This window comes from Chionomys nivalis, chromosome 2, assembly GCF_950005125.1.
Source record: "Chionomys nivalis chromosome 2, mChiNiv1.1, whole genome shotgun sequence".
NCBI lineage: Eukaryota > Metazoa > Chordata > Mammalia > Rodentia > Cricetidae > Chionomys > Chionomys nivalis.
The window spans coordinates 57203346-57491703 of NC_080087.1; the positions used below are offsets into that span (position 1 = coordinate 57203346).

Below are 288358 nucleotides of genomic sequence, written 5' to 3' on the forward strand. Positions count from 1 at the left end.
ACTCAGAAAGGGTGACATTCATTCCAATGGCCCAGGGTGAAGGAGTCCATTATTTCCACATAACCATGTGCAGGCCCCCTCAGATGAATGACAGCTTCTCCCTCCACCCACAGCCTGTAGTGTGGTTCCCTCAGGTCAACATTGCCTTGTTTCCGGCTGAAGTGGAGAGGTCCAGATGACCAGGCTTATTGGAAACCACTCTGAAATCTCGGTCACACCTCCAAGATTTCAATGTCTCTCCCTGGAAAACAGCGTTTTTAATTGACTGGCACCTGCCAAGGATCGTCTTTGCCCGAGTGTTGACACTGGGTTACCATACTAGGGATGACATTGGGATTCCAGATATGCTTGGCACTCCTCCCAAGGTCCATTGGTACTGAGATACCAGGATCTCTGCATCTGTGGTAGAGGGCAGGAACAGGCAGCATGGCACACACCAGCTCTTTCCTAGACACACATAGCTCCTGGGCTCAATCTCACTGGCTTTATCACAGTGAGGCTGGTCACAGCAGAGTGCCAACTTTGTGGGCAGAGTGGCAAGGGAAGAAAGGACATCATAGTACCCTTTCCTGTTGGTGACGTTCACCATCTAACTTCGCAGCGCCCTCTTGCCTTAGCCTTTCCCTCGGATGACTTTTACCAAGAAAGCCCGGGCGGGGGAGGATCACCCCTACCCCTTCACCCCCTTTCCTAAGAGCTAGCAGGCCAGCTAGCTGAGACAGGTTTCCTCAGGGACAGCCCCTGTGCCTGAATTTCTGATCCTCTTCTGCCATCTTGTGGCTGGAAGCTGAGCAAGCGGGCAAAGTTCTGCTTTCAACTCCCTGCCACACTGGGATTTGTAAGGCCTGATGGGAAAGGGAAAAAGGGGAAAGAGAGAGAGGCATGGGACAGAAAACCTCTTCTCTTTCTTATGGCAATCCTGTGGCTCTCCTGCCCATCACTCTAGAGAAATATATCAGTATTAGTATGTATGTATGTACGTAAAAATGTGTATTGACAAGGTTTTCTCGTGTAGTTCAACATGGCCTTGAACTCACAGCAATCCCCCCTGATTCATGCTTCTCAGTGTTGGGGTTACAGGCATAAGTCATCACACTCAGAAATAATCATACTTTTAAATATACATTGTTTGTCATCATCATTATTATTATCATTATCAACAGAGTATTGCATCCCTAAGTGGGTTGAACTAGCTAAGCAGTTGAGAATGACCTTGAGCTTGTATGTGATCTTTCTGCCTTCACCTCCAGAGTGCTCTGTTCTCTGGTGCTGGGGATTGAACCCAGGGCTCTATGTTAAGCAAGCCAATTTCCCAGCACTACTACTAGTATCCCCCAAACCCAAGGAGCAGGTAGGCATGGTGCTGAACACCTGAAATCCTAGCACCACTGGAGAGGCCAAGGAAGAGAAAAAAGAGATCCAGGCCAACCCATCCAATAGGAGATCTTGTTTCAAAACGACAAAAACAACTTAGCATCTCCACACTCAGGCTCCCCTGTCTGCAACAGAACCGAAACCTCATTCACCTATGCGGATACCCACATACACGCCTACAAAACGCTGATGACAACTGCGTTAGGAAACGATCTGTGAGTCTAGCAGAATATCGTGTCATTCAGAATCATTTCCTAGACTTTCCTATTGCTAGTCATGTTTGGTCCTATCTTAGATCTCTGGGTCATCCAGCCTCTGGGTCCTGGCCCTCCAGGCACTGACAGGGGTGGGCTCCCTCTCACTGTATGGGTCTCAAGCTGGACCAGTCATTGGTTGGTCACTCCCATAATTTCTCTGCCACCTTCACCCCAGGGCACCACCACACCCTAGGTCAGGATATGTAGTCACACTTGTTGTAAACAACTTTGAACAAGATAGGCTTGCTTAATGTAGAGCCCTGGGTTCAATCCCCAGCACCAGAGAACTGAACGCTCTGGAGGTAGAGGCAGAAAGATCACATACAAGCTCAAGGTCATTCTCAACTGCTTAGCTAGTTCAACCCACTTAGGGATGCAATACTCTGTTGATAATGTAGGCAGGAAAAATGATAGTCGAAGGTTTTGTGGCTGGGTTGGGGGTCTCGGTCCCCCACTGGAAGTCTTGTCTGGTTACAGGAGATGGCCAGTTCAAGCTATGTATCCCCCATGGCTAGGGGTCTTAGCTAGACTCACCCTCATACATTCCTGGGAGTTTCCATGGGGAGGCCCAAAAATGTGAGCCTATTTCTATCTTGTCTGAAGGTTAGAGAGTTTTAGCTTGTTCAAAGTTGTTTACAACAAGTGTGACTACATATCCTGACCTAGGGTGTGGTTACTTGGTCTCTTTGACACTAAGATGGTCCAAATAGGTAGATCCTCTCCACCCTGAGCAATGGTCAGGAAATTCAATCATACTTCTGCTCCTTCTTTTGAAATAGGAGGTTTGGCCTCGGGAGTGGCTGCCTTCAGGACATTTGGTCTATGGTAGGTTCACTGCCTAAACAACAGACTGCTAATGATTTTGTATCTTAAAGTATTGAAGCAAATAACTGTTCTAGTTGCCCTTCTGTTTCTGTTTTATTATTTTCACGTGTGTCTTCATGCTCCTTACTTATTTTCTGATCCCCATACCCCTACCCTGGTAAGCTGGTCTCCAAAGTTTTCACTGCAGTAGGTTTCTAGTTCATTCAAGAGATGTCCCTGATTGCAGTTGTCTGTCCCAGTACTCTCTCCCTCCATCTTCCTCCCACCTGATCCCTTCTGTTTCCATAGCCACCTCCTCCCTCAGACCCCTCCCCCATCCACCTGTGATGTCCGTTCTATTTCCCTTTCTTAGTGGTTTTCATGTGTCCCCACCTTGAGCCTTCCTTGTTACTTAGCTTCTCTGGGTCTGTGGACTCTAGCATGAGTACATACAATGTTGATCTTTCTGGGTCTGGGTTACCTCACTCAGGATAATTTTCTTCTTGTTCCATCGCTTTGCCTTCAAATTTCATGGTGTCCTTGTTTTGAACAGTTGAGTAGTACTCCATTGTGTAAATGTACCACACTTTCTTTATCCATTCTTTAGTTGATGGACATCTAGGTTGTCTCCAGGTTCTAGCTATTACAAATAAAGCTTCCATGAACACAGTTGAGCAAGTGTCCCTGTGGTAGGATGGAGCATCCTTTGGGTATATGTCCAAGAGTGGTATAGCTGGGTCTTGAGGTAGGTTGATTACCAATTTTCCGAGAAACTTCCATCTTGATTTTCAAAGTGGGCTGCACAAGTTTGTACTCCTACCAGCACTGGAGGAGTGTTTCCCTTCCTTCAAATCCTCGTCAGCATGAGCTGTCATTCATGTTTTTTATCTTAGCTGTTCTGACAGCTGTAATGGAATCTCAGAGTTGTTTTGATTTGCATTTCCCTGATGGCTAAGGATGTTGAACATTTCTTTAAGTGTATCTCTGCCATTTGAGATTCTTCTGTTGAGAATTCTTGGTTTAGATTTGTACCTCATTTTTAAATTGAATTATTTGGGATGTTTTTTTTTTATGTCTAGTTTCTTGAGTTCTTTATATATTTTGGAAATCAGCCCTCTGTCAGATGTGGGATTGGTGAAGATCTTTTCCCATTTTGTAGGCTGCCATTTTGTCTTGTTGGCAGTGTCCTTTGCCTTGCAGAAGCTTTTAGTTTCATGAGGTCCCATTTATTGACTGTTGATCTTAGTGCCTATGTTATCAGTATTCTGTTCAGGAAGTTGTCTCCTGTAGCAATGAGTTCAAGGCTATTCCCCACTTTCTCTTCTGTGAGGTTCAGTGTATCTGGTTTTATGTTGAGGCCTTTGTTCCATTTGGACTTGAGTTTTGTGCAGGGTGACAGATATGGATCTATTTGCCTTGTTTATATGCTGACATCCAGTTAGACAAGCACCATTTGTTGAAGATACTTTCTTTTTTATTGTATAATTTTGGCTTCTTTGTCAAAAATCAGATGTCCATAGGCATGGGGTTTACATCTGGGTCTTTGATTTGGTTCCTTTGATCCACCTGTCTATTTTTATGCCAATATCATATTGTTTTTATTATTATAGCTCTGTAGTAGAGCTTGAAATCAAGGACAGTGATACTTCCAGAAGTCCTTTTATTGTACAGGAATGTATTAGCTATTCTGGGCTTTTGTTTTTCCATGTGAAATTGAATATTGTTCTTTCAAAGTATGTAAAGAATTGTGTTGGGATTTTCCTAGGGATTGCATTGAATCTGTAGATGACTTTTGGTAAGATGGCTGTTTTGTTATGTTAATCCTGATCCTACTGATCCATGAGCATGGGAGATCTTTCCTTCTTCTTCAATCTCTTTCTTCAAAGACTTGAAGTCCTTGTCATACAAGTCTTTCATTTGCTTGGTTGTAGTTACCCAAAGACACTTTATATTATTTGAGGTTATTGTGAAGGTTGTTGTTTCCCTAATTTCTTTCTCAGCCCATTTACCTTTTGTATATAGGAGGACTTACGATTTTTTTTGAGTTAATCTTGTATCCAGTCACTTCACTAAAGTTGTTTATCAGCTGTAGGATTTCCTTGGTAGAATTTTGGGGTAATTTATGTATATGATCATATCATCTGAGAATAACAATACTTCTACTTCTCCCTTTCCAATTTGTATTGCCTTAATCCCCTTCAGTTGCCTTCCCACTCTAGCTAAAACTTCATGTGCTATCTTGAGTAGATATGGAGAGAGTGGGCAGCCTTGTCCCATCCTTGATTTTAGTGGAATTCCTTTCAGTTTCTCTCCATTTAGGTTGATATTGGCTGTCAGCTTGCTGTATATTACCCTTATTATATTTAGGTATGTTCCTTGTGTCCCTGATCTCTCTAAGACTTTTATCAAGTTAGATTTCATCAACGGGTTTTTCAGAATCTAATGAGACGAACATGTGATTTTTTTTCCTTTCAGTTTGTTCATATGGTGGATTACATTGACAGATTCTCATATGTTGAACCATCCCCGCATGTCTGGGATGAAGCCCACTTGATCATAGTAGATGATCTTTTTGATATGTTCTTGGATTCGATTTGCCAGTATTTTGTTGAGTATTTTTGCATCAATGCTCATGAGGGAAATTGGTCTGTAATTCTTTTTCTTTGTTGAGTCTTTGTGTGGTTTGGGTATCAGGATAACTGTTGGAGGGAGCCACTTGCTGGTTCCCAACCACCCGGCTATCTTAGACCTGAAATAATCACACAGAAACTGTATTAATTAAATCACTGCTTGGCCCATTAGCTCTATCTTCTTACTGGCTAACTCTTACATCTTTATTTAACCCATTTCTACTAATCTGTGTATTGCCACGTGGCTGTGGTTTACCAGCTAAAGTTTCCAGCGTCTGACTCTGGCAGTGGCTCCAAGGCATCTTCTGACTTTGTCCTTCTTTCTCCCAGCATTCAGCCTAGCTTTCCCTGCCTACCTAAGTTCTGGCTTGCTATAGGTCCAAAGCAATTTCTTTAATCATTAATGGTAATCACAGCACACAGAGGGGACTCGCACATCAGGTAACTTTGAGCTCATAAAATGAATTTGACAATGTTTCTTTTGTTTCTATTTTGTGGAATAGTTTAACGAGTATTAATATTAGCTCTTCTTTGAAAGCCTGGTAGAATTCTGAACTGAAACCATCTGGGCCTGGGCTTTTTTTTTTGTTCTGGGGGGGAGACTTTTAATGACTGCTTCTTTTTACTTAGGGGTCATAGGCCTATTTAAATTGTTTATCCGTTCTTGATTTAACCATAGTAAGTAGTATCTATTGAAATATTGTCTTTTTTTTTTTTTAGATTTTCCAGTTTTGTGGAATACAGGCTTTTGAAGTATGGCCTAATGATTCTTTAGATTTATGTTCCCCTTTTGTTTCTGATTTTGTTAATTTCGATATTCTCTCTTTGTCTTTTAGCTCGTTAGGGTAAGGGTTTGTCTATCTTGTTGATTTTCTCAAAGAACCAGCACTTTGTTTCATTGATTCTTTGTATTGTTTTCTTTGTTTCTATTTTATTGATTTCAGTCCTTATTTTAATTATTTCCTGCCATCTATTTCTCTTCAGTATGATGGTTCTTTTTGATCTAGAGCTTTAAGTATGTTGTTAGGCCACTAGTATGAGGTCTCTCCATATTCTTCATGAAGGTGATTAGTGCTATGAACTTTCCTCTTAGCACTGCTTTCATTGTGGCCCATGAATTGGGGTGTGTTATGCATTCATATTCACTGAATTTTAGGAAGTCTTTAATTTCTTTCTTTGTTTCTTCCTTGACCCAGTGGTAACCCAATAGAGAGCTGTTCAGTTTCCACAAGTTTGTAGGCTTTTTGTTGTCGAAATCCAGCTTTAGTCCATGGTGGTCTGATAAGGTATATGGGGTTATTTCAATTTTCTTGTATCTGTTGGGACTTGCTTTGTGCCTGAACATTCCATGAGGTGCTGAGAAGAAGATATATTCTTTTGTGTTTGGGTGAAATGTTCTGTAGATATTTGTTAGGTCCATTTGAGTCATAACGTCTGTTATCTCCCTTATTTCTCTGTTTAGTTTTTGTCTGGATGATTTGTCCAATGGAGTACTGAAGTCTCTCACAATTAATGTTTGAGGTTTGATGTGCAATTGTGTTGTAATAGGAGCGGTGGGGCTGCGTCCCCGGCACCTGGCCACCCGCATAGCTTACTTATGCCCCCAAATAATTACATGGAAACTGTATTCTTTTGAACACTGCCTGGCCCATTAGTTCCAGCCTCTTATTGGCTAGCTCTTACATATTGATCTAACCCATTTCTAATATTCTGTGTAGTACCACGAGCTGGCTTACCAGGAAAGATCTTAACCTGCGTCTGTCTGGAGTGGGAGAATCATGGCGACTCACTGACTCGGCTTCTTTCTCCCAGCATTCTGTTCTGTTTACTCCACCCACCTAAGGGTTGGCCTATCAAATGGGCCTAGGCAGTTTCTTTATTAATTAACCAATGAAAGCAACAGATTAATACAAGACCCACCTCCATCATTTCCCCTTTTTCTGTTTAAACAAAAAAGAAAGGCTTTCACTTTAACATAGTAAGATTACATATAGCAAAACAGTTATCAAGCAAGAATTACAGTTACAATATTTATATCTATTTTATCTTTTATCATAACTAAGGAAAACTATAACTAACCATTCTTCAACTCCATCAAAGACTCCAGAAGGATATAATATTACCTAAGCAAACAAGAAATCCAAAACTCTAGAAATGACAGAGACATCTCACTGCCTGTACAGTCACCCAAAGTTCCTCTGTACTGTTGGGGCATCCATCTTCGGCCTACAGGCCCATAGTATCCAGCAGACATTTCCATGAAGCAGGAAATTCCAAAGACAGTTCAGTCACTTTCTGCTGTGTCCTGCAGAATGTCTCGAAGACTCTTTCATAGGTCAGGAACCCCGAAAGACCATCTCACCTTTAGGCAAGTTCAGCAGTCCTCTCTCTGCGGGTTCTCTATGTCCAGTTTGTGCAATAGTCCAGGCAAGAGCAGTTTCTTGCCCAAATGGCTATCAAACTCCATAAGGAGCCCCTTCGATGCCCATCTTCCTCTTGAAGTAGCTGGTGCTGCCAGGAGCAGACGTGTCTCATTGTCATGAAAAGCCCTAAGTTATTAAAACATTTAAAATGCCATATTCTGTAGTCATCGAAAGATATGAAAAATGCCTATCCAACTGAAATATATCTCTATATATCTAGAAAATATAACTAACATGACTACAAGCTTTACTATTTTTGATGATTATCCATTAACAACCTATATTTTCTAATTATACATTACATTTTAAAAATGAACTTCACAATCACAATACCTTAATCAAGATCAGAAATACATATACATATAACAAAATTGACCTTAAAACCCACACCAATGCAAATTATTCATATCTATATCATATCCCCCTTTAAATGTAAAAGAACATTTATAAACCATATTTGGGAACATGGGCGCAGCTTTTTCTCTCTAAACTGCTTTCTGCTGAATGGGGGCGCTATTAATCAGGTCTTTTATGGTGTAACCTGTGTGCCAGGGTCATCTCAGTTGGCAGTTGCGTGAAGTAATTTTTTTGAGGGTGTTCACAGCAACCTTTCAGGAGGGCGTGGTCTATCATACCATATTGGGATAGACGTAATCCAAAGAGTCTCATCCTCTGTGAAAACAAAAGACTCTCTCCAAAGCATCATATCCTTAGATCCAAATTCTGAAGTCATAATACCCTCATGATATCCATTTTTGTTCCACTTAGCAGCCCATATAATGAAATGTCTCTCTGTACTTAGCTCCTTTACAGTCAAAAATTTTAAAGAAAACACAATGAACATAATCCAGACTCTCTGTGAATTTTCCATTTTTATGTGGCTTATTTTTCTCTGTACTCTGTCTCTTTAAAGACTTTATCTCCCTTTTTTTAAGGGCATTAACTTTATTCTCTCTTTATATTTTTTTTCTCTCTCTCAAGCCTACGTACACTCATCCAACACTGTGGTCTTTTATGTCTGAATCTGTTTTATTGTGAATCTGTAATTTTTTTTTTTAACTATCCAGGAGCATTTCTTAAAATGTCAAGCACTTCTTAAAAACTTAAGTTGCACCATGTACAGGTAAGACGGTACTGCCTGTGTCCTGCCCAGTCTAAACCTTAACTGTGCTATTATTATGGTAATTACGGTAGTTCCTGTCTGAGACTAGCAGAGTTCAGCCTGGTGGAGCTGAGCCTCTCCTGCCTCAGAGCCACTCACAGTTCCAGGCACACAGCAGTCCCCATTGCCATCAAGCAAGCCATAGCACTTTACTTCAAATGCTCCATTCAAAAGCTCTGTCTCCCGCAGGAGCCAGACAGAGATTGCAATGGCAGCACAGCCCAGAAAGCCGGCATTTTAAAACAGCCAGATTTTTCCTGCTGCTGAGTCAGGAAAGTTTCTTTGCGGCATACAACCCACAAACAGCAAAAAGCTGTGTTAAACTCTCTCTCCCTTTTTTTTTTAAAGTCCTCTCAGGTTTTTAAGTGGATTTAGTCCATCACGTTGGAGCGTCACTCTGTTGTAATAGGAGCGGCGGGGCTGCATCCCCGGCACCCAGCCGCCCGCATGGCTTACTTATGCCCCGAAATAATTACACGGAAACTGTATTCTTTTGAACACTGCTTGGCCCATTAGCTCTGGCTTCTTATTGACTAACTTTTACATATTAATTTAACCCATTTCTAATATTCTGTGTAGTACCACGAGCTGGCTTACCAGGAAAGATCTTAACCTGCGTCTGTCTGGAGTGGGAGAATCATGGCGACTCACTGAGTTGGCCTCTTTCTCCCAGCATTCTGTTTACTCCACCCACCTAAGGGTTGGCCTATCAAATGGGCCTAGGCAGTTTATTAATTAACCAATGAAAGCAACAGATTAATACAAGACCCACCTCCATCAAATTTGAGCTTTAGTAATGTTTCTTAGACAAATGTGGGTGCCCTTGCATTTGAGGCATAGATGTTAAGTATTGTAATATCCTCTTGGTAGACTTTTCATTTGATAATTATGAAATGTCCATATCCATCTCTTTTGATTAATTTTGGTTGGAAGTCTATTAGATGTCAGGATAGCTACACCAGCTTGCTTCTTAAGTCCATTTGATTGGAAAATTTTTTCCAATTTTTTACTATGAGGTAATGTCTATTTTTGGTGTTGAGGTGTTTTTCTTTTATGCAACAGAAGGTTGAATCCTGTTTTCATATCTATTTTGTTACCTTGTGTCTTTTTATTGGGGAATTGAGTCCATTGATCTTGAGAGATATTAATGACCAATGGTTTTCAACTCCTGTTTTATTGTTGTTGTTGTTGCTGCTACTGCTGGTGGTGGTGGTTGTGTGTGTGTGTCCCTTCTTTGGGTTTTGCTGATATGAGATTATTTATTGCTTATGTTTTGGTGGGTATAGTTAACCTCCTTGGGTTAGAATTTTCCTTCTAGTATCTTCTTTCTTCTGTATCTTTAGTGTTTTGATTATTATGAATACTTTTTCTAGTCCTATTTGGTGTTCTGTAAGTTTTTTTTTAAAAGTATTTTCTAGGATTTATTTTATTTATTTATTATGCATACAGTGTTCTACCTGCATGTACCTGCACACCAGAAGAGGACATCAGATCTCGTTACAGATGGTTGTGAGTCACCATATGGTTGCTGGGAATTGAACTCAGGACTTCCAGTGTAATAGTCAGTGCTCTTAACTACTGAGCCATCTCTCCACCCCTCTCTGTAAGCTTCTTGTGCCTTTATAGGCATGTCCCTATTTAGGTTAGGAAAATTTTCCTCTATGATTTTGTTAAAGATATTTTCTGGGTCTTTGAGCTGGTTTTCTTTTCCTTCTTCTATTTGCATTTATCTTAGGCTTGATCTTTCCATAGTGTCACAGATTTACTGGATGGTTTGTATTAGGAATTTTTTAGATTTAGCATTTTCTCTGACCAGTGAATCTATTTCTTCTACCATATCTTCAATTCCTGAGAGTCTCTCTTCCATCTCTTGTATTTTGTACAGTGTTTTTTTGTTTTGTTTTATTTTTGTTTTGTTTTGTTTTTTGAAACGGTTTCTCTGTAGCTTTGGTGCCTGTCCTGGAACTAGCTCTTGTAGACCAGGCTGGCCTTGAACTCACAGAGATCTGTCTGCCTCTGTCTCCCGAGCACTGGGATTAAAGGCTTAAGACACCATGGATCTCTTGTATTCTGATTTTGCTGCCTGCCTCTGTAGTTCCTGTTCATTTACCCTGATTTTCTTGTGACGTTCAGACAAAGGGCTTTCTTTCTTCCTTCTCCTTTTTGGAGTAGGTGTAACCTATCACTGTGGGGCGGGCTTTGAGGTCTCATATGTTTAAGTTACACCCAGTGTGATTGACAGCTCACCCTCTGTTGCCTGCAGATAAAGATATAAATCTTTCAGCTCCTTCTCCAGCACCATGCCTTCCTGCATGCCACCCGCCTTGATGATAATGGACTGAATCTCTGAACTGTAAGATAGCCCCAATTAAAACTTTTACTTTATAAGAATTGCTATGTGTTGGGAACTGCAGACCACCGGACCCTGAATTTTCTGTAAACAATTTGTTTTCCTCTGCTCTGAGCATCGTGCAGCTGCTCTGAGCACAAGACCCTGATGGCAGGAGAGTGGTTTCTAGTGAAGCCTGCAGCTGAAAGATCTCGAGAGCTGGAGCGTGGCCAGAGCCCTAGATAAGCTGACAATAAAGGGGGCATTCTTGGGGAATTCAAGGATGACCCATGTCTCTGTCTCTGTGTGTGTGTCAATCTCCAGGCCCTCGCCCGGCTTGTGAACTGACCCGTAGTGCAGGCGTTACAGCCATAGTCATGATGTCTCTTCACAGCAATAGAAACCCTAAGACAGAAGTTGAAATCAAGACTGGAGTATTGCTGTGATAGGCCTAACCACGCCTTTGTTTGAGGGAATGTGAACTTTGTGTTTATGGATTAGAAAAGCAGTTGAACACTTTAAATAGGGCTTAATGGGTCATACTAGTAGTAACATGGAAGACAGTGGTGCTGAGAGTGCCTCGAACTGTGGATGCCTGGCTCAAGAGGTTTCAGAGTAGAAGAATGTTAATACATTGCCTAGAGACCAGTCCTGTGGTATTTTGTTGAAGATTGTGGCTGCTTTTTGCCCTTGTCAGAAGAGTTGGCCTGAAGCTAAAGTGAAGAGATTTGAATTAATTCTGCTGGCAGAGGAAATCTTAAAACAGTCTAGTGTAGACTCTGTCGTGTGGTTAGTAGTGTTAACGCTAATGGAGATTTATAATGAAAAGAAGCAAGCTAACCTAGGAAAAATACATAATGTATGAAAGCAAGAAAAAAATAAATAATGTACAATTTGAGGAGAAAAGGAGAACCAGGAAGTGGAATGGAGCTAAGACCTGTGTTCAGAAAGATAAACAGATTAAGAAATGGAATAAAGGGGGTGGTGATATCAGTGCAGGAACCCACCCAGCTAGGTTTCCAACGTGTGAAAAGGAATTAAATAAAAGCTTAGAGCTGTGTGTGATGTTGCATGCATTTAATACAGCACTCTAGAGGCAGAGGCAGGCAGATCTCTGAGTTTGAGACCAGCCTGGTCTACACAGCAAGTTCCAAGACGGCCAAGCTTAGGCAGTGAAGGTAACTGTAGAGAACAGAAAGCTGGTGACGATGTGAATTGGATGAGAGGGTCATATTCCAGCCCCAGCAAGCAAGTAGCAGAACGTGGCAGCTTTGGTCACATGGTTCTGGCTTAAGAGTCAAGGAAAGGGGTTATGAAATCTTCCTCGAGGACTAAGGAAAGCTCCCGAGGACAGGCATGTGTTAGGGGTGTCCCTGTATGGAAACCAAGAGAGGCCATTGTGTGAAGCTGAGAAGATGAAGCCTGGATTGTCTTGGGTACCTGCCAAGGAAAGCTGCTAACAGGAAGTGGAACCATCCCAAGAGAGAGAAGTGTGTTTTGTCAACAGAGCTGGAAGGATGGGGAATCTGAAGAGTGTTTTGACTTTAGAAACAGAGATAGAGTTTGGAGTTTGCCCAGCTGGTTTTCAGTCTTGCTTTGGTCCAGTATTTCCTCACTATGCTCCCTTCCCTACATTTTGGAATGGTAATATAAAAATCCTGTGCCATATGTTGGAAGTATGTGGTCTGTCCTTTTATTTTGACTTTATAGGGGATTACAGTTAAGAGATTGAATGAATCTCAGAAGAGACTTTAAACTGTGGACTTTTAAATACTGTTGAGACTGTGATAGACTATGGGGACTTTTGAAGTTGGACTAAATGAATTTTGCATTATATTATGGTTACAAGCCTATGGGGGCCAGGTGATGTAGAAGGGTCATCTGTCTATGTGTTACCTTCATTGGTTAATAAAGAAACTGCCTTGGCCCTTTAATAGGACAGAAAGTTAGGTAGGCTGAGTAGACAGAACAGAATGCTGGGAGAAAGAAGCAGATTCAGAGTGCCACCATGCCTCTCCTCTCCAAATGGATGCAGGTTAAGATCCTTCCTGGTAAGCCACCACCTCGTGGTGCTACATTCATTAATAGAAATGGATTAATCAAGATATGAGAATTAGCCAGTAAGAGGCTAGAGCTAAGGGGCCAAGCAGTGTTTAAAAGAATACAGTTTCTGTGTAATTATTTTGGGTGTAAAGCTAGCCTGTGGCTGGGACCCAGGGAGCGGGCTGTAGCCCGCAGCTCCATCTACAGCCAGGAAGTGGGGTATGGTGGTTTGAATAGGAATGGCACCATGGGCTCATGTGTTTGAATGGTTAGCCTATAGAGAGTGGCATTATTGTTGGAGGAAGTGTGGCACTGTGGGGTCAGACTTTGGGGTCTCATATGCTCAAGCTACACCCAGTGTGGTAGACAGTTCACTTCCTGCTGCCTTTGGATCAACATTTAGAACTCTCAGCTCCTTCTCCAGCATCATGTCTGCTTGCATGCCACCACCACAATGATAATGGACTAAACCTCTGAACTATAAGATAGCCCCATTAAATGTTTTCTTTTATAAGAGTGCTGTGATCAATAGCAACTTCACAACGATAGAACCCTAACTAAGACACAGATGAATAAACACATCAGAGTCAACAAATATCCCACCCCAGCCCATGTGTCCAAACAGGAAACAACATTTTCTGAAGGGTTTTAAGCAACAGGAGACAAGAGGCCATTGTGAGATGACTCTACTGGGCAGAGGGGCCCTCAGGCTGCAGTGGGTAACAGGTAGGAACCATGGATGTTAACTGCAGAAGATCCCAGCTGCAGAACTGGAGTCATTGCATTGCTGGGGCAGCAGAGCACAGGTCCTGGTAAATAATGCAGTCCCCTGCCCTGCACTTCCTGTAGTTGCACAGTCAGACAGATCTGTCACACTGTGAACTTGTTGCTTAATCTTACTTTTAGATCCAGAGACCGTAATTATCCAACAGAAATGAATAATAATCAGTGTCTAAATCGCAATCACCTTCTACATTACAGTTCTCTGACTGCCTTTACCCATGACCTTCGACTAGGCTGTGAGTGGAAGATGGCATCTTGGGCCTTTGCCCTGGGGCCTTCGCAAGCACACTTGTGTCATAGTACTTCATGATTGGTTGCTTCTTTTACCTTTGTTAGAAGCATGGGTGTTTCCCCTTCACCTTTACCATATGCTTGACAAAGCTTCAGTTTGTAGTTTCCCACATTTTAACCCCTATTCCTTAATAAATAGTAAGTGGAATTCTGCCCCCCAATGTGTCCCATGGCATGCCCACTGGGTGACATGACCACGTGCTCTTTACCTCGTTAGGAGCAGTGACACCAGTTCAGGTTAGGAGAGTTCTTTGAGGGGAGGAATAGGAGGAGCGAAAACAGACCCTCAACCTCACACTTCATTTCTCTCGAACCAAACAATTTGGTTGGCCAAGTCTCGTTGCACTCTGATTCCCATGGTGGGTGTGGTGTTACCCTCCAAGTGCATCAGGAAAGGGGACTGGCTCCACTGACTCCCCTCTGGTGTCCTGTGAATGGCACTGCTGCCATTCAGTAGTGAGTGTCAGGACAATGATCCCCATGGAGCCGTCATGCGGACGCTGCTCTTCCTACCTGCTGCGGGAACTGGATGCTGTCCTTGACCTTGGTCTCCAGTGGGGTTAGAGGCTGTTGCACTGGTTGACTGTTCATTGAGCCCAGATCAGGTCTGCCTCATCGACAAGTCCTGCCTTTGCTGTTGTCCTTCACCAGTTTTCTCAGCAGGGTTTGGATCTTAGTCTGCACCACCTGCCTTGCCTGCCTGGCTCTTTCCAGGTGCTCATCCTCATAATGTCTTTGCTCTCTCGTTGAACTTCTCCTGGGCCATGATGGGACTGTAGAGATGGACATAGTGACACTGCAGAGGTGGGAATGGGGGCACTGCAGAAGTGGGAATGGGGGCACTACAGAGGTGGGAATGGGGGCACTGCAGAGGTGGGAATGGTGACACTGCAGAGGTGGGAATGGGGGCACTACAGAGGTGGGAATGGGGGCACTGCAGAAGTGGGAATAGGATTACTGCAGAGGTGGGAATGGGGGTACTGCATAGGTGGGAATGGGGTACTGCAGAGGTGGGAATGGAGGCACTGCAGAGGTGGGAATGGGGGCACTGCAGAGGTGGGAATGGGGGTACTGCAGAGGTGGGAATGGGGGCACTGCAGAGGTGGGAAAGGGGACACTGCAGAGGTGGGAATGGGGGCACTGCAGAGGTGGGAATGGAGGCACTGCAGAGGTGGGAATGGGGGCACTGCAGAGGTGGGAATGGGGGTACTGCAGAGGTGGGAATGGAGGCACTGCAGAGGTGGGAATGGGGGCACTACAGAGGTGGGAATGGGGGCACTGCAGAGGTGGGAATGGGGGCACTGCAGAGGTGGGAAAGGGGACACTGCAGAGGTGGGAATGGGGGTACTGCAGAGGTGGGAATGGGGACACTGCAGAGGTGGGAATGGAGGCACTGCAGAGGTGGGAATGGGGGTACTGCAGAGGTGGGAATGGGGGCACTGCAGAGGTGGGAATGGGGGCACTGCAGAGGTGGGAATGGAGGCACTGCAGAGGTGGGAATGGAGGCACTGCAGAGGTGGGAATGGGGGCACTGCAGAGGTGGGAATGGGGGCACTGCAGAGGTGGGAATGGAGGCACTGCAGAGGTGGGAATGGGGGCACTGCAGAGGTGGGAATAGGGTAACTGCAGAGGTGGGAATGGGGGGTACTGCAGAGGTGGGAATGGGGGTACTGCAGAGGTGGGAATGAGGTATTGCAGGGGTGGAAGCACACCAGGAACAGTCTGGAGAGGACATAAAATTTTGCATCACTCTTGTGTCTTATATAGGCTTTTAACTTTAGCGTCTATGTATTCAGTACTAGTGTAAGGAGACATAATTGGTTTTATTGTTTGTTTTGTATGTTTTGATTTTGCTTATCCACTTTATAAACTTTTTCTTTGTAGATATCTGGGATTTTATCCTTAGGTAAGCACAGTATTAAAGAACTGGTTTTTAAGTTCTTCCTTCCTGGTCTGTTTACTCTCTAGTTCCTTTTGTTGCCAGCAGAACTTGGGACCTATGTTTTAAAAAAGTCTGGAGAGTCCACATCCTTTCCCTTTCTGATCTGAGTGTGACAGCATTAGCTATTGTCCTGCCCACCCCCTTTACCCTACCCGCCCACCCCTGCCTGAAGGCGCAAGTCATAAACAATCCCACACCAGTTTGGAATTGTGATTAATAGGGTGGTATTTATTTAAAGGGGAATAAACTTACAGATCACGGTCCCAGACAACAGCCCTCTGCGCACGCAATTGGGAAGAAGTCTAGTCGCTGGAACCGGAGCAGGAAGTAAAGAGAGAGAGGAGGGAAGTGGCCGCTTTTTTTTAAAGGGAAAGATACCACGCCCCAATGGGCTGGTATCTTGGTGGCTATTGGCTGGAGGAGCGGAAGGACCTCCCGCAACACCTCCCCCTTTTATTTAAGTAAGAGAGTTCTAAACCTACTATGAAATTATATACAATAAGTACAAATATCCTATTCTAACTAGCTTAGGTCTTATATAATAAATAGCTTGGCTAAGTCATGAGTCGAAAGTAACTACATTTATATAGTCTTCAACCCCATCGAAGATCTGAGAAGGGAAATAATGTTACCTGAGTAATTAGGAAGTGCAATCAAACAACTTCTAAAACATGCAACAAATCACAGAGACAACTAGCTACCTGGGCAATCACCCAAGGTCACGTTTGCAGCGTTGAAGCAACCAACTTTGGCTAAGGCCTAACATAACTGACACACCATTTTCAAAGGCAAGAAACTTGTCAAAACTATCTTACCCTGTCTTGGCAGGATATGACAGTCCTGTTTTTTCCATTCACAGATACTCTGTATTTCTGTCAGTGGTTGAGGTATGGGCATTTCTTTACCCAAAGGCCAGTTCAGCCAAGAAGAAAGGCTCCGGGTGGAGTGTCTTTGGTGCTCAACATTCTCTCGGGAATAGAGCGGTGTTGCCAGGAGCAATTGTGTCTCACTACCACAAAACTCTGAGTTAGATTAAAGGCCATTTTCTACAGCTCTTTGAAGAGGTTGAAGATTATCTATCTATACTGAGTATAATCTCTATGTATCTAAAGAACCTGATTAGTCTAATTATAAATGACAAACTTAGAATACTATTGATCTATATAATTCTCAATACCTATCTAACTTAAAGACTAAGACAATAAATAACTGTGAAACAAATGAGGACAATGACCTCCAAATATAAGCAATGTACAAATATACATTGCAGTATGGTAAATATATATCAATACACAAGCAATATGTAAATATCTTAATCAGAGGTAGAAATGTACACTGCAATATGGTAAATATATACAATATATATCAATATAATATATGTCAATACATAAAAAATGTTTTTAAACAGAGGTAGAAACATGCATGCATACAATAGTCAATATAATTTCACTTTGTATCAATATATAAGAATCGATACCAATACATTTGTCTCAAAACAATAACTCACAAGTACCAACAAGTACCAATCTATTATCCCTCTTTTTTTTTTTTTCAAATGATCCCTGAGCTTATTATAAAATTCCTTCCCCAACCCTCAACCATATACCAATTTATAATCAACCCCTAAATGATGTCCCTAAACCCAAGGGCAAACTTTACTGGGAGAGGGGACGTCGTCCTCTAGAGTTACTTCCAGCTGTCATGGGGGCGACGTTCTTTCTGGGGGATCCTGTGAAAGTAAAATGATGGTTAAATTTCAAGATCGATGTCTTTTAAAATTGCAAATAGTCTCTGAGTATTTTGTGCAGGTCTGGCCAGAATGTTGTATAAGAGGTGCACCATTTCAGCTAACCAAGTTGGGATCGTCTTGTGCAGCTGGTACCCAAAACAGGTCTTGTAGTAGCGCTATTGGTATCATGACGTCATATCAACCAGGTGGAGTTGTTGTTGTGGGGCCCCATCTTCTTCCTGGAAACTTCAAATGTCACTTCAGGAAAAACCCATTGTTCATTGTGAAAAACTTAAACATCAATCATATAGACATACACACACACACATACACACACACACATATATTCAATGAAAGGAATGATAGATATATTCAATGAAAAGTATGATAGATATGAAGAAAAGCAAAGATGTTTTCTAAACTCATATTTCTTTCTGTCCCCTATCATGGCTCTTGACATGAGACAGAAACTCCAGAAACTCTGGGTTTTTCTCTTACCAACAGGCTTGGAATTGGAGAGGGACTGAGCCAGAGTCCAACTTCAAAACCAGCTCTATAAATTTAGAAATATGGTTTAGTATATTTTACTTACACAACTTATTCAGTTTTCTTAATAGTTCCTATTGGGCAAGTATTTTTCCATCTGTCAGTATCCAAACATCCAGGATCCCTTGAATTTTTTAAAGATGAGTGTTTTCCTGTGGAGATAAGAACAGAACCCTGCCCCCATTCTATATGTTTTTCTTACCACCTGTAGGAATATCATCATTGTGGATGAGTTGTCATTTCTCCTTTCCAAGAGGTTTCTCCTCTTCAAATCGAACCTTTATTAATTTTGATGGTATCCACAATTTTTCTTCTCCTGTGGAAACAAGAGCAAAACCCCTTCCCCAACGTAGCACATCTCCTGGCTTCCATTGAGAGGTCAGCACATCTTTGAAATAAATTGGTTGATTTAGTTCAGCAGACTTTTCCATTATCCAATGTCTTTCTGCTGCTGTCGTTCCTTTCTCATTAGCGTTAAGAAAATTCAAGGTCAATAAAGCATTATGTAATCTATTTCTGGGGGTATTTTCGGTCCCTTTCTGTTTGTTCAGCATATCCTTTATAGTACGATTTGATCTTTCTATAACTGCCTGACCTGTGGGATTATGTGGTATACCTGTAATGTGTTTTATATTATAATAAGCAAAAAAGCGTTTCATTTTCTTAGATACATATGCTGGACCATTGTCTGTCTTTATTTGTGCAGGTATTCCCATGATGGCCATAACTTCCAATAGATGTGTGATTACTGAATCAGCCTTTTCTGAGCTTAGGGCAGTAGCCCATTGAAAACCTGAATACGTGTCTATGGTGTGGTGTACATATTTTAATTTACCAAATTCCATAAAGTGGAACACATCCATCTGCCAGATTTCATTTCTCTTAGTACCCTTTGGGTTACTCCCTGCAGGCAACGGTGTTTGATTATAGAAGGAACAAGTAGGACATCTCTTTATAATGTCCTTAGCTTGTTGCCATGTAATGGAAAATTCTTTCTTTAGGCCTTTACTATTGACATGATGCTTCTTATGAAATTCTGAGGCCTGCAACACGCTTCCAATCAATAATTGATCAATCTCAGCGTTGCCTTGTGCTAGAGGACCAGGCAGACCTGTATGGGACCGGATGTGTGTTATGTACATCGGACAAAGCCTGTTCCTGATTATGTCTTGTACCTGGATAAACAATGAAGTCAACTCTGTGTCATCTGGTATAAATTCAGCAGTTTCAATATGCAAGATAACTCTTTCTGCATATTGTGAATCTGTAACTATATTAAGAGGTTCTTTAAAATCCCTTAGCACCATAAGAATGGCATATAATTCTGCCTTCTGGACAGAATTATAAGGGCTTTGTTCCACCTTACTCAATTCATCTGACTTATAACCTGCTTTCCCTGATTTATTTGCATCAGTATAAAATGTACGGGCTCCAGTTATTGGAGCATCACGTACAATTCTAGGAAGAATCCAAGAAGTTCTCTTTATGAGGTTAAGTCTACCACTTTTGGGATAGTTGCTATTAATTTCTCCCAAAAAATTAGCACAAGCTCTTTGCCATGGTTCATTGTCTTCCCATAACTTTTTTATTTCTTCAGTAGTAAAAGGCACTATAATTTCTGCTGGGTCTATACCTGCTAGTTGACGAAGTCTCAGTTTACCCTTTATAATTAATTCAGAGACTTTTTCCACATAAGTTTTTAATTTTTTACTTGGTTTATTAGGTATAAATATCCACTCTAAAATAATATCTTCCCTCTGCATTAGAATCCCTGTAGGAGAAATTCTGGAAGGCAATATGACTAGGATGCAGCTAAGATTTGGGTTCACCCTATCCACATGTGCCTCCTGTAATTTTTCCTCAATCATTGTCAGTTCCTTTTCTGCTTCAGCTGTCAGTTTTCTTGGACTATTCAAATCTTTATCACCATCTAAGGTTTTGTTTAAATGAACTATTAGATCAGGTGTTATCCCAACAGCTGGTCGTAGACTGGAAATGTCTCCTAACAATCTTTGGAAATCATTAAGAGTCTTTAACCTGTCTCGCCTAATTTGTGCCTTTTGCGTTTTAATTTTCTCTAACCCTATTCTGTAACCTAGGTAATTAATAGAATTTCCTCTTTGAATCTTTTCAGGGGCAATTTGTAATCCCCACCTAGGCAAGACTTTCTTTACTTCTTCAAACATCCTTTCTAAAGTATCTTTATTTGAATCAGATAACAAGATGTCATCCATGTAATGGTAAATTATGGACTTGGGGAATTGTTTACGAATTATTTCCAATGGCTTACTTACAAAATATTGGCACAATGTAGGACTATTGAGCATACCCTGTGGGAGGACAGTCCATTGATATCTCCTATTAGGCTGAGAATTATTATAAGTAGGCACTGTGAAGGCAAATTTTTCTCTATCCTTTTCTTGTAACGGTATGGTGAAAAAACAATCTTTCAAATCAATAACTATAAGAGGCCATCCTTTTGGTAATAGAGAAGGCAAAGGAATTCCAGATTGTAGTGGGCCCATAGGTTGAATTACCTTGTTGACAGCTCTTAAATCTGTCACCATTCTCCATTTACCGGATTTCTTTTTTACAACAAACACAGGAGAATTCCAAGGGCTGGTTGATTCTTCAATATGGTGAGCATCTAGTTGCTCTTGCACCAGCTGTTCCAATGCCTGTAATTTATCTTCAGCTAGAGGCCACTGTTTGATCCATATTGGCTTCTCAGTTAGCCATTTTAAAGGTAGGGCTGTTGGTACCTCTAAAGGTTTGGTATTTGCTGTATGTTCTTGTACAGCCTGAATGGCTGGTGACCTTTTCCCATAATATCTCATCATGTCCTTCCCAGAATTATGAGTTCCTGGAACTACAGGAATGTTAATCTGGGTATTCCATTGCTGTAGCAGGTCGCGGCCCCATAAATTTATTGCGATATTGGCAATATATGGCCTTAGTCTTCCTATTTGCCCTTCAGGCCCTATGCATTCAACCCATCTTGTGCTTTGTTTTACACGAGATAGGGTTCCAATTCCCAGGAACTGAACATCTACCTCTTGAAGAGGCCAATTCGGATGCCAAGATTCCGGAGTAATGATACTTACATCCGCACCTGTGTCTAATAAGCCTTCAATAAAAGTGCCATTTATACAGACTCTTAGCTTTGGTCTTTGATCATTAATAGAAGTCTGCCAAAATATACGTTTACTCTGTCCTACTGGGTTTTTTGACTCATCCTCCATGTGTAATTCATCATTTAGACCAGTAATATTTTTTACAGCAGAAATTGGAGCTTTTAATTTTCTTGGTGAGGCACGTTCTCTACTGTGACTGGGAATGACTGGGCCACTGTTGGCTTGGGGGCCTGCGAGAGGCCCCTCAAGGAGTTTCCCGACTGTATCGGGTTGCCTTGTCTGTCTGTTGTTGACCTGCATTCGTTGGACCAGTGTCGGCCTTTACCGCATCTCCTACATATACCTGAAGGCCGAGGTCTCCTATTTTTGTCATTCCCAGAAGGGATATTATTCCTAGAAATCCTTTGCCTGCAATCCCTTTTCAGATGTCCTAATTTACCACAATTAAAACACCTGGCAGTTTGATGTCTCCTCATTGCTTTGGAAATCGCTTCTCCTACCCAAGATTCATCATTATAGCTAAACGTCTCAACATTCATTGTATGCTGAATCCATTCATCCATAGGTGCTGATCTAAACTTTAAAGGCCCAATTATCTTTTTGCATTCTATGTTTGCATTCTCAAAAGCTAGAGATTCAAGAAGTAGTCGTCTAGCTTCTGGGTCTGTTACCCCTATGTCCAGAGCCTTAATTAATCTTTGCAAAAAGTCAATAAAGGGTTCTCTCTGTCCCTGCCTAATTCTGGTATATGATTCAACCCTTTTTGCTGGATCTTGTAGCCTATTCCAAGCATTTAAAGCTGCTTGGTGACATAAACACAGTACTTCATCATCATAAAGAGCTTGGACCTGTGGGTCAGCATATTCTCCTACACCAAGAATTTGATCTTGGGAAACCTCCACACCTTTTGCTCTTCCTTGCTGTTCCATATGTTTGGATTCTTCTCTGAAATAGATTCCAAACATCAAGGAAGGTCCATTATCTAAAACTGCAGACACTAACTGATGGAAATCGTGGGGGGTAGCTCTAGCATTAGAAGCCCAAGTCCTTATCATTTCCTTAACATATGCAGAGTACAAGCCAAAGGTAACTATAGCTTGCTTAATTTCTTTTAGATCATTCATTGCTATTGGCATCCATCTAGCTTCTCTGACTCCCTTTGAGCCTTTAGAAGTTGACGCTTTGTCAGAATGAATTACAGGGTATGTCGCTAAAACCCTGGGTAAGCCAGATCTAATAGCTGGTGGTGGCATTGTATCCTGTCCTTGTGCCTTCTTACTCTGTTCACCAGCTCCAATAATTTCTTCAATCATTTCAAGTCTTTTTATCATTGTCTCTCTTAAATCCTGAATCTCCTGAGCTACATGTGTTTCTAGTGATTTCACTGAGGTATCAATTTTTTGGTCCCCATTCTGCACCTGTGATTTCAAAGCTTTTGAATCCTGAATCTCCTGACCTGTATTAGTTTCTGGTAAAGATTGCATGGTTCTTAGGAGTGCCATAATTTTCCTAAATAATAGAATATTCAAAAGAATACTGAAACCTAGTAACCAGTAAATTAAGTTATCTCCATAGTCGTATAAACCTTGCATGAAAAAACCCATTGTTTTGGTAGTCAAAATAGTAAAATTCATGTTGGAAACGAAAACTGCCATATTACCTATTATCCAGCAGGTGGCGCTGTTCCCAAGTCGCGACGAAAACGGGGTCCTGTTTCAGTGTCCGCCTAGTATTTGTTAAAAACTGGGAAATGCAAGTTGCTCAACAAAGTAAATGTAATTAAATCAATTCCGTACACGGAACCATAAACCCAGAATCCAGGGGTAGAGAAGAGTAACCCGGAAGCTGTGTATGCCTCCACGTGACAGAGTCGTCCCAAGGGGTTGCAGCTTTCCGCAACCGGTAACCGCGTGCTCTGGTTCGCTCCGCTTAAGAGCTGTGCTTGCAAGGGAGATTTGAAAACGATTCAGAAAAGAGCAAACCACGTGGGCAGAGACTACGCGGTCCTGTGGAATTTAAATCCACATAGCGAGGCAAACGATAGGCTGCGTGGGGACTTGAAGTCAATCTGAAGTGTCTAAAGGGAAAATATAAAGAACTGCAGCAAGAAAAGCCACTGCGTGATGATTTATGTTAAACTGCTGGCTCCACGCACAAGGCACAGGCCGCAAGGCACAGGCCGCAAGGCACAGGCCGCGGCCGAACTGGCGGCCAGCAGCCGAGCGGGGGAAGGAGGGGTCCTAAAACCAAACGTTGGGTGCCAGATGAAGGCGCAAGTCATAAACAATCCCACACCAGTTTGGAATTGTGATTAATAGGGTGGTATTTATTTAAAGGGGAATAAACTTACAGATCACGGTCCCAGACAACAGCCCTCTGCGCACGCAATTGGGAAGAAGTCTAGTCGCCGGAACCGGAGCAGGAAGTAAAGAGAGAGAGGAGGGAAGTGGCCGCTTTTTTTAAAGGGAAAGATACCACGCCCCAATGGGCTGGTATCTTGGTGGCTATTGGCTGGAGGAGCGGAAGGACCTCCCGCAACACCTGCCTACCCCACTGACCCTACCCACCCACCCCTGCCTACCCCACTGACCCTACCCGCCCACCCCTGCCTACCCCACTGACCCTACCCACCCCCACCCACCCCACTGACCCTACCCACCTACTCCCACCACCCCCACCCACCCCACTGACCCTACCCACCCATTCTCATCCACCCCACTGACCCTACCCACCCAACCCCACACCTGTGAGAGAAGAGTTAAAGGTTTGCTTCCTTCTTTCAATTGTTTCTTAAGATTTTTTAAAGATTTTCATCTTTGTGTATGTCTGTTACACGTGTATTGCTGGAGATTGGGCCAAGTGTGCTGTCTACCAGATATACTCCTAGTCTCACACAGAACAGTCTTACCGTGAATGTATATGGAATCTGTTCAAATACATGTTATGCATGCGTTGATTGGATTATGCAAACCTTCTTAATCTATGGATTAGACTAATTATTTTTCAAATACTGAATTGGCTTTGTACCCTGACAAACTTCTTCTTGGTTATGATATATAACCCCCTTTCTTGGGGGGTAAACAAAATCTACATGGCCCAGACTAACTTCTACCTTGTGATCCTCCTGCCTCAGCCTTCTGAGTGCTGGAATTATAAGAACGCACCACCACAGGTAATTTTAACTCTTCTATGTATTGATTATATTTGCTAGTATTTTGTTTACAGTTTTTGTGTTTAGATTCACGAGGGACATTAATCTTTGGTTTCATTTTTTTTGTTTGTCTGCTATTGCTGCTGGCTTTAATGTCAGAGTAACTCCTGCTTTGTGAGAAGAGGGATGCGCCCCTCCACTGGGACTTCCTTTCCAGGAAGTTTTAAGTTACTGGTTCTGAGCTTTGCTGGCCATCTGTGTCATACGATGTGAGTCTCAAGCTTGTGTTTTCCAAGGATTTGGTCCACGTTGTTGAAATCATCCATAGCGTTTGTGAAGACCTCTCCGGTCTTCCTTTTGTCACAGGCGTGGGATTTTTGCCAATGATGCTTGACTCATGGCCACATTTCCAAGCCTGCTTGTGGCAGGAGTCATTGCAACTGCGAGGCATTCCTCTTGTGTTTAAACTGTCACTCCCTCAGGGGTCTGATTTTAGGACCTGTTGTTAGCATCACGGTAGCCAGCCACTTGTGCAGGAAAGCCAGCGAGGCAGAGCAGCAAAGCTTTCCTTGTACTGTTTCCCGAGGAAAAGCACCAAGTTCTTTAAGTCCAAACCTTCTTCGGAACCTCTTGCCATGGTGAGCCATTGAAAGCATCTCACGTGGCGCAAGCTTGTAGCAGGACACCTGTGGCTCACCTCTCACTTGTGGAATGCTCCTGGAGTCTGTGGTTTAAGGCTCTTGCCTTTATCCAATAACCAGGCTGGTGACATCCAGCGACACAAACAATAGGCCAGGCGACTCCTTGCTAGTTGGGGGGACAAACAAAGGTGCCATTGTCAGGCCTCAGCGTGGCTCCCTGGGAGTGAAGGTGGTCATTCCGTGTTGTGTGCCCACGGACACAGAGTGCCACGCTGTTGGAAAAAAGATGTGTAGAGCTATCTTCATTTCTGACTTTAGAAAAACATCACGAAAACTAAATAGAATTTCATGTGCTTTCTTCACCCAAGCCAGGGACCACCAAATGCCCTGTACTATGTCCCAGCCCCATGTCCCTCCATTGCCATGCTGGCACGTTCAGTGTGCCCCTTTTCTTCCCCTGCACTTCTCTGAAGTCTCCTGTTTCCTGAAGATACGGGTTTCCAGGCCCAGCACTGCTGACGAGCTTGCATTTGGCATATGGACAGTCTATGTTCTCATCCCAGATGTTTCCGATGAATCACCAGGTTGGAAGACAAGAACTTCAATAGTAAATTAGCCTTAATTAATCATCCAGCAAGAAGTTCCCATGGCTAACCCTGCTGTCTGATGCAGTCGCTAGGAGGAAACAGTGTAGAGGAGCCATTAGGTCACTCAGCTGTCAAGGTGAGGAGTGCGGGTTTAACTTGGGTCTTCGGGATCCAAAGAGCACACAAGCCCTCCCCGCAACGCTGAGGAAACCAAGTCTCTCAGAACTGAAACCCATTCTGCTGTCCCCAGCCATGATACAGACTTTTCTGCCACCTGCAAAGCTTGGCGAAGGGTGAACAAAGGCTGGAGACAGTAGCTCTTACACTCTCGTCACGTGATCTTTGCCACGGGCTCTTGCTAGGTAGCCCTGCTGTCCTGAAACGACAGATAGACTGGGCTGGCCTCAGACCCGTGGAGATCCTTCCGCCTTAGCCCTCCCTCCTTTATTACAGGCATCTGCCACCATGTCTAGCCACCCTAGCCACCCTAGCCACCCGCAGCTCTTTGAACGGGACAGGGACAGGCTATGGGAACAGAATAGATCTGAGGACTCCTCATCCCCACAACCCTGGAGCTCCGTTTCCAGCCTTGAGGTACAATGGAGGAAACGGAAACGGGGGTAGGAGGTGGCATCTGAGGGCAGGGCAGAGCCTAGGAGGGCTTGGCTTTTCTGGATCTAGGGTCAAGGACGGTTCAGCCTAAGGACTGTGCCACGGGTTTGTCACACTGGCGGCGACAGACAGGTAGGCCTGGCTGGCCTCAGATCACCCAGGGGCCTCTAACCTGTGCTAAGACAACAAAGACGGCATTGCCCTGCTCCCTCCCTCCCTCCCTCCCTCCCTCCCCCTCCCTCCCTCCCTCCCTCCCTCCCTCCCTCCCTCCCTCCCTCCCTCCCTCCCTCCCTCCCTCCCTCCCTCCCTCCCTCCCTCCCTCTCTCTCTCTCTCTCTCTCTCTCTCTCTCTCTCTCTCTCTCTCTCGGGTACATTGATGGCTTTCCCCATCTGTGTCACAGCAAACCTTCCCATTCATCTTCAGGGTTGACCAGGGGATACAGAAATGGGTGGGGCTATGCTGGGACTTTAACCAAACACTGAGTCTATTTTGTCCTGAACTTAATATTGTTTTAATGTGGTTCGGTGCTTATTTTCTGGTGTGAAATCTGATTATATCAGTACTTCAAAAGTACAATTATTTTTTAATTCTACAGACTATGTTACTCTAATCAACAGAAATCAGCTGATACTCCTTTAGTAAATAAATTTAATATTCTGCATGCTACAGAGTTTGGTTAAAAAGACGATAGGTTATTAGTGCAAGCTGAGGGGTACATTTTGATGACAGCAGCAGTTTTTACACTCTGCCCTCTGAATTTTGGATTCTAAAAGGGAATTGTTAAGTCTGGAGGGCAAGTCATGTCCGACTCCTCTTTAAAAATTCAGGAAAATAATATTCTAGCCACACCTCTCCTTCTGAGTTTATGGAGCAACTGGTCATTTCTCTTGGCGGAGCACTCAGTACGAGTCAACCAGTGGGTGATGAAGGGCAGGGCTTAGCACTCTGTACCTCTCCTCAACAGTGCCCCCCCTCATCAATCCTCTACCTTCTACTGTGATTCCGGCCTGATTTGAGAACCCTCCATGCCCCCAGCTAGGTCACTCTGGATGCTGACTGTATTACGTCTGTGTGTTCCTGAGAGACTGTGAGTCCACCTTGGCCGGGGGGGTTTCTCCCATTCTCACTGATGTGCGGCCTGAATGCCAAGACTGGGGGTGGAGGGTGGGGGCAGAAGATGGGTGTGGGGGGAGGGTGGGGGGTGGGGAGGGTGGGGAGGTTCCGGGATTGAGACATGGAGGCTTCTTTTCAGGTGGAAGAACAGCAACCTTAATTTTGCCCCAGCTAAAGCCTTTTTATACCTCTACTGCTTCTGTGAAAAAACACTGGCCAGAAAGAACACAAACATCCTTGTTAATTACAGACCACAAGGAAGTTCCGCTGTGGGTCTAGGGGACTGAGGGCAGCTGGATCACAACAGCCTGGAGCTAGATCACAACAGCCTGGATCTGTGAAAAGCGTGCACAAGAAGAGATGATAGTGAGTGGATGCATGAACGGTTAGCGAATATTTGTATACTATTTTTTGTATACTATTTTTTAACAGCTTCATAGAGATATACTCACATATAAAATGCAACCATTTAAAGCACATGGTTCAGTGGTTCTTGTTGATCTGTATACAGTAACCCCTCCCATTCAGCTGTATGAAATAACCTCACCATCTATTCAGCCATCTATAGAAACATGCCGAGCTCCCAGGATGCCGTGTTTCTCCCTTAGTGAGCCCGCCCTGCTGGATCTCTGCTTCTTCGTGCGTCTATCTTTTCTTCCCTCCCTCTTGGCCTCCTAATGAAGAACTGGAGGTGGGAGTTAGGGAGGAGATGCATTTGGGGAATAATCGACCTCAGGTGGTCTTTGTACCTAGCGGAATCAAGAGTGTGAGGGGCTGGAGAAACAGCAGCTGCTAATAGCACTTGCTCTTGAGAGAACTCAGGTTCGATTCCCAGCACCCACATGGTGGTTCACAACTCTCCATAGCTCCAGTTCCAGGAAATCTAAATCCCCCTTCTGCCTTCCTCTGGCACCAGGCACACACATGGTGCACATCCATCCATCCAGGTAAACATACATATGAAATAAATAAATCTAAAAAAATAGAGTGTGTTGAGGACGCTGTGCGTCAACGGACTTCCTCTAACACTGAGTGTAAGTTTCACAGCTGCCACCAGAGGGCAATGTAGAGCAAAAGCCCTCACCAGCTGCAGTACCTCCACCATGGGCTGCTCAGCCTAGGCGGAAGAAACTAACCTGTTATAAACAACCCAGTCTCCGGTGTTCTATTACAGTGACCCCAAACAGCCAGTAAGTCACTTTGCATTTCTGGGCCTTGCTCTTTCATGCAACGTTTCCAGAAGCTGCATGACACGTGCGTGGTATTACAAAGGGTTGTGTCCTAGTGCGCTTTCCATTGCTATGATAAACATCATGACCTTAAGTGACCTGGGGCAAGAAGGGTTGATTTCATCGTCTGGTGGAAGTATTTCATGAAGAGAAGCCAAGGCAGGAAGGAGGAACTGAAGCAGCGAAGAAACACGGCTGAGTCCCCCATGGCTTGCTCGGCCTGCTTCCTTATACAACCCAGGACCACTTGCCCACGGGTAGCACTGCCCCCAGTGGGCTGGGCCCTCCCACATCAATCATTAATCAAGAAAATGCCAGCCAGTCGGTGGTGGCCGCACACCTTTATTCCAGCACTCGGGAGGCAGAGGCAGGTGGATCTTTGAGTTTGAGACCAGCCTGGTCTACAGAGTGAGTTCCAGGACAGCTATAACTATTGCACAAAGAAACCCTGTCTTGAAAAATAAAAAATAAGAACAAGAAAAGAAAGAAAATACCTCCACAGACTTGCCTCCAGATGGATCCAATGGAGGAGGCATTTTCTCAATTGAAGTTCCCTCCTCCTGGAAGACTACAGTTTGTGTTAAAGTTTACAAAACCCTGTGCAGCGCAGATGGGGAAAGGCCGAGACTCCAGTTGCATTTCCCAAGTCCAATGCTCAAATGCAGAAACAGCGCTGTTGTTCTCCATGGTTGTTTTGGACCAGGCGAGCTATGGGAGCGAGAGCAGAGGCAGTGCCCTCCCTCAGAGGTAGAGTTGAAGCTTGCCAACCGGAGGGAACTAATCTCGGGATCACATTCCACTCTTTTTTTTTTTTTTTTTCTTTTTTTTTTTTTTTGGTTTTTCGAGACAGGGTTTCTCTGTAGCTTTGGAGCCTGTCCTGGAACTAGCTCTGTAGACCAGGCTGGTCTCGAACTCACAGAGATCCACCTGCCTCTGCCTCCCGAGTGCTGGGATTAAAGGCGTGCGCCACCATCGCCCGGCCACATTCCACTCTTGAAATGACTGCGGATCTCTAAAGGTTTTGGTCACAGGAGCTGGGGGCGCTAGACCCCATGACCACATTAGAAGGGAAAGCAAGTGTTTCCCAGGCTGATGGCACACACACCTATGATCCCCGCGCTTGGGAGCATTACAAGGTTGATGTCAGGTGGGCTGTCTCAAAGAAAACAAGACGTTTTAAATAATATTTATGGAAAGCATACTTATTTTTAAGAGTTAAATTAACATTTTTCCAAACTGAGAAGGAGCTCCTTTGGGGATGCCTTTGCCCTGGGATGGGATGAGCCTCCTCCCACCGAGCACATGACTGGTGAACTTGGGGCAGGAAACCACGGGCAGCATCGGAAGGCGCTGCCTGGTTCTGTTCTGTTGTTACCATGGGTGAGGAAGCAAAGCAGGGGCCTCTTGCCTCCAGGAGGGAAAGGCGCAGACACACGAAGGTATCAGAGAGGCCTGGTGATAGCATCGTGTGTTTGTGACCTGGGCATCAAGACCCATAAGTACAGCAGGCTTGGCGATCCCTTGAAAAGGCTTCTCAATCAATCAGATACTCTGAGTAGGGAGCCCAGGCTGCAGAGTCAGCCCCACGCGCTTGCTGGCTGAATCATCACGGGACAGACACATCCTGCTGAATATCAGAATCCCACGGGAGCATTAAAGGACTTAGGTGAGAGGTTCCCCATCTCCAGGGATGCCTGATTGGAGGTGGCCCAGGCCTGGGAATAAGCAGCACTGAGATTTCCCAGCCGGCAAGCCTAGACCTCCCTGTCAGTTCACCACAGCGACCACAAGATGGTGCCCTCTTCATGGGAAATGGATGAAGTCCACCAACCGGAGCAACTATTTCTGTATTAGGCTGTGCTGAAATAAAGGATTTAAGACATCTCAGGGAACCCTGCGTCCTTGAGCGCGACTCCAATGTGTGCTTAGCAACTCAGCTCTGATTTTGTGGTTTTCCGGCCTCAGTTTCCCTGACTGTAAAATGGGGATAATAGTACCTGCATCTCAGAAGAGAGTCGCAAGGAATAAATGAGCTTTTTAATGAAGAACTTAGCACTGATAAGTGCCGTATGACTGTTTAATAGGTAAATGTGAGCATATCTACTATTCCTGTTAGATGCAAAGATTGTAAGCTTCTATTGCTGTCACACTTGTCAGTACCAGGGCGAAAGCAGAGCAAGGTGGGGAGAGGGAGATTTCAGAACGATTAAAGCATTTCCTTATGATAAAGATGGGAAACCCCACCGAGAATGCTTAAATGTGACTCAGCAGTACTTTATTAAGAAATCGGTCAAAATTATGTAAATCCTCATGTTATCTATGCCATGATTGTCACCAGCAAATGAGCTCATGGTCTGTTGGGTTTGTTTTGTTTTTTAATCACAAGAAGAAAACAATGAATTTTTCTTTTTCTAAGAAAAGTTGTCCTGTTTTTCCCGTTTATTTTTTGTCATATTTGGGGTGGGAGGTGAGTTAGGAGGATGCTGAGGCACCTGGCACTTCTGGAGCCAGGCCTCCCGGCCTAAGTCTCAGGTGAGTAGAGCCTTAGTTCCACTGCAATGCTTGCTGGGATCTCATCTCTCAACCCACACGCTGAGCACTTCCAGTGAGAACATGGGTTCCTGATTGTTCTACAACCCCAGAGGAAAGACTGGAGAGCTGGGAATGTCACAGATCACAGCTGGAAGAAAGACTAAAGTGAGGCTTCCCAGTTGGGGTTGTTACATGCTGCACTTGGGTCTTAGAGGTGGGGTGCCCCTAGCTAAAAGTGAAGCCCTAAGGTGTTCCACAACCTGGAACTTTTGATATGCTGACTGATAGGCCAAGTGGAAAATTCCATGTTTCACCTCATGTCACGGTCAAACTGCAGGCCCAGGGGCTGGAGAGATGGCTCAGCAGTTACACATCTTCACATAGCCTAAAGGAATATTCCACAACCCCCACCTTTTCCTCTTCAACCTGTGCGTCCTTCCTAAGCTCTGCACTGAAGACAAGCTCCTCCAGCAGAAGCCCACCCCGCTGCCATGGGCACAGGGTGCTGAGCTCTCCCACAGGAGTCTCCAAACAAGCTCTCACGGTCCAAACCCGGACCGGAACAAAGAACTGGAGTGGGCACTGTGCCACCAACACCACACACTCAAGAAGAGTTTCCTTTTCTATCAGTCCTCTGTCCATCTGTCTGTCCATCCATATTGTCTTTTTATTAAAGATAAGAAAAAAAGAAATGTGAAAAGCAAAAGGTAAGTATTAGAACTGGGGTGTGCCTGGACGAGACAGCTCAGTGAGAGTACTTACCTAGCATGGGGAAGACCCTGAGTTTGGGATCCAGAACCACAAAAATCCATCCATCTGCTCACCCCACCCATCTGTCCACCCATCCATCTGTCCACATATCCAACCGTCCACCCATTCATCCATCCACTTATCCACTGACCCATCCATCCATCCATCCATCCACCCACCTACCTGCCCATCCATCCATCCATCCATCCATCCATCCATCCATCCATCCATCCATCCACCTGCCCATCCATCTATCCATCCACCTGCCCATTCATCCATCCACCCACCTACCTGCCCATCCATCCATCCATCCATCCATCCATCCATCCATCCATCCACCTGCCCATCCATCCATCCATCCATCCATCCATCCATCCATCCATCCATCATCCATCCATCCACCTGCCCATCCATCCATCCATCCATCCATCCATCCATCCATCCATCCACCTGCCCATCCATCCATCCATCCATCCATCCATCCATCCATCCATCCATCAGTATGTATATGCATACACTGTTACACCACATTTAACTTTCAGGAAGCCCTAATTCAAACTTTTTTCCATGCTTAGGTACCCCACTCATCTATCTGCTTGACATAAAAGAGTTACTATCCAAAACAGAATGGTGAGGACAGATTATTAGATGACAAGTAGCCTCAAAGAACCCATTTACATCAACAGGTATGTGATTATTAGACTACTCTCGCAAATAGTTGATTTTCATATCTGGGGGTTTCAGGGTTTTTCTTTTCTGAAGGGGACTAAAAAGATCTTTTTAAAAATTATTTATTATTTGCATGTGTATGTGTTGAGTACAGGCTTAGTGAATAGACATAGAGAATAACTCTGGGAATCTGATTTTCTCCTTCAACTGTGGGCTCCGACCCACATTGTCAGGGTTGTGCAGCGAGCTCTTTGGTCTGCTGAGCTATCTCACTGGCCCGGGGTTTAAGATTATTTTTCTCTTTTAAAAATAATACTTATTTTTATAATTTATGTATATGTATATTTATCTCTGTGGGTATGTGGTGGGCATGGGCATGTGGGTGCCCTGGGGGCTGGAAGATGTCTCTGTGGGTATGTGGTGGGCATAGGCATGCGGGTGCCCTGGGAGCTGGAAGATGCCTCTGTGGGTATGTGGGCATAGGCATGAGGGTGCCCTGGGAGCTGGAAGATGCCTCTGTGGATATGTGGGCATAGGCATGCGGGTGCCCTGGGAGCTGGAAGATGCCTCTGTGGGTATGTGGGCATGGGCACCTGAAGGCTGGAAGATGTCTCTGTGGGTATGTGGGCATGGGCATGTGATGCCCCTGGGGACTGAAAGATGTCTCTGTGGGTAAGTGGGCATGAGAATATGGGTGCCCCTGGAGGCTGGAAGAAGGCATCAAATCCTTTGGGGTTGGAGTTACAGGTGGTTTTGAGCTATCTGACACGGATGCTAGGAACTGAACTTTGGTCCTCTGAGAGATTAGCAAGTGTTCTTAGCTGTTGAGCCATCTCTCCCACCCTTTAATAACTATAAGCCAAATCCCCTTTTGTGATAATATTTAGCAAAGACAGGTTTTACTTAAGTGACTCAGACAAATTCAGTGAGGGAGAAATCAGCTTTTATTTACGGATCGTCAAGTGTTCTCTCCTGTTTCCCGCGAGGTCCAGCTCTGCAGACTCAGCATCCAGGGCGGGCAGTGAACTCTGCAGTGAGAGTGGGCCTGGCTGACACAGTAGGGCACCTGGGGTGATGGGGTTCACTCTGCTACTGGTATGGCTGTGGCTCTGCCTCCTCTGGTGGCTCCAGAAGTCACATTCCTGGTACTTGCCCTCCTTGGCTAGCAGAGGGGAGACCTGCCTGGTAGCTGGAACTTTCCTGATGGTTTTGTGATCCACGTCCTCATTGACCAGGTATTGCCTGCTAACCTGGATCTATGGGTAACACAGAATCTCTAGCACAGAGGAAGCCACAAGGCCTGGAGGTGACCACAACTCGTAACTGATCAACAAACAGGAATATGGAGGCCAATGTAAAATGCTGTCCCCTTCAGTTTCCAAGGTGTGGCTACTGTGCGGCCTGATTGGAGATGCCCGGGCAGCTGTACGTGCTGCCTGCATGTGTGTGCAGGTTCAGTCAGGTGCAACATGTCAGGTTCTACAGTAATCTTCAGGAGCCATGATTCATTTCAGATGCAGAAAGCAGTCCAAATAAACGGGCAAAACGTGGATCTACAAAGACGGGACTTCAGTGTCCTCGTCCACCGCCTCAGATGACCAGAGTCTGCAGGACAAAGTGCACAGTCGGTGAGGAGATGATGTCGTCAAGTCTCGCAGCCCTCACCAGTCGCCCGTCTTTATTCACGTGACAGTGACCTTACTTCTTGCTTCTGTCCCCTTCGATCCAGTACTGCTCAGTTTGCATCTCTGTGAGCCGGGAAATGGTGCGCTGGAATGCGAAGATTTCCTCCTCCCCAGTGAACATGGAGAGGCCTGCCGAGTCCTGAGAGCAGGCAGAGCAGACAAAGCGAAGCCCAGTGAAAACCGGTCCCTCCAAACCCGGGCTGAGAAAACCTCCAGGCTTATCTATTTAGATACTTTTTCTTCATATACAATCTCTGAAATGAGACTAAAGTGTTAGCTGATCTAAACTAATAGGTAATCAACAGAACCAGGAAGAAAAAAAAAGAAAAATATCTGATTAAAGCTGAAACAGAAACCAAAAGATTTTACTCAGAAGGAGGTTCTCTGCAAACTCCAAAGGAACATGCTGGAAAGAAATCTCTCTCCAAAAGTAGTTAATGGCAAAAATGATTGTTTTGCTAGGCATGGTGACTTACCCTATAATCCCAGAACTCCATAGGTGACGACAGGAAGGTGCATGTTCAAAGTTAACAACCCCCAAAAGAAAACCAGCAGTTGTAGAAAGTTAGGAAGCCCAGGGACAGAATCCCTGGAGAGCCTTTTCTAGACTGAGTGACTGGAAGGTCCTGTGGGTCCTGACTCTGGAGAGCCTGCCTGAAATCTGGCTTTGTGAAGACTGGAGCCGCTTTTGGTCCTTAGCTACTGGAATATTGGTAACCTTGCTGAGGGGTATATTGGGGACGCCTCCCGCTGTGAAGCCAGACAACACCCTGGGCCTGAAGACATCAACATGAGCTTGTAGATGTGAAGACTTTCTTTCTCCGCTTGGGGGTTTGCTCTTAAGTTTTTTTTCAGAGAAAAGTTCAATGCTCCTAAACCCATCTTCCTAAGCACATATTCTCCAAACCCATCTTCCTCAAACCTAAATCCATCTTTCCTAACCCTATCTTCCCTAAGCCCATCCTTCCTCAACCTATCCTCCTTAAGCTCATTCTCCCTTAGCCCATCCCCCCTTAACCATCCTCCCTAAGCCCATCCTCCCTAAATCCACCTTTCCTAATCCCATCTCCCCTACCAAGTCACTGTGACTCTAGGACCCTGAGGTCACATTCTCTGATTTAGCCATGCTGGGTCCCAATCTGAAGCCTGACTCTTACAGAAAATTTAAAAGCCTGTGATGGGAAGCTGGTTAGACTGACTAGTTCCTCAGGTGCAATGACAGCACACAGGGACTGCTCTTTGACAGCCAACACTCCCACGACGCCCACATTGGGGTTTAGGTAGCTATTCCTATACCATTGAGGTCTGAGTGTTGTGTCTTTCCGAACTGTCCATTCTGAAATCTTAACCCCCAAAGGAGCGAGACTAGGTGACAGAGCCTTAAGGAACTAAGTAGGTCTTGAGAGTGGGTCCCCAAGAATCGGATTAATGTCTTCATAAACAAAGGCCAGGGAGATCCTTCCCTCCCTCCATCACGGGAGCTCTGACTGCGGAACTGGGAGAAGCAGCCTGCGTGGTGGGTGGGCCACACATGCCGCAGTGTTTCGTCGCAGCGGCCTGAAGACTAAGACACACAACGCGGTCACGTTTAAGAGTTTATCTTTTGAAAGCATTATTGGGCCCTTTCTCTCAAACTCTTAGGATGAATAATGTCGATCCAAGTCAACAAGAATTCACCGTTGGACCTAGACAAATGCGACCCCATTCTTGGGGTCAGTGTTGACAATTGAAATTTAATTTTTGAGACTTAATTATTTTTTATTTTACTTGTATGGGTGCCTTGCCTACATGTATGTCTATGCACCATGTACATGCAGTATGCATGCAGAAAAGGGCATCAGATCCCCTGGAACCAGAGGTACAGATGGTTGTGAGCTGCCATGTGGGGGCAGGGAATCGAACCTCAGTCCTCTGGAAGAGCAGTCAGTGCTCTTAACTGCTGAGCCATCTCTCCAGCCCCAGTTGAACTTCTGACTAATAGGTCAGTTGTTGATAGCTGATCAATATACCCCATAACGCTCTCACAGAAGAAGGGAATGCAGTCTTCTCTGCTTGGCCTGGGATGAATTCAGAGTCCAAACTCCAGAAAAACCCAGACCACGTCAGTGTGTTTCCTACAGAGTACCCTGAGGCTAGCACAGAGGAGTGTTCTGCAAATGTTTGCTTAATGGAAAGTCTGGCAAAGAGCCATGGATTTCTTTCTTTTAAGTTGGGACTTGCTAGGTTCTCTGTGGGACTCTGTTTCTGCTATGTGACAATGAAGCATTGGCCTACACACTCAACAGGGCCTCTAAGACCAGACTCTCTACACGTGTCGATGTTGAGACAAAGTCAACTAGAAAAGCATCAACTCAGTGGTTCCTTCTTCAGAATGTAGCGTGTGTCAACCCCCAAATCATCAAACCATTTTATAATAAAGTGAAATCATGCTAATACCACCTACCTGGCTCAGCCCCAAATCGTCCATCAGTATTCTGCTTTGCTCCGACTCACTGTCATGGTGTTGATGCAAAAATAAGCTTGAGATGGGGGTCTCCGCAGAGCAAATCATGCGCACCTGAACCGGGAGAAGGAACACAGGGTTGGACGCCACACTCAGGCTGAAGGAAAACTCTCTCGCAGATAAAGGTCTGTTTGTCACATAAGGAGCTTGGGGCTTGGCTTTTAAAATTGTCTTGTGTTTTTTTCCAAGTAGTTTCTAGTGAACTAGTGGTTTGAAAACCACATAGCACGTCTCAATACATTTCTGCACATCTTAGACCACGCTGTGATACAGACAGAAGGAGCTTTATACAGGGAAGCCCAGGCCTATGGCAGCCTCAGCCCAGATCCTCGGGTCCTACTCCAGTGCTCTTGCCTTTACAGCTATGGTCTGGATGTCATCGGCCCCTTCAAAACTTGTGCTGAAGAAATATTCCCACTACAAGACTCTTAAGAGGTGGAGCCTTTGGGGTCATGATGGTTCCGTAAAGATCTGCCTGAATCCATTTCTTTTTTAAGATTTAGTTTTTATTATGAATGTCTGTGTGGGTGTGTGCAGGAGGGCCTGGGTATGTGTAGGGGTTCCTGGGTGTGTGCAGGGGTGCCTGTGTGTGTGTAGGAAGGTCTGGGTGTGTGCAGGAGGGCCTGGGTGTGTGCAGATGGGTCTGGGTGTGTGCAGGGGTTCCTGGGTGTGTGCAGGAGGACTGGGTGTGTGCAGGAGGGTTTGGGTGTGTGCAGGAGGGTTTGGGTGTGTGCAGGGGTGCCTGGGTGTGTGCAGGAGGGCCTGGGTGTGTGCAGGAGGGCCTGGGTATGTGCAGGAGGGCCTGGGTGTGTGTAGGAGAGCCTGGGTATGTTCAGGAGGGCCTGGGTGTGTGCAGGGGTGCCTGCAGAATTCAGAGGGTATTGTTTCCCCTGAAGCCAGAGATGGAGGCATTTGCAAGTGCCCAGCACAGTTTGTGTTCTCTGGAAGAGCAGCACGCACTCTTAACATGGAGCCATCTCTCAGCCCCTCCAGACCTTTTTCTATTAGCGGCATGCCAGGCACTCTTCACAGAGCTTTACATCAGCGTCTTTCATTATCTCAGTGGTCAGTGAGTGTGCAAACACGATCACAGCTTGAAAACAGTTTATATCTCATATATTTTGTGTCCACCCATTCAGAAACAAGTCATTCTTGCTCTTCATTTCATTTTGTTTTTTTTTCCAGGCAGATCTTGACTATAGCTTGGGCTGTCCTCCAACTCACTATATTCTTGCCTCTTCCTTCCATGCACTAGGGTCATAGGCATATACACATATACACAAGGTTATAGGGTAACACATATATACAGAGTTATAGGCATATACACACGTACACAGGGTTACAGAAATATACACATACACACAGGGTTATAGACATATACACAGGGTTATAGGCATATACACATATACACAGGGCTATAGGCATAAACACATACACACAGGGCTATAGGCATAAACACATACACACAGGATTATTGGCATATACACATATACACAGGGCTATAGGCATAATCACATATACACAGGGTTTTAGGCATATACACATATACATAGGGTTATAGGCATATACACGTATACACAGGGCTATAGGCATATACACATATACACAGGGCTATAGGCATATACACAGGGCTATAGGCATATACACATATACACAGAGTTATAGGTATATACACATATACACAGGGTTTTAGGCATATACACATACCCAGCACCAAAACAACCTTTCTGGATGTTTGAAGAACCTAGATTTGCTGTTAGCCTTTCAAAAATCATTATTCAAGTAAATATATGAATACTTTAAAACAACATGTTGACTTTAGGGACTACCATTCCCATTTTATTTTAATAAATTCTTTCAATCACAAATGACACTTTTCTCATTACTTAAGTGGAAATGTCCTATTTCACAAATCTTCATGAATACATTCTAGAATAATGTCTGCTTGATGCTCTCAATTTCTGAAATAACATAATTTTGACTAAACTTTAAAGGAGAGATCCAAGTGTGTGGTGTAGCTGGAATAAATGCTGGGGTGGTAGGTTGACTGTTCCAGCACACTGCTTTAAAGGAGAGATCCACGTGTGTGGTGCAGCTGGAATAAATGCTGGGGTGGAGGCTGACTGCTCCAGCACACTGCCAGGCAGTGCTTTTGTTCATCTGAGTGCGTGAAGAGGCAGGAGAGGACGAGTGGTGGGCTGGGCGATGGGGACAGATGGTCTTAAAGGCATTCCCAGCTGAAAGACAAACAAGGCGAGCCTGTACCCTGTATTCTAAAGCCACTTCCACATTTCCCCCATGAAGTCTTTGCCCTGTAAAAACAGTGATGCCTTCCAGCCTCTTGGGCTGTACCCAGTGGGTGGGGACCTGCCGTGAGGACAGGGCAGCAATATGCCTTGAACCTCAACTCCCTGATCAGGTTCCATTTCTCCCGAGCCCTGCCCATATGGTCTTTGCTGCAGGCCTCCAGCCGGCTTTCCTGGGTCACCTCACTGGAGCCCACAGGCTGCCTTCCACACTCAGTAACCACCCTCCTCCATCCCAGGCTGTCCCTCCTGCCCTGTGCTGGAATCAGCCCACCATCCCCTGAACAGTATAAGAAGCACCTTGGGAACATGAGAATGTGAGCTTCCGGGACCCATGCTTGGTCCTCATTTGCTAGGGTGAGATGAGGGGGCTCTGGAATCAGGACTATAAATGGCCTTGATGGTTCTGATACAACAAGAGCACAGAGGGCTTCCCTGGGCTGCTCCCGACTATCCCTGAACCTCAAGGCTCACGTCCTCTCTCTGTGTCCCAGTGGTCATCCTGAACTGGTAACTGAACGTAATTTCCACAGACATATGAGATTCATATTGCTCAGACCCTGGGCCTTAGGTGCTATGATGGAAACCACAGCGTCTCAGTTGCCATCGACTTTGAGCCTAGCACCTTGCTCAGGGTCATAGAGGTCATTGAATGAATGAGTAAATGAAACACTAAACTCCCATGGCTCTCCATACATGTCTCCTCCCCTACAAAGTCCCCTCAATTTTAGAATCACTGCTCTAATTCTGTGCAAAGATGAGGGAAAGCTCCAGTAGTTAAAAAAAATGCTTGCAGTAGTTTGCTGCGGAATAATCCTTCTGTACACTGTGAATTTGTATTACTCCCATTGGTTAATTAAAAAAAAAAAAATGATTGCCCTAAGGCTAGGTGGGAAAGCCGAACTGAAAATGCTGGGGGAAGAAGGGAGCAAGACATGCTAGAGAACAGGCAAAGCCATGAGCCATGTGGCAATATATAGATGAAGAGAAATTGGTTAATTTAAATGTAAGAGCTAGTTAGTAATAAGTCTGAGCTATTGGGCAAGCATTTGTAAATATAAGCCTGTGTGTTATTTGGGACCAGGTGGGCAGGACAGGAAACATCCGTTTACACTACCTTTACTATGGGTATCTTCCTCTTAGAGGAAGTTTACACTGAGAGAGGGGCTCACCTTGATTGTGAGTGCACTACCTGCCACACTAGGTTCTTAGTACTTTATATAAACACCTCATCCTCACAAGCCCATATACATATCATTGTTACCTTTCTAGAGAAGGGAAACTACTAGTTCTAGAGAAGGCAGACAATGCTCAGAAGCCAAGCACCAGGGTCTACTCCTTAACTACTTAGGCTACTACTACATTGCCTTCTGTGTGCAGGCAAAGACTCTGCACTGCCTCCTAAGACACAGGGATCAAAAATAGAGCAGCATGATGTCACCTGCTAGTTGGCTCCTAGGGGAGGGCGGGGAGGGTGGAGTGAGCCGTTCAACAAGGTAAAGGGCTGTTCATCACTCTCAGACCCACCAGGTATTCAGATAACACAGGCACACTGAGCACTCAGCCCTACTTGTGGGATGATGGGATGGAGCCTGCCACTAGCTGCTGCTATTTTCAATAGGAAGTACACAGCATTCAGCTTGGGCCAAATCTTGTTTTAAGCATTTTACATGGACCAACCTGTGTAGTCCTCACAACAATCATTTGAGGGTAAATACTGTTAGCTTCTATCTATAGATGGGGAAACGGAGGCACAGCAGTAAAAGAACTGGTACAGCCAGGATTCTGGCCCAGGTCATCTGACTTCACAGTCCTGTGAAAATTGAGTCCATCCTTACCTTGTAGTCACAGAAGTTATCAATGAGAGTGAGGAATTGAAAATGGAGTCCATCCTTACCTTATAGAAGTTATCAATTAGAGTGAGGAATTTAAATGGAGTCCGTTCTTACCTTATAGTCATAAAAGTTATCAATGAGAGTGAGGAATTGAAATGGAGTCCATCCTTACCTTATAGTCATAAAAGTTATCAATGAGAGTGAGGAATTGAAATGAAGTCCATCCTTACCTTGTAGTCATAGAAGTTATCAATGAGAGTTATGAACCGTCGTGCTTGAGTCCGCTTTGCCAGAGAAAATTGTGGAATGTTTCGTACAAACACTGTATCGAAATTCTTTGATAATTCCAAATAGTCACTTGCTCCAAGTGGCTATAATTAAAACAAAGAAAGGGAGTTGTGGTTTTCTTTAGACTCTTTTAATTTAAGAACTTATCACAGAGTGATTCAGATGGTGGCTTTGGAGTGACTGGACCTGACAGTGCTGGTTTTGAAAGTAGGATGAGGATGTGGGCGTGGACAGAGTGAGTGTCTAGAAGGATGCAGGCGTGGACAGAGTGAGTGTCTAGAAGGATGCGGGCGTGGACAGAGTGAGTGTCTAGAAGGATGCGGGCGTGGACAGAGTGAGTGTCTAGAAGGATGCGGGCGTGGACAGAGTGAGTGTCTAGAAGGATGCGGGCGTGGACAGAGTGAGTGTCTAGAAGGATGCGGGCGTGGACAGAGTGAGTGTCTAGAAGGATGCGGGCGTGGACAGAGTGAGTGTCTAGAAGGATGCGGGCGTGGACAGAGTGAGTGTCTAGAAGGATGCGGGCGTGGACAGAGTGAGTGTCTAGAAGGATGCGGGCGTGGACAGAGTGAGTGTCTAGAAGGATGCGGGCGTGGACAGGGTGAGTGTCTAGAAGGATGCGGGCGTGGACAGGGTGAGTGTCTAGAAGGATGCGGGCGTGGACAGGGTGAGTGTCTAGAAGGATGCGGGTGTGGACAGGGTGAGTGTCTAGAAGGATGCGGGCGTGGACAGGGTGAGTGTCTAGAAGGATGCGGGCGTGGACAGAGTGAGTGTCTAGAAGGATGCGGGCGTGGACAGGGTGAGTGTCTAGAAGGATGCGGGTGTGGACAGGGTGAGTGTCTAGAAGGATGCAGGTGTGGACAGAGTGAGTGTCTAGAAGGATGTGGGTGTGGACAGAGTGAGTGTCTAGAAGGGTGCAGGCATGGACAGAGTGAGTGTCTAGAAGGATGCGGGCATGGACAGAGTGAGTGGCTAAAGGGGTCAGGCGTGGACAGAGTGAGTGGCTAGAAGGATGCGGGCGTGGACAGAGTGAGTGTCTAGAAGGATGCGGGCATGGACAGAGTGAGTGGCTAGAAGGACACTTGCTGTTTTTCAACCTTCCCTGTTTGATCTTCATCTCCAGGCCTTACCTAACCTTGGCTGAGCCACCACACTGTTCAGGCATGGAGGGGTTCCAAGCTTTGAGTGAGCGAGTTAGCTCCTGCTGAGAAGAGCTAACCATACCTGCTTTGAATACTCTTATTAACTGGGCACTCTTGGCATATTAGAAGGTCTTTCTGTTCCTCAGCTGTCCCATGTGGGAGAAAACACACTAGCACAGTGGCTGGGGTACGCCTCAGAGTCTAAACCACTTTTGTTGTTGCTTTTGTGAAAAGGGTCTATGTAGCCTAGGCTGATTCTTCTGCCTCAGCCTCCAGAGTGTGGGGTGGGCGTCACTTTGCCCGGCTTGTCCATTTTCATGATTACTATTTTGAGCTCAAGTGATTTGGCTGAGTGGATGAGGCCAAGTGAGCTGAGCAGGGAGAAATGTAATTCCTAATGGGAACTAAGTAATTTGCTCTACCCCTGCCCATAGCCAATCATTCAGAAGAGTACTATCGGGAAGGCTGGTTTTGTGTGTCAACCTGACACAAGCTAAGTCATCAGAGGAAGGAGCCTCAGCTGAGGAAAGGCCTCCATGAGATTCAGCTGTAAGGCATTTTTTCTCAATTAGTGATCAAAGGGGGAGGGCCCAGCTCATGGTGGGTGGTTGTAGAAGGAGCTACACCTCCTAGCTCCTGGCCACCGGCTAGCTTTACCCAAAATAATTACATGGAAACTGTATTCTTTTAAACACTTCTTGGCCCATTAGCTCTAGCCTCTTAATGGCTAATTCTCACATCTTGATTAACCCATTTCTAATAATCTGTGTAGCACCACGAGGTGGTGGCTTACTGGAAAGGATCTTAACCTGCATCCATCTTGGAGAGGAGAGCTATAGCAGCTGCCTCATTGCCTTCTTCCCAGCATTCTGCTCAGTCTACTCTGACTATCTAAGCTGCTTGTCCTATCAAAGGTCAAGGCAGTTTCTTTATTAACCAATGAAATTAACACATAGACAGAAGACCCTCCTCCATCAGGTGGTACCATCCCTGGGCTGGCGGTCTTGGGCTCTATAAGAAAGACTGAGCAAACCATGGAGAGCCAGTCAGTAAGCAGCACCCCCTATGGCCTCTGCATCAGTTCCTGCCTTCGAGTTCCTGTCCTGACGTCCTTTGGTGACGGCCAGTGATACGGATGTGTAAGCTGAGTAAACCCTTCCTCCTCAACTTGCTGTTTGGTCACAGTGTTTCATTGCAGCAGCAGAAACACCTAGCCCAGACAAGAAACCATGCACATTTGCCTGACATTGGGGTTACAGCAGGGACCTTGGGAGGCCATGAAAATTGCCACTCAGGGAAAACACTGCCCAGGAGGTACAGGGAACAGCCAATGGTGTCTTAGGGTAAGAGAATAGCACCCACAGCCCTACTGCTCCAAAGCTATGGTACTCTTTGGAAACGAGTTCGAATTGTCTCATCCATGGATCAGAAGCTGATGTAAAAAGAAAACAGAAAACCTCATGCTCGTATGTGGTTCTAATAATTAAGCTGGCACTTTGTGCGTGGATGTGATTTTTATCAGCGCAAATGCACGCCCAGGGACAGCGTTCTCAGAGGCGCATGGGAGAGCTGAGGGCGCCTGGAAATCAGAATTGTGCCCACTCAGCGGTTTCACAGATTGCACGCCTTTGCCAGGAGGCTCTGCGTTTGCCATTAACTAACACCCCCTCCCTATATCAGGAAAACAATTATACGCTCGCTCACATAAAGAAAATAAAGCGTAATATAGGATCTCTTTCCTTTACAAACAATCACCGGGAGAATGTGAAGCTGCTCTTCGGTGCGCACAGCCTGGGATGCAGACAGTGTTGATGGCCGCACCACAGTGCGTCCGCTGATCTGCCCCACAGTTACAACGGGAGAGCCAGCGTTCTGTGTACTTTACCACATTAACACCCTGTGCTAGGCCAGAGATGGCAGGGTTCACTTTTTTCTTTAGAAACAGCAGAAAGAAAAGTGGAACACACTAACTTGCTTTCCGGAGGAAGCAGCTCTGACAGCATGGATTTAAAACATCAAGTGGGAACTGCTGGAGTGGAGCTCAGTGGGGGCAGTGATTGCCTCCCACGTAAAAGCCCTGCATAAAACCAGGCATGGAGCACCCCTGGGTCTCACTTCTAACTAATAAGCACCCACGTAGCTTACCAGGACCAGGTCAAGGTCATCTGTGGCTATAAAGTGACCTTGAGGTCAGCCTGGGATACTGCCGATTCTGTCTCAAAAAACATTAAACATATGAAAACTGACCCGGAGGTGGTGGCGCACGCTTGATCCCAGCACGGGGAGGCAGAGACAGGGGGATCCCTGTGAATTCAAGGTCAGCCTGGTCTACAGATCAAGTTCCAGGACAGCCAAGGTTACAGAGAAAGACCTTGTCTCAAAAACAAAAAGAAAACAAAGTGGGTTCTATTGATAAACGTTCTTCATAGCGGCTTTGTTGTTCAAATGTCTACAAAGCAGCCGTCATGGGAAATTCATGACTGATTCATTAGAGGCGATGAGTCTCATCTGACAGGACAACTGAGGGTTTGGGCATGTTGGCTCTGTTACTTGCAGTCAGGTAACCTTGGAAGATCTCTCTGAAGTTAGTTTCCTCATCTGGAAAAGGGATTCTATCTACAGGCTTGTCCCAAGGATGAACGTCTCAACTGCAGAGTGAGCACTGGGAAATGCAGGTAGCTGATTCACGGGGAGGACACAGAGAACACTGCTCAGCATGCCTTATTCAGTACACAGCAGTTACCCAGCGACAGTTCAGTAGCCCTTTCCTGTCCTCAGAGAGAACACTGTCTGACCCAGACTGTCCTCCAAGAAGAGATGCTGCTCCCACATGTAGGTGACAAACAGCTTCTGAACCAGGCCCTGTCCTCCTTTCTTTGGTAAAATCATTAGCAACACACAGTGTGGGGAGGAGCGCAGACCCACACTATGCTGGTCCTAACTCTGTGTAGGAATACTTAATACTATAGAATAAGTCAGTAAGGGGATATACTGATAAAACGCAATCCAGCCAGGAGAGCAGGATAGCTCTTTGGTCTCCAAAATAACAACACACACACACACACACACGATCTCATTGTATGGCTCTGGAGGCTTAGAATTTACTCTGTCAATCAGGCTGGACTCAAATTCACAGAGATCCATCTGTTTCTGCCTCCTGGGTGCTGTAATTAAAGACATGTACCTCCATGCCCAGCCACCTCAACTCTTTCATTACATAACACAGAAATCTTATGTTTTCACTGAACCCCGTACTGATGCTATTAGCACCTTTCGTAGTGACGTAGGCCACACAAATGGCATCGTTTTTTATGTACCACAGCCGTCAGTGAGGCTATAGGAGGCTATGTGTAGATAACGCTGCCACTTAATGCCTCGTTTTCTTTCTTTTTGATTTTATCTGCATTGGTGTCTCTCCAGCATGCATGTCTGTATGAGGAGTCTGGATTCCCTGGAACAGGAGCTACAGACAGTTGTGAGCTGCCATATGGGTGCTGGGAATTGAACCAGGGTCCTCTGGAAGAGCAGCCACTGCTCTTAACCACTGAGCCACCTCTCCAGCCCCAATCCCTTTTTTCTTGCATTCAGTGTTTATTTAAAAAATCCTCTAGAAAAAATAACTGAAAATGGCCATGTTTCTGGAGAAATGAAGACTACCTATGTGGGTGGTCCGAGCACGGGAACAGCTCTAGGTGCTCTTGTGTGCTTGTCTGTACCCACAGTGCACTGTGATTACCCAGCTAGCAAGACATGAAGCAGAGGGTATACCCACTTTTCAACCTGGTTGGCTTTGTGATCCATGCATTAGAAAGAGGCATAAGACAGTTTACGTGCTAGCTTAGATCTCAACACGTAACGTTTTAACATACCTAGGTCAACTGCTGAAGAGGCCCAGATCACAGAAAGAGGCCCAGATCACAGAAAGGGGGCTAATTGTCTTGATGAGAACGCACTCTGGACCAGCAAATGAGCAAATCTGACAGATGCCAAAGCTAGCCCAGCAGAGACCAAAAGAATGTCCCAGCTGAGCAGAACACTAGAGAACAGGAATATATGCTCACTGTCTTAATCTATGAGTTTGGGGTGATTTATTATAACAGCTAAAGGACACATTCTACTCATTAGAGAGAGTTATTACCGAGTTCTGTATTCTCATAGTCATTAACAAGTTCATCACACATAGAAACATAGGATCTAGATTTTTCAGTTCTACATCACTGGCAAGGATATGTAAATATATATTCTGTGATTTACGAAATGCCATTTATTTCTGTATTGCCTTTGAATTTTTATGGCATAGTATAATTTTTTCCCAAAAATAAAGTTTATGATTTGTTACACATGGGAGTCAAGTGGGAAAAAGTTAGCAAGCAATGTAGCGACAGAACGCAGGACGACTTGGAACGGATGACTAAAATCAGAATGTCTCAGGAGAGAACAAAACGGCGTTAGGAGGGCACTGGGAAGATCAGGGTTGACTGGAATACAAGCAAACCTTTAAGAACCCTCCAACAGAAACACAGATGGAGGATCTAAATCAACAATTCACAGAACAAAATAACCACAGAAAGCACAAGGGGTATAGATAAGTGAGCAGAGTCCACACACACTCTAGGTCCGTGGCAGCCAAAGACTGGCAGGCCGTTTTCACATATCAGTCTTTCAAAAGAAAGTAAACATAAGCAGGCACCCACCCCACTGAGGAGTAAGTGTGTTCACTTGTTCACGTTGTCCAGAAAACAGCGTGTCTGACTCAATGAAGAGCCCTTGACAAGGTGTAAACTTGATCCGGTCGCCGCACTCCTAGAAAACAGCACGGCAAAGTGACTGAGCCCCTACGAGAGGCTCCAGGGTACTCAAGCTATGCAAGCAGACGCAACCCTGGCATCTCATGGGAGGGGTGAGTAACAAGGAGGCACGGGGACACAGCTGTTGCCAACAATGACGGCGGTCGGGAAACACATTTCATGGTACAGAAGCACACATGATAAAAGGCTGAGCGAAAAAAGCAAGTTTATAATTGTGTTAAGATGTCTGTTTTGCTCCAAATATTTAAGTAGGAAGGAGGCCATCAGTGAAAAGGGGTCAATTGCTGCCTGCTAATGGATTAAGAGCTTCATTAAAAAATATATTTTACAAAAGAAAAAAAAGTAAAATACAGTACAAAAAAGAGAATAAAACAGAAGAATGCTAAGCAATGCTAAATATCTTTACTGATTCCTGTTTATAATTTTAACACCATGTGCATGTGCACATGCGTGTGTGTGCGTGTATGTGTCTGCATGCATGTGTGCGTATCTGTGTGCGTCTGTGCACATGCGTGTGTGTGTCTGTGTATGCATGTGTGCATGTGCGTCTGCGCACATGTGTCTGTGTGTGCGTGTATTGTGTCATTACATGCATTTGTGTGTCTGTACATGCATGTGTGTGTGTCTGTGTGTGTGCGTCTGCGCACATGCGTGTGTGTGTGCGTGTATGTGTCTGTGCATGCATGTGTGTGTGTCTGTGTGCATGTGCGTCTGTGCACATGTGTCTGTGTGTGCATGTATATGTGTCTATGCATGCATTTGTGTGTCTGTGCGTGCACGTGTGTGCGTGTCTGTGTGTGCATGTATGTGTGTCTATGCATGCATTTGTGTGTCTGTGCGTGCACGTGTGTGCGTGTCTGTGTGTGCATGTATGTGTGTCTATGCATGCGTGTGTGTGCATGTGATGTGTCTGAGTCTATATATGGAGGTCAGAAGACAACCTGTGGAGTCGGTTCCCTCCTCCCACCTTCCATGATTTCACGGGGTCAGACTCAGGTTCCTGGCTTCTACACGTGCCTTTACCTCCTAAGCTATCTCACTAGCCAAAATCTTTACTAATTCCAATTTTTTTTTTAAAAAAAATCATTTATCTTTCACTTTCAGCTATTTAGTCCCCTGCGTGTTCCCTAGTGTAAAGCCAGTGTGTGAAACATCCAGCCCAAATGCAAATACAACACACACTCACAAGAGCGGGACATATGCAATAGGGTCTGAAAAACAAAACAACTGAAGAATTCCTGTATCTTAGTGTCTTACACACACACCTGCTGTTGTGGTTCAGCCATCTTGGTTTGTATTCAACGGTGATATACTGTGCAGGTTTATAGCTCGGGGGCAATAGATTCTCCCAGAGGACCTATGTTTTTGTGAGCACATTCTATGGGGTTCACTTGACAAAACTCCTTTACTAAGCATTCTCAGAGCCCGTCCTGACATTCAGCGGTGTGTGACTGCACTGAAAACCTTGAGAGGTTCAGAATCTCAAGTTTGCCATTGCCAGCCTTGCTGTATCACTGTACAGGACTAGGGGGCTCGGAGGGTCAGTTCTGTCTTCCCTGCTTCAGCCCCTGGAACAAAGGAACAAAGTCTCGCATTATGTGTAAATTGTAAACACAAACAGTGTCAGCAAGACTTCATCCAGATGAGCATGCCACACAGATTAGTAATCTGGGCATTCGGGCAGTAGAGGCAAGAGGATCAGGGGTTCAAGGTCATCCTTCCTTTGATAAGCAATAGGTTTGAGGCTGGCCTGGCTTAGGTGAGATCCTGTCTTAATATACATATATATGACTTCTAGAAGCTTAATTACAACTCGAGTGAGTATAATATTAAATCCTATAGCAACGCTGTCAAGCACATTGGCCTTTGAGCACGACATCGTTTAACCGCCTCGCATCCACAGGACACCATGGCAATGGCAAATATGTATGCTTTTATCTTGCATCAGCTCATCCTCCTGTGTAAGTAAGCCAGAGCATATGATACTTTCTGAAACCATAATTGGAACTGTGAATTCATGCATTGTGCCCTATGAATAATTAAAGCACATGATTACTTCTGAGCAGTAAATGGCACTTCAGTTACTAGTATCCTTGAGTATGTTATTCAAGTAGCATTATCTACAGCGGAATCTTCTGATAGATAATGATGACATTCTCCGTCTTTCTACCTGAGCAATTAAAAAGTTTAATAGTCTTTGATGTGGCTGGTTATCTGGATAATTTTCTAGACAGGAACAATTAAAATCCACTTATTCGATGGTGTGCATTCTCCACTATTGTCTCAAACTCTTTGTTTCTGTGCAAACCTGATGGAAACTTAAGGAACTTTAAATCTATAATGAGTTTGCAAAGAGAGTTTGTTTTCCTTAATTACCGGGACTATACAGCTGCATTACACGTAGCGGTTTCTCTGACAAACTGAGGAATAAAGAGCTTGCTTGCTGTCTTCTTTCTCCTGTGTGAGAAACCGCGCAGCAGTCTGCCTGGGTTTCGACCCCGGTGCCAGGAGTGAGGATTTTCTCCACACTGTTGCCAGTGTGAACTGCCCCACCCCCGGGCTGCCCTCTGCCCTACAGTAAGCAGCGGCCACTTCAGTGTGAGCAGAGGGGCTGTCAGCATTCTTTCTCCCTTCTCACTGTGAGCTTGTTCCGCGTCATTATTTCAGCTCAAGTAGCATGATTATCATTTCAAGCTCTGTCTAGATTACCCCATCCTAAGAGTCACTCGTCACCCATATAGCCTTTTCTGTAGAAACCCCTCGCAGTGGTACCCTGAGAGCATCTCGTTAAGTAAGTGTGTGTGGCATCTTGCTTTGTTTACACAGAAATGGCAGTACCTCGTTCCTGAAGTACCCCAGGGAACAAATGCTTGATGGGAGTTTAGGGTGAGTGTGTGCCCTTCTCAAAACAAGCCCAGAATATCACACGAGTTGCTGTTAAACAACTTATAGCTGTCAGATTCCAAATCTGTAATTAGAAAACAAAGCACTGAAATGTGTTAGAAGTTAAGTAAGGGCTTCCCCAAGAGTCAGCTCTGAGATCTCTCAGGAATGCGAAGCCCAGGAACCAGCTGGGGAATACTTTGCCAAGCGAGGACAGTCTACCAACCCTCATGAATTCTATCCAGAGGGGTTCTTGGGAGTGCCAAGGAAAACTCATCCCCCTTGACAGATGTCATTTCAAGTCAAGAGGCAAGTTTTGCCCAAGTCAGCACTATCTATCCCTAATAGTGTTTCAGACAGCACTTCTGGGGAGTCATATTTTAAGAGCAAGTTTGAAAGAAAGTGAAGGTGATATGCTAAACGTACCCCCCCCACCCACACATACACACTCATGACTAGGACTAGCCTTGTGCAAAAAAAGAACTCTCCGATTTCTGCAGGAGCCTAATTTCTGGAGAACCAGGGACTGACAACCTCCTCAGGACACAAGGCACACAGCCAGCTCCCGAGAGCCTCTGTGTGACAGTGCTGGGCTTAGTTTAGTCCTGGGAGTCCTTCCGGGTTAGCTGATGGGGAGGGAGTAGGAAGTTGGAGCGGTGGGCAGAGAGGCATCTCATTCATACAGCCTGTGGAGGGGAGGCAAAGGATGCAGCGCTGGTTAGGGCAGCATCGGGAGAGCTGGGAGAAGGGGCAGACACGGTGGCACGCGGTAGAGCACACACTGCTCTTCCCGGGGAATGGATTTCAGCTGTCAGTGCTAGGATGAAGAGACTCCCAGGAAACCGCTAACTCCAGTCCCAGGGGATCCGACACCCTCTTCTGGCCTCCATGGGCACCTGCACACATGTGCATACTCACAAAAATAAGATAATCTTTAAGAAAAGGAGTGTGAAGAAAGAGGCGAGTGTTACCATTAGACTCCGTTACTAGGAATTATCACTGACTATAAGCACCAGTACAACCCAGGATAATACAGAAAAACTGCAAAAGCAGAGGCATGGGGTTAGTTATAGGAACAGCCCCGGATCAGGAAAATCAGACTAAGTTCCTGCAACACTTGGCTGCTGGGATGGGGTATCCAGGTGCTTCCTATAAACCCAAAATGTAGAGGGGCATGAGAGTCGCCCTCTCTGGAAATAAGAAGCTGGGTTCATTCATACGACATGGGTTGGTGTGGCTCCCAGACAGTCGCTCGGGCACTGAAACTTCGAGGTAGAGTGGCTGCCTGTTGTTTACAAAGCTTGAGTTTTCAGCTATAGTGTAAGGCACAGTGAGAAGGCAGCCTCGAGTCTATGAAAGACAAGGCTGCCTCTTTGGGTTATAAGGCTGTCTGGTGTATAAGGGCCTCCAGAGATGCTGGCTAAGCAAGCCCTGGAAGCCACCCCCATGGCGAGTGCAGTTCCCAACACTCCTGCTAGCTCTCTGTCTTGATGTTTGTGAGCTGAGCTGTTTTCTTTCATTGTATCGGAAGCCACCAGCACACTTTAGATGACTAGATTCTGATCTTCATGGCTCCCTTGTTCTTCAGGCCAACACCGTTGGCAAACAAGGTTCTAGAAAATGGGAGTAAGTCAAATGCACTGACCAGTGCACTCCATTCTGCATTTTTATCTGTGTTCCCTACATCCAGGAACACAAATAAGTCTTTTTTTTTTCTTTTCAAAGACATACCATATATGTATGTGATTGTCCTACAGTTACTTCATTGGTATGTGGGGTTTGGATGGTTTCAGGAGAGAGTAGGGTGTGGTGACAGGGATCGATCTGGGGCCTGGCATACACGAAACACATGCCCCACCTCCAGGTTTCACCTCAGGCCTCACTGGTTAGGGCAGTTCTGTTTCAGTTTCAGCGATGGGCTGGGCAGAGCTGGGGATTACAGGCACAGCCTTGCACGTGCTTGCAAGCTCTCTACCACTGAGCAACATCTCCAGTTTAATCTCCTTAAGGGCTCCTGTCTAAAGGCGGCTTAACATGATCCTCAGCTGTTAAACGCATGGCGTTACCACTTTAAAACAATAAGGAACTGTCATGGCCTCAGAAGCATCTAGTTTTCTGGAAAATATGAACCTGGATATTAGCAACAGAGCAGAGACTGAAAAAGATTACCGGCGAGAAGAACAGCCCAAGTGGTGCTAGAATTATTCCACAAACGCATTTACTAAGACAATGCTATACCAGCCCTTCCCCTTTCCCACTTAGAAAGATATTTTATTAGCTGGTGAGCCATTTTATGAGTGTCTCACACAAAGGACGATGATGTCTGACTGGAGAGACTAGAGTGGATGATAAACGTGAGGTACCAACAGTGAAACGTTCCCATTTTACCCCGTTCTATTTTTAAATACAATGAGTTAGCTAGACATCTGTAGGATGGTGGTGTTAACTAGAGATCTGTAGGACGGCGGTGTTAGCTAGACATCTGTAGGACGGCGGTGTTAGCTAGACATCTGTAGGACGGCGGTGTTAGCTAAACATCTGTAGGATGGTGGTGTTAGCTAGACATCTGTAGGATGGTGGTGAAGTAACCGGCACCGGCGTGGCCCTGCTCAAATGACAAGTCAGTTCCTGCACTTGGCCATTTACATAACGGAGCCTCCTGCTCATCTCTCAGCAGAGGGCAGCACTTACTGCGGCTGTGACATGAAGGCAAGCATTGTAAATGCGCCTGGCTTTGGGATCTTTTCAGAAAATTGGAAGACTACTCACAGGATGTGAGATCAGGTCTGGCCCCACTGGCAGTGGGTTTGCACATGTATTTGAGCAGTGAGGTGAGCCACTGCAGCTCCTCTTTGGGAATTAGGCTTAGTGGCAAGGTCAGTGACATTTAACAGTATGTGTGTGTGGGGGGGGAGGGGGTGTGGAAAGCAGGGAAAAGGCTTTAGAGAACGAAGACCTCATTTTAAATCCCAGGATGCTTAATGTCTGAGCATGGCAAAGCCATGTGCATGCAGAGGTTCAGTTACTTGAGTTTTGTTTGTTGGCTAGAGGGTTTGGGTTTTGCTGTTGTTTGTTTAGCTTTGAGAGGGCCATTGGGGACAAACTGAATCCTCTCAGCCTTAGCTATTTGAAAAGTGCAGTCAGACTGGAAATGAGGTGGACATCTAGAGTTATTATTCTTCCTCTCATTCTGCCTTCCACACCACGAGAATCCTGGGTAAAGACGCCGATTCATCTGAGCAAGGCTGAGTGCCTCTCGGTGCCGCTAACAACACAAAGGGCGGACCCTTCAAACCATGAATAACACTGTGGATACAACTATCCACTCCATCCTCTTGCCAAGAAGACAACCTTGAATTATCTGCAGCCCAAATTTTATGAAAATATTCAAGAAAACCCTGGACAGCCTTAGCAATCCCATCTTAGCACCTAAAACCTTGTCTGGATGGAGAGAGAAGATTCAGAAATGCTAACTTGTAGGTTGTGCTTTGCCTCCACAGCTCTCGTTTTGCCAGGGATTTTCTAGATTAAGTTAACCGGTGTGGGAAAACCCACCCAGGATGTGACCAGCAGCACTCCATGGCTGGGGTCCTGGACTGAATAGGCAGCAAGGTCTGCCTGTCACTGCTTCCTTCCTGCTGGAACCACAGTCACATGCCGCCAAGCCTGGCTTTTTCACACGAGTTCTTAGGATCAAACTCACCTTTGTGTGCCTGCACGGCAAGCGCTTTCCTGAGGTATCTCCCTAACTCTTCCAGTTTTCAAGACTACATAATTTGGTTTTTTTTTTTTCATTTTGCTGTTGTTTTTGAGACAGAGTCTAGAGAGGTAGTGATAGCCCTGGCTGACTTGTAACTCACTATGTTGGCCACAAATCACTGTGTAGACCATAGGATCCTTCTACCTTTGCTTCATGCCTGTTGAGAAAGCGGCCAGTGTCACCATGCTGACCTATTAGTAATTTTCCTGTCATTTTAAACCTGGTATTAAGCATATATTTTCTAAAGTTTTAGGACTATAATTGTGTGTGTGTAGTGTGTGTGCATGTGCACGCAGGTCTGTGTCAGCACACATCTGTGGGAGTGCACACACACATGTACACGTACATATGCAGAGGTCAGATGTTGATGCTGGGTGTCTTCTTCAACTGCTTGCTACTTTATTAACTGAGGGAGGAGTCTCTTGACGTGCCTGGAGCTCTTTGGCTCAGCTTTTCTGGATAGCTAGCTTGTCCCGGGGATCCCAAGTCTCCACCTCCTCAGTGCAAGAATTACAGGTAGCTGCCACACCCACTGATCTTGTGCAGGTAACAGGTAGCTGCCACACCCACTGATCTTGTGCAGGTAACAGGTAGCTGCCACACCCACTGATCTTGTGCAGGTAACAGGTAGCTGCCACACCCACTGATCTTGTGCAGGTAACAGGTAGCTGCCATACCCACTAGTTCTCATGCAGGTAACAGGTAGCTGCCATACCCACTAGTTCTCATGCAGGTAACAGGTAGCTGCCACACCCACTGATCTTATGCAGGTAACAGGTAGCTGCCACATCCACGAGTTCTTATGCAGGTAACAGAATCAGAATCTGAACTCCTATCTTGCATGGCAAGAAACTTTACCTTCTGAGCCTGCGCAAGGCCCCTTCTTTTTAATTATATGTTTGAGCAAGAGTGGGAGTGGGGTTTGGAGTATGTGCACGTGAGTGCAGTTGCCCTTGTAAGCCAGACCCCCTGAAGCTGCAATCAGGTGGCTGTGAACTGCCTGATGTGGGTGCTGGGAACCGAACTTGGGTCCTAAGTGAGAGCCGTGCTTGCTCTTAACTGCTGAGCTGCTGTCTCTCTAGTGCCAGGTTCTAGAATTTTTAACTTTAGAATTTTCATTTGTTTCTTTTTCATATTTTCAACTTCTCTTCTAAGAGTTTCTGGTTTTTTTTTAACTAATTACTACTAGTTAATTTTCCCTTTTACCTTTGAACATACATATGAAGGTTGCCCCCCCCACACACACACTTTTTTTTAGGATTACTCTGGTTAGGCTAAAACACCTGCTATGGAGACAAGCCTGGTTTTGAACTCACAAAAATCTTGCCTCAAGCTACCTTGAAAACTTTGTCTGGGGCTGGTGAGCTGGCTTAAGGTAAGGGCACCTTCCACCAAACCTAACAGCCAAAGAGCAGTTTCTGGGAGGAAAGGGAGGGCTCACTCATTGTCCTCCCATCTCTACACACACCATGCCATCCAGCCACCCCTCCCTACTAATAAAGATGTGCAATTTTAAAATTTCACCTGTGATTCCCACATCTGTATCATCTCAGGGTAAGTCTCTGCTGGTTAACTTTTCTCTTGGAAATGAGTCGCTTTCTGGCGCAGGCCTATACATTACGTAGGGACTTGGGGTCGTCTGGCATGGGCAGACTTGGGATGCAGACATACGGATTTATTCAGTGTTCAGACTGTAGCAGATGATTAACTGAGGGAGTCTCAGACTTGGGCTGTTTTCCGTGAGACACACACCGACACTTCTGTCCAAGCTTCTGCTTTCTCTTTGCTGTGCCCACACAGCTCACATGGAGCCTGAGATTCGAGCACTGTCTATAATCTGGTCCTTCGTGATTGTTTTCTCCTTTCCTAGGTTTTTGGCTGCTGTGGTCACTCGCTTGCTCTACTGTGACTCCTCAGGCCAAAAACCCGGTTGGATTCTATTGAATGTTTGATAACTATAAGATAAATTGTGATCTGCCTTCAGGCAAAAAACAAACAAACCAACCTATAAAAAATAAACTCACTATAACCAGTCCTTTCTTCCAAAAGTTGACTCTACCTCGATTTCTCTGTGCTTTTGAGTGGTCATGCCATTAGGCCAGTTGTTCTTAAGATTTTTGTTCAGAATTTACAGACATGATTAACAAGTGGGCTAGCTTGTTCTATCACATGGAAGTACAGCAACCCTCCTGGCTCTAGAGTCCCCTGAATCAGCTCTGTCATTTAGAGTTCTGCTCGCCACAACAACACACAACCTCGGAGGGACAAGTCATGGAAGTGGTCTAGAACGAGCATTTCTCCTCAGACTCCTACCCACCTGCTCTCCAGGACGAGCATTTCTCCTCAGACTCCTACCCACCTGCTCTCCAGGACGAGCATTTCTCCTCAGACTCCTACCCACCTGCTCTCCAGGACGAGCATTTCTCCTCAGACTCCTACCCACCTGCTCTCCAGGACGAGCATTTCTCCTCAGACTCCTACCCACCTGCTCTCCAGGACGAGCATTTCTCCTCAGACTCCTACCCACCTGCTCTCCAGGACGAGCATTTCTCCTCAGACTCCTACCCACCTGCTCTCCAGGACGAGCATTTCTCCTCAGACTCCTACCCACCTGCTCTCCAGGACGAGCATTTCTCCTCAGACTCCTACCCACCTGGTCTCTAAGATGGGCATTTCTCCTCAGAGTCCTACCCACCTGGTCTCTAAGATGGGCATTTCTCCTCAGACTTCTTCCCACCCAGCACCATCTCTAACTCTGAGCTCTCAAGGCTGGTTCTCATCACCCCCAGTATTCTGCTCTACAAAACCTGTGGTACTGATAATCTGCTCAGTCTACTGACTTCTGCGCCCACCACAGTTTCTCTTTTGAATTAAGACAGTAAGAGGGAGACTGACTCTTCTTCATCCAGTACCCACCCCCTTTCTGTGCCTAGACCTGAGCCAGCCTTCAACTACACACTCAGCAGACACTTGCTGGTGGTTATGGAAGAAGGGCATAAACAGTATCGAGCATGCTGAGTGCTGTAGCCCATCTCTCTGAAAGAGAGACCTTCCCGGGGGAAGTCCTGTTCCTTGAACTCTTGGAGCACATCTGGGGACTGCACAGCTGCACAAACCTTCCTAAACTCTTGGGCTTGGGGATGTCTGAGGAAGAAGAGGCAGAAAGACGGTCAGAGCCAGAGGAGGTGATGACTCCACTCGGGGAAGTCAGTTCTCTCCTCCCAGTGTGGATCCCAGAAACTGGACTCAGGCCAGCGGGACTTAGCAGAAGTGTCTTCACCACTGAGCCCTCACTGGCCCTGACAGAAACTTTCTGATATTTATTGTTATATTTCTCATAAGAAAAGCACACAGGCTTGAAAGTGCTAAGGAAAAAGTTGCTGACCCTTGAATCAATATAATAATCTTGAGATGGAAATCTTAGACATATTGCTTTTCAGAAAGCAATTATTTAATCATTGCTGTGGTGTGTATGATGTATGTTTGAGTGTGGGCATACACGCGCTGGAGTGTGGTCATGCTATGGCAAGTGTGTGGAGGTCATTCAGGAGTTGGCTCTCTCCTTCCTCCATGGGTTTCAAAGAAGCCAGGTTTTCAGGGTTGCTAAGCCATCTCACTGGCCCCCAGATATACTTCCTTTTTTAAAACATACTTATTTTCATTTTATGGGCATAGGTGTTTCTTTCTGCACATGTGTATGATGTGTGTGCCTGGCGCCCACAGTCAGAGAAGGACATCAGCTCCCCCAGTACTGGAGGTACAGATGGCTGTGAGGTGGCATGTGGGTGCCAGGAACCCAACTCAGGTCCTCTGCAGGAGCAGAAAGTGCCTTAGCAGTCAAGGCATCTTCCAGCCCCTAGATAGATTTCTTGGTTAACACTGAGACATAAGTTAAGTAACATCTGGCCCTGAAATATGTTACAATCTTATAATTCCTAGAATACTATAGTTACAGGATTTTTCCCTTCAAAATCTTCTATTTGGTTCAACATTTCACTATTATTTTAGGAAACAAAACAATATATTTTAACAATTTCTAAACTTTTTCTATAACATGCATTTCAAAGTAATAAAGTATCTAGTGACATATACCTTACTTAATATTCTAATTGGGCAATATGCCAAATACTAAATGATTTTCAGTGAACTGATCAAAAATATGGAAAAGGTGCCTCAAATCCTATTCTCTATTATAAGAAACATTTTTCAATGACAAAAATTTAAAAATTAATCAACTATGAAGACTAACATCTGCTACTAGATTTGATCCACAGAATAATGTTGTCCCTGAGACATGGACCATCTTGAGAGTATGCCACTCTTGGACTTCACCTTCTCCCCTGAGACCCACGAGGAATCCCTGGGCCTTCACCATACAGGGCCTGGACAGGCTTTTAAACCGGTCACACATAGCACAACATTAAGTACTCCGCTAGCTTTTTCCCCCTAAAGAAGCACTAGGCAGCTGAGTTTGAGAAGTCCATGGCTTGCAGAGTTTACAGTCTCCAGCCTGCCTGGAGAGATGGCTCAGTGGCTTAGAGCATTGGCTGTTCCTGCAGAGAACCTGAGTTGGTTTCACACATGGCTCACAACCATCGGTAACTCTAGTTCCAGGAGACCTGACAGCCTCTCCTGGCCTCCAGGGCACCAGGCGTGCGCACGGTGCACATCCATCCACTCAGGCAAAACACTCATACACATGAAAGAGATTTTAAAAAAATGTGTCTGCAGCCATAAACAATACCACAAAGGTTCCATTCTGGATCAAGTTTGGAAGCAGAGACACAAGGCCAAAGGGTCCTCAACAGAAATGCTCTCACAGAGAGACCAGAGACGTGCGTCTCAAGCCTGTCCCCTCTCAGCACGGACAAGGCCACCATGACTCTATGTCTGCAAGCTTTCACATTTCCAGCCTAGCTTCTCCTCCATGATTACATCTCTAAAGGTCCCCCCACTACTTCCCTTTTAAATTAGTAAAACACATAGAAAGTGTCAAAGTATCAACACCTGTAACTTAATGTGTACAGAGATTTTCTTGGAAGACATAAATCAGTCAACGATTAGTGAAAACTAATTATTTTCTTTTCTCCTTTAGACCCCAAATCTCAGAATAATGAATACCCTCAGGTGCCAAGTTGTTTATGTACACTTGGCCTTTTTAAATCAAACTGTGGCCAGGTGGTGGTGGTACACGCCTTTAAACCCAGCACTCAGGAGGCAGAGGCAGGTGAATCTCTGTGAGTTCGAGGCTGGCCTGATCTACAGAGCACGTTCCAGGATAGGCGCTAAAGCTATAGAGAAACCCTATCTCAAAAAACCAAAACAAACAAACAAAAAATTCAATCAAACTGAGGTCTAGGGCACTTATGGGAATTTATTATTCTAAGGCCCTGCATGGTGACATTTATATCTAACTGAACATGCTCTCCATCCCTTTCTTGGGTTAAAGTGCATCCCCATAATGTTGCTGCAAGACAACAAAGGTCATGGTTACCGAAGATGCGCACTGGCCAACAAGCGAGAGAGACGGATTCGGTGCCTTCTAATACCACGACTGTGACTCTTTAGAGAGTTGACCAGGATTATGGCAGGAAAGCCAGAGAACAAAAGACATGGCATTGGATTCCTATTCTGACAAGAAGCAGGCCAGTTCTCCATGAAGGTCTTGGGGATGTCACTTCAGGCTTACCTGTGCTTCTGCTTTAGGGAGGATGGCTAGCCGCCTTATTGGGAGCATGGCTTTGTCAGGAGTCAGCATAGGTAAGAAACCTCAAGCATGGAGGTTCCTGGGCTGCCTCGGCCTGCTGATTAGTGCCTTCATCCCGATGTTAATTACCGCGGGAGCAGCAAAGACTACCAGCCTGCAGCCTTGGCTAAATAACACAGATAAAAGCTATTCATCCTGCAGCATTTCCTGACAGTGTGTCAGGATAGGCACAAACCAGGAGTTCCCAACCACTGGTTTCATTAGGAGTAAAACCAAATAAAGCAGGCAGTGGAAGGAGGGTTCCAGTCAAGAATGCTCTAGAAGATCCTATTTGGTAAGGCTTGCAATTTAACAATATATAAACTAATATGATTTGATTGAGACTAACAGGCAAATGAAGGCCAGTACAGGAATCTGATTCTGACAGACATCCATTCCTTGAGCACTAAGGGCAAGCTAGGAAGCGCGAGGAAGTGGGAAGCAGGAAGGTGCCAGAGAATACCCAGAGCTATGCATATGCATATGATGCATTTTCCTGATGAATCCTCTGCCCAGAGTTTCTGCAAACACACCTGGCTACCTGTCATTTTTAAACCACAAATAATGAGGTACCCCTGCAAACAGTTACCTGTCAATGCAGTTATTGGTTGAGGAACCAATTTTCTGCAGGTGTAAAAACTACCTTTTTCAAAGGGAAAACACAGGAATAGGCAGTTAACTCATTAAGCCTTTGGAATCAGCTTTGGCTTGCTTTCTCTGGAAATGATTCTTTCCTTTTGGGGTCAGAAGAGCTTAACGGTGATGCAAGTAGCTTCCTGCTGTGGTCCAGGCCTCTGTTCTCGTAAGAATAATCAAGGAGTCTCAGGAGCTTTGCTTGACATGGGTTCTCTCCTGACCTTTGCTATTGAAACTGAGGAAAACTGGAATCCACTGGAATCCACCATCATAAAAACCATTACATCATACTCATAACAACAACAACCTAGTTATATTGTGGTTATATGGGTCAGTGGTTGGAAAGGTATTTTAATAGCCTTTCCAGATAATTATAGGATTATTCTTTGATGCTATAAAGACAACAAAAAGTTCCTTCCAAAGTAACTTCCAACTAAATTGGAAGAAGAGACAACCTTTGTGTGGAGAGTCTGACCAGCACTACTGTGGGCAAGCCTGATGAAGGCTCACAGGAAGCTTCACGAGAAAAAACGTCGTTCTGTCATCAAATACCTGCCTAGCGCACCTCAAAACTGTCAAGGTCGTCAAAAGTCTCAGGAACTGTGGCAGTTAGGAACTAAGGAGATGATGACCTCAGAAGCCAGTGGCATCCTAGGACAGAGAAGGGACATTAGGCCAAAATAAGGAAATGCGAATTAAGTAGAAACTTAATAATACTCTACCAGAGCTCAGGAGTTCAATCTACATTACTGGCAAAATAATAGTATCACAAAATATATGCGATATTTGTTCATTAAATGTAGCAAACATAATAACAGAAAATGTTAACGATAAAGGAAACTAGATTTGGGAGCAGAGGTAAACACTCCGGACTATGATCTCTGCAGGGAACCACAAAGTTGGCTGGCCTAGCTTGCCTCATGGGTTTTTCAGGTTAGAGTCCATGGCTCCTGGGCACAGCGTACCTTCCAGTTCCTGAGAGACTGATGCACTCCTCCAGACAGTGAAGCAGTCTGGCAGCTTTGTGTTTCTCTGTCTGTTCCCTTAGTAGTCATGGAAGCCTGGAAACGTGACTTTGACATTAATCTGTGTACCCTGTGTGGCTTGCAACCTTCACTGTATCCTGGCAGCTACAACTGTATTGATCCTGGCAATTGCCATGATATTCTGTTTCTAATAAAGATATAAAAAGTCTGGTTGCTCTCAATAAAATTGTGCTGTGGCCCCTCCAACCTAGCCTGACTTCATTCCTCACAGCCATATCATGTGGCCTTGGCCCAGGAAGTAACTCAGACGCTTACAACACTCAAGTTTCCTTTCTTCTTTCTTCATCTTTCCTTCCTTCCTTTCCTTGTCTTTTTTCAGCTTTCTGAGACAATCTCTCACTGCAGCGCAGGCTGACCTAGAACTCACTGTGTATTCTAAGCGCTCCTCAAACTCACAGCGACCATCCGCAGCCTCTGAACTGCTGAGATGACAGGCATGCGCCATCACGCACAGCTTCCTCTCATTTTTGCTATAAACCTAAACGGATCTAACATCTAAATCTATTTAAAGTTTTTAAAGAGGTTGACAAGAGGTAGTTTTTAAAATGTTAGCTGTACAGTAAAAAACAATGACTTCTTGAATTTTGCATGCAAATGGACGGAAATAGAAAACACTATCCTGAATGAGGTAAGCCAGACCCAAAAAGAGGAACATGGGATGTACTCACTCATAATTAGTTTCTAGCCATAAATAAAGGACATTGAGCCTATAATTCGTGATCCTAGAGAAGCTAAATAAGAAGGTGAACCCAAAGAAAAACATATAGTCATCCTCCTGGATATTAACCTTCATCAGGCGATGAAAGGAGACAGAGACAGAGACCCACATTGGAGCACCGGACTGAAATCCCAAGGTTCAAATCAGGAGCAGAAGGAGAAAGAGCACGAGCAAGGAACTCAGGACCGCGAGGGGTGCACCCACACACTGAGACAATGGGGATATTCTATCAGGAACTCACCAAGGCCAGCTGGCCTGGGTCTGAAAAAGCATGGGATAAAACTGGACTCGCTGAACATAGCAGACAATGAGGACTGCTGAGAACTCAAGAACAATGGCACTGGGTTTTGATCCTATTGCACGTACTGGCTTTGTGGGAGCCTAGGCACCTTACTAGACCTGGAAGGAGGTGGGAGATCCTTGGACTTCCCACAGGGCAGGGAACCCTGACAGCTCTTCGGGCTGAAGAAGGAGGAGGACTTGACTGGGGGAGGGGGAGGGAAATGGGAGGTAGTGGCGGGGAGGAGGCAGAAATTTTTAATAAATAAATAAATAATAAATAAATAAAATGTTAGCTGTACAGTAGAATCTGAAACTGTGTTGGTGTGTGCACAAGTGTGTGCATGTGCATGTTTGTATGTGCGTGTATTTTTAAAATTACATTTCCTTATATGTGTCACACAAATGTGTGGAGGTCAGAGGGCAACTTGCTGGAGCTGGTTCTCTCTTTCTGCTATGTGGATCTATGAAATCGAATCAGGTCACATGGCTAGTGGCTACCTGCCGAGCTATCATGTTCCCCCTGGCCACCCACCCCCCCCCGCCCCGGCTCTTTGAGGAAGAGTCTGCTATGTAGCTCAAGCTGGCCTCAAACTCCAAAATGCTGGGATTGCGGGTACATGACACCCTACCCAGCTTATACTTTTTGAATTATTATTTTTTATTACTCTTTCTACATTTTCTTCTGTTACGTATGATTTTATAACAGTATATACTGGTTATTGGGAAATGTCTCAATAAACTAGACCTTTCAAACGTTGAGCTGTTAAATTATAAAATTACCAAAACATCTAGCTAGACATGGAGCAAACACCTGTGATCTCAGACCTAGGAAGGCTGAATGAACAGGACAAGGAGTTCAAGGCCAGCCAAATCAGAGAGAGAGACAGTGTTCTAACCCCGCTTCCCCCCTCTCCTTTTTCATCTCCCTCCCCAAACTCCTGTATTTGTTGATATCACCATCAATCTCATCAGAAAGAAGTGTTCAAAGACTGGGAAGCTGTTGGTATCATGATGGCAGAGGCAAGTACCAAAATTGTAACTTCTACTCACTGGCTCCCACTGCATCACTGGTAACAGATACGGCTCACACTGCATCACTGGTAACAGATACTGCTCACACTGCATCACTGGTAACAGATACGGCTCACACTGCATCACTGGTAACAGATACGGCTCACACTGCATCACTGGTAACAGATACGGCTCACACTGCATCACTGGTAACAGATATTGCTCACTTGCTCACACTGCATCACTGGTAACAGATATTGCTCACTTGCTCACACTGCATCACTGGTAACAGATATTGCTCCTTGTTTTACTTGGAATGACAGTCTACACTCATTTCCAAGAAATGTCTGTTAAACATTGTGAGGAAATGTCTGCCAAGTTGAATAACCACAGCCTGTCAGTCTTTTGTGTAAAAATTGTAAGTTTTGGGGGGGAGGAGAGCTTTCCCTCAGGGCAGTCATAATATTTGATGTGTGGGAGTACCTCATAAAGGCTACTTCTCATTTCCTCACCAAAAAATATTAAGAGTATATGTTCTCAAAGTTGAAACTTAACGAAAGTAATCTTTTTTTTTTTTTTTTTTTTTTTTTGGTTTTTCAAGACAGGGTTTCTCTGTAGCTTTGGAGCCTGTCCTGGAACTAGTTCTTGTAGTTCAGGCTGGCCTCGAACTCCCAGAGATGCGCCTGCCTCTGCCTTCCGAGTGCTGGGATTAAAGGCGTGCGCCAGCACCGCCCAGCGAAAGTAATCATTTTTACTAACCTGTGGAGACTCAGCTTTGACAGAACTGCCTCCACTTGGTTTTCTGAGCATCCAGCCATGGGGAACACAACAGGTTTGGTGCCACTGTCTTAATTCAATGGGTTTTGCCTGTCACTTCTATAGCACTGTTCCTGGAACTCTCACCCCAGGAAGAAGAGCAGAGTGCCCTAGTATTCGCAGAGAGGGGGGTGGGTGTGTTTTACGACTCCCGGGGACTTGCAGGGACCCCTACAGCTCTATGACTATTCCATGCAAACTGGCATAAATAACTACCTTTGGATCCACATCTGGCTACCACATTTTTCTTTGGGGCATCTCTGACAGGAAGGGAATGGCCACTCTCCACAGTCCTCTAAGAAGGCATTTTCCATATCATAGCAGGGGCAGAAAGCTGCAATATTAATATGAAGGGCCTCTCAGGACTGGATATCTGCTTTCCCAGAACCTGCCCAGACATTCCCAATGTGATGGAGAGATAAAAAATACAGCATCTAGCTCCCTACAGCAAGAAGTTCAATGACCTGAGGAAAGTTAATTAGCATCTCAGTGCCTCCATTTCTCCACCTCTGAAATGGGAGAATGATGCCACTACCTTTCGCATACATGAAGAATGCCTAGAAGATTCCTTATGGTGACTCTGTCAGCTATTATCTTTACCTGGGTGCCCAGGGCTCTTAGTTTAGACTGATTCTCTAGGGAAGACAGTGCTGAATCAGACTTGTGGAGAGAGGGAGTACTGCAGACAACCAGAAACTAGACAGGGTCCCACATGGAAAGCTATGCTGGGTAGAGAGAAAAATGCAGAGGTGGACCAGCCTGGGCCTGTCTGCTTTACCCACAGAATATGTCAAGGCCTTCAAGTTACCTTATTAACTAACACTGATAGCTGAGTCGCCACCCATTTGAAAGTCTATAACAATGCTATTTCCCGTGGCTCAAAACTAGTCATTACCAAGTGTCAACCCATTTGCTCCTTGCAGGATGATTTTTTTCAAGATGACGTCAGCAGCAGCAGCGGAGTGGGTCTCAGGCCTTCCAGAAACTCGTTGACGCTTACATAATCCAGACCTGGAACCAACCACCCAGATGCTTACTCAAATACCTGGGTTGGATGTGCTGTTTTTATCTTTACTGAACATCTTCTGGCAGCTATGTAGTCTGGCTCATAAAATCATTATAACTAATTAAGAGTTTTAGGCTAAATCTGAAGTTGAATGATTTCAAGGATCCTCTTCATGGAACTATTCAGACTCTGAATTGCCACAATTATAAGGCTGCAAAGAAATGCAAAATCACCATAATAGGAAAATAGTAGCAAGGAGCTGACCACTTAAAAATTTAGCCCTTCCTCAGCCGTCCTTCACAGGGAGTTTAACACGGGGAACTAACCACAGCCCTCACGCCAACATCTTGTCAGTCATTCGGGGCCTGTCCAATGCAGAAGATAGTCCAGTTACCATGAATAAAGGCAAACCTACCCACGGGGCCTGTCCAATGCAGAAGATAGTCCAGTTACCATGAATAAAGGCAAACCTACCCACGGGGCCTGTCCAATGCAGAAGATATTCCAGTTACTATGAATAAAGCAAACCTACCCATGCATGCAACTGGCAAACGAAGGGTCTATCTGACCCGAGGAAGGAAAAACCTGATGGGGTACTGACACCACAGAAATGACAAACAAAAACACCGGGAATGTTCATGCATTAAAAGGACCCAGAAATACATGAACTCCTGCAATGTTTTATAGAAGGGGCCTCCCTTGCAACTGAACAACCAAGTTGCAAAGTGAAGAATATGATGGTTTATTGTTCTAGAATTTTGACAAGACAGATATGCCCAAAATAAATGGAAATCTTGTTATTGTTGATTCTGAGAGTTTAGTTCATGGCTGTTATGCAGTCCAAGCTCTTGTCAAATACAAGTGAGTTATGTTGGTATTATTTTCATTTTTCAATACTAAGTCCTGACCACCTTTTTCCCATCACCCCACCGCACGGTAAAAAGATTTTATGGGGTTTGGGATTCTAAGTGGCCTGTTTCTGATACCAAGTGTCCTGAACTAAAGAAACACATAGTCAGGATGTGCTCCGAGAGAGCCCTGGCCTCCTCTCCAGGACTCCACAGCCCTGCTGTTCCCTCTCCTCACGGGGTGTCCTCCTGCAGAGAGAGGTGGAGCTTCATCCTTCACAAGAGAGTCTATTTTGTGACAGGAACCCTGGCAGACACAGGAAGAGTCACACCAATCTCCATCAGAAGCTCCTAATTAATTCTACTCCTTCGAAGGCACTAAACACCTGCAGGCTGAAGTCAGCTCTGGTTCAAAGGTGACAAACTCTTGCCCTCTAGGAGCAAGCCAGAGGACTTTAAGAAACATGCTCTTTACTACTCAGCAGGCACAAGTGAGAATGGCCTTCCCTTTGCCTCCGAACAGCTCTTTTGTAGTTAGCTAAAAGGAAGACATCAGAGACCAAGGGATGATGCTCACCTGAGGAACACGTGTAAAGTGACTTGAGTTTCTCACGACTTACACAGGATAAGGACATCAAATATTCTAATGAGCATTCAGAAGCCAAAACTTTGAAAAGACAGAATTCATATCTATAATGGATCTGCAAAGAGTTCCTAATATATGGGAGTGTGCATGTGCATATATTTCATCTGTGAGATAAATTATTTATGATATAATACCAATGCCATAGTTTTATAAATTGACTTTCCTTTACCTAGCCTACACAACTCAAATACGGCACAGCAGCTACACAAAGAATTTGAGAAATGGCAATTCTTTTCCTTTCTTTCTTTCTTTCTTTCTTTCTTTCTTTCTTTCTTTCTTTCTTTCTTTCTTTCTTTTTCCTCCCTCCCTCCCTCCCTCCCTCCCTCCCTCCCTCCCTCCCTCCCTCCCTTTCTTTCTTTGTTGTTTGTTTTTTGAGACAAGGTTTCTCTGTAGCTTTGGTGCCTGTCCTGGAACTAGCTCTTGTAGACCAGGCTGGATCCGCCAGCCTCTGCCTCTGGAGTGCTGGGATTAAAGGAGCGCACCACCATCACCAGGCTGGAATGGCAATTCTTGAGGCCACACTTCTTTAAATTACAGTAATACTACTTATCTTCCTTTCCACACACACTAATATCACCTCATTCTTTTTCTTTTTGTAAAAAAACTTTTATTCCGTTTATCCATTTATTCCATGCACAGGTCAGAAGGCAGCAACTCAGAGGAGTTGTTCTCGTCTTCCGCCATACGGGACTGGGGACTTGAACTCAGGTGGTCAGGCTTGGCTGCAAGTGTCCTTGCCCGCTGTGTCATCTCGCCGGCCCTTAACTCAATTTTTCTGACTTCCCCCACATCACCCTGACTCTGCTGCTGCTCCCAGCGGCAGTTGGCAGTTGACCCCGCATTTCCAATCTTTTTCTTGAAAGTCCTTCAAAGATCAGAGTGTGTGCCAGGACCTAGTAAAACTGCCTGACAGATAGATGAAAATTTCCCTTGTTGAGACTTTTACCTCAGTTCTGACTCTGTGAATAGCATTTTAAAACCTGAAGCGGGCCGAAGGGAGAACGTGAAGTATTTTAACATGTGAAAGGCCAACCAGCCTGGCCAGGCCTGGGTACTTACTCTCTCACAGAGCTCTTCAAACGTGCAGTCGGCAACGGTTCCACAGGCTTTATTCAGCCGCAGCGCTCTGCCTTGCACTTTCAGAATCCTTGGTCTAGTTACTATGGGAACATGAACAAAGACTCAATCTTGTCTGGATAATTACTATAAAATTCATCTCTTACAGATAGGAAATGCATAGCTTGATGAATAATAGCACATGATTCAACACATAAATTAGACAAAATGCTGATACAATGACTGCCACTTGAGCGTGGCATCAACCCATATACAGCAATGGAACTTATTAATTGGTCAGTGGAGATTGGGCATTGTGTTCTAAATGTATTCTCTTTCAAGAGAAATTAACTTACGTACAATCATTTTGTTTCTGGGCCAGCTCATCAAACAACTTATCCATGACAGCCTCCACATCAGCTTCACTTGTGCTACAGTGAAAAGAATAATAGAATATGAAATTAATAACACTTGAAGCCAACATCAAACAGCTGCCTGAGCCTGCTTAGCTTTTTGCCCATAAAAAAAAGAGAACAGGGTGATAGTCTCTAAATACAAACATTAGATTCAGAATACACTTAAAAGCAGAGAATATTAACTCTCAGGTAGACGATCCTGCCTTATTTGCATACATTGAAAGACTTCTGAGCTTCTAGATGCTTCCAGTAATGAGACGCTACAGGCAGAGTAAATCCATTAATACTATGTGTACACAATGAGAAGAAAGCGCCTGACTCTCGCTTGCATGGCAAACAAGAGCAAATAGGCAAGGCAGTCAAGCATCCAGCAAGTACCCTTTGAAATCTCCCCTGAGAGGGTACACGTGAAATTAAATATTGAGGGTGTTTTTAGAAAAACCAAGCCAAGCGACTGGCGGAGAGGATCGAGCACTCAGAATGAAATTGCTAGCCCCCAAAGACCAACTTGATCTGCACATGAGAAACTTTCTCAGATTCTACATGTCTGAAGACACACGGGACAGACTCCTGTCAGGAGGAGGACAATCGCAGAGCAGTTTCCCCAAGCCCCCTCCTTGGACGCCTTCTAGAGCGCAGTTAGGGAGCATCTCTCCCAGCCTTTTGTATTCTAATTAGAAATCACCATATGCTTAAGAAGTGCACACACAGAAAAGTGACAGTGCTGTGGCCTCTTTTCTTCTCACTTTTTTTTTTTCAAAGAAGAGTTGATAAATTAACAGTCAATAGACGAAAAAAAAAAACCTGGAAGAAGAGAGGCCGGTCCAAAAAAAAAAAAAAAAAAAAACCTTGAAGTGAAAATCTAAGTTTCCTTTTCCCCCACAAACAAACGTCCACAAGATGACCTGGCAATATGCTTCATTTTGACACAAATCAATTTTAACTAATTGTGGAAGCAACTGACACCCGCTTTAATAGTGTCTCGTTGAAAATTAGTCATTAAGATGAAGTTGAAACTAAACAGAATCTTTCTTAGCAGGTTGCTGGCATTTAACATATAACCACGAATCCCTCCGCTGTAGCAGAGGCCACACTTAGAAACGCAGCACCGTGGGCATCGTGAGGGGCCAGCACCACCCACCTCCGTGGGTCTGAAAAGTGGCATTTGCCATGGCGGACTCCATATGCTATTTGACTCCCATAACATCCTATGAGACCTTTAAATTAAGCCACATTAAAATAACTAGATGACGCTAGATAAAGAATGATTCAAAGAGACAATCACCCAAATTTAATTTTTTTTTATTAGACTTGCATGCATGTGGAGGCCAGAGAAACTCATGGGAGTTGCTTCTCTCCTACCATGTGGGGCATCCGGTTCAATATGGGGCGTCAGGTTGGGCGGCAAACACTTTTATCAGCCCCACAAAGCAAATCTAAAATTACTAAGAAGCCAAAAAGTCAGTGTAAATGTCAATGTCACATCGACCACCTGGATGTTTAGAGGTCAATCGTGGAATTCATTTAGAACAATTTCTACCATGCAGTGGCGTGTGTACACACACAGGGTTTGTTTGTTTTTTGAGAAGTAGTGTGTGTGTGTGTGTGTGTGTGTATGCTCGTGTGTGCAGATGTGTGTGCAGATGTGCAGTGCTTGTGCCTGTGGAAGTCGGAGGCTGACACCAGGATGACAGTCATTCCCGTCCTGGCAAGCTGACTGACCATGAGCTCCCAGGCTGCCTGGAGTTTGCCCCACCACCACCTCCAGCACTGGATTGTATAGTGTGACTCTGTGCCTGGCTTTTTTGTGGGTGCTGGGAATCCAAACTCAGCACCTCATGTTTGCACGGCAAGTACCTTACCAGCTGAACCATCTCTCCAGCCCTGATTTAAAAAAAAAATAATAATAATAACACTACATAGCCCAGGCTGACCTTGAACTTGTGCTCCTCCTGCCTCAGCCTCCAGAGTGTCTGGTTAACAATCTACTTAAAACGATTTTATTTTACTTATCATTACCCATGTATGTTGGGGAGCACAAATATACCACAGGGTGCATGTGAGATCAACGGACAGTTTTGGGGGTCGGTTTGTCATGGATGGGTTCTGGGAATTGAACTCTGACCCTCAGACTTTTTCGGCAAATACCTTTACCCACTGAGCCATCTCACGGGTCCTAATGGCTACTTGTCAAGGCGGGTAGAATGGAGCACGCAGAGCAGGGGCATAGTTCATCAGGACAGCACCTGCCTAGCATGGCAAGACCCAGCATCACACAATACACACGTGCGCACGCACATGCACACACACGCACACACACATGCACACCAACCGCTCCTTCATAACAAGGTTAGTATTTCATTTGCATTTTATTTTGATTTTCTGAGACAGCATCCTGCCATGTAGCTTAGGCTGGCCTATAGCTTGCAATCCTCCTGCTTCCATTTCCTGAGTGATTAAAATTATAGAACTATACCACCACACCTAGCACAAAATTTTGATTTCAATATTGTTTTATAAAAATCTTATTACACTACCATAAACAGATACTCTGAAGTTCTAAAATACAAAATGTATCAGTGTTAGGTGGTCCAAATTTAAAAACATTTTATAAACACAGTCCACATGACACGTGACTGCTACCCATCTAAGTGCATAGTCTGTGTGACACATGACTGCTACCCATTTACTAGCATGCACTTGGCTGCAGGAGTAACTTTTACTGGCGCAGGCAGAGCAGGTGGCTGCTGCATACTCTAGCGTTTTTGACGTAACCGGACTGATAAAGAAGAAAGTACGATAGCCGAAAAGGATTCTTAACCATAAGCAGGAATTCTCAGACTCCTTAACAAATAACTGCCAGAAAAACCTTTTTCTTCCCACATTCTGCTCAGACCCTGGCTTTCCTTTTAAAGAGATGCAGCTATTGAGGTTCCATAAATAGTTTCAAATTTTTACATATAGTATTGTGCATGTATTTAGGATGTGCATGTGCAGCACATGCAGGTCATGGAGCACACATGCAGGCCATGGATCATACATATAGGCCACAGAACACACATGCAGGCCATGAGGCACACGTACAGGCCATGGGGCACATGTGCAGGCCACAGAGCACAGATGCAGGTCACGGAGCACACACAAAGGCCATGAGGTACACATGCAGGCCATGGGCACACACGCAGGCCACAGAGCACACATGCAGGTCACGGAGCACACATGCAGGCCAGAGAACAACTCTGTGGCCTCCTCCCCCCTTCCGATCTGGAGTCACACGCAGCCCACTAGGCTTGCACATCCAGTGCTTTGCCTACAGAGCCATCTTGCCAGGCTGCATTAACTTTTTTTGAAGACGAGCATTAGTGAAATAAGGAGAAAAAAACACTTTAATTACCCAATTATATTAGTCTAAAAGGCCAGTTATCCATTGTGCACTTCCACGTCAAATGTAAGCAGCTTTGAGGATGTCTTGCACTTGTATCAAAAACCTCAGGCGAATCTAAACCTTGCAGCGTGTGCAAGGGGACAAAGTCTGTTGGACCAGCATGCAGCAGTGAGCTCCTCACACTACTCTGACCTTGCCCTGGAGGTGACGTCATCGCCACATGGCCACAGAAAGGAGGAAGGAGATTCAGAGCTATGTCACTTACCTAATCTAATATTAGATTAATTATTAATCTGATATACAAAGACATAAACTGTATGACAGAAAATATAAAAAAGGCAGGGCAGACTGCGATGCGGCAATGGCAATATTTATGTCATGCCATACACAAATGTATCACCACATAAAACTCCAATGGATTCTCTCTCTCTCACTCGCTCTCTCTCTCTTTGGTTTTTTTTTGTTTGTTTGTTTTTTTCGAGACAAGGTTTCTCTGTAGCTTTGGAGCCTGTCCTGGAACTAGCTCCTGTAGACCAGGCTGGTCTCGAACTCACAGAGATCTGTCTGCCTCTGCCTCTCGAGTGCTGGGACTGTTAAAGGATTCTTAAGAAACTGCATAAAAAGATGTCGCAGTTGGTAAGCCCATCATTCCAAGTGTGGTGTTGCATGTCTGCGATCCCAGGATCCCAGCCCTTGGGAGCCGAGGCAGGAGGATGGCACTGGGATCTGCACAGGAAATGGCCCGCACTGGCTCACTGCTGGAGGGGTGCGGACAGCTGATGGGCACGTGAGAAGTGCAGCTGTGACCTCACGAATGAACTGATGTTAGTGGACTCAAAATGTGGCGACAGGGAGCAAGAGCCATGTTAGGCTGTGGGTTCGGCTGGAGAACGGATCAGGAGGGAAGGCAGTCACACGTCCAGGTTCCCACCACCCTGGTGCTCTGCTTTCCCATACGCCTTGAAACAACACACTCAAGAACAGAGAACAGAAGCCTCCAAAACCATGGGACAAAATATGTCATTCCTCCTTTAAATTGTTTCTCTCAGGTATTTGGTCACAGCTGGAGTAACGTGGTGACCCTGTGCTGATGGTAACATTAAGAGGTGGCTTGGTTAATGAATCCGTTCCTGAAGTCTGAGTTGTCGGGATGGAATCTCTCCCTAAATGTTTGTGTTGGGAGCCTGGGGCTGACTTTCTGTGATCTCTGTGGACAATAAACAGAGGGCGAGTTTAAGGCTGAACTTGGTAAGACTATTATCCTTCCCCTGCCCACAGCCACCCACTTCTCAGGCGAAGCTCTGCTTTCTAAAACTTCTACAACCTCCAAGAGCCAACAGCTGCGACCAAACACATGAGCCTGTGGGGACTTTTTAGATTCAATCCACAGCCACACGGCTTTCCACTCATAGAAAGGCACCCATGAGATAAAAACAGCTAACTGCTGGAAGAAGGGTCGCCGTGACACAAAAGCGAAAGGGGCTAAAGCAGAGATCGGGCCATAAGGAATGGGATTAAGTGCAGGGGGGCGGGGGTGGTGGTGGAGGGGGGTGCAGGCAGTTTTGGGGGTTCTTTGTTGGTGGTTTTTTGTTTAAGTATCTCACAAAGTTGACAGAATTGCCAACTTCCTGCAATTTCTAAAGATGCCAACGAACCTTGTGGGAATCTGAATGTACCTGGCCCCTATAAATCCACAGGGAGTGGCAATATTAGGAGGTACGGCCTTATTGGAGTAGGCGTGGCCCTGTTGGTCACTGTGGGGGCAGACTTTGAGGTCTCATGATCAAACTACATCTAGTTCAGACCACATCCTGTGGCCTGTGGGTCAAGATGTTTTTTATTTTTTTTAAATATTTATTTATTTATTATGTATACAATTTTCTGTCTGTATGCCTAAAGGCCAGAAGAGGGCGCCAGACCTATTTACAGATGGTTGTGAGCCACCATGTGGTTGCTGGGAATTGAACTCAGGACCTTTGGAAGAGCAGGCAATGCTCTTAACCACTGAGCCATCTCTCCAGCCCTCAAGATGTTTTAAGACTTTCTTTCAGCTCCTTTTCCAGCACCGTGTCTGCCTGCACGCCACCATGTTGGACCATGGTAACAATGGGTGAAACCTCTGAACTGTAAGCCAGCCACTGGTTTCCTTTATAAGAGTTGTTGTGGTCATGGTGTCTCTTCACAGGCATAGAAACCTTAAGATAAGCCTCTGATAACTGGGTCCAACTCTTGCCCTCACGATTATAATAGCACCCTTTCCCCTCTCTCTGCCATCCCTCATCTTCCCCAACACCACAATGTCTTCACAAAGAGGGGGAAGGGATCAGGAGTCACTGACCTCTGTGGCCAGCGATTGTGATAAGGGCCTTTCCCTGCCCTTCTTGAGAGAGCTGGTTATGCTCCCTAAAGAAAGATGATGGGGAGGAAGCATTGTTACTGTAACTACTTGGAAAGATGCTGGGGAGGAAGTGTTGTTATGGCAACCACTCGGAAAGATGATGGGGAATATGTCACAGGAAGAGGGCCTTGTGAGACACATCATTTTGAATCCACTCTCTCTGTTTCCTACTTGGGGTTCAAGACATGAGCTCTTAGCTGCTCTTCTAGCCACCATGTCTTTGCTCCAGCATCTTGAATCCTAACCCTCTGGAACTGGAAGCCCAAATAGATTTCTTCTCTAAGTTATCTTGGCTATGGTGTTTTACCACAGCAATAGAATAGTAATACAATGTTCAGCATACTTGAGACTACCACAATGTATACTCCAACTGGAAGCTGGTCATGCACAAAAAAAAAAAAAAAGCCCACACTGTCAGCTGGGCGGTGGTGGCACATGCCTTTAATCCCAGCACTCAGGAGGCAGGGGCAGGCGGATCTCTGTGAGTTCGAGGCCAGCCTGATCTACAAAAGCTAGTTTCAGAACAGGCTCCAAAGCTACAGAGAAACCCTGTCTTGAAAAACAGAAACAAACAAACAAAAAACAAAAACAAAAACAAACAAGTAAACAAAAAGTCCACACTGTCTATGGTCTTATTAGAAGTTTGCGGCTCTTTCCATTGCAATGACCAGAAGACAAGGGAATTGGGCAATGTTTGAAGAATGTTCTCTTCCTCTCTGGGAGAAAGCAGAAAGGAGCAGGAACCAAACACTCACGCAGGGTATAGCTCAGTGCTAGTGGCTGCCAAGTGTGCACAAGTCCCTGGTTTGATCCCCAGCTCTGCAAGGAAAAACGTACTCCCTTGAGACAGCTGGACTCTGGGTCCAGCAATTGCACATGGTACAACACACTAGGCCTTTGTGTAGACAGGATGCAGGAAAAGAAAATCTGTCCACACCTAATCAAAAGTTGACACATAAAGAGCATTAGGGTCACTTCTGATGTGAGGCAAAGCCACTTTTCCAAAGCTGCCCCTCTCCCCTGAACGCCAAGACAGCCAGAGCCCAGCACAGCCTCTTTTCTTCTGTTCTGCGACGCCCTGAAACCCGGCCATCTCGTGGCTCCGTCACCTTTGTTCCTCTCAGGAGCGGTGCTGAGGAGCACTTACTGTTTTCTGTTGAGCAGGACCACTGCGTCTTTAAGTCAGAAAAGCCCTGGGATCAACCACTGTTCAGGTGCCAGGAAATCTGGCCCCCAACTCCGGCAAGAATCCTGAGTACAGTACCTGGATTAAAAGCCTGATTGCTTTGGAAGGATGAGAATTGTGGTTTATCTTTTCCACATTAAATCAGTAAACAGAAAAGAAATTAATCAGTCATTCCAATTTTGGGGAAAAAAAAAAACCTTACAGCTGAAATCAGGGCATTCAACATAAAACTTAGCCTCAAGGAAACAGAACATGTCAAAAATGAGCTTATTATTACTGGATCATTTGAAATTCTCAACCAAAATTCCCAAACACTTGGAGGTTTTTGGAAGAAGGTCACGCATGAATTTAAATGGAAATTAATTTTTTCAAGAACCTCCCACTTCATTAGGATTGACTCAAGGGGACAGAATGCTAACCACACTTTGCGCCTTTGTCCCCTTTCAAAAATCAACAGCTTGTTAAGGTATCAACAAGTAGAATAGGGCTGGCTTTCCTTAGTGCCTGTCACTCTGCGCTCTCTATGCCAGAGAGCCAAAGTTGATTTGACAGAGAAAGTTCTCCTTCCCTCTGGGGTTCTTTGCCAAGCTTTCCTGGCAGAGTCTCCGCACTCTCCCGATTCCTTGTGCATCCATGCTGTATGGCTCTTTGTCCTCACACCAAACCGAATCTGGGGCTGGAGGCAGGTCTAAAATTAAGTTGGTTTATACTTGCCTTAATATAAAACAGACTTGGTTGTATTTCAAATCCTGTAGGTGTGTTTTACATAACGGAATCGCTTGTTCAAGTGGATTTTTATCCTACTGTTTATCTTCTCGGTCACGCAAAGGCTTAATTGACTGCTCAAAGATCCATTTCAGGCCCCACATTCCCACCCTTCTCAGGCACCTGGTGGATAATTTCCCTGGCTCCATTAATCTTGACCTGTATATAATGCCGAAAGTGGGAGCTCCTCAAATTGCAGGGCTTCACCCTTCTCGTCTCCACAGAAAATGTCTACTGACTTTCTATGTTGTGTTTACCTGAAAGAAGTCAGCAGCCTACCATGCAGAACTGCAGCTTGATAAATGTTTTAAAAATTTCTTTTTGCATAATTTCAGAAAGGCAACCTGAAGAAAAGGTTTTAAAAAACAATAAAGATAAAAGAGAAGTCGAATAATGAGGGAAAGTGGCAAGAGAGTTTTAAGAGCCTTTTAAAAAGTCCCCAGCAAGTAACTAAGGACCCGGGACTTCTGCCAGGTCAGTTTTTCTTGTCCTAGAGGCTGACTTTCAGTTCAGCCTGTGATCTGTTTGAAGATGAAATAACAAGCTGATGAAAATGCTAAGAAACCTGAGCTGGGCACGGTAGCTCACGCCTATGATCCCAGAATACAAGAGACTGAAGCAGGAGGATTGTGCAAATTCAAAGGCAGCCTGGGCCTCTGTAAGCGAGGTCCAAGCCAAGTGAGACCTTGTCATAAAAGCAGGGTGGGAGAAGATAATGTTAAGAACACTGAAAAATTGTATGCACGTGATCTGCTCACATGTTGTACGCCTACACAGCATAACTGGCAGCTGGATACTTTCGCCAGTGTGGTTAAGCAGGGAATGGCGGGCCAGATTTATTCTGTGATGACAAGCCGAAATGTCCTGTGGTGTGAGGTGCCATCGCCACATGAGGTTCAACAGAGAAAGAAAGGAGATGTGCAGGACAGATGGGTATAGCTGCTGGGGAGGAATTGCCACACTGTACCCCTTGTTAGGGGGCATTTCAAATAGTTTCACACACTTGGTATTAATTTCTCATTCAGTAGCCCTTGAGTTAATGCACAATTAATTACTTAAGTGTCCATCCGAATTATGTCAAATAGAACACTTCTATGATTTTAACAGCCAAAAAAAGTGAAAAACAATTTGGGTGATTACGTCCTACAGGATATGAAGCAGGAAGTTGAAATGTGTAGCTAACATACGGCTATGTTTCCATTGTGGACGTGTGTATTTACGAGACAGCAGTGAAAGGCGGGGTGCTATATCAACCTTGTCCAGATTAAGCGGACGATAAGATAATAACATCAATTCTAAACTGAAAGTCTAGACTTCAGCTTAGAGGTGTTCAACATAAACTTTACACAAACATCCTCAAAATAAAACAAAAAACAACCCCAGTATCTGAAATACTTCCGTTTCCATGCATTTTGGATAAGGATATTCAGCCTGCCCAGGAACAGCTGCAAACTAACAAATCAGCTAGAATAGATGAAACGGACAAACTCCTAAAAAGATACAGACCAAGCAACTGACCCAAGAAGGGAACGATGGAGAGATGGGGTTCTTCCAAGTCGCTGTGAGGCCAGCATTATCCTGCCAAAAACCAGACTGGAACATATCCAGAGAAGAAAGCAACTACAAACATAAACGTCCCCGGTAAAGTACCAGCAAGCCTGTGAACGCCGCATAAAGAGGATTCTATGCTATGATCGTTCCTGTCTGGAGCTGAAGTGGCCCCCAGAGCACCCTCTCTTTCGCTGCTGTTAAAGGCGTGGTTCCCAGCTCGTGGCACGACTGGGGGGTGGAGGAACCTTAGAGGGTGGGGCTTAGTAGAAGGCAGTTGGGTAAGAGGGTGCTCTCAGATAAGACATCAAGACACCGATACCCTTCCATTGTCCCCCTGCGCTCGCTTCTCTGCTTGCCTGCTGCCGTGGCCCCACGGCACACAGGACCCAAGGCAGCGGTGCCATCTACACACGGATGGAAACCTGGGAAGCCGTGGGCTGAGATAGAAATCTCCTTCTGCTAAGTGCTTTGACTCAGACGTTCTGCTCAGGTATGGAAAACTGACAAGTCTGACAATATCTGCTCCAGAAATGCAAGGCTGATCTAAAATCTAGAAATCAATTAGTAGCATAAAGTGTGTTGCTATAGCAATGGACCCAAATCACACAATTTTCTTAGCAAAACAGAAGATACACTTCACAAAATCACAGAAACGCTCAGCAAACCAAGGAACAGAACACTGTGAACTGACAGCAGACATCTGTGAAAAACCCGGGGACAGCGGTGTGAGTAACGGTAAAAGTCATTTCCTTTAAGACCAGAAACAAGATAAGGCTCAGCGTCTCTCGTGTCCTATACTGTACTAGAGCTCAGCTCTGTGAAGGGAATTAGATGAGAAAAAAAGACATCAAAAATGTCCCACCTGCAGAGGACGAAGCAAACTGGTTTTGTAGATACTGTCATCTTGTATTTAGAAAACTCTATGAACTCTCTAAGAAATTATTAAACCAGTTCAGCAAGGTCAACATGCAAAAATCTGTTGCATGTAATAGTAGTAATAAAGACACTGAAAATGAAATTGGGGGGATTTATTTGTAGACATAAAAAGAATAAACTACTAACAAATGAATTTAACAGAACTGTAAAGCGTATTGTATATTAGGAACCACAAAACACTATCGAAAGAGACTAAAGGCCAAAACAAATGCACAATAGAAACTTGTCTAACTGGCAAGAAAAGGTGAGATCCAAACCACAACCACCAATGCCTGGGACACGAACACCACGGCTGTGATTATGGGATCTGGTGAAAAGGTCCCAAGATGTCAGAAAGTGGCAACCTTGCAGGCAGAAACTACAATTCTGCCGGAGTGGATCCGAGGAGATGGGTTAGCTGTTAAAAGCACATACTGCTCTTGCAGAGGACCGAGCTGGATTGCCAACACCCATGTGGGGCAGCTTACAACTGCCTGTAACTCTAACCACAATGCTCTGGCCTCTGCAGGTACCAAACTCATAGGCACACACCCACAAACATACACACATACACATAATTCACAATCAAAATTAAGGGGCTGGAGAGATGGCTTAATGGCTAAGGGTGCTGGCTGTTTTTCAAGAGGCCCTGGAGTCAGTTTCCAGCACTCACAGGGAGCTCACAACAGTCTGCAACTCCTGTCCCAGGGGATCTGATGCCATCTCCTGGCCTCTGAGAACACCAGATGTGCACGAAACACAGACTTACATGCAGGCAAAATACCCAAGCACATAAAATTAATTAATTAAATTAAAAAATTTAAGTCAAAAGAATTATGCCAAGATTTTGATGTGGGAAGGTGTGGCGATCGATGAAGCTAAGGAACATTCTTAACTTACTGATGTGGTCCCCACAGCTGAAGGCCGAGGGAGAATTTATAAAGCACGTCACAGGCAGGAGGCAGGCTGCTTTTAACTGTGGGGAACTGGGTGTGCGCATGAGCGTCATCCTTAGTTTTCACATCTCTTTCCCTTAAACAGAGCTCGAGCCTTAGAACATGTGGAGGTTTTTGTTGTTGTTTTTTGTTTTTTGGAGGTTTTTTTGCCAACTAATTGTTGTTTTTTAAAAATAGTATTCAAAGATAGTCACCAAAATGATTCTCTTCTTGAAAGAGATGTTTCTGGAGCACAGAACTGAAAGGCGCTGTGAGAGGAAGCTTCCACTGGAGAAGCATTTAAGAAGAAACATATTTCTGAAATCTGTTCAAAGGACTGTGTGCATGTGTGCATGGTGTGTGTGTGTGCATGGGGTGTGTGCGTGTGTGCATGGGGTGTGTGTGTGCGTGTGTGCATGGAGGGTTGTGTGTGTGCGCACATGTGTGTGCATGTAGGGGGTAGTGTGTGTGTGTGCACGTGCGTTCACGTGCGTGCGTGCACACACACACACACACACACACGCACGGTTAAGATGTCCTTGAGACACTAGACTAACAGTGTGCTTCATATGAGCTGGTGATGATTCTAGTGCATGGGAGCCAGCTGAAATAAAAGCCTGTGGTCTGTTGAGAGAGTGGGCCCTCTTCAGGTCCTTTTCTCTCCTGCACACTGAGTGGATGCACCAAGACTGCCTTGACCCTCCCGATGCTGTACTGGACAAGAGCAACCTTGGGCGATGAGATGGGGGCAGCCATGTTTATATCCACAGAAACTAGGTGCTCCTCTCACGCCACAGGACTCATGGCCTTAATTGGGATCATCTGGGCCTCAGGAGAACGCCCTTCCATCCCAGGAGATCCAGGCACAAGGATGCAATGGTATATCCTACCACACAGGCTCTCTGTCCCAGACGACTACATTCCGTGTTTCTGGCACAGCTCAGTTGTTTCTTTCACCAGGATCCACACAATACTACAGACAATCTATCCGTGAACTCAGAGGTAGAGCACATAAACGTCCACACAATACTACAGACAATCTGAGAACTCAGAGGTAGAGCACATAAACGTCCATACAATACTACAGACAATCTGAGAACTCAGAGGTAGAGCACATAAACATCCATACAATACTACAGACAATCTGAGAACTCAGAGGTAGAACACATAAACGTCCATACAATACTACAGACAATCTATCTGAGAACTCAGAGGTAGAACACATAAACGTCCATACAATACTACAGACAATCTATCTGAGAACTCAGACGTAGAACACATAAACGTCCATACAATACTACAATCTGTGAACTCAGAGGTAGAGCACATAAACATCCATATAATACTACAGACAATCTATCTGAGAACTCAGAGGTAGAACACATAAACGTCCATACAATACTACAGACAATCTATCTGAGAACTCAGACGTAGAACACATAAACGTCCATACAATACTACAATCTGTGAACTCAGAGGTAGAGCACATAAACATCCATATAATACTACAGACAATCTATCTGAGAACTCAGAGGTAGAACACATAAACGTCCATACAATACTACAATCTGTGAACTCAGAGGTAGAGCACATAAACATCCATATAATACTACAGACAATATATCTGAGAACTCAGAGGTAGAACACATAAACGTCCATACAATACTACAATCTGTGAACTCAGAGGTAGAGCACATAAATGCCCCAGTTCTACTACTGGTCCCTGTTGAGTCTGAAATCTCGGGGAGCTGGCTTGGCGGGTAAGAGTCAAGCCTGTGGGCCTGAGTTCAAATGCTTCACCCATGTAAGAGCCAGGGACACCGCTATGAGCCTGTAACCCAAGCACTGCGGAGAGAGGAGGTGGAGACAGGGGGATTGCTGGAGCTTGCCGGCCAGCCACACTTGTGGAGATTGTACACTCCAGAAATTCTAACTCAAAAATAGGGCAGAAACTAACACCAATCTCTGGCCTAACAACTTGCACACTAACATATACACATGCCGTGTACCTTATACATGTACAAACATTACATTTAATAGACATATGCACACAGTTGACAAGAAAATGAAAACAACTCTTCTCTTGAGGCCATAGCTGCTGTGCTGCGAACAGAGACTGTGACTTTGGGGAAGATCTGTTGTGTGACTAGGAAACACTCCATTCTGGATCCTTCCATAGACTTAACGGGGGCGGGGGGACCCACACTACTCAGTTCCTAAAAGCTAAAGAAAAATAAGTAGCAAATGCGAGACCAAGGTGACCTGAAACCTTCTCTTCAGGAAACCAGTGGATCCTCCTGCTGCAGGAATGGCAGCAACTAGCAGGGGCAGCATCCCATGGGGCCCCTCCATAGCTGTGCCTCTTGCTGGAAAGATGTGCTCACTGCATATACAAAAATGATACCATCTGCTACCAGCCCCAAAGAGCTCAGCTAAGGCAGATAAATGTTTGGGAAAGCATAAGACATGTCATGCTTGACAAGCGCCATATAGTTCTAAATGAGTCAGTGGTCCGAGTGGTCACCCAGAGGCAAATGGGAAATCCAAAGCTTAATGGAGCTGCCTGGGTTTCCACAGACCGTCGCAGTCCTCACACAGGGGTCCCTCTGATGCCGAGTTACCGCATCCAGGAGGAAACTGCCGATGCCTGTCTGAGGAGTAAAACTGCAGTTAGAAAATACTGCAGAATGCAAACTAGACAACGATGAGATGCTTTCACCCAGGTGACACTGGAACACCGATACCCGATCTCCGTGCCTGACAACCTGCTAACACTGACGTCTCCAAGTCTGTCGTAGTGAGGTTGAAAACTATTCGGGAAAGTCAAGTCTCTGGAGTTTTCTCAGAAAGGCCTGGGAGACGGTTCAAAGGATAAGGTGCCTGCTGCACTAGCCTGAAGATGCGAGTTTGGACCCTGACCTAGTGTAAAAGCATGCGAGGAAGTGTGTCTGAAATTCCAGCATTCCTACAGCATTGCAGCAGAGCTAGGAGAGTCCACTCAAGGGGCAGCTTGCCTGGAGTGTGCAGCGCAGCGACGAACATGCACCCAACTCAAACAGAGCAGAAGGCAAGCACTGATAGCTAAGACTGATTCTGACCTCCACATGTGTGTTGTGGGAGGAACACACCTTCAGACACTGACACACACACTAAACACACATACACACACCTCACACCCCAAGATATCTGACTCAATAAAACTAGTGAACAGGAAAAGTCTATAAGAATCAGTTCTGAGGAAGCAGACAATATTCTGAATGGCAGACATTGCTCCATGGTTATTTGGAATAAAATCTCTGGTGATTCTTAGTATTATTTGTATTCTAGCTTGGGATATTTTTTTTTAATTTTCTTTGGAAACTTGAAGAAGAGAAGTGCCGAGCTACTGAATATTTCTAGTCTCAGTCCCACCACCCTGAATGCATCCATCTTGTCTGAATATTTCTACTTAACTAAGGACCACGGATGGGAGACTGATGGTAAGGAAATCCAGCAGTGGTTGGCATCCCTGGGGAGAAGGCAGGCTTCTGTTTTACAGGCAGCTGACTCTAGTAAAATCAATGAGACACTACTCTGGACCTCATATTCAAAAACAGATTCCAGATTTTAGCTGGAGAGTCATAAAGAGAAACATGTTTTAACAGGGCAAACAAATAGCATTGCCCACAAGTCAATTACAAGGGGAGATGTAGCAAGTTTTTCTATAAATATGAGAGAAGCTAGACCTGGGGGGGCACCGGCCTATCATCTCAGGAAGTTCACGCGTTCCAGACATGCTTGGTCTCAGAGGGAATCCAAGGTCAAGCCCAGCAACTGGGTGAGAGGCTCAGAACATAAAGAAAATGAGCCAGAGGGCTCACTTGGAGGCTGAGAGTACGCACTGTTCCGCGGAGGACCTGAACTGGGTGCCCAGCGCCCATTTCAGGCAGATTACAACTACCTGCAACCCCAGCCCCAGGGGAATCTGCTACCTCCGGCCTATGGGGTACTGCATGCACACGCTGATACCCACTCTCAACAAAAACCCATACACATAATTTAAAATAATAAAAGTAAATACTTAAAAATCAATAATAAATAAAAAATAAAATAACAGAGCTTGGGGTATAGTTTGGTGGTATAGTGCTTGCCCAGCGTCTGTGGGGTCCTAGGTTCAGTCTTTTCTACCAGAAAAGAAAGACAAAAGAAATCCAATTAAAACAGACCTAAGGGTATTTTTCTCTTTGCCATGAAGGATTTTTCTCTTACTTTGACCCAAGGGCTCATTCAAGAGAAAAAGGATATACCCTGAGCCTCCCATCCTGCCATATTTCAGGGTTCCCTTGGACATTCCAGTTCCCTGGACTCTGGGACTGTTAACATGAGGCTGTGTTCTCCCACCACATGTCTTAGGAATGGAACTGACTTTCACTATGCTAGAATTGCCTTGCTTTGTGGGTAGACAAAATGGCTCAGAGGGTGAAGTGCTTGATCTGAAAGCAGACAACCTGATTTTGATGCCCAGAACCCACACAGAGGAAAAAGAGAGCCAACTCACACAAACTACTTCTGACCTTCACACGGGTGCCATGGGGTGCATGTGTGAATGCATGAAAGTGTATGTATAAACACATATACACGCATACACAAGAAAATAAACATAAATGAGTTTAAAAATAAAATAAAATCACCAGGTTTTATCAGGAAGAGAAAAGTCAGAGAGAGAAAAATGTCTATGTTCTCATCAAAAGCAACTTTTTCACCATAAGAAACCCCACCAAGTCTGTGTCAGCATCATACAGAGACTTCATGATGCAGACGTGTGCCTGCATGTGTGTGCCTGTATGCATACATATGTGTGTGTGCATGTGTGTGCTTGTGTGGTGTGTGTGCACATGTGTGTGTGTGTCTGTGTCTGTGTCCGTGTCCATGTGTGTGTGTGCACATGTGTGCGTGTGTCCGTGTGTGTGTGTAAACCAGAAGTCAGTGTCTGGTGATTTCCTCAATCATTGCTCTTCTCCATGTTTTTGAGGCATAGTCTCTTGCTGAGCCCAGAACTTTAGATCGACCACACTGGCTGGCCAGTGAGCACAGAGAGCCTTGTCTCCACCTCCCTACTGCTGGGCTAATAGGTGAGGCTTGCTGCCTCAATCCAGCTTTTCAGACCCAGGTCCTTCCTCGGCTAGCACAGTGAGCACTTACTGACTGACCCAGTCCCCAGCACATTTTCTTCACTTAAGAAATTCCTCAGAAGCCTGGTGGTGGTGCATGCCTTTAATCAGAGGCAGGAGGATCTCTGAGAGTTCAAGCCTGGTCTACAAAGTGAATTCTCAGATAGCCAGAGCTGTTACTCAGAGAAGCCCTGTCTCCCCCCGCCCCCAAAAAAAGAAAGAAAAAAAAAGGAAGAAAGAAAAAGGAAATTCCTCACTAAAATATTTTAATTATTCCGTATTAGTGTACTTTGCCTAAAAACAGTAAATAAGAACTGCCTCCTTAGCCGGGTGGTGGTGGCGCACACCTTTAATCCCAGCACTCAGGAGGCAGAGGCAGGTGGATCTCTGGGAGTTCGAGACCAGCCTGGTCTACAAGAGCTAGTTCCAGGACAGGCACCAAAGCTACAGAGAAACGCTGTCTCGACAAACCAAAAAAAAAAAGAAAGAAAGAAAGAAAGAAAGAAAGAAAGAAAGAAAGAAAGAAAGAAAGAACTTCCTCCTTTGAAAAAAGGAAATAACTATTTATTGACAATACCACATGTCTGAAACAACTAGAAATAGGTAAAAAGTCAGGGAAAGGTTATGAATGTCAGAAAAATAAAAGATAAAAGAAACTGGGAGGAAAACATCCATATGAAAGCAGACAACGGTGTTGGGAGAATTGTTTTAGATTGTAAAGTACTTTAAAGACTGAGTACTTAAGGGGACAAGACACTGCTGTAACATTTGCAGGAATCTGGATGTAAGCCCCAACAGTCCCTTTGGTATGTTCTAAAGTATGCAGTCTTAATTATGTGATTTTTCTGCCTAATTTCTGCTTCAAAAACAGTAAGTACTTCTGCTTACAAGGCGGCAAAGACAAGAAGTTTTCTCAACCTCTCATACGCACGCTGTCATCAGGATTTAAATTACCAGAAACATGCATTTTACTTAAATTACAATTAGGCCTATGATGGTCCCGAGATCCCACTATGTGCCAACACTGTCGTCAGATACCAAACAAGAGTCGCATCTAGAACTTCCTGCGCGGGGTTCTCACAGTGACATTTCCAGACAAACGCTACTCGTTTTCTCGGCATTAGCTGCATGTGCTGAACACATCTATTACTATAGATTGCTCCTACTCAGGAGAATCTTAAAAGACACTCTGTTGCATTTACATATGGGAGACATTTTTGCATTGGTTCTGCATGGGAGTCAGTCAACAACAGTAAATACAGACAGACTGTCGGACAAAATACAGCAACAATTTGGGGGGACAGAGAGGGAACGCTTGCCAGAAGATGGCCACAAATAATTAATTCCTTTAGCACATGAAGACACTCTCTTAATCTCACAGCCTCTTTTGAGGGGACTCATTACTTCCTAACCATCTGTCATCTCCCCAAAACCTAATTAGGGTTTCACCGAATCACACATTAGAAACAATGTGAATATGGATGGCCAAGGCTGTATAAAGAAGTTAACATCATAACATTTGTTTAAAACTTGTGAAATTCAGAATTAGTCTTTCCACTTCTAACAAAGTACTTATTTTCTTAGTCTTCTCCCACTAAGTCATTAAATTTTAAGTCTGGAAAATTAAACACACACACACAGAAAACACTTACAGGTAGTAGAGTTTTCCTGCAGGAGTGAGTTCCCTTTTCCGATAATCTATCCCAGAATCTAGCTGGACCGTATTGCAATATTCCTACAATACAGACACAGAAAACATCTTTTAAAACAAGGAATAGATTTGACAAGAACCAATCCATGAGTTGTAACCCATACCCAACACTGCTTAGGTAACCAAGAGCCAGAGACGAGATGGCCCAGGGACCTACAGTAAAACCAAATACTGCTGGCCAATAATAATAATAGTAATAATAACAACAACAAATGCAAGAATGACAAAATGACTCCTGATGACATTCTACTATACTCCCAGATCAGGGCCTTATTCAGCCATCATCAGAGAAGATGATCCTCCTTCAGCAGATGGGACCAAATGCAGAGAGCCAAAGTCAAACATTATGGAAGGAAAGTCCTTGGAACACTCAGTCCTAAATGGGATGTCTCCATCAGATTCCTCCCCCCAGAGCTCAGGGAACCCAGCAGAAGAGGAGGCAGAAGGACAGAAAGAAGGTAAGAGCCCGGGGAGGAAACACCAGGAGAAGGGGGCCTCTAAATCAACTAAGCAAAGCCCACACGAACTCACAGAGACCGAAACAGCAGCACAGGGCCTACAGGGGTCTGCACCAGCTCCTCCGCATATATATTACAGATTACAGCTTCTAGTTTAGTGTTCTTATGGAACTCCTGAGTGTACGAATGAGTGGGTCTCTGATTCTTGTGCCTTCTTTGGAGCTTCTTCTCCTTCTGTTGGTTTGCCTTGTCCAACTTCGAAGTGATGGTTTTTGTTTGATTTTATACTTTATTTTGTTATGTTTTGTTGTTTAAAATAAAATGAAAAATGCTTGGAGAAATGGCTCTGACAACCAACAAACAAAACAAACAAAAACATGAAATGACTTGGAATTATAAGTTTTTTGCATATGTGTGTATAATATATAATTCCTGAGATATTTCAATGAAGTTATATGAGCTTAGACCAAAAAAAATTAACTCATGTAAGAGTCATAAAACTATAGTTGCAATATTAAATATATACAAAGTTAATAAAATAATAATTTAATTTAAAATTAAATTTTGTATTATGTTTTCCTGAAACTTTGCCAAAACGGTACTGTCAGTAAATTTTCCCAAGTACCTACATTTGAGTTTATGCTGAACTCTTAAAGTAGACAGTTTTCAGCCAGCTGGCATGGTGGTGTCCACCTTTAATCCCAGCACTGGGGGGATGGGGGAGAGCAATACAGAGGTGCGGCAACACGGTGGGGCGCAGGGTGGGGGCACAGAGGCAAGAGGATCTCTATGAGTGCGAGACCACTTTGATCTACAAAGCAAGTTCCAGGACAGTCAGAACTATTATACAGAGAAACCTCTGTCTCAAAAAACAAACAAACAACAACAACAAAAACAAAACAAAACAGTAGGCAATTCCCATTACTCCGAAATACGGTGAAAACTACCAGAAAGAACACTTCATGGATCTTCAATCCGGGAGCTGGGTCAGACATCTATAGTAACACTTAAAACCAAATGACCACACTAAAGTGGTACTTTCTGCAGGCACACCCTTCATTTCTAAATGTTTGTCACTACCCCAGTCCCTTAGATTTCTTCTACTCAGGGTATCTTAGCACCTTCTCCTACTTTAGATACCTCCTTTCAACCCAAATCATCCTGCATCACTAACCTTTCCTCCAGGCTGCAAATGTACATGTAAGTCACACACACACGCACGCACATACACACCGTCCAAATATCTTTTTACACAAGCCTATCACCTTGCAACACCTGTGTTAGTTGGGGTTTTGTGGGATAGAGGGAACACACGTGCATATATACGAACATACATATTCATTGAGCAGCAGGGCTTTTAGGATATGTCAAGATACATTTACAGAATGTCCTTTTAGTTTGTATTCAGAATGAAAATGCCTCCATAAAACTGATGATGAAGAGTTGTGTCTTGGGGATGGAGAGATGGCTCAGTGGTTAAGAGCACTGGTAGCTCTTACAGAAGTCCTGAGTCCATTTCCCAACAATCACATGGTGGCTCACAACCATCTACAGTGGGATCTGATGCCCTCTTCCGTCATACATGCAAATAGAGCACTCATATACAAAAATAAAACTTTTTTAAAAAAAAAGACAAGTTATATCTTTATAACTTTACTGTTTTTATTACAAAGAAGTCTAAGGTATAACTCTGTGATACAGGGCTTGCCCAGCACGCAGGCCCATACAGCTCTGAGATACAGGGCTTGCCTAGCATTCAGGGGCCATATAGCTCCGTAATACAGGGCTTGCCCAGCACGCAGGGGCTATAGTCAACCCCTAGTACCAGAAAGGAAAACAGAGAAACAGATGGAAATGCTGATAGGTACCAGCACCCTACATGACAACGGAGGGTGGCTGGAATACTTCTTCGGGTACTCTGAAGTCCCAGGCGAGTATCCAACTGCCCATGGGCCACTGTGCCACAAGAAAACCTCAACTTCCCATAAAGGACCTGACAAGGTTCTGCAATCACGTGAAGACAACATGTCGGCCAGTCCCCAGCTACTCCAGTCACGGCCTCTCACCATGGTACTGAGGAAGCCAGATCAGCCAACAGTCGAGCCCGCAGGAATGAGAGGCTGTAAGAAGGAACTGTTTAGGCCTGCACATGTTACAGACATTGACTGCTCACCAGTGACTTGCCAGAACGTAACATCTGGGCACACCTGGGCAGTAGCATCCTTCTTCCTCCTAAGGTTTACCGCTATGTAAACACACAGGCCTCCTTCTCGGGGCCACAGTGGCAGCAAGAAACCAATGTCCCTCCTCCCATGCTACAGCTGCTAAGGAGTGGGTAGGACAGGGTGAGCCATGCCCTGGAGACTGAGGGGTTCTTCACGACAGAGACCTTCTCAGGACACATGACTTCCAGCGCTAACACCAGGATAGACTTGGTGATCTCTGACTAGTCACCTTAAGAGCACAGATCCAGAAAACCAGAGGGTAGGCACATGGACATCACTAGGATTATGTAGCTGCGGTTGTAAATTTGTTTCTCATGAATAAGCCGCAGCAGATGGACCTCTGGAGAAATCTATACAGCTGAGGCTTGGCAGAACTTATAAGAACGGTCCCTGAACCCAACAAAGTCATGGCTTCTTGAACGCCTTCACAGTCACCCCAGGCTCAGCATCTCAGATCCACTCCAGCCTCACTCAGAGCGGGAGCCTGAAACCCTGCATAGCAGAAAGGAGGGTAGCGTTGCCCAAATGCACCTTCGCACTCTCTCCTGTTCAAAACCAAACCAGAAGCCATCCTCATCGACTGCTCGCCCCATCCCCTCTCTCTTCTACTTTAAATAATGTGGAAAACCTGTGGAGAGAGAGTAATCTCCCCGTTACCCTCCTGTGAGGGTGAGGGAGGGCTCAGCCACCAGCTCAAAGGAAGAAAATCCCCCAATTAAAGAGCCAGCCTTCCTCCGTGTCCCTGAGGAAGCCTCTCCTGGACTGTGAGTGAGGGCAGTTGTTCATCTGCTCCCCCACTGCATAACCTGTCTGCTCACTGCAATACATTTGCCAGGTTCCACATCTCTCGTCAACCACAATTTATCTTATGTGACCCAATATTCCTAATTTAGTCATAATTTCTTCTCCTTTTCTTTCTTTCTTTCTTTCTTTCTTTCTTTCTTTCTTTCTTTCTTTCTTTCTTTTTGCTATTAAAAATAAGGCTAATGGAAGTTATACAAGCTTCAATTTCTCTTTCTGGGTAACTAACTTCTCAAACATGTGAATGATTAAGCCGCAATAAATGATTGCATTTGTGCTTGCAGTAATCACCACCAAGGAACACCTAATCAGCAGCTCAGAACTGTAACCAAAGCCCTGGGATGCGGGCTCTTAATTGTCTGCCAAAGACTAACTCCCAGTTTATATTTTTAGAGAAAAATAAACGTCAGATTTTCAGCCTGTTTGCACTTCCCCTGGCCTGCATTCTTCAAAGCACTTTGCAAAGGGGTGAAGACTATACTATCTCCACGTTGAGGATAAACCTAAAGGGTCTGGTTTCTAGGAAATCCCCCAGTCTCTGGGTACCTTCACAAGATCCGTGACCTCCCAACAGCACTGGGGGTCATGCATAAACACTGTACCAATCAGCCTCCAAGGGAAATTTATTTTCAAATACTCTGTGTATTTATGTACAAAGGATAAATACAATTAAATACTCTGAAAATGCAATTAGGAAGATCTGGGGAAGAAAAGGGAGGAGATCACATTCTGCAGACAACGGGAGTCAAAGGCCTCTGACTCTGGAAGGAAAGCTGTATGAATCCAGTCCCTGTCCTCAGCTGCTGACACTGTCTGCAGATCTACTGTTGTATTATAGCAACTCTGACTGTACCTGCAGGGAACAGTGCACCTCACAAAGTTACTTTCTGGGCTTCACCCCCAGTCTGAGGCTGGGGCCAGAGCTCTGGAATCTAGCACTTGCCCAGCATGTGCCAGGCGCTGGGTCCTTCCTCAGGGCTGAGGTGAGAGGTACTCATCTTTCCCAGTGTGGCCAAAGGAACAACAGACCCAGCGAAGAAAACCTTTCTAAGACACAGCATATTAACCTCTAAAGAAAAGATTTGCCTATACTTCACATACATTTTATTTAATAATTAATAGCTTAGTGTAAAAAAGGAAGGGAGAGGAGAGAGAGAGGAAGGAAAGAAGGAAGGAAGGAAGGAAGGAAGGAAGGAAGGAAGGAAGGAAGGAAGGAAGGAGAAGGAGAAGGAGAAGGGAAGGGAAGGGAAGGGAAGGGAAGGGAAGGGAAGGGAAGGGAAGGGAAGGGAAGGGAAGGGAAGGGAAAGAAGGGAAGGAAGGAAGGAAGGAAGGAAGGAAGGAAGGAAGGAAGGAAGGAAGGAAGGAAGGAAGGAAGACAAAACAACAGCACAAGTTGAGTTTCTGTTACCGAGGTGACTGAGGGATGAAAGTTTGGTTGGTTTTGCCAGAAAATGGAAGGATCTCCCTTGCTCCTGGATTGGGAGGATCAACATAGTAAAAAATGGCAATTCTACCAAGGGCAATCTATAGATTCAATGCAATCCCCATTAAAATCCCATCAAAATTCTTCACAGATCTTGAAAGGACAATAATCAACTTTATATGGAGAAACAAAAAACCCAGGATAGCCAAAACAATCTTATATAATAAAGGAACTTCTGGAGGCATTACCATCCCTGACTTCAAACTCTATTACAGAGCTACAGTAATGAAAACAGCGTGGTACTGGCATAAAAACAGAGCAGTCGACCAATGGAATCGTATAGAAGACCCGGATTTTAACCCACAAACCTATGAACAACTAATTTTCGATAAAGGAGCTAAAAGTATACAATGGAAGAAAGAAAGCATCTTCAACAAATGGTGCTGGCACAATTGGATGTCAACCTGTAGAAGAATGAAAATAGACCCATATCTATCACCATGCACAAAACTCAAGTCCAAATGGATCAAAGACCTCAATATCAATCTGAACACACTGAACCTGATAGAAGAGAAAATGGGAAGTACCCTACAACATATGGGCACAGGAGATCGCTTCCTATGTATAACCCCAGCAGCACAGACATTAAGGGCAACATTGAATAAATGGGACCTCCTGAAACTGAGAAGCTTCTGTAAAGCAAAGGACACTGTCATTAAGACAAAAAGGCAGCCTACTGACTGGGAGAAGATCTTCACCAACCCCGCTACAGACAAAGGTCTGATCTCCAAAATATATAAAGAACTCAAGAAACTAGACTTTAAAAGGATAATTAACCCAATTAAAAAATGGGGCACTGAACTGAACAGAGAATTCTCATCAGAAGAAGTTAAAATGGCCAAAAGATACTTAAGGTCATGCTCAACCTCCTTAGCGATCAGAGAAATGCAAATCAAAACAACTTTGAGATATCATTTTACACCTGTCAGAATGGCTAAAATCAAAAACACCAAGGATAGCCTTTGCTGGAGAGGTTGTGGAGAAAGGGGGTACCCTCATCCATTGCTGGTGGGACTGCAAACTTGTGCAACCACTTTGGAAATCAGTGTGGCGGTTTCTCAGAAAAATTGGGATCAACCTACCCCTGGACCCAGCAATAGCACTCTTGGGAATATACCCAAGAGATGCCCTAGCATATGACAAAAGCATTTGTCCAACTATGTTCATAGCAGCATTATTTGTAATAGCCAGAACCTGGAAGCAACCTAGATGCCCTTCAATAGAAGAATGGATGAAGAAAGTGTGGAATATATATACATTAGAGTACTACTCTGCGGTAAAAAACAATGACTTCTCGAATTTTGCATGCAAATGGATGGAAATAGAAAATACAATCCTGAGTGAGGTAACCCAGACCCAAAAAGAAGATCATGGGATGTACTCACTCATAATTGGTTTCTAGCCATGGATAGGGGCCACTGAGTCTATAATTTGTGATCCTAAAGAAGCTAAACAAGAGGGTAAACCCAAGGAAAAACATATAGATATCCTCCCAGCTATGGGAAATAGACAAGATTGATGGGCAAAAAATGGGAATCTTGGGGGGTGGGGTGGGATGGGGATGAGGGGAGATGGGGAGAGAAAAGTGTGAAGGAGAGGATGAGGGGAACTGGGGGAATCGGGGTGATTGGGGGTAAAGGAAGGTTGGATGGGGGAGCAGGGAAACTCATACCTTAGTTAAGGGAGCCACCTAAGGGTTGGCAAGAGACTTGAACCTGGAATGGCTACCAGAAGCCCAGGGCAATGTCCCCAGTTAGCTCATTGGGGCACCTGAGCATAGGGAACCTGAAATGAACCTATCCTATAATCATACTGATGAATATCTTGCATATCGCCATAGAACCTTCATCTAGCGATGGATGGAGATAGAGACAGAGACCCACACTGGAGCACCGGACTGAGCTCCCAAGGTTATAATGAGGAGCAGAAGGAGAGAGAACATGAACAAGGAAGTCAGGACCATGAGGGGTGCACCCAACCACTGAGACAGGGGGGCCGATCTATTGGGAGCTCACCAAGGCCAGCTGGACTGCTACTGAAAAAAACATGGGATAAAACCGGACTCTCTTAATGTGGTGGACAATGAGAGTTGACGAGAGGCCAAGGAGAATGGCACAGGAACTTTCATCTGGCGATGGATCGAGGGAGAGACAGAGACCCAATTAGGATCAACCGTCTGAGCTCTTAAGGTCCAAATGAGGAGCAGAAGGAGGGAGAACATGAGCAAGGAAATCAGGACCACGAGGGGTGCACCCACCCACTGTGACAGTGGAACTGATCTATTGGGAGCTCTCCAAGGCCAGCTGGACTGGGACTGAATAAGCATGGGTTGAAACTGGACTCTCTGAACAAGGCGGACAATGAAGGCTGATGAGAAGCCAAGGACAATGGCACTAGGTTTCGATCCTAATACATGAACTGGCTTTGTGGGAGCGTAGCCTGTTTGGATGCTCACCTTCCTGGACCTAGATAGAAGTGGGAGGACCTTGGTCTTCATGTAGAGCAGGGAATTTGGACTGCTCTTCAGTATCGAGAGGGAGGGGGAGTGGACTGGGGGAGGAGAAGTGGAGTGGGGATAGGGGGAGGGGAGCGGGGGGAGGGGGCAGTATGTGGGAGGAGGGGGAGGGAAATGGGAAACGGGGAGCAGTTGGAAATTTTAAGTAAAAAAGAATAAAAAAAAATACAAAACGAGAAAAAAAAAGAAGTAAAAAGAAAAATAAGTATTGTTCTTTAGAGGCCTGTGAAGAATGGTGCTGGGATTTTGATGAGGACTGTATTGAATCTGTAAATTGCTTTTGGTAAGTTTGCCAATTTTACCATGTAAATCCTACTGATCCATGAGCATGGGAGATCTTTCAATTTTCTGATCTCTTCCCCAATTTCTTTTTTCAAAGACTTAATATTCTTATAGGTATTTGACTTGTTTGGTTAAAGTTACCCCAAGATATTTTATATTATTTGTGGCTGTTGTAAAGGGTGTTGTTTCTCTGATTTCTTTTTTTAAAAGATTTATTTATTATTATGTATTCAGTGTTCTGCCTGCAGGCCAAAAGAGGGCATCATATTGCACTATAGATGGTTGTGAGCCACCATGTGGATCCTGGGAATTGAACTCAGGACCTCTGAAAGAGCAGCCAGTGCTCTTAACTGCTGAGCTATCTCTCCAGCCCCTCTCTAATTTCTTTCTCAGTCCATTTATTTCTAAATAGGAGGGCTACTGATTTTTTTTTTGAGTTAATCTTTTATCCAACCACATTACTGAAGGTGTTTATCAGCTGTAGGAGTTCCCTGGTAGAATTTTTGGGGTCACTTATAAATACTATTATATTCTGTAAATAGGGGAAGTTTGAATTTTTCCTTTCAAATTTGTATACCCATGATTTCCTTTTTGATGTAGGTGGGTCTTCTTTCTTTGTGTTTCTTTCATTGGTTAATTAATAAAGAAACTGCTTGGCCTGATAGGTCAGAACATAGGTGGGTGGAGTAGACAGAATAGAATGCTGGGAAGAAGGGAAGTGAGGCAGACGCCATGATCCTCTGACCCAAGATGGACGCAGGCTAGATTCTTTCCTGGTAAGCCACCACCTCGTGGCGCTACACAGATTATTAGAAATGGGTTAATCAAGATGTAAGAGTTAGCCAATAAGAGGCTAGAAATAATGGGCCAGGCAGTGTTTAAATGAATCCAGTTTCCGTGTAATTATTTCGGGGCATAAGCTAGCCAGGCACCCGGGAGCCAAGTGGCAGGAATGCAGCCCGCTGCTCCTTCTACACCTTTTGTTGACTTATTGCTTTAGCTAGAACCTCAAATACTATATTGAATAGATATGGAGAGAGTGCACAGCCTTGTCTTGTTCCTAATTTCATTGTGATCTCTGTGAGTTTATCTCCATTTAGTTTTATGTTGGTTGTTGGTTTGCTGTATACTGCCTTTATTATGTTTAGGTATGTTTCTTGTATCCCTGACCTCTCTAGAACCTTTATCAAGAAGAGGTCTTGAATTTTGTCAAAGGCTTTTTCAGCATCTAATGAGATGATCATGTGGTTTTTTTTTCTCTTTCAATTTGTTTATATGTTGGATTACACTGACAGACCTCACTGCATCTCTGTGGTGATTTCTTGGAAAATTGGGAATCATCTACTTCAAAACCCAGCAATACCACTCTTGGGCATATACCCAAGTGATGCACAATCATACCACAAGGACAATTGCTCAACTATGTTCACAGCAGTACTATTCGGAATAGCCAGAACCTGGAAACAACTTAGATGCCCTCAACCAAAGAATGGATAAAGGAAATGTAGTACATTTACACAATGGAGTATTGCTCAGCAGAAAAAAAAAACCAACACCATGAAATTTGCAGGCAAATAAATGGAACTAGAAAAAAACATCCTGAGTGAGATAAGCCAGGCGCAGAAAGACAAACACGGTGTGTTCTCACTCATAAGTGGATACTAGATGTAAAGCAAAGGATAACCAGGCTACAATCCACAGCCCCAGAGAAGCTAGGTAACAAGGAGGACACCAAGACGGATGGGTGGATCTACCTGGGAAGAAGAAAAGATAGGATTTCCAGGGTAAACTGAGGGTAGGAGCAGGGCATAGAGGTGAGAAAATGGAGGGATGGGAACATGAGGGATGGTCGAGTTGGGGGCACAATGGAGAGGGAAAGTAATGAAAGAGATATCTTGATAGAGGGAACCTGTTGCGGGAGGTCCTTCCGCTCCTCCAGCCAATAGCTGCTGAGATACCAGCCCATTGGGGCGTGGTCTCTCTCCCTTTAAAAAAGCGGCCACTTCCCTCCTCGCTCTCTCTTTGCTTCCTGCTCTGCTTCCGGCGACTAGACTCCTTCCTGATTGTGCAAAGGGCTGTTGTCTGGGACGGTGATCTGTAAGTTTTTTCCCCTTTAAATAAATATCACCCTATTAATCATAATTCCAAACTGGTGTGGGATTGTTTATGACTTACACCTTCAGGAATCCTTACAGGGTTTGGAAGAAACCCGGTGTCAGGGAAGCTCCCAGGAACCCCCATGGATGACCCCAGCTAAGACTCCCAGCAATAGTGGAGAGGGTGCCTGAACTGGTCTTCCATTGTAATCAGACTGGTGACTGCCCTAACTGCCACCATAGAGCCTTCATCCAGTAACTGATAGAAGCAGATGCAGAGATTCACAGCCAAGCACTGGGCCGAGTTCTAGGAGTTCAGTTGAAAAGAGGGAGGAGGGATTATATGAGCAAGGTGAGTCAAGAGCATGACAGGGAAACCCAAATAGACAACTGACCGGAGTTTGTGGGAGCTCGTGGACTCTGAACCAACAGCTGGGAGCCAGCAAAGGACTGACCTAGGCCCTCTGCATCTAGGTGACCATTATATAGCTTGGTCTGTTTGCGGGGCCCCTAGCAGTGGTTTCCAGGCAGTACAACAGGCTGATCATCCTATTTCTAGCTCACACATTGCTAGGGTCGCAAGCACATGTATCCACACCTAATTGTTTATGTAGGTACCAAAGATCCCAGCTCAGGTCTTCTGAATTGCACTCTTATCTACTGAGCCATCTCTCCAGCAACAATGATCAAAACCTTAAATACATAAACTTCTGTACAGTTTAGCTTTTGCCATTAAGATGTCATACAAAAGCCGGGTGGTGGTGGCGTACACCTTTAATCCCAGCTCTCAGGAGGCAGAGGCAGGCGGATCTCTGTGAGTTCGAGACCAGCCTGGTCTACAAGAGATAGTTTCAGGACAGGCTCCAAAGCTACAGAGAAAACCTGTCTTGAAAAACCAGAGAGAGAGAGAGAGAGAGAGAGAGAGAGAGAGAGAGAGAGAGAGAGAGAGAGAGAGAGAGAGAGAGAGAGAGATCATACAAACACATAAAGCACAAACATCTCCATCTAAACAGAGTATCACTAGAACTTCTGCAGTCCCAGCATCCCTTTCTGCCTCCCCACGGGCAGCCTGAACCCTGACTCCAACACCAGAGAAGCTGGCCTGATGTGGGAGCTTTCTGTATGGAACCACACTGAACACACTCCTTCATATGGGGCTTCCTTTATGCTTGTGATGTTTGTTCCTTTAGGCTATGTGGTATGTTCGGTATGGCAGAGCGACTTACCTGTTGCTCTGTCAACTCTGTGAGTCTGCCCAGGCAGACTCATGCTAGCGCAGCCTTGCTTGTCTATTGTTTGTCTGCTTTGGTTTACTTTCTGGTTCCTTAAGAGGGTCTCCTGCAGCCCAGGCTGACCGCTAAGTCACCATGTAATGATGATTGTGAGTCCTGATCCCCCTGCCTCCACCTTCCAAGGCTGGGCTTATAGGCACGCACCACTGAGCACAGCTTGCTCCTCTGTTGATGAACAGCTGAGGCTTCCAGTTATTTATCTTTTACCAATAATGCAGCAACAACCCTTCTCGCATGGGGTTTCTGCTGCAGTGTGTCTGTCCTCTTCTTGTTGAATATCCCCACAGCAAGAACATACTTGCTTCCACGGACACCAGCAGCTTTCCAGGGTGGCTGTCCTGATCCACACTCACACCAGGAGTATGTGAACACCCCTAGTTATTTGCTGCTGTTCTGTAGAATTACAATTAAACCTGTCTGTCTATTTCAGAATCCCATTAAGTAGCATGAGACAGCTCTGAACTCATTACTTAGCCCACACTGGCTCAAATTAGCGATCCACCTGTGTCAGCTTCCTAAGTGCTGGGATGTACTGCCGCTGGCTTACCACTGATTCGGTGCATGTGTGAATGTGTCTGTGTACACGTATGCACATGTGTTGGTATACATGAGTGTACACATGTCAAGGCCTGAGGTTTGTTTAGTGTCTTCCTTGATCACTCTCCCCTTTCCGAGGCAGCCAGGCCCTCTTGCTGAGCCCAGAGCTTGACAACTGGGGCTAGGGTCGTTAACCAGCTTTGCCCAGGAACCATAAGGGCTGGGATGCTGGCAGACATCACACCTGGCATTTACAAGGCTTCTGGGCATTCAAACTCAGGTCCCCACATTTATCCACTGTGCCAGCTTCCCAGCTCCTCACAGCTGATTTTTAAATGTGGACACTGCTTCCTTGGAAGTGCTCTCATGCGTGTAAATTTTGGGACTGACTTTTCAGGATGCGCTAAAGATGTTCCTTATATTTCATAGATGGGCCGTGCTGTTTTATATTACAAAACGTGCAGCTGCAGCTTAACAAGTCCCACCCAAGTCAATACTTATTTCAGATCTACATTAATAAACAGGAAGGAGCTGGGCCTGCAAGGTACTTCCCAGGTACTAGACAGTTAACGGCAATGGGGAGCCTTGGTTCCGATGGTCTGGGATGCTCAGCTATTTGCCTCAAGGTGCCCACCATGTTCTTTTCCTCCCAACCATGGGCACATTTTTCAATTCGCTAAACTCATTTCCTCTGGCAATTATTTAGCCATGTGATTTTTCTCTATGAGTTCAAGGCCAGCCTGGTCCACATAGGACTTTCAGGCCAGCCAGAGCTACAAGGTAAGACCCTGCCTATCAAAAAAAAAAAAAAAAAAAAAAAAAAAAACACGTTCTGAGGCTGATGAGAGAGCTGATCAAACCCCATGTGTAGCACTGAAGTCTTGCGAAAACAGAGGTGATTATCTCTCTGTTGTCAGAACTCTGAAGTGGGACATGAACTTCAGAGACACCAACACTGTCACCATCTATAGAGGTAGAAAAGCATCAGCCCAGAGTAGTTCTGTTGTCTACTATGTCAGCCTGCAGTGGCTCTGTCATCTACTACCTCAGCCTAGAGCAGCTCTGTCATCTATTACATCAGCCCGGAGTGGCTCTGTCATCTACTACCTCAGCCTAGAGCAGCTCTGTCATCTATTACATCAGCCCGGAGTAGTTCTGTCATCTACTACATCAGACTGCAGCAGCTCTGTTGTCTACTATGTCAGCCCGCGGTGGCTCTGTCATCTACTACATCAGCCTGGAACAAGTCTGTCATCGATTAATCAGCCTGGAGCAGCTCTGTCATCTACATCAGCCTGGAACAAGTCTATCATCTACTCAAGGTCTTGTTTGGAATGTTAACCGATTTACCTTGTCTTTCTTTTATCTTAGATAAACTGACTTCTTTTTTAATATTGGGGGGAAGGGGCTGGAGAGATGGCTCAGCAGTTAGAAGCACTTGCTGCTCTTGTAAAGGCTCCAAATTTGGTTGCCATCAACTACATGGAAGCCCACACCTTCATCCCATTCAGCAGACAGCTTCTGGCCTCTGAGGACATGGAATGCATGTGGTGCACTTAAATCCACGCAAGCAAAACCACGTACACGAAAAGATCAAAAGAAATAAATTTTTAAAATATTTGGATTCATAAAATACAGTTTTCATCATCTGTGTATATATATAGCAAGAAACTATAGAAAACCTAAACCACCTATCTGGACTTTGAGTGCCATTAAGACCATGGCAGTTTCCTGGGCCAAGTTGATGACCCAATCAGAAGTGATAAAATGTTGTCCTTATGTTGTTATGATCTTACACTGGGCAACTGGTTGATTGACTGATTGTGTTAGTAATTTGGGTGAATATGAAGTCACAAATCAGTGACATTTCCTTTTTATAAGTATATTTTGTTTTTATTTGTAAAATTAGCTTAGAAAGTAACAGGTTTCTTCTTTTTTTTTTTTTGTTTTCTTGTTTTTGTTTTTGTTTTTCGAGACAGGGTTTCTCTGTGGTTTTGGAGCCTGTCCCGGAACTAGCTCTTGTAGACCAGGCTGGTCTCGAACTCACAGAGATCCACCTGCCTCTGCCTCCCGAGTGCTGGGATTAAAGGCGTGGGCCACCACCACCCGGCAAGTAACAGGTTTCTAAATGAGATTTTCATATACATTTCATTTTGTTTGTTTCTTCCTTCATTCGAGTTTAATCCCCAATGTGAGGTATTAAAAGATGGGAAATTTATCCACTAGTATCTAGAGGTGGGGCTTTGGCAGGTGATTGTGACTAGAACTAGAGCATTATCACCAGAGTTGAGCTCCCATGACAGAATACTGAGATCAGAAGACACACACGCAGCACATACATGCAGCATTTATCATATATGCAAGCATGCCACCAGTCTCTTGCTATGCAATACCCTCACTACCTTAAAATCTACCAACCAAGACCATCACCAAATGTTGCCCACAGACCTAGGTCCAGAACCATGAACCAAAACAAAACTCTTCTTCAATATGAAAACAGTCTTTCAGGGCTGGAGAGATGGCTCAGAGGTTGAGAGCACTGGTTGCTCTTCCAGAGGACCTGGGTTCAATTTCCAGCACCCACATAGCAGATCACAACTGTCTGTTAATTCCAGCTTCAGGGGACTGAACACCCTCATACATGTACACATGCAGACAAAACACCAGTGTACATAAAATAAAAATAAATTAATAAGTTGTTAAAAAATGGCATCAGATCTTTGAATATAAGGTTCACATATAGCTGGGTGGTGATGGTGCACACCTTTAACCCAAGCACTTGGGAGACAAAGGCAGGTAGATCTGAGTTTGAGGCCACCCTGGTCTGGAGTGAGTTCCAGGACAGTCAAAGATACACAGAGAACCCCTGAAACCCTGTCTCAAAAAAAAGGGGGGGGGCTGCTCATTCCTATATACTTGATTAAAAAGAGCTTGTGGTAAATTCTGAACTCAGGTTTTTCTTTCTCCTCATTTCATTTGTCCAGTTTTTTCTGTCATTGCTCATTAGCACTTCTACCTGAAGATGGAAGAGGCCACTTTAGTCAGTCAATAGTTACTCCTACTGAAAGAGACGGAGAAGTAATTCTAAGCTATTGGCTAAAACAAGTCTTGCCTCTCGCCCTATTCAGCTCACCATGTGAAGACCACAGCTAGATGACTAAGGCAGACTACACATCTACACAACAAACATAAAGAATTCCTGATGGACAAAACAGTGCAAACTAATCAATTCTACCCAGAGGCTATAACACACGAAATACACAAATATGATGAGCCCAAACACATATACTATACGCAGCATGGTTTGATGGAAGAAACTCTCATTAAAGAACAGGAAATCTAGATTCTAATCCCGGTTCTGCAACTAGCTGGGCAATCTTAAAGAAAGAGACAGCAGATATATATTCAGTTGGCCACAGTCTATAATAAGGTTCTGAGATAAGTGTTTCCAAAGTCCCTTCAAACTCTGAAACCCTGTGAACACACACGGGCAAGGTACTTTTCTGTACCCGTCCTCATTAGCAGAGACCCAATCAATGCCTGCGCTCACTGCCCAAGGCTATCCCAGTGCTACCCCAGATACTGTAGTTTGTTCTTTCTGAGAAATGCCCAAATCACAGTTTACTTGGCACGAATGCCTCCCTCAGCAGTCGGTCTTCAACACGCAATTAAGAGTTCCCATGTTCAATGGGCTCTTAAGCCTGTGGTTACAACCTAGAATACTGTTCATTGCTGCTGCCCCCTCAAAGAGAGCTGCTACATGTGCCTTGTTCTGTATTAATCGGCTCTCTCTATTCCTGACATACTTAGTTCTAGGTCAACTAACTTCTCACACATACACTCCAATTATTTTTAGCTACCCCCGCCCATCTTCCCTTCTCCCTTTAAGTCTTACCAGTTTTCATAGAGAAATCTTCACTTCATTCCAACTGGAGAGACAGCCCAGACTGAGAGCTGTGTGAACTGACAAAAAGCAAACAAAAAGAAGGAAGCAGTGTGGTCTGCCCCTCTGCGGTCCATGAACACACAACTCCATCCTGTCACTGCAGTGTGTAAACACACAACTCCATTCTGTTTCTGCAGTCCGTGAACACACAACTCCATCCTGTCACTGCAGTGTGTAAACACACAACTCCATTCTGTTTCTGCAGTCCGTGAACACACAACTCCATTCTGTCACTGCAGTCCATAAACACACAACTCCATTCTGTTTCTGCAGTCCGTGAACACACAACTCCATTCTGTCACTGCAGTCCATAAACACACAACTCCATTCTGTTTCTGTAGTCCGTGAACACACAACTCCATTCTGTCACTGCAGTCCATAAACACACAACTCCATTCTGTTTCTGCAGTCCATGAACACACAACTCCATTCTGTCACTGCAGCATGTAAACACACAACTCCATTCTGTTTCTGCAGTCCATGAACACACACTCCATTCTGTTTCTGCAGTCCGTGAACACACAACTCCATTCTGTCACTGCAGTCCGTGAACACACACTCCATTCTGTCCCTCTGCAGTGTATAAACACACAACTCCATTCTGTCACTGCAGTCTGTAAACACACAACTCCATTCTGTCACTGCGGTGTGTAAACACACAACTCCATTCTGTCCCTCTGCAGTGTATAAACACACAACTCCATGCAGAGTTGGCTTGGTTCCTGTGCCTGCCACACATTCGTCCTCCATAACCACCAGCATTAAAGAGGGTGGGAAACTTTTAAAATTGTATTTACTTTTACTGTGCTGTATTTAAGCCATTGGTAGCAGTGTTGCCCCTGACCAGTTACTCAATTCCTACTCTCTCTGTAGTACAGTACAGTATTTTCCTATATTATAGTTACTTGTTGGTATTTCTTTTGTGCTATAACATCCTAATTTCCTTAATGGCAGGATTTATATATCAGCAATATTGGCATCTCAGGTGACTAACAACTAATAGATGCATGTTGACATCAAAATATTTCTGTTTTTCACAAGGTACATTATTTGCTATGTGGAGCTCTAAGGCTTCGGTGGAGTGGCCGGCCTAGGACTTAAATACCACATTTAGAACCCTTTCAGAAAAGAAATACAACACAGAAAAAAAATTACAGTAAACGTCTAAACTTTTTTTTACCCCGAGACAGGGTTTCTCTGTGTAACAGTCCAAGCTGTCCCGGAACTCTTTCTGTAGACCACGCTGGCCTCGAACTCACAGAGATCTGCCTGAAGTGGTGGGCATGTATGCCTTATTACAATAAGAAAATGTGTAGTGGACAGGTCGAAGTAATAGAGAAACGAATGGTTCATGCGATATGGAATGATCCAGAAAAGAAGACCTGATTATGGTGAGGAGTGGGCAGACACTGGAGGCCTGCTTGCCACCTCGATCCATGGTGACAGCGGGAGGGGTAGACTGAGGCCAGATCTGCTTGCCACCTGGTACCATGACGATGATGTCCGTGCCAGGCTGCTGCCAAGCACTATATGAGATCCTGGACCTTCAGCAGCCATAGCTTGCCACTAGGGCCAATAGAGAAGTCGGGGAGCTGCACCAGATACTGCAGCCGGGTTGGAGACTGAGGGCCACGTCAAAGCAGGGCCATAAAGACGTGGGTGGACTGTACTGGCACCTGGGGTCATGGTATCATCTGGGCCCAACTACTGCTAAGGGCCATTTTAGGGCCCTTGGCCCTATAGCACCCGGGGTCTGGATTGACATATGGGGCACCTGTTGCCCCCAAGCGCCATGAGGATGCCCAGGGTCAGATCAATCACCTGAGTCCAGGTTGGTGTCTAAGGGCCAGGAAGCATCAAGATCTGAGTGGCCTGCGCTGCTACACAAGGTCATGGTTACTATCCAGGCCCACAGCCAGGCCTTGGGTTGACCCAGCATGGCATCTACCCTATCTAGGACCAACTGGAGCTGGTGAAGAGACTGGTCCTGTGGAACAATACCCGCAAGATCTCCAAGACCAGTGGCAGCCACAGGATATCCCAGAGGAGTTCTGGTTAGGATGCGGTGAGGATGGTGGACCAGAAACCAGACCAGAGAGTCACTGCAATGAACATTTGTCAGTAAAACCGATGGGACAAAGAGGTATTCTATAGGGCACACTGAAGCCCCATTGCTACCAGGATGGATGAAGAGGTTTGGAGAAGCAGAAAAGGAAAAGCAAAAAGATTCTTCTGTTGTGGATTTTGTTTTGGTTTTGTTGTGGGTTGTTTTGTGCTTTTGTTCGGTTGAGTGCTTACTTTGATTTGTTCCCTTATGGAGGATGTGGCAGGGATGAGGGGAGGACAGGGGACTGGGTGGTGAACGGAATTTGGATGCCTGATGTGAAACTCCCAACGAGTGAATAAATAAGTTATTAAAGAAAAAACCACCTAAACCTGATCTTTAAAAGCCATGGCATTACAAGGCCTGCAGTCTTGTAGCCTAATCCCATCCCTTGCAGGTAAAAAAACCTCCAGACTTAAGGGTCTTGACACAGTCAGTGACAGCGCCAGGCTCACAAGGATGCTGTTCAGACAAGAAGGAAGGAAGGAGGGAGGGAGGGATGCGTGAGAGAGGGAGGAACTGTATCAGTTCTTGGAGAATTTTGTGCTACATCCTGACCACATACATCCCATTAGTCCTCCAACTCTCCCATCCACCCTTCCGCCCAACTTTATGCCTTTTGTTATGATGACCACCAAGGCCAACTGAGAGATGACCTTTGTAATCTCTTGGCTTCTCTGTCCTGTGGAAACTACATCGGTATGTGAAATGATTGGGGTGGTTGTGGGTTTGCATACATACACACATGCATGTGCACGTGTACAAACATGCATACACTCGTGCACACACGCACTACTACTACTACTACTTTGGGTTCTGAGGAATTTTGAAGGTCACTGTAGATATTATGAAGAGCTTAACCAGATAACCAAATTTTACTAATATAGGCATCCTACCAAGTATTGTGGGCTAAGGGATAAAATAGATTCCTCCACATCTTTAAAGATGACAAAGTTCTTTTGTTTATAAAAACAAAAGTAGGGGGCTGGAGAGATGGCTCAGAGGTTAAGAGCACTGAATGCTCCTCCAGAGGTCCTGAGTTCAATTCCCAGCAATCACATGGTGGCTCATAGCCATCTATAATGAGATCTGGTGATGTCTCCTGACCTGCTGGCATACATAGAAGGAATGTTGAATACATAATAAATAAATAAATCTAAAAAAAAGTAAATGAAACATTAGCTACTGATAGTAGGAGTATATTCTAATTATGCATTGGGATGTCCTTTCTACAGATTCTAACTTATGAGCCAATGCATGTTCTGGCTTTTGTTAATTTTATATACTTACATACATTATGAGACAACAGTGTCTCAATAGCCTATGAGACCAATTTAAAAATGGGAATCGTAGATATAAGCACAGTCAAGAACAAATGAACACACAAAGTCGTTTGTGCCACGCACCCCTAGGGTAATTATGATTTTGACAGAGAAAACCTAAATTCACATAGTAGGAAAACAAATGTCTTAGGCATTTGGAGCCTGGAGAATTTGGCCAAACAATTGTTCCTGGCGCACAGTTTGTGTCTTCGTGCTCAGATGTTGTTGAAACAGCAGACTTAAAAGAAATAATGTCAATGAATCCTACCAAGCACTATACATGACCTCTGGGGTAATTAGCAATCATTCAAAAGCAACAAGACTAAAATGTTCTATTCTTTATTACTGTCAGCTCTTATCTTGATCAGCATTTTAATAAAGATGGTTCGTTTCTAAGACAGTTTCATGAATCAGTCATAATTACATTCTGACACGCAGTGAATAGTAAAGCGAAACTAAATATCACTTCATCAACCTTTCTAACCTTTATGCAAGTATTAACTGTAAATAATTTTTACACAATCCTACAACAGGAAATCTGCATATTTCTTAGCTTTGTACATACTTTACCCCAAATGAGTTTTCTGTGACCTATACCTGAAAAACACAATCAGCCGTAATTATCCAGTCCTGTGAGCTGTTCAGGTGTTGCCTTTCAGAGTTCAAACCAACTTCAAGTATAAAAGGCTACTTTACTCTACAAATGTACAATATGCAAAGTGGGTTAAGTAGCCCAAGGCATCTCAGAGCATTATGGCTTGAAAGAAGTCTACCTGGAATCACGACGTCATAAGAAAGCTATCCTTAAGCAAGGTGACACGCACAAAAATTGACTCGCAGATCACACATGGAGGAGCAGCTACTGATGACTGGATCACAGCTAAAAGCTGCTGGAAGGAGACTACGAACTGAATGCAAGCTGGGCACTCACGTATCTGAGTCTTTCTTCACAGGACGATGCGGCCAAGTAGTTCAAGGGAGTGTCTGAAACTGTCAGCAATGGGAGACTGGCCTAGGGGCAGTGCTCTGAGCCCGGGCACTCCAGCTAAGCCACCTCAGCGTTCCCTCACCCATAGGGTCCTGCTGAGTTTCCCGTGACTAATTTATTTTTGCTGAGGACTAATTTAAAAATATTCGGGGCCATCGAAGTGAACATAAATCAACCAAAGCAAATTAACACTAGATTTTGGGTGGCCCAGCTGTCCCTGATCACTCAAAAATCTCCAAGGAAATACAATGCTTTCTCGGGAGCAAGCTCTTCCCGGGGAGTAAAATAACCCTGCTCAGACTATTGTGGACACACAGCCAGACTGCCAGGCTTGTACTTCACTCAAAAATAAAAAAGTTTACAGGAAATATACTGAGTAATATTTTGGTCAAACTGATCTCATTTAAAGACATAAATGCTATACCTGGTACCCCACTATTGCTTTCCTTAGCGCCATTTCAATTTTAGGACAAGCGCTTCACAGAAGGCAGTCTAAAGTTATTCCCTGTACGATTTCTTACTATCTTCCTTATAAAACAACCTTACTACGATGTTACTGATGTTAAGGCAGAAGACGTTCATCAACTGGGGAGGACTGAAACACAAAAATGTGTTGTTCTTTGTGTGACAAATTTTGTCTGATTTTTCTACTTGGCTTTCCTGTGCACAGTCCTTTCTGCTACCGGAGGTGCAAGCTAAGCAGCGGAGGGTGGGGAGACGCGTTGATTTAAAAAAAAAAAAAAACACAGATTTTTCCAGAAGAAAAAAAACGGTGGTTAAGATTTAAACAAAGCTAAAGATGGCTCCCTCTGAGCCCTGATGGGGTCCCCTACCTCATTAGGGACAACTGAAAACTTGGGATGCATTTTTGTTTCAAGAGAATCCAAAAGTCCTTGGTATAAAGCAGACTTGGGGGTGCAGGGCCCATTCAGTCTTTCTGCTCCACAACCACCACGACAAAAGTATAAAACCCCGCCTCGCTGCCAGGCCACAATGACTCTTCCCACATCAAAGGCTTTGCACCACCACGGTTTTTTTCTTCTTCAAAATTTATTCAAGCTAAGGGCAGAGAGACAACGATTCATACTCGCTAATTACCCTAATTATCTCTTCCCTTTTCTGACCAGCTCCGGCCAGGGCTAAGTGCTATCTGGATTTCTCACAACCTCCCTCTGCCCTGTCCATCCAGCCCCACAGTGGGGGCTTTTCAGAGGTTCCTCAATGTAGGGTTCAAGCAAATTAAATAATGATTCTGTTAGTTTTGACACGTTTGCGCGTTAAATATGAGGACGTCTTGGTTAATTTGGCAAATTCCTCGCATCTCTTCATGGGTAGACTCATAGTAACACCCTCTTTTAAAGGAGCTTCTCCTCATGTCTCCTTTTCATGATCTAAATGAAATGTTTATTGGATTACAGTCCTTCTCTGCGGACCTCCATGGTGGCCTGTGACAGAGCTTAAAAGTTCCTTTAATTGGCTTGAGTTTTAGGGGAGGGGAAAGAGAGACTTCTATTTCACATTACATCACTAGCCGAGAAAATTGCCATGTATAATTAAACTAATTTATCTCATGATTCAAAGAAGCCACTAATTCATATTTAAGACACACTTCCTTTAAACCATTTTTGTCACCACAGAACTGATTTCTTGTAATTAAACTGAAAATAACTATTTATTCAAGGAAAAGAATTCAAGTCCTAAACTATGTATTTTATATGTAAGGCACAGCTGTTTGTATTTCAGTTAAAAGCAAGTATATAACTAATATATTTTATAGAAAATCTTTATTTTCATTTTACAAGACAGGAAAAAATATTTTTTTAAAAGCATATACCCCAAATTACTTTTCCACAGGCTATCTAACACAAAGTATTCATTTGGGGATAAAGATGAATAAGAATTATATCTTAAAATTACATCACAACAATTTTTAATTTTAATCCTATTTATCCATTTCAAGAAAACAAAACAAAATCACATATTACTGATGAAGTTTAATTCCTGTTGCTATCAATATATTTTTCTCAGTAATTTCAAGTCAATTTTTCTCAAGCACAAAATAAGCTCATAGATGACAATACCTTGGGTCAATTTCCTCAATTTACTTAGCCCAAGAGTCGCAAATCCCAGAAATTGATTACACATCAAATGATCAGTTTTTGTCAAGTGAACACCAGTGGTTTTCGGGAAACCAGCTTTCTCTTGAGTCCAGGGGTCTGCTCTGGGACTTCTCTTCTCCTTTGTCCCGGTCAGTTCTAAGTATTAAAAGGGCAGCTCCCAAGTAAAGACATCACCACGCTGACAAAGAGACCCCCGCGGAAGACTGACTCGGGTGCCAGTCCAGTAGAGGGCAGTTGGGTGGACGCTAACCCCTAGGCTAACAACCCGAGAGCTCCAGTGCAGAAAAGCAGGCACCACGAACACACCGGCAAACCACTCCCAGCAGCTGTGAATGCCACCTCAGGACAAAGCGACAAGATCCATTTATTTAACAACTCTAACACCCTAATGCCAGTACAGGGGAAGAGATGAAGGCCACAATGTCTTGTCGGAAGGCATAAGCATCTTTTCTACAGTTTGCAGCTGCAGACTACAGTACAGAACATCCTCAAAGTGTCCACTAGCAGAGTAAGACCCACGGAAAACAGACCATAAAATCTAATAGCTTCTTAAAATGTTTTTGATCAAGAAAGCATAACAGCTGGGCGGTGATGGTGCATACCTTTAATCCCAGCACAAGGAAGGAGTTTGAGGCCAGCCTATTCTACAGAGCAAGTTCTAGGACAGGCCCCAAAGCTACAGAGAAACCCTGTCTCGAACAAACAAACAAACAAACAAAAAAGTCCAGAAATATTACCAAGTAAAAGATATGTATTCACCCCTGAACTAAATAGTACAAACTTAGTAGCAACAAAACTGTTACTGTCTTCAATTATTAAGTATCTATGCATTTCATATTTAAAATCAACTCATGCTAAATCAAAATACAGTGCTTCCAAATGAGCAACGTTTTGTCAGAAATGGAAAATTCTGAAGAGTTGATGCTAGGACCTATCGCTCTCTAATTTCATTTCCCAGATGATACTGACGAAAGAGAGAATCATACTGTGGATGCTCTACTGGCTGCTGTCCACAGCTCATAGTTACCGTCCAGGAGTCAATCGCCTAAATTTTAATTTTAAGAGGAAATGAAGAACTCTCAAAATTTAGAAGCCGCTTGTTGTCACTGTAAAAGAGGATCAGAATGCTGGCTTACCGGTGACAGCCTATCTTTGTTAGAAACACGGCAAAGGCTACCACACAGGACAGTTCCCACGGGGACGGCATTTCAGAGCTGTTCTAGAGTTAAACTGGCGATGAAAATTCTAAAAGGACAGTGAGATTCACACAGAAGCTGTCAACTTTAAAATCTACACACAGCATTTCTTTCACTGTGGAGTGAATCAGACAAAACAGTCTGCGTGGTAAGTGATGGAGTGAACAGAATTTTTTTCTTTTCTTTCTCTTTTTTTTTTTTTTTTTTTTTTTGTAATGCTCATTAGTGTTTCCCCATGGGTATGGGGTCTTCTGGAACTGGAGTTATAGACAGCTGTGAGCTGACATGTGGGCACTGGGAATTGAATCCAGACCTTTAGGAAGAGCAATCAGTGCTCTTAACAACTGAGCCATCTCTCCAGCCCAAGTGAACAGAATTTTTACCCAAATATAAAAGACAGGTCTATACGGTCACCTGTTCACAGAACCAAGCAGATGGGACCAGAAATCATTTTGCTAGCCAATTCCACCCTTAAGGCTAATAAGATTCTTCTGTCAAAATATCAGTTAGTCCTCCATACCTTTAAGATCACAATTTTAAATACTAATGATAGCACAGATTGTGTGGAAAGAATATTATTCAATCACTATGCACTTAAGACATATTTTAATCTATATAAAATTACTGGGCACCATGGCTCACATCTCTAATCCTAGCACTCAAAAGCCTGAGGCAATCTTCTTGCCTGAGTTACACTATGAGATTTGGGCCAGTCTGCCAAATAGATTAAGACTCTGCCTCTGCTGGGTGGTGGTGGCGCACGCCTTTAATCCCAGCACTTGGGAGGCAGAGGCAGGCGGATCTCTGTGAGTTCGAGGCCAGCCTGGTCTACAAGAACTAGTTCCAGGACAGGCTCCAAAGCCACAGAGAAACCCTGTCTCGAAAAACCAAAAAAAAAAAAAAAAAAAAAAAAAAAAAAAAAAAAAAAAAGACTCTGCCTCTAAAGCCAGGCAGTGATGGTGCATCCTTTAATCCCAGCATTTGGGAGGCAGAGATAGGCAGATCTCTGTGAGTTCAAGACCAGCCTGTTCCACAGAGTGAATGCCAGGACAGGCTCCAAAGCTACACAGAGAAATCCTGTCTCAAAAAAAACCGAACAAAACAAAACACCTCACACAGTTTAAAGACTCTGTCTCATAAATAAATAAATAAATAAATAAATAAATAAATAAATAAATAACAAAACAATAAATGTAAAAGCTAGGGCTACAGATATGCCTTAGAAGTAGAGTACTTATTTCACTAACACTTGTGAGTGCCTGCATTCAATCTCCAGGACTGCAAATAAATACAGAAGTATGTGTGCATCTGTCTGTCTGTGTGTGTCTGTATATATGGAAATAACATTTTCATTTGATTCTAACAAACCAATAATCTCAAATTACTGAATCATCTGCAACTGATCCTGGCCACTCTCTTGGCTCTTACCCACCAACATTCTTCTTTTCTAGCACGCATTTATCCTGCTTTTGAAGTAACACTTTCTCTGATAGCTGCTACTGAATCTACTCTAGCACAAGGTTTCTGTTACATGAACAAGTAAAATTTCTAGGAAAAAAATGCTGTTTACACATATTAGTTTAAGTGGCTGTTTGTGCCTCACACTATTTTTGTTTTGTTTTGCTTTAATTTGGGGGAGAGGGTTTGGGGTTTATTTTGGGTTTTAGGGTTTTTTGGTTTTGTTTGTTTGTGTTTGCTTTTTGAGACAGGGTTTCTCTGTGTAACAGCCCTAGCTGTCCTGGAACTCACTTTGTAGACCAGGCTGGCCTCAAACTCACAGAAATCAGCCTGCCTCTGCCTCCCAAGTCCTAGGATTAAAGGTGTGCACCACCACTGCCTGGCTACCTCACACACTTTATCAATGAGGATCCATACACTGTCTGAAAAAAGACAGAACATAAATATTTTAGACTTTCAAGACCATTAGTCTGCTTCAAGAACTCAACTCTGTTGCTATAGTGTGAAAAGAGCTACAGGCAACATACAAAGAAATAAACATGAAGCTTTTCAATAAAGCTTTATTCACAAAAGCAGATAACAGTCTAGATTTGGCTACTGCTTCTATATGCTGACCTGGATACAGATATCAAGTTTCTGTAAAATATTACAGTGTAGAGGCCAAGAGAGACACATCTAACTGTAAAGAACAGTCTGTGCAGATCCTGGCAACTGCTTTGACAATTTTACCAGTATACATACTTTAGAAGAATTATCTAAATTGTGTCAGATGGTCAACAGGGAGTTTCAAATTACAGACTTTAAAGATTACTATGTTAATTATCTTTTTATCTAAGAGCACTAAGTGTCAATATGGTCCCTTGTGTTTGCATGCTACACCAAACACATCCTGCTTTTATTTGGAGGCAGGGAGAGGGGATCTAAGTTTTAAACAAATTCTCAAAGCCTCAGGTAAACAGAAGAATAGTAATAAGTGGTTCATAAAATATTAATGAACTAATTACTAATCACATCTTAAATGTACAATCCTCATGGTCCATCCTTCCCATACACCCCCTCTATGATCAATGCCCTTTGGCTTTTCCTAGTAATTTTTGACTTTCAAGTCTCAGTGTAAGTATCATATGCTCTTTGGGGAACCCTGACATGTGCCACTTTCTCTGCTCAAGCTGCTCATTCGGGTCAAGGCCTCTTTGCCATGTACTTCAGCATCCCGTACTTAATTCAATTACAGAAGTGCTCACATGACATGATAAGAATGTTACTGCCTGAAATGTTTAATCAGATTCAATTCAACCACCACCAATTACATTACTGTAATATCTCTATTTATAAGTTATTCATTTTGACTGGTGGTGTGAAATCTTAAAAGTAATTTGCTCAGGAAATTTCATGAAGGCTGTAATTCCTACATTATCATATGTCCAAAAATACATATCTGTAGGGTTTTTGATTTAAGTGGCTCTGAAATGTAGCAGGGATTTATTTATTTTTTCCACTGGCCTATTTGGGACAGAGTCTCACTATGTAGTCCAGGCTAGCCTTGAATACGCAGTCCTACTGCCTCAACTCCTGAGTGCTGGGATGAGAGGAGTATGCCACCTCATCGGGCGTGTGCACAATGACCCAGCTGACAAGATACCATACATATTTTAATTAGTTCATTTTATGCGTATGGGTGTTTTGCCTGAATGTATGTCTGTGCCCCACGTCTGCACATATCTGTGCAGTGTCCTCAAAAGAGAGAATTCCAGATGGGTATGGGTGCTGGGAATTGAACCTGGGTCCCTGCCAGCTCACTTTTCTTCTGATCTTACATTCAATTCATCTCCTTCACCTTATTAGTAAAATGAATTTTAAATTTCTCTTAAAATATTAAAAACTGCATCTTCTCTCGTTGTCTGAGTCAGTGCACTCATCGTGCACTCTGAGCAACTAGTCAGGTCTTTCCTTCCTGCTCGTGGGTCTTCCTTCCTATATGTCTTTGTTTATAAAAATAAAGAAGTGTGTGTGTGTGTGTGTGTGAGAGAGAGAGAGAGAGAGAGAGAGAGAGAGAGAGAGAGGACACACATGCCACAGTGCATGTGGAGGTCAGAGCACAGCTGTGTGCTCACTTCTCTCCTTCCAGATTCCCACGGTTCTGGGGACTGAACTCAGGTCCCTGGCCTGAAGTGCCTTTAGCCCCCAAGTCATCCTTCCATAGCCTTTTGATGGAGTCCTCCAAGAAGCATGTGTTAGTGTTGGAAGGTCAGCCTTTAGGAGGTGGCTGTGTCATGAGGACACTGTCCTCATGGATAGATTGATGCTCTCATCACGAAAGGAGGCTGCTGTGGAGTGTGCCCTTCACATTTGTCTCGTCTCTGCCATGAGTGGATACCACATGAGGGCTCACTAGATCCACATCTGGTGGTTTCTGTGATAACAGAATTCATGACCTCCAGAGCTTCAAGAATAAATCCATCTTCTTTACAAACCCCCAATTGCTGACATTGTTCTAGCATCACCAACTGGACAGACACAGGCCACATTTACTTGTATGGTGGTCATGCTCAATACTTCAATTTGAATATCAGAGTCCTGTCCAGATCTGCTGAGTTCCTAAGAAAGAGGGACAAATCTGGTCTGTCTAATTTTTTTTCCATGAGAGTAATAATATATGTTCATTTCAGAAATTCCATTTCATTTCATTTTTGGTGAAATGAGATTTCATCAAAATCTGAAATTTCATTTCAGAAATCTCTAAAAGAGGAAATCCACTTAAAATCCCATCATTCAGGCACTGATGTGGGATTCCCCTCTGTATGCGGTGAATACCATTGGTTAACAAAGAAGCTGTCTTGGCCTGTGATAGGGCAAAAGAGCAGAGCTAGGCAGGGAAAACTAAACTGAATGCTGGGAGAAAGGAGGCAAAGTCAGAAAGATGCCATGGAGACACCAGAGGAGAAAGACGCAAGCAGGAAGCAGGAACTTTACCAGTAGGCCATGAGCTTCATGGCAAAATATAAAAGAATAGAAGTGGTTAATTCTAGATGTAAGAGCTAGCTAGCAATACACTTAAGTGATTGGCCAAGCAGTGGTTTAAATAATACAGTTTCTGTGTGATTATTTCGGGAGTCTGGGTGGCAGGGAAATGAAATGCAGCCTCCTACAACAAGGCACAATTTCAACTAACATTTGAGACGCATCTTCCTAGTACTCTTCTGTGCAGAACAATGTTTTCATCCTTCTATGGCAACAGAGTTCTGTGATCAGCAGAACTCTTAGAAAAGCACCCCGCAAATGATCACACTGTATCCCCTCATGTGCGTGTGAACACCATTGATCTAACTGCTCCTCTAAACATGCATGATAACATGGGAACAAAAGCTTTGTGTTCGTCACTGCTTTTAATAGTTTTTATATTTATACTTTTTATGTCTGTGTTAACACATGACTGAGTTCCTGAGCTGGGGGTGGGGATACCTGCCTATAATTAAACACCAAGGTGTTAGGGATGTTGGCTAAGCACAGAAGCCCTGCATACACTTCCAGCAAGAAGTGGGGAAAGGAGCAAGCTGAGTGCTCCCATTCTGAACTGCAAGGGAGAAAGACTGAACGATGCTGGCTTTGAAAGCTCAAAGCCCACCCCTCGTGACATACTTTCTCCAGCAAGGTCACACTTCCTTAACCTACCCAAACAGCTCCACCAACTGGGGACCAAGTATTCAAACAGCGGAGCCTATGTGGGATATTCTCGTTCAAACCACCACATTCTACTCCCTGGCCTCCACAGACTCACGACCATACTATAATAAAAACATATTTAGTCCAATCCGTAAGTCCTCATGGTTTCCAATCTCAACACTGTTTAAAAGCCCAAAATCTTTTCTGAGTTTCAAGGCTATCTCTTAACTATAACCCTCTATAAAATAAAAATAAAATTTTATACTTCCGACAATAATATAACACAGAATATACATACCCCATTCCTGGTACCAAATTCTATATTAGTTACTTTTCCATTGTGATAAAACATCACGACCAGGCAACTTACAGAATAAAAAATTTATCTGGGCTTATAATTCTGAAGGTTATATCCACAATGGCAGGAATGGCATGGCAGTAGGCAGGAATAGGATGGCAGTAGGCGGGAATAGCATGGCAGGAGGCAGGAATGGCATGGCAGGAGGCAGGAATAGGATGGCAGTAGGCTGGAGCAGGATGCTGCAGGCTCACACCTCAAACCACAAGCACAAAACAGAACACACACTAGCAGCAGGCTTCAAGGTTTTAGTGACTTCCTCCAACAAGGCAACACCCAAGCAATGTTGCGAGCAGTGCTACCAGCTGAGGACCAAGGATTCAAATGCCTGAGACTAGAGACCATCTCATTCATATTAGTAATGTCTTTGGCTGAACATTAAATTATAAAACTGCCAAGTATACATAACTTAATAAAGAATAAGTCACACAAAACTGGGACATAGAGAAGCATTCGGAATAGCCAGGATGAAAACGACCCTCTGGACACCAGTGGATCGCAGGAGAGCCCAGCCTAGAGTCTAGATGAGTCACTTCTCAAGGGAGGAAACAGGCCTGGAGTACAAGCTGATCTTTGTAGATTCCTCATGACTTAAAAACAACCCTCCAAAGGATCAAACTTAACTGCAGGAAATGTATCCACTGCCTACTTACAGATATTATTGGAATCTCATCTTGGCACAGCCAAGAGAAATACATAGCAGAAATCCACTTTAAAACACACAGCGTGACCACTCCTCTTGTGCCCTCTCCATGATCCCAAGTTCCTCCAAGTTCCAAAACGACTTGAACTCCACCCTAGGTATGACTGGTGAGGGTATGATTGATGACTATCATCTGTAAATAGGCAAGATGTCATTCAGTTAAGTCTGAAGCCATCTTTACTTACAAAAGAATCTTCATATATACTCACTGCCCTACTCTGCTTTCTGTTGCTTTGATAAAACAGTGTTCAAAGGCATCTTAGGGAAGGAAAAGGTTTATTTGGCTTTCATGAAGGGAACTCAAGGCAGGAGCCTGGAGGGAAAAACTGAACAGAGACCAAGGAATGCATTTACTGAATTGCTTCCCAAGCTAGCTTTCTTATGCAGCCCAGGCCCCACCTGCCTAGGGACAGGGCTAACTACTGCAGAATTAGCAATTAAGACAAGTATGTCCCCACAGGTATGTCCCCACAGGTATGTCCCCACAGGCATATTCCCAGTAAATCTGATGGAGGTCGTGCTTCCACGAGTTTCCCTCACCCCAGTGACTCTAGTCTGTGTCAGGCTGACCCAAGAGTAAGACCCAGCGGACACAGACCCGGCTCTAGTGTTGCCACTGAACTCAGCCCTGTTACATGTAAGAAATCCTTTGAATGAAGTCGACATTTTAGATATTTTCTAATGCAATCGTTACTTTCTTGGGCATGTCAGTTCGCGCTCAATTTGAAATTATGGATTATTCATCTCTGGTGTTCTTCTCTCTTCAGAAAAATTAAGAGCAGAAAAGGGAGTGAAAATGACATTTAATTCAGCCAGTTTAGCTGGCTATTGATGGTGCTGTATATCGAATTATGATAAATTACTGACCAAAAGAAGGAAAAAAGATTTATGCTCTCCCTCCTCCCCCCAAAAGAGTATATAGATGAAGGTCTGTGAGTCTTCTCTTTCTATAGCTTGCCATATGAAGATACTATTTTGGGCATCTATTTTTTCCATTTCTTGTTTGTGTTTTGGTCTCTTTGTAGGGTACATACTTTGGAGTATGGAGGAAATCTACCTCTCCCCATGTGTGAAGCATGAATACCAAAGGAGACATTATCGACAGTCTGGGGCCTCTGGAAACGTTTTCCTCACATCTAAAAATACCTCAGAGAAATTCAAATCCACGGGAAACAAAAATTGGTCAGGGAAACAGATGTTTGAATTCTTCTGAGTTAGTGCAGGCACCAACAATAACCCAGCTAAAGTGTGTGTCAAAGGGATTGTCTGACTGTGTGCTTAGAGTATTTGAAGGCAATCCCACTCCTTCTTAGGAAGATTTTTTTGAAGTTTAGTTTTTGTTAAATAAAACTTTATTCTTTTTCAGATATGGTGATAAGAACTGAGAACATTTAAATACCTAAAATTAGATAAATTACATTTGGCACATAATTGTGCTTCATTTAGGAACAATATCCTTTAAAGTATTTGTGTACATTTTACATTCTCGAGTAGATTATAAAGACCTGGAGATAAAAATCCCCTATTTTGTAATTCTATTACTTACTGTGACTAGTGTGGCACTTTGCACATAGTAGGCTTTCAGGAAATGTGGGTAGACTATAGAATTAGTGAATAATCATGTAGAAATTACTTAAAATTAACAGTAAAAAAGGAGGCTATTTTATTCTTAATGATATTGTAATGAAGACTATTTTAAACTCTATGCAGCAATGATACACACAAATATTTAAACTATTTATGTACCTCAACTTGACATAATTTCATGATAACTTGATGGCAATCACATTTAAATATATTAGAATATTTTTGTAATAATAGTGTTCTAGAATAGCAACTTTAATAACTAGGAAAACATGTTAATAATGGCCATTAGCCTGAAGGAAACAAAGAACACCATGTATAAGCTTAAACATTCTGCTATAATATTTATGAGCAAACCTTAAATTAAGATTTATAAAATGTAAACTATCAAATGTTTCAGCTAGGAAATAATTTGGACTATATTTGTCATTTTTCCCATGTACACATGGGAAATACTGTTTTTAAAAGGTATCTTTCTGGTCTTGTCTCGGACATCACTGTCTAAATATGGAGATGAATTCTGCTTGATGCAAGACCAAGGTGCTGCCACAGAATCACTCAGCGATCATCTACATGTCTCAAGCAATGGATGAACAAATGATTTCCCCTTACCTTCAGGACAGCTATAAATGGTACAAAGTTAGCCCTCTGGAGTCCATTTTTGTAGAGATCTGAAACAAACAAATGCATAAGCTTTTTATTTAGCTTCAATCATAATGATACTTTATCTTTTAGGTTGGCAAATGAAACTTTCTACTGACTAAGAAAGCACAAGAAAACTGACCAAAATTATTTTTATTCAGACAGGACCAAGACTCTGACTACATTTTTAATAGAAGAAAAGTAAGCGGTTACAGAAAGGAAATCAGAAGCATCCCAGCTCCTGGCTTTACATGGGAGGAAGAGACAATGAAAAAGCAAAGTCACGCCTTCCAGAGTCCTGAGTCAAAACATCCATGTAAGAAGAGACTCAGAGCTGGGTGTGGTAGTGATGGAGGAAGGTCATTGGTTAATTAATAAAGAAACTGCTTGGTCTCATAGGTTAGAACATAGGTGGGTGGAGTAAACAGAACAGAATGCTGGGAGGAAGAGGAAGTGAGCTCAGATACAGGGCAGCTCCTCTCAGAGCCAGACGTGATGCAGCCAGCTGCCAGGTCAGACATGCTGAATCTTTCCTGGTAAGTGCACCTAGTGGTGCTATGCAGATTATTAGAAATGGGCTAAATTAATACGTGAGAATTAGCCTAGAAGAGGCTAGATATAATGGGCCAGGCAGTATTTAAAAGAATACAGTTTGTGTGTTGTTATTTCGGGGCATAAGCTAGCCAGGCGGCCGGGAGCTGGGTGGCAGGAACGCAGCCCGCAGCTCCATATAACATGGTAGTGATGCCTCTGATCCCAGCACTCTTGATCTCTGAGTTCAAGGCCAGCCTGGTCTACCTATAGAGTTCCAGTACAGCCAGGACTGTATAGAGAAACCCTGTCTCTAAAAACAAAAAGAAAGAGGAGGAGGAGGTGACACATCTCAAAGTCCTTAGCCCTTGGACATAGAAGATTGTATCAGAAAGGAAATCATCTTTTCTGGTCCTGTAAATTCTCAGTAATTAATTAAAAGTCATGTAAAATTAACCCTTTCAGGAAAAAAAAACACTGATAGACAAAACTGCTCCTGAATGTGTCCTAAGGTCACATATTTGATTAAAAGGTAAGGAAAGGCCACTGTAATGAATTGTCTAAAAATCCAAGTACTCTTTTTAATAAGCTAAAATGCAAGGTGATTATATCAAAGGTAGTATTTTCTTCCTTACATGATTTACAACATACGTGTCACAGTGAATGTATGCTTACACAAAATACAGATTCATGAATATACTTATTTTCAAAAGTAAACAAAAAGAAAATAGCAATAGATTTAAAGAATTTTAATTTTTTATTTTTTTAATTTTTTAATTTTTCCATGATATTTATTGAGTTTCTACATTTTTCTCTGCTCCTCCTTGCCTCTCCCCTCCCCTCTTCAACCCTTTCCCAAGGTCCCCATGCTCCCAATTTACTCAGGAGATCTTGTCTTTCTTTACTTTCTACTTCCCATGTAGATTATATCTATGTAAGTCTCTCTTAGTGTCTAAGTTCTCTGGGATTGTGGTTTGTAGGCTGGTTTCTCTTTGCTTTATGTTTAAAAACCACCTATGAGTGAGTACATGTGATAGTTGTCTTTCTGTGTCTGGGTTACCTCGCTCAAAATAATGTTTCCTATAGACTTTAAGGATTTTATATTTTTCTTTTAAGTAGGCTTTTGCCAAACAGAGTGGCACACATATGTAACTTCAGTACTCAGGGTGACACACATATGTAACTGCGGTACTCAGGATGGCACACAAATGTAACCGCGGTGCTCAGGATGGCACACAAATATAACCACAGTACTCAAGATGGCACACATATGTAACCGCAGTGCTCAGGATGGCACACATATGTAACCACAGTACTCAGGATGGCACACATATGTAACCGCAGTGCTCAGGATGTCACACATATGTAGCCACAGTACTCAGGATGGCACACATATGTAACCGCAGTGCTCAGGATGGCACACATATGTAACCGCGGTGCTCAGGATGGCACACATATGCAACCGCGGTGCTCAGGGTGGCACACATATGTAACCACGGTGCTCAGGGTGGCACACATTTGTAACCGCGGTGCTCAGGGTGGCACACATATGTAACCGCGGTGCTCAGGGTGGCACACATATGTAACCGCGGTGCTCAGGGTGGCACACATTTGTAACCGCGGTGCTCAGGGTGGCACACATATGTAACTGTAGGACCTTAAAAATATTTTTAAGGGAAACCTCTGGAAAAAATTTCCAAGAGTTTGAAATTTTATTGCATCAACCAACTGCCTTTTATAGACATTCTATAAAGCTCATGAATTTTTAAAACTATAAAAATAGAAACAGTAAAAAGGTTTCCTCAATAGTAAATACACAAATTAGATCACACTATATCTTGTTTTTTTTTAATATAACATTATAGTATCTTTTCTATATTTCCTTGTTTAGAGAAAATTTTATAACTGTGATAGATTTCAACTGCTATATTTTATGAAAATAAAATGATTATTAGAAAACATTTATTCTCCTTAGAAGTACTCATCGTGGCATCATTATAGTAAAGGAAGAGTTTGCATGTGGTCTGTGGCAATTAAGAAGTTTCAGTTAAGATAATGCTGGCCTGGCTCTGAGGATCCTAAGCTTCAACATGAGATCTTTTCTTTGCTATAATCCTTACCTCCGTTGAGTAAAATAGGTAAAATTTGAGAAATGGGTTTAAAATCAAATATTCCCACAGTTCTCACCAACTGCAAAAGCTGCTGGAGAAGCTGCATTAAAATGTGGTGGGGCCTGGGTTTGTGTGGTGGTAACGTGTTTTCCTGGCATGCATGAGGCCCAGGTTGAACCTCCAGACCTTCATTTGTAACATCCCCAACCCTGAAGCAATCCAGATGTTTAGCATTCGGTAAATAGATAACAAATCATGCATATCTGCACAATGAAATACTATTCTGCAATAAAAAAGATAAACTAAGTGTACAATAGGCACTCAAAAGAAACCAGACCCGAAACAATGTATACTGGGCAGTTCCTTGATATAAGGCTAGAGAAAAGAAAAGCCCGTCAACAGCAACCAAAGCAACTCATTGTGGCTGCCTGAGCAAAGACCAAGGATCCGCAGTGAGCAATGGCGAAAGAAGGCGGGGCCGACAGTGAGTGATGAGGAAAGAAGGTGGGGCCAACAGTGAGTGATGAGGAAAGAAGGCGGGGCCGACAGTGAGTGATGAGGAAGGAAGGCCGGGGCGATAGTGAGTGATGAGGAAAGAAGGCGGGGCCGACAGTGAGTGATGTCAAAAGAAGGTGGGGCAACAGTGAGTGATGTCAAAAGAAGGTGGGCAACAGTGAGTGATGTCAAAAGAAGGTGGGGCCAACAGTGAGTGATGAGGAAAGAAGGTGGGGCCAACAGTGAGTGATGAGGAAAGAAGGCAGGGCCGACAGTGAGTGATGAGGAAAGAAGGCGGGGCCGACAGTGAGTGATGTCAAAAGAAGGTGGGGCTAACAGTGAGTTATGAGGAAAGAAGGCGGGGCCAACAGTGAGTGATGACAAAAGAAGGTGGGGCCAACAGTGAGTTATGACAAAAGAAGGCGGGGCCAACAGTGAGTGATGAGGAAAGAAGGCGGGGCCGACAGTGAGTGATGTCAAAAGAAGGTGGGGCTAACAGTGAGTGATGAGGAAAGAAGGCGGGGCCAACAGTGAGTGATGTGGGGAAAGAAGGCGGGGCCAACAGTGAGTGATGACAAAAGAAGGTGATGCCAACAGTGAGTGAAGACAAAAGGACACAGGAAACTTGGGGAAAAGCAGAACTATTTACTACATGGTTGTGGTGATGATTTAAACAATGAATTTTTAATTTTTTGAATATATGAGTACTGTATTTAAATGACCACCATAGACTGACAGTTCTTAAAATGTGTCATTTCTATTATATATTAGATATCCTTTTATAAAAACATATCAGGAGTAGTGAATATCTATAAGCGCAACAGTCTAGAACAAAGCCAAGGTGTTATTTTAAAGCTGTTTTTGTTTTGCTGTTGTTGTTGGTTGTTTTGTTTGTTGGTTGTTTTGAGACAGAGTCTAACTATGCAGTCCTAGCTGGCCATTCTGGAACTCACCATGCAGACCAACTTGGTCTGAGAGAACTGCCTACCTTTGCCTGAGTAGTGCTGAGATTAAAGGTGTGTACGGCCACACCTGTCCTATCCTTTTTAATGCTATAGGAGACTAACAATCATGCACTTTGGGAGTTCTGAGATCAATGAAATCAGTGAAAGCTTACTTGCTGTTGAATAAAAGATTTCCTAGAGGGATTTCCAGGTGTCCCCGGGGATGTCCCCAGCTAGGACCCTGGGCAGTGGAGGAGAGGGTGCATGAACTGGCCTTGTCCCGTAGTCAGACTGACGACTATCTTGAATATCACCATAGAACCTTCATCTGGTGACAGATGGAGACAGAGACCCACATCAGAGCACTGGACTGAGCTCCCAAGGTCCAGTTGAAGAGCAGAAGGAGGGAGAAGATGAGCAAGGAAGTCAGGACCGTGAGGGGTTGGTCCACTCACTGAGACAGTGTGCCTGAGCTAAAGGGAGCTCACCAAAGCCAGCTGGACTAGGACTGAATGAGCATGGGATCAAACTGGACCCTCTGAATGTGGTTGACAATTGGGGCAGACTGAGGGGCCAATGATAATGGCACTGGGATTTGTCTCTACTGCATGTACTGGCTTTTTGGGATTCTAGTCTATTTGGATGCACACCTTCCTAAGCCTCGGACTTCCCACAGGGCAGGGTACCCTGCCCTCTCTTAGAACTGGAGGGGGAGGGAGAGTGGGGGGAGCGGGAAGGAAATGGGAGAAGGGGAAGAAGTGGGAATTTTGAATGGTATTATTTATAAAGCAATAAAAAATAAATTAAAAAAAAGATTTTCACTCGTCAGCAAAGCTAAAGGAGAATGGCAGGAGCTAAGCCTTACAGACTGAATGTTTCAAAGGGTTAAATTTTTAAAACTCAGCTTTTATAAAGACATGTGATTCAAACATTATGTTCTGAGGGCATTTTCTAAACATAATCCCAAGCAGAAATCCATTGGCTTGAAAATCTTTAGGTTTTTATGCAATGGAAAAGGGGCTGTAGTTATTAAATTGAAGTTCCTCTGCAATTCAAATATTATGCTAATTACAATACAATAGCTCTACCTCCTGAAATATTATTTAGCTACAAAGGGTTTCACACATAGCTTTAACTTCCTTAGATGTAAAGATTTCATATTATACTTATATCATAGGTTGCCATGGTTTACTAAATACCAGTTAAAAATTCACCATCTTGCCTGTGATTTTTGAAATGATTTCTGAACAGAGCCAAATGAACACTTGGTTGTATAAGATCAAGGCCTGGGATTGCGGGCCACTCATTTGGTGGAGAATGGTAGTATGAGGACTCTGTGCAGAGCGAAGACCTGTAATAACACTCGAAGTAATGACAAGCACATCGAGGCTGCGGAGACGCATGTGGATAGCAGATCTTTTCCTTAAAATTCAAGTTTCAAAACCAAGAGGGTGAAAATTCCTGTTCATACATGTGCAAACTGGTTTAGAGGAAGAAAAGCACATAACAAAGGTAATTCAAAGGAATTTTCCTATAAAATAAGAATAAAATATTTACATGGCTGTCTGGGGCCAAACTGACTTATCCTTCTAAAATATTATTTTATCATAGAATTTTTTAAGGGCACCTTTAGACCATTTAAGCAGCAACAGCAATTCAGCTTTTCTCTTTCGTTAAATAATGAAAATAAATAAATAGAAAATGTTTTATTAGTTTATTAGAAACTGCAGCCCATCAGGGCAAGGACGGTGTGGCAGACCAAATGAACTCCCAGCACGGCAGCTGATGATCAGGGAGACAGCACCCAAGCTCCAAGATTGCCCTTTTATGTTAGCTGGGCCCCAAGCTTTAGGATGCTGCTACCCAAATTGAGGAAGGTCTTTTCCTTTAGTTAATTATCTCTGGAAATGCCTTTACCGACAAACTCAAGAGATGTGCTACACTGATCTATAGGTGCGTCTCGGCCAATCAAGCTGAGAATGGAGATGAGATGTGGTTTGGAAATCTCAGGTTCAGGCAGGATTTGTACGCAGAACTTGGAGCTATCCCAGTCTAGTTCCCTGTGGGGCAGAGCTCCACACCTCAAACTCTCTAATCTGATTCTTCAGTCTATAAAATCCATGGGTTTGTCATCAGAACCCAAGACGCCAATACAGCAATCATCCCGGGCCCTGAAGCCCACACTGGGCCCTCCTCTAACTTCTCTCCCTTGGGAGTCTGTCTGCTTTTTTTCATTCTCCAGAAACATCAGATAATTGGGTTGACTACTGTGCCCAGAGTTCCTGACTGTCATCTCGAAGGAGGTCACTGAGCTAGGAGCTTGCTTAGCTCAAAAAGGGGGTCAACTAGACAAATGCCAACCACTTGTACTTCCTGTCACTGAGCTGTCCAGTCCTGTTTCACGGTTTTTAGTCATTTATTTGGGCTGGTTTACAGATTTTGCTCTGAGAAGCATTCTTCAATTTTTTTTTCTTTTCTAATAATTTAGGAAGTAAAAGGCACAGGTTAAATCCTAGAAGCAAGCTGGCTTCTATCTACAATCCTGCATCTGGAAGGCTGAGGCAGAAGATCTCAAGTTTGAAGCTAACCTGGGCCACACAAAATGAGGACATTGTCACTCAGTGTGGCTAACTCTTCTCGGCAGGGGTCAGAATTCCCTTCTTGCCCAATCCCCTGAGTGATCTGCCTCACTTCACACAATTTTCTTCAGTGAAGTCCATCCCGCACTGGCTCTCCCAGGGACTGACATTCTCCACTCCTCTGTTCTCCGCGGTCTGGTCTGATATTCTGCCAAATAGCACCCATTTCACCACACGGCTTGATGTCTCCACTTCGGTGCCTCTAAGACTAATATGAATGGATGTAATTGTAATATCTTCTTACTTCATTAGCTGTCTTTATTTCAGATGATCGTTCAGTAAATGAGTTTTCAGCTCAATCTGTTGCCTTTTTTTAATCTTAAATCTTTTTCAGTCTACATTTTCCTGATTTTCTTTCCCTTGAGACAGACTCTTGCTATGGAGCCCATAGTGGCCTTAAATTTAGCATCCTCCTGACTCATCGTGCCTGGTGTTGGGATTACAGGCAGGGACCACCAAGGCCAACTTCTGACTTTCAAGGAAAATGAAACTGAAATTTCCTGAACCATACTTCTCTTTGTTCTAGTCACTCATCTATTTTTTAAAAGCTGCTGTTCTTTTGCCTTTAACCATATTTAATGCTGTAGTATCTGTCATTGTTCTAATGCTAGGGTGTTTTCTGTTTATGAAGACCATGTGTATGCTCAGGACATCTCTGCAATTTAGATAGTGTTTTTTATGTAGTTCTGGAATTCCAATAAGATATGTGGTTGGGAGCTGGAGAGATGGCTCAGTGGTTAAGAACACTGGCTGCTCTTCCTGAGGTCCTGAGTTCAATTCTCAGCCACCACATGGTGGCTCATAACCATCTATAATGAGATCTGGTGCCCTCTTCTGCCTTGCAGGCATACATGCAGGTAGAATATTATATACACAATAAATAAATCTTAAAATATGTGTGTGTGTATGTGTGTGTGGTTTGCATGGTTCTCCTAATCATCTACCAACATGTTTTTCTCTTTCTGTCTATAATTTAGTTCCACATTAAAAAATGATAGTTGTTGGTCAGGGTGCAGAGAGAGGGTGTCCTGCAATCCTCAGCCATGACTGGAATCTATAACACATCTCAGACCAAAACTAAGGGGCAAGAGCCAGAGCTTGCCTTGTCTTCCAGATCAGCAGGATGGTAGCACTCATGAACTCACTGCAGCTGTGGATGCCTGCACAAGACCTGGATAAGAGCAAGCCATGCAACTACTACTGTCATAGGGGATCACAAGCCATATAACTTCTATCATGGAGTCCTAGGGGTTCACAACCACCTAACTTCTACCGTGGAGTCCTGGAGGTTCACGAGCCAGTACACCTAACTGAAGAGCTATGGATGGGTGATGGCTTCTAAGGTTGAGAGACTCAGTTTTCTTTAAGGGTGTGGCCCCTGGTGAGTTAATCACATTCCAATGGAAGGTCCCATATCCAGCAGGGACTGGAGTCAATGGGCTAGTTAAAAAGAGAAGAAGGGAATCTAGGAAGAGTGGGGATGAGGAGTTGGGTGAACAAGATCAAAATAACCTGCATGAAATTCTCAAAGAATTCATTTATAAAGATGAAAAATGTTATAGCTGTAGACCTTGAAAAGTTCATAACTTCAACAAAAATGCTCCATAGTTTCACTGCTAAATGTAATCCTGTCTTTTGAGGCAATACGCATAGCTCTGATATCATATTACTTGATAACTCTACTTCCGTTTTATGAACTAACTCTACTGGGAAAGGTAGTAGTTTTTCAAATGTGTTCTCAGCCTTTGTCCAATGCCCACTGAGATGCCGTTGTTGTAGTTGCCTTGTTCTGTCGAGCCAGAGTCTCCCTGTTTAGCTCTGAAGAGCCTGGAACTTGCCCTATAGAGCAGGCTGGCCTCAAACTCACAAAGATCCACCTAGTCAGGATATTTTAATGCTACCTAATTCATTTTCATTATATATGAAACAGTACATAGAAAACAAATTTGAGCCAACAAGATGACCTGAGTTCAATTCCTGGGAACCATGTGGTGGAAGGAGAGGCCCAATTCCCCACTAGTTGTTCACAGACCTCCATAAACAGATCACGGCACACACTTGAGTGCACATGCATGCTTGTTCAGACATACACATAAAATTAAAAATTTTTTAATGTTAAAGGAAAAGTTCTGGGGCTGGAAAGATAGCTCAGTGGTTAAGAACACTGGCTCTTAACTGGCTGCTCTTGCAGAGGATTCGGGCTGGGTTCCCAGCACCCACATGGAGGCTCACAACTATCTGTTAACTCCAGTTCCAGGGGATCCACTGGCCTCCAATGGCACCAGGCATGCATGTGGTGTACAGACAGACATACATGCAATCAAATTATTCATATGCATAAAATAATAGATTTTTTTAAGTTTTTAAAAGTCAAAAGCAGAAATTCTAACCTCCTCTGTACCACCCTGGGCTCAGTCTTGGGGCTGCTTCCTTTTCAGTGCTCCAAATTACATTGACAATGAGGAACAACCGCTCAGCTCACACAGTCTACATTCCTTTAACACTGTCTTCCTATTTTTTGAACAGAGTTCTCAAGTTTAATCATTAAGTTAATTTTGAATCTCTAACTAGTTTGATCTACTGAACTGCTAACTCTTTGGGTCACCATCCAATTAATTCTTACTATTTTTTTTCCTGCTGGAATATCGTGAAACTAGAAAAACTTGGAATATTATAAAAACAGAAAAACTTCATTTTAGCACACAAACTATGAGAATTCTGTACATGGTTCATTTTCTAGTTGTTCCCCACAGATCCACTGCCATCACCCTACCCCAGGTTCCTCATTCTGTGCATCCTGACATGTTTGTCCATGTGCTTCTTGCATGGAGAATGGCTCTGCCCTAACAATGTCTCTGGCAAGAGTTCCAGCCTCAGCGCTGCTGCCTGCCAATGCATGCTCTTGGGTAGAACAGTCAGACACTGCTAAATCTCCTCCAAGCCACACAGTCCCCACTAGAGAACCATTGTCTGGGACCAAGACATAGCCACTTCTTGCCTCGAGTCTACAGTCACTTCTGAACAAATCTACCTGGGTCCACCACATTCCTACGCTCCACCCAGAAACCCCTCCTTCAGGTTACAAGAAGGCAGTCTTTCCCACTGGGACCCTGCCAGTCCTGCTTGAGGCAAGCTCCAGGGTCTTACAATAGGGCAGATACTTGAGTTCAAGGCCAACCTGGTCTACAGAACAAGTTCCAGGACAGCCAAGGCTACACAGAGAAACTTGTCTCAAAAAAAAAAAAATTAAAAAATATTTCTAAAAAATTAGCCTATGAAGATGGTTTCTGTCCACCCTGCTAATGGGAGATACTCTAGTGCTTGTGAAAGAGGCTGCCAGTTAACTAGTGTCCAGCTGTTGCAACGCTGCGTGCCTAAGCAGTTAACTTTTGTCTTCTCCAAAGGCGAGCTCCAGCTCAAGTTCTGCACACTTTCTGACAGCCCTGGGACCTTGTTCATGCCTGCAACATCTGTGCTCCAAAGTGTCCCTCGGCCTCTCCTTGTGCCTGTCTGCCTTGCTTTACCACCCAGAACTGCTAGGGTCTTTGAGCTCCTTCAAGACACTGCTCTCCTTTCTAGCCCTGCCAAGCACTACTTTTCCTTCAACAGTATTTGCAACAGAACCTCCTAGATCATTCTAGTGCCTCCCTACTTATGGGCATAGCTTTGTCATTGTGCAAAGACAATCCTGATCACATTGTCAAGTCAGCTAAAGCAGAGGCAAACACCATTTTCACTTAGTTGATCTGGTATTTATGTGTGTATGTGTGTAGTGTTACCTGCATATGAATGGGGGGAGAAATAAATGTGCACCAGAGTACATATATGTGTGGAGGCTGTAGGTCCACATCATGTGTCTTTCTGTATTATTCTTGTCTTAATTAGTGCTCTGTTGCTGTGAAGAGACACCATGACTACAGTAACTCTTTTTTAAAAAAATAATTTATTTTTATTTAATGTGCATTCACGGTTTGGCTGCATGTATGTCTTGTGAAGGCGCTGAATCCCCTGAAACTGGAGTAACAGACAGTTATGAACTGCCATATGGGAGCTAGGAATTGAACCCGGGTCCTCTGGAAGAGCAGTCAGTGCTCTTAACCTCTGAGCCATCTGTCCAGCCCCTCTTATAAAGAAAAACATTTAATTGAGGGTTTGATTACAGTTTCAGAGGTTTAGTCCATTATCGTCATGGCAGGAAGTACAGTGGTGGGCAGCAGACATGGTCCTGGAGCAGTAGCTGAGAGTTTTACATCCTGATCCGCAGGCAGCAGGCAGAGAGAGACTTTGGGTCTGCTGTGGGCATTTGAAACCTCAAAGAGTCCACCCCCCGTGACACACCTCCTCCAGCAAGTCCTTCCCAACAGTCTACCAACACCTCCCACTGTTTTTCTTTTCTCTTCTTTTCTTTTAGACAGTGTCTCATCAGTAATTTCATTTTTTTTTTTAAAGCAAAAGTTCATGAAAGATGAGGAGATAGCTCAGTGGTAGACTGCTTGTTTGATCTCTGTTTTTCCATCCCCAAGACCTGGTCCGTCTGCAAGCCCTGTTGTCTCTGCCTATAATAAAAACAGCAGCTGACCATTTCCTACCACTGCCCCATCCCCTCCCCTAAGCACTGCTGCAAAAGCCTTCTCGGTCCTTACTCCCAGTCTCAAAAACTCATCCACACAATCTATTCTCCGCTGCAACCAGAGATCCTTGAAGAAATATGCACTCACATTCCAAGCCCTCATACTGAGATCTACCTGTGTGCTAGGCACTCTGATAGTGCATAGAGCAAACCCACACACCTCTCACCTGGAAGAGGGCAGACAGTGACCCAAAAACAGAATAAATGCATCAAATAAAGAGAGGCATTAATGCCATGTTATAGACAGAAGTTTCTGTACCACCCAGTCCTGTAGTCATTCAGTCCCAAAGAAACACACAAGACTTTTATTAATTATAAACTGTTTGGCCTATTAGCTCAGGCTTCTTATTAACTAGCTTTTACAACTTAAATTAACTCATAATTCTTGTCTATGTTTAGCCACATGGCTTAGTACCTTTTCTAGTAAGGCATTCTCATTTGACTTCCTCCGTGTCTGGCTGGTGACTGATTCCCTGTCTTTCCTCTTCCCAGAATTCTCTTAATCTGCTTGCCCCACCTATACTTCCTGCCTGGCTACTGGCCAATCAACATTCTATTAAACTAATACAAGTGACAAATCTTTTCAGTGTACAAGAGATTATCCCACAGCATTTTCCCTTTTTCTCTTTTCAAAACAAGAACTCTGAATCTAATCTCCTTTGTTTAGCCTTTTTCCTGACCATTATCCATAACAACTTATAATCAACACTCTAAACAAAGACAAACATCCATAATCTGTTATTTTGGGAATGTGGGTGTAGTTTTCTAGGCTACTTCCTCCTGATTGGGGGTGCTGAAAATCTTATGGAAACCCAAAGAAAATTTAGGATTATGGTCAAGTCCTGACTGGAATATTCTCTGAGGCAGGATATCTCAGCCAGTAGTCTTGAGGATGTTCTGGATGTAAGACTCGGAGGAAACTGCAACAGAGGCACTCTGAGAGATTGGATCATCTGGGCCATCTAAGCGGGAGATGGAGGAGCGGAGCAAAGCAGGGCTGTCACACTTTCACTGGGGAAACCTTCCCGTAACAGAGGGGAGTTGTTATACTCCTAGAACCCGCCTAACTGTAACTTCGCTGGAGAAGCCCTCTCCTGCTGGAGCAGAGCTGTTACACTGGGGAAACCTTTCCCTAGAGCAGGGCTGTAAGCTGCTGTGCTTACTGAGACCTGTGCTATTGCTGGCTCCCAGCTGCCATAATACTCTTCCACACAAGCTGTAACACTCAGTATCCGTTGGCTCCTGACTACCAGGATCCCTTTCCATCTGAGCTTTAATACTTATAAATATGGCTTCCTGCACCTGGTAACAGTTGAGGAAATTGAATTTGGCATCATGAAGAAATTGTGGGGCACTGAGGATTATGACCTGTGTATCACCTACTATAACACTAAAAATCATGACCAAAAATGGAGAAACTAGGCCTTGGCTTGGATGATGACAGCAACAACGAGCAAGCAATAGCCACAGTGAGACCAGGAGACTCTGGCTGCCTGAGTATCCAACGCTGCATGCAGTCTCTGGTACATGCCTGCCAGTGTTGCAATGCCAACGGTTCCCTGCCTTCCTGCCAGAAGATGAAGAGGGTTGTGCAGCACGCCAAAGGCTACAAACGGAAACCAATGGTGGATGGCTCATCTGCAGACAGCTTTTCGCCCTCTGCTGGTACCATGCTAAGCACTGCCAGGAGAACAAAGTCCGGTGCTATTCTGCGTCAATATCAAGCAAAGGCTCCAACAGCAGCAGGTGCAGCACCGGTCCCAACAGGCTCAGCTGCTCCACAGGAGGATGGCCAGCATGCAGGGGACAGGTGTGGCGGGACCGCATGCAGGGAACAGGTGTGGTGGGACAGCATGCAGGGGACAGGTGTGGCAGGACAGCATGCAGGGAACAGGTGTGGCGGGACAGCATGCAGGGAACAGGTGTGGCGGGACAGCATGCAGGGGACAGGTGTGGCGGGACAGCATGCAGGGGACAGGTGTGGCGGGACAGCATGCAGGGGACAGGTGTGGCGGGACAGCATGCAGGGGACAGGTGTGGCGGGACAGCATGCAGGGGACAGGTGTGGCGGGACAGCAGCAGGGGACAGGTGTGGCGGGACAGCAGGAGGTGCAGCATCGGTCCCAACAGGCTCAGATGCTCTGCAGGAGGATGGCCAGCATGCAGAGGAGAGTGTGGCAGGACAGCAGCAGGACCTGCAGTCCCCAACTCCTGCTACTCCACCATATGACAGAATAAAGAGAAAGGACAAAGGAAGCACCTCAGGGGTCTGGGTTGTTCTGTCAGCGAGGCAAGTCCTGGCGAATCTGAGCAAGGCCTTGACAGTCCCCTGCGAAACATTATTTTGAATTCCTCACCTTTAACTGACCACATGATGAGTTAAAAAAAAAAAATTACAGGATTTTAAATGTGTTACTTTTGTGTCTAACTACTACTTGTATTTTAATTCTTAAATACTTTCCTAATAAGCCACAAGTGCCTTTTTAGAAATGATAAATTAAGTGAAGTAGTTAAAAAAAACTACTCATGGAAGTGAGCTTCATCTTTTTCAAAAATTTAATTAAGAGTTTTTCATTTCATTGAACTTTCTTTTATGGCATAAAAATTAGCTAGAAATATTTTCACTTCCATAGGTAGATATCATATGTCTAGTGTTGGGGGGACGACATCCAACATGGGGAGCAAATGACCTCAGCTGACTACAAAACAAAACTTTTTCTTCAATACAAATTCAGACTGATTATTCAGACTAAGCCTATTATAAAACCAAGGGTAGGCAAAGTCATCAGACTGACAAACACAAGAAAATCACTCCAGAAATGTGGGGTTTTGAAAGCGTCTTGAGCCCCCACCTAATTGGGTGGAGAGAGCACGTTGTTTGTTTACCTTCTGGGGGTCTGTTGGATGTTGCCACAACGACGACCCCGTTTTTGAACAGATTTTCAAAAAGCTGTTTCAGAATCATGGCGTCGGCGATGTCAGTGACCTGCGGACAACAACACATTTATTTTATTTTAATTTCACTTCTGTTCTAACGAATTTGCTAATGACTCTTTTTTTTTTAAGATGGAAGTAAATTCCAGGAGGAAAATTCTAATTATCGTCATGAAGAGTAGATAATTAAAAGCATGAAAGGCCATCAAACAGTCTCTTCCTTCACACTTCCTTCGCTGCTAATCAATCATCTCCACTCAAATTATCAAATGTTCTGTGCTAACTTCTCTATCAACTACATGTGGAAAGCAGAGAAAATGGTCCAAAACGTTTAGGACATCCAATTAATTAGAACACGACCAACTCTCTGCTTATACTGCCACCGGTACCCCTCCACCACACGTACAGAAAGGTGGGGAGCAAGAACAGCAGCACTGAGATACACAGGCTGTTTGCAATTCCTAATACCTTTCTGGCAAAGGTCCCCGGAAAGGTGACTTGTAATGGTCATGGGACGCTAGAAATAAGGACAAGTAGCCAGTGAGACAGAATCAGCTGCTGTTGAAAATAGAATGATATGACATAGATACTATTGTGCGATTGTTGCACAAAACAATTCAACAGATGGCCCATCACAGAAATAAGCAATTCCATTGTTCTTTTTAAGTGCCTTCTATTACTGTCCATGAATAATCCAAAGGCACACTGCAGTCACTTCCAGCACGCCAGCCTCTGCTAACCTTGCAAACACAAATATTCCTGCTAAAAAAAAAAATGAAATAAATAAATGTGTCCCTCCCAAGGATGGCTAATGCAGTGCTTTGAAACAATAACCTCAGGCAAAGCCAGAAATGTGCCCTGCAACTAAAGCACGGCACAGGGCAGGCAAAACCGCGCTGGGCAAAGGAGAACGCAGCTACTCAGCCCTTCTAAAATGATTTCTTGTTCGAATTCATAATCAAAGAGTCCACTTAATGGCAACTTTTTAAAAAGGGGGTTTTTACAGTTCACAAATCAGCAACTGAGAGAGGGAAACTCAACACACAACCTGAGTGCAGCTGAAGACACACTGGCCACTGCAGCCGCGGAGTGCCAACAGGGCTCAGAACACCCGGCCCAGCATAAAAGGGCTTTGACCCTTACCAGCACATTTCAAAGAATCTCAGTAAAATTTGCCTTACACGTGCTCACTAACTCACCATATTCTTATCTTCCCTGTTAAGAGGATAAGGAAACTCACCGAAATCTTCCTATTTGATTAAGAAACTCCAAGTTACCAATTGACCCATTATAACACAGCCAGTCAAAACTGACCCTCACAGGTCTAACCTGCTGCTCTCTTTATGGCCAGGATCTTACCGAGGCTGTGTAAGGTTTCCTTCCCACCTGAACAGATCAAAACCACAAGGGGTACGGCTGGGGGGAAGGGGTCTTTTTGTTTCAAGCAAAGGCTTAAAAACATTAACTAGGAGAAACTCCTGAAATGCCCTCTACTGAAAAGACTCCCGAGCCTCAAGCATTCACGGACGACAGAAAAGAGAAGCCATGCTGGTGGCGTTCACTGGGAGCTCAGGACCAGGGACAAATTTTGCTTCCACAAAAACATTCATAGAGAATTCCTTTTCAAATGCCTAAACACCAGTAGCATTTCTGATGAGGGGACAGAAGGAGCTTGCAAAATCCAGTAGCAACTGCCCTTTTTAAATTAGATATTAAAGCCAGTTCTAGCCTCTCCATATATTTCCTTTAAACAGAAAAGCAATGAAATGCTACTCGATATAAGAAAACGAAGGCAGTGCTTTGACTATTTCCATAATGGTTTCTGGAACAAAAAATGAAAAAATAGCCTTGTGCCCTGAGGTTTGGAGTGAAATATTCAGCTGATACACTGCAAAAGCTTAACACAGAAATGGATGGGAACAGTCAAGGCTTGTGGTCGGGTTCCACTTGGCTGTTTTTACATTATGGGATGTTTTTGTGCTAGCTGAGAAAATTAACTTGGGGAAGCTATGGCTAATTACTAAAGCAGGAGTCACTCGGTGCAGCTGGATGCCAATGCAGACTCTTTGATCTTGGCCCCGTACTTGTCCGGCTTTGCCGGGGAACAGTAATTTTACAGTATAAGCGAACAGAAGACAATTGGCCCCACATTCTTGGAGAGCTGGGGTGTTCAGCATCCAGCATTTCATTACCATCCAGAACAAAAGACAAGGCTACAGATTACCAATAAGGGTAGTCTGCGAGCAGAGAGTGGAGACATTTCATTAGCATTAAAGAGAAGAGATCTTTATGACCTAGAGTTGCCTTCCACCGTGACTCACTTAAATAAAAATGGGGAAAAAGTAATTCATTTACATGTATAAGTGCTTGAGTCTCCGTCACCCGCTGATTGGTACAGTGCCATGGAATGAGTGACAAATACAAGCATGCATTATCAGTAATTAGTATTAGCACAAAAACAAGCACCTACTTTTTGCTAGCAGTTTTTAATAGTGCTCCTGCTTTATGAAAATGGCAAATAGTATCTGTGAGTGATATTGATACTTTATGGAGGAGAATTTTACACAGCATTCTGCGTATCAAAATGCTTTTTAAATACTAACTAGTAAGATACGTCTTCCCTCAGTATTCTGATGTTTTCAGAATCACAAGTGGTTTAGCAGGTAACAAATATTCAAAGATACAATAAAGATTTGAAAGAAAGCCTTAAGAATGAGGTATTCTTTTATTTCAGTCACTAGAACACATTTAAGAGAAAAACAAAGCCCTATGTAGACATATTCCTCGACCAAAGAAGTGTATCTGAGATATCACATTGGTAATGATGACGAAGAGAGAATGCACTCTGCTTCCAAAGTGGGACCTTAAAAACCCTTTAAACCCATGAGCACAGATAGAAGGTGTATGTCCTTGCTTCTAAGCGGCAATAATTCCTGTTCATATTCCTATAAAATAAACTTTATTATATTCATTACCACCACTCTAAAGTCCAATAACAAACAGCAAAACCAGCAAGACTAATGGCATGATTCAGTTTTAAAAGTGGAGTGGCGGTTTCAGACATACTGCCACTAAGAATAAAGCATCGAAAGATTCATTGCTGATAAATTCAGCAAGGATCGATTATACTAGGCTTAAGGATAACTTCTAGGTCCTGTTATTAAACAACCCAAACCCCACTTTCCTCTATAGCCAGATAGTTAACCACATAACACAAGACTTGGTGTACTAAGAAGACATAACCTAGCTGCTGAGTCAGAGCAAGGATGCTGAGTTATGTAACCTCTCTGACTCTCCATTTTCTCATCAATATAATGAAAGCAGCAATAATACATAGTTGCAAAACTTTAATAAGACATAGTTAAACTCTCAAGAAATGCTAACTAGGGTTTATATGTATAGTATATATGCCCCTATAATTCCATATTAGTAATGCATTATTATATAGAATCTTGGTAGCAAATGGAAGGATAGATATCACAGTACAGTGTTTAAGAACAAAGGCATTGGGATTGGCGGTCGAGAGTAATTCTTGTTCTTCCAGAGGAAGTGGGTTCTGGGAACTTACACCTGTCAGAATGGCTAAAATAAAAAACACCAATGATAGCCTTTGCTGGAGAGGTTGTGGAGAAAGGGGTACACTCATCCATTGCTGGTGGGAATGCAAACTTGTGCAACCACTTTGGAAAACAGTGTGGCGGTTTCTCAGGAATTTTGGGATCCACCTACCCCTGGACCCAGCAATACCACTCTTGGGAATATACCCAAGAAATGCCCTATCATACAACAAAAGTATATGCTCAACTATGTTCATAGCAGCATTGTTTGTAATAGCCAGAACCTGGAAACAACCTAGATGCCCTTCAATGGAAGAATGGATGAAGAAAGTATGGAATATATACATATTAGAGTACTACTCAGCAGTAAAAAACAATGACTTCCTGAATTTTGCAGGCAAATGGACGGAAATAGAAAACACTATCCTGAGTGAGGTGAGCCAGACCCAAAAAAAGGAACATGGGATGTACTCACTCATATTTGGTTTCTAGCCATGAATAGGGGACGTTGAGCCTATTATGCGTGGTCCTAGAGAAGCTAATTAAGAAGGTGAACCCAAAGAAAAACATTTAGGCGATGAAAGGAGACAGAGACAAAGACCCACATTGGAGCACCGGACTGAAATCTCAAGGTCCAAATCATGAGCAGGAGACAGAGCACGAGCAAGGAACTCAGGACCACAAGGGGTGCACCCACACACTGAGACAATGGGGATGTTCTATCAGGAACTCACCAAGGCCAGCTGGCCTGGGTCTGAAAAAGCATGGGATAAAACCGGACTTGCTGAACATAATGGACAATGAGGACTACTGAGAACTCAAGAACAATGGCAATGGGTTTTTGATCCTACTGCACGTACTGGCTTTGTGGGAGCCTAGGCAGTTTGGATGCTCACCTTACTAGACCTGGATGGAGGTGGGTGGTCCTTGGACTTCCCACAGGGCAGGGAACCCGGATTACTCTTAGGGATGATGAGGGAGGGGGACTTGATGGGGGAGGGGGAGGGAAATGGGAGGTGGTGGCGGGGAGAAGGCAGAAATCTTTAATAAATAAATAAACAATTAAAAAAAAACGAACAAAAAAGATAAAGAGTATACACAATAGATGGGATGGAGTAGCTAATAGATAAATAAGCAATATCTCAAACAGCTCATGAAAGACTAACCTAGTTAGAAAACAAAGGAGAAAAATTATATTAATGCATAAATAATATAAATTAAATAATAAGATCATTTCATCTATTAACAATTCAAATGATGAGATAATTCATGATATTTACAGGAGATAATGTGGCCGAGGTTTGAGTCTTTGGGATCTAAAATGCTGGCTTTGCTGGAGAGCTGCTTTACACGCAGCGTAGTGATGCTTAAGCGAGGAAGGTGGCAGGCAAAGCTTGATGGAACACTATGGCAGGAGTATGGAAGACCAGAATGCCAAGATATGGACAAGAAAAAGTGCTCGTGAGGTTTCAGACAAAAAGGACTCGGTCGGGAGATGGGCTGGAGGCCATTTGTGTTATATTCTGGCAAAGAATGTGGCATGGTCTGCTTATGGCCTAAAGGTTTTAAGGGAGACTGAATTCAAAAGCAATGGACTTTTCATTTGTGGGGGAGCCCAATATAACACAGTATCAACGGTGGAATGTTTGCTGCTTGATGCCAGGTTTATAGTGAGAAATCAGAGCAAAAGTCAGAGCAAGTAGAGCCAAGAAGAAGAATTAAGTCCAGTTAGACACAGAAAAGAACAAGAGTGCATTTAAAGCTGTGGGCAGGGCCTGGAGAGATGGTTGAGCAACTAAGAGCACTTGCTGCTCCTGCAGAGGACCCAGGATTGGTTCCCAGCACTCACAAGGCAGCTCACAGCCATCTGTAACTACAGTTCCTGGGGATCTGGTGCTCTCTGAAAGCACCAGGTACATCTGCAGTGAACTTAAATTCATGCAGGTAAACAATTGCTCATAGTCAAAGTGAAAACAAACCTTTTTTTTTTTTTTTTTTTAGAAAAAAAGGCTGGAGATATGGCTCAGTGGTTGAGCATTGGCTGCTCTTCCAGAGGACCTGGGTCTGATTTCCAGCACCCACATGACAGCTGATGCTAATCTTTAACTCCAGTTCCAAGGAATTTGATACCCTCTTCTATGTGTGATGGCACCAAGCATACATGTGGTACATACATAGACACAGATGCAGGCAAAATGCCTATACAGATAAAATGCAATAAATCAAATCTAAAATAAATAAGTGGCAGGCTATGGTGACACCCTCCTTGTCTCCCAGTACTCAGGAGGCCAGTATGCAGAGAGGTCTCTGTGAGTCTGAGGTCAGCCTGATCTATATGGAGTCCCAAGCCAGCCAGAGCTCCCCAGTGACCCTGTCTCAAAATAGATAAGGTCGTGAACTGTGAACAAGGTGTGTATAAAACTGTAACTATTTAGGAGGGAACATCATTAAAGGAAACCTCAAACCTTGACTGGGACAACGGGAAAGATGCCTTGAGGCAAGACCTCAACCATCAAAGGTTTCAGTTTATGAAAAATGAAATATATTTGAAGTCTTTCATTTGGAAATACAGTGCCTAAATAAGTAGGGCCTGAACAGCTAGAGACAAAGAGGTGCTCTGGTCTGACAGGATCCCCATACAAGTGTTTCCCCAGATAGAGTAAATTCATAAGAAACATGGGTCCAAGGTTGCTGACAAGCCTGCAGATTAGCTACCTAGAGAGAGACAGGCATAGTCTGTTTAGCGGTGGAACAGGAAAGGTCCCGCGACAAGAGGTCAGGTAACTGGGATAACTATCAAACCAAGCTTGGATGAGGCAGGTGATGACACACACCTCCGCTGTATGTGTTAGAAGACAAGATTCTTTACGAGCCTGTCCCACTCAGTGTGGAGGTTTGAATGAGAATGGCTCCCATAGGCTCAGAATTTGAATACTGAGTCCCCCAGTTGGTAGAACTGTTTAGGAAGGATCAGGAGGTGTGACCTTGTTGTAGGAAGTGTGCCATGAGGGGCGGGTTTTGAGGTTTTAAAAAGCCCAACTCTTGGTTACTGCTCCAACATCATTTCTGCCTGCAGCCATGCTCCCCGTCATGATGATCATGGGTTAAACCTCTCAAACTGTAGCCAAGCCCCCAAGAAACTCTCTCGCCTGTAAGTTGTCCGTGTCACAGTCTCTCTTCACAGCAACAGAAAAGTAACTAAGATACTTAACATGTAACAGGAACCCTCTTTGTTCCCCAGGACTCTGATGAGCCTGGGCTTGTTTTAGCATTAGCAATGTAGATAGATATTTATTCTTGATTCCTCCTCCCCTCTCAAACGTGAATTTAATGGCGAGTACTCAGACAGCCAGCATTATTAGTGGAATATTATGGTTTGGGGAACTTTCACGGAATCCTTCTTTAATCAATCAAAAACAACAACAAAAAAAATCTATAACCATGTTGATATAAAAACAAATACAGGGCTAGAGAGACGGCTCAGGGGTTAAGAGCACTGGCTGCTCTTCCAGAACACCCAGTGATACCAGCACCCATATGGCAGTTCACAACTGTCTGTGACTCCAGTCCCAGGTGATATGATGCCCTCTTTGGGCCTCTGTGGGCAACGTATACACATGGTGCACAGGCATACAAGCAGACAAACTACTCAAATACCTAAAATAAAAAGAAATATAAAATTTAGGGACTGAAGAGATGGCTCAGTGGTTAGGAGTGCTTAACATTACTGCAGAGGGCTAGGTTCGTTTCTCATCACATACAATGAGTCACTCACAAGGGCCTATGCCTCCAGTTCCAGAGGATCTGGTGCCCTCTGGCCTTAGTGACCATCTGCATACACACAGTGCAGGGAAGCTCATGTAGCACACGATTTTACCCTGTGCAATATCTGGTGGAGAAGGGAGACATGTGCCATTCGCAGTAACTTACAAGTCAGCAAACTTCTCTTACAATAAGTTAGTATTTCAGGCTTTCCATGCCTCATAGGCTTTCCATTCTATTTCTTCTTATTTATTATTATTATTATTATTATTATTATTATTATTATTATTATTATTATATTCCTCTCCCCTCCTCCTCCTCCTTCTTCTTGCTACACTTACAACAGGACCCCAGGGCTGGTGGGACGGCTGAGTGGCTGAGAGCTCTGGGTGCTCCTGCAGAGAACTCACATTCAGTTCCCAGCACCAAACTACCTGTAACTACAGTTCTGGGGGCTCTGCCGCCCTCATCTTGCCTCCAGAGTCACCCATATGCACATTCACCCAGACGGGCACACACACACACACACACACACACACCGAAAGGTGAATAAATAATAAAACAATTCTTAAAGCAGTATGGCCCAAAAATCTTTTCTTAGGCGCCAATTTACCTTGAGAAGGCCATGGCTTGTGAAACTCTAAACCAGACAGTAAAATTGAAGTAGTAACAGAAAATATGTGAAATCAATTCATAAAATAACAAAAATACAAGGAGCAAAATTTAAACATCCAGACTTTGTTCGGTGTGCCATTCTATAGCTATGAAATTTCCACTCAGGGCTCAGATGCTCAGAGTGCCTAGTGCCATTGCGGAACACTGAGTCACGTTCCCTGAACCCAGGCAGCCCAGAACTACCTGCAAATACAATTCCAGGGGCCCCAATGCCTCTCGCCTTGGTGAGCACCCACATTCATACACAACCCCATGCATGTGCATGCGTGCACACACACATAGTTTGAAATTCTAAAAAGAAATCTAAATCTAACAAAAAAGAAAAACCCATCTTTACCTGAAATTCATCAAAGCAGAGGAGACAAGCTTCTTGGCTGATTTCATCCGCTATGGGAGCTATGGGGTCATACGACTTAGTCATGAATCCTGCCTTCCTTTTTGGCAAGCTCTGTTTAAGACGATGTATTCCTTAGATATAGGAAATAAAACAGACAAAATATTACATTAATAGAACATTTCAAGGAACTAGAACATATTTTTAATCTCTGAATGAATCTTAACTTGGACATAAAAGCTAAATTTAAACTCCACATGAAACGGAGTTCAGTCATCACAACCTGATTATTAAAAAGCATTGCATTTTCTCACTTCAAATAAAGTTATCCAAATATTATATCTTAAAACCATAAGGAGAATTCATGGCCACTTCCTCTCACTGCTGTGTCACTGTATGGATGACAGTGATAGACAGCTAGAGCATCGGCAAACTGGAACTGGTCCTGGGGTTTAAGTGATGAGTGTGGAGGCAGGAAATCACCTGTGAAGTACATATGCATCTTGTCTAGCGTATCCAATTAGAATGCTCTCTCGTCTCCATCCTGAGACATTCAGACCATTCCTGCCTATTCACTGTATTTACACTAAACTCTGAATGTACTGGGGAAGGCAATGTTCCCACTCTAGGAAGGAATGGACAGCAGGCAAACTGTGCAGAAAATAATCTACAAACACCAAGTGATAGGCAAGATGGAACCCATGGGAATCCCACCAGTGGAAGGTGATGCTGAAGGATCAGGAACTACATCAGACTGTCTCAAAAAAGAAACAAGAAACCTGGTATGGTAGTGCACTCGGGAAGCAGAGGCAGGCAGATCTCTGAGTTCAAGGCCAGCCTGGTCTACAGATCAAATTCCAGGAGAGCCAGGGCTACAGAGAAAGCCTGTCTCAGAAATAAATAAGTAAATAAATAAATAATAAATTTTTCAAAAAGAAAAGATCTATAAGGAAAGCTATAAAATCTACATGTAAATACAGTCTGAGTGCCTACGAGATAGGTAACACAGTAGGAACCTAATCAAAAGGGACTTCCTAAAGCAGGTGTGGGTTAACCGCTTCCAGCAAACCTCCCCTCTAGCACTGAACTGATCTTAAGAGCGACCTCAAGATGAAGTCTCGTTTTCCACATATTGCAAAGCAAAAGATACCAAAGAAAATTTTACTTCAATCAAAAGCCTGATCGTTTTATGGCTTATCTGTTCAATCACCGGAAAAGAAAACAACTTTATCGTGGTCCTTCTGAAAACCATTGGCTGCTTGGGGTCACTGACTTACTTTGGTGCACATCTAGCATGAAGCCATGAAAGTGGACCCGTTTTTTCCTCTTCATCTCCACATAAGCATAAAACATGTCCATCACCATTGTTTTCCCTGTACCTTGAAAATAAAAATAAAAAAATTTAAGAATACCATTAAACGGCATGTGCTGATTACACTAATGATTGTTCATTAGCTTTGAGATAATGAGACACGCTCTTCCTGGGAAGCTAGAGGCGGCTGCTCTGCTGGGTCAGAGAGGCGTGTACTTTGCCTGCTGAACCGGCTCTTAAAGACTGATGCTCCCTTTGTGGTCATAATCCTGCTTTTAGTCAACATTGAGAGGTACGCTCATAACCTAGCATGATTTCTAGGCTGTTCTTCCAGCTTTTCATATGAAACACACAAGAATAAATTAATCTATTGGCATTACTATATATTAGAAACTATAGGAAATTCAGAAATTACAAGTAAGAATATCGAAAGAAGGTATCTGGCTGACAGAATGGCTCAGCAGGTGAAGTACTTGCTGTGTAAGCTTGCCCTGACTAGCATTTAATCCCATTCCCCACCCTATCCCTGCACACACACATACCATAGGCACACATAATAATAATTGGTGTGGGAAGTCCTTCTGTATATGTGTTGCTTTTATTGATTAATGAATAAAGAAACTGCTTTGGCCTATAGAAAGGCCGAACTTAGGTAGGCGGGGAAAACTAAACTGAATGCTGGGAGAAAGAAGGCGGAGTCAGGAGAAGCCATGTAGCCCTGCTATAGACAGACACCAGAACTTTATCCGGTAAGCCACAGCCTCATGGCGATACACAGATTAATGGAGATGGGTTAATTAAAGATATGTGCTAGACAGAAATATGCTTAGGCTATTGGCCAAAGAGTATTGCAAATAATATGGTTTCTGTGTGATTATTTAGGGGCTGAGCAGCCAGGAATAAATAAGTGATCTCTTACAACAAATAATAGATACAAATAATTTTTAAAGAGGGGAAAAGTTAAGGAATAAAGGCAGAGGAAAATGGCCAGTTATAATACCTTGTCTTATTTAAAGCTGAGACCATGCTTTTCAAAATGAGCCCTACTTCAGAAACTCATAATCAATCTTTAGAATTAAATTATCTAGTTTTCAACACTTAAAAAGGTTACTTGCTATAATTGCACTAGCAACTGAATGTCATTCACCTGAGTACAGGCATTCACACAAAAACATTGCTCTCTTACAGAAAACCTAGCACTTGGGAACCTAGTACTTGGGGGGACCGCAGCAGTACCCACACTTAGTCCACACCCCAGCAGCCATCAGCAAGCCAAATCTGCATGTAAGCGTCCTGTCTCCAATCCCCCCCACCAAGACACACACACACACACACACACACACACATACATTGAAGTAGGGGATGTAATTACTAAAATTGAAAGGCAACTTAGCAAACAGGAAGACACAGACTCATTTTTGGGTTTTTCTCCACTTGAGGAGACATTAAGCCCATAACCTTCCTTCCCTTCTTCCCTCTCTCCCTCATTCTTTTTTAAATTTATGTGTGTGGTTATTTTGCCTACATGTATGTCTATAATCCACATGCATGCAGTACTCTTGGAGGCTAGAAGAGAGTGTTGGATTCTTCCTGTGACTGGAATTAGTGATGGTTATGAGCCGTCATGTAGGTGCTGGGAATTGAAGCCGGGTCCTCTCCAAGATCAACAAGTGCTCTTATCCCCTGAGGTAACTATCCAGCCCCCAAGTCCATGCCATTTCAATGCCAGATCTTTCTGGGTAAAAATGCAATTCCCAGTCAGACTTTTCATTCAAAGGCTCACTTAAATTGAAAAGTGACTCTTTGCAAAACCTTCAGTACAGTACTTCTGGCTAGAATAAGCAACAGCAGATTTTCAATCATGACATCTACCAAAAAAAGTAAAGCAGTAAACTCTAAAATTCTACTGCCTCTAACACTGATCCAGCAAAGCTCCTAAGTTATCTAACCAAAAATGTGAAGAACACGTACTGGAACTTGATATTTGTGTGAACTCTCTGTCAAATGGACTGAAAATGTGAACACCACCCACCCCACTTCTTGGGAACGTGGGCGTTGCAGTCTAGAGACTACTTCCCACTGTCTAGGGGTGATGGCATACACAGAGGACCCTGAAAAATTGAGATAATGGTCAAGTCCTGGGAAAGTAGTTGTAACATTTGTTGTCCAGTCTCACAACTGTCTCCATGCAGAGGATGAGCCAGGGAGAAGGAGAGCTGCCGTTTACTAAGACATTTTAGACAAGAGCACGGGCATGGACTGCCCAGAGGAGAGCCTCATTGCACTGTCTTTATAATAGCCATAGACAGGATTTGGTGGAGTGATGGAGGTGGGTCATCTTTCTATCTGTTGTTTCATTGGTTAATTAATAAAGAAACTGCTTGGCCTCTGATAGGGTAGAATTTAGATAGGTGGAGTAAACAGAACAGAGTGCTGAGAGGAAGACTCCGAGTCAGGAGTCGCCATGATTCTTCCACTCCAGACAGACGCAGGTTAAGATCTTTCCTGGTAAGCCAGCTCGTGGTGCTATACAGAATATTAGAAATGGGTTAGATCAATATGTAAGAGCTAGCCAATAAGAGGCTGGAACTAATGGGCCAGGCAGTGTTTAAAAGAATACAGTTTCCATGTAATTATTTCGGGTATAAAGCTAGCCGGGTGGCGGGACGCAGCACAGCCCGCTGCTCTCATTAGCCGCTCCTTCAACAGTGGAGTTTGCTGTCTTTTTTTTAAAAAATATTTATTTATTTATTATGTATACAATATTCTGTCTGTGTGTACGCCTGCAGGTCAGAAGAGGGCACCAGACCCCATTACAGATGGTTGTGATCCACCATGTGGTTGCTGAGAATTGAACTCAGGACCTTTGGAAGAGCAGGCAATGCTCTTAACCTCTGAGCCATCTCTCCAGCCCCGGAGTTTGCTGTCTTTAGAGGGTGTCTAAGGACTTTATATTAGATCACAGAGTCAACAGGAGTACAGCAAACAAAGCAACACTTCAGATCACAGGAATTGCATGCTAACTGTAAACTAAAATTATAGGAGAAAATACATGGACAGGAGCAGGGCCACACTAAAGGATACGTATGTTCAGGCCTTAAACATGTTCCTTTGCTATCTTAGCACTCTTATGCAAAATGTTCTTATATTGCAAAAGAATGTCTTTACGTAGGCAGTCTGCACAGCAAATGTTAATTGTGTTGGAGCTCTTGATCCTCAGCTGGCAGAGGCCTCGATCAGACTCCAGAGTGAAAGGTTCCTTTCCCTTCCCATACCCTCATAACTTCTATCTTTCTATCCTGCTTCAAACAAAATGAAAGTGAAAGGCATATCAACATATCATCAAATGTTTAAACATTTGATGAGCACTGCCAAAGCAACTCTTAGAGGTAATTTCATAACTTCAAACACTTATATTAAAAAGCAACACTTTAAAATCAGTAGAAACTTGTCCTATTCTACAAACTCAGAAAAGGCAGCAATGGAAACCCAAGGTAAATATAAGAAAGGAAATAATTAAGAAGTCAATAAACCAAAAGATAAATCACTGAAAACACTGGTGGGAAATACTAAACCCTATTTCAGCTGAACAAAAGAGAGGAAACACAAAGCGATGGTGGAAAACGGCACACAGTCTGCCACCTGTGTGAGTGCCCTATGGGCAGTTTTCTGATAGGTGTCCGAGTCTCTGAGAAACCTTAAAGAGAAACCCAAAGCATAGTGGTACTCAACCATGAGGCACTATGGCACACACCTACAACCCCAGAACTCCAAGGCCAGTCTCAGCTACATACTGAGTTTGAGGCCGGCTCAGATTAAATAAGACCCCATCTCAAACAACCAAACAACAGCAACACTCAACAATGGCACTCTCTACTGCTTGGCAACAGTATGACAGGCTGTAAATTAAACACAATACAACCACTGCCTAGCAACCCCACTTTGGGGTGTATAAAATTGCAGGAAATGGGAATGTAAACAAAGATCTATATGTTAATGTTCACAGCAGCATCATTCACAACAACTGAAGACAGAAGGACTCAAAACAACCTGTGATAGATACATGAGATGGAATATTATTCAGCCCTTAAAAGAAAGAAAATTCTTATGTGATTGGATATTTTTGGCCACTGCAAAAATATTTTTAGTTTACTCTTGATACAGTCTTCAAATTATCTCACTCCAAACTAGTATCTATAAAGTTTATTTTAAACTCTACTGGTTTGAAAATGGGAGGAGCATAAAAACAAAGGGGACAATATAGATGAATCTTGAAGATATTTTTTTGCTCAGTAAAATAGGCCAGACATGAAATGCCTGACATCAGATAATTCCCTTTCTGTGTGGGACTTATGATGTAATAAGAGCGGCGGGGCTGCGTCCCCGGCACCCGGCCGCCCGCATGGCTAGCTTATGCCCCGAAATAATTACACGGAAACTGTATTCTTTTAATCACTGCCTGGCCCATTAGTTCCGGCCTCTTATTGGCTAGCTCTTACATATTGATCTAACCCATTTCTAATATTCTGTGTAGTACCACGAGCTGGCTTACCAGGAAAGATCTTAACCTGCGTCTGTCTGGAGTGGGAGAATCATGGCGACTCCTCACTCGGCTTCCTTCTCCCAGAATCCTGCCTTGTTTACTCCACCCACCTAAAGGCTGGCCAATCAAATGGGCCAAGGCAGTTTCTTTATTAGCCAATGACCTTCCTCCATCAGACCTAGAGTAGCCAGACTCACAGCACAAAGGGGAGCTGTGCTTCAGGACTTGAAGGCTGAATAAAATGGGGAGAGGCTGGAGTTAGGAATGACTTGAGTGAGCAGTGCTGGCCCATCTATTCGCTACATCTCCAAAAGCAGGACACTGCCTGGCACGGGGCAGATCCTCAGCAAACACCTGTCCCGAGTGAGGAGCATAAGGTCATAGGACCTTGGTGGAAAAAAGTGGAAGGAGCCGGACACTAAATTCTACCAAGTTCACCACATGGCTTCAGTCTCTAAGAATCATAAACCCAGTGTTTTTTTCAAGAGAGGAGTATTGCCGGGAATTAACTTGAAAAATCCAGAGCTTTGACATCTGACGATCAAGCCCTGACTTAGGAAGTCAAAAAATTGAGAACCCTCCTGGAGGTTCCTTCTCACAGCTGTCCCCTGCAGACAGCAGGAAGTGGGGTCCTCCCTACCCCTCCAAGCCCCACAACGGTGCTCTAACCTCTGCTAACTTCTAGAGCTCGGTGTGAGCATAGGACGGTCCAGGCTGCTGCGGGGTAGAGACTACAGGGCCTTTCATTCTCTTCTAATAGTCTAGATAAATAAATCATTAACCCTGCTGGCACCTCTGCAGTAGGGACTGGCGTTTCTCCACCCAATAAAGGGAGGAAGAGATGGAAGGTAGGAAGGAGGAAAGGCTGGACCTGTGTTTAAGATTCTACAAGGCCAAGCCGGGCGATGGTGGCGCACGCCTTTAATCCTAGCACTTGGAAGGCAGAGGCAGGCGGATCTCTGTGAGTTCGAGACCAGCCTGGTCTACAGAGCTAGTTCCAGGACAGGCTCCAAAGCCACAGAGAAACCCTGTCTCGAAAAACCAAAAAAAAAAAAAAAAAAAAAGAGAGAGAAAGATTCTACAAGGCCAAATGACTAAACTTCAAGATTACGGAGAGTTAAAATGCTACAAACCAGAGACAGATTGTCTCAGCTCCTTTTAGTCCCTCTGAAAGCCTTCCATTGCCCACCCTGTGTCTGACCTAACATCCTTGTGACCGTCAAAACTTTAACGTATTAGCAGATCACTAATCCAAAACCTAAGAATGCTATCAGACATTGTCTCAAACCTACAGCAGTTGTCTTGCTTGGCTGTGACCTGTGGACCCACCAATGAATGTCACTTGCAGTTCCTTTGTTCTGTGACTACTAGAATCTCATGTCAGCACTTCCATGGTGGAGTCTGGTGTTTGCAGAACCTGAATCTGTTTCTAGGTCCTGGCTGCTCATTTAGCTTCAGAATAAACCATGTCTTATTCTCTTCAAGATGAGGACAGGTTTTTGATTTGACAGCCATCTTCTGGTCAAGCACTTGCAACAGAACCAGTTACAAGCCAAGAGCAAAGGCTCAGATTATTACCATACAGATTTCGGCCTCTGAATGCAATGAGTTAAGTACAATTAACAAAAATAGTTGAACTACAACGTTAATCTATCAATTTAAACACCAACCCTGTGAAGGTTCCTGGATATAAGGTGCATCCAAGGCCCTCATCTCAACCCATCTATGAATAAAGAATATAATATAGCAGGCACCACCAAGCACAAGGCAACAGAGAAATAGGAAGCGGTAGCATGGGGTGCTAGGAAACTGGTGCCCTCCTTCCCAGGAAACCTTGCTAGAGTTAATACCTATTTCTCAAGTCTAAAATGGATAAAGAATACGAGTTTGGGGTGGCATTCTGAGGCTATTCTAGCTGAGAGTCCTCAAAATGAGAAGTTAACTTCTTATTACCCTTTTCTGAGTATTCTAGACTGACTCTAGCCACCAAGTTATCTCACTTCCTAGTTCAAGGTTTGTATCTCTTCCCCTCTGCTATAAAGGTATTTTAACCAACAGCATGTACCCAGCCTACACTGAGCATCCCAGATAATTCCTTCCTTCTCTCCCCACTCCCTCTTCCTCCTCACTGTTTCATTTTTCTTTGAGACAAGGCTTACAACATAGCCTAAAGCTCATAGTCCTGCAGCCTCAGCCTCCTGAGTGTTGGGGTTGAAGGTCTGCATCTCGTTGGAGGCTAGTTTTTTCAAGAACTCAGACGTATTATTCAAACTGTATCTCCATTCAATTAGACTATGGGAGCAACCTCTACAAGTCTTGCTTTTCAAGCCCTTTTGCGGAAGTCTCTACCAACCATCTCCATTTACGGTTCAGTGGTTAAGGTAATAGGAACAACAGAGAACACATGTTTGCAATGACTGAACATGAAAGTGGAGGTACAGGAAGTGCAAGGCTCTCCCAAAGAACAAGAGCTGGCCAGGGTCAGATGGGAAGCACCCCGGGTGCAGGAGGCAGGAAGCAGTGCCCGGGTGCAGGTCGCTGAGAAGTGCCAAGCACCCGCCGTAAAGGAAAAGGAACATCACCTCAAAACTCACAACCAGCCTAGCAGCTAAGGAAAGGCAAGTCCACCTCATGGACAGAACTAGGAGATCAAGGAAGTACTACCACTAATGCCCAAACTGCATCTACTAACTGATTTAAAGGAGGCTGCAGGGCAGGGTGAGCACTTGCGTCCACAAAACTGAGACCAGTGCAGGGAGCAGAGTAAGACCCTGGGGGGGGGGGGTAAATAATGACAGCCAGGTCATTACTCTAAGGGCTTAGATTATGAATAGAAATCTGTGTGGAAATTAAAAAGTCAAAAAATACAAGCTTAATTTTACAAAGAAGTAGGCTGAGACAACAGCACCTTACTAAGACCCTGGCTGTGCAGTCAGCCACAGACACCTTCCTGCAGGTCATCTCACCTTACTTCATGCAGACTGAGGCAGTGACGCCCACACGACTATAGCCACAGCCTGGGGGAAGCCATGGTGAAAGCTGAGGTCACTGTCTCGTTTTGGCAAAGTTCAGTGATCACTTTCCTGTGGGTCCTATATGTCCAGTTAATACAACATACTGTCAAGCAGTCCAGGTAAGAACAGCTTCTTGCTCTAATAGCTAGGTTTGCCATGTTGAAAGCAAACTCCATAAGGAGTTTCTTCAATGCCCATTGTCTTTGAAGTAAATTGGTGCTGCCAGGAGCAGATGTTTCTAATTGTCATGAAAAGCCCTAAGTTAACAAAACATTTTAAATGCCATATTCTGTAGGTATTTGAAAGGTTTGAAGACCATCTATCTATCTAAAATATAACTCTATGTGATCTGGAAAACATACCTAGCATACCTACAGATTTGATTGTTATAGATGAGTAACTACTGACCTGTGTTTCTTGATCATCCTAAATAGTTCATAATAATAGCTTTTAAAAACTAGAATTTTACCTTACATTTTTAAATTAACTGCATAGACACCATACCTTATACAAGAGCAGAAACATTTATACAATATATTATGACAAAAGCAACCTCAAATTGATATCAATATACAAAAATCCTTTAAGCAAGAGTAGACACATACATACAGTGTGTTGTAACAAAAATTTCCTTAAATTTGTACCAATATATAAAAGTCCTTTAAACAAGAGTAAAAACATATATACAGTGTAACCAAATTAAATTTGTATCAGTATACCAAAATCCATGCCAATGAAAAATATCTGAGAGTGATTAATAATAGTATTTTTATCCTATATGTTGTCCCCAAGTGGAAGCAGAAGAAACTCCTGCTGGCCCCCAGGACTTATTCAACACTTACCAACATCTCCATAAACATAGAGGCCCTTTGGAGGTTTGTTCCTTGAAAAAAGCTGCAAATTAAGAACAAATTACAAATTTTCTATCATGAAAAGAATTACATATAATCAAACATATAAAGTTCCCAGCTGTGCTATATATAGAACATTGAGGGGACAATTATATACAAAAGTAGAAAAAAACTTGGTATGAAAGTCTGCAAAGCCAAAATATTGTCCAGCCTTTAAAAGGAAGGTATTTTTGATATACTACAGCAGCATGGATAAATCTTGAGGACATTGTATTGTAAAATAAGCTAGTCACACAAAGACAAAATACTTCTATGAGGTACTCAGAGTAACCAAAAGTTATATAAATGAGAAGTATAAACTATGGTTGCCGGGGCAGAGTGGAGGTGAGGAATTATTGTTTGGGAATACAGACCTCCATTTGTGTAACATGAAGAGACAGGTAGGAGTAAGACACAGAATTATGTCAGCATTTACTGCCACAGAACTGTGTAATGACAGTAGTTAAGATGGCTAACATGGTGGCAGACACTTGTATACCAGCACTTGGGAGGCTGAGACAGGAGAATGCCCGGACTTCGCAACCAGACATGTGATTTAAAAGAAAAATCTGAAAGCTCAACTCAGAATCCAACTCACCGGGCTCTCGCTTCTGTTTTTATAACCCATGGACTCGTTCTAACTCCACTAACTTTATCTCCGATATGGGCCACACCCTGGTACAAACCAGGCAAACAGATCTTTTCCACCTTGGTTCCAACAACTGCATAGCTTCATGTTTCCTGCAAGTCACTGTTACGTCTAAGCCAAAAATAGATTTCCACTCCTGCCAACATCTCTTAGTCCTTCTTTCTTTCTTTTTTGTGTGAAATATTATGTAACTAGATTCTCAACTTGCTTTAAAAATAAAAAGGACACATTCTTAAACAATTTTAGAACAATGTCAAGTTTGAAACCTAACATAAAACCTAATAATCTCTAAGTGTATTCTGCATTTTAGAAATCTTTCAAAAGCAATATTCTGTGTTTGTTAAGTAGAGTTATTAAACACATTCTGCACAGATTTTTTTTTTTTTTTTTTTTTTTGCTGCAGTTGGTTTCTGATTTTTCTTTTGAGACCACCTGCAAAGCCTTGACTGGCCTGGAACTCGCTATTTTGACCAGGGTAACCTCAAAGTCATAAAGATCTTCAGTTTTAGGATTAAAGATGTGAGCCACGGCGCCTGGAATAGCTTCTCTAGCATTGTTCACATGACACACAATAGCGACTAAGTAAACAAAATTCAAGTTAGAAAAACAACGAAGATGGGCAGAGGGCTGCACGAGAGCTCAATTTCTATAACGTGACCCTGAGGATGGGATGAGCTGGTCAAGGATAGAACGCTTTCTCGCCAGAGTAATGACTGGGACTCCGTGTTAGCACCTAAACAGGCAGGAAGGAGCACTTATGCGTCTATCTTATTTCTTTTTTCCTACTCAGTAATCCAATATATTTTAGAAAGAGAACACTGTCAGATTTTTGTATGTTACATGTGTAATTTATGCTACATTGCTCTATATATTTTATTAATTCTTTGAAAATTTAACACCATTTATTTTGACCCAATTCACTTCCTGCTCCTCTCCTTAAATTAAATTGATTTTGGGTTTGGTTTGGTGAATTTAGGGGGAAGGGTATACTTTGCTTTTTGAGACAGGGTCTCACAGTTCCCTGGCTGGCCTGGAACTCTCTAGGTAGACTATGCTAGCCTTAAAAACCACAAAGATCTGCTTGCCTCCGCCTTAGCGCTGGGACTGAGGGACTGCACCACCACGCCAGGCCCTGCACTGTACCTTAGTTGTAAGGAGATACTGCTAGGTATGTGTAGCACTTGGAAGCTCAAGGCTAGCCTGGGCTACACAGTGAAACATTGTTTCAAAAAAAAAAACCTAAGAGATGAGATGCAGCTATGTGGTAGAATGGGGATGGCCCTCCATTTAGTCCCTAGCACCACATGAAAGTTGATAAACAAAACAGATAACTTTTGACAACTTAATCCCACCACTCAGGATAGGTTGATCTCTTTGAATTTGAGGCCAGCAATGGTCTACATGGTTTCAGGATAGCCAATGTTACTTGGTGAGAGACCCTGTATAAGAAAAGAAAGAAAGAAAGAAAGAAAGAAAGAAAGAAAGAAAGAAAGAAAGAAAGAAAGAAAGAAAGAAAGAAAGAAAGAAAGAAAGAAAGAAAGAACCTAGATACCTTCTACCAATCAAGGTTAAGCAGAGTGTTTAAATTCTCATTGCGGTTATTTATTTATAGGTGTATGGGTGGAGGGGGCATGTGCATTTCATAGCATATATGTTGATATCAGAGGACAACTTTTGAGAGTCTGTGGTCCCAGTCCATCATGTGAATCCTGAGGATCAAACTTAAGTCATCAAGCTTGGCAGCAAGCAGATATAACCACTGAGCCCTCTCACAGACCCCTCAAATGATGTCACATACAACAGTCCTCCCTTAGCCTTAGGAAACATGGTCCTCCAGTGGACCTCTATACCTTGACTGTCCTGAAACCCATAGATGCATTATTTTTTATATACGCCTACCTATATGATATAAATATTATATATAAATATCAGCTAATAATAAAAAAGAATTACTATAAAAACATACTGTAATAAAACTAAAAATTGCCAAGCGATGGTGGCGCACGCCTTTAATCCCAGCACTTGGGAGGCAGAGGCAGGCGGATCTCTGTGAGTTCGAGACCAGCCTGGTCTACAGAGCTAGTTCTAGGACAGGCTCCAAAGCCACAGAGAAACCCTGTCTCGAAAAAACCAAAAAAAAAAAAAAAAAAAAAAAAAAAAACTAAAAATTACACGGTGGAGTTGGGGGGCTAGAGAGATGGCTCAGCGGTTAAGAGCACTTGCAGCTCTTGTAGAAGACTGGTTGGTTCCCAGCACCCACATGGCAGGCAACACACAACCACCTATTTATTCTATTTCTGGGAGGTTCAACAACCCCTCTTCTGGCCTCCTTACACATCAGGCACTGTGTGATAACTATACAGACAGACAGACAAACACTCATGCACAGAAAATAATTAACTCCAAAAAAATCTGAACAATACAGTTGGTGAGCTCAAGCAATTTCACATCTCTGTATACCCTGTGGTTCTAGCTAGCTCAGCAACAGAGCAATAGCATAGCATGCATAAGTCCAAGGGTTCAATCCCCAGTACCACAGATTAACTCTACACCAATATAGCAACAATGCAGTCAAGAACTTCGAGATAGGCTCTCTCAGAGGTCTTCTGGAACCTTCTCAGCCCCCTTGACACTAACCTACCCTTCCCCACTCACTTTCAGACAAAGGCTCCCACCTCTTCATAGAGAGAAAGGGGAGGTGTCCTGTGGGACTGAACTCCTGCGGCAGCTCAGCCTCTGGGATCATCCTTTCAGTCTCCTTCCCGTGACAAAAGACACAAAGACACACTTCCTAATCTCACCATGCCTGCCTTTCCAAAGCCGCCCACTCCTTTCCAGCAGCTACAGCACAGCAAATTATACTTCTCATGTATCCCTGCGGCTTGTCAGCACCTTCAAACATACCCTCCTGCTCATTTGTTTTTATAATATTGAAGTGCAGTATCTTATAAGCAAGACAAAAAAACAAACCAAACAAAACAGAAACCACAAGGAAAAAAGACAAATGCTCTGACATATGTTTAAATTGTTGACCTTAATTCCTGGGCAAAGGGAGTCCAATTCACGAAGTCCTTTTCACACCTCTCCGGTCACCTCTTAGGGCACTGCCTGTTTTCTCCTAGCAATCTTAGTGTTTCAGGTTTCATATTGAGATTTTTTTTTTTATCCACTTGGGGCTAACTTTTGTGTGGAGAGACAGACACAGCTCCTAATTTCATTTGTCTTTGCATGATCATCAGCTTTTCCCAGTGCCATTTGTTGAAGGTGCTTTCTTTTTCTCCAGTGTTTTAGCCTCTTTTCGAGTATGAGATGGCTGGGGTTCTATGTGCTCATGCTTGGCTCTTCTAACGTCTTCCATTTGTCTACAAGTCCGGCTTTGCGCCAGTCCCATATTACTCTATGGCTGCAGCTCTCTAAGAAATCATCAAGTCTAGAAAGACAATCCCTCTGTATTGTTCTTTGTGTTCAGGGTAGCTTTGGCTCTCCAGGATCTTTTCTGGGTCCGTATGAATTTTAGGGTCTTTTTCTCTTCCAGGAAAGAATGTTATGGGTGTTGCATTGATCTGTAAATTACCTTTGGTAAGAAGGTTGTTTTCACAATATTCTACCAATCTGTGAACATGGGCTGTCTTTCCATTTTTCTAGTGTTTTCTCAATCTCTTTCTTCAGAAATTTGTAAAAAAGTCTCACCCTGGTCTTGCCTTGCCTGGAATTCACTCTGTAGAACAGGCTGGCCTCCAACTCACAGAGATCTGCTTGCCTCTATTCCTGGGTGCCAGGATTAAAAGGCTTCATGATCATGCCTGGCTCTAAAGTTATTTTTAAAAATCAAGCTATGCATGGTAAACAGAATCTACAGTCCCAGCACTTGAGGGAGGTAGAAGAAGCGGAAATTGCAGGTTATCCTTAACTGCACAGTGAGTTCAAGACTAGCCTCAACTACCTGTCCACAAACAAACAAACAATAAAAAATCCACCTGCACGTTGATGCGCTGGATGTTTACTTTCAACACTATTCCTTTGTTTCAACTGGTGTGAACTCAAAGCCATCATCCCAAGTATTCACACTTAACGATGTAAGTCTTATCTTTTGTTCTCCATTTCATTAAACTGTTAACATTAAAAAAAAAATGATCCAAAACACTGGGCGCATGCTGTACCCAGACAATCCTAGCATCCAAAGGCAGAGGCAGGAGGATCTCAATGCAAGGTTAGTCTGGACTAAATGGCAAAACACTGTCTCAAAAAAATTTTTTTTAATCCTACCCAAAATGATCCCCAGTGGTTCTCACAAATGTTCTCAGTTCAGAGGCATGGTTCGGCCTTTCTAGATTGTCCACATGCTATTCCAGCATAGTCTCCATCAGGACAACTAGATAACAAGGGTGTTGCTCTTAAGATAAAAGTATTGTTTTCAGCTGGTGTAAAATGCAGGGATATTACTGCTCCTGCTTCTCCCCACATCCCCACCACTGCATTCTTGTCTCCCCGTTGGCAGAATCCGAGACAATGACTCCAGCTGGGATGCTGAGAATAATTACAGCTCTTAGAAACGGGCACCACAGCAGTCTCCACGTGGGCCCCTTCTGATAAAAGTGTATCCTTCAGGTTTCTACAGATCTTGAGAAACTAAAAAACAGAACTATATGTTAGCATCCATAAACTCTCTGTAAATGAGAATGTTTTTTTAATGGCTTTAGTTGATTTTCAAAAGAACCCTCCTAACCTAAAGTACATCAATTTGCTCGGTTTACTAGTATAATTAAGCCTATTTAAGTAGCTAAATAAAGAGGCTTTCAAATTCTACAAACACACACACAAGAAATGGCTCGCGGAGCAGCAGCTAGAAGCTAGCCAAGGAGCTGTAGCTAGCAGAGGGATGTGTCACCCACCCCAGACACCTTCAGTGTGTGTGTGTTCCCTTTGCTCAAACCCGGTGCTGTCGACTTAATGTTGTCATAGAGAAAAGCTGCTGCGGCAGAATGACAGGACCTGACAAGTTCAGATAGTCAAGCCCACACAGTTTCCCCCTGGCACAGATACAGCCCCAAGTGTGTTGCTCTACCCACTGCTTCCCAGTCTTTGGGTTTTAAGTTGATTTGATAAACTGTGGAAATAAAGCATCTGAAGGAAGGGAGGAAGGGAAGGAAGGAGGGAAGGAGAGGGAAAGGAGGAAGGAAGCAGGCAAGGAAGGAAGAGAGGGTAAGAGGAAGGAAGGGAGGGACTGGTTGGCCTGATCATGTTCACCTATAGTTCTCACACCTCAGGATGCTGAAGCAGGATTGGAGGCCAAGAACTGGAGACCGGCCTGACAATATCACGAGACAAAACCTGCTCAGACTCTGTTTAGCAGAATACTCAGATACAAATGATTTTTGATTTTTTTTCAAGACAAGGTCTTGCTAGGTAACCCAACTTAGCATCAAACTTTGATGTTCCTTCCTCCCTCTCCCCAGTGCTGGGACCTTAAGTCCAACAAAGGTACAATTAGGTACCCCATATACCACCAGGAAACAAGGGACTTAGAGGCAATTCTCCAGCAAATCCTCCTGGTCTCTAGATCCTGTTTGTTACTCTGATTCTGGCATGGCTCCTGTTTCCGCTAGTTACTGGGACAGCCAGAACGTGAGCATAATCATCAAAACAATCAGGAACTTGTTAAGACAATGGAAACAGATGCCTTCTTGCTCTGAACTCTGAAGGGTTCTCAACTGGAGAATTACACTGGATTCCCAGGCATTTCTATACTAGCTGACAACTACTGACAAGGACTCATTCCCAGAGACAGACACAGAAACCAGAACTCACTGACACATGGACAAGCCCAGAGAGCAACCACAACTGTCTTCAAATCAGCACAGAATTATTTTATGCCTCTTCCATGAGGGCCTTGTTACTTATTTTTCCATCCATTTTACAGGCATGGATTGAGCATCAAGTACCTACTTTATGCTGGGCCTCGAGTTTGACTCTTCAGGCTCAAGGAGACCGAAAAAGGAAAGTACATGGCAGGGTACAGGTGGGCAACACCAGCCAGTCACGAAGGCTGGGTGTGACAGTCTCGCCTTTGATCCAGCACTTGAGAGGCAGCAGCAGGCAGACCTGGACTATATAGCCAGGCTTGTATCAAAGAAACAAAGAAGCATATGCTGGGCATATCTATGTGGCAAATGGGATGACGGAGGAAACTGTATACAGATACCACGCTCCTTTGCTTCACTTACAAGCCTACCCAGTGTCTAGGCAACATGGGGCTCAGGGAAAGCCCAAGGGACCCCTTTTGGTTCAGTGGGGCAAAAGCAAATCAAGACAGCTCCATGGCGGCCTCCATCACCATGGTCATGCAGTGCCTCCAAACTGTGCGGCTAGCATCTCCCAGGGAAGCTAGCTATGCAGTCACGGCAGTACGTCCCGAAACACACATTCAGTTGCTGGTCTCTGAACACTCCACGAAAGGCAGAAGTATGAAAATAATTCAGATTTTCTTTTCTGCTTGTTGTTTATTTGCCTATCTGTTTGATTGTTTGTTGAAGCAGGGCTTCAGATAGCTCAGGCTGACCTTGAACTCCCTATGCACTGTAGAGAGAATTCTGATCTTTCTGTCACCTTCCAAATGCTGGGATTACGGCGGAATGGCTCAACAGGTAAAGGTGTTTACCACCAAGCCTGACAAACTGATTTTAATCCCCAGAACCCATATGGTAGGGGCTGGAGAGATGGCTCAGAGGTTAAGAGTATTGCCTGCTCTTCCAAAGGTCCTAAGTTCAATTCCCATCAACCACATGGTGGCTCACAACCATCTGTAATGGGGTCTGGTGCCCTCTTCTGGCCTGCAGGCATACACACACAGACAGAATATTGTATACATAATTAAAAAAAAAAACCCACATGGTAGAAGGAAAGAAAGGGTTGACCTCTACAGAGCACCCTCTCCCCCCGCCCCCCCCCCACACGTATGCACCATAAATAAACAGATGCAATCTAAGAAGAGGAGGAGAAGGAAAAGAAGAAGCCAGTGGTGGAAGTGCACACCTTTAATCCCAAGCCAGCCTGGTTTACACAGTGAGTTTCAGGGCAGCCAGGGCTACATAGTGAGACCCTATCTCAAGAAAGAGAGGGCTGGGAAGAAGAGAAGTCACTGAGGCCTGAGAGGATGGGTCAATGAGTAAAGGCACCTGTCACCTGTCACCTATCACCAAGCTTGGGATCCAAAGGGGAGAAGGAGAGAACTCTTAAAAGCTGTCCTCTGTCCTCCACACATGCAGCCTGGCACGTTCACATGTGCACGTTCACACATGTATCACAACAGAAAATGCAATAAATAAATAAGTAAAAAGTAATTTCAAAACAGAAACTCTTAGAATGAAAAATCTAATTCTTGAAAAGCCTGATATTGTTAAAGGAATCTTAGAGACCCCTTAAAGACGCCAACCGCATAGAAAGTCATCAGCAACAGGAACCATCGAGGCAGCTGGAAAGAGCTCCGTAGGACATCTTTGAAGAGTGGGTGGGATTAAATCATTACACCCACAATGCTCTGCCTGTCAGTCCCTCTCCTCCGTGAGGGGCTGACCCTCTCAACACTCCTAGCAAGAACTATTCTGCGGAAGGTGCCACTTAATACTGGGTTTGGTTAAATCAATGAGTGACTATATCAATCAGTAAAAACATGAATGGCAGAAAGGCAGGGGCTGAAGTGTGGCCAGGAAGACGTCTCGGTGGGGAAAACACAAGGACCTAAGTTCGGATCCCTAGCACCCATGGAGAAAGCCGGACGTGGAGAGGGGGCATGAGGAAGCACGCCCCCGTAACCCTATACCTGGGGGCTCACCAGCTAGCCAGTACAGCCAGTCAGTGAGTCCAGATTCAGTGAGAGACCTCATCTCAAAATACAAGCTGGAGGACTGGCGAGATGGCTCAGTAAACAAAGGCCTTTGCTGTTGAAGCTCATGATCTGAGTCTATCCCTTGGAAACCACACGGCAGAAGGGAAGAAGCAACTCCTACAAGTTATTTTCTGACTCCATGTGTTAACCCACCCCCAATGCAAAAAAGCAAAATATAATGGAATTTTCAAAAGTGCATGGCATTAGTCATCCGTACTTCATTTGAAAAATAAAAGATGGAGCGCTATAGAGGAAAACACCAAATGTTGGCTGTGCTGGCAGGTTTCATGTCAATTCGACACAAGCTAGAGTCATCAGAGAGGAAGGAGCCTCACTTGAGGAAAGGCCTCCATTAGATCAGCTGCAAGGCATTTTCTCAATTAGTGATCAATGGGGGAGGAGCCCATTGTGGGTGGTGCCATCCCTGGGCACCTGGGTTCTATAAGAAAGCAGGCTGAGGAGTCAGAGGGAGGCTCAGAGGTTGGGAGCCCTGGCTGCCCTTCCAGAGGTCCTGAGTTCAATTCACAGCAACCACATGGTTGATTACAACCATCTATAATGAGATATGGTGCCCTCTTCTGGCATGTAGGCATACATGCAGGCAGAACACTGTATACAAAATAAATAAAGCTGAAAGAAAGAAAGGAAGAAAGGAAGGAAGGAAAGGAGGGAGGGAGGGAGAGAGGGAGGGAGGGAGGGAAGGAGAGAGGGAGGGAGGGAAGGAAAGAGGGAGGGAGGGAAGGAGAGAGGGAGGGAGGGAGAGCGGGAGGGAGGGAGGGAGCGAGCAAGCAAGCAAGCAGGTTGGATAAGCCATGGGAAGCAAGCCAGTAAGCAGCTCCCCTCCATGGCCTCTGCATCAGCTCGTGCCTCCAGGATCCTGCCCTGCTTGAGTTCCTGTTGTGTAGTGATGAGCTGTGCTGTGGAGGTGGGAGCTGGATAAACCCTTTCCTCCTCAACTTGATTTTTGGTCATGGTGTTTCATTGCAGCAACAGAAACCCTAATTAAGCCACTGACCTTTAACCGTTTCATACACACACACATGCAAACACACATACATGCCACATATACAGAGAGAGGGAAAGAGGGAGAAAGAATGAGCATAAGCTAGATCCGTTGGGTCTGCCTCTAGACCCATTGTCTCTGTCTCCCGAGTGCTGGGATTAATGGCATGCGCCACCCCTCCCGGCTCACAGCTCATATCTTCACAGCTATCCTCGCATGTGCCCCACATGGACACGTAACAGGTTATTACCATCCCCACATAGAAAACACAGTTCACAACTGTAGGGCTACATTTTCACACAGTGGCCTGCACATCATCACACAAACCAGAGCGTCTTGCTAAAGCTATGACATCACTGGGTGAGACGTTCTCAGCCAAGATCGTCCCAGATCCACCATGGCATATGCAGTCCATCGTTGAGCAAAATACTGATACGTGGAAAGTGACTACACTTGAACACCCGAGCTGAGCTTCCTTACAAACAGGCTAAGTCTCCTCCCAAAGGATGAAAATACCCAGGGCTTGCACGGCCCTGATTAATGGAGAACGAGAATCCAAGGCTGTTTAATTCTCTCCCTCCCTGACTCCAGAAACGCTTGATTTGGCTGTGTAAAAGTAATTCTAATTATAGTGATTTACATGAACTACTTATCATTTATGCCTAATTACCTCCCAGCACAATAACAATTATGCATACATTAAATGTGTCAGATTAACCTGGTAGTAAGTTTTATTTGGTAACAACGTGTCCACAAGCTCTCATTCCTCGCAGTCCGCTGCTCCTGGGGCAGAGGCAATGCTCTGAACCTCTTCAACTGTTTACTAGAACCAGCGTGGCCAGGCGAAGGAGGGGCTCCATTTCAACGTAAGAGTGCAGGATTTGCAGACATTTTCTTGGGACTACAAGAGAAGTAAAGGAAAGTGCACTAAAAGGAACCTTTCTACATCTGCCCAGAGAACAAACAGAATGGTGGCCAGTCAATTATGGTAAAACTAGTTTCTCAGGTGTACAGCTCCGTGGCGCCTAAAGATGCTTCCCTCTGGTGATGCTGGCTTCCCCTGTGGGATGCAGTACGAGTTTTCCTACTGTGGCTAAATTGCAGCAAAAGCTCAGAACAGAGGAAAACAGGAGACAAGCATTCCATTTTTCCCGGGAGATGTTCACATTCACACGGGTTATTTTAGAAGAAAAAAAGAGAGCCCTGGCACTGTGGTGCATGCCTGGTACTCAGTGAGGTCCTGGGTTTAGTTACCATGTACCAGCAAAAGGAAAAGAATGTGTAAGAGTGTGAAGCTAGCATGGTCTACCCAGCAAGACCCTGTCCAGTAATTATTTAACTAATCAATTAATAAGAAATAAAAAGGCAAAACAACCAAAAAGAATGATCAAGACAGAAAGCTGTTGGCTTGGTAAGGAGTGTAGGGAGGAGCCTCAGGAGAAGGTTAGGGCTTTGGATGCCCTCCCCAGGAAAAAGAGGAATTCCACACACAGCTACCACAGTAGGGTGTGGAAGAGCCTGTAGGTGAGCTTGACGTTAATCCTCAGAAAAAATAAGGGTATACAGGACAAAACCAATCTGGTGCCTTCTTCTTGCCCATAGAAGCCCGGGCAAGGGACTAGAAAAGTGGCTTAGTAGTTTAGAGCACTGGCCACTCTTAGAGAAGACTTAGGTTTGGTTCCCAGCACCCACAGAGCTGCTCATAACCACCTGTAACTCCAACTGAGGGAGTCTTGCTGCCTCCTTCTGATCCCCACAGGCATGCGGTACACAATATGCAGGCAAAAGACACACGTGTTTTTATTTTGTTTGCCTTGTCTTGATTTTTAAGAAAAAGAAGAAAAGAGCCGGGTGGTGGTGGTGCACGCCTTTAATCCCAGCACTCGGGAGGCAGAGGCAGGCGGATCTCTGTGAGTTCGAGACCAGCCTGGTCTACAAGAGCTAGTTCCAGGACAGGCTCCAAAACCACAGAAAAACCCTGTCTCGAAAAACCAAAAAAAAAAAAAAAAAAAAAAAAAAAAAAAAGAAGAAGAGAAGAAGAAATCAAGGGTAACTGAAACACTCCACGTCCCAGGAGTTGTAGAAACTAAACTTTATGTACCCATGGCCTCAGTGGACCCGGAAAGTGGGCCAGAGAGAGCACCTGAGAGGGAGAAAGATGGCTGAGAGCAAGGAAAGAGGTCTCAGCAAAAGGCAGGGCTGGGAGGTGTTTCCCCAGTCATAGAAGGCAGACAAAGAACGGGACACCATGAAAGTCCCCAGGAGAGGCATCTGCAACCCACCACAGTGTCCCTTAACAAAGCAGACCTACTGTCAAAGGACTAAGGCTGCTGAGACCTAGCCCACCCGTCCCTATCTCATCCTTCCTCTGACTCTCAGAGGCACAGCAAAGCAAAGGAAGATAGAAGGAGATGTGGTCACACGCTCTTCCCACCACCTTCCAGGGTGAGGCTTGAGGACCGGGATGGATGGGATGTGGTGGGGGATGGGGTGGGAGGATGGGGTGGGGGTGCATTTAGCCAGAGCTACACGATTGAGTAACTATGAAGCTGTTTGAATCCGGGAAGGTAAGAGAACTCTAAGGAACATCAAAAGGGCAGGAATGGGAATCCACCAGGCTGAGGCAGCTGCAGGGCTGTCTGTCCTTCCAGCACTGAATTCGTTTAGAAAATGTAGGTTCTCACCTTTGAAAAGAGCCCCTCCTCCTCCGCGCTGTATCCTTTCAGGTCCTCCAGCAGCCCCTGCAAACACTGGATGACTCTTCTTTGATGTCCATCGTCCCGCAGTTCCTGTGCTTTGATCAGGAAGTCATAGTGATCCAGGGGTCCACGGCAAACAGCAAAAGCTTGGGAATGGGCTTCAGAAGCGGCTGTTGGGCGTCCATTTTCAGATGTCTGGACTGTGTAGGCTACAAACAAAAAACATATAAAAGCTTAGACTTCATCCATCCATCATTCATTCGTGCCTTCATTTAAACAAGGTCTCAGGTAGCAGCTGAATTCCCTACAGAGCTGAGGATAGCTTCAGATCCTCCCACCTTTATCTTCCTTGCCCCCAGTTCTTGTCAAGAGTTCCTAAAACCAATCCTCAGAATTCTGAGTAGGGGCTGGAGAGATGACTTGGTGGTCAGGAGTCCAGGGCAGACTCATTCCCAGCACCCATATGTGGGTGCCTCTAACTCCATCTCCAGAAAAAAAAAATCTGCTGTCCTCTTCTGGCCTCTGAAGGTACTGCACTCGAGTGACAAATTCACACATAGTTATACACAGAGACATATAATTTTTTTAAGAATCTAAAGGGGCCAGGTATGGCAGTACACACCTTTGTTTTCGGGACTCAAGTGACAGACATAGCCAGAGCTCTGTGAGTTTGATACCAGCCTGGTCTACATAGCAAGTTCCAGGCCAGTCAGAGTTATAAAGTAAGACCCTATGTCAAAAAGAGAGAGAGAGGGGCTGGAGAGATGGCTCAGTGGTTAAGAGCATTGTCTGCTCTTCCAAAGGTCCTGAGTTCAATTCCCAGCAACCACATGGTGGCTCACAACCATCTGTAATGAGGTCTGGTGCCCTCTTCTGGCCTGCAGGCATACACACAGGCAGAACATTGTATACATAATAAATAAATAAATATTTAAAAAAAAAAAGAGAGAGAGAGAGAGAAAGAGAGGAGAGGAGAGGAGAGGAGAGGAGAGGAGAGGAGAGGAGAGGAGAGGAGAAGAGAAGAGAAGAGAAGAGAAGAGAAGAGAAGAGAAGAGAAGAGAAGAGAAGAGAAGAGAAGAGAAGAGAAGAAAAATTTAAGCAGACTGGAGAAGTAGCTCAGCAGTTAAGAGCATTAACTCAGAGGCTCAGTTCCTGCGCCCACAGCAAGCAGCTCCCAACGATCTGTTACTCCAGTTCCAGGGAATTCAATACCCTCTGGCCTCCATAGGCACCTACAAACACACGGTGCATATAAACTAATGCAGGCATCCGTACCTGCACATAAATAAAAATAAATCAATCCTTTCGCTTTTAATAACATCTTTTACAAAAGAATCCCATGAGTGGTATGTGTTATGTTATCATAGTGATCCCCTTCTGGTTTGGACAGCTTCAAGTCAGGGATGGTGGCCACACGGATGGAGCAAAGAGAAGACTGAATTTCCAGCCCCTTGAACAGAACTCTGAGGCGGGCAGCAGGACTAGAGGCTGATTTCACTAGCAGAGAGACCTGAGCGCTTCGAGGTCACTGAACACAGCTGGTGTTGTGGCTGCCTCATGATCTCTTCCTTTACACTTCCCAGGGTTGGACCTTCATGATAAATGAGTCACGAGCCTGAGTTATGTGAGCTAATCTAGATAATTAACAAACCCGAGGTGGGAAAGGTTAAAGAAGTCCTTGAACCTATAGCTTGCCAGGCAGAGGTATGGGGAACCAGGGTACCCATTTGCGACTGGCATATGAAAGGGAGCCACTTGGTTTTCACTTGGGCATCTGCTCTTCATTCCCAGTAGACGATGTCAACATTGAATTGATTCTTGAAGTTGTAGTTGATATGGAAAGCTTTTAGAAGTTGGGCAGTGGTGATGCACACTTTAATCCCAGCACTCAGGAGGCAGAGGCAGAGACAGGTAATCTCTGAGTTTGAGGCCAGCCTGGTCTACAGAGAGAGTTTCAGGACAGCCAGAGATACACAGAAAAACCCTGTCTCGGGAAAAAAAAAAAAAAAAAGGGTAGGGGAGCCTGGAGAGACAGCTCAGTGGTTAAGAGCACTGACTGCTCTTCCAGAGGACCTGGGTTCAATTCCCAGCACCCGCATGGGAGCTCACAACTGTCTGAAGATCCAGTTCCAGGGGATTTGACACCTTCATACCAATGCACATAAAATAAAAGTTAAATAAACCATAAAAATGTTTTTTAAAAGGTTTCAGAATCTCATAATCAAAGAAAAATGCTCTTTTCAGTCTCATAATTTTCTGGAGCTTAACCAACTAGGAAAGCCCAGAGCAACACTGCTTTCCTCCCTCCGTCCTACAGCTTCTTTCCTGATACTCGATGCTGTGTCCATGCCCTTCCCCCCTTCCTCACACGCCACCCTCCCTGGGGCTCTTACTATCTCCTGCTTAGTTGTGGCAGTTATCCCCCTGCCTCTGATCACCTCACCATCACCACTACCTGGAATACCTTCCACCAACGCAAATGTGACCCCATCAACATTCTGTTTGTGCCAACAGACAAAACTGCAACCTATCCAATGCCCTTAACTGGCTCTCAGCGATTCTAGTTCAAGGAACACAGTGTTCCATAAACTTCAGTCTGTTCCAGTGGGCTGGGCAGAGGAGGTTGTTTCATAAAGTGCAGAAGCCAGAAACAAAACCAAAAGCAACCTGCTGTAAGCTTTGACATTCTGTTCAATGAGTGATTTTCATAGTGCCAACTTTGTTATATACAAAATCTTCCACTCAGTTTAGGCCTAGCAAGATAGCTTAGTGGGTAAAGGCACTTGCCTTGCAAGCCTGGTGGCCTGAGTTTGCTCCCTAGGACGCTTAGAAAGGTGGAAGGTGGGTTGCCCTCTGACCTCCACATACACACCATGGCATGTATAGGCCCATGTATGTTTATCATACACACATACAATAATAAATAAAGTTTAAAATTCTCAATTTATTAAAGAAAAGTGGGAAGAGAGAAGCACACCTATATCCATGTAACTCCCATTTCCCATCAGCCCCCTTGGCCACTTCCCGCCTTCTAGGATCACACTGAAAATCAATAGCATGCAATGGTTAACACTAGAGGCCTAAGGATGCTGTCCATGGAAATGCCTGTTTGCAAGACTGGTTCTTGACAATAGTCAAGTGACTGTGTGAGGGGTAAAGTTGCAGCCAAAAACGTAAAGAATGATGCTCTACAAACAATGCTGTTTTACTGAATATCTATTTTCCTTCATCAAATCAGAAATTCTGGTACCTATTAGGCAGCAGGACCTATGACCATAACCATAGAACCTTATGCTGGACCAGCAAGATGGCTCAACTGGCAAAAGCACTTGCTACTGATCCTGATAATGGGTATTTGATCCCTAGAAGATGCATAGTGGAAGGAGAGAGAACCCACTTTCACAGGCTGTATTCTGACCTCCACATATGTCTGGAACTCATTCTGCAGACCAGGGTGGCCTTGAAGGAGAGAGAACCCACTTTCACAGGCTGTCTTCTGACCTCCAACATTTTGTGTCTAGAACTCACTCTGCAGACCAGGGTGGCCTTGAACTCACAGAACTCCACCCGCCTCTATTCCCAGGAACTGGATCAAAAGTGTGCATCACCACACCCTACTAGGTATTTTTGAATCTTCTGTCTTTGTAAGTTTCCAGATACCTTTCGTTCTCTTTAACGACTACTGTGCTGGAGGGAAAAAACAAACAAAAACAAAAAACTTAGGCTGCTGCAGGCAGCTTCCTGAGCTGTCTGTCTCTTGCTCCTTGTTGCTGATACTAATAGCAAATGAGTATCCTTCTACCTCTGCCAGTCAGCCAATCCCCTGCTGAAGTACTTTGAGAGCTGTAATTTTCTAGAATTATTTTGTATCTAGTTCTTCCAGGACTCAGGAGAAAAAAAGTATCCAACTAAGGAATGTGAAGTCCACTGGACAAATGAAACATTTAAAGAAAAAGGAAGAACCATCCAGAGAAAATGTCCCAAGAGAAGGAGTAAAGGAACCTAACGGAATAGCACATTTCTAACAGGATAAAATTTCATAAATCTTCCAAAATGTTTGTTTCTGCTGTTCTCTACAGATACATAAGCTTTCTGCAGTGAATCACGACTATTTCTACAGTGATCTTTGAGGTCTCCAGGATGATGAGGACCTGCAACAACAAACCACCTGGACTGCAATAATGCCATTAAGATGACAACTATCACCCCAAAGTCAGCTTCTGACTACAAACTGCTCAGGACATCATCAAAACTGTTAGCTAAGATGGTCCAGCCTCATAACTACTCCAGCCAGGGCTTCAAATAAGCCCTGCACTTTCCCATCACATCAAGACTAGACAATGGCTAGTTCTCCCAGAAGTTGACCATTATCTCAATTTTCTCAGGGTTTCCTAAAGATGCCAGTCATCCACAGACAACAGGAAGTAATTTTAAGAACACAATGCCCAGATTTCCAAGAGGTAGGGTGGGTGGTTTTTGATCAGTCAGTGTTTATCATCATTTAGAGAGTTTGGTTTCCTATTGTTATTGGTCATGGTCAGGAAAGAAATTAAACAAAGAAGACTAGATTCAGGAATCTTGTTCTGTAAAGAAAAAAGGGGGAGATATAGAAATGATAGGATAAAATGGTAGATTATTGAATCTACTTTTAAACTAAAAGAGCAACTACTAGTTTTAAATATTTCATATTGGTATATTTTTTGTATATAGATACAAATTTAAGGTTATTTTTGTTATACTATGTATCTTTCTACTCTTGTTTTATACAGCTCATTCAACAACATAATGCAAATTTCTAGTCCTTGAAAGTTATTATCACAAACTATTTAGGATAATTAAGAAATACAGGTTAGTAGTCATCTAACAATCAAATTTGTGGCCATGTTAGGTATGTTTTAAAGGTCAAACAGAGATATATTTTAGATAGACAGATGGTCTTCAAACACTTCAGAGACCTACAGAATATGGAATTTAATAACACAAGGCTTTTTATGTCATTGGACACATTTGTTCCTGATAACACCAATATACTTCAAAAAGGGAGGGTGGGCATCAAAGAACCTCCATATGGAGTTGCTTTCATTGTGGTAAAGTTAGTCACTGGGGAAGAAACTGCCCTTGCCTTAACTGCTGACAGTATGCTGTCAACACTGGACAAGAAGGACACAAAAATAAGGTAATTCCCAAACTTTGCCAAAACAAGGTAGGACAGTCCTACAAAATTTCCTGATTCACACAAAAGTTTGTCAGACAATCTAGGACTATAGACCAAAGATGGATACCCCAACATTGCAGAGCAAACTTGGGAGACTGTCCAGGCAGCCAGATGTCTCTGCTGTTTCTATAGTTTTGGAAGTTGTTTGTTCTGCACATCCTGTTTACTCAGCTAATATTACGTCCTTCATGGGTCTCTGATGGGGTTGATAACTAGATAGTTATAGTTTTCCTTGTTATCAAATTTCTAAAAGAAACTCACAAAAGAGATGTAAGTGTATAAGGTTGAGAGACAGAGAAACTTAAGCTGTTTGTCTAAGAAAATGTTTTAAGGCTTAAAAAAATATTTCTAGGTTGGCAATACAATTTATGATAGGAAATGAATTGGTACAAAACTTTGAACTCACCAAGATAGGACAGATTTTCTCCAAAGTTGCCAAATACAAATGGACTAGACATGGTAAATGTAATTCTTACCTGTCAGTTTTTCTTATTGTATATAGTTTTACTACATTAGAGTTAAAACCTCTCCTTTTTTACTTAGGCAATAAAGGGGGGGGTATTGGGGGTTATTTGATCTCACTGACACTCTGAGATGGCTGCCAGTAAAGTTTAACCTTAAATCAGGTCACAGTTAGAAACTGGCTGACCAGAATTAGCCATGGAGGTTTTGGAGGACCCAGGATACATATAGAGAGAAACAGGAAACAGTAGAGAGGAGCTTAGAAAGATTTGCAGCCCTTTCAGATTGGGGAAGAAGAGAGATGAAGTCACTGATCATTTCTTTGATCAATCAGGCCCCTCCCCCCAAAAAACAACCACTGGACCATCTCATCAGCTTTCCCTCTTGACTTTCTACTAGTATTTTTCCTTTCTTTTTGTTTGTTTTGAGACAGGGTCTCACTATGTAGCATAGCCCATCCTCCAGCTCACAGTCCCCCCGCCCCCCTGCCTTCTAGACTCTGGGATTATCAGTGTGCGACCATGCCAAGTTTTCTGTCCCTCAACTCCCATCTATTTTAAAAACATCAAAAATAACAACAAAGCATCCTGAGCCCCATTGTTGTGGGACATATGCCCTCCTCCCTTCCTGTCACAGCCACTGGTCACATCCTGCTCACTCCCAGCCACTGCTGACAGACCTTCAAGAGATGGCTTCTGACAAGGCTTCCCAGAGCACATCATCACCTAATTCAGCAGTCACCTACATTTGTAAACTATTTCCCTTCTAAAGGCTGAGTATAGGGAAGCCTGGGAGACAAAGCACCCAGTTCCCAAAAGCTTAGCATCTTTTACTGCTTTTATTATTACTTGCCATTATTATTATTATCTTTACTTTGTGTGTATTCATTCTCCTTTTATCAACAGAGAAAGTGAAGGTGAACTAAGAAAGAGGCATTTGCTCAGCCAGTCAGCAGATTCGCTCTTCAAGATGCTCAAGGCTGCAACGGGCCAGCTTAGCCCTGGAGAGCAGCTGTATAAACTGAAATACAAAAGGCTTCTCCAAAGCGGCACTAAATTAAGTCTGTTACTACATCAGTATACACAAATTATGTGATGTCGCTACCATATTATTTTGATTTGTATTAATTTGTCTTATTGTACTACAAATGGACAGCGGGGAAATGCCATTCTGAAGTTCCATGCACTAATTTACAGACAAAAATTAGCAGCTCAAAAAAGTCCGTGTTGCTCTAACACCTCAATGCTGTATCTTCTGTCACCGCTTTCTGCAAACCAAGCTTATGGAAGACTATACTCCATAGCTCACTGGCTGTACAATTTAGTCAGAGCGGGGTGCAGTGTGCATGCCTGTCATCACAGCTACATGTTGGGCGGGGGGATGCACAGAGAGGTGATTAAAACTAGGGTACCACTGAAGGCCAAGTAAACTGCCAGAGACCACACAGTTAACAGCAGTAGCCACAACCACTAACCTTTACTGACTATAAACCAACTCACTTGATCTTCACAACCACCCTGTAAGGTAGATGCATTGTCCCAGCTTCAAACATAAGGAAACTTCTGGGTTGCTTACACTTGAGGTGGTAGCAAAAGGATCAGGAGTTCAAGGGCACCCTTTGCTAACCTGGGCTACATAAATCCTTGTCTCAAAAGAAAACAACCAAGGAAAATGAAGCACAGAGAGGCCTAGTAGCCGGTCCACTTCCCAAATTAGGAAGTGGCACAGCCAGGACCTGCACCCAGGGGTCCAGAGGGAGGAGTGACACTAGGGGAGGAGCTTGGCTCTGGGGTAAGCTTTGTCTTTCTAGCCTGCTCAGAAAACAATCTGGGCCCTCAATCATTTCCCCCTGGCAACAGCCTATGGTCACCTCCCTCAGCGACGCTCAGTGATGTCTGCTTCTGCTGTCTCCCCCAGATCTCTTCAAACGGAGTCCAGGGCAGAAATTCATTCTCTTCTGCCTTCACTATTTTCCTATGAAGAAGTCAGGACACCTGGACTGCTATGGCAACTCAAGAAAATGAAAGGAAACATGGAAGCTGCCACATATAAGACAATCAAATCTTTACGTATGCCATGCAGCATGGTTGGCACTGTTTCCACAAGCTGGCGTGAACAACAAAGGATTCGCCAGGCCTATGAATAGTGAGAACCTTAGACAAGAAAATCAAATAGGGGGCTGGAGAGATGACTTAGTGGTTAAAAGCACCGGCTGCTCTTCCAAAGAACCCAGGTTAAATTTCCAGCGCGCACACACACACAGAACAGATCACAGCCGTCTGTAACTCCAGTTATAAGAAATGCAGTTCTCTCTTCCAACCTCCACAGGGTGCAAGCATACACTTGGTGCACAACATGCATGCAGATAAACCATTCATAGACATACAAACACATAAACAAAATTTAAAATAAAAACAAGAAAGAAAATCCAACAGAAAATAAGCGTCTTCCCTTCAAGAAATGTCAGAAATTTGTTCCAACCTTGAGGTTTTAGCCAGTGAATACTGACAGCCCCAGTTACTTGGAAACCTGAAGCAGAAGTACTACTTGAATTCAGGAGTTCAGGGCCAGCCCAGGCAACATGAAGAGACCCCCATCTCAACAAAGGAAAGGAGGGAGGGAGGAAAAGAAAGAGAAAAATGGAAAAAAGGAAGGGAGAGACAGAGAGAGAGGAGATAGATGAAACTTTAAGACCCTCCTTCCATCCTCTTTCCTCTCTGCCATGAAGGTGTGCATGAGTGTCCTGGCGGATGCTCTCAAGAACATCGGCAAACTTGGGATCCTCAGTAGGCCTTGCTCCAAAGTCATCAATGGATTCCTAACTTTGATGATTAAGCATAGTGACATTGGAGAATTTGAAATCAATAATGATCTCAGAGCTGGGAAAATTGTGAACTTCGCAGGTAAGTTGATCAAGTGTGAAGTGTTGTGAGCCCAAAGACCTGAGAAAAATGGCAGAATAATCTCCTATCATGCCAGTTTGGCTTCACTAGACTAACAACCTCAACTGGCATCATGGACCACAAGGAAGCAGACAAAAACACGCATGTCTTAGTTAGTGTCCTATTGCTGTGAAGAGACACCACAGCCATAGCAACTCTTTTTTTGTTTTGTTTTGTTTTGTTTTGTTTTGTTTTTTGAGACAGGGTTTCTCTGTGGGCTTGGGACCTGCCCTGGAAATCACTCTGTAGACCAAGCTGGCCTCAAACTCACAGAGATCCACCTGCCTCTGTCTCCCAAGTACTGGAATTAAAGGCATGCACCACCACTGCCTTTAAGTTGCACCATGGCAACTCTTATAAAGGAAAAATTTCACTGGTTCTGGCTTACAGCTCAGAGGTTTAGCTCGTTATCATCACAGCAAGCAGCATGGCAGCACACAGGCAGACATGGTGCTGGAGAAGAAGCTGAGAGTTCTACATCTGGATCCACAGGCAGCAGGAAGAGAGAGTAACACTGGTCCTGGCTTGAGAGTTTGAAACCCCAAAGCCCACCCCCAGTGACACACTTCCTCCTACAAGGCCACACCCACAATCCCTGTCAAGTAGCATCACTCCCTAATGACCAAGCATCCAAACATGAGCCTATAGGGGCCATTCCTATTCAAACCACACAACACAGAAGAGAAGGTCCTGGGACTGACAGGTGTCTGAAACCCCAGCTTCAAAAGTTAAGGCTACCCAAAGTCTGAGGCAAAGTTCAAGGCCAGTTGGGCTACACAGTGAGACCCCTCCCTTCCAAACACCCTGAAGAAACAAGAAACCAACAGGTTATGAGAGGTGTGCACATACAGCATGTGCTATACGCTCTGTGTTCATTTGACCAGCCTCAGGCTTTCTTCCCACAGTGTGGACTCCACGCCAGGCACCATGAAGAACAGGCCAGACGACAAGAGACTCAGTCTTGAAGAATCAGCATTCGGAGTCACATTAAAACTCGCAGTTGGAGCCACTGGTCGGTGGCACAAAGTGTGCTTGCACAACGTCCTGGTCTTGATCCCCACAGCAGAAAAAAATTTTAAAATATTTTTTAGCACACACCTTTAATCCCCACACTCAGAAGGCAGAGTTCAAGGTAAGCCTGGTCTATAGAGTGAGTTCCAGGACAGTCGGAACTGTTCCATAGAGAAATCCTGTCTCAAAAAACAAAACAAAGCAAAATTTTAAATATTTTTTTTAAGAAATGAGTCAAACAATTCTGAAAGGTGAAAGAAAGCTAGCATTCATAATTACCAACTAAAACCACAAGACAGTGTTTTCTTATTACTTGACTTCTCAAAACAAATAACAACAACAGAACTGAGAGAGATGGTTTTTCCTCACATGAGAAACAACTGAAAGGTCTGGAAAGCAGAAGCCCAGCCAGGATGAGGAACTGAGTGCGGGAAGCCCCGTAGGTGTCACCTCTTTAAAGCCACCAATACTATAAACGGCTCCTGTCTGTCACAGCCATGCAACAGAGGTTCAAGCACAAACCTCACTGGGCCCCTCCTTAAGCTTCTTGGTCAATCAGCACCTGGATTTCTCTGTCTCCTCCAGCAGGGCAGGGCCATAGCTCATCACCACCACTGACCAAACCCCTTCCAGCCCACCAGAATAGCTTTGTCAGCTAAAGTATGGCGTCAAAGGGTCCGAGAGAAACAGCTCATGTGACTATACTAGCCCCTGAGTTTCACACAGCTGACTTGAAAGAACCGGAGGGTAATTTGATTTATTTATATATGTATACACACACACACACATATATTACAAACACTAGAGGAAAACACAAAGGACATAGTCCTCCTCTATGAAGCTGATACCCACCAAGTTAGGTTAAATCACAATGGTAACTCACAGTGTCAGTGGCTACAATAAATGGATGAATTGCCGACACCTAATTGTAAATGTAGCTACATTTAACTAAATGTAGTTACAAGGGCATCTAATTGTAAAAAGTTAGCTGGGGAGTCAAGTGTGGAACACACCTACAATCCCAACATTCGGGAGGCCAAGGCAGGGAACAGCCACAATCTTGAGACCAACATGGGCTACACAGCAAGACTGTCTCAAAAACAAAACACTCATGCGGACATGGTGGCACCTTGTGTAAGGTCAGCACTTTCGTGGTGGCAGAGACAGAAGCACTGCAAACCTGAGAGCAGAGCAGCTACCCAGCCAGACCCTGACTCAAAATACTTCTTAATTACCTATAAAAGAATCAAAGAAAAAAAACTGTAGCAATATCTCTTTTTTATTTTAATAAATAAAGCTTGACTGAAGATCAAAGAGTAAAACTGATCAGCCTTACAGACCAGGCAGTGGTGACACACACCTTTAATCCCAGTAGCCACGCTAGCTTGCCATAGAAACCAGGCAGTAGTGGTGCACACCTTTAATCCCAGCTCTAGAGAGGAGACAGCTCTCACACAAAGTCACATTCTGAGGTTCCTGAGATTCTGAGGCAGGGTCGCCATTTCAGACAGAGGTAGAGGTAAGAGTCAAAGGCTGGCTGTTTTGCTTTTCTGACCTTTAGGTTGAACTCCAATATCTGTCTCGAGGTTTTTATTAATCGTGCTACAAAAAACCACCAGATAAACAGTTAGAGAAATGAAGTGTCTAGGGTACAAAGCTCTGTGCTCAGAGCTACAAATACAAACCAGGCTGAGCTAGATGTGTGCTGTAACTGCGCCCAAGAGACTGACAGTACTCTCAGAAAACACGAACTTGGACAAAGACTCTAAGGAAACATTGGTCTGTAGCAAGGGGAAGGACAGAGGTTGTGAGATCACAGAGCCAAAGATAGCAGCCTAGGTCAGGAAGTTACAGAAGGGAGAGCAAGGAAGTGATACTTCCATTGAGATCAAAGGGACAAAGGAATTCAGTCAGAGGAAGGAAGGGAGGTGGCGCACTGGGAGCCAGAAGGCTCAGAAACGCAAGAGTGTGGACACAGAGTTCAGTGTGGCTCTGGAATCAAAAGGAATGAGGTGCCAGGGACTGCATAGTGAGATCTTGTCTCAGAAAAAAAAAAAAAGCCTAATAGTATCAACCAATATTTAAGATCTATATGTAAAACATCAAAATCTTTCACAAAGGCATAAGCAAAATATGAAAACAGAAGCATATTATAGAAAGGCAACATAAAACATTATAAATCATCAATTATTTCCAATTTATTTACAAGAATAAAGACTTCCACCAAAATCCTAATCTAAACTCTTACAAAATACTGGAGGGGTTATGGAGATGGTCCTGAGTCAGGATCCCCAACAGTTACATAAACCCACAGCGTGGGTACAGACTGGAACCCCAGCGCTGAGGAGGCAGAGCCCGCAGATCCCAAAAACTCTCTAGCCAGATGAGCTCCAGGTTCAGTGAAAGACGCTTTCTCCAAACATGGTAGAAAGGAATGCATACACCCTACAGAACCTCGGGCCTCCCCTCTCTCTGGAACAGGCATCTGCGCATGCTACACAGACACCACACACACAGAAGGAAGGGATAAAGAGATCCTGACTACCACATGTGGAAACAAATATGAAACACTCCAATAGAAAGAGCCATATCCCTGCACTATGAAGGCAGAGGCAGCTAAAGGATCAGGAGTTCAAGGCCATCATCAGCTGCATGTTAGAGTCCAAAGTCAGTTGGGATATATAAAAACTACCCTGACCTGCGTCTGTCTCCTCTGTCTCTCTCTGTCTGTCTGTCTGTCTCTGTCTCTCTCTGTCTCTCTCTCTCTCACACACACACACACAAACACACAAGTGAGGTCAGAGGACAACTTGTGATAGATAGTTCTCTCCTTCCACCACGTGAGTCCCAGGGATAACACAGGCCACTGGGCTTGGGGACAAGCGACTTTACCCACCAAACTGGCCCAGCTCAGAACAGAAAAACCTTATCACTGTTTTTTTTTTCTTTTATCAATTTGTAACTACACATTTGTTATTCATTTGAAAAGCACAAGAAGGAAGGTACCATATCTGTATAAGTCACTGTTTACCAAGTACCTGCCGTGCCTAGCAGAGGCAGAATAGATAAGATAAACACACAGTAACTGTTGAGTGACTGAAGTCACTTTGGGAGACAATAGGTCATTCAACAAGCAGCATCCAGACACTGAAAAATAAAAGACTTACGAGACACCAACATCTCTGCCAGATAATTTGTTTGTGGAAGCTAGTTTGTTCTGGAACAGGGTAGTATACAGCCCAGGCTGACTTCAAACTTACTGTGCAGCTAAGGGCAATCATTAGCTGCTCATTCTCCTCTCCCGCCACCATCTCCTAAGGGCTGGGATTATAAACCCAAGCCACCACATCCAGACTTGATGCAAATATTCTTAGTTCCAAACAAACAAGACGAATCTAGTTGAGTATTTACCTAGGAGAGGTCTATAGACTCTGCAGGGCTCAGTCTGTCCATGCCCAGCTTATGGATTGCCACAGGCACTTGCCTGTCACATCGGGCTTGCTCCGACAGAGACCACCAAAGCTGAAAGGAAAGCAGGGTTCTAGTCTAGAATGTTCTCTCTCTTCAGGTCAGAGCTTGGCAAGGTTTGTTTGCGGACCCCTAAGACAGATGGGCTGTCTAAGCCTTGAGTTTCTCAGCTGTGATACCATGATACAAGCCTGCTGATTACGTTCCATCCCTTGGCACCGCAGGGACCAGGACTGGGACACACAGGAAGTTCTGAGCCAAGGAGACAAAGATCTGTGCTCTGACTAAGGAGCGTGTTATCTTCAGCAGGGTAAAAGGTAAGGCCCTGACAGTTCGGGGTTTTCTAACTACAACAAAAATAAACAAAGGATCTATGAGTAGGCTGGGTGTTGTCATACACCTGCAAACCCAGTACCCCACAGGTTAAGGTCACAGGTTCTCAAATTTGAAAACAGCAAGGGCCACAGGACAAGACCCTACAAGAAGTAGAGAGAAAGAAAAGAGCTGGGGGGTAGAGTTAGAACAAAGTAACAGAAAAAAAATGGGCAAAACCTTAAAAACTCCTGTCACAGATAATGAAAGAGCCTATTTAAGTGTCCAGTAAGTGTATGCAAAGGTGCTCAGCGTCAGTGGTAAGAACTGAACTCCCCAGGGAAAAGGCTGCACCGCTCGCTACTCAGAATTCTGCAAAGCTGGTGGCGGGTTAGTGGCTGTGGGAGTTGGAGTGCTGCTGCTCCAGAGCCGGGTTATCCCTTAGGATCACTCACGGCTCCTCAGTGTCTGACCTGTCCTCCTTATGACGACCAGGCAAACCTTTGGAACATATTAACAGACCACTAGCCTTCACCAAGCCAGAAGCTAAGAATGGCCTCTGTTCTCCTCTTTGCTGTAGCCAGCCTACAGTCATGCTTTGAGTGAGGAGAATATTTGGTCCCAGTTGGAAGAAACAGTTGGGAACATTAGGTGTGGCCTAGGGATAGACTTTGAGATTTCAAAAGCCCACAGCGTTCCCAGTCAGTGTCTCTGTATCTATCTCTGTCTTTGTCTCCATCTGTGCCTCTCTCTCTCTCATGCTTGTGACCCAAGATCTACATTCTCAGCTGCCACTCCAGAGCCATGCCTGCCTGCCTAAAATCAAAGGCTTTCTTTTATAAGTTGCCATGATCACGGTCACAGCAAGCAAAAAAAAAAAAACACCTGGAAATTATGTGATCATAAAATGTCAGATGTTGGGAACACAGCTGGTTTGTGAGCAGGGACAGGCTAAATTCAAAATACTGTGCCCAGTACTTTCAAATACCAACATATTTGAAGAGCACCTTAATTTACCTACAACTTTATTCTGTAACTCTAAAAACATCATGGAACCATCGCCTCATTGGAACATGATACTTGAGGCCATTTGAATCCATGTTCCTGCGCCATCACTACTCATACTGGGCTCCAGAAGAAACTATTTCTTACTCACTTTGAAGTGAGAGCTGTGTTTTCCATTAACACTAGTCATCAGGGGAAATACAAACAAAATATATAATAAATTGGAACATATTTACTAAAGTGGCTAAAATACTTTTAGAAATACTGTAAAGATGTGTGGACTAAAATCTCACATATGCTAGTGAAAACATGGCTTGAGAAGCTAGGACTGCTAGCCCACACTTGCAATTCAGTGTTCAGGTCACTGAGGCAGGAGGATTGAAAGCTGGACACTTCTGACCCTAGAACTTGGGAGGTGGAAGCAGGTAGATCAGGAGTTTAAGGTCAGCCTCAACTACAAAGTAGGGGGGGAGTCATTTGTAGGCACACCTAGGCTGGCACCTGGTCCTAACTACTGATAAGGCTAAGGAGGAGAACTGCTTGAGTCCCTAAGTTTGAGATCTGCCTAGGAGACACACAGGAGACTCTGTCTCAGAGGGAGGGAAGGAGGGAGGGAGGGAGGGAGGGAGGGAGGGAGGGAGGGAGGGAGGGAGGGAGGGGAAAAGAATGAAAAGAAAAAACCAGGTGGGTGTGGTACATGCTTGTAACCGCCAGTACTCAGGAACTGAGTCAGGAAGACAAACATAAGTTCTAGGCCAGTCTTGCTTATATAACAAGTTCCAGGATGGCTAGGAGTAAATAAAAAAAAAAAAATACTACCAACAAAAACTGTGGTATAGTAAGTCACAGCCACTTAGAGGGAGAATGACAGATCCCTACATATGAAGGAAACTAATTCTGGGTTACTTCACTGAACATTATGTTGAGACTTCACAAGCATAACGTTCAGTGACGCAATCCAGAATTACATTCCTGTTTTAGTCTGCTTCCTATTGCTGTGACAAAACACTGACCAACTTCAGGAGGGAAGGGTTTATTTGGTGTACAGGAGAAGTCAGGGCAGGAACTGAAGCAGAGACCATGGAGGAGAGCTGCTTACTAGTTTGCTCCCCTTGTTCGTTCAACCACGTTTCTTATACAGCCTAGGACCACTTGCCAAGGGAAGGGGCCTCCTTCATCAATTACCAATTAAAAAATGTCCCAAAGGCATAGCCATAGACTGTGACCTAATGGATGTAATTCCTCAATTGGGGTTCCTTCTTCCCAGGTCTCTCTAGTCTGGGTCAAAACCAAAAGCAGGCAGCACATAAATCAACCAACAGTAATGTAACTCAGGGGTCAAGAGCCTCTGGGATGGGGTGGGAACAATCAAAGCCTCAGGACGCATATATATTCTTTCTTCTTCTGAAAGCCAAGGGTAGCGGTATGTGCCATAGACAGACAGCACTCGAGAAGTTGAATCGGGTTGCTGAGGTCAAGGCCAAGTTTCACAGCACAGTGAGTTCCAACCTCATGTACATACCAAGATACTCAAAGAAAAAAGGAAAGACCCCGGTTATCTACAGAGGCTCCATGGGTGATCTTAGAAAATCTGAATTAGGCTTAGCAGCTCCCACGGGTCATCCACGCACTGGGCACTGGGGAGGCTAAGACAATAGCATCTTGCTTGTCTCAACAGGGTGGGCTAGATTGGCCTTGCTCAAAAAAGCAAAAGAAGAAACACTGAAAGCCACTTTCTAGAATGCAAATCACTGAGTCAGGGGATCTCTGTGGCACGGTTAATCTTAGCATTCTCTAGAATTCAGACAGCTTCAGCATTCTGGGGAACTGATGAATTGACTGACAGCCACTGGCCCTGGAGCTTTGATAGCACAGGCTCAGTTTATTACTGGCAAAGCCACACATTTCTGACAGCTTTCGGACTGTCTCGTATAACAGATATTTGAATCTCACCAGCGATCAACACGGGAGACATAGACTAATCAGCCCCATTCCAAAGATGAGGAAATAGACCTAGTGTGGAATCAAGATGGCGACCAAAGCTCTCCAGGTCACGTGTTAGCGGTCATCTGGAGTCACATGTGTCCACTAACTAGTCCTCAGTTAGAACTAATGGAAAAGTCTTCAAAATACCAGTTACAGAATGAAGAAGCTTCAGTTCCTCACAAAGGGAAAAACACATGCTTAGTTAAATGAAATCAAAACTCTATAAGGCATTTCGATTTCTAGTTTAAAATGTTTACCCAACTGCTGTGAGAAAAATGCACAATCAGGAAAAGCACGTTTAATATTTCTAAAGGGCTGGATTAAAATCTCAGCTGTAAACTTCATTACTGTAATTAGATTTTTAATGCATATTTATTAAACATCATTCAAATACTGTGTACAAATTATTCCTGAGTTATTTGTACATTTGTGTTGATTCCAGCAAATTGTCAACAGTAGCCACTGACCAGTGATGTCCTGCTACAGTGGCAGAAGCTTATCCTGGGTCAGAGGCAGCTCTTTTATGTTCTGATACGTCCTAATCATACCCAAAAGATAAATATGCAGTTTCTTTTTTGAGAACTGAAATGGTCATGAAGGACTCAAAAAGTCAAGCCTTCTTGGTGACATTAGAGACCTGTGCTTGATTTGCTGATGAGTAAACGAGGTGCAGAATAAAGAAAATCAAATCTTAATTAAACTCTTTCTTTAGAAAAACAACATAAGCCGTCATCAAGGAATGCATCTCACGATGATTTACTTTATTTATAAAAGGCTGATTTAAGGGCTTTAAAAGGGTGCTTTTGATTTAAATAGAAAAATTATGAAAATTAAAACTAACTGCTTCTTGGTTATCATTCTTTTCCTTTAGAAGGTAGTTAATGTTAAACATGCCAATGTGTATAACATTACAAAAGGAAAAAAAAAACAGTACTTTAAATTTCATGATAACAAATCAGTAAAAATCCTGTCTAAAAATCTGAATAAAACCATTCTGAAGTAATCATGGGCACAGCCCAGCATACTGAGTAACTCCTTAGTATTCACCCAGCTCACACACTATTTCATAATGAGACCTAAGAGATCTCTTTTCTTTCAAACGATAAAGAAAATGACTGATCTCTTTGTTGTGTTGTTTGATTGAGGCAGAGTCTCCTGCAACCCAGACCAGGTCTCTAACTCATTAGTAGCTGAGTATAACCTTGAGCTTGGGCTCTTACTGCCTCCTCCACCCTGGGCATGCTGAGGTTACAAGCATGCGCCTCCATATTCAGTCTCATGAGGTAGCAAACCCAGGCGCTGTGCATGCTAAATAAGCACTCTACCTACTGAGCTACATTCCCAGCCCCAGTCTATGTAAAACTGGATGGACTCATCCACACATAGCTGAGGATTTTAAAATGGAGTCTGCTGGAGCTACATTTAAAATATAAGGCGCATTATAACCCTATGAGAGGACTACCATAAGAATTACATGTTCATGGATGCAGCTGGATGACACCACACTAAGTGAAACACACCAGGCACAGAAAGGCAAATACTGCTTACTGCATGTTCTCACTTATACATGGAAGCGAAAATTGATTTCCAGAGATGTAGGGCGTTGAAGAGTTGGCACGCGATAGGCTAAAGATGAAGGGGAACAGAGGAAGGGCAGGCAATGGGTATCGAAATACAGAGGGAATGACTACAGTTAAAACAATTCACTATGCATCTTATTAAGATATCATAGAGGGGAGTTGGAGGGGTCCCAGCAGAATTAGTGATAAATGTTGAAGGAGATTGGATTGGTAATTGTCTTGGCATCATCATTACACAATCTATCTATGTATCCAATTATTACACTCTACACCATAGATGTGCACTTGTGTACCACTGGAAATGAGTTTTTAAAAGGGAAGAAGAAGAAGAAGAAGAAGAAGAAGAAGAAGAAGAAGAAGAAGAAGAAGAGGAGGAGGAGGAGGAGGAGGAGGAGGAGGAGGAGGAGGAGGAGGAGGAGGAGGAGGAGGAGGAGGAGGGTACTGCAACTGACCAAGAAACTTCCTCCCTGCCAGCTAGCCCTCATTAGTGCTGGAGGCTATACCAGCCACTAAGGAAGAAAAGACATCAATAATCATACCCACAAGATGTGACCGGGGTAGTGGTGGCATGACTGTCATGGGAGTAACCAACTACTTTCTTGTTGGATCTGAGGCTTGCTCCATAGGAGGGAATTCATGCCTGGTACTATAAATCTAGACAAAAGCTGTAAGGGGCGGGAAGGTCACCACAGCAGGGCAGAAGTTGAACCTACTACTGTTTTGATAGATGGCCATGTTGTCAAACTGCCTTCTAAATATGTTCGTTTATACCCATAAATTAGTGCTACTCTCAACCTTAGTCAGAAAGTTTCTTTTTTGCAGTTGGTGGTGGTTAGTGCAGATCACAATGAACTGGTCAACGTGCTGAGAGTAAGACTGGTAAGTGCTCAGCCCTAAGTGGACATCTCCTACCCACTCCCAAATACATAAGCTCCACCAAGGTTCTGGGAGCATCAAAGAAGAAGAACAAAAGAGCCAGAGGATGGGGATGCATGCTAGGAAACACTGTATATGACATGGCTGTTGCACACAAGAATTCAGATATCCAACACCCAAGTGTGAATGAGGGGGGAACCCACAGGACCCTACCCCTAGCTGAGGAGTTGGGAGCAATTGGTGGCTGCTGAGGGAAGGAGAACATTTCTCTTTGGTAGAGTAGCCACTGGTAGGTTGTCCACTCCCTAGCGTCTGCCCCACACCATGCTCAGATAGCAACACTTGCTGGGGTATAAGAAAAACTAAAGCCGGGCGGTGGTGGCGCACGCCTTTAATCCCAGCACTCGGGAGGCAGAGGCAGGTGGATCTCTGTGAGTTCGAGACCAGCCTGGTCTACAGAGCTAGTTCCAGGACAGGCTCCAAAGCCACAGAGAAACCCTGTCTCGAAAAACCAAAAAAAAAAAAAAAAAAAAAGAAAGAAAAACTAAAGCTGAGCATAGTGTCACACGCCTTTAATTCCAGCACTTGGGAGGCAGAAGCAAGTAGATTGTTGTAAATCTGAGTCCAGCCTGGTCTATACAGTGAGTCCCAGGACAGCCAGAGGTACATAGTGAGACCCTGTCTTGAAAACAACAGCACCAAAAACAAAGCAAAAAAGAAAGAAAAGAGGGGACACAGTGTAAGTGGGCCATAATGGGAGAGCTAGGGGGAATAGAGATGAAAACACATTATATACATGTATTAAGTTGTCAAAAAATACATTTAAAACATGAACTTTAAAAAAGAATTCCAGGCAATCTTACTGAAAGCAATCTACAGATTCAACGCAATGCCCAGCAAAATTCTTCAAAGACCTTGAAAGAACGGTACTCAACTTCATATGGAAAAGCAAAAAACCCAGGATAGCCAAAACAATTCTGTGCAATAAAAGAACTTCTGGAGGCATCACAATCCCTGACTTCAAACTCTACTACAGAGCTACAGGACTGAAAACAGCCTGGTACTGGCATAAGAACAGACAGGAGGACCAGTGGAACCGAATAGAAGCCCCAGTTATTAATCCACACACCTTCGAACACCTGATTTTTGAAAAAGCAAAAAATATCAAATGGAAAAAAGAAATCATATTTAACAAGTAGTGCTGGCATAAGTGGATATCAACATGTAGAAAAATGAAACCAGACCCATATCTATCACCATGCACAAAACTCAAGTCCAAATGGATCAAAGATCTCAACCTAAAGCCAGCCACACTGAACCTTATAGAAGAGAAAGTGGGAAGTACACTTAAACTCATTGGCACAGGGAACCACTTCCTAAATAGAACCCCAGCAGCACAGACACTGAGAGAAACAATTAATAAATGGGACCTCCTCAAACTGAAAAGCTTCTGTAAAGCAAAGGACATGGTCAACAAGACAAAATGACAGCCTACAGAATGGGAAAAGATCTTCACTAATCCCACATCACACAGAGGTCTGATCTCCAAAATATACAAAGAACTCAAGAAACTGGACACCAAAAGATCACATAATTCATTAAAAAAAAAAATGGAGTATAAACCTAAACAGAGAACTCTCAACAGAGGAATCTAAAATGGCTGAAAGACACTTAGGGAAATGTTCAACACCCTTAGTCATGAGAGAAATGCAAATCAAAACAACTCTGAGATTCCATCTTACACCTGTAAGAATGGCCAAGATCAAAAACACTGACGACAACTTATGCTGGAGAGGTTGTGGGGAAAAGGGAACACTTCTGCATTGCTGGTGGGAATGCAAGCTGGTACAGCCCCTTTGGATGTCAGTGTGGCGATTTCTCAGAAAATTAGGAAACAACCTTCCTCAAGACCCAATAACACCACTTTTGGGTATATATCCAAAGGATGCTCAATCATGCCACAAGGACATGTGCTCAACTATGTTCATAGCAGCTTTGTTTGTCATAGCCAGAACCTGGAAACAACCTAAATGCCCCTTGATTGAAGAATGGATAAAAAAAAATGTGGTACATTTACACAATGGAGTACTACACAGCAGAAAAAAATGATGACATCTTGAATTTTGCAGGAAAATGGATGGAACTAGAAAACATTATTTTGAGTGAGGTAACCCAGACACAGAAAGACAATTATCACATGTATTCACTCTTAGGTGGTTTTTAAACATAAAGCAAAGAAAGCCAGCCTACAAACCATAATCCCTGAGAACTTAGACAACAATATGGACACTAAGAGAGACTTACATAGATCTAATCTACATGGGAAGTAGAAAAAGACAAGATCTCCTGAGTAAATTGGGAGCATGGGGACCTTGGGGGAGGGCTAAAGTGGGGAGGAGAGAGGCAGGGAGGGGAGCAGAGAAAAATGTAGAGCTCAATAAATATCATGGAAATAAATAAATAAATAAAAGAATTCCATGTTCAAGCTCTGTCACTTCGTAACTGAAAACTGCCACCTGGTAGAGAACACACGGAACACATGTTGATAAGAGTAGCCTCTGCAATGAGAGCAATAGAAGACATTGGAAGAGAGAGCCAGGGCCCACAGGTGGCTCAGCAGGTAAAAGTGCTGGCTGCACATGCCCGACCACCTGAGTTCCATCACTGGGACCCATATAAAGATGGAAGGAGAAAACCAACCCCACAAAGTTGTCCTCTGAGTTCCACGTGTGGGTCACAGCTCGTAAACCCACACACACCAGACACACAGACAACATTAATAATAATATTGCCTAAAGAAGAATCAATATAGTGTGATGTACTTAAGAGATTCATAGAGCACTCAGGAGGCAGAGGCAGGTGGATCTCTGAGTTCAAGGCCAGCCTAATCTACAGAGCAAGCTCCCAGATAGCCAGGGCTATACAGAGAAGCCCTTTCTTGGGAAACAAAAAAATAAGAGTGGACGTGAATACTCATCTATCATAATAAATGCTAATGGATTTGAATTGTTTCACATACAAGTGATCACCAAACCGAGAAATACGAAGTACATCCACGGGGCTAGTGTAAAAGCATAAGGACCTGCCCTCAGTCCCCAGCTCTCACGTAAAGAGCCTGGCCTGGTAGCTGGTCTGTGTTGACAATCCAGTGCTGAGAAGGTGGCAAGTGGCTCCCTGCAGGTCACACTGGCCGGCCAGCCAGGCCTGCTCAGGAGATCTGTTTCATGACACCCTTTCTCAAAAAAGCAGTGGATAGATCCTGAGAAACAATACACAAAGTCAACCCTTGGCCTCCACTAGCTCTCTCTCTCTTTCTTCTCTCTCTCTCTCTCTCTCTCTCTCTCTCTCTCTCTCTCTCTCTCTCTCTCACACACACACACACACACACACACACACACGCACGAAATAAGTCCTAAAACCATTTACACTACTAATAATTCTACCAAGCCACATGGTGAAACGGGATGCTTCCACTCCCACTGTGACGATCTTCCGCTCATGTACTGAAGGCGGCACTGTGAGCTGAAGGTAAGGACTTACTATCTACTAGCAACGCCTCAAGACACAGTGTGTGCTTCACCAAAGAGGAACCATGAGATGTGGCCCCGTAGTCCCTTGCCGCCAAGAAACACACTTTTCCTAGGCTAGCTTAAATAAAGCAGAATTTTAGACAGAAAATTTTGATATTTTGGGAACCCAGAGACGCCCTCCTTGTTTGTGTGCACCCTAGTTCTCCGTGTCTTCTCTTTTTGTAGGCCCCGTCTTTCCAAAGCATGTAAGTCTTCCTTGAGACTCAGTTTCTCCACTTTCCACTCTACAAACCTGCCCGGGCAAGTCCTCCGTTCTCCTTCCCTCTTACATCCCACAGCTCACTGGGCTCATCTGCCCGGCTCCATCACACACCCCAAGTTTAACGAGTCAAAACCAAACCTTGGGACTGCGGAGACGGCTCAGTGGTTCTAAGTGCTCGTTGCCCCTCCACGGGACCTGAGTTGTTTTGTACAGAAATTTTAAAGCCAAAAACTGGAATTGCTCCTTTTGGGTTCCTTTTCTGTTTTGACTTAGTCTCCCTGAAGCAGCCCAAACTAGCAACCCCACCTTGACAGGAACAGCTTTTCCTTATCATCTCTTGCAGGACTGTCACTTCTGCCAAGTGGCCATCTCTGAATTCCCTCCTGGCCACCCCGGCCACCATAGCAACAAAGTAGACCTAGGTAAACTATTTGAACTTCCTTGCAAGGTCCCAATACTATCTCAGTCCCCGATGCCGGCATCCTGATGTTTCAAGGCAGCCCCAGGAACAGAAACAGATCTGACCACAGCTCTTCCAAAGAAAGCTCCACAGTATCTCCCTAAGCTTGGCATCCACAGCTCCCTGAAACCAACAGCAACTCCCCGCTCCCCATCCCAGCTCCATCCCTGGCTGCTCTCCCTGGGAACTGTAAGAACCAGTAAGGGTCATATGCTGTTCTCTCCATTCTTGGCTGAAAAAACAAACAAATGAAACTCAAGTGTAAGAAAGAAATGACTAGCAGGCTGCCTAGAATATAGAAAAGGCTCAGCTGGGCCTGGTGGCTCACACCTGTAGCCACAGCTGGGCGGCCAAGACATGGGGATTGCAAGTGTGAGGCCAGCCTAGTCAACTACATAGCAAGTGAGTTCCAGTCAAGGCCCTGGTTCAAGTGTGTGTGTGTGTGTGTCTATATAATTTGTTAAAAAAAGAAAAGAAAGGGCTCATCATCACATATTAGCTATCAAATGTTAGGTATCGTAATTCTATCTTCCTCCCAAGGGCTAGGACCCAAAGCATTCATACATCCCTTTACATTTAGCATAAAACTTAAACTGAATTAACAATGTTGTCACATTCCTACACATACCCTGGCTAACATGAGTTTGTTGTTGTTGTTGTCGTTGTTGTTAGGTGTTTGTTCGTTTGCTGAGACAGAGCTGGACTTGAACTCACAATGTAGCTCAGGCTGGCTCAAACCTGCTATAACGATATGATCAAGCAACAAGGTTACAATTACTACCTGAGTCCCCCAACCCCGGATGGCCACTGCCGTCTAATAAAAATCTTCCTTTTAACTATTAAGAGGTTTAAAACTAGCTAGGCGGTGGTGGCACGAGTCTTTAACCCCAGCACTTGGGAAGCAGAGACAGACAGACCTCTGTGAGTTCGAGGCAGCCTGGTCCACGGAGTGAGTTCCAGGAGAACCCGGACAGCCTGGGCTACACAATGAAACCCTGTCTTGGGGCGGGGTGATGGTGGCAAAACTTACACGTTAAATGAAGATTTACTGAGACCTAAAGAAAACAGGTAATGAAATCAATGGAGTAAATTACAGAAAATATCAAAATTTACCTAATGGAAAATTAGATATCCCAAAATGAAATCCGTAAACTTTTCAAGGTTGAGTTTACAAAATGGCTGATCCAGGCCTGGCATTAAAGTAACCCAAGACATTAAAAAACAAAATTAGAGTTAAAGAAATGGCTCCACGGTTAAAAGCACCGGTTGCTCTTGCAGAGGACTCGGGCCTGGTTATCAGCACCCACGTGGCAGCTCGTAACTGTCTGACTGTCGTTCCAGAGGAGCTGACGTCCTCCTCTGACCACTACACGCGCTAGACATATATGTGGCACACAGACACACATGCAGGCAAACACTCATACACAGAAAATAAATGTTAAAAAATAATTAAGGGCAGGACATGGTGGCACACTCCTTTAATCCTAGCAGTTGGGAGGCAGAGGCAGGTGGCTCTCTATGAGTTCAAGGTCAACCTGGTCTACAAAGTGAGTTCCAGGATAGCCAGGACTGTCACACAAAGAAACACTGTCTTGATAAAAAAAAAAAGAAAGAAAGAAAGAAAGAAAGAAAGGAAGGAAGGAAGGAAGGAAGGAAGGAAGGAAGGAAGGAAGGAAGGAAGGAAGGAAGGAAGGAAGGAAAAAAGAAAACAAGATTAAGGAATGACCCACCAGACATGGTGGTGCAGGCCTGCAATCCCAGCTACTCGGGAGAATGAGGAAGGAGGACCACAGGGTTTGAGACCCACCTGAACTCCACACAGTGTGAATTCAAAGCCATCCCAAGATGCAATTTAGACCCCATCTCCAAACAAAAGTGAGGGAATTGAGCTGGAGCTCAGTGGCGAGGGCTTGCCTACCGCAGGACTTGACCTTTCATTCAAGCACAGAAGAGCCCCAAATAAACAAAAACCTGCCCTTCCTTTCTTTATATTCTTTTCCATTACTATTTCCTCCCTTTGTTTAAGCCAATGTTTTGCTAAATGAAACTTTAAGAAAAAAAAAATGGAGATAAAAGAGAAGTGTGAATACTGAGCTCCCTCCCCAGGGGTGGGCAGTTATTTCTCCATGGGGGGGGAGGGCAAGAAAGGGGCAGAGAACTATAAGCCAGACTCAACGGATCAGATTGAAACTTCAATATTTCTTGTTTAGAAAATGGATGAGAATATTTTTACTTAAAAAATCTCTCCCTCTCTTTCTCTCTCTTTCTCTCTCTTTCTCTCTCTCTCTCTCTCTCTCTCTCTCTCTCTCTCTCTCTCTCTCTCTCTCTCTCTCTCCTCATGTGTGTCTATCAGAGGACAAGTGGTGGGAGCTGGTCCTCTCCTTCCACCATATGCATCCTGGGGATTAAATTCAAGCTTGATGGCTAATAGTTCTAGTATTAATCTCAGTGACTGAAGGAAACATATTTTGAGATGATGAGAGTCAGCATTAACTTGCATCCTTCGCTAAACTCTGTCACTGTACTAAGGTATCTAAAGAGGAACTTGGAGATGAAAAAAGGCAACGCACAATTGCGGATGGGGGAAGATCATGACAATAACTTCATTGATTTGAAAATATCCGCCCACCAGATACCAATCACGCTCCTAAGCGCTGAGGAAACAATGACACAGGGTTTGATGTCTTTTAGTAAGCAGCAGTTCAGTGAACAGCGAGGTAAAATTAACTCTTCTGGGAAACTGAAGCGAGAGGATCTCAAGTTCCAGGCCAGCCTGCACCACACAGTGAGACCATGTCTCAAAACAATAAATTAGCACTCTTGTGGACTTTGTTAGTCGAAATTAATCCACTCATTCACGAACACACAACAACAGAACGAATGAGTCGAAACCCAGTGAATAAAAAAAAAAAAAAAAAAAAAAAAACCTGACGCCTCTAGAACGGGTTTACAGGGTCGGTGGCGTAGCTTTTAAGCCCATTATCAGCCATAAGAACCCGGATGGTGTTGGGTACCCAGACAACTCCACTCTTGCTTACCCCATTCGTCCAAACTTGCACACCTGAGCTCTCCAGCTCTCAGCTGCCTACGAGAGAACTGGGTTGACCTCTGACCCTCAGATAGAAGCTAATCTTGGGGCAGCTGCCGGGGGGAGGGGGTGGAGGGTGGGAGTGGGAATCAGAGATCCTTCGGGACAAAGAGGTGCACAAGGTCAGGGGACACGAACTCTTTCCTAGGATCCTTAATGCCTGCGAAGCCGGGGGGTGCAGCTGGGAATGCTCAGGGAGTGGGGTGGCTCCAGAGCCTGCGCGGCCCGCTCGTGACACGGTCACTGACCTTTCCAATGGGGTTTTCCAGGGCCAGGGGCCGGCGGAGGGATTGCGACGGCCCGCGCCCCGCACCCAACACCTCGCCCAGTCAGCCGGCTGCGCGCCGCGGAGCGCAGGGTAACCAAGGGCGACCAGGAGGCCGCCATCTTGAGCTCCGTACAGGGAGGAAAACTTTATTGAAAACCAGAAGACCGCGAAGTAGCAGCCGAGTGCCAGGGCGCTCCTGAAGGCCACGCCTGAGAATGAGGGAGCACTAAACAGAGGTCACCTCAAGCACAGAACTGCAGGAACGCCTGCCCTTCCACGCCTTCCGGTGGCCCCTGGGACTACAAGTCCCGAAAGACAGCGCGTCTTGAGGGGGCGGAACCCGACAGACGAGGGTGCGTAGACTTGTAGCCACGCCTCCACCGTAAATCAGCTGGAACCAACTCTCCACTTCCACCCCACCCACCAACCCAAGACTGGAGGTTGGAAGCCAATGTAGCTTGTAGAAACTGTTCCTGAACCTTCTAAGTGTGCATAATACGTAGGCGGCCCAGTGGGGGGTTCTTACTTCGTCCAATCCTTTATAATATAATCTCAATTTTCTTTCAGTGTCCAACATAGATCTCTGAAGAGTACCAGAAATGGGATTCTGCCACTTTCTGTTTGATTGGTCGAATAATAGAGCTTTTTTTTTTTTTTTTTTTGGTTTTTTGAGACAGGGTTTCTCTGTGGTTTTGGAGCCTGTCCTGAAACTAGCTCTTGTAGACCAGGCTGGTCTCGAACTCACAGAGATCCACCTGCCTCTGCCTCCCGAGTGCTGGGATTAAAGGCGTGCGCCACCACCGCCAATATAGCACACGTTCACATTCTTTGAAGGAGTTTATGTATGGGACAAGAAAGCCAATGGCCCCAGAAGGTCAACTGGTGGACGTTGTACTCATAGGATGGTATAAACGGGGAACTTCTAAGTGATCGCCCCCCACTATGAGGTTGGAAAACAAAAGACAAATGGGAAGCTTTAACTTTTAGAAGATTTAACTTTTTAAAAAGATTATATTTTTGTCTAGCTGTGTATTGCTATGTTGAAAGCGAGTTCTGTGGAGGCCAGATGAGGGCATTGATCCTCTGTAACTGGCTGGAGTTACAGGCGCCTGTGAGCCACCAGACATGGGTGGAACCAAACTCTTTTTTTTTTTTTTTTTTTTGGTTTTTCGAGACAGGGTTTCTCTGTAGCTTTGGAGCCTGTCCTGGAACTCCCTCTGTAGCTCAGGCTGGCCTCGAACTCCCAGAGATCCACCTGCCTCTGCCTCCCGAGTGCTGGGTTTAAAGGCGTGCGCCACCACCGCCGGGCTGGAACCAAACTCTTGTCGGCGCAAACGTCACACATTCTTCTAACCGTTGAGACATTTCTCCAGTCCATACAAGAATAACCTTTAACAAAAGATAAAGGCGTTCCCACGGGGCGTTGGATATGTAGCTCAGTTTGTAGAGTGTTTGCCTACTGTGCTTTAAACCCACGAATACAACTCCAGCACCAGTCTGGGCAAGAATAGCACATGCGTGTAATCCTAGCAATTGGGAGGTGGATACAACAGGATTAGAAATCCAACTGTTCCGGGCAGTGGTGGCGCTGGCCTTTAATCCTAGCACTTAGGAGGCAGAAACACACGGATCTCTGTGAATTCGAGGCCAGCCTGGTCTACAAAGTGAGTTCCAGTACAGAGAAACCCTGTCTCAAGAAAAGAAAGAGTCGGGAGTATAGGAAGGAGAAAACAGAGTTTCCATTGTGTGGCCAGAAGAGAGAACACTAAGAGGAATTCCAGGAAGCCAGACCATGGTCACCAGCAGAGAAATTCTCAAGAAACAGGAAAAGGAAGGCAGAATGTGGCAGAGTAATTCTGAGACTTTTTTCGGTTAATTTGTCAAAGTAGGTACCCACCCTGACAGGAGTGAGGATAGTCTAAAGAGAGACCTTAGGCCCCTCTATTTGGCTATTAGACTATTGAAACAATGGGCCCTAAGAAATTGGGGTATTCCCAAGGGTCTCATGCTGGGAGAAGGAAAAGGCCGAAGCCTAGTGCCAACGGGAAAAGGGAAATTGTCTTCCAGGGAGAGGGTTCACACAGCTCTGGCAGCTTGCCAGACCATTTTGTAGGACACACTAGACCCAGGACAGTGGTGGGTCAGTGATGGGCAGGACCACACCTTGACCAGGACTGCTTAGCTGTTCATTACCTCTGCTTAGGATTTAAACTTGAGCCTTAGATCTGGACCTCAAAGATGGATTTGGCAGGAAGGAGATACTGAGTCGCTTTGTTTCCCTTGCTAATGTATCTATGTTCCCTGCTTTGACTACTGATTCTCTCTCTCCTTTTGTTTTTGTTGTTTGTTTCATTTCGTATTTTGAATCAGGCTGGCCTCCCTCAAATTCCCTGGGATCCTCTTGCCTCACCCCTGGAGCAGGAGGATTAGAGGTGGGATTTGGCTTATGAGGACTGGTGGCTGATTCTAGGCTATTAAGGCTGCTAAGCTCTGACCTGAGCAACTGTATCCTCTGATTTACACATCTGACTATGAAGGACTAGTTGTTTCGGTTTCGTTTTTCAAGACAGGGTTTCTCTGTGTAGCTTTGGAGCCTGTCCTGGAACTCATTCTGTAGATCAGGTTGGCCTCGAACTCACAGAGATCTGCCTGCCTCTACCTCCCGAGTGCTGGGATTAAAGGTATGCACCACCACTGCCTGGCACAGCTGGACTTCCAATCCTGACTGTGTAGTTTTAACGTTCAGATAGGAGCAATTGTTTCTTTATAACACAGGAAAATTTTTTCCATTAAGATTACTAATTTTGGTGTGACACTTTTTAGAAAACCATTTACTTTTTATTTTGTTATTTTAGTTCTGGGTAGTGAAAGATTTTTATAAAAAAAAAAAAAAACAATGTTGTAAGCTGGAGTGATGGCTCAGCAGTTAAGAGTACTGACTGCTCTCTCAGAGCAGGTGGTTCAATTCCCAGTACCCACCTGGAGGCTCACAGTCATTCATCTCCAGTTCTAAGAGATCTGATGCCCTCTTCCAGCCTCCTCGGGCACCAGGCACATATCTGGTACACAGGCATACATGCAGGCAAGACACTCATACACAAAAAATGAACACATTTTTCTAAAAAAAACAGGTTACTTCAGCCAGAGGGGGGGTGCACACTTTAATCCCAGCACTTAGGAGGCAGAGGAAGGAGAATCTCTCTGAGTTCAAGGCCTGCCTGTCCTACAGAGCAAGTCCAGGATAGCCAGGACTATGTAGAGAAATGCTGTCTTTAAAAAAAAAATAAAAAAGTAGGTTGCTTCACCTTTGACTGACTTAGTTATCTCACACTCAAGAGATACTCAGAGAGCATTTAGGTACCACTATGACTGTTATGAAAAAAACAATTGCCTTGGTCAGTGAGATTATCCCATATTAGAGATTCTAACATCTTAATAATTACAGACATGAAACTGTTAGTCATTTAGTGTCAAATGAGCAGGAATATCTACCAGAATTTCAGTGTATGATTGTTCAAGTAGATGGACATGGCAGACTGAACTTCACTTAGATTAAGCATAATATAATTTAGAGGAAAATAACTTAGTCATCCTTTTTTAAGTTTAGATAAGAAAACCAGTGGGTGGTGGTGGCACATATCTTTAATCCCAGCATTTGGGAGGTTTAAGCAAGTGGATCTCCGAGTTTGAGGCCAGCATGGTTTAGATGTTAATGCCACCACGCAAGAATAAAACCACAGCCAGAATTTTTGAGCCAAATTGGAAGCAAAAGTTTATTAAATACTGGCCAGAATGATGAACGCTGACCAGGTCCATACCTATCAGCACCAAATTACATTAGTCAGAAGCTTATGAGGGCAAAATCTACAAAACTATGCACTTCCTGCCCTCATCCAATGGGGGGGGGGGGGCAAGCATACATCCTGATAGAAGCATCATACATACATACATCATGCATACCTCCTGCCCGAGTGATCAAGCACATCCTATGTAGTTGGGGCAACCGGCCTTGTTTACAGAAGTGAAAACCCATGGCTTGTTACCTTACATGAACAACAACTACAGCATTCCAGGAAGTTATCTGTCCTTGGGTAAATGAGGCTTATAGGTTAAAGACATTTTTGTTTTATAGATCTCGTAAGCACAGTAATTTAAACTTAAAACATAACTTTAGCCATCACTTACATTAGGCCCAAATCCGCAAAGTCCCCCAAAAGCCAACAAGGAGACCGAGTCCCATTTGTAAAAGCAAAGAGCCTTTATTTTATGCAAGTTTGCAAACTCTGTCTTTACTCAGGTCTAATGTTTTGGAATAAACAGAGAGCCCCAAGCTCAGTCAGAGTTGGGTTTTTATAGTAGTAAAGGTAAGGGTGAGGGGTTTCTAAAGTTTGGGACCTCTGATTGGCTGACATTTGTCTAGGGGTGTCCTGGTGAGTGTGTGCTGGCAGGTGATCCTATCTACAGTGGTTGGAACGTTAGGCATTTCCTTTGGATGGTCTGTTCTTAGGTGGTGCCCAGGTAATCTCAGTTTGTGGTCCTTCCTGTAACCAGGTATTGCTTCAGAGTGAACTACTGAGACTCGGGCCTCCATTAAACTTCTGGATGGCTGAGTCCTACTGACAGGACTGATAATGGCTGGAGGCAAAGAACTTCCTTTGGGTGGTCTGTTTCTATTTAGCTCATCATGGCTGGCTCCTACAATGTACACAGTGAGTTCCAGGACAGCTGGGGCTACATAGAGAAACCCTGCCTCAAGAAAAAAGGAAACTAATTAAGGTACTGGCAAGATGGCCCAGGAGTTAAGAGCACTGGCTGTTTTTCAAAAGGACCAGGATTCAATTCCCAGCACCCACACAGTGGCTCACAACCATCTGTAACTCCAGTTTCAGGGAATCTGACACCCTCTTCTGGCTTCTTTGGGCACCAGGCAAGTGACACAGATGTATAGGCAGATAAAACATCCATACCCATAAAATAAAATAAAAAAATTAAATAACCATTGTAAGTATTCAGTTGGAACCTCCAGTTTACCCTTGCATGGTCCAGAAAGCCCCATTCCTGTCTCTCTCTCTAAACTCGACCCTCTTGGAAAATCTCCAACAAAAAAAAAGAAGACAGAAGCCCAGTTTTGTAGAAGGAGCTGCCGGCAGGCCTGCTTTTTGTCCCACCCGGCTCCTGCATGGCTAGCTTTACACCCGAAATAACAACACACGAAGTGTATTCATTTAAATACTGCCTGGCCCGTTATATCTAGCCTCTTCTTGGCTAACTCTCATATCTTGCTTAACCCATATTTAGTAATCTGTGTAGCACCATGAGGTGATGTCTTACTGGAGAAGATTCAGCATGTCTGACCTGCGTCCATCTTGGGCTGGAGCTTCATCGCATCTGACCAGAGAGGAGAGGCATGGCGTCTGAGCTCACTTCCTCTTCCTCCCAGCATTCTGTTCTGTCTACTCCACCCACCTAAGGGCTGGCCTATCAAATGGGCCAAGGCAGTTTCTTTATTAATCAATGAAATCAACACAAACAGAAGACCCCTCCACATCACAGTTCCACACTTCTGGCTGTTATGGTTAACATGCTGCAGGTCCCTGAGTAGCGACACTGGGCAGCAGACCACAAGACCACGGTGGGCCATGAAGGCAGCTGGTCCCAGGAAGGCAACCAGTCCCAGGCAGGGAGCTGCACAATAGGTGAGAGACAGAGACCTATTAAAAGCACACTGTGCAGAGAAAGTGGGTGGGTATTTATTTAGTGGGTTATGGAGGGGAAAGGGGGAAGGGGAGAAAGGAGAAGAGCAGAGAGAGAGAAACAGAAGGAGGAAGGGGAAGGGGAGAAGTGGGGAGAAGGGAGAGAGATGGAAAGAGAAAGAAGGAGTTCAGGGTAGAAGCTGAAGGAAGATCCTTGTCCCCCCCAAGTGGGAGTGGGTGGCCTTGTCTCTTTTTCAAGACAGGTTTTCTCTGTAGCTTTAGAGCCTGTCCTGGAACTAGCTCTTGTAGACCAGGCTGGTCTCGAACTAACAAAGATCCTCCTGCCTCTGCTTCCCAAGTGCTGGGATTAAAGGTGTGTGCCACCACCACCAGTGGGGCTTGTCTCTTAAAGGGCCAGGAAAGACCATTATACTGGTGACTATTACAACTTCCTCCCCTGTTGCTTTAGTTTGGCTGTGGCTTCTCCAGTCTCTCTCTCTCTCTCTCTCTCTCTCTCTCTATATATATATATATATATATATATATATATATATACATATCTCTATCTCTATCTCTATCTCTCTCTGGGACTGGAGAACCTACCCAGGAGTTGCTTTGCTCAGATAAATCTGTTCTTACATTTTTTCAGTTCGGCTTGATCTGGCTTACTGCATCAGCAGGGAAACCTATTATCAGGGGACAGAAAAACTATTAGTAGTAAAGTTAATAAAATGTCAACCCTGCTGTTCCTGCAATCCCTGAGACAACAATGTCAAAAAGAAAGAACAAGCTGTAAAGAGCACGGGGCACCCACTCCTACCTCAGAAGTCACCCCTTCCTATTTCCTTACCTTGTATAAGAAACAAAGGGTAGGAATGTTGGACATACCCCCATCACTAATGGCCAATGAGACACATTCCAATGTTGCCACATTTTCCCTGTGCTTATACTCCATACCCCCTATAAAGCCTGCCATCATGGTTTGTCACTTTCTCCAGCCCCACTCAGAAGCAATCATTTTGCATCTTCCCCCTCCTCAATGAATATCTTATGGGAGGTCTGTTGCAGGGTGTGATTTTTGCAGTGTTCCTTGACCCCCAATCACTGAGATATTGTTTCACCAAAGAACCCTCTCAGCCTTCAGTGCTTTCCTTGCTTTCTCTCTTAACCCACAGTCTGTATTCAAATGTCTAAACTGGTCCATGCTATTGGAAGGTGCTTTCCCCGTTGCCATCACAACAGGCTCTCTGATCACATCTCAGACCATTCTGCTTTCTTCTCCTTGTGCCTAGGTTGGCTCTCCTGTTGTCCCTGGGAGTCAGCAAACCTGCCTCCTACACCTAAATCTTTTTCATGTCCTAGTCTTTCTACCTGGAATGTTCTCTACTTTCAGATACTGATCAGGGAGACAAGGCAAGATGGTTCAGCAGGTAGAGGAGCCCACTTCCAAGCCTGATGATCTGAGTCCACCCCTGGGACCCACTTATTGGCTAACTCTCACGTCTTGATTTAACCCATTTCTATTAATCTGTATCTCACCACTAGGTCGTGGCTTACCGGGAAAGATTCAGCATGTCTGACCTTGCAGCTCCATGGCGGCTCTCTCCCTCGGCTTTCTTTTTCCCAGAATTCAGTTCTGTCTTCTCTGCCTACCTATCAGGCCAAGCAGTTTCTTTATTGATTAACCAATGAAAGCAACACATAAACAGAAGAACCTCCTACACCACCCATGTCTGTTATGGACACAGCTGAATCCCCGGACCTAGAATTCTGTCTATCTTATTAGAATATTTTTTAAAAACTGAATGAGTAATTTCAGTAAAAATACAAAGTGTATTGTTGAAAGACCCTAAGAGCTTTCAGTTGTATGGGAAAACGGAAAAGTGTTGTACAGTCCCCCATGATTTACCCCACCACTGTGGGAAGAAAGGAGCATCAGAAAACTGAGCATCCACTCTGGAGAATGTGGGGAGCACAATCTCTTTCCAGCATCATCTGTGGACCACCCTCACAGAGTGCTGGTGTCCTCGGAGCTCTGTGTGCTGGCTTCTGGCCTCCCCTCCAGGAGAGCTGCCACCCTCCCCAGCCCCTCTGGTTCCACACAACTGTGGAACACAATGTGTAGTGTTTCTAGTCATCCTGTAGAACTTGGGACAGAGAGGCAGTGGGACTTCCCATGGTGTTTATAGTGTAAGAACACACCATGACCAACTCCAAGAAGAAGGAGCTGTGTCAGCAGGGAAGGGAGCTAAGGACTTTTCAGCTGTGCATTCCGCCAGCAGTGACCTGGCCAGCCCAGCACCTGTGGGCCCACTTAACAGCCTTTTCTGACCTGGTACCATAGTGTGGCCTTGAACTAGCAGTAGTCCTTCTGCCCCAGCCTCCCACAGAGTGGGATTACATGCAAGCTTCACTGCATGCATGCCAGCTATAAATGTGGAATCTAGGAGCCACTTTCAATTAATGTCTGATCCTCAACCCTCACATCCAATCCTTTCTCAACTCTGAGAGGCCCTATTGTCTTAAAATACCTTAAATCTACCCATTGTCATTTGGTCTGCCAGAGTTGATGTAGTCTCCTTGCTCTCCAGGCCACTCTTACCATATGTATCTCTCCCAAGCTGCAGCCTGAGCAAAGCCCTTCCAGCCACCTCAGTTAGCGAGGCTTCTGGGCCTAAGGACCAAAGAATGAAGCACTATTAATTAATTAGTTAGTTAGTTAGTTAGTTAAGGCAGGGTCTCACCATGTAGCCCTGGCTGTCCTGGAACTTATTTTGTGGAGGTTGGCCTCCACAGAGATCCCTCTGCCTTTGCCTCCTGAGTGCAGGGATTAAAGGCACTCACTGCCACACCTGCCAGAATTTCTTTATAAAAGGTCTTGAGAACAGCAAGGCATGGCTCCTGTCTTGGCTCAATGATCTGGACTTGGAAAGTGTCATCAGTGGTTTGCCAACTATCTTGTTTTTATGAGCCACTATGCATTAATAATCCCAGAAAAGATAGAAAAGTAGAATAGTGATCCAATCTACCAATTACCACCCCCATTTCCTAAGTATCTATTCTGATACTATTTGTGGGTTGTTGTGTTTTTACTAAAATAACCACAATTTAAGTCAGATACAGTGGCACACACCTATAATCCCAACACTCCAGTCACAGAGGCAGGAAGATCACCACAAGTTTGGGCAGCTGGAGCTATATAATTTTTTTTATGTAAGTATTAAAGGAGCTAACTGAATTTTAAATCTCCAGGACAATTCCAAGGATATTTCAGGTCTCATACTATATGTACATTGAGTATCTACGTTTCAATTAGAACTCAGAAACCTGGGAATCTCTGAAATAAAGGAATTAAATAAGCTTTTTATATCTGCCAGCCAGAAGCCAGGCTCAGGGTCCCATGCCTACAGTCCTGGATGCTTGAGGGGCAAAGCAGGAAATGATCTGGGCCCAAGTACCAGGCTTGCCTGGACAGTTGGGAGGACTGATCAAGGAGGAACAAGTAGATGTTAGCCAGAGGAGGACCAGGGCCCAGGAAACATTTCCCAAAAACTACCAACAGTGAAGATAAGTAGAACTGGACCAGACTAAAGAATCCTTTTCAGAGTCTGGAGAGATAAAAGCTGATTGACCCGTAGCCAGGCAGGAGTACAGGTGGGACAACTAAACCAAGGATGCTCGGATGAAGACGGGCAGAGTATGGAGCTGAGAGCAGATGAAGAGAGAAGATGGGCATGCCATACTGAGAAAAGGTACCAAGTCACATGGCAAAGCATAGATAAGGAATATGGGTTCATTTAAAGTATAAGAGTTCAGCTAGTAACAAGCCTGAGCATTTACAATTAATATTAAGTTTCTAAGTAATTATCTGAGAGCAACTTCGACACAGAAAAACTCCACCTACAGATTAATTCTATGAAGGATTACTATTAAGAGCCGGGCAGTGATGGCACACGCCTTTAATCCCAGCACTTAGGAGGCAGAGGAAGGCGGAGTTCCAGGACAGGCTCCAAAGCTTCAGAGAAACCCTGTCTCAAAAAACAAACAAACAGGGGCTGGAGAGATGGCTCAGCTGTTAAGAGCACTGACTGCTCTTCCAAAGGTCCTGAGTTCAATTCCCAGCAACCACATGGTGGCTCACAACCATCTGCAATGAGGTCTGGTGCCCTCTTCTGGCCTGCAGGCATACGCACAGACAGAATATTGTATACATAATAAATAAATAAATAAATAAATAAATAAATAAATAAATATTTTTTTAAAAAAAAAAAAAAGCCGGGCAGTGGTGGCGCACGCCTTAAAAAAAAACAAACAAACAAACAAAAAAACAAACAACAACAAAAAAGAATTACTATCAAGAACACTTAGCCTTTCAAAGGACTCAAGTTCAATTCCCAGCACCCACTTGGTGGTTCACAACCATCTGTACTCCATTGTTAGGAGATTCTTTGCCTTCTCTGCCCTCTATGGACACCAGGCATGTGGCAAACACATACATGCAGACAAAACACTCATATACATAATATAAAATAAACAAATCCAAAAATAAATGTTAGTAATATTTTTCATATTGAAAATTCGGGACAGGAGACATAAAGTACATATATTGTTTGCATATCTGTATTTGCCACAGATAGGAGTTAGAGATGGGAAAGCCTTGGGATGGGAGAGCAACCAGGAGAAGTAGCCGTCCTTCTGGATGGCTCTGAGTGGACATTTGAAAATGTGTGCATATAAACAGCTAAAGTGACACCGGCACTGAGAGTTTTAATTTTTTTTTTTTTTTCGTTTTTCGAGACAGGGTTTCTCTGTGGCTTTGGAGCCTGTCCTGGAACTAGCTCTTGTAGACCAGGTTGGCCTCGAACTCACAGAGATCCGCCTGCCTCTGCCTCCCGAGTGCTGGGATTAAAGGCGTGCACCACCACCACCCGGCCGAGAGTTTTAATTTTTAAAAAGTTTATCTGTTTTTAATTTTATATGCATTGGTGTTTTGACTGCATGTACGTCTGTGTGAGGGTGTTAGAGCCCCTGGAACTGGAGTTACAGACAGTTGTGAGTTGCCTTGTGGGTCCTGGGAATTGAACCCTGGTCCTGTGGAAGAGCAGTGAGCGCTCTTAACGGGTGAGCCAACTCTTCAGCCCCGGTTTGTTTGTTTTTTTAACTTTTATTTATTTGTGTGGTTGTGTGTGAGTGTGATCATACACACCCACATGGCCCCACACACAGGCCATTTTCAGAGGACAGCTTGTTGGGATTGTTTCTCTCCTCCCACCACGTGTTCTGGAGACTGAACTCAGGTAACTGTGGAACCATCTCCCCAGTCCTATGGCGGGATTTTAAATAGGGTAGTAACAGGCATTTGCAATTATAAGCACTTGACAGGCTAAAGCAGGAGAGTCATGAGTTCAAGGCCGTCAGGACATTAGCAAGACTGTATTCAGTACCTTAGTGTATACTAAGTACACTAGTGAATACCAGGCAGGATAACCTAAAACAGGGAGGCTCATTCTAGCTCGTGGTTTTGGAAGTTTCCGTTTATCAAGGAAGAGAAAGCAAGGTGACAGGTTCTCTCAATGTGCCTAGATCACCATGTGGCCTTGCTGTTCACAGTAGGCCCAAAAGAAAAGCTTAGTGGGAGGCCTAGAGGGAAGTAGGAGCCAGGCAACCCTCTTCGAAGGCCTCCCCTTAAATGCACTTCCAACAGTCAGGCCCTACATTCCTGGCCCCAGATCCCTGAAAAGTACCAACAGTTGGGGAACAAGATTCAAACCCTGTGGCACTGTGGTGGTGCTTAAGTTTTCTCCCAGCACTCGAGACAGAGGCAGGTGGATCTCTGAGTTCAAGATCAGCCTGGTCTATACTATGAGTTCCAGAATAGCCAGGGCTACACAGAAGGTAAAAATAAAATAAAATAATAAAGAAAAAACAATCAAAGCCTGAACATTTCTGGGTCAAACCACAAAAACCCCTTGTCTCAAAACAAAACAAACAACCTTGCAATGTAGGACTGTGATAACTGTTCCCTGACAATGTAACCACTGCAGTTTTACTGATTTTTGTAACTAATGGATGTGCCCAAGCAATGAAAAGAACTGAGCAGTTTTCTATGCAACCCACTTATGCCGAAACTGAAGCTGGCTTGCAGGGCAGCCGCTCTTCATAACTCATTACAGAACTTCATGAACCCGAACTTCATGAACCCGTCGCACCCCCTGCTCTAGGTGGCTACACTCAGAACCAGCAGGGAGTTGGCCTAGACTTCAAAGGAATCGTGTGGGTTTGTTTCTGTTTACTTTTCAAATGGACGTCTGAGATGATTTAGATAAGATTTAAGTCAGGGAAGTTTTATTTATCCAACTTCACGGATAAGGGAAAAGTTCTCAAGTGAGACTCTAGGATGACAAACCCGAATAACTCTTAATCCTGGATATCACGGACATTATCTTATTCGAGGAATGTTCACTCCAAAGCTAAGTATCTCCTGCCAAAACCAAGGCTGGGACCTCATCAGGAAAGTGTCAGGAGACTAATGTCGACACACACCAGCGTAAGGGCCCAATTTTCCCAGCATGTATCTCACTTAGCACAAGCAATTCTCATCAGCTTCAAAGGGAGAGATGGGCAGGCACAGACCCGAGTTTGCGGTACCCAGGCTCTCAGCGGGAACCCGACCGTAAATTACGAGAGAGCAGCCTTCACTTTCTTTTTAGACAAATCAGCCCAGCTGGATTTGGAACTGTTCGTTCTTGGAAATAATCAAAAGTCCCTTCTCATATCAGATCCACTTGGTTTGATGTCACACACCAGTCCTGTAGCTTACCTAAGAAAAGCCACAGTTGAGTTTTATGGGTTGATGTAATGTTTGACATAGTCTCATGAGGCAGCTTAGTGCCACACCAAAATTTATTTTGGTGGTAATTTTGTGCACAGCAAGGAGAAAAGAAGTAGGAGAGATGTAATTTCATGTTTGCTGTTCAACGATTTTTAAAAGTACATATTTAATTCTGTTTATAAGCAAGGCTTTTCAGCTTTAATTTGATACTTTACTAACCGGTAAATTATCTTTTAATGTAATTACTTTTATATACTAATTATGATCTTGAAAGTCTGCAAAGTGATTAAAGGGCAGTATCTAAGAAATAGATTTCCGGATTTAAATTACACGATTTTTCTGCTTATGGTTTTAGCATTAGACCCGTTTATTATTATCATTATTAGTACTACTGCTGTTAAATACTCACAAAATGGCACACGCAGCATTAGACCTTTGCTACTGTGTGAGAACTTTGAAAGGTCGACCGGAAAAGTTGACCCAATCCCTCTCCCCCATCTCTCAGCACACTGGTTTTGACTCACTCTAGAATGTTCTACACATCAGCACCTGTGCCCATTTAGCAGAGATTTCAGTACAAATCACTCTGAATTGAATAGACATCTCTAAGAAGCATTACAATTGTTGCAATATTTTTAGAAACTGAAACAAGGAAATAAACAACTTCAGTAAAAGTGATTTAAATAACAAATAACGTGTCTTTATAAACAGCTTATCTCCTTGAGAACAAAGAATAAACAAGGAGACAAGAGGTTTTTTTTCTCCCTTCCACTATTAAAGCAGATCACGATATGAATGGGTGAAATGTCATGAATAATTGGAGAAAATCACAGAGTAATCTTCCACAAAAACATCTGATTTATTTAAATTGTCACTGTTTGTCTTATTAGAACCTTTATTTAACCTTGTTACCCACAATGCAGTATTCAAGTTGGTTTATCAAAAAATTACTTTGAAACTAACCACACTTAGGAAATTCTGACTTTTTAAAATGCAAACTCTGGTGATATAAACCTTTAAGGACACTACTTTGTTTAGGGTCTTAGTGACTAACTCTGCGTTCAGCTGATGTGCTTATGAAAACTCAGGTTCAACCTCAAATCACGGTAAATAAATTGAGGTATTCAGACATCCCATCAGATTTAAGCTCAGGTTTGTTAGGGTCAAATGAAGGTGTGTCCCACTGTGGCTGAGTTAGGCACTGTCTTCCTCTTCGGACCCCACCAAACTCCACCAAGGTCACTCCCAATCACAGCAGCACAGGCCTCAATTTATGACCTCAACACTATATTCTCTGTATAAAAGCCCATTTCCTTGTTGACTTCTATACAGATCTCAGGAATCTGACGCTGTTCCAAACAGTGTCAAACGCTCTCAAAGTAATAACTCTTTTGGCATCCTCTGAAGTAGTACTATTAGCACCCCTAGTTTTTATTTATTTAGGTATTTAACTTTGTACGTGTCCATGTGCGTGTGCATATGTGTGAGCATCTACATGTGAAGACCAGAAGCAACACTGGAAATCAGCTTGCTTGCTTCCTTCCTCCCTCCCTCCCTCCCTCCCTCCCTGCCTCCCTTCCTTCCTTCCTCCCCCCTCCCTCTCTCTTTCAAGTGTGTATGAGTGTTTTGCCTGCATGTATGTATGTGCATCTGTACATGCATGATGCCTGGAATGACCAGAAGAGAGAGTCACAACCCTGGAATTGTGGGCTGTTATGTGGGAACCTTCCAGATCCTCTGCAAGAGTAGTAAGTGCTGTTACCTGCTGAGCCATCTCTCCAGCTCCCCTCCTTTTATTAAATTTAGCTGTGTATGTGCAGGTGTGTGTGCACATAGAGGCTGAAAGACAACTTAAAGGAGACAGTTTTTCCTTGGCACCATGTAGGTCCCTGGGATCCAACTCAGGTTTTCAGACTTAGCAGCAGGTAGAGCCTTTACCTGCTGAGCCATCTATTGGTCCTGGGTCTTCAATCGATTTCCACCTTTATTTTTGAGACAGAGTTTCCCACTAAGCCTGTAGTTCATGGTTTAGCCAGATTGGCTGTCCAACACCCCTCAGAGCCTCCTGTTAGAGGGTTACAGGTATGTTCTATCATGTATGGCTTTAATGTGGGTGCTAAGGATAAAACTGAGCCTTCATGCTTAAGAAGCAAGTATTTTACTGACTTGTTTGTTTGTTTGTCTATTTGTTTGTTTGGGGGTTAGGGTTTTATTATGTAGCCATGGCTGGCCTCGAACTTACTACTGTAATTAATGCAGACTGACCTTAAGCTCACAGCGGTCCCCTACCACAGCCTCCTAAATGCCGTGATTATAGATGTGAAGCACCATGCCCTGCTTAGTACCTCTAGGTTTGAGACAAGGTTTCTCTGTGTAGCCCTGGCTATCCTGGAACTCACTTTGTTGACCAGGTTGTCCTTGAACTCACAGAGATCCGACTGCCTTTGCCTTCCAAGTGCTGGGATTTAAAGTGTGCACCACCATGCTGTTATCCCCATTTCATATGTGAAGAAAGGGAGATGCACCCTTGCAGTGTTACATTCCTGTAATCTCAGCACTTCGGGTGCTGAGGCAAGAGTATCACAAATGGAGACCAGCCTAGGCCATGCGGCAAGTTCCAGACCAGCTTGAGCTGTGTAGGAAACAGTCAAAAGAAAGGGAAGGAGAGAAGGGGTTAGAAAGGGAGAAAGGGAGGGGAAAAAATGAGGTAAGGCCAGAGATAACATGCCTAATGTCACTGCCTATCCCTTCTATCAGTCAGAGACTAAATAGGACTTTATTTGTTTATAGTGTCGCCTCCATCTTAAACAGATTTTTACATAAAATATAAAATTTCAGACATGAGAAATTTATAATACAAAAGCCAAAAATACTAGACTTGTAATATATAGATCATGCTAGGGTTATGCACAATGGACTAGAGCTAATGTAGGGAGCAAGACAGGGCAGAGCCCTATGCATTGTAAGGTTAGCCAAACTAAAGTACTGCAGTGGAGTGAGGGCTCGTGAGAGAAGGAAAAGCAGTGCCTTAAAGTCCAAATTCCAAGCAATAGAAAGATAGCACCAGGGAACTGATGTAAATAATGGGACTGTCTAGGAGGTGGTGGCGCACGCCTTTAAGCACAGCACTTGGGAGGCAGAGGAAGGTGAATCTCTGTGAGTTCAAGGCCAACTTGGTCTATTGAGCAAGTTCTGTTCACTTTTAATTACAGTCCTCCCTCCATTGCCATCCCCCTCACTGTGTGTGTGTGTGTGTGTGTGTGTGTGTGTGTGTGTGTAGAGGTCAGACTCCTTTCCCTCCTTCCATCATGTGGATTGAACTAAGCCTTTAAGGTTGGTAATAAGCACTTTTACCAACTTTTACAGTGAGCCATTTCACTGGCCCTTGAGTGGTCAATATCATAGTAATATATTTATGCTATGCTTACAATCCAGTTGAAGTAATGATGGATTGGGGTAGTGTAGAGCTGAGCAGACCACACTTTGACCTTTGGTAGGATTGGCGTTATAACTACGTCTGACCTTCTTCTAGTTCCTCAGACTAGCAGGGTTATGAGATTGGTTGCGTGATACTTTAGTATGTTGACTCCATTGGTATTTTTAGCCTGTTCTAATGCATTTACTTAATCTTATAGTTGTTGTTGGTGTTATTTAGTTTGGTTGTGTTACCCCTGCCTTTTGAGAATAAGACCACTAATACAGTTTAAAGTCAAATTTGAAGCAAGCTTTAATTAAATACTGGCCAGGTAGATGGGTTCTGGTGAGATCCATGCCCAGGTTCCTGGGAAATGGCCCAGAATCAGAGCTTGTGGTGGCTTAAAGGAAAATCCATAATCCATTGCGTTTTCCATCATGCACAATCAGGGGCAAGCATACAATCCGACACACCTCCAGCCCGTGAACCTCACGTCCACACGTGATCAAGCACACCTGGTGCAGAGGGGTCAAACAAATTTATTTAGGGAAATAAAAAACCGTGTGTTGTTATTCCCCCCAATTAACAACAGCCTCCAGCATTTCAGAAACTATCTGTCCTTGGACAAGGTGCTTGACCAGAGACATTTTTGTTTATCCCTCTCTTTGGAATGTTTCTCCCTCATCCACAGACACCCAAACCGTAGGCAATTTCCCAGGCAGTCAAATCCAGGGATCGGAGTCGTAAGTGCTCAAGCATGTACAAGGCTCTAGCTTCAGTTCGTAAAGAATCCATACCAAGTTCATGTTTCTTTTTCACTATTTACTTCTGAAGCCCCTCCCCAAGGGTGAGCTATATGGCTCTTATCACAGTCTTGACTTGGCTCTGTTTTACTGTATTGTCTTGGAACAGGTTCCCAGGCAGCCCACGATGGCCTCCAACTCACTCTGTACTCGAGACTGTCCCCAGCTCCAGCCCCTCAAGCTTCCACCGCCGAGTGCTTATTATGGCAGCATCATTCTTCTGTCCCTGAGACCAGGGTATGTGCCACCCCCCCCCACGCTTTGTGTAGCCCACATCCCCGCCAACCTTACACAGTCTGCTTAATTCGTATTTGTTTACAAAAAGACCAAAAGGATCCAAAAGTCTTACAGAGGACATTTCCTTTTTTCATTGTTGTCTTTTGTTTTTTGAGATAATGTCTCACTTTGTCGTTCTGGTGATGAGGACATTTTTATTCAGTCAGAAAGATTACAAGATGCCATTGGTCCTAGAGTGGAACTCTCTCTCACACCTCGCCAATTAACCAACTATATCTGCCCTTGCTTCCTCCCCCCCCCCCCCCTTTGAACCGGGGATTTACTATGCAGGTATAGGCTGACCTCAAACTCCTGATTCTCCAGCTGCACCCTCCTGAGCACTGGGATCACTGGCCATTGGCACGGGCTCCCCTCCCACCCCCACCCCTTCCCCCGCCCCCCACAGCAGAAGGTTGCTTTCTGTAGATAAAACCTCTCAGGGCCGGGCGATGGTGGCGCACGCCTTTAATCCCAGCACTCGGGAGGCCGAGGCAGGCGGATCTCTGTGAGTTCGAGACCAGCCTGGTCTACGGAGCTAGTTCCAGGACAGGCTCCAAAGCCACAGAGAAACCCTGTCTCGAAAAAAAAAACCAAAAAAAAAAAAAAAAAAAAAAAAAAAACCTCTCAGGTGAGCTCTTGGAGCCATTCTCACAAGAGACCTTTAGCCTCTTCTCTCTCTCTCTCCCTCTCTCTCTCTCTCTCTCTCTCTCTCTGGTGGCTAATCTTCCTTTTCACTTGGATTTCCTGAGTTGCATTCCTCCTAGGAAGGAAAGTCCGACCCCTTATCTCCCTGGGCTTTGGCAATGATTGTGGAACTGGAGGGGCAGGTCAGAGAAAACCCTGAGCTTGCTCCTTGAAATTCATAGTTCTTTGGGGCATCCTTTCTAACACTACTGGGAGCGTCTTCCAGTGAGCAAACTGTAGAGAGGTTCCCCTGAGTTCTCCCAAGAGATCCGGAGATTCCAGCAGGGGAACACAACTAATGGTATACTGTTAGTCGGCAGAAGAAAGGTCACCTCCATTGAGAAGGCCAGCATGCCACTTCAAGAGGGAGGAAGGGGACACCAGCGTAGTCAGATCAGCCCAGGTGACCAATGGAGTGACAGATGTCACCAGCAGACAGACCACAGTCTCATCCTTGAGCTCTTTTCTGCCCTTCTCATCTTGACCTTCCATGCCCATTTTTAAGGAATCCATTGCTAAGTCAGTTTATAGAGAGCCCTCAGTCTTGATACCTGGTCAGTTTCATCAGCCCCTGATGATGTAGGATTCCCCTCTGTATGCTGTGAATATGATTTATTACCATTGGTTAATAAAGAAGTTGCTTTGACCTATGGCAGGGTAGAATATAGCTAGGCAGGAAAGCCAAACTGAGCATAGGGAGAAAGAAAGCAAAGTCAGGGAGACACTAGCAGTCGCCAGAGAAGCAAGTTGTGAGGTAACTGGCCATGAGCCTCGTGGTAAAATATAAAATAATAGAAATGGGCTAATTTAAAAGTAAGAGCTAATTTACAATAAGTCTGAGTCATTGACCAAACTTTTATAATTAATATAAGTATCTTAGTATTTATTCAGGAACTGGCAGAAGGGAGTGAAACTTCCAGTTACAAGTAATTGTGATTTATATCACTGAAGAAACGCCCTTTGAGAAAAGGACACTATCAAGATGGCTCAGTAGTTAAGAACACCTGCTGTTCTGCAGAGGACCCGAGTTCAGTTTCAAGCACTCACATGGTAGTTCACAACAGCCTGTAACTCCAATGCCAAGGATCCAATAACCTCTTCTGGTCCCCAACAACACTACCACACACATGCATACACACACTGACATACATAACATTTAAAAGAGAGAGAAGAGCCGGGCGGTGGTGGCGCACGCCTTTAATCCCAGCACTAGGGAGGCAGAGGCAGGCGGATCTCTGTGAGTTCGAGACCAGCCTGGTCTACAAAGGGAGTTCCAGGACAGGCTCCAAAGCTACAGAGAAACCCTGTCTCGAAAAAACCAAAAAAAAAAAAAAAAAAAAAAAAAAAAAAGAGAGAGAAGAAACTTTTAAAAAATAGGCAAAAAATTGTAACAGGGCTGGGTAGCAGTGCAAACCTTTAATCCTGGCACTTGGGAGCCAGAGACTGGAGGATCTCTGATTTGATACCAGCCTGGTCTAAACAGTGAGTTCCAGGATAGCCAGGGCCACTCAGATAAACCCTGTCTCAAAACAAACAAATTGAATAGATCATAAACGGGAAAAGGAAATATGAATGGCTCATAAAATTTTAAAAAGATGCTCACAGGCATTCAAAATGAGGAAAATTCAAATCAAGACAGCATTCAAACTAGTAACGCTTTTAAAAATTGATAATGTAGTGTGTTTGTGAAGCTACAGACTAACATGGACTTCCATGCATTGCTAAAGCAAATGTCAGGAACTGGAGAGATGGCTCATCAGTGAAGAGCACTGGTTGCTCTTTCAGAGGACCAGGGTTTGGTTCCCAGATCCATAACTCCAGTTCAAGGAGACCCAATGTCCTTTTCTGACCCCTTCTGGCACTGGGCACATTCATGTGTGTGGTGTACACTGCCGTGTGCAGAAGCCACCGCCAGTGTCCTCTTCTGTCCCTCTCGTGTTGGTCTTTGAGGTATGGTCTCTCCTTGAACCTGGAACACACTCATTCTTTTGTCATTTTCCAGCCTCCAGGCTGAGAGCCAACAAACCCCAGGATTCTCCTATCTCCCCACCACACACACACACACACACACACACGCACGCACGCACGCAAGCACGCACGCGGACACACACGTGCGCGCAGTAGTGGTACCGACAAACCCCAGGATTCTCCTATCTCCCCACCACACACACACACTGCACACGCACAGTGTTGTAGTTAGTAGTGGTAACGGCAAGCCTAGTTTGTTGCAAACTCAGGTCCTCATGCTGATACAAAAACCAAGGAACCATGTCTCCAACTCTTTATCTTTTTTTCAGATCTCCTATACTACACAAATAAACTGGCAACTCCGCAAGTGGCTAGCTTTAAGATCGGCAACAATGCTGTTTTGTAGGCTGGGCTAAGGGTCTCTGAGGAACCTATCAGAAGCTGCCTAGGAGACATGCCAGCTTTGTCAGGTGTCATGGATGACAGCACAATGCAGTGACTCCTAGGGTCTGAGTTCTTGGCATTCCCCTATTTTCCTATCCCCCACCTCACCCCCTCCAGAGTCTTTCTGTGGTTCTTCCATTTTGTTTAAAGGCTTATCTAAGCTGAATTCCAAGTGTAATACAGGCACATTTACCACATAAGAGCAAAACCAACTTACTAGGATTTGTAGGAAACAAGAGTGGCAGCTTATCCAGACAGGATTCCTGACGTGGTTTTCAGCTTGTCCACTATTATTTTGTTTTAGGGGGCAGACTTGTCTTTAGACATCATTTGACCTTGGTTCGATCTTATCAGGTTTTTAAAAATTCCACTCCCTTATTTATAGTCTTGAATCTATCGTGTGGAACAGGATGACCTTGAACTTCTGACCCTCAGGCCTCCACTACCTCGTGTTGGCAACACATTAAGTCAGGACATTCGTCCATCCTAAGGATTGAAACCAGGGCGTTATGAATCCCAGGCAATCAATCTAACAAGTGAACTACACCACCAGCTCCCTTGTTTTTTGAGACAGGGGTTCATATCGCTCAGGCTGGCCTCGAACTCATTCTCTGGTCTCCAATTCCCAAATGTCAGGATTACAAATGTGCACTGATTCGTTTGAGACGTTTATTTTAAGGTTTCTAAAAGTGCATTTTCAGGGATCCCAGTGAGGCACTGGGCTGGCTGTGTAAGCAGTTTCGCCTCCTTCCTGCAGTACCAACTACTACCTTCAATGCGCCAAGACTGCTAAAATCATTTCCGGGGGTTCCTCCGGGCCGAGGCTGAGTCAGAAAAACCGGAACTCACCCTAACTCCCTAGCACCCCTCCCTACTGCGCCTGCGTGACATTCGGCGGCGGCGCGCTCACCCGGTGCATTGTGGTCATTGTAGTCCCGCCAGATCTTGGGCGCTCACAGTTCCGTGACACCGCTGCGCCACGGCCCCACCCCGCAGTGTCCCTCCGGGGCGCCGCGGGGCCTGCGTACCGGGGCGCGGCGTTCAAGCTAGTCAGCTGTTTCTTCCTGGGCAAAGGGCGGAAGCCCAAGCGGCCTGGGGCGGAGCTTCGCAGGGAGCGAACGCCCGCCCGCCCCTCGGCTCGCCCTACGTGCTCGTTCGCCTCCGTCCGCTGCGCGCGAGCCCGGAGTCCCCGCGGCGGGCGGCTGCGGCGGCGGCGTTGGCAGAAGGCGGAGACGGTGAAGAGAACCCGCGGCTGCCGCGGCCACAGCGAAATGGCGGAGACCGTAGCGGACACCCGGCGGCTGATCACCAAGCCGCAGAACCTGAATGACGCCTACGGGCCGCCCAGTAACTTCCTCGAGATCGACGTGAGCAACCCGCAGACCGTGGGGGTCGGCCGGGGCCGCTTCACCACCTACGAGATCAGGGTCAAGGTGAGACGTCCGCTCCTTTCCCCCGTCCCTCGGTCGGTTCGCGGCCGCTCGTCTCCACCGGGCCCAGGCGCGGGGCCCTGAGGTGTCAGCGGCGGCCCAGGCCGAACTCCCTGGTCAGCTTGTCTACCGGCCGAGGCGTGAGCGGGGGTCGCCGTGGACGGTTTGTATGGGGACCCTTGGCTCTGGTAGAAGGTGCTGGAAGGTGAGGGCGTGGGTTGAGCTCTGCTTGCCTCTGGAGCAGCTGATCTGGGCATGACATTTGAGTTGAAGAGGTAGATCTTTCGAGAACACTCTTCTCTGGAAAGAAAGCTAGGTGTGACTGAGAAAAAGGGGGTTGTACAAAGTTGAAGCCCTCCCTCTTCTTTTTTATCCCCCCCCCCCCCCGGACGCTTACCAAGACGTGGCCAAGCCAAGCTTAGCTGGTCTTTCCAGGCCTTTTTCAAACTGCAACACTAACCTGGGGCGTACACTTCTCTGAGCAGAACTTGACGGGAGTTCACAAAAGCGTGACAGATTTTTGGTAGGGTGCCTTAGCAGGAATGGGAAATGGTTGACCTTAGCATTCTTGGCTGTCGTCCGGTTGAGGACCTAAGTGGGGAATGTCACCTACCTCAGTACCCTAAATAACAACTGCCCGGGTGTGTGTAACCTATCCATTTAAATATCTTGCTCTCTAATTTCTAGATTTTCACTTCAGCTGAGTGAACGAATCAGCTGATGTAGTAACATACACTTAGATTTTCATAGCTAGTGGGTTTAGACAATAAGTAATGTAGATGACTTGAAAGATGCCAAATGAAAATCCTTTTTTTTTTTTCCTTTTGGTTTTTCGAGACAGGGTTTCTCTGTGGCTTTGGAGCCTGTCCTGGAACTAGCTCTGTAGACCAGGCTGGTCTCGAACTCACAGAGATCCGCCTGCCTCTGCCTCCCGAGTGCTGGGATTAAAGGCGTGCGCCACCATTGCCTGGCCCAAATGAAAATCCTGCTTTGCTTTTACTCGGCAGTTCAAGAGTAAAGATTTTGTCCACGTGGAATTTTTTTTTATTGTAGGAATTCATCACTAAACACTAAATTATTTAAAAAAAAATTTTGGCCTTAGAGGAATCATATGTTGGTGTTTAAGTGAAGCAATTTCTCATTAACATAAGCATTTTTGTGTGGTGAACAAAATTTGCCATCCTAGTCATTTTTAAGTTGTGTGGCTCAGTACTGTTACGTATACTTAGGTTGTGAAACTTACACACTTTTTAAGAATGACGCTGAAGTAATTAATGACCTGGGAAAAGGAGAATCGCCAAACTTCTATATATTTATGTATTTATTTATTTATCTGGAGGCAGGATCATATATAGCCCTGGCTGGCCTTGAACTTTGTAGACCAGGCTGGCCCGAACTGCTTGGAATAAAGTTGGGCGTCACCACCTCTGTCGAATCAACAAAGTTCTAAGATATTAAACTTGATGACTTAATGGCTTGGTCTTGCGAGTTGCTCTGTAAACCCCCTAGATGTGTAAACCATGAGCCAAGTTAGTGTCTTTCTCTCTGTGCGCTGTAAAATTTAGGCTCCAGTGCACCTGCAGAGAAATACCTTGGCCTTTCCTTCCCTTTTTTTCCTTCCCCAAACAGGGTGTAACAACCTTGCTATCTGGGAATTCACGGAGATTCTCCTGCCTCTTCCTCCTAAGTGCTGGAATTAAAGGCTCGTGCCACCACACCCAGCTGGGGACTGGACTCTTATTCAAGCCTGTTTGAAAAGGGAATAATTTTAGGGACTAGAGAGATGGCTCAGTGGTTAAGAACCCTCCCTGCACTTGCAGAGGATTTGAGTTTAGCTCCCTGCATCCACATAGATGGATCGTACCTCCTGTAACTCCTTGCTCTCCTCTGGTCTCCTTGACTACCTTTACATGCACCATGTGCGCGCGCACGTGTGCATACACACGTTTTCTTTACTAATAAATTTTAAGTGATACTTTTTTTAACTTTGGAGATGATTTTTGTCTTTAATATATAGTCTTTTGCTGAAAAGAACTTCCTCATTTGTCTTTATTCGCCGGCATGTTTTTTCCTTGTGCTAGCATGGAACTTGGTATTCCTGTCTCTAAACTTCCATGGCTGGTGCTTCCTGCCACACAGTCGAGTTGGATCCGCCTACACTTCCTCCACCTAATAATTTAGTGCTTATCTTGCTGAGTACATTGTTGAGTGGATCCTAAGTGTGATAATTCTCTTTCCAAAAATACGTGAACCCTTATTACTAAATAGTGGATATGACATTTGGATATAATTATTAATGGGCTGGCTGTGTACATAGAAAACAGTCATTTTAAAAATGATTTGTGAGTTAGATAATTAAATAAATTGTATACCTACTCTGGTTTATTTTTGTTATAAACCAGTTGGTTGTGTGGTAATGACTAATGGAAGTGCTAGTACCCAGTAATAAAACATAATTGAGTTTTTAATACTTAGAAAATGCTGTTGGAGTTTTTCTTAGTATGTAATGTATTGACTGAAAACTCAGGACATCATGTAGTCAGACATTTAAGGCTTTATTTAAGCAGGATATGGTTTTTGAAAATAGTTATGATCTTTTTTTTGTTGCTTTGTTTTTGTTTTTTTTTTTGTTTTTCAAGACAGGAATTCTCTGTATATCTCTGACTGTCCTGGAACTCATAGCAGATCCATCTGCTTCTGCCTCCCAAGTGCTGGGATTAAAGGTGTGTGTCACCACCGCCCAGCTGAAAGTAGTTATGATCTTATTTATAGTAAGGTAGCATGAGCCTGAGGTGATAGCACCTTTAATCCCAGCACTTGGTGGCAGAGGCAGGCGGGTCTCTTGAGTTTGAGGCCAGCCTGGTCTATGAAGTAAGTTCCAGGATGAGGAAAACAGTCAGAATGGCCGTGCAGGGACTACAGTTGTCATTTTATTTATCACTGTTCTAAACTGTTGATATTCTCGCTAGCTTTCACTGCCAGCTTTTGCTGGTGGGTTTGCCATGTAGAAAGCCTTTTTAGTTTTCAGAGTTCAGGCCCTTCAACTATCTTGTAGTTACTCTCCAATTCTGGTCTTGAGAAAAATGTTCAGTTTTACAGGGTCTGATTGAAATTGCTCCAATTCACAGGGTAATTTTATCTAGATGGTGGCACTTTAGAATACAAGTTTCCCAATCTCCATTTATCTTTTCTCGTTTGAGAATAGTGTTTAAGACCATTAGGATCTCTTGATTAGTATCGTTCCGCTTCTGAAAATAATTGGCACAGTGTTAGTGTGTTTTTTAAAAATTGTTCTAATGGGTAGGTATGGCAAGAAACACCATAAATGATTAAAGGTCTGGGAAAGCCCATGGTCTGGATTATTTGGCCACTGCTTGTGAAGTTTGATTTAATATTTGGGGTTTTTCAGTTACTTAAGATCTACTGTGGTACCTGGAGACAATTGTATCAAGCAAGAATAGGTATGAGGTTCTTCCTTGAGGTTTGAGTTCAAAGAATAAGTACCATTTCCTGGCAGGACAAGTTACAAAAAATTACAGTTCTACTTCCTTTCCATGAAATGGATCCTTGGTAGCCACACCCACCTCCCAGAAGTGGATATTACAGTGGCTGACATCCAGTTTTCACCCAGAGTCTAGCCTTTTCTGAATATAAATATCTTCTAAATGAAGTTGCAGGCAATTGCATTTTTTGTTTAGCTTGGTTTAGGTTGATTTACCCTAATGGATTTCCTTATCAAAGAGACTACTTGGCACAGAAGTCATTGAGGCAAATGTGCTATAAAAAGGAGCGGTGTTTAGTACCTAACCAAATAGCCCTAGAATCTTGCATTCAAGTTTAAAGCTTAATACTAACATTGGTTGATTAAAAAAAATTTTTTTAAGAAAGGAGATGCTTGGTAGAAGTAGCAGCGTGGCAAGATTTCTAACATGCTTTTTCTTTTCCCAGCACTTAGGAGGCAGAGGCCAGCTTGGCCTACTTAAGGCATTCTGGGCCAACCAGGGCTACACAGTGACCCCGTCTCTAGTGGCAGCTTGATAGCATTCACCATCCTAAAGATTCTTCTTTTCCCTTTGATTTGTTTTTCTCTGTGTAGCCCTGGCTGTCCTGGAACTCACTCTGTAGACCAGGCCAGCCTCAAACTCAGAGATCCTCCTGCCTCTGCTTCCTGAGTGCTAGGATTAAAGGTGTGGGCCACCCCCACTCGGCAGGTTGTTTTTCTTTGGGCCAGTCCTCTAATACTAAATTTGGAAATCAGTATTTAAGACTTGTGAGTAGTTTATTAAATACATGATATTTATTGTGATATCTGAGACAGAGTCTTATATGGCCTCCAACTCACTGTGTAGCTGAAGAAGGCTTTTAATTACTGATCCTTCTCCACTTCTGAAGTGCCGTATTACAGACCTGTACCACCATTCCTGGCCAAAATAATGTTTTAGAAAATCAAGGTTGTAGCCGGGCGGTGGTGGCGCACGCCTTTAATCCCAGCACTTGGGAGGCCGAGGCAGGCGGATCTCTGTGAGTTCGAGACCAGCCTGGTCTACAAGAGCTAATTCCAGGACAGGCTCCAAAACCACAGAGAAACCCTGTCTCGAAAAAAAACCAAAAAAAAAAAAAAAAGAAAGAAAGAAAATCAAGGTTGTTTATGTTGCTGTTTGGTTTGGTTTTGTATTTTTAAGAAGGTCTCACGTAGCTCTGACTGGCCTTGAGCTCATAGCAATCCACCTGCCTCTGTCTCCTAAATACTGGGATTAAAGGCACGTACCACTATGCCCAAGTGAAAGGCCATTTAAAACATATATTTATTTTATTCATGTGAATGTCTGTGCTTCACATTAATGTCTGGTGCCTGTGGAGGTCAGAGTAGGATTTAGATCCCCTGGAACTGGAGTTAAGGTATCTGTAAACCACTGTATGAGTGCTGGAAATAGAACACACGTTTTCTATAAGAGCAAGTACTGTAGACTCCTGAGCCCTAATCAGGTAGTTTTGAGGCCATCTATCTTCATAGCTCTTTAAGTTAGTCAGTTAGACATAATTTTTTTTTTTTTTTTTTTTTTTTTTTTGTTTTTCGAGACAGGGTTTCTCTGTGGTTTTGGAGCCTGTCCTGGAACTAGCTCTTGTAGACCAGGCTGGTCTCGAACTCACAGAGATCCGCCTGCCTCTGCCTCCCAAGTGCTGGGATTAAAGACGTGCGCCACCACCGCCCAGCTTTTTTGAGGCAGGGTCTTTGTAGTTTTAGCTGGCCTTGAACTCACAGAGGTTCTCCTTCCTCTGCCTCCTGAGGGCTGAGATTAAAGGAGTGCGCCACCATGGCTAGCCAAAATGTTTTCTAGTACTCATGAGGTCAGTTGCAAAATTGTTTTGAAAAGTATTTTTTTAGATTTATGTTTTGTGTGTGAATGTTGTGCCTGTTTGTGTATGTGTACCATGTGTGTGCCTGATGGTGCTCACAGAGGTCAGAAGAGAGCACTGGATCCCCTATGACTGGAATTAGAGATGGCTTGTGAACTACCATGTGGGTGCTGGGAAGTGAACCTAGGTTCTACAAGAACAGCAAGTGCTCTAAGCACTGGGCCATCTCTCCAGCCCTGCAGTTGACTTCTGGGATCTCCAACAAGTGGAATCACTCCTATTGATGGTAATTCTCTTTGAACTTAGCATAGGCCTTAAGAGGGTGTGACAAAGGCAGAACAGTTAAAAAGGAATCCTGTCGTTTTATATTGGACAATTAAATGCAGATCTATGTTATTCAGCTTAATTGATTCAGAAACAGGCACAAAACTTGTCTTCTACTTAGAGCAAGTTGTCTCCTTAATGCACAAAGTTGTTGTGGTTATAATCTTAAGGATTTTGTTATGGGCTATTTAAAAAATACATTAAACTTGTTAAATCTACACCCCAGTTTTGGTGAACGCGTTGAAGGGATTCCAGTGGAGGCGCACACAGATCAAGAAGTCGACACCAGCAGGGAAACAGCAGGAAGATGAGACTCCTTGCTGTGAAGAGCTGACTGATGCTTAGAATACTGAGTTTAGACATGGTTATAGGAGGAGGCTGCTTGTTCATTCCTCGCTGCCCAGCCCCGAAATAACCACCCCAAAACTATATTAATTAAAGCACTGCTTGGCCCATTAGCTCTAGCTTCTCATTGGCTAACTCTTATATTAATTTAACCCATTTCTATTAATCTTTGTATCGCCACATGGCAGTGGTTTACCGGCAAAGATTCAGCATGTCTGACTGTGGCGGCCCCATGGCGGCTCTCTTTCTGCCTTCCTTCTCCCAGCATTCAGTTCCATCTTCCCCACCCATCTAAGTTCTGCCCTGTCAACAGGCCAAGGCAGTTTCTTTATTCATTAACTAAGAAAAGCAACACCCAGACAGAAGGACCTCCCACACCACATGGTTGCTGCATTAAATTCACACCCATTCTGGACATGGCAGCTCACACTGTAATCCTAGCGCTTGGGAGGCTGGCAGGATTGGTAAGAGTTTGAGACCAGCCTTGGCCACACAGTGAATTCTAGGCAAGCCTGGGCTGTTCAGTTAGACTCTGAAAAAAACAAAGGTTTGCACCATCCTGAAACAGGACTAGATTGCTCTGGAAAGTTTTTCTTTTCAAAACCATCCAGTAAATGAACTTGTGTAGACTCTTGTATATGGTAAGTACTGGATTAGTCCAATGCTTGACTAAAGGATGAATCGCCTGAAAAACTTGGGCTGGAGCTGGGCATGTTGTCACACTCCTTTATTCCCAGCATGGCTAAGTTAGCTCTCTGGTACCCATGTAAAAAGCTAGTCATCGCACTGGGGAGGTAGAGATGGAAGACACCTGATCTGAGAGGCCTAGGTCCTGATGAGAGACTCCTGTCTCTATTGTGGATGGATCCTGAGGAACAGTACACAAGACTGACCTCTGACCTGGTGTTGGACACTTTTAATCCCAGCACTTGGAGGCAGGCAGATCTCTGAGCTCGAGCCTGCCTGGTCTATAGAGCGAGTTTCAGGATAGGCAGGCCTACACAGAGAAAGCCTGTCTCAGACAAAACAAAACAAAAAGATTGACCTGGGGCCTCCATATGCACCTGAGTGCACGCACATTCTCAGTGTATAGACTGGGGGTGGAGTGGTAAGTTCAAGTTCAGCTTGGTGCAGGCATGGTGGAAATGGGCATGATGTATGTCTGCCTGCCAGCCGGAGTATGAGTGCAGAAGGCGGGCCAGTAGAGGGAGCACCTCTGTTGTCTGTCCTTTCTGCCAGCATCTTGGTTTCTAGACCTGCCTGGATCATACAATAATGGTGGATTCTGACCATTTGGTTCCCCAAGACCCCTTGTCACCGTCTGACCGAAACAGTTCTCTACCCTCTTCCCTTTAGAAAACCTTCCTTCTGCCTCGTCACACGTATTCTATACATACCCTCTTGTTCCCCCTCCCCTGTAGGCCTTTTCTCTCTGCTCCTAGTCCCTTTTTCACTTTGATATTTCCCCATGCACATACACAAATACTTAGAATCCGACTGTCCCCATGAGAGACTGTAGTATTTGTCTTTATGAATCCAGTTTAAATCTCGTAATGTAATTCCATTTCTGATTCTATTGCGTGTAAGTACCACCTTTTCTTTATTGGTGCATCTGTTCATGTCCACCAAGGCTGGTTCTGCACACTTAGCAGTTAGACATCATGCATCAGCGGACAAGGATGTGCAACTACTGGTGTGCTGGCGTAGAACCCTGGATGACTTCATCAAAGACCCTCCCTTCCCAGGCTGTCCATGTTCTAACACCATACAGCTGCATCAGCACACATTCCTGCCGTCAGTACATAAGGCTTCCTCTTTACTCCGTGTCCTTTTTTTTTTTTTTTTTAATGACAGCCATTCTGACTGGAGTGAGAGAGAATCTCAAAGCATTTTTTAAAAATTTATTTTAGTTTGTCGGGGGGGGGTGCCCGTGTGCCATGGTTTATCTGGGATTTCTCTTTCACCTTGTGGTCCTGGGGATTGAAATCAGCTTGTCACGCATGGGGACAAGGGCCTTTATCTGTTGGGCCATCTCCCTGGCCTTGAAAACACTTGCGTTCTCCTGATGGTTAAGGGTGTTGAGCACTTCACTGACCATTCGCATTTCTTTCCTTGAGAGCTGTCTTTTCAGCTTATTGACCACTTACTGATTGGTTGATTTGGGTTTTTGGTGTTTAATTATTGGAGTTTCTGTGCTGGGTGAAAGGAGAGAACATATGACATGTGCCCGCAGCTGCTGCTTTTTGGTGCTCCTGGTGCTGCCTGGAAGGCTCCTTCGCTGTGGACCAGCTACGTCTCTTGTGAACTTCATCTGGGGAGAAGGGTGCAAAGAGTCAAGACGGAGAATAATGGTTATATTAACTTGAAGGCGGTAGGGCAGATGTTTCTGTGATTCTCTTGATTAAGAGGCACATACCACGTAGTGAACTACTGTTTGTCAGTGAGACAGATCAGATTCCAGTTGATGGACAGTCAATCGATGAGCCAGACAGATCTGCACAGCTGGAAATGTTGGGTAAAAATAGAATTGGTGTGTTCCAGAAGCAGTCAAGAGGTGACGGAGCCTGCTCTTCCAGAGTCCTGTCACAGAGGAGGAATGCGTCCTCAGAGAGTACAGTTTGGTTCCCATCCTCATTACTACAAAATAGCTTTCTGCCTCTAATTTCCCCTTCTCCATTCTCTTATTGAACATAAAATAGCTTGTGTGTCTTTGCACAAGCATGTTGTACTTTTTTTATTTAACTGAGTATTCTGTTTTGGTTGGCTTTAAATGGTGGTATGGGGAAAGTACTGGTTCTGTGAAAGCAGCATCTTTCCCCATTTAGTGGCATGCTTATTCAACCCTTTCCTTTATATTTTAGTCGTTATTGTTTTTTTTAAACCAACAACATAAAAATCCTTGCATACCTTGTATTTATCATTTTATCATTATATTTATCATTATATAAATATATTTATCATTATAAAACCAGGGATGACTCTATAGCTTTTGTAAATAGGTTTTTACATGTAGGTGATTGTGGGGATTTTTTGGGGGGGGTGTTTGAGACAAGGTGTTTCTGGGTTGTCCTGACTGGCCTGGAGCTAGTTTTGTAGACCAGGCTGGCCTCGAACTCGGCCTGCTGCTTCTGCCTCTTAAGTGCTGGGTTTAAAGGTGCAGCCAATGCTGCTGCCATCACCTCCAGGTTGCAATTTGTTTTTAAGGAGGGGTAAATTACTTTTTTCGAAAAATCATGAGTCAGGGCTGGAGAGATGGCTCAGCAGTTAAGAGCACTGACTGCCCTTCCAGAGGACCTGGGTTCAATTCCCATTAGCCACATGGTGGCTCCCAACTGTAACTCCAAGTTCCATTGAGCTCAATGTCCTCTTCTGGCCTCTGTGGGCATCAGGCATGCAGGTGTGTATATAGACAAACATGAAGGGAAAATGCCTGTACTCATAAGAGTGAATCCTAGATTATTTTCTTATCGATCCAAGCATCTTGCTGTTTAAATAAACTTGTTTAAAATGAAAAAAAAAATTTTTTTAAGATACAGGATTTCTCTGCATAGCCCTGACTGCCCTAGAAGTCACTTTTTGGACCAAGCTGGCCTTGAACTCATATCTGCCTGTCTCTGCCTCCTCCTGAGTGCTGGGACTAAAGGTGTGTACCACCATGCATGACAAAAATGAAAAAAAAAAAAGTGGAGTTCTTTTTTTAAAAAATATTTATTTATTTATTTATTATATAATATTCTTTCTGTGTGTATGCCTGCAGGCCAGAAGAGGGCACCAGACCTCATTAGAGATGGTTGTGAGCCACCATGTGGTTGCTGGGAATGAACTCAGGACCTTTGGAAGAGCAGGCTATGCTCTTAACTGCTGAGCCATCTCTCCAGCCCCCCCCCCCCAAATGGAGTTCTTTATACATAATAATTCCAAGTGAGCTTCAATGAGACTGATGTTAGAACTAACTTCTTTTTAAGTTTTAATTATTTTTACTTTTTAAATGATTTTTTAAACAATTTTATGTGCATTGGTGTTTTACCTGTGTGTGCCAAACCCCTAGAACTGGGATTATCAGCAATTCTGAGCTGCCACGTGGATGCTGGGAATTGAACCCAGGTCTTCTGGAAGAGAAGGCAGTGTCTTAACCCCTGAACCATCTCTCTAGCCCCTAGGATTAACTTCCTTAAAGATAGTAAACTTTGGTTGTTTAAAGGTGTTAAATCTCTTGTAAGATTGTTCTAGGAGTAGCAGAAAGCTAATAATGGTTGTGCCTTTGTCTTAGAGATGTTCCCAACAGCCTTGCTGAGAGCCAGTAGGGACTGACCGGACCCGAACCTAATTCTGACCATTAATCATAAGGTGGAAACGTACGTTATTTCTTCCCCATCTGTCTAGCACCATTGGCTTTTGTCTCTTTCCTTCTGGTAAGCCAAGATATTTGGTCAAGGATTCTAAAAATTTTTCTTTGGAGGTCTGGGGATGGGCCTCAGTAAGTATAGTATTTGCCTAACATACAGAATTCTGGATTTGATCCCTACTGCTGCATAAACCAGGCCAAACCTGTAATCCAAAAGAACAGGATAAGACGAAGTTCATGTTCGGGACAGGAGAGGTAGCTCAATTGACAATACTGAGTACTAGCCCTAGGGCCAGCTAAAAATATTCATCATCTTTAGTTGTATAGTAACTTTGAGACCAGTCTAGAATATGCAAGACCCTGTTTTGATATTTATTTATTTATTTATTTATTTATTTATTTATTTATTTATTTATTTATTTGGTTTTTCGAGACAGGGTTTCTCTGTGGCTTTGGAGCCTGTCCTGGAACTAGCTCTTGTAGACCAGGCTGGTCTCGAACTCACAGAGATCCGCCTGCCTCTGCCTCCCGAGTGCTGGGATTAAAGGCGTGCGCCACCACCGCCCGGCTTTGATATTTATTTTCCCCCTTGGATTGGGATATAGTGATAGAATACTTGCCTAGCATATCTGTATTCAGTCTGCAAAAACAAGCCTTTTTTTTCTCATAAAAAAAAAAAAGTTGAGTATCTGTGTAGAGAGGTGGCTCAGCAGTGAAGAGCACTTGCTGCTCTTCCACGGGACCAGAGTTCTTTCCAGCACTCATGTAATGTTGTGGCTTACTGCTTATAATGCCAGCTTCAAGGGAGCCATGCCCTCCTGGCCTCCAGAGGCACCTACACATATGACATACATACACATTCACTAAACACACACATACACATATCCATCCATGTATGTATTTGTAAATAAAATTGAATCCAAGGAGAGAACTTTTTAAAACTCTGGGTATGGTGGCACATGCCTCACACTCTGAGTTTGAAGCCAGCCTTGATGTACAAAGTGAGTTTCAGGACAGCCAGGACTGTTAGACAGAGAAACCCTGTCTTGAAAAGCCAAAGGGGGGGAAAATGTGTATCAAGACAGCAGATGGCCCAGTGGATAAAGCACTTGGTGTGCAAGTCCTGCTCTCCAGAAGCCACTGAAAGGCAGGGTGTGGTAACAGCTCTGAGGTAGACTCTAGAGTCAATGAGAGACCCTGCTTTAAATACAGTTGGAAAAGTGATTGAGGGGCTGGAGAAAGATGACTCAGTGATTAAGAGTGCTGGCTGCTCTTCCAGAGGACTTGGGTTTGATTCTCAGCACTCAGGTGGCTCACAATGATCTATAATTCCAGTTCCAGGAGATCTGATGCTCTGTTTTCTAGTCTTCCCAGATACTGAGCACACAGTGATATGCAGACAAAACACTTGTACACATAAAATAATATAACCTAAAAATGTAAATGATTGAAGAAGACATCTTAAAGTCAACCTCTGGCTTTTGGGCTTGACCTAAAAGCAAACACACTTTGTACATTTGTACTTTGTACACACATGCACACATTTTGTATGCACACATACCAAAAGAAAAGAAAAAAATGACTGTCCATATTGATAGGAAGTAAATACTTATAAAAAGAAAAGGTGGAAATTCCCCCAAAGACAAGTCACTTAAGCTGACCAAGTCAAGAGTTAGACTACTGAGTGAGTTAGGTACAGCAGCACATGCCTGTAATCGTGGCTGGCTGTTCTGAGGAACAGGAGTTCAAGGGCAACAGCAGACATTCCCATCTTAAAAATCAATAGGAAAGAAAGGAAAAATGAGAGAATTATGTAATGTTATCTAAAGCATTATTTATTGGGATTGGGATCACATACATACGTATGCACTTATCTCTGCAGATACAAGTGTCCCTGTGTGGCTTCGTAAGGCCACAGGTTGGCATCAGGTGTCTTCTATGACTCTCCATCCTAGTTTTTGAGGCAGAGTCCTTTCGTTGAACCTGAAGCTCATCATTTGTTCAGAGTGGCTGGGCACTAAGTCCTTGAGATTATATTATCTCATCCTTTGGGTGCTGGAGTTACGGGCATACATCACACTAGCCTTTCCTGGGTAGCCAAACTCAGCTCTTAGTGTTTGCATAGCAAACACTTGACCCTCTGAACCATCTCCCCAGCCCTCCATAATTCTTTTACATGTATACACCCAAACAACCTTGGATAGGTTTTTAATCTTTGCTCATGAGATTTTATGTCCCTTCTACAAGAGGGAGTTGCTCTCTGAGAAAAAGACAGTTATAAGTTTTGAATATTAGTTCTATGATGAATATTTTCAAATTAAAATCTATCTTTGACATGGTTTCAAACTTTATTGTCAGGCCTTTGAGCCGCCACAATTGTAAGGACGGTTTAGAGTCAGTAGTGTCACGCTTTCACGCGCATTAGAAGACAGACTTGCATCTTGTTTTTCTAAGTATCAAAGTAGAAAACATAATTATTTTAGGTAGTAAATATACAGTTTTCCTGAACTTTATGGAGACATTAGGATAAACAGAAATAATGTTTTTGAAGGCTATGTGAAGGCTGAATGTAAGAAGGCACTTGCCCCCATGCTGCAGGATCGACCACCTGAATTCAGGCTCCAGAACCACTTAAGACTGAAGAGAGAACCAGTCCCACTACATTGTCCTTGAATATACATACATGTATGCTGAGCTGACACAATATCATATGAACATACAAATAATTTTCATTTCCTTATTTATGGTTTTTCAAGACAAGGTTTCTCTGTGTAGCCCTGGCTATCCTGGAACTCAGTCTGTAGACCAGGCTGACCTCAAACTCATAGATCCACCTGCCTCTGCTTCTGAGTGCAGGGATTAAAGGCATGTATTACTGCGCCCAGCTTAATTTTAGTGTTCATATCATGTCAGTGGTGCACACCTCCAATCCTAGCACTTGGTAGAGACAGGAGGTTCAGTAGTAGATAGTCATCTTTGGCTTACAGCTTGATCTGCATACTGAGTACCAGGACTACCATGCTATGATGAGAGATCTGGGGGGGATGAGGGGGTGGAAAGGGAAAGCTTTACATGTGGATATGATGTCTGCAGGGGCGGGGCCAGAAAATTGAGTCAGATCCATTGGGACTAGAGTTACACATGGTTGTGAACTACCATGTGGGTGCTAGGAATTGAACCCGAATTGTAGAAGATTAGCCAGTGCTCTTAACCGCTGAGCTATCGCTCAAGCCCTAACAGTCATTTAAATTGGAATGTTAGACTACCAGACATCTGTTTTTCTAGTCTCTTGGACATGATTTGTGTTTATTTGATCATAAGTGTTGGTGACCTCTGAGGTTAGATGCCTCTTAGTGAAGGAACTAGAGCATACTAGAATTTTGCTGCCTGACTCTCATTGGCTCCAGTCTGTTCAGTCTGCTTCTAGTTACTTGTCACTCTGTTTTGTGCCAAACTCAGGTGTGGATTGACTTTACACCCCATTCTCTTTACTGATCAAGACAAAGAGATAACCTTGAGTTGGATTAATCCCTATACTTGATTCATGGGAGAATTAGGAATGGGCCAAAACAATCTATGTACCTCAGGCTGGCCCAGGATAGCTCTTGTCCTGTCTCATCCTCCATAGTGCTGAGACTATAAACATGTACCACCACTGCCGCCTTTATAAGCATTTTTATTTATTTATTTATTTATTTATTTATTTATTTATTTATTTATTTTTGGTTTTTTGAGACAGGGTTTTGGAGCCTGTCCTGGAACTAGCTCTTGTAGACCAGGCTGGTCTCGAACTCACAGAGATCCGCCTGCCTCTGCCTCCCGAGTGCTGGGATTAAAGGCGTGCGCCACCACCGCCCGGCTTTTTTTTTTTTTTTTTAATACTTATTTATTATTTATTATGTATACAATAGTCTATCTGTGTGTATGCCGAAGGCCAGAAGAGGGCACCAGACCTCATTACAGATGGTTGTGAGCCACCATGTGGTTGCTGGGAATTGAACTCAGGACCTTTGGAAGAGCAGGCAATGCTCTTAACCACTGAGCCATCTCTCCAGCCCCATTTTTATTTATTTTAAGTATTTATTTATTTATTTTTTTAAAGTATTTATTTATTTATTATGTATACAATATTCTGTCTGTGTGTATGCCTGCAGGCCAGAAGAGGGCACCAGACTCCATTACAGATGGTTGTGAGCCACCATGTGGTTGCTGGGAATTGAACTCAGGACCTTTGGAAGAGCAGGCAATGCTCTTAACCTCTGAGCCATCTCTCTAGCCCAAGCATTTTTATTTTTATTGTTTTTTGTTGTTGTTTTGGGTTTTGTTTTTCAAGACAGGATTTCTCTGTAACTTTGGAGCCTGTGTTGGAACTCATTCTGTAGACCAGGCTGACCTTGAACTCACAGAGTCTCTGCCTCCCAAATGCTGGGATTAAAGGCATGCAATACTGCAGTCCAACTGATAAGGATTTCTTTAAAGACTTTTTTGGTTTTTCGAGACAGGGTTTCTCTGTGGTTTTGGAGCCTGTCCTGGAACTAGCTCTTGTAGACCAGGCTGGTCTCGAACTCGCAGAGATCCGCCTGCCTCTGCCTCCCGAGTGCTGGGATTAAAGGCGTGCGCCACCACCGCCCGGCTTGGTTTTATTTTTTTAAAGGTTTTTTGAGACAGGATTTTCTGTATCTTTGGAGCCTGCCCTGACTTGCTCTGTAGACCACGCTGGCCTAGAACTCACAGGGATCCTCCTGTCTCTGCCTCCTTTTTTTTCACTTTTTAAAAATATTCATGTGTGAGTGTATGTGCCCCTGGGCTATGGCACAGATGTGGAGGTCAGAGGGCAGTGTGTGTGAGTGTGTGTGCACCTGGGCTATGGCACAGATGTGGAGGTCAGAGGGCAGTGTGTATGAGTGTGTGTGCACCTGGGCTATGGCACAGATGCATGAGAAGACAGCTTACTGAGTCAGTTCTCTCCATGTGGGTTCTGAGGGTCACTTTGGCAGCAAAGTGCCTTTACCCATTGAGTGCCTATTAGCCCATGCAGTTTTGATTACATAAATCAGAAAGTGTGATGCCTCCAACTTTTTCTGTTTTCAGGATTGTTTTAGCTATTTCAAACTCTTTTGTGATTCCCTAAGAATTTTAGAAATTTAGATTAGAGCCACTTATTGTTTCCCCATTCTTTTACATCATAGATTGACTTACAATGATTTTTGCATATCATTCCCAGTTCACATTTCTCATTGTATTCTGGATTATCCTTACCAAGGTAAAATATTGTTCATATTTATCTCAGCTAAGTCAGAATCAGGTGATGTTCAGATTCATGAGTCTCTGCAGTATTTCATACGTAGTAAGTCTAGGCCAATAGTTCTCCACTCTGACCATACCCTAGTGTTTCTTTAAAATGCTGGTGGTTAGAGTCTGCCTTTGGTAGTTTAAATGAGAAATGACCCCATCCCCCAGGAGCATTTGAACACTTTACCGAATAACGAGTTTATTTGGGTTTAGGTTTTGAGAGGGCTTAGGGTTGGTATCCTTTGGGGTAGATTTAGGTGATGCAGGCTTGATGGAGGAGGGTTTTGTTGTTGTTGTTTTGTTTTGTTTTTATTTTCTAGACAGGGTTTCTCCGTGCTTTTAGTTCCTATCCTGGAACTAGCTCTTGTAGACCAGGCTGGCCTCGAACTCACAGAGATCCGCCTGCCTCTGCCTCCCAAGTGCTGGGATTAAAGGCGTGCGCCACCACTGCCCGGCGAGGAGGTTTGTCATTTGGAGTGAACTTTGAGATTAAAGCGTCAAGCCCCTTCCAGTTTGTTGTCTCTGCTCTGTACTTGTGGTTCAAGATGTGAGCTCTCTCTGACTGTGCATAGTGGCACGTGCCTTTAATCCAGCACTCCAGAGCCAGAGGTGGACAGATCTCTGTGAGCCTGGTCTACAAGGGAGAGAGAGAGGGGAACTCTCAAATTTCTGCTCCTGCCACTCTGCTATATGATGCCAAGCCTTCCTGCCGTGATGGACTCGGTATCCCTCAAACCCTAAGCCCACACAAACTCATTATCCCATAAGTTGCTTTCAGCCATTGTGTTATCGCAGCAGTGGAGAAGCGAGCACTACCCCACCCTGGGCCACTGGAGTATGATTCTAGGTGGTCATCACTTTTAGGTATGATTTTTAGGGTTAGGTAAGTTGGAAAGATAGATATTAAATACAAATTTTAAAGTTTTTACTCAGACTAAAATGGACAAAAAAGGTTAGAATAGTAACTGGCATGTTAATTAGGAGGTGTGCTCCCCATAAGTCTGTAGAATTCTGTGCTTGTTTGTGAGCATGTATACGACTTTCTTATAGTGGATTATTATACACTTCTGTTTAAAGTTGTCCCTCAAAAGCCTTCCATGTTCTCACAGATGTACGTTCGGCAATTCACAAGTGAAGAGTAAGAACAAAGTGGGAAGAGTGTATGGAATTACTTGGTTTATGCATTAAACTAGTTTAAATAACTCTTTGCTGTCCTTTTTGGAAATTATACCATAAAGGATACTTGCTTAAAATAATGAGGAATTGTATCATTGGAAGGCCATGTCCTTAGTTTTTAAAAAAGAAGAAAGAAAGAAACTAAATACTTTGGCCTAGTCACAATCTCCATTTCAAAGGGTCTTCAGACTAAAAGCTTATTCTTCACTTAAGTGACTTCTCTCCTGCCATATTTAGGAGTTCATCTAGGTTATAAACCATATCGCTGGTTATTCATGCTGTTCCAGATGGGGTAAAACAAGCATCGGGAACCCTGGAGGGAGAGGTAATGGCTCAGGCCTTTGGCTTATCCTTTATCTCTAGTGCAGATATTTGAAGAAATGTAACTGCTGAACGAGAGCCTGGAGTGGGGCGTCCACTTACATCTCTGAGGAGTGGCTGAATAGACTGTGGTCTCTCGAGTGTACTTTTGATGTTGTTGCCAGTCTGTTTCAAATGTACACGTGACACTGTCTGAAGAAATACTAGAAACACCTGGTAAACATTTTTCTGCTATCTATTGTTAAGCTATATTCAGTTGATTGCATTTTAAAGCTTGGTTTTTCTGCTTGGTATCAGTGATAATCAGGTTACATATAGGGTGTGTGTGAGCTGCTGACTTCAGTAGGTGAGCCTGTGTAAGTATGTAAGACAGTAATGGGAGCTTACTGTGCTTAGACTTGAAGGGAATGCTTGTTTAGACTTCTGTCCTGTGGTTTCCAAAGTTTGTCCTGTGCCTGTCCATTTGGAGCCCTGATGATCTTATCCATGTAATTAATAATACAGTTGGGGGGTGGGTCTCTCAGCAAATTAAAAGTACAGGGCACACAGATCTTCCATACCATTGACACAGTTTTGTTTCTGGTATTGTTTGAAGTGCATTACCAGCAAGACAGTGCTGCACAGTTTTCTTCTGGCTTTTGTTCTTGTTGTTTTCTAGACTTCTTTTGGTCCCAGAGATAGGTCAAATGTAGCCCAGACTGGTCTCAAACTTGCTATATATCCAAGAATCACCTTGAACTCCTCATCCTCCTGCCTCTCCTTCCCACACACTGGGATTGTAGGCTGCACCATCATGCCCTACTCTTCTAGTTTTCTGTGTTCTGTGGTTTTGTAAGCTAGTCCATCTTTTTTATGAGCAAGAGGAGTTCAACTTACAAATGAGTAGGTGAGATGACACAGAAACCTACTCATTACCCTGGATTTCATCTAGGACAGAGACAGATACCTATGCCTTCTTTCTGCCAACTTGACACTAAGGCCTCTTTATGTACCTACTGTATGCTGAATGAACAGATTGTGAACATAAAGTGTATTTATTCACATAGTGTCTCTCAGGGAATGGCCTGAGTAAAAACTAGTCTCTCTATTAGTGGTTAAAGTCAGACACATGGATTTGGTGGTGTAACTAATTAGTGAAATAAATGTATGTTTAGCATGCAAAGACCTGTGTTCAGTCCTAAGTACTATTAAAAAAAATCTTTAGGCAGATTTACCCAAATATGTGGTTTCCCCAAGAAGCAGAATTAATTCATTTTGTCCTCTGGTAGTTTTGTAAGTCTTGAACAACATGAACAGGTTTTAGAGGATGGGGACAGATGCTTGAAAGAGAAGAAGAAGGGACTGGGTGGGCAGCAGCGTAGTTTAGTTTGTACCTAGCTATCAATCCCCAGAAGAAAAAAAAAAAAAGACAGAGATTGGTAGATCGGGGAAGGAGTCTAAAAGTTACTTCATTGGAGAAATCAGGCAAGGAAGAGACTGTACCTTAAAGTGAAGCAGGTGTGCTTTGAGCACATCTGAAGTGGAGTCCTCAGACAGCATTAGTATCCCTGCCAAAACGCCTGACACGGAACTAGTCATGATGGAGCAAAGCCAAATGCTAATACTAAGGAGGGCTGGAGAGACGGTTTGCAGTATACAGTTAAGAATGTATACTGCGCTGGCAGAGGACCTGCATTTGAATCCCAGCACCCATATCAGGGCAGCTTAGAACCATCTGCAATTCAAACTCCATGGCATCCATCTCCTTCTGACCTCTGCAGGCACCTTCACACATGTTCATATACATACACATGCATACACACAGACATACATTAAATTAAGAGGTTTTTAATCTTAAAAAATATTGGACTGAGCATGGTGACATATACATTTAATCCCAGCATTTGGGAGGCGGAGGCAGGCAGATCTCAGTGAGTTAGGCCAGCCTGGTCTACAAAGTGAGTCCCAGGACAGCTAGGGCTGTTACACAGAGAAAGCCTGTCTTGAAGAACCCATTCTCCCAGCCACTGAGTTCCATTGCATCCTTCCCAGAAGTCTTCCATTTAGAGACACATTGGGGCGGAGGCAATGGCCTTGTGGGTAAAGGGTTTGTTGTGGAGCATATGGACCCAAGATCAGGTCCCAGCACTGTGGGCAGGAACAGTCAGATCTTGGAGGTTTTCTAGCTGGCTGGTCTAGCCAATCAGCTATCTCCAGGCTTCAGTGGAAAACCCTGTCTCAGTAAATAGGATGGAAGCAGGTAACCAAAGCTGACGCTGACCTCTGGCCTCCACTTGCCAGATGAGTGACACAAAGGTGCATTGCTTGTCTCTGCCACTGACTTGCAGAGAAAAGAACTGAGTGCTTAGAAATCATGGGGGTTCCTTAGGTAATAGAAATACATCAAGCCGGGCGATGGTGGCGATCCCAGCACTTGGGAGGCAGAGGCAGGCGGATCTCTGTGAGTTCGAGACCAGCCTGGTCTACAGAGCTAGTTCCAGGACAGGCTCCAAAGCCACAGAGAAACCCTGTCTCGAAAAAACCAAAAAAAAAAAAAAAAAGAAATACATCAAGGCAGAATCTGTTAAAAAAATAAAAAACAAAAAAGTGGCTACCTCTCAGTAAAGGAAGGTAGTATGTAAACAGGCAGATTTATTCCTAAATCATTGTGTTGACGTGCACATTTTTAGGCAAATATAACCTGTCTTTATCTTTAAAAAAATGTAATTGCATTTCTATTTACTCTGTACATATGCATGTGTGCATGCCCATGTGCACTCACATGTGACGTGTCACAAATGTGGAGATCAGGTAACAGCCTGTGGGTTCTCTCTTCATCATATGGGCCTCAGGGATCATCACCAGGTCCCTGGGCTTGGCTGGCAGTGGGCGCCCTACGTGCTGAGCTGTCTTGTTGATCTGTCTTTTTTGTTTTGTTTTATCTAATACTTTATAATTGGACATATTAAGGGCAGGTCATACAGGTGTGTGGTGTGCACCTGTAATCTCAGCTCTCAGGAGGCTACTGCAGGAATAGCAGAATTCAGGGCCCGCCAGGTGTCAGGGTGCTTTGAGGCTAGCCTAGGCTATGCAGTGAACATCAAAACAACAAAATTTACATAATGAAATAACACTAATGGAGTATGATGTTTGGATATGTGTTAGTACACAGTCTTTAAATCAGTTTAAACAGAGTTCTAACACCTTTTTTTCCTGGCAAAAACATTAAAAATAGTTTTGTGTAGCTCTTTGAAGTATTAGAATTTGTCGTCTAGTCACCCTCCTGGGACAGCACAGCAGAACTTCCTGCTCCTTCCTGGCTGTCCCTGTGGACAGAGCAGCCTTTCCCACCCTTGCTTCTGATGAGTTGTCTTTACCAAACATCAGGATTATTTTCATTCACTACCACACCAGAGCTTCCAGCTTTCCTTTAGAGGCACTTTAATCTCACCATAGGAAATTGAGGTAATTAAGATTCACACCTGTAACTAAGAGCATACACGCTCTTTCAGAAGACTGGAGTTGGGTTCCCAGCACCCACATTGGGAACCTCATAACTGCATGTAACTCTAGCACTAAGGAATCCAGTACCTCTGGGGGACACACACACACACAAGAAAATCTTAAAAAACAAAAGCAAAAAAATCCCAAGACTAGGGAGCGGAGGGATGAGAGAGCTCTGAGGGGAAGACCTCAGGCTACATACTGAGCGTTTGCCACAGTTGTCATCATCTGACCGAATTGCTTGTTAGTTTTTGGCTGTTGTTGTTGTTTCCCTTCTTAAATTTTTTTGGTGTGTGGGTAGTTTGGTGGGAAGTACGGGGGAGGCAGGAAGCACTGGGATCAGTCCCAGGCCTTGAACATACTAGGCAAGGCTCCATCAGTGAACTAGAGTCCAGTCCTTGTGGTGGTTTAAGCACACAGATTCAGAGTTTTATATTACTGCCGGCTATATTCTTGGTGGCTCATAATTTCATGAGGGCCAGGACTGCATTTGAATCATCGCTTTACATTTCATGGTTAGCGCTGTAGTTACGAATGCTTGGTAAACAACAGATGGGTCTTCCAAAACTGGGAGGCAGGAGAGTATCCAGCTTCAGGCCGTTTATAAGCATTAAACAATTTAAAAGTGATCTAACAAGAGTTTGCAATCAGCCAGGCATGGTGGAGCATACCTTTAATCTTAGCACTGGGCAAGGGAGGCAAATCTCTTGTGAATTTGCCTGGTCCACAAAATGATTTCCAGGACAGCCAAAGATACAAAGAGAAAACCCATCTCAAAAAACAACTCAAAACAAATAACAAAAAAAGTTTTTAATCAAATAATGATAGCTCAGTGCTTCATACAAAAACATTGTGGTTATTTTTTTCTTTTGATAAAGTAAGTTAAAATGATCTTCTAGTGATCAAGACTTTTTTTTAGATTTATGTGTATGGTTGTTTTTGCCTCTGTGTGTGTGCGCGTGTGTGCATGTGCGTGTGTGTACACTGTGTGTGGGTCTTTTGTCCACATCGGTCAGAAGACTTTAGTTCCCTGGAACTGGAGTTACAGAATGCTGTGAGCCACCATGTAGGCTCTGTGGGCCAAATCTGGGTCCTCTGGAAGAGGAACCAGTGCTCCCAAATGTTGAGCCATCGCTCCAGCCCCAGGAAAACTTGATTTGAGACATGCAGCACAGGCTGGCCTCAAACTTTCTATGTTGCTGAGGGTAACTTTGAATTTCTGATCCTTCTGCCTCAACTTCTCTAATTCTGGAATTGCCAGATGCCACCACACTTAATTAGGAAAAACTTTGGCAGGCACCTTACATGAGCTCAGTGTGCTAAGTGTAGTGGGAAAGGAATAATTTAATTGTTTTTAGAGTGCTAGAGGATCTTGTGCATACGGGGCAAGTACTCGCCCATCACTGGTTACACGAGACTTTGTCACAACTCCAGAGTTGCACTTGTACAAGAAAATTAGAGCCAGCTGAGTAAACCTAAAATATCCTTTCCCAAATATATAAACTACTGGCTAATAGAGAAGGGAAGAACCTTTCCCCTCGTTCCTCACTCAATTAGAGAGAATCAGATATAATCATGATTGTGTCAAAAGTTCAAAAGGGAAAATGGAAGGGAAAGTGAGCTGAGTTGGCACTCTTCCCTCAACATTGTACCTGTAAGCGTGATATGTTGTTTCAGAGATTAACTTTATAGACTTCCGTACCCAGAAGTATGAAAATTCTTGGGGACCTCTTTTCACAGGCTTGATCTTAACATACTGAATAAAGAGAGCAGTTAATCCCTTTTGTAAAGTAATTTGAGAGGAGGGAGTTCAGAATGTAAAATCTCACCTGCAGAAAGCTCTCAGCCCTGTAAGACCTCTCTGTCTTAGACACTTACAAAGACTTAATATTTTAATGCGGAAGGTGAACCTGCTTAAAAAGCCAATGGGTGAAATTAGAGAGAAATAATCCAGTGCTTTCTTTCTGGGAATTATCATCCTGCTCTCCAGGGGACCTGAGTTTTTTCCTTCTGAGGAATGAGAATGCTCCTCTGTATAGCAAGCCAGCGTCTCTAAATACAAGTTTGACTTTTAGTATAATAAGAGTCTTGTTAGGTGCAATTTTGCTCCTAGTCATTAATACAATGAACAAATGTTGTGGTTACCTGGGAAAGAAAACTCAAGTGCTTTTAAACCTCTTGTGAGATTTGGTTTCATGCGTGAAACCAATACACTGTTATTCCTAATAGCATCTGTAGAAGGCTCCATGCTCTAAGTATACAACTTAGAAGTTAATACACTTTGGAAAAAATTGACACTACTACAAAATGAACTTAAGGTCCTGAAGAGAAAGCCTTTCTCTGCTGAATGACAGCTGTTCACTGGTGACATCAAGGTTAGCAGACGAGGAGAGTTTTCTTAGCAGGGGATGCTACAGCATGATGCCTTGTCTACAAGTCAGGAAGTCTTTCCAATAGTTTACAATTAGGAACAAAATTCACCCAAGAGTGTGGGTAGTATTAGGTGGACTTCTGATAGAGCTTGGCATTCGCTATATTAAATGGTTTCTGAACTCTACAGACATCTCTGTGGATGTCAGGCATCTCTGTGGATCCCGGGCTGATCTTGCACTTGACAATCTCTGCTTTGCCTCTTGAATAAAAGGATTGCAATTCTTATGTACATATTAAAAATATTTTCTTTTGCTAACTTTTTAAATCATAAATCATTTTAATGGATTAGTAGCTTGCTTTTTCTTTCTCTCCTAGGGCTTGAACCCAGGGTCTAAGCTTTCCAGTTAAGCCCTCTACCACTGAGCTGTACCCCAGCTAATTTTTGTTAGTTTGTTTTTAACATTTGCTCATCTATGTGTACTTAATATGCACAGCGTGCCCAGTAGCCCTGTGGAAGTCAGAGGACAGCTCGCAGTAGCTAGTTCTCACCTCTGCCGTGAGTTTCAGGGACTGAATTTGGGCTTGGTAGAAAGTGCACCTTTACTTGCCCATGACCCTTTCGTCACTCAAGGGAGGGGGACCTGGATCAGACATAGTGCCACACACCTTTAATCCCAGTGCTCTTGGGAAGCAGAGAGGCAGATATTTGTGAAGTCAATAGCTACCTGGTCTACATAGTGAATTCCAGGATAGCCAGGGCTACATAGAAAGGCCTTGTATCAACTTCACTTTCACACCCAACCACTCCCTCAAAAGAGTTGGCAAAAATATCAACAAGTAGCCTTCAAAACTTATGTTATGCAGTTCAAAACTTATGTTGCATTATGACTAACCTCAGCATAGTAAGCATCATTCTTTTTGTTTTTTTTGTTTTGTTTTTCAGGACAGGGTTTCTCCATGTAGAACTATGGAGACTGTCCTGGAACTTACTATGTAGAGCAGGCAGGCCTTGAACTCACAGAGATCTGCTTCCTGGGTGCTGGGATTAATGGCAAGCACCACTACACCCAGCTATGTTCTCAATTCTTAAATTAATATGTTCTCTTCCTGTGAAGATCCAGCTCCGTAAGCCTGGTTTACCTACTATAACTTAATTTTAGCCTCACATAGGTGAATATATTCTACCACTGGGCTACAGCCCTTAATCGCATTTTAAAGATTTGTGTGAATATGGGTATGTGCCATTGGATGATATTGGATCTCCTGGAGCCCTGTTACGGGTGGTTGTGAGCTAACCAGAATGGGTGCAGGGTACTAAACTTGAGTCTTCCGCAAGAGTAGTACTTGCTCTTAACTGCTGAGCCACCTCTTCAGCCTCCCTAATTTAATTGCCTTTTATGTTGGGGGGGTTGGGTTTTTTGTTTTTTGTTTTTTGTTTTTTTTTTTGGCTCTTGATTTCCTACTAGTGATAATTACAGAAATCACAATACTCCCTGACCTTTGTAAAACATTTTTAAAGAAACTAATTAAGGATAGTATTTAAGATTCAGGCAAATGGTCCAACAAATAAAAATGATAGCCATTCAAGCCTGATGACATGAATTCAGTTCCCAGAACTCATGCTAAAAAGCTGGATGACATAGTGGCAGGCATGGTGGAGCCGTAAGAATCACTCAAAACTTTCAGGCCGGAACACATAGCTTGGAAGCTAAAACAAGAAACCTATCTTAAACCGAGGTAGAAGGAAAGAACTGAGTGTTGGCTTCAGACCTCCATGCTCTACACATGCAAGGCACATGTGTTTCAAGGGAGACAACGAAAAAAAAAAGGAAGGCTGTGTTTTGACTGGAGATGTGGCTCTGCCCAGTGTGCAAAGCTGTGGGCTCATTCCTGGTACCGCAGAAAGAAGCGTTAATGCCCGACTAGGGCAGGAAAGTAGCAAGGTGAAGGCCTACCTGGACGGCACATGGGTGGTGATCACCTAGTGGATCCTGTCTCCAAATGAACTGTGAAAGGAGGGCTGGAGACGGTCGGTGGTAATGAGCTTGATTGCCTTATAAGAACCACGAAGCTGCTATGCTTGTTATGTTATTCATGTGACAGACACCGTCTTCCCTCTTGAAAAATGCCTTAATGTGCTTCAACTTAGGAGTGACTGTTTTGGTTTCAGACAAATCTTCCTATCTTCAAGCTGAAGGAATCTACTGTTAGAAGAAGATACAGTGACTTTGAGTGGCTTCGAAGTGAACTAGAAAGAGAGAGCAAGGTAAGAAGTATTTATAATGTAGCTGTTGTTTTACTTACAGTGTAACTTTAAAGCAGAACATGCCAGTTCTAACTTATATCTCCAGACTGCATCTGAAATGGGTGAAAGCCAGAGTGGGACTTGTCAATGGTCCATCTCGGCTGTACCCTGGTAGAGAAGCGTCATCCTCTTGGTCACAGCTCTTTCTTCTCTGCTCAGTAGTGCAGTTAAACCTTTGCTGAGTGACACTTCTCAGTCCTCTGAGCTGTTCCTTCCTTCCTCTTCCTCTGTCAATATATTTTCCAATTTTGTTTGACTCATAGTCACCATTTTTATTACCCCACATGTATGTAGAAGAGTCATAAAATGTTTATCTTACTGTATGGTACATCAGTATTCTTTAGATGTACTTGGCAGTGGGTATCAGGGATTGACATACATGTGTGTGCTCATGAAGGCCAGAGGTTGGCTTGGCTTTAGATGTCTTCCTCTATCACTTTCCACCCTACTTTTAAGGCACGGTCTCTCCCTGAACCTGCAGTTTGACAGGTTCAGCTAGGCTGGCTGGCCAGCAACCACCTAGACCCACTTCCTCCATCCCCATGTTCTGGCATTGTGGGCACTAGAGATCTAAGCGCAGGTTCTCGGGCTACACCTCAGCCCCCAGATGAGGTAAACATTTGTTTATTTTTTGAAGCAGAGTCTCATGTAACCTAGAATGGCCTCTGAGTAGCTAAGGATGACACTGACCTCTTGATCTGTCTCACTTCCTGAATGCTGGAATACAGCCATATGTCATCATACCTAGTACATGTGCAGTCGGGATCAAGCAGGGCATGTGTATGTGAGGGGAGCACTCTACAACTGAGCTACCTCCCATGCCTAAATGTTAACTGACAAGCACGATTCACCAGTGCACTGCTGCCTGTATTTTGAAAGACACCATTGTCTATTTTGCTAAGAATTATCTTCTCTTAGAAGAAAAATTTAAGGTTATTTTATTACTATAATGTAGTAGAAAGAAGTTGACTAAAGTAGATGATAGCTCAGTAAAATAAAAATGGAAGGAAATAAAGAAAAATCCTAAAACTGGAAGAGCGAGGTAGGAAGCAGACCCAAGGGTGTCTGATGTGCAGTATACATCTGAAGACTGATGAGTTCATAACCGATGGAGACTCACCCTGTTCTGGGAGTTGCAGATGTAACACTGAATAAATTAAGATTCAAACTTACTATTATCAATCACCCTTTTAAGAGAAACTTACTAGGCACGTGTTTAATTCCAGCACTCAGGTAGCAGAGGTGGGATTATTGAAAGTTCCAGACCAGCCAGAGCAACATGGCATGACCATCTCCAGAAAAAAAGCATAGAAGAAAGGGGAAAGGGAAAGAAAGAGTAAAGAATAAGAAAAAAATCCGATGTCTGTGGCTAATAATGACCAGTTTCTCCCCAACTCCTCCTCACCTCTCCCTGAGCAATCATTAATGTTCTTTATGACCTTGCCTATATAATGGAAGCACAGAATACCTGATGTTTTTGTATGTAGCTTCTCACTTTGCATGTTTTCAAGGTCTTATTATAATACATATCATACTTGTAAAAATGATTTTATTTTACATGTATTTTATTTTGCCTGCATGTGTATACTTATCTGGCACTCAGGAGGTCAACTCCCCTGAACTGGAGTTACAGATGGTTGTGAGCTGCTATATAGGTGGTGGGAACAGAACCTGGATCCCCTCAAGAGCTACAAGTGCTTTTAGCTGCTGAGCCATCTTTCCAGCCCCTTTATTTTATTTTTATTGCAAAATTGTAGCCTATTGTATAGAAATACCATTTCTTATTAGTCCAGTAGTTTTAAAAATACTTACAGTGTTCTTTCTAAAGGACCTTACTCAAGGTCCCTTGTTGTGTGTCTGCTCTGCAGTCTGTCTGTAGGCTGTTTGACTTTGCACTCACGGACTAGTTAAGCATCTTGGGGGTCCAGGGAAGTTTTACTCTCATCATTGCTAAGAGCAGTGCATGGGGTTATTCTATTATAAAGTAAGGCCTGAGGTAGAAACTTAAGTGTCATTCAGTATCTGTATTTGTTTTCAACTATGTGTGTGTGTGTGTGTGTGTGTGTGTGTGTGTGTGTGTGTATATATACATACATACACATACACCAGCCACCTCCTTTTTACCCACGTGCACAAATATATTCTTGGATTCACAGGTTTTAACTTAAGAAGTATTTGTTTGTTAGTTCCAGACAGGGTCTCATGTAGCCCAGGCTTGCCTCAAACTCACTATGTAACCGAAGATACCCCTGAGGTCTTTTCCTCTTTCCTCTACATGCGCCTCTTGGCTATAAATTGGCTATACATTGATAAGAGTTTTCTGATTAGCTGAGGATGTGTAGCTCTGTTGGTTGAGTGCTTGCCTAGGATGCACAAGGCCCCGGTTTAGCCCAGTTCCCAGCAGTGCACAAACCCAGTGTGGTGGCACATGGAAGTCATCCCAGCACAGGAGGACCAGAAGTGGAAGGTCATCCTTAGTACATAGTGAATTGGATGTCATCCTAGGCTACACAAGACCCTGTCTCAAAAAAGAGGACAGAAAAGAAATTCTAATTGCATCTTTTCTTTCTTTTTTTGGGGGGGTGGGGTGGGGTGGGTTCAAGACAGGGTTTCTCTGTAGCTTTGGAGCCTGTCCTGGAACTAGCTCTTGTAGACAAGGCTGGCCTTGAACTCATAGAAATCTGTCTGCCTCTGCCTCCCAAGTGCTGGGATTAAAGGTGTGCGCCACCACGGCCCGGCCTAATTGCATCTTTTCATACTACTTAAACAAAAACTGTTGGCTATAATGCTGGTGAGGTGCTCAGCAAGCAAAGACACTTGCTGATGACCTGAGGTCATCAGACAGAAAAGAAGTGTCCTCCACAAGCTGTCCACCCGAACCTGGTGGACCTCACTCCTGCAGGCAAGATCATTATGTAGCCCTCGCTGGCCTGGAACTCGCTGAGATCCTTTGCCTCCAGGTGCTGGGATTAAAAGCATGTACCACATAACCATGGGTTTATTTATAAATTTTCCTTTTTTAAAAAAATTTATTTTCTGTACATTGGTGTTTTGTCTTGGTTATCAGATCCCATGGAATTGGAGTTACAGACAGTTATGAGCTGCCATGCGGATGCTGGGACTTGAACCTGGGTCCTCTGGAAGAGCAGTCAGTGCTCTTAACCACAGATCCATCTTCCAGCCCCATAAATTTTCCGTTTTATAAAATTTTACATTTATTCAGTGTGTGTATGTGTGTGTGTGTGTGTGTGTGTGTGTGTCTGTCCGTGTCCCTGTCCATGTTCATCCAGCCACCTAAATAAATGTGTGTGGGCACATGGATGCCACACTGGGTCCCGAGGTAGATAAGCTCAGGTGGGCAGGCTTGCCACCTCACTCCCTTACTGAGCATCTCCTGGGTCATCATCAGGAACTCACTCTGTTGATATTGTTTTAGGTTGTAGTTCCCCCACTCCCTGGGAAAGCGTTTTTGCGGCAGCTTCCTTTTAGAGGAGACGATGGAATATTTGATGACAATTTCATCGAGGAAAGGAAGCAAGGGCTGGAACAGTTTATAAACAAGTAAGTACTTGCTGTGGTGCTGTGAGACCTTGATGACTACTAGTCATTATTTTAGTATTTTATTTTGTGGATGTTTTGCCCGCATGTGTGTCTTCCCAATACAAACTGGGAATCGAACTCAGGTCCTATACAAGAGCAGCCAGTGCTCTAACTGCTGAGCTAGCTCTTCAGCCCTGACTGCTTGTCATTTAAATGTTAAGTTCAATCCATGTTGCGTTTCCTTGAGCCATTTCCTGACTTTTAGTATGAAGTGGAAGATCTCCATGTTGAATACCATGCTGTAAATGCTGACACTCTTGAGTGGTTGAAGTGAAGGTTTTGTGTTGACCTGTGTTTTATATTTGTTGTTCTTGGACAATTTATGCAAATTACATTTAAAATTGCATCATTCAGGCAATAGTTTTACTCGTGATTCTGATTTAAGGTATATTCTATTCTCATGTGAATAATAAAATGTACAATACATTTGCAATCATTTTGTTTGATTGCAGGTAGCATTATTACCAGCATGTTTTATGTAAAAGTGTACATTAAAATTTTTTTCATGGCAAAATGTTTTTTGAAAAAAATGTAAGAAAATTTAGAATTGTTTGTCTTTTAGTAACTATTGATAAGCTCAAACCAATATTTTCTTGTTTTTTGTTGTTTTTGTTGTTGTTTTTATTTGAGACAGGGTCTGCCTGTGTAGTCCTGTCTATCCTAGAACTCGCTCTGTAGACCAGGCTGACCTCGAACTCAGGGATCTGCCTGCCTCTGCTTCCTAGCACTGGGATTAAAGGCATGCGTTACCACGCCTATTTTTTCTTATGTGACCCAGCACTTAAGAAGCTAAACGGAAGTGTTGTAAGGTCAAGCCCCACTGGGGCTGCAGGGAGAAAGAGGAAGGAGGTTGTCCCTGACCTGGGCTGCGTTAGTCCTCCAGTCCTCCTCTGAGTAGTGAGACTGCGGGCGTACCACTGCACCCACTGTGGTTATGTGCCCGTGTTAGGTTCTACAAGATTAGCAGGATCTTAGCACATGCGGCCATGTGAGCACACATACTGATTTTAACTAATGATTTGGTATCTATGAGCCGTGAACAGAAGTTACCTACTGTAGCACACAGGTCTCACCGTGTAGCCTAGGCTGTATACAGGGTCTCACTGTGTAGCCCAGGTTGTACATGAGGTCTCACAGTGTAGCCCAGGCTGTACACGAGGTCTCACAGTGTAGCCCAGGCTGTACACGAGGTCTCACAGTGTAGCCCAGGCTGTACACGAGGTCTCACAGTGTAGCCCAGGCTGTACACGAGGTCTCACAGTGTAGCCCAGGCTGTACATGAGGTCTCACTGTAAGCCCAGGCTGTACATGAAATATCACTGTAAGCCCAGGCTGTACATGAAATATCACTGTAAGCCCAGGCTGTACACGAGGTCTCACAGTGTAACCTAGACTGGCCTTGAGCTCTCCACAAGGTGCTGAGATGACAGGAGTTCACCATCACATCCCTGCAGTTCCATTTTTGTGAACATGCTCTTTGAGAAAGGCACAGCTAAACTTGGACTGAATATAAGTCAGATCACCAGTTACAGAGAAAAACTTAGAGGTGGGGAAAGGGAAGAAGAGGAGAAAAGCGAAGGACCTAAATGGTTCTGTTTGTTTCTTAGTGTTAGTTTACCATTGGGCTTTCTGTATTTCTAATTCAAAACCTATACCCCGTTTTATTGTTTATATTTGCTCAAGCTAGCCTCGGACTCAGGGCCTCCTCGCTCAGTCTCCCCTGTACTGGGATTAAGGGCGTGGGCTAACATGCTGGTCTAGATTCTGTGTCTTTAAAATAAATCCTTAAAATCCAGTGAACTATTCAGGTGTAACAATAAAATATCAGTTTCTTAGGCATGTACCACCTAGTTGAGAAGCTAAGTGGATATGTTCCAGAAACACTACAAAGTTTTAAAAGTTACTTTATTTTTCTGTTGTTGAGTTTACTTGAGTATTTGCATATTGCCAACTCAGTGTATATGTGAAGGTTAGAAGATAATTTGCAGAATCATTGTTTTCCTTCTACCATGTGGGCTTCCGGGGATTGAATTCAGGTCATCAGGCTTGGCCAAAGGCACCTTTGCCTGTCGCACTATCTTACCGTCTCGAAAATGTTTTTAAATCACTTTGTGGACCAAAGGAAAAGACCAGTATTTGATAGCATAGCTTTATGGGTAGTTCGTAATAATGCTTAGAAATTTTGCATATTTCCTAACCTTAAAATGTGTTTCTTTTGACCCCCCCCCCCACACAGCATTTTAATAAACACTGGACTAAAAGTTTGTGTTTTTTTATTCCCAGGGTCGCTGGTCATCCTCTGGCCCAGAATGAACGTTGTCTTCACATGTTTTTACAGGATGAAATAATAGATAAAAGCTATACTCCATCTAAAATAAGACATGCCTGAGTTTGGAAAGAAGAGGCAAAACGAGACCATTAATGATTGCTCCACACCAATGAAGAAGCTGTAACTAACTTAGCATGCTGCACGGGCGCTGCTCTAACACGCCCTGGGTGTTCTAACACTCACAGGCTCCCTTTCATTTTGTTTTGTTTTGGCAGTTGACAAGAAGTTTTTTATTTGCTTTAGTGAAAACTCCCTCGTTGAGCCTCTCTACCTAACTCTCCTTGCTGCGTCCATATACACATTGTAGCCTCACAAGCCCCATAGACCTGCACTGTCCTGACTAAAGTTGCTGACTTGGTCTTATTTGCAGATTCTGTGTCCTGTTTGCTTCTTGAATCTGATTGGCTAGAATCTTTCTCCTCCCCCTTAATGTGTGATGTCACCACTTGGTCCTAATTTATGTGCAGGAGCACGACACCGTTTGTCTCTGGTGCCACACGTATGAGGTGTACTTTGTGTGCAGAGTGCGTCTTTCTTCTGGCCTGTAATCCCCTTCACATGGAAGATTAATGAGGGAAATCTTTATATTCTGTATAAAAGCAAGATCAAATTTATATACTAAAATCATTTGTCTAAAAATTTAAGTTGTTTTCAAATAAAAGTTGAAATGCATTTCTGGTGTGCACTGATTGCCTGGCCTCCAGAGCCTGTCCTTTCTTCCATGGCTTTGTGCTTTCCTCCCTTGCTAAGAGGGATTATATACTAATTATATACTTCTTGTTCCGTAACTCCATTCCTCTTTAAACGGTGGTGATATCAAATATGCGCCACCACCTCATGAATGGGGTATTTTCTTAAACAACAGCAAAGTGAGGCTCAGAGACAACATTCCTCAAGGCTTACTGCTGTTGGGAAGGACTGTTTGAGAAACGCTCTGTAGTCTCGAGTCATCCTTCAAAAGGCCTTTAAGCGAGGCGGTGTCTGCCTCCCGTTTCTCAGCGCTTGTTCCCCCGGCGTCTGGATGGCTTGCTGGGACTTAGCAGACTGCAGATGTGTAAAGAAGTCACAGCTGCAGCAGAAGGCCTCTTGTTGCTCAAAACAGTATTTCACAATTTCATAAAACCAGTTATTTGAACCACTGTGACAAGATGTTATGAAGCAGCCAGGCATGGTGGTGAACACCTAGAATCCCAGCATTCAGGAAGCAGAAGCAAGATGATTATATTGAGTTCCAGAGTTAATCTGGCTACATAGCAAAACTCTTTCAGTCACAGAAGAAAAGTATATACCATGGGGGTCGAGAGACGGCTCTGTGGTTAAGAACTTGCTGCTCTTCCAAAAAACCCTGATCTGGTTCCCAGCACACGTATCCAGCAGCTCACAGCTGCTGGGAACTCCAGCTCTGGGGTATCCAACACGCTCTTCTGACCTCCAAGGACAGCTCACTCACGCATAGACCCTCAGAGACACATGATTTAAAATAAAAATCAATTATCTTTTAAAAAGATAAATAAGGTGACTGGGAAGATGGCCCAGTAGGTAAGGACTAGAGTTCCAATCCCAGAACCCATGTAAAACCCATGTGGGCGTGTTGCTGCCTGTAATCCCAGCACACAGGAAGTGAAATGCCCCATATATATGTACTTATACATACATGCACACACTATAATATTGGAGGGTAGTCAGAGGGGACCCTAGCTTTGACTTTGGGTCTCCGCATTTCTATACACACATGCTCATTGCACCCATACACAGATTCTAACATATACATGCACACCACAAAGTTAGAAAAATAACGTGCAGAATTGATTACCGTGAACCAAGTATTAATGTCAAGGCTGTCAGTGTTTGCTAGACAAAATAGAAGGGGCTGATGGCTCGTCGGGTAATATGCTTATTGTCAAGCTTGGGGTGGGGGGTGTCTAAGTTTGATCCTTGGGACTTGCATGGTATAGGAGGAGAGAGCCCACTGCTACCTGCTGGCCTCTGACCACGTGTTCACATGGTAGGTTCACGCTTAAGTGCACAGACAAAATTTGAGGTTAAAAAAATTCAGAATGGAGCCGGGCATGGTGGTACATGTTTAATCTCAGCACTCAGGCAGAGGTCAGCCTAGCCAGGTGACAGCCAGGAAACAAGTAGGGATGATGTCTTTCACCTTCCCTCCTCTCAGTGGGGGCATTGTGAGCTGTCACAGCTGAGAAGTGGAGTCCTCACAGGTCATCAGTACAGCAAGCCTGCGATGCACAGGACAGTCTTCTCACCAGGAAGAAGGTTCGGCTGTCCCCACTCACTGGAATTCTCAGTTGTGAGCCCCGAAAAGAAGGGGTAATGTGTTTTAGGGCGGTATTATTACTGCTTGTTTGTTTTTAGTCTTTCATCTTTTCCTCAGAATAAGCATGCTCTTGAGAAGTCAGAGAGCTTGCTTGTTTTGCTCAAGGCCTTTTCTTGAGGACTCTGTGTGTGTGCGCACACGCACATGTGTGTCTACATGTAAGTGCAGTGCCTGTGGAGGAAGTGTGTGTGTGTTTCTGCCTGTAAGTGCCGTGTCTATGGAGGATGTATGTCAGCTGCCTTAGGCTGGAGTTATAATTCCCTTACCTGGGTCCTGGGAACCAAACTCAACTCCTTTGGAAGGACAGTCCATTCTCTTAACTACTAAACCATCTTTCCAGCCCCTAGAAAAATCAGAGGTTTTAAATTGGGCACGAAGTTGTTTGTTCCAATTAGTAACCTTTTTACCTAATGTACGAGGAACTTTTCAACATTGTCTCCTGACTAAGACTGTAGTCGGTAGTAAAACTACACCTTGAACCTTCGACAGTAAAATGCAGATGCTGTTAATTCTAACTACATGGAGAAGAGTCCCAAAGACCCAAGACTCCCCAACACACTTTATGTGGGTTCCAAAGCCTTGGATGGGTACCTGAGGCACATTGAGGCCCTGCCTACCCAGTTATCCCTTGTGCTCACTTTTGCCTGTTGCAGTCAGTATCAGCAAGGCCTTTAATAACTCGTAGGCCTGTTGGGGACAGTGGTTTCTTTCTTTTTTTTTTTTTTAAAGGTTTTATTTATTATGTATACAACATTCTGCCTCCATGTATGCCCGCATGCCAGAAGAGGGCGCCAGATCTCATTACAGATGGTTGTGAGCCACCATGTGGTTGCTGGGAATTGAACTCAGGACCTCTGGAAAAGCAGCCAGTGCTCTTAACCACTGAGCCATCTCTCCATGAGCCATCTCTCCAGCACAGGGACAGTGGTTTCAAATGTCCCTGATGGCTTTATGTCTTGAGTATTTGTTCCCCAACTGTTGATATTAGTGGATTTTGTGTTTTGGTTGGGTGGGAGGTCAGGGGAGATACCAGCAAGTGTGTTCCTAGTGGCTGGAATTAGGTCAGTAGGGGCTTGCTCTTGAAGGTTATTGGGCCAGTCCCTAGTTCAGGAGTTCTGTGCTTCCCAGGGTGGCTGCGTGAGTGGCCAGTGCCATCGTAAGGTCTCTGCTACCAGAACACCACTGCCTTCCCCAACACAACAGACCCATGACCTCTGCAACCACAAGTCAGACCCTTTTAGCCCTTAATGAAGTTGTTTCTCTGAAGAACTTTTGTCCTAGGGACATGAAAACTATTAACAGGATTTACTGGAAATCTGTGGAACAGCAGCTTCTGGGATGTGGAAGAACTTCCTTGTAGCTGACCAAATTCTGGGCTTGGAGATGTTGCTCACTTGGTGGAGTCCTGGCCTAGCACTCAGGAAGCCTTGAACTGCATCCTAGTAACTGGTCTCACAGCCTCTTGCAAGTACTGGCATTTGGTTTCTTGCTTGGGTGTTTTGTCACCAGGACCCTGTGGCATGTGTTTTGCTATGTTCCCTCTATAGGAGCAAAAGCAAAAAAGCCCGTGCAAAGAGGCCCGAGGCCCCTGAGCCAGTACAGATAAAATGCATTGGCGGTGTGGAAGTAAAGATAGCACAGCGTGCTGTGGCCTGAAGATTACATACTTGGTGCTTGCTGGTGTTGATTAGTACAGCACCCAAGTGTTCCTCTGGGGAAGGCGTCGGAAACTGTTTTAGGATAGAGTATGGCCCCGGTGTTTCCAGTGTGCTCGCTCTGAGTACAGAATCCCGTGTAGGTAGACTGACGGATGAGGACAGTCTCCCGAATTTCCTTGACTGGGCTCAGGATGGGTGACTGGCTGAAGATGCCTACATCAAAGGGCCCCCACACGGTGACCTGTTCTGTGGACAAGGGCCATGGCTTTCCATGCAGTTTCCAGAGGCCGCCAGTCTGAGCGGAGCATGAATGAAGAGGACATGAATGTGTGGGTTTGGATTTAAGTTTGGCTTCAAGTGAGTAAACATTGCAGGACTCCCCAGGAAATGCTCAGATAAGTTGGGCACTCGCCTGAGAGGAGAGACCCTATGATGTTGGCAGTATTTGAACCACATTTGGCCAACTTCATCTTTAAAATCAGGAAATTAAGGAATCAGACCTTGAGAAATGTTTTTGTTAATCATGGTGTATACTGGGTGAAGCTTCTTCTCTTCTGAACTCAGAGAATACGGCCTTGGTCTGGAGCCCAGGAGCCCAGCAACCCCAGAAGGGCAATGAGAGCCTCCTTCACGGTCAGCACGTGCTATGGATGGCAGGGGCCCTGTAAACTGTCCTTGATGACACCGAGAGGTCAAATGAATGCCAGCCTTTTCCTCAAGGAGAGTAAACAGCAAATTTGAGGACAAGAAAGGGACATGGGACCAAGTGGAGGGACAGGGGTGACTGCTCAGAGGCGAGCTGCTAGGGAACATGTAAGTTGGCTTTCCTCCAAGCAGAAGAACCTGGAGGCGCATGGGGGAGGGGTGTAGCTGCGTAGTAGAGCACTTGCCTAGGCTTGATCTGTAACACACACCTCAAAACAAAAAGCTGGACCAAATCAGCCCTTCCTTGGACCCCTCAGAATTAGGGTTCCAGAGCAAATTATCTCCCCCAGGGTCTCCCAGGGTCTTTCATCTAAGAACTAACTGCAGTCAGATTGCTGGGAGGGGTCACGGGAGCTAGAACCTGGTTAAGAACCGAATCGGATGGCTCCACACAGTAGGGAGCTTGCTGCCAAGTCTGACTCCCATGGTAGAAGGGGAGAACTGACTTCCCCCAAATTGTCCGTTGATATCCACACGTGTGCCCCACAGCATACATACAGTCACATGCAAGTAAATAGTGTGATTGTGTGTGTGTGTGCGCGCGCACGTGCGCATTGGATTTTTAGAAGAGAATGCAGATGACTTGCTAGGGGCTGAGTGAGAAGTTTCTGCACCCCAATAAGCCTCTCCGCTGACACAACAATCCAAATCACACCGAATTAGAAGACATGGATTTAATGGGTAAAACGCTCCGGGATGATTTTCCAGTCCCTTGCTCCCCAGAGAGGGCAGAAAAGAGAGATAGAAAATCACGTGTTTGTTTTCGGGGGGTGGGGCAGTTTAAATGCCCTGTGGGAGTGGTCTTGAGCATCTCTGGGGGAGGGGATCATCTTTTGGCAGTCTTTTAGAGATGTGGCAGAGTTTGGAGAGAGATGGGGGAGGGGGGTTTGGGGTGGAGCTTCCACCAGACCATTCCAGACCCTTTGGGTATATGTATGCCAGGGGCTGGGGTGGAGCTTCCAGCAAAACCCTTGATTATGGACTGACAAGAGACTAAGAGGTCACACTTGTGAGGAGTGTCTAGAGGTCTGGGGACGTACCTTCAGGAACCCACCAGACACAGTGAAGATGTAGAGCAGACTAGAATCGTGGGCAATCATGAAGTAACAGCCAGGCCTCCTTTCTTTGTCTGGCCTTCAAAGTGAGACTTCAGAGCTTTATACCAAGTAGGGTCAGGCTCTCTTCCCCCTCCAGCCTCCCCATGTTGCCAGGGCTGGAACTAAATAGGAACTGCTGTGGCCAGGGAAGGAAGTTAAGGGCCACCAAACTAAAACCTGCATCACGTTGGAGACACATTTGTGTATGGCAGAGACACAGTAAATGCTAAGATCTGATCGCCCCTTCCCCACACTTTCCACACACCAGTGGGGCTCTGGCACAAGCACAGTGGTTATAGCAACAGCCCTTCTCTGAGGAGTAATAGGTAAACCTAAACTAGAGGGGCAGAAACAGAGACACCGGAGGAAGGTGAAGCCTCCAGCAGGTAAAAAAAAATACAAAAAATAAAAAAAAACCTACCAAATAAATAAATAAATACTACCACAAACAGTAAACAGTACAACTCTGGCCAGATTGCCACACAGTCTTCCTCTTAAGGTTTGTCTTAGGTTTGTATTACCCCGTGCAGCGTGTCTGGCAAAAGGAACAAGTTGGGCCTGAATGGAAGAAAAAAAGTGTGAAGAGATAAACCAGTCAAAACCAGAGAGGTGCATCACAGGCGTTTAGGGATATCGGCTAGAAGTCGCAGATAAATGAGTTAACCATTCTTGTGGAAAAGGCGGACAGCATGCAAGCGTGGGTGGGTAATACAGAGAGCGAAACTTAGAATCCTCACTTTGCCAAGAGAAGAGCTGAGAGGAATTTTACTTCGACCAAGGTCACATGGCCAGTAGAAAGGGAAGCCCTAGTCTTGGTGACCCTCAAGCCTGCACCTGTGCCACGCGGCAGACACTACCTCTTAACGCAGGAGCGTCGGGCAGTTTGGCTGGGATGCAGGCAGATGCAGTTGCAGCTTCTAACCGCCTTAAGGACAGGCCCGCCATTTGGGGACAGTATTCTAGAGAGCGGGTTTTGCTTTACAGTCTGAAGAGAGGGGAGTGCTCTCAGGATCCGTCTGAGGTGTTGTAGACTGGACTGGCCGTTTCTGCTTGGCAGAAGGAAACACTGGCCTCATCATTACTTAGCTTTCTTGGTACTTTTCCTTTCCTTTAGAGCCAGATTATACTTTAATCCAGTTGTTTTCATGTTCGGTAAATCCAGACCACGTTTAACCGGTTTATTCAGTGCAGTGTCTCTGAGGTGAAGAGAGTTTTGTCCTTTCAACTGACTGGGATTTGCTGCCTTCTCTCTGCAAGGGGATTTTCTGGGGCGTAATCTGAACACTTTGACCTGTGGTGTTTTTCCCCTAAGCACAGATCTGTGAGGCTTGACCCTTTGTGCGCTGTGGACCCAAGACAATGGCCTCTGCAGCTCTGAAGGACGGTGGCCATTGATGGCAGGAATGTTAAGCCTGTAACTGCTTCTTCTTCGGGACCCTGTTGCTTTTTGCCACCTCAGCCAGCTTCTGGTTTGCACCTGCTTCCTCCTCAGGGACAGACCTGCCGCTTGGGACAGTATTCTAGAAAGGTTTTACTTGAGAGCGTTTTGAGAGTTGACAGCCTGACTTCACCTGCTCGTGAGGGACACGACAGTCTCAGGTTTGATTTGGTGAGCTGGCTGCTCCTCACAGATGTTGCGGGAGATGAATTGTTGTACCTCCCTGGGGGACAAGTTGCAGTAACTGTAAAGTGATTTTCATAGATTCGAGTGTTACTTGAATACCCCTGTATCATGTCAGAAACTGGCAACACTGCTCCCGGTGCCCAAAGACTGAGATGAGTGGAGAATATTTCACCTTTGTTTGTTTGTTTTGTTTTAATTTTTTTGGCAGGGTCTCACTGTAGTCTTGGCTGTCCTGGAACTAGCTCTGTAGACCAGGCTGGCCTCGAACTCACAGAGTCTGGCTGGCTCTCCTGCTGAGTGCTAGGACTAAAGGTGTGTGCCACAGTGCCCAATAGCATTTCACCTTTTTAAGAAAGCAGTCAGATACCTTTAATTCCACCACTCGAGAGGCAGAGGCAGGTGGGTCTCTCTGAGCCTGGTCTACACAACTAGTTCTGGGACTGCCAAGGCTACACAAAGAAAACTGTATTGAAAGAAGAGGAGGAGGAGGAGGAGGAGGAGGAGGAGGAGGAGGAGGAGGAGGAGGAGGAGGAGGAGGAGGAAAAGCCAGGAGGAAGGAAGAAAAGGAAGGAAAGAAGGAAGGAAGGGAGGGAGGGAGGGAGGGAGGGAGAGAGAGAGAGAGAGAGAGAGAGAGAGAGAGAGAGAGAGGAAAGGAAAGAAAGAAAGAAAGAAAGAAAGAAAAGAAAGCAAGCAGCAGGACATTTATTTTATGGGATGATTGGAACTTAGGGAGACATTGCAAAGACATTACAGGGAACTCCCGAAAGCCTCCTGGTCCAGTTTCCCTCTGTGGTAATGAGTGACCATAGCACATTTGCTAAAAATAGGAAACCAGTACTGGTATGTCACTAACTACCTCCAAACTTTGCCTTTTGCTAGTTTTTCTAACATTCTTTGTCCCAGATTCCCCTGCCAGTCCCGCATTACATTAGTGTGGTGACTTCTTAGCCATCTGCAGTCTGTGACCTGCGGAGCCTCTGCAGCTTTGGACCATGAATATAAACTATTCAAAACTAAGTAAAAATTTAAAGAGAAAGTCTCATTAGAGCCACAAGGAGTCTTAGAAACAACCCAGTCAGTCCTCTCTTTCCCATGTGGAAAGGAATTCTCAAGAGTACCTCCCCATCAGACTCTAGAACTTGGGCTAGAAACTGAAAGGGCTAAGAAGCAGGCCAGGTGGTGGACCTGCACACACACGCACACACGCACGCGCGCACGCACACACGCACGCACACACACACGCACGCACGCGCGCGCACACACACGCACGCACACACGCACGCACACACTCACACACGCATGCACGCGCGCGCACACACTCACGCACGCACGCACACACACTCACACACGCATGTTCACAGGCCTGAGTTCAGACCCAGCTATCCCGGTATTGTTTCCATCTGGTTTCTTATACTCAACCTACATTTGCTTCATTAACATAGGATTTTTTATCAGTTATTGAAATAAATTTTATTTTTATTTTTGTACATTCCATTGAACCTTTAGCTAGCTCCTTAAATGTAGTGTTAGTATAAATGCAAACAATATTTTGGAGCATGTGGTTTCCTTTTCTAAAATTTTTTATTTTATATACCAACCACAGTTTCCCCTCCCTCCTTAACTCCTGTTCCCTTCCCCCACCTCCTTTCTACCCTGTCTTTTATCCACTCAGAGAGGTTAAGGCCTCTCATAAGCCTGGCATATCAGGATGAGGCAGGACCAAGCCTCTCCCCCCTGGCTCAAGGCTGGGCAAGGCATCCCACCATAGGGAATGGGCTCCAAAAGGCCTGCTCATGCACCAAGGATAGATTCTGGTCCCAATGGTAGGGGCCCCACAAACAGACCAAGCTACTGTCACTCACATGCAGAGGACCCTAGTTTGATCCCATGCAGGCTCCCCAGCTGTCAATCCAGAGTCTGTAAGTTCCCATGGGTCAGCTGTCTCTGTGGGTTTCCCAGCCATGATCTTGATCCCCCCACACCTTGCTCATCTAATCCCTCCTCCCTCTCTTCAACTGGACTTCCGCAGCTTGGCCCATGGCTTGGCTTGGCGTGGACCTGCCGCCATCAGGTACTGGACAAAGGTTCTATGATGACAATTAGGATAGTCATCATAGAATTACAGGAGAAGGCCAGTTCAGGCACCCTCTCCACTATTGCTACGAGTTTTAGCTGGGGTTATACCTGTGGATTTCTGAGAGTTTCCCTGGCCCCAGGTTTCTCCCTAACTCCAGAGTGGCCTCCCTCTCTGTCCCTCCCTGTTAGGGTATAGTGTGAGTGGACCCTAGCAGTCCCACTGCGGGTGGGGACGCCATGCCGAGAGAGTTTGAGTGCAGAGTTTATTGAGGTGTAAGAAAGGGCGAGGGAGAAGAAATCGGAATGCTAAAGCAACAGCCTGGCTTTATTAGGTGGTGTCACGCTATGTAGCCCAGGCTAACTTTGAACTCGTTATCTCCCTGCCTCAGGTTCTCGAGTGCTGGAGTTACAGGCATAAGACACACTCCTTAAGCCAACCTCCCCTCTCCCTCCCTGTGTTGGGGTGGGGGCGCTGGGCATCTGTGGTGATTTGAATGAAAACGGCCCCCCCATAGACCCATGTGCTATAATACTTGGTTGCAGTGCTGACTCATTTTATGTCAACTCAGTGCAGCCTGGAGTCGCTTGAGAGGTGGGAACCTCAGCTGAGAAAATCCATTCCGAAGACCGGGCTGTGGACAGCCTGTAGAGCATTTTCTGACTAGTGATTGATGAGGAGGGCCTAGCCCAGTGTGGAGGGGACACCCTAGGGTTGGTGGTCCTGGGTTCTACAAGAAAGCAGGCTGAGCAAGCCATGAGAAGCAAGCCAGTAAGCAGCACCCCTCCATGGCCTCTGCATCAGCTCCTGTCTCTGAATTCCCAGCCAGGCTGAATGCTTGCGTTGGCTTCCTTCATGACCATGACGTGGGCTATGTAAGCCAAAGGAACCCTTTGTTCTCCAGGTTGCTTTTGTCACAACAATAGCAAAGTAACTAATACAAGATTCAACTGAGCATGCACCGGGCCACTGAGTCAGTCCTCTGGTTCCTAACCATTTTTTTTTAATTTGATGTACATTGGTGTTTTGCCTGCATGTATATCTGTGTAAGGGTGTCAAATCCCCTGGAAGTAGAGTTACAGACAGTTGTGAGCTGTCATGTGGGTGCTAGGAATTGAACCCTGGTCCTCTGGAAAAGCAGACAGTGCTCCTAGTCGCTGAGCCATCTCTCCAGCCCCTCCTAACCAGTTTTTAATGTCAGAATCAACCCCCCTCCCTTTCTCTCTTTCTTTCCTTCTTTTTCTTTTCTTTCTTTCTTTCTTTCTTTCTTTCTTTTCTTTTTTTTTTTTTTGTTTTGTTTTTTTTGAGACAGGGTTTCTCTGTAGCTTTGAAGCCTGTCTTGGAACTAGCTCTTGTAGACCAGCTGGCCTTGAACTCACAGAGATCGGCCTGCCTCTGCCTCCCAAGGGCTGGGATTAAAGGCGTGCCCCACCACCGCCTCCATTTCTTGTAACCAACCCTATTTTTATGTGGGCAGATGGATAGATGCACAGGCCAGAGAAAGACGAGAATGATCTAACCATTTCCAATGCAACACTTAAACTCCTTAGGATAGAATGTTTATTAAAACATTTAGCTTATGTTCCTTGCTTAATATTGTTTATGCTGGTTGTAATCCTAAATGTATCTTAATATCTATTCCTAGTGTATATAGTTTTGTATTGGGTTTAAAACTCTCTTATTTAGAAAAAGAGGGGAGGTGATGGGTAACCTCCTTCAGCCAGTAACCTTTAAGAGGCTGGACCAGGTTAGGGCATGACCTTTTGGGTACCCAGAGAAAACCGCCTGCCCACCCAGGGCCTGCATTCTTTCTCTCTCTGGCTCCCATGCTACACACCTGAGGCTGGACTTCTCATTCCTGTTCTGTTGAGTTTGTCCCTTACAATAAAGAAAATCTAATTGGAATATCTTGGAGTTAGCTTGGGATTCTTTGACTCACGTCCTCATCCTCTTCAGAAGCAGTTATCCACACACGTATGTGTGTATCTGAATATTACTCGCTGAGCCCATTTACTGTTTCTTGTATATACATGTGTTCAGGGCTGCCCCACTTGGGATGGGATAATCTATGAGGATCCCATCCCTGGAGAAGATTCTTCCTTTCTCAGCATTCAATGATGGCCTATAGCACTGCATCCTGAGATGGGGCCGTGTGAGATTTCCCCCATCACCATGGGCGTACCAGCTGGGGGTGTCCTGCACAGGTCATGTCGAGATGACCGTACAGTCGAGATTTCATGGGTGCAGATCCCCTATCAGGTAGAAGAGATTATCTTACAACAGACTTCCTGTTTCTCTGGTTCTTAGTCTTTCTGGCCCCACTTCTAAGACATGTCCTGAGCCTGAGGTGTAGGGGTTGATATAGCAGGGCATTCCACAGTCGAGTTGTAGCTTTCTGTAACAATCACCATCTGCTGCAAAAACAAAACAACAAAAAGCAAAACCCCTTCTTTGGTGAGGGATGCGAGCTAACTAAAACCCCTTTGGTGAGGGATGCGAGCTAACTGTTGGACTGAGACAGAGCACATCTGAGATGTATGATAGGGGCCAGGCCTGGAGGCTGCAGATGGCTCAGGCTGACAAGATTTGGGGGACTCGGCAGACTTGGTCAGCACCAAAAATATGCACTTTTGAAAGGAGCATTAATTCAAATGAATGTCGAGGTGACAAAATGTCAGAGCTGAGTTACTACGTACAATTCCTCCTCTCTAGTTCATAACGAAAGAGAAAGTTAGGGTGATCTGCCCCCGAATTCAAATTGGTTAGCCCCTGTCTTCAGGGCTTGTTCATGCTGCCTGCCTTCTTCTGAGGAAGGAGGTGCCAAGAAAGGGCCAGTTCTCCCCCCCCCCCGAACCTCAGGCTCTCTCATGATATTTCCTCTGTTCTCCTGAACACCCACCAGTACCCACAAACTGGGAAAGTGTCTCTGAAAGATGCTCATGTGTGTGATAATGCTATTCTACATTAGTTGTTGGTGGTGGTCAGCTTGCCATGTTGCACTCGCAAAGGTAAGAGAACAGCCCAGGGAGGAAGGTTCCCTCCCACCAGGCAAGCCCCAGGGACTCTAGTCAGCAGGTGCTTTCCCCACTGAGCTGTCTTGCTGGCCCCGAAGATCGAAGATCGCACTACCCAACACTAAGAGAGTGTAGACTTTAGGCAAGTTACCAGCACTGTTCAAATGTGCATTGGAGAATACTTCCCAGACTAAAAGTCCAAAGCTCTAGCGAGAAACCCTGTGACTTCTCAAAGACAGGCTTTCAGGTGTGACAGTCTGTCACCGAACTGTCCCGTGCCTTGAAGTTGCAATAATGAGCAATTAAGGAAGAGTGAACACTAAAAGCAGATGAAAATTAGACAATGTGAGGGATGTGGTGTTGATTGGGAAACAGGTTCATTTCCTATCTTTAGAAACCAGCTGATATATATATATATATATATATATATATATATATATATGTATGTATGCTTAAAGTCTGAAAATGATGTTCACCATCATTTATAAACTTCCCCTTGGCTTGTGCTTGAAAGGCTTGAAATGTGGGCTAGACAACTAGGGATAGCCAGCTGGTCACTGCCTTACTTCTTTTGAGGTTCTAGGTGGGGCAGATGACCATTGGCCAGGCAGGGCTGGAGTCAGAGCCAGGCTCCAAGTGACCACACTGTCTGCTCATGCTGCTGGAGTCAGAGCCAGGCTCCGGGTGGTCACACTGTCTGCTCACACTGCTGGAGTCAGAGCCAGGCTCTGGGTGGTCACACTGTTTGTTCACACTGCTGGAGTCAGAACCAGACTCCGAGTGGTCACACTGCTCACACTGCTGGAGTCAGAGCCAGGCTCTGGGTGGTCACACTGTTTGCTCATGGTGTGTCTGGATTCAGGGCCCAGTCTTATTCCGGTTTCCTTACTTTCAGATGCACCAATTCCAGACTTGGGGGTGTCATGGCTTGTCTTTGACATGTCTTCCACAGCTTTGTGGTTGAAAGCTTGGTCCCTCAGCTGGTGACACTATTTTGAGAGATGGTGGAAGTCGAAGGATGTCCGCAGGAGCATCTTCTTGAAAGTCATATTTGATCCCAGTCCCTTCCTTTCTCTGTGCTTCTGTCTGCCATGGGGGGGTTTCTCTGCCACACCCTCCATTACCATAATGTCCTGTCTCACCATGGCCCCCATGGACCACAACTGTGAACTGAAACCATGAGCCCAAAGTAAATCCTTCTCTCTTGAGTTGCTATTCCTGGCATTTTGTTAAGCAGCAAAAAGTCTTCACATAGGGTTTAATGTAAGCAATGGGAAATGAAGCAGACATTTTCCCTGGCCCCTCGAGCCTCATGACTAAGGCAAGGCCGTGATGATATGCCTTAGGTATGGTTTCTATTGCTGTGTTGAAACACTGTGACAAAAGAAACTTGGGGAGGAAAGCATTAATTGTCTTATATATCCCAAGTCACATGAAGGGAAGCCAAGGCAGGACCTCAAACAAGGCAGGAACCCAGAGGCAGGAACTGTTTTAGAGGCCATGGAAGAGGGATGCTTACTGGCTCGTTCCTCCTGGCTTGTTCAGCCTGCTTTCTTATAGAACCCAGAACCTCCTGCCCGGGGGTAGCACCACCCACCATGAGACCCCTCCCTGACTAATCAGTAATTAAGAAAATGCTCTTTAGGCTTGTCTACAGCCTGATCTTAGGGAGACATTTTCTCAATTGGGGTTCTCTTCTCTCAAGATGACTCTAGCCTGTGTCAAGCTAGAGTAAATACATAAAACTAGCCAGATCAGGAGACCCTTATGATGTGACTTGAGAGCGAATGAAATCAACATTAAGAGCTTGTATGGACGTGGGGAAGGGGCTATGCTTCCAGGAGCCATAGTGTCTTAGGTTACTTTTATACTGCTATGGTAAGATACCATTGTGGTAAGAGGAGCGGGCCATGTCCTGCTGTCTGGCTCCTGGCTGCCCAACTAGCTTAACCCCCCCAAAAATCACACAGAAATTGTATTAATTAAAACACTGCCTGGCCCATTAGCTCTAGCCTCTTACTGGCTAACTCTCACATCTTGATCTAACCCATTTCTAATAATCTGTGTAGCACCACGAGGTTGTGGCTTACCAGGAAAGATTCTAACCTACGTCTGTCTCAGTCTGGAGATTCATGGCGTCTGCCACACTTCCCTTCTTCACAGCATTCTGTTCTGTCTACTCCACCTATCTAAATTCTGCCCTATCAAAAGGCCAAGGCAGGCTCTTTATTCAACCAATGAGAGCAACACACAAACAGAAGGACCTCCTACACCATACCATGAAGGTAACTTACAGAAGAAAGGTTTCTAAGGATGCTGATGGTATCAGAGGCTTAGAGTCCATAGAGGAGTATAGCTAACAGGCGGCTCCAACAGCAGCTGAGACCTCACATCTCAAACAGCAAACAGGAAACAGAGCACACTGGGAATGGCAGTGTCCTTTGAAACCCCAAAGTCTACCCCAGTAATATTTCTGACCCTTCCTAAACAGTTCCACCAATCAAGTACCAAGCAATCAAATGTATGAGCCTTTGGGGACATTCTCATTATGCATAGAGTACCCAGTGTTGAGCCAAACCATTCTGCACCCACCCCTCCGAAGGCTGGATTCTTACCCCCCACCCACCCAGCAAACCAGACGGAAGGACAACCAGTCTTGTCCACCAGCCTATCACAGGTTACTGAGCTCCTGCAACCAGGCACCAGGAACAATGTTTTTTTGCTCCTGCTGAGTAGAACCTGAACAATGTCGACAGTCTCAGGTGACTCTACCTCCCAGGAGAACAGATGTACAACAGACACCGACAAACAGCCAGTGTTGGGAGGAGTTCCAACATGGCGCACACTTTCTGTGTGTTTTGCCTCTTGTTCTTTGAGGCAGGGTCTCCTGTAGCTAGCCCTGACTAGCCTCTAACTAGGTATGTAGCCAAGGTTAGCCTTCAGTTCCTGACCCTCTACTTCCATTTCCCAAGTGGTGGGATTACAGGTCTACATCCCAAACCCAGTTTGGTCCATAGAGGTATGGATGTGTGGATGTGTGTGTGCCACATCATGTGCCTGAGAGGTTAGAAGACAACTTTGGGAGTTTGTTTGGAGCTGGTTTGGAGCTTCTACCATGGGGATCTTGGGGATCACACTCATGCGGTCAGGCTTCAGGCTTCGGGCAAGCGCCTTTACCCTCTGAACTCTCTCACCAGCAACAACCCACCTCTTTTTTTTTTTTTTAATAGAGAAGGACACTTTATTTGTTTTGTTTTTTAAAAAATATTTATTTATTATGTATACAGTGTTCTGTCTGCATGTATGCCTGCAGGCCAGAAGTGGGCACCAGATCTCATTACAGGTGCTGGGAATTGAACTCAGGACCTCTGGAAGAGCAGCCATCTCTCCAGCCCCACGATCCACCTCTTTAAAGAGTTGTTCTCTGTCTGGCCTTGGCACTGACTGGAATCTCAGAAGGGAAAGAAATGTCTCTTGGTGTCACTGTGGCCCCAGAAGAAACTCAGACCAAGGGCCAAGCGGTATTTCAGGGAAGCGTGGAAACGGGGAAACTGTTGCTCGGTGCAGATCCCCAGAGTCCACTTTCCTCTTGAGTCCCTGTCTCAGGAAGGAGGAACCAGGAGTCCAGAGTTTTGTTTTGTTTTTTAAGATTTTATTTCTATTTTTTGGGTACAGACGTTTTGCCTGCATGTGTGTCTATGTGCCGCTTGTACACTTGGTGCCTGTGGAGGTCAGAAAAAAGTGCGATTCCCCCGGAACTGAAGTTACAAATGGTTGTGAGCTACCAGGTGGGGGCCGGGACTTGAACCCACGTCCTCTGGAGGAGCAGTCAGTGCTCATAACCTCTGAGCTGTCTCTTTATCCCGAGTCCATGATGTAAACACCATCCAGAGCAGGCTTTGTTCGCGCTATTTCAAATGCTCTGCGTTTATTTTATTAAGCATTTTTGTTAAGCCTAATTATCCCAAACAGCAAATGGCAAGGACATCCTGGCACACACCACGTAACAGAATTATTATGCAAACAGAGGAAGGAGTTCTGAAAGCCCATAAACTCCAAGTAGAAAATGTAAGTGCTAGGATAGTGAAGGCATCAGAATGCAAAGTGTGCTCACTGATTGCAGCTATGGTAACATATATAGGTGTGTGTGTGCAGCGACTAGGAAATCAAGCCACAGCTGAAATGCTTGCCTTAAGGAGATGGATTAGAGATGCTTCCCCTCCTCCAGATTTTCCTATGGTGTTGTCTAAAAAAAAGGAAAAAGACGTTTCGTGTTGTTATGATATTGTATTGTATTTGATTGCTGTCATTGTTTAGTTTTTGAGACAGGGTCCTCTGTAGCCCAGGCTGTCCTTGACCTTACTGTGTAGCTGAGGATGACCTTGAACTCCTGATCTTCTTGCCTCTACTTCCCTATTACAGCATAATATATTTGAAATAGCTGCCCCCTTATGTCTGGCCTACACCCCACCTAGCGTGTCTGTATCAAATGTTCCATGAGGCACTGCATAGGGTAGAACGCAGCTCTGGTCGGGGGCTGGTCTGACCCACAGTTTCTTTCACCCAGAGGCAGTATAGCATTACCTGGGAAGGGGGAAGGGATGGAACATGCATTGCCATTGCTTTGGGCTCAGCTGTGGTGTCTGAGGTCCTGAGGCAGCAGGCAAGGGTGTGCCAGCCCTTTGAATGTGACAGCCGCAGCCCCACTTTGAACAATGGACGATGCAGACTAACTGCTCCTCCCGAACTAGACTGAGCTCTCCATTTTGTATAAAGAATCTGTTCATCTTCCTTATTTCAGGGTACCAGAGAGACCTGCTATGCTTCCGAGAGACTTGGGGGGTGGGAAGATCTGGCTTCCTCATTTCAACATTCACGGAGGAAAGAGAGTGCAGCTTACTAGCTCTGGGGGAGGGGAGGTGGGGGAGCAAGCCTTGGGAGTCAGTTCAGGGGTACAGCTCTCTTCTGCTTACCAGCTCCCCCTTCCTCCAGCCTCCCCACAGACCATGAATGCTCTGCTCAGGATCCAAGGCTGGTGCCAATTACAAAAGGACTCTTAACTCCGTTTTCGCAGCCCCTTGATTGATAGCACTGGTGAGTGAAATTATAAGCCTTAATGATCACGTTAATTTTGGGGGAAAGGGAATCGGTCAGAAGAGGTCCTCAATCACAAGCTCCGCAATCAGCTGGGTGAGCTCAATGACAGGCCGGAGCAGGAGAAGAGGGGAAGAATTAACTTCTTAAAAGGTCACCAGAGAGTAGGGGGAGAGCAACCAGGCACAGGGGATCAGACTCACCAACCATCCTGGAGTCGAAAGATGCTCCTTCCCTATCCTTACTGGGGCAGCTAGCCTTAGCTGCAGCTGGAGGCTCTTGGTAGTTTGATGCTGTATCAGGCTGGGGTCTAGCTCAGTGGCTGGGCACCTGGCAAAAAGCCCTGGGTTCCACACACACACACCACACACACATACACATACAACACACTGTACACACACAAACACCACACACACCACACACACACACCAAACCACACTTACACACCACACACACACACACACTACACACACACTGTACATACACACACATACACTGTACACACACACAAACACCACATACACACATACACCTCTGGCACCTGGGCCCTCTTTTCAGGGGTCTGATGTAATTGACCTGGGCTGCAGCCAGAGTATTGGGATTTTTAAAGTTCCCAGGTGATCGCATGAGCAGCTAAGATGGAGATGGATTTGTCTAAATGGACAGATTTGGGAGACCAGCAGCCAAGGTTAGGCCACATTTGGAAATGGCCTTAATCTGATTAGTCTTGCCACCAAGGAGAACTTCTAGTTCTGGGGGCCTCCTGGGCCCACCTGAGAAAAGTGACCCTATGCTATTAGACTGGAAGGAACGCCTTAGGCCCTGCTGAGTGGAACACTCCTTTCAGCTGGAGCCCAGAGGAGCAGTGAGGGCAGGTGATGTGCCCACCATTGCATGGACACAACTAGACGCCCAGCCTGGTGACCTTGGCCCATGCTCTTTCCCCAGGCTCACAGGCTCATGGCTGAGGAGACACCTAGGCTGACCACTGGCGGGGACAAGGACTGTGTCTGTCTTCTAGCCTTCATGAAGAAGGAATCTGAGTCTTCCTGACCCTGGCTCGGTGTGCTGCGACACAGAAATCAAAAGATATTAGTGACGGCGGTACCATGGACGGAATATGGCCTCCCTGCTGGTCTAAAGAGCAAAGCTGGGACCTGGGTGTTCTCCTGACACTGACTCCACTGGGAGTTTCCAGTCAGGGCATGGTAGCACTTCAGAAGGACACAGAGATGCCAGGACAGAGAGTGCGCCTGGTGCCACACTTCTGAAGGGCCAGCTGGCTGAGTGCAGCTGAGGGCTGAGGGCTCTCCACAGCAGGCCCTGTGGAGGTTAGCAGCATTTGGAGAAAAAGCCAGCACATGTTCCAAAAACCTACAAGCAGCACTGCTAAAAATGCAGACCACGTGGTAAATAAGCCATTTGTCATTTGTGATAAGGGTACTGGAGTTAACTCAGTTTAAGGAGAGTTACTGCCCAGCCTGCTGTCCCCGCAGACTGATCAATAATTCCATTCCCCTCCCTTGCCCTCCCACCCTCCCTCCACTGTCCCTTTCCCCTACCAGAGAGAGAGAGAGAGAAAGAGAGAGAGAGAGAGAGATAGATTGTGATTTCAGAGGTGATTATTTTTTAAATGTTCCTTTTAAACGAGCATCTGGTATTCTGTTTGTTGCAGTAGTGAAGACTGAACCCGGGGCCTTACACACAGTAGGCGTGCATTTTACCACCAAGCGACGCTCCAGCCCCAAGTAGGTTGACTTGTGTGGCAAGACCTGAGCAGTAGAAGACACAAGCCGAACTACATCTCCGACTGCATTCACGTGCTTTCTCCCGACCTTCACTGTGACATGGACATTCCTCAAGCTCACGGAAGTGGCCTAGCAACGCAGCTCTGACCATGGGGGCCGGGCAGGACCCACTTAGCCAAAGCAATAGCATCATATCAGAGGCATATTCATGATGGGAACATATGCATTTTTCTGTATTTTTTCTAACAGCTTCTGAAGTGTTCATCAAGCCTTTGTCTGATTAAGCACTTTTAAAATCTGAGCAGAGAAATGGGCCCTCTCAGACCCTCTTGGCAGGAGTGCAAATTGATACAACCCTTTTGGAGAGCCATTTGGCTGTATCCATCAAAATTAAAAATGCATATAATCTTTGACCCAGAAACACCACTCTAAGACTTTATCCTGCAGAAATTCCCTGCAAAGCCACAAAAAGTATATATAGAAGTTTGGTGCTTTGCAGTTTAGTTTGGTGTAGTGAAAATCTGCAAACAACCCAGGTCAATCAACAAAGAGGTAATCAGAGAACCATCTCTAATATGGGATACCCAGTGTGCCTGCTATTCTATGTTAGCTCGACACAAGCTACAGTCATTTGGGAAGAGGGAACCTCATTTGAGAAAATGCCCCTGCTACATGGACTGTGGGACATTTTCTTGATTGGTGATTGACATTGGAGGGCTCAGCTCACAGTGGGCAGTGCCACCCCTGGGCAGGTAAATCCTGTGTATCAGCAAGCATGGTTTCTTCATGGCATCTGCCTCAGTTCCTTCCTTGAGTTCCTGCTCTGCCTTCCTTTGGTGATGAACTGTAACCTGAGAGTTATAAGAGGAAATAAGCCCTTTCCTCCCCCAAGGTACTTTTGGTGATGGTGTTTTATCACAGCCATTGAAACCCAAGACACCAAAGCAGCTACATTGGAAGAGATCCAACTAGGTGGATAGCCAGAGGACAGCCAGGGGACAGCTAGACACGTGAGAAAAGTAAAGTGCTCCTGTTTCAATAAAAATAATCAAGGGCCAGGCATGGCAGGACACACCTGTAATCCCAGCTTGCGGAAGGTAAGAAAGGAGGGTCAGAAGTTTGAGGCCAGCCTGGGTTACATAGGAGGCCCCTCTTGAAAACAAAAGGAGCTCAAGGAAGGCAACAATGGCCAGTCTCTGGCCAGTGCGTTCAATTCATGGTATCTTAAATTAGATTTAAAGCCTTGAGATATCAATGAAATAATGTGAGACTCTTGAGTCAGTTTACTTCCCACTGGCCAAGCCTAGACCTGTGGTCAAATCTAAGCTCAGGGGAGAATGAGCTCCCTTCCAGGTGGGTGGGAGGCAACAAACGGCATCATAATAATACCCAGTACAATTGTAATCTATCTTCGCGAGTGTTCTCGTAACATTAAAGAGGAACCAACATTGAAGAGGAACAAGATTTGTATGACAAGCCACAGAACACGAGTTCTCACCAGGATGTCTTTGTTTTGGTTCTCTCTGCTATTTCAAATGAGAATCAGATCAGACTCTTAACTTATGCAAAAGTCCTGAGCTAAAACATCAGTACAGAGAGCAACATCTCTTCCTTCACTTCGGAATCTCTGCAGGGACAGCCTCAAGATGGGAAGATGGGCTTCTTCCCATACTTTTTTTTTTTTTCTGAAATAGGTTTTTTACAGAGCCCAGAATGGCCTCCAAACTGCTAAGTAGTCAAGAGTTACCATTTTCCTCCTGCCTCCACCTCCCCAGTGCCAAGATTCTTCATGTGCTGAAACACTTCTGGCTTATGCAATGCTGGGCTCAAGCCCAGGACTTCATACATGCTAGGCAGACACTCTTGGAACTGAGCCCCAGACCCAACCCTCTCCGATTTCAGTGCATGGTGGCACATGCCTGAAAGCATGGTACTGTGGAGGCTGAGGCAGAAAGACTGTGAGTTTGAGGAGGCTAGCCAGGGCTACACAGCAAGGCATTGCCTCCAACAAACAACAACAAAACCCCAGCTCAAGTCAAATCAACAAAAAGCTTCAGTGACTCATCTGACAGATAAGTTTTTGTTTTTAAATCTGGAAAGGTTATTTATTTTTGTTTTCAGACATATTCCTTCCATCAGATAACAGAGGTTGGACCTTTTATTTATTTAGTCTTTGGGAATTGTTACCTAGCAGCACTGAAGCAAAAACCTGACTAATATATGGATAAACAACCCGGGCCAGTCAGTCAGTATTGTCGGGTCTTGTCTTGGATCTCACAGGTATTTCTGATTTTGTTTCTTAATAATTAAGCCATTATACAGATGTTTGAAGGTCCTCTTGTTACCCCGTACCGATCTTATCACTTCCCAGATCTGACCTGTCTCCAAAGAGTTAGCATTTAATCCTCCCATGCTTGCATTAAATGTTCACTCCAACATTTAAACGGTTACAAAGAGTGTGTGGTCTGGAGGTTGCCAGATTATATAAACGATCCCAAGTCATGCGTATCCCATACAATTTGTTCCTCTCTCCTCCACAACTCTGATAATTTACCCCCCGCTAAACATGGGTCTAGTCTTTCCCTATCTGCCATGGTGTGTCTATTCTCTGTTGATGGACATTTGAGTGGTGAGATATAGAAAGATGGAGGGATGTTCTTACATACTTGTCTGAAGGCCTTTTGTTCTTTTATGGTGCTGGGTCTATACCCCAGAGCCGTGTGCACAATGGGAAAGTCTCCTATCGCTGTGCTACTGTTCAAGATAGACTCCCATTCTCTGAAGCATCAGCAGACAAGGCAGGGATGGTTGCTCTTCCATGCATTCTATCTGCAGGGTCACTTTTAGCCAAGAAGAGAGGCATACCAACTCTTGCTTGGCCTGCCACCTACAAGTCCATGCTGTTCACCCTGGGGCTCCAGCAGAAGGGCATTTCTCTCAGATCTCCTGGGACTTCCGCATGACCTTCCTATTGCTCCCTCCCCGTTTTTTCTCGCCGGTACAGTGATTGCAGCTCTTGGTCAGGACTCATGAGGACTGGAAACCGGTAGGGAATGAAGGACCGTTCATCGGCCTTGTTCTTCCTCACACAGCAATTTTCCTAACAGATGCAATTACATCTGAGTGCCGCGGAGAATGAGATCTTATGTTTTATTTCTTTATTCATCATTTTACAAATGGGTTTCACTGTAAAAAGGAAATTGCCTTTGTAGCTCGGTTCTTTCTGCTCCGTGCTGGAGGGCTCCAAGCTTTGGTTTTTATCCCAGCTGGGGCCACCGCCACCTTGTTGCTGACAGGGAGGAACGAGCCAGGGAGGTGGGGAAGAAATCAGGCAGAATTTACTTAAATTCAATATATTTTTATTCTTTGTAAATACAATGAGTACAACCTTTTAACTTCACAAATCAGTTAATTCACTTTGTACAAGAGAAGTTCGACTCATCCTATGCTAGTCCAAGTGCTGAATTTCCCCCTCCCCTTGGTGCTAGTACCTAATAAATGTGAAAAGGACAGCAGCTATTTAAAAAGGTTTGTTTCTACATTTCCGTAAGTATAGATTCATACCCAAGGAGCAGCTTAGAGCATAGGACAATGTGGGGTGTGGGTGTGTGTATATGCATTTGAGGCTTTATTAGAAACCAGGATTTTCTGAAAGGCATTCGAGAGTCCCAGGCTGTTAGCAAGGGAATGGTCAGGAACCTGTTTAGCATGCACCTCCTTGAAGTTTCTTCTAGCTTGCTTGTTCATGTGCCGTCTGGTGTGACTTGCTGTCCCTGCAGCCTTGGGCTTCAGCACTGTGGCGCCAGGACAGCGACCAGCCTCACCAGTCTCCTGGCTCCACTGGATTTGGTTTTGCTGTTTGGAGTTCTCCTGCCCCCACTAAGGTTCTTTCTGTAGAGGTCTTCTGCTTTGAGATGCTGTCCAACCCAAGTCTTGGTGGGAAATTCCTTTTGGTCGTCTGTTCCTTTGATGAGGTTGCCTGGCCTGTGGTGCTAAGAAAAGAAGGAGAAAGAACGGAACAGGGGAGGGGGCGGGGGATTACACAGCATAAGCTACGTTTCACTTACTCACTTGGTTCTGAAGGCCACTTAATGAAGTATTATGATAGAAGGGACTTTTTTCGATAATACTTTTGATTTAAAACCTAAGCATTATTTTTAAAGTAGAAGCTCCAACCCGACCGAGTTCTGAAGGCCGCAGGATGATGTTACACAAAGCGATTGTTGATCAGCTGACTTCATGTGCTAAAAGGGAAAAGGAAGTGGGACTTGTCTTTCCACTTGGAAGAGTTCAGCCGGATCTTCCGGGTCAGAGGCAGAACGGCTGGTGTGGCCTGTGGTGGCCCCAGGTCACCCACCCCAGGGCATGGCAACAGTGTGTGTACCACCTGCCTTTCCAGCCACCCCACTTCCGTGAAGCAGCAGGTCATAGCTAGTGTTTTGTGCCCACTGGCATTGTTTCCCCCAGGTTTCTCCTTCCAGGAGGGTTTGTTAGTTGAGGCTTGTCCTGCAAGGCAGAAGTCCGTCCACTACTGCTCCACCTTGGAAAGCGGTGCTGAAGAGCTTAGATGTCGCTGGACTTGTACATATCTGAAAGCAGTCTTGTAATTGGCACGTTGCCGATGGTCTTTTTGAAAAATACTTCCTCTATGGTGGATGGGCTAATTGAACGTAAAGCTGGTAAAAGCAACAGGAGCTTCCCAAAGCGGCAGGGTTGCGTGGGGTATCTGCAATGGGAGAAGCCACGAAAGCGATGTCAGAGCCCGCACAAGCAGGGAGTCATCTCATACCTGAACACACAGCAGCCCGGGGTGCCTTCCTGACCGGAGCCTCTTCAGTAACATGCTGTAGGTTGCTGCAGGAGCATGCTGTGGTAGACTGGTACAGGTGCCTCTGTGCCTGTTTCACAGGTAGACTGCTGGAATCCCTGGACACCGGCACTGCCCCAATCACATGTGCTCAGTCTCTGTCTCTCTCTCTCCTCTCTCTCTCTCTCAACATCAGCAAGGGGAGTACATCTTCAATTCTAGACAAATCAGCTTTAAGACACCTGATGCTAATTTTAAAGCAAAGAATAAATGTCACGTTATCACTGTGGGGAATGACCATAGGGTTGATTATGAAGCCAGCGGTGGGAATTCGTATTTTTAAATTCTCAACGCTCTTGAACAGACTATTCCTCTCAAATAAAATGGCTTCTTTTTCTAAGCAATTCTCCCAATTATTATTCAGGCATTATACTTTGTCACTCTCAGGAATAATTCCGCCCTTATTACACTGCAAATTAAAGACAGTCCTGTTGGGCGGCAGTGCCACCCAGCTTTCATGTCAATGAAATTGGCACATAATTAAAGACGGGAGAAATTGCTTAACAATTTCCTTACTTGATGCCCAACACACATTTGTACTCAGATGTACGTGTTCCATTCCCACTGTCTTTAGATGCTGTACCCCACCTCTCACGCCCTGGTACTATTCCAGTCAATGGCTTGAAGCTGGGCGTCAACACCCTCTACAGGACAGCGTCCTGCCCCTGGGGAAAGGTCATCTGAAAGTGAGCTGCAGGGACACACGTGTGACTGAACCATGCTCCACTAGGCCACAGGTGCCGGAAACTGAGAGACATCGAATTCCTCTGCAGGACTTGTTATCTGTGTTTAATTGCCTGACCGCCCCACCGTACAGAGACAGTCTAGGACAATCCCACACTCGTCTCTTAGGTCTGAATGAAGAAGAACTCTTCTCAGCCAGACATAAAGCTCCTAATTCACTCTGACCACCCTGTTTGGCTCTCACATAATCGAATTTCATAGGAACTCTTGGACAGGACACCCGATGACACTTAATGATGCTTATCTACAGTAAAAAAATAAAGATGTTGGATGTGGTGCTTCATACAGAAATATCAGGATTCAGGAAGTTGAGGCAGGAAGGTTGCCATGAGTTCAAAACTAGCCTGGACTACATAGTAATGGTGAATCCAGGCCAGCCCAGCTTATGGAATGAGACTCTCTCAGACCAACAACAACAATAACCAAAAGAAGCCCAACCGAACAAAAACACCAGCCAACAGCTCTGACAACTAGAAAAGCAAGACACCTGAACATCATCTCTCGTTCTCGGTGCTGAGCAAACTGCCAGGCTTTCTTCAGCTTTAGCTGCTTCTCTCTTCCGCGACAGCTTCCCTTTCCAGAGAGAGCTCTGCAGAGCTGAGGTGGCAACGGATGCCTAGACAGTCGCTACTGTGTCTGTGGCATCCACTCAACATGCGGAACCTTTCCCGTGACGGGAAACTGTTGCAGGAAATAACACAGGCTGGAAAGGATGGATTCGGGAGAATCCAGAAACCACGGACAATTAAACCACCTTGCATGGGTTTGATTGTCTCGGCTTGCTGAGATGAACCCGGAGCCTTTTGCGTGCGAGGCAATCAAGCGTTCTGCCACGGAACTGCCTCCAAGCCCAGGAGTTAACTCCTGGTTGTCTGCAGGTGGGTTCTCCACTCCTCTCTCCCACCTCTTTTGTTCTCTAGCTGGGCAAGAGCTGGTCACTTAGTCAACAGGAGCGGCTTGTTATACCTGGAGTAGAGTGCCACCTAGAAACAACGCCAGCGCATGCGTCAGTGTGTCTGACTGCTCAAGGTTATAAGGACCACTCCACACAATGAAGTCATGCCTGGTACTGCTAACTGGGCTAAGAACCTGTGACTGAGTAGGCCATGGGCCTGAGGGAGCGTCTACCTTACTGTGTTGTGAAATGGACACAGTAGCAAACTGCTCTCTAAATACTTTTCTGTGTAGCCATAGACTAGTGCAGCTCTTACTCTCATCAGGGGAGCTGCTTCTTCCAGTATGCCTCGCTTAGTACAGAGACCCACACAACTGATCGACTGTAGAGAATCAGACTGAGGAGCACTCAGCCATCATCAGGATATCCGTACCACACACCCCAGGGCTCATTTTGGAAGTGGGGTGGAGTGACAGGAAGAGCCGGAGGCTGCAGGAGACTGCTTTGAATCTGTGTTTTCTAGACATGAAGTCCCGTTGAACATATGAACTCAGTGGTTGTGGCTGCATGCGTAAGACCTGAATAAAATCAAGTCAGCCGAAATTCCAGTGTGAATGGGGAGGGGCTCGAGAATTCTCACCCCTGGATGACCCTGGATGAGGAGCTTTTGGCAGCTGATGGATGCTGGGAGAAGGAGCATAGTTTCCTGTAGGGAAGCAGCCCCAGGTACATTGCTTGTGCTCCAGAGGATAGCCTTAGCACATGCAGGCTCTACCAACTGGACTCGATGGGGTTTGCTTTGCTTTGTTTTGTTTTTAGAGAGTGTATAAAATTGGGAGATGTGAATGGGACTGGGTTTGAAATTATTAAAGAATAAAGTTACATTTTAAATTATTTTGTAGAATATGTACCCCTGACTTCACCCATTAACATTCTAAATGTTTTGTGCCTATCACAGATTCAGGATCTTAAGCTCTGCTATGGTGTTGTAATATTCCAGTTCCTAGCCAGCTCCATATATCCTGGATAACTAGAGCAGTTGATTATAAAACACTAACAGATATGTAAGTTTGCAAATTAACTTTTCCGTTTCACATGTTATTTTTCCAGATAGGAACATCCTTAGAGTGTGCACTGATTTGAAAGAGCCAAGACAAAAGGGAACAGTTCTTTTGTCATGTATCTGACTCTAGACATTTTATAGTTCCAGCTGATACTGTGAGCTGGAAGTTCCTCGACAAAGCAGACACCTTCCAGTCACCTCCAGATACTTGAGGGTGAGCTGCGGTGTCCTCACTGTGTCTCAACAACAGACTGTGATCATCTGCGGTGGGATTATCCCAGGCCACCCTGTCAGCAGCTCTGGAGTCCCAGGTCACTTCAGAGTCTCCCTGCTTATCTCTGCAGAAGCTTACAGAACACCTCAAGCACACCTCGGGCTAACCCCACCCCCTGGTGCTTCACCTTCCCTTCCCTACTGAAATCCCTCCGCCATGCAAGGCCCTTTCACATCCATCTCCTTCCTGGACCTTCCTCACTCTTTTCCTATTAGAGTTCAGGCCTCCCCTTTCCTGTGTGAAGTGACATTTCTGCCCACTTCCCACAATTCACCTTGTTCTTTCTGATAATTTGCATCATTCGCCTATGGATGATGACTCCCTAGCAAAGGCCTGATGGAATCAAAAACCGAGTTCCATGTTCTCTGGTTAGTGTTGTGAATATTCTCCAGGCTCTGAGTGCCAAAAGTTAGCTGTGGCACACAGTCAGCTTTAATGGGGAAACATGTCCAGATTATGTATGGTTTCATTTTGTGAATCTGAATTACAAAATTAGTGCCTGCATCTTATATACTATAGTTCAAGGTGGGTTTCAAATTTCCCAGCCATCGAACTTTACTTTGAAAAAGCGTATTTACACGAGCTACCAAGCAATGCCATTTCAATGGTATTTTATAAACATGGAACACTTTCACTCATTCAGCATCCAAAGGGTGATTTGTGACCGAAATAAGGAGCTCCTAGCACCCACAGGTACTGCTGACTTGGGATCTCTCTGACCCCTCGGGTGAGGGAGACTTTAACGGCCTCGTCCATAGAGGTGTCTATGGCTAGTGTTGAAGTGATGGAGACAGGCTCCCATGAATCCCTTTTGAATTCTATTCCCAATCTCAGATCCATTGCAGTCCCAACCTAGGAAGCTTGAGAGGTTTCATTACCCCTTTAAAAACCTGCCTCGTTTCTTCTGGAAATAGAATCAGGAAGCTCACACTGGTCCTGGGTTGGGGGAACTTTATTGAGCTCCCATGTTGGAGAGTTTCTAAGAGTTTCTACCAATTTCCAATGTCAGTCAGAGGACCCTGCCCAGACAGAAGTAACGTGGTGGGTGCTGGAACCCCAGATAGCTCAGCAGACACCAATCACCAAACCCAAGCAACAGTGGGGGCCAGAGCCAAGATGGTCTTTGTGAAGCCCTGTGTTCCTTGAACTTGGGGTTGGCCTCTAAAGAAGGGTACCTGTCCAAGGATTATCGGAACACTTTCTGATCTAGCAACCTGTCTTTCAGACCTGGCTGCTTTTTGACTCCCTCCATGCCCAGACTCACAAATATGAGCAGCTCCTTTTGTTGGTCAGCTCATTCAGCCAGCATAGCCTGCCGTGCCTGGCAAAGCCCTTCTCTCTCATCACCTAATTCAATTTGCCCTTCTTGCCCTCCTCCCAGAGACAGGTGAGGACACGGATTCTAACTAAATTAACTGGCTGGCAACAGGATAATTAGTCGCAGTGTTTGAACTGGCTTCTTACTGCCTGCCGGAACATTCACAATGGAGGCAATTTTCTTAAGTACATGTTCACAGCAAATAGCGGTCACCTGGTGTGGATGTAGCTGTTGAGAGTTAGCTGAGCTTCATCTTGAAGAGCTGCAATGGCGGCAGCATTCCGGAAACTTCTCAGTTCAGAACCGCTGTGTGTAGGAACTAGAAACGAAGGCCAGGAAACCGTGAGAGACAGAATAGAGAGGACTGTGGGCTCACAGGGCACTGGAAGTGGATGATAATCTGGAGAATAGGGAGGACTGTGGGCTCACAGGGCACTGGAAGTGGATGACAATCTGGAGAATAGGGAGGACTGTGGGCTCACAGGGCACTGGAAGCGGATGGTAATCCTGAAAGCATGCAGGTCTCCACAGCTGCTCCACCCTCCCCCCCCCCCCCCCCCCCCCCCGTCAGTCTAGAACTGAACCTTGAAGTAGCTGAACTAGTGGGGTGGCAAAAGGAGAAGAGGGAGAGGCAGGGGTCTGTCTGTCTGCTTACCAGCTTTGAAAGTGACAATGCATTTCAGACAGGCAAATTCAGTGGCGTCTAATCGGAGCTGTCTGAACCGCGCCACCACCTCCTGCAAAGCCTGTATTTCAGATATGATTTTGTTCAGCTTCTGGGAGTCTGTGTTGTCACTATTCATGCCTAGAATTGAAATATGGGATAAATACTCTAATATGAAGGCATTTTCATGTTTTAATATTGATTTTTGACAAAATCCTGCATATCAATATCTATTCAATTGTCACTCTGAGATATGTGATTCCATGTAAACTGGCTATATTGTATGAAAGTTAATATAAAATCTTCCCTTGGATGATAACAAACACAGTAATTTGCATTTAAATAACAATGCAAGCAGTCATGAATACAACAAAACAACATTATTTGCATTTAAATATAGATTTATAAATGACAGGTATACTCTATTGTTCAGCAGGAATTTGTTATTCTTTACATGTTGTTCTTTTTTCAGTAATGTATTTTTATGGTAATTTCTACAACAAAGTCATTAAATTGTGCAATTCTTACCAGATACAGCCAGTAGAGTGTTAGCATCAACCGGAATGGCCCATTGTGCTATTCCTAGAACAAACAGTTCTCTCCACGCGTCTTCCAAAAGCATCAGCTGTCATACAATAGATGTATAATATAATATAGTGTGTAATTTATAAATTTATAAACAATTTCCATATGTAAATTTCCTTTAAAGTGTTTTAAATGCCTGTCTTGGTAAAAAAAAAAATTCCAAATAATCTATTTTCCCCCATTTCCCCCATTTTTCTGTTTTGAAGCTGTGCCTATAGACACACACGTGCGGCTCAGAGTCAAAGCACACTCCCTCGGGCTTTGCCTTTCACGTCCTTGCCACCACCTAGAAACTTCTCTAGAGACCGAAAATCCATAAAATGCCACCAGCGGCTGAGCAGGTGTGTTGCTCTGGTGTAAACCAGTGAAGACTCCTGCCTAAGCTTGGAGGTCAGGGTCCCCATCTTCCTAGAGAGCCGAGGGGGCTGGGAGAGAGGGGGAGAGGGAGAGGGAGGGAAAATCAGGGTGTAATTATGTTAATCGGGTTTTGCTGAGTTTACCTCGCCTCCCAGCCTGATTTCTCTGAGACTCATAAGTGGACAGCATCAAGGTGCTTGTCGTTTTCATTCTAATAAAATGTGCTGTTGAATATTTAAAATGAAAATCTGGCTCCTTTCCCAAATTAATGTCCTGGATTCCACTTCACTTCACCGTAGTTTGCTTATTGTTGAAGGGTTTCCAGCAAAAGGCTAAGTGCCAGACAGGAAGTGAATTTTATTTGGATTACAGTCTACAAATTCTTGTTTTCAGAAAAAAAAAAGTAGTCAATTTTTATATATACATGTATGTGTGTGAGTGTGTTAGACACACACATTCACCCACAGAGAGAGAGAGAGAAGAGAAAGCATTCATGCAAAAGATTAAAGGACAACCGGTAACCCTGGTCAAAGACATTACCTATAACCTTGAAAACAATTCTCTATGTCTAAAAATCTTTCAAAAACCAAAAAATTCTAGATTATTATGCTGGATGATTTATATGAAAGAATTTACTTCTGAAAGCTAAGAATCATGAAGGTTTGCAACTATTTTCACAATTAGACCAAAATGTATAATTTTTAAAATGCTTCATTTTTTTATCTTATTGCATTGAGTACAGAAAATAAATTTTAGATTAGAGGTGAACAATAATTGTGGCTATATTTCATAGTATGATTAGTTAGGTATGAAGAGAATTGAGCCCTCTGCTCTCAGAACTATGGGTGTGAGGCAGAGGCAGGGCACTCCCTGAGCAATGCAAGGTCCAGGTTTGATTCCAACTATCCAAAAAAGAAAAAGAAGCAAAAAATTGCTTATTAGCCTTTTGAAAAAAAAGTCATTAATTTTTGTGATTACCCTTAGCAGCCAATAGTTTTGCCTACTGTTTCTTTCTTCCTCTTATGAATAAAAAAATACATTGACAAAAAGGACAACTTTTAATATTCCTAGCAGGAAATTTTATGGGGTTTGCTAAAATGCAGGTTTATTTATTTATTTATTTATTTATTTATTTATTTATTAAAGATTTCTGCCTCCTCCCAGCCACCGCCTCCCATTTCCCTTCCCCTCCCCCATCCAGTCCCCCTCCCTCGTCAGCCCTAAGAGCAATCAGGGTTCCCTGCCCTGTGGGAAGTCCAAGGACCACCCACCTCCATACAGGTCTAGTAAGGTGAGCATCCAAACAGCCTAGGCTCCCACAAAACCAGTACGTGCAGTAGAATCAAAAACCCAGTGCCATTGTTCTTGAGTTCTCAGTAGTCCTCATTGTCCACTATGTTCAGCGAGTCCGGTTTTATCCCAAAATGCAGGTTTTTTAGATGCACATAATTTTCTTACTTTTGAACATCATGTATAACCAAAGAATTATGTAAAATTGCTTTTGTTTCCAAAAGTTCCGAAAGCAGTGAAAGAATCAGGGATGTGGTATGCCATCAGCAAACTTTCCTCACACACAAAGCAAGGACCTGATCCCCAGCAATGCCCCCAAGCAGACCACCAAGAATACAACACGATATTAGTCAACTAGAGATGTGCTTCTTGGTTCTCCATGGCGACAAGCCATTAGCCCAAGCTGTGGTACATCACAGTGGAGACTAAAAAGCTGAAGACATAAAAATCCCACCAGTGAACATTCTATCACCTTCTATTCTTCTCGGCTGGAGTGTTCACAAGAAAACATCATTTCATCAATAGTTTTCCGTGTAGCCCAGACTGGCTTCAAATTCCAGGTTCTCCTACCTCAGCCTCCTAAGTGCTAGGATTACAGCTGTGCATCCTAATTCTTGGCTGATCGCCAGTGTTAGAGAACATTAAGATTTTTAAATTTGGAGGCTTTAACTAAACTTAAAAAAAAAAGATAATGTACTTCAGCTACCCTGAAATAACATAGTTACATTCCTAACAAAGGTTCCATAGGTAGATCTTTGAATCTCTAGAATGATGTTGGGAAAGATAAATGGTTTCCCCTGCTCAGAATGTACACCTGCCCTGCCAATTCCTGCAGGTGGCACTCAGCTTATCACGCTTTCTTCCTAACCCCTGACGCCCGGTTGGTCATACCTGATCTTGCAATGACAAGGTGGAAAAGGCTGGTACACTCTTCGCCCACTTGATGCTCATAAAGAGAAGCCGGGCGGCTGATTCGCACACGGACTCTGTGGCCACTTCATAGAGATACATCGGGGTCCCGTTCACTTCGTGGGGGTACTGGGGGGAGGGAGAAAGAGAAACACCTGCACATGATGGAACCTCAGCTTTGCCCCAACAGCTGACATTTCAGTGCACTGGTTAAACAGAGGGGGCAGAGAGAGAATCTGGTGCTCTGCATTGGCATTCGGCTGCCTCCAAATATCTCTGTCGACAGAATCCCGGGAATGGTGTTTATTGGGGGAGGCATGTTTCTGTTCTTTGGGGGCTTCTGGTTTCCAAAGGGGTGCCTGGCTATTCTGTCCCCTGCAGTAAATTTCCCTTGGACTGAGCCAAGTCCCAGGCCTGGCTCCCAATTTAAACAAGAACTGCTTGCATTTGTGTAAATAAAAATAGATGTGAAAAAAGTATAAATTAATAGGCATCCCAAACACAAATATGCATATGAGTATTTTTAGAAAGGATTAGTATATTATGGAAATATTTCAATTAGACATCTTAATCATTCACAGAGCATTCCCATTCATAACTGACAACATATTCATAACACTACTTTCCAGAGCTTATTATACACATCAAGGGTAAGAAAGCGATATTGAATATTGTGCGTGTGTATGTGCCCAGGTGTCTGGCTCCCCCGCAGTGTGAAGCTGCAGCTGGCCTCCTCTGGGGGAAATCCTGGGTTCTCCTTCAGTGGGGGCCTTGGGAGGGATCAACTCGAGGCCTGGAGTGCAGTCCCTACGTGGCAGCCTTCCCAGGTACTTCAGGCTACGTCCCCGCTGGTAGGGCGAATCCTGGGAGTGGTTTAAAAGTGGGCAGGCAGCACTGGGGAAAAATAAAACAGCCCTCCTAACAGTGATTTCGGCATTTTTCTCTCTTATATTATAGACCCCAGGATGCCTCGGGAGGCCCCTTCCCCCAGGTGAGGAACTAGTATTCTAGTTGGTTCGGGCCTGTGGGGGCATCTAAGGCTGCACTCGGATTAGACAGTTCCACTCACCAACCGGTTCAGAGTTCCCTAAAGGTGCAGGTTTCTGACCTCCACCCGGCGTTCTCGGGAGCGCGCTTTGTCGCTGCTCCGAGGGTGGTTTACTGTGCACTAAATGTCAGTTGCCCCCACCTTTTCCTGACCGCATCTCAGCTCAGAACAGAGCATGTCTACTCCTCCTCCCTCTGCTCAAAAAGGAGTTTCTTTGGACCCCGCAGAGCCACTAACCTTGGGCGTAGGCTGAGCCAGGCTCACGAGGGTCTGCCGTTCTGGGGTGGCAGACACTGCGGCCAACTCCAGACCGTGCGGCTCCAGCTGCGTGACCGCAGTGAAGAAAGCGGGAGCTGGCAGCGCTGCGGAGGGGAAGTGTGCAGCGGCCCCGTTGTCTTCCTTGTGTCCACGGAAGTAGAGGGCCACCTGTTTGCGGATGGTGGACGTCCGAGGTCCCCGCTCGTGCTGCACCGCTACAGAGACAAGGACAGGGACACAGGCCTGGGATCACAGGCACGGTGACACTCGGATGCCACCCGGCTGCCCCTCCATCGTCCCGTCTGGGCCCCTCAAGGTCACTCAGGAGCGAGAGAGGGTACGTGGTTCAGGGCACTTAGGCACGATTTCCCCATACAGGTGGGAAGCAGGGGTATGAGATGGACAAGAGTCAGGAAGGTGCTCAGCGGTCCTCCCCACCCAGGGATTCCCAGGGAAGCCAGGCTGCCCTCGCTCCCATCACCAAAAAAGGGAGCACCACTCACAACCAGGTCCGCAATTCTCCCCCACAAATGGTTTTGTGGCTTCCAAGGCCCAAGGAGAAAGGACCGGAGCCCACAAACCCTGGGGGATGGAAGGGAGAGTATGCCCGAGTAAGGCAAGGGAGATGTGACAATTACCACCACCAGTTTAAACAAACAAATTAATTCAGGGTAATCTTCCTCCGCAGAGCGTGACAACTTGTCAACACACAAGTTCAACAGGTTGGATGCTCCCTCCTGCTTCCACAGCAGCGGCAGGAGAGGGTGCACTCCAGACAGGCTCCCCCTCAAGCAGGCCCCCACCGCAAGGCTCACTCTGCATGGTGTCCCCAGGCTCTCTTCCACCTTCCCCCAGACCCCGGGAAGCTCTTGCCAAGTTCTGATCCGGGAAAAGGAGGGAAGTACATTTTGGACCACTTTCTGGGCCCTGAACTTCTGGAAGACCCAGGTCTGGGTCGAATTTGGACCTCAGGAAAATGGGGTGTTGACTTCACCCTTAAAGGGTGTGTCATCCTGCCTCTCTAGTCCCTTTTTTCTCTTCTTGTCCACCAAGAAAAGACTCTTGAGACGCTTAGGGCCAACTCACTGGCCATACTGAATTTGCCAATAAGGACTGGAAATCTCCCGTTTTCCTGACTCTGAGCTTGGAGAGTTCCAGAAAGACTTCAGCGACTGTGAGACCTTGAGGAGGGTTACTAAAGACTGCAAGAAGAGGTGCAAAATGGGGTTTGGACCCTAGGCAGGAAATATGCACCTGAACTCGGATGCCTGCCCTCTAGCACCCCCTTAGTGTGATTTGGGGCGCAGGTTTCCCATCTGGGCCTGGGACTTGGGCTACAGTTAGGTCAGCTGGGGACTGCTGCTGAGTCTCGGAGGGCCTACAACTGACAGCCTGAGGCCATTTCCCAGCATCTGGAGAGAAGAGATCTGCCTGGGAAATGATTTACATGCATAGGAGTGCTGTCTATTTGCTGTACATATAATTTACTTACTACTCAATCAACATTAGAAGAATAAAGACATGTACTGATTACCATCTTTGTTCATGTTGACTTCCAAACACTTCTTCAGTCGACACGCCCTGCACTGGTTTCTGTGTGTCTTGTCTACCGGGCATCCTCCCTGAAATGGATCACAGGCAGTCAGAGGCCCCAGGGCCCTTAGGTGGGCACCAGAACCCGGTCCTGGGGTGGGGAGGCCCAGCGTGGGGACTCTGGCCAGCCACCAACCCAGCTCGGAGGTTCAGACCCAGTGAAATGGGAAAGCCTTGAGCACCTGAGCACCGGCAGGGCCAGGTAAGCAAGGCGCTTGGGATCCCCAGGGTTGGGACAAGAAGATCAGTTCTTGACCTCAGAGAGTCGGACAAAGAGAATGGTCATTCCTGACTTCCAAGATCTTGCTGAGACTAAGAAACTAAAGAAGGAAACACCTGGGCGGGGGTGGAGGGGTGGGGTCGGGGGAGGGGGGGGTGATTTTCAGGACCGGAGACAGCGACCCGGCCCTGACCGCCGCAAGAAGTCCCCTGCCTGTAGGCTAAGCCTGGTGCCATCTTCTGAGTGAGCCCATTGCTCGGACAGATAAATCTTCACCACTCATTCTTCTCTGGCCTATGTCCTTTCCTTTGCTTTTGTAGTTAAGCTGTTCTTACACAACCACAAAGTTGAGCCAACCCTGAGGTCCTACGGCCTAGGCTCAGCCTTGGTCCCTGGCAGAAGCCATTCTTGGAACGAGTCAGCAGCCAGGATGTTTAGAAGGGCAAGGCCTGCAGAGAGAGTGTGGGGACCTGAGGAAAGCTCAGGCGGACTTAGGGAGACACCACCTAACAAAAGATTATATACAGGCAGTAACTAACAAGATAATGAGTAGAAAAAGGGTAGTTGCTGCTTTACAAATATTTATCTCACAGGGATAAGCAATCAAATGTCTGATGTGATTTTCTGCGGGGTAAAAAGGTGAATGCACATATTTGGCTGGGTGTGGTGGTGCACACCTTTAATCCCAGCACTGAGGAGGTAGAGGCAGGTGGATCTCTGTAAGTTCCAGGTCAGTCAGGACTACATAGTGAGACCCTGTCTTAAAGAAGAAAAAAAGCATTAACAGATAAGGCTCCCCCTTCCTTATTTAGTGCTGGGGTTGGCAGCAGCCTGTGTTGACCACTGAGCTGCATCCTCAGATGGCAGGGATTGGAAACAGAGTCTTCCCACGCTATAGTTAGGATGACCTGGACTTTACTGTCTTAATGAACTGACTGGTCTTAAATTTGTGACCCTCCTGCTTTGCCCTGCCACCATGGCCAGTTCAGATAACGCTTCTTTCAGTGTTTGTTTGTGCCTTTACTGAGGGAGAATATCTACAGATATATCATGTGTATAAGTTTTTGTTTGGAAGAGCTGAGGTTGGAACCAAGGCTGGTCAAGCATCCCTCAACCAAGTGACACCACTAGCCTTCTACATAAGTGTTTTATACACAAAAAAAGGATTTTTGTTTTGCTTTATAATTTTAAATATTCATAAACACTGAAGTGGGAATGAGTACATTTCCTCCCTGAAATATCTGTAAGGAAAATGACAGATTGACTTGGGTGGCTGGGATGTAATTCACGGTATATACCCAGCATGTATACACATCCAACCAAACCAATTTGTTTAAAGTGAAGGTAGATGGATGTCCATAACAAGTTCTAAACGTCAGCATTGTTGTTGATAAGAAAATGGAATGGTCTTTACTTAGTCTTAGAGCAAGAGAAGAAGTACATGAATTTGTAGTACCTGGGAGAAAATTAGAGCATCTTTGGCCAGCAGCAAAATAATTCATGGTTAAGAGTTTCAAATTATTTATTATTAGATGTAGTTAATACCCAATTGGAATGACATCTTCTCCAGCATTATGATAAACATGTAAAAACAAAATGCCTCAAGTGGGTTTTCAAATCACATCCAGTGTATGTAAGTGCCTGGGGCCAGTGAGACCGAGGGAGAGAACCTGGGTTTGACTCCTTTATTCTTTTCACCACGGAAGTGACACAGACCAGATAGATTTGCTATCACTGCTTTGCAAGCACTGTGAACTGATACAAATGTCTGTGAGTTGATAGCCATCTCCTTAAAAAGCAAAAAGATTTCCCAATCCTAAGGTTGAGGCAAGAAGATCAAGAGTTTCAAGCCAGCCTAAGCTGGGTCAAGACAAACAACAACAACCATCTAAGTAGATCTCCGTTCAAATCTGTTGCTCCACAGAACCTCATACCTATGGAGCTTCTTGGATACACGTGTGTGCATAATGTGACATCAATGAGCTAGACACTGAGAACCCAAGAAAGCAGGTAACAGGGGTGCAGAGGTCACAACAACTTATCTGAATGCATATGCCTTCTTGTGTATGCTGCCAATCAAAACCTATCAGAAATGGCTAAGAGCAGATATTCCAGTTGAGCAACTGTAACTCTCCAGCACCAGAGGGTTATGTGAGCTGATGTGTATCCTATACATAATTAGTGGGTATTTCTCATCATTTGGTTGCCAGAGACTGTCCCCTGACTAAGACACTCTTGGACATCTTAGTAGTACAGGCCTCTGCAGAATATGAGCAAAGTGTGGGACTAGAAGGCTGATCTCCTGAGTTGCCATGAGCCACCGAGCTGGGAATGGAGTCACAGGTGGTTTCTGTTAGCTCTGGCTGGAAGCTATAGGTGGGCTCAGTTCATACCCTAACCGCCCTGTGTCTGTGAGCTAGTTCAGCCTGAACCAGACTGAAACACAACTCCCAACTCATCTTGTGAGTAGACAAGGGAAGAGTGAGGAGAACTTGATGGACTCCTAACTTCCTCTGAGCCTTCTCTTTCTACCACCCCGCACTTTTCTGAGCCACACAGGTGCTCAGCCCTTATACCTGTCCATGCCAGAGCAGCCCCGAATCTGAAGAGCACATGACTTTCAAGTACCCAGCATTCACTTTGGAGCCTTAGCTAAAGGTAGTGGTGACCCTGGCTCAGATGCACTCTTGGAGGATGCTACTAAGGATGGAGTGGAGGGTGGGCAGGCAGCCTAATGGGCCCTTTCTTCTGCTTGCTACTTGGACATTAGATTCTAAAATTCCTTGAGATCTCCAGACAGGCTTTTCAGACTGGGTGTAGGCAGGGCCTCTTTACTCAATGTCAAAATGTGACCAAGGAATTAAAAAAAAAAAAAGTGTAGGAAGTTCTGACTTTCCTCTGTAAACTCATCTGCTTTCCTTAACCTTATATGGCCTTTTCAGAGCCAAAGGGCCACCCAAAACTGAGGCGGGGAGGAGGGAAGAGGACCCAGGTCAGGGAATTCAGAGGAAATGGGGTGGGGTGGGATGGGGCGCAAAGGGGAGCCGGGTAGCTCAACCCCAGGGAGTACCTGGTTTCCAGACTTGCAGACGTAGGTCCTATTCCTTCGGATGCTCCTCTTGAAGAACCCGGAGCAGCCGTCGCAAGCGTAGACCCCGTAGTGCTTTCCGGAGCTGCGGTCACCACACACTTTGCAGGGAATATCTAAAATGCGGCCTGAAACCGCAGGAAAGACCGAAAAGAGAGGGAAAGGGTGAGAGGGAGCCCGGGGAGGAGGAGAGGGAGGAAAGGGGAGAGGGGGAGAGAGATGCTAAGCAATCTGACCTCTGAGCGGATTAGCAGCGGAGCTGCGGTAAAAGCAAATAATGAAGAGATTTTATAGCCAAACTTTTTTTCCTTGAGCAAGTGTCAGCTTCCTACAATGAGCATTATTCATGCACCGCTACATGTATTTGGGTCTCCTCTAATCGCCGAGACCCATTTTGGAATAAAAGATTACAGCAGGCCCGGGCAGCAGCTCGGCCCGCCGCTGCCTTTCTGCTCCGCCGAAAGTTTGGCCGCCTCCCTCTTAGTTCTTGCATTTAGCAGGGAAAAAAAAAAGTTGTTAGTGAGAGCGCAAGGAGACAAACTTGAAATGTAAAAGGGAGAAAAAGAAGAAAAACAAACACGGCTGGAACTGGGGATGGCAGCTGGAAGGCAATCGAGTTTTCTCTGAGCTGAGCCCAGCGGTTGTTATTATTAGGATTATTATTGTGATGCTAATCTTTAGATTATTAATGATAATAAGGGTAGTGGTAATTGCCCAACTTTCTCTTTACCTATGGGAAAATGCTTAGTGCTTCCCATTCGAGAAAGTATTTTTTTTAGGGAATAAGTTGAGGGGGAGGGAAATAATCACCGGTCTGGGAGTAAGAGCTACCCGATTTGTGGCTCTCCAGATGGGGTAGCTGTGGGGGGGGGGTCACCTATGCTTCTCCTACCCCCAAGTCCTTTCCCCCTAAACACGGGTCTCTCCTCCCTCCTCCCTTGTCCTGTGTGCATCTTCCTCTGAGTCTTCTGCTGCTGGAGGAAGGGGGCTTGTTGCTTGTTTATTTTTTTGAATGGCTTCAATTTTTCTGGGATTACTACCCCACACCAAAGAACTATGTTTGGACTCTCCAAGCCTGGTGAGGCCTCAGCTCTGAGAGGGGCGTTAGGTAGAGGAAAATAGGAAGGGGTGTGTATGTGTGTGTGTGTGTTTTCTCTCAAGTTTCAGTCCAACAAGTGCCTGAAGCAATTTACTGATGTAGAAATTCTTCCGAAAATAAAGGGAATATTTGTTTAAAAAAAAGTGTTAACATCACTTAAAAAATAGTTAATAACAACTATTCCCATCGCTACGGGTCAAAGGCATTCCCAGTCCGGGCCCTGACAGTCTTGGCCCTCGTGGGAATCCGGCAACCGCTCCTGGAGCACCCAGATTGGGGGCGGGAGAGGAGGCAGTGGGAAGCACTGAGCCAGCGGAGTTAGGGAAGTGAGGGCTCTGTCTGCGGAGGCCGGGAGGCAGCCCAGGGTAGGAACTGACTCCGGGATCCCGAGGTGCCTGGGCGGGCTTGTTCGCGCAGCCCTGGCCACAGCCTCAGGTGGGGTGGGGGCGGTGCGGGGGACCCGGCAGGGGGAGGTCGATGAGGACCCGGCTCAGCCAGGGTAATTACAACCCCGCCGCAGCACCTGCCTATAGAGCCACCAGTGACCCGTCAAAAAGAGTAGCATGGGAATTCGGACGGCGACAAAGGCTGGCGGAGGAGGCATTCGGCATTGCGGCCACCGCTTCGGCGCCCCTTCTCCCGCAGGGCAAGAACGGAGATTGTTGGGGGAGGGAGGGGCTGAAGAGAACCCAAGTGTGGCTCTTGTCCTCCACCCCCTGGGGCCTGTCACCCCCCCCCCCCAAACAATTCACGGTCGCGCCTGAACCTCGGTCAGCTGAACCTACTCCCTCAGGAAACAGTCAACGAGGGGCTCACGTCTTTCAACCGTTCTCCTCGGTGTAACCCTGGCGCTCTGGTCGCCTGGGGCCCGTGCTAAGGGTTCAGTAGCACTGTCGCCCCAGCTGCTCTCCTCTTCCCGGTCGCACTGACGCTGATGACAAATGAGCCCATGGAGAAAGCAGTGGTGTGCCCTCTTGCCAGGCTTCCCATCCAGACTGGAGGCTAAGGTCATTTATTTCTGGAGAACCCAAGTAGGGCGGGAAGACTAGCGCCCGGTGGGTGACCCTTTACTGGTTTATCCGTCAGGATGCTCGACTGTCACCATTTGGGCTTGCTGGTCGGCCTTGTTTAAGGATAACTTCCCAGCCCCAGCAGAGGAGAAACAGGGAGCTGGACTGGGGCGGAGCACGGAAGGGAGAGAAGCGAAAATTCCAGGGCACTGAGGGTCGACGCCTCAGACTCCACCACCCAGCCACGTTAAGGTGACTTGGGGTCACAGACAAGCTGGTTGACGGCTGCAAAGCTCCTCTCTTTTAGCAAGCCCAGCGAGCTCAGACGTGAGTCAAGCCGAGTTTCCTGAGGCTGGAAAACGGTTCTTAACTTCCCTCCCCAGGGGGTCCCCTCGGGGCTTTTTGTGTGTCATAATTGCCTAAAGATATATGGCAACTTCGATTACTGTAATTACCATCAGAGGCTGTTGAAAGAAGTTAGTCTGAACTGCAAGGGTGACTGGGCAGGGTCTTGTTACCACCCAGGCGGGATCCTGGTGACAACGCTCTGCTCTCCAGCCGCGCTAAGACGAAGACCTCCCTGCCCCGCAGGGTCCAGACCCGCCCCGCAGCCAGCAGACTCTCACTGCCTGGGTCACAGGGCCTTAGGTTTCTGCTGGCCGCAGCCACGGTCAGAAAACCTCCTAGGTGAAGCGGCGCCACTGCCAGGGACTTACCACCTTTCCCTGAGAGCCACTTCTACCGAGCCCTCGAGGCCTTCAAGATCAAACTCTGGCTTAGCAAGTTAGAAAACTCGTTTCCTTAGAAAGCGTCCTCGCACAACAAGTGCCCACTCTGATCCCCCAATTTGGGTAGTCTGCCTGCGTCTGTCTACCTTACAGAGTCGGGTGCAGACCTGGAAGCTGAGCTTAGCGCCCACTTTCCTCATCTCCTAAGTCCCACCTTTTCAAGTTCTTTGGAAGCTTCACGCTTTAAAAGAGCAAAAGTCCCAAAGATCTTTCCTGTTAAGCTGTTACCTATGCCAAGCTGTTCCAGGGTGAACGTGTCAAGAGGCCAGCCCTTCAACTTCATTTTTTTCCAATGGATACTTTTTGTAATGCAACGGGAATGGCCTCCTTCTTCTGCTTCCCTTGGGGAAAGCACACAGCCAGAAATTTTTTTTTTAATTTTTTTCTTATGGAGCCTGTACTACTTCCCAGAAATCCGAACAGCTAGGGCACGGATAAGCCGAAACTAAGGGGAACAGCGGTCCTACACGAGTCGGCTGTGCCCTGTGACTGTGAATAAGGGTCCTTTTCTAGGCTCTAGCTCTGAGCGTTTCCTTTATTCTCGGTTTGTTGACGTTCGCTTTATTCTAATTTTTTAACTCAGCACTCAAACCAAAACAAACTCACAAAATGAAAACACACCCTACTTCTTACGGGGTAGGGAGGTGGAGGCCAGAATTGCACCCATCCTAAGTGATACTTCATTACCAGTCCTCAGAAGTAGCTAGGACTCTCCCAACTTTTCAAAGACTCGGGACAATGAGGGCGAGTGAAGGGGGGAGGAGGCGGGAAAGAACTCACGGAGAGCGCCAAAAATGCTATAGGAGAAAACAACATGGGTGGCTGGAGAGGTCCAGGGTGCGTGGGTACTCCCCACAGACCCTACAACTCACAGCCTCCCGCTCGCGGAAGGCGGGAACTGAAAAGCCGCCGCGAGATTGGAGCACCCTGTAGAACGGCTCGCTCGGGCCTACGCTTCCCCCAGGGTCCGCTGATTCTGTGCCCGCAAATGCACTAGCCCATGCGAGTAGCCTTGCACTCTTGTCTCGTCTCGGGAAGTCGGCAGAGGTCAGCTGCAGCAGCTGGAGGTTACACCCGAGAGGGAGTGGAAGGAAGGGAAGAAGCGTCCCGAGTGAGCAGGCCGCGGACTTCTGCGGGTGCTGGGCTCCCGCTCGGAAAGTCCTTGGGATTAAGGATTTGGTCCTTTCTTTGCTAGAGTAGCTCTCCATACTTTACATTCCCCAGTTATGACCTACGCGGATTTAGGATTAAGAAAAATGTGACTTTTAAATGGTTTCTGCTTCCCAGTTTTGCAGGATTATTTGAAATAGCTAGAAACGGGGTGCAAAGCATTCCACTCAAAATCCGCTTTGCAGAGTTGCTTTTGCGCTCGGGAGCTCCGAGTTTTGAGCCGCTGCGTTATTGTGCGGTCGCCTGGAGCTGCGGCCCAGTTCCCGCCCCCGCCTCACCCCTCCCACCCTCAGCACCTGGCAGCTAAATAGAAACCACTCGCTGGACCGGTGGGCTACAACGGGTCGCAACCTTCCCCACACGCCGGGGAGACCGGGGGAAGCAAGCATCCAGAAGCAACGAAATTGCTCTCTCAGTTTCTCCAAACGCTCCAAAGCAACAGTCTGAGGGGAGCTAGGCCAACGGACACGCATGCCCGGTAGAGTCCCACTCTGGGGCTCAAATTCACAGAGCTCCAGGAAGGACCTCCCCGGCCTCCCAGCCTGCCCTCCCCAGGCCACGCGCCGGGACCCCCCGCGACTGCCAGAGAGGTACCCACTTGTTGATCCGGCGGGCTTGCTCATGCTGGCGGTTCCGGGGCGCAGCGGTTGGTGGGCACCGCCGGAGTCCCGGCCCGCAGCGCCCACGTCGCCGCCGGGCGCCGCAGCTCTCCAGCCGCCCTCCAGCCTGCAAGGCTCCCGGACGGGACAGGTGGCTATTGGTTGCGCGCCGCCCTGCTCTCCCGGCGATCAGAATTCGTTCCACAGTGGAAATGGAAGCATCCTTAAGTTTCTTCCCGGCTCTAGCAAAACCGCCACTGCTAGGGATGCGGCTTGTTATGGACACGGACTTGAACGGACAGATGGAGAGATGGACAGGCGGGCTGGAGAGGGAGGACAGCACGAGGGGAATGCTGAAGGATGGAGATGGAGACACGGAAACGGTTTTCCTACGGAGCGAAAAGGGCGAGATGCCTGTCTTTCCCCATTCCTGTTACTCAGTTTCCAATCTCTCCCTCCACACTGGCGTGCCCAGGGGCAGATCTCTACAGACCGCTGATCTTCTACGGAAAAGCCGAAAACCACAGTCGCGGTCTCAGAGGCGGATGAGCTCCGCGCTGCCGGAACCCGGACGCCGAGAGGGGAAACTAGATGGCTGGGAGATCTTCCAAGGGAAGAGGTGGCCAGGTCCGAGTTTCCGGGGACAGCCGCGCACGCAGCAGCGAAGGGTCCCCGAAGTTCATTACCCTGTGACTTTGTGCCTGCCGCGGCGGGCCGGGTCTCGGGTAATATCTCCAGAAGCGCTCTGACAGGCAGCGGCGGGGAGGGGAATAGGGCGTCCCTGGCCCACTTAGCTTTTCCCCCAACTCCTGGCGGGGTCTGACGTCAGCCATGTGCGGGGAGGAGATGGGAAGAGGGAGGGGGTTAAATGCTAATGATATTAATGAACCTCCAAGCGGCTTCCAAAGAAAATGCAGGCGCTTTGGGAGCTGACGAGTTAGAGTGTGAATACGGCTCGGTGCGTGCGTGATGGTGAGGACGGTGCCGCTCGTACAATAAAAATGAATTTTTATATTTCACGGCAAGGGAGAAGGGGAGGAGGTGACGGGTCTCTCTCAAAACGCTTTCCCCCTCTCTCCAGAGTGCAGGACAGATAGATTCGTGGAAGAAATTGGGTGGCTGTGTCTATGTGTGATTGTGCGCGCCCGGACACGGTCATGTGAGTTGGTTCATTGTTGGTACCGCGCCCCTTCTGTTGGGTAAAACTTGGATCTGGCCCGAGGTGAGTAATTTATTCATTTTGCAACTATCTATGGAAAGCCAGAGCTGAGGATGCGGACTTAGGGCCTGAGCCGGGGTCTTGCGGTCCCTCGGTCTTGGCGTGACGGGTCTGGGCTCGGGGAGGGCTTCGCCAGCTTCTTGCAAGCGAAACCGACCCACCCGGAGCTGGCGGAATCCTCTTGCCTCCATTACGTGTACGGGAGCCGCAGGGTGGCGAAGCCTTCCCCCCAGCGGTTGGTCCCCAGCGGGCATCGCTGGCTTCCCCCTGCAGGCCTGGAGACCCTGGAAAGCTCCGCCACCTTCCTCCTGACCCCGATCATCTATCCGGAATTCCAGAGCTCTCTGGCGTCCTGGTCGTGGCGCGGCGCGGGGACAGCGCGCGCCGAGGGAGCGGTGATCTCCGTTCTCTAAGAGATTAATTCTATTTAAGCTCCCTCGGCAGCTTGAACTTGTCGAACAAGAGCTTGCCAGCCTCTTCTCAGGGCGTGGGCCCGGCCAGGGGTCAGAGGTCACGCCTCTGGATATGCATCAGAGTTGTGGGGGAGGGGAGTAGTGGTCTGCTCTCCCACAGGGCGCTCGCCCACCCCCGCCGCAGCTCCCTATCCACACGGCCGCAGTGTGCTTGCAGTGCCTACTGGCATCCCCCGAGTGCCCGCCTGGCGCTGCAGGTCCACGGCTCGGGTCCCAGCCCACAAGAGCTGTGCGCTGGGGGCGCCGGCCGCAGCACGTGATCGCAACTTTCCCCAGATGCCCGAGCCCCCAGGCAAGAGACCCTGTGCACCACACACAGCAGTCACCAGGCACCGGGGCCGGCCACCCGGAACAACAGAGAGGCGGGTGACGGTTTCCCGTGCCATCTCTCCTGTATGGTCTTACAAACTCGGACGAGATTAGGGTATGGTGGGCATTTTTAGGTGACAGAAGAGAAAATTGCTTCCCCCTCCCCTTGATAGCCAATTGGGCTGCCAGCCAACCTTGCCCTCAGTACAGCTTAAATTCAAACTCGGTGTCCAGAGGGGAAAGGCATTTCTGCTAGAGACAGGGTGCCAGGCTCGGCTTTGGGTCGTTGGGTTTAGCTCTTGCCAGAAATCCAGTTGTTGCTGCCGCCAACACCACCATCGGGATGTGGTGGCAGAAAGGGGGCGCTTGGTCAAGGACAAAGAACTTCAAGTGGAACTAATTTGTCGCGGGCAAAGATGAGGGCAAATGGTGATGGGGACTAGATCCGGGTCTGTCTTCAGGGAGAAGTTTAAGGGTGTGTGGGCCGGAGGAGAGCTAGGGGGTTTCAGGTGTCCAGGCTGGGAGGTAGAAGGACGTACTGCCCTGGATTTCAAATGACCTCTCTTGCATGAAGCAGGAGCCTGGTGACTCATTAAAGACATCAAAACTTGTGAGAAAAATATCCCCAATCTCGTCAAAATTGTCCCCCAACCAAAACTGGGATGTTCTTTCTGCAGGCACTAACTCTTGATCGAACTAGGTGCCAAGAAACCCGCTAAACAGGCAAGGGTGCACCCCCACCCCCACCCCACACAGAGAGAATGATTCAATTCTGGCAAACACCATAGGGGCTGCCCACCCCGCCGCATATGCGTTCTGTGTTCTGGGCGTCCGACTGCAATTATCCGCGCGCTTTGCATAATTCACAATACAGTTCTGAAATCATAGTGATGACTTTCTGGCATGATTGGTTTGGTGGTAAAGGCAGCAACTAGCTCCAGAATAGACTGGTGGGTCTGAGCTTCAACCCTCAGATCGGCAGAGAAGCCGGGAGCCCAAAGGCCGCCTGGCCTCTGCTCATGCCAACCGGCTGAAGGCCACAGGGACCCTGGCTCTAAACTGCGGAAATCTGGAGCTAATTGGGACACAGCTCAAAGAAAAAACCTTTAGTAGAGCAAAGACTGACTTCATTTCCCATCCACTGGCCTCAACGCGCTGCCCGCCTCATAGGAGGTGCCTCAGAATGTGGGAAAGAAAAGAGTCATTGGCAGATTTCCCGGGGGGCCTGCTCCAGACACTGTAAGGAAACCGGGAGGTAGGAATTCAGACCCTGCCACAACTAGCTGTGTAACCTTGAGCAAGTGGCTAGACCTCTCTGGCCTCCAGATTGGGATTTATAAAAAAGGATTGGGACTTTGCTTAACTT

At 44.8% G+C, this 288358-nt stretch overlaps 3 protein-coding genes across 5 annotated transcripts; 1 reads left to right on the plus strand and 2 right to left on the minus strand.

The window, feature by feature from the left end:
- Positions 1–33658: 33658 nt before the first annotated feature.
- On the minus strand, positions 33659–210240 carry Afg1l (AFG1 like ATPase). 3 transcript variants are annotated; one of them, XM_057762429.1, is made up of 13 exons: positions 188988–189270; positions 162528–162751; positions 150259–150310; positions 141825–141926; positions 140551–140681; positions 132172–132271; positions 117906–117964; positions 86104–86186; positions 68111–68181; positions 67754–67854; positions 41292–41432; positions 36861–36974; positions 33659–34556 (listed from the first exon to the last, which is right to left on the minus strand). In XM_057762429.1, the coding sequence occupies exons 1-13, from the start codon at positions 189124–189126 to the stop codon at positions 34431–34433; spliced, it is 1443 nt and encodes a 480-aa protein (XP_057618412.1). In that variant the 5' UTR covers positions 189127–189270; the 3' UTR covers positions 33659–34430. The 3 variants fall into 3 exon arrangements, with proteins under 3 accessions (XP_057618412.1, XP_057618413.1, XP_057618414.1); XM_057762430.1 differs by lacking the exons at positions 150259–150310; positions 188988–189270 and adding an exon at positions 210033–210240; XM_057762431.1 differs by lacking the exons at positions 150259–150310; positions 162528–162751; positions 188988–189270 and adding an exon at positions 160562–160569.
- A 4-nt stretch (positions 210241–210244) lies between these two features.
- Snx3 (sorting nexin 3) lies at positions 210245–242493 on the plus strand. The gene is made up of 4 exons (XM_057762432.1): positions 210245–210555; positions 235740–235835; positions 239311–239435; positions 241758–242493. Exons 1-4 carry the CDS (start codon positions 210394–210396, stop codon positions 241861–241863), a joined length of 489 nt encoding a protein of 162 aa, XP_057618415.1. The 5' UTR covers positions 210245–210393; the 3' UTR covers positions 241864–242493.
- A 21996-nt stretch (positions 242494–264489) lies between these two features.
- Positions 264490–285116, minus strand: Nr2e1 (nuclear receptor subfamily 2 group E member 1). Its single transcript, XM_057762190.1, has 9 exons — positions 284991–285116; positions 280308–280453; positions 276959–277046; positions 275404–275639; positions 274101–274247; positions 271506–271602; positions 270969–271118; positions 270527–270632; positions 264490–265878 (listed from the first exon to the last, which is right to left on the minus strand). The coding sequence occupies exons 1-9, from the start codon at positions 285013–285015 to the stop codon at positions 265716–265718; spliced, it is 1158 nt and encodes a 385-aa protein (XP_057618173.1). The 5' UTR covers positions 285016–285116; the 3' UTR covers positions 264490–265715.
- Positions 285117–288358: the final 3242 nt, after the last annotated feature.

What these genes read in the sequence shown, in the direction of transcription:
- Afg1l (XM_057762429.1), bottom strand. Translation starts at nt 189,126, where the DNA reads ATGGCGGCCTCCTGGTCGCCCTTGGTTACCCTGCGCTCCGCGGCGCGC. An exon ending in ATCCAACAGACCCCCAGAAG is followed by an intron (nt 117,965 to 132,171) that starts GTAAACAAACAA and finishes TGTTTGTTTCAG; the next exon opens with ATCTCTACAAAAATGGACTC. An exon ending in CATTTATAGCTGTCCTGAAG is followed by an intron (nt 86,187 to 117,905) that starts GTAAGGGGAAAT and finishes TCTGTATTGTAG; the next exon opens with GAATATTGCAATACGGTCCA.
- Snx3 (XM_057762432.1), top strand. Translation starts at nt 210,394, where the DNA reads ATGGCGGAGACCGTAGCGGACACCCGGCGGCTGATCACCAAGCCGCAG. An exon ending in CCTACGAGATCAGGGTCAAG is followed by an intron (nt 210,556 to 235,739) that starts GTGAGACGTCCG and finishes TTTTGGTTTCAG; the next exon opens with ACAAATCTTCCTATCTTCAA. An exon ending in CTGGAACAGTTTATAAACAA is followed by an intron (nt 239,436 to 241,757) that starts GTAAGTACTTGC and finishes TTTTATTCCCAG; the next exon opens with GGTCGCTGGTCATCCTCTGG.
- Nr2e1 (XM_057762190.1), bottom strand. Translation starts at nt 285,015, where the DNA reads ATGAGCAAGCCCGCCGGATCAACAA. An exon ending in CCTTGTCATTGCAAGATCAG is followed by an intron (nt 271,603 to 274,100) that starts GTATGACCAACC and finishes ATTGTATGACAG; the next exon opens with CTGATGCTTTTGGAAGACGC. An exon ending in CACTCTACTGGCTGTATCTG is followed by an intron (nt 271,119 to 271,505) that starts GTAAGAATTGCA and finishes TTTCAATTCTAG; the next exon opens with GCATGAATAGTGACAACACA.